Source organism: Prunus avium, chromosome 2 (genome assembly GCF_965620075.1).
Source record: "Prunus avium chromosome 2, drPruAviu1.hap1.1, whole genome shotgun sequence".
Classification (NCBI taxonomy): domain Eukaryota; kingdom Viridiplantae; phylum Streptophyta; class Magnoliopsida; order Rosales; family Rosaceae; genus Prunus; species Prunus avium.
Window position 1 is genome coordinate 41,762,124 of NC_142285.1, and position 272,439 is coordinate 42,034,562.

Sequence of the window (272,439 nt, forward strand, 5' to 3'; positions counted from 1 at the left end):
ATCTATATTCTAACTTTGTCCTTTTGTGGTCTCCCTCTCACCTGAATCATTGTCAATGGGGTTGTTAATGCGGTCTGTGTTGTTATTGACAATTGCAGCCATTTTTAGTGTGGGGAGGGGCTCCCATTCTATTTGGGGAATCTACGTGGTTCTTCCCAACTTTACCATAACTTTTTTAAAAATGTCCCTATGCCCCTGTTTTTCTACTCAAAACAGTGTCTTCTGTCTGTTACCAGCTCTTGTCCTTTGGCAATTAAATAACACATTTAATTTCCATGAAGTTACTGTTTTGATGATTTAAACTTAACTAACCCTTTGTTTTTGTGCAGAGTAAGGTGGGCAAGAGAAGAGCAAATGCATGCAAGTTGCAACAGACACGGAGCGACAAGCATGAGAAATCTGACGGAAAGAATTGAGGAGGTTTTCGATACAAACAAATCAACAGCTTCTCTCTCTAACTTCGTCATTCTACTTCCTATCCTCCATCTCCTCCATGTGTATTTTCTTTTGTGCCTTTTGGTCTTTTCTATATTATAAACCCTACCGACAATGATGCTTCGAATTTCGAATTTACAACGACATAACTCCAAAACTTGTGTTATATATTTTACTGATCACATACTTTTACTCTGAGATTTTGAGATTGTTCATTTCAGATCAGAGCACATTACTGTCTAAAAGATTGTGCTGATTAGTTGGGACCATAAAAACTTTTCATTGACGGGAAAGCAACGTCTTAATTCGATGCTAATTGGGGTGAAGCATGAAGAGCAAAAGATAGATATGCGGATAAATCATATAAAAATGCAAAAAATTACTACATTTATTTAATTAATGATATGGTCACAGTTCAAATTTTAAGTGCAGAACATAGGAATTGACTAATAGTAAAATCCCAGCTGCAACAAACCTACTTTTCTCTGTTGGACACGAAGTACTATGTCGTACTGTTGATTGATTCATGAGAAGTTGGAAATCATGTTCCGCAACTGAAGGAAGCATGCATGCTTCCTGTTTGATTATTTGTTTTATATCTGTGTAAGATCATAATCCTGATTAAATTAATTCACTTTTGCAACCGATTAATAAGTTGAGGCTTAATTTTCTCATATATGTCCGGCCCCTACAAACATATATATGTTTCTCTCTCAAAGCTTTTAAGTATCTAGCTACTCTGTGTGTGGTCTCTGTTTTGGTGGTCCCTGATTTAATTTCTTGTAGTGGACAAGCTAAGTGATGCAAGCCGCTAAGACCTTCGTTTTTCTTTCTGCATAAGTCTCTTCACTCACTATCAGCAACATCTTCTCTTGGCAACCCTTGCTTGCTAGCTCCATATATTTTTTTTAAATCAAAGCTTGAAATAGACTAGTTTCTTTCTAGCTGCTCCTTCTCAATCTTGAAATTTAGAGTAATTTCAATCTCATAATCATCATCATGTCTTCTCTTTTCTTGATCTTTCTTCTGTGTCTGTCCATGCATGCATGTGAGGCTCGCTATATTGGGCTTGGCCATGAGGGTTTTGGTGCGTCACTCCAGCAGTCTGGCAAGGTTTGTTATTTTATGTTTCAGGGTTTTCAAATTCACAACTTTCCTCTAGTTTCATCTGACTATTAGTTTCATGTATAAAATTAGTTCAAAAACTTATGCATAATTTTTCAATTTTAAACTTCAGGGTGTGTTGCTGGTTGTGGAGAAGTTCAGGCTTGGAATGGATTCAACTGGAGGCTCAGTTAAGAAGGAAGATGGTGCAGCTGAAAAGGGTCATGGTGCAATCATTCAAGACTCAATCACTAGAGCTACAAAGGGACTGAAGTTCACAAGCAGAGCACAAAAATCAGGTGTTCCTCCAGTTAATAAGCCTCTTGTTTCAGTTTCTTGGCCTGTGCCGGGCAAGATTAATCGTGACAAGAACCACGGTGACAAAACTACTAGTCCTGGGATTTACTCAGATTATTCAAGACCAAGAACACGTCCTCCATCCCATAACTGAACTTGATTCATTATTTTTCTGGTCTCTCTTTTTTCCTTCTCTTTCAAAATATGGGCCAGAGTTATGTCTCACGGCTTTTGTGAGTATATGCAGAAACTAAGAGCATAAAATAGGCTTGGAATCTGATGTATCTCCCAGGACTCTCTGTGTATCTAAAAGTGCTACAACTTAACATATACTTGTTTGTTCCATGCTGATATCTCCAGTTTTGTACACCTAGATGTTAATTTATCAACGTATTTATTTAAGATCGAAAGATCTTCTTATGGTTGTGATTTGATTGAATAGGGATGGAAAAGGCCGGAGGTGATCAGATTGTAGAGTCTTCTGGTCATCACATGGGTTTGCTTAAAGCAACAAGGACTACTACCACTAACAAGGTAAATCATTATGCAAGGCTTTTTGGAGTGATGTTGTTACTTGAATTGGTTTGGACTAGCTTAGCTAGATGTGGTAGCAAGCACAGAGATTATGGGACCTCCTCATCAGGAACTCTCTCTTTCATTATGTCTCTGGAGAGCGACAGTAGGGTAATTTGTCTTTGTGCACTTGCCTGCCAGGGACTGGTCATATCACACGCACACACACATATATAAGTATATATATATATGCATGAAATCCATGAGGGGAATCTGGCTGGATTTGGATGCCTGATGAGATCATATACCTCAAAAGCACAGATCTTATCAGGCATCATAGAAGTTAGCCATGAACACTTAAAATTAGAAAGAAAGAGAAGAGAAAAAAAGGACATGTTAACATGTTTGGTATGCATATGTTTATGTTGTATGTAGGAAGAAGCAAGGAGGAGGAGATCGGTGCTGCTATCTGTTAATAAAGAAGCCGTAGATTCCAAGAGTAATGACAAAGTACAAAACAATGTGGTGTTTACAGATTATAACCCACCACATCAGACACCGCCCATTCACAACAAAAGAACTTAAAATTACATCTTCAGATCACATCATCATTTGGTCTTCAATTAGTTTGCTTCTCTTACTAAACTAGAAAGAAACATATATTATATATAAAGATTTGAAAAATATATACAGTACTAGCTAGTAGCTTAGTACTGTTGTTGTTGTTGTGGAACTCAGCGTCCTATATTGATCGATCTAAGGCGCTTTCTGTTCTTAAGCGGTTCAATACAATCCCCAAAATTCCCACAAGGCGTATGAGAGTCGAGGCAAATTGATCCCCTACAAAATCACATGCATTTTGCCACAATCTTCTCCACACATTCCATGATATGACTAACCCCCCATGAAAATCTGCATATACTTATTCTAATGACACCTTAATTAGCATACGACAACTCGAAAAACAAGTGTGTTAGCAAGCCTCTAACTATCTTACTTGTTAAATAATCCTAATCTATTTGAATAATCCATTAAAAAAAACACTTATCAAAGTAACCTTGCATTGCAAGCACAACAAAAGAACCCCAAAACGTTATCGTTTTAAGTAATATCCGGGAGTACATGTACATATTGCATGTACTATTCAATAAACAGAAAGAAAAAGAAAAAGGAAAGTTAAGTGGGAGTAAGAAAATTTCCATATTGGTGATCTCCTCCTCCACATGGAAAGAGGAAACCTGAAGAAGACAACATCACCAGTCCCATGGAAACCATCCCCAGCATCCACCCAGTCACCATTGCCCCGCACGTCATCCCAACCCCACTACTCCCTCTCTTCCTCTCTACTTCTTCTTCTGATATTCTATTTGATGATGATCTCTTCATCAGCTCTACCACATCATCTCTCTCCTCATCTTCAGTCACCTTCTCCTTCATCTCCTCCTCACCTTCATCATGTTCAAAAACAGAATTATTAAACACCACCATCGGCATTTCCTTGTTATTTTCTTCAACTTCAGAGCCTCCTTCTGCCGCCTCTTCGTTACGCTCCGACGGAGAGCCAATCACGCTATCATCAGCCGATGTCTTGCAGTCGTCGTCGTCGAGGCAGGACTCGGTGCAAGAACATGTCGAACGGCCGTCACCACCATCACCATTACCATTATGATCCACATGATACTGATCAAGTTCCGCGGAGGTCAACGTGAAAGTGTTCCAGTCATGGAAGATTTTCTCGAGTTCCCCGAGTCTCCAAGCCATGTGCTTCAAGTGGTGGGGCTTCGATGGATGGGACGCCATCTCAGCGCACAGCAGAGTCTTCAAGAAGGCGAGCCTCTGCTCCATGTCATAACACTGAAGTTGGTGGCGGCATGGGGTCGTCGAAGGATCTTCTGGCGGAAGAGAGAGGACATGGTTGAGTTGGGCTTCCAGTTCGTTCAGTTTCTTCTGCAAAATTAAGGATCTCTTCGCCATCGTTCGTGTGTCTGACTGAGTGAGAAAGATTATGGGAAGAGGGTATCGGTTACTTTGAAGCGTTTTGATAGGCCTCTACATTTATATTAGTGGGAAGTGGCGGTTGATGATTGGGTAGTGGGCCTATTATTCCTATTCCCACCAAGGACACGTCGGTGTTTTTTATTTATTAAAATGACAATTACACCCTTTCCTAATTTTATCAGAAAAGGGCTTATGCATGCATGCTTACTTACCTGGAATTATTACTTGATCTCGTACCCTTTCCTTTCCTCCCATGCTGCTGACTTACTCGATTAGTCGATTCTTCGATTCGTTGCTTCTCCCGTTCTAAGTAAATAAACATGTCATTAATACTTTCCAATTTCTTTGAAATTGTTATGCATAATTCAAACACGAGGTAGCACACTATTACTAGGTAACAACCACACAAATTTCAATAATTATACAACTAGATGAAATTGCACCATTGTTACAATTGTTGGGTGTGTTTCAAACACAGACCACTCGGAATGTTACTCTTAACCGCTTGAGCTATACTCTTCTACGCATCATTGGGTTTGAAACAACGGTGAATTTCGGCCTACTTCTAATTTAATTTGTGCTGGGTGTGGGTGTCTAAATAAACTCTAAATTTAAAATGAGAGCCCACAGAAATCGGGTGTCCACAGTACTAGTAGATAAGGCCCAGCCAGCCCAGAGTTAGACCGAGTCCAGTGGACTACGACTAACATAACGTAACATGTTCGGCGCCGAAAGCCTCACGTGGGGTCAGAAAAATCACAGGCTCACATGCCCACCACCATTATTCGCACAATATTGCGATTGCCCAGTCAGAGATTCTCATGTCGCTGTAAATTCGACATCCCCTTGGGGCCATTTCCGTCCATGCACCCACCTTAATTACGCGGCGAATCTCATCTTCGACGCCGATCCGAGTCATCAACCTACTACACCAGCTTCTTTCCAGGTCTAATTTCCAATTCTACCCTTGACAGTATCCTTATCCTTTTCCTCGTACCTTTCACAAATTTGTCGCCTTTCTATTTCGTAACTCGTTTTAACCTCAGCTTTCACCATCTTCAATTCTCCCATCGAAATCACATCACAGAAAAGAAGGCCTACCCGCGTAACCAATCATTTTAACTCGTTCAGTTTGACTCACTGAGTTATCACCGTGTTCGCTCAGCTCCGCCATGAGCTGGCTCAGGAGGATCGAGCTCGTCGAGCCCTACTACAGCCCTCCCCTTCTTCTCCGAGAAACAACCTCCATTTTCGCTCCTAAAGCTCTACCTTTCCCGTCATTTTTCGAAGATGTTGAGGAGGATTACGAGCTCGGCTACGCTCTGGACTTCTTCAGTCCTCCCAGCCCCATCAAAACGCCGTCGCTTCTGTCGTACAAGCTGATTCAGCGAGTTGAGAGGCTCGGAAGTGAGATCTTGTTGCAGAGCCTGAGCGACCGAGTCAGTGAGCTGGAGTCGCGGTTTGATCGGCTGGCCAAGGTCAAATCGGGTGGGGATCGGAAATACACGTGGACGGCGGAGATCAAGGGTCCCGAGAAGCACGGCCTTGAACGGAAGTACAAATGGACAACGGAGATCAAAGAGGGAAAGCATAAGAAAAAGGCGGAGAAGGAGGAGGCGACTGACAAGAAGTACAGATGGACGGCTGAGATTGAAGGGAAGGGAGAGATCTCGCGCAAGTACACGTTCACAGCATCGAATGGGGATGATGCAAGTGACAGCAGCGAAACGAAGGAGAAGGAGAAGAAAAAGAAGAAGGATAAGAAGGAAAAGAAGGAAGGGAGGGACACGCACACGCGTCTGGTGGAGATTGAAGAGCTTGTTGATCATGGGGCTGTCGTTCTAAGACAGGTAATATGAAGTTACATTTTAAGCCCTGCATTAGTGATTGAGCTGAATCTCGTATGACTTGAAATTGTTAGACTGTAGTGAGTTTAGCCAAAAAAGAATGTTGGTTTCATAGGATTTGATTCTTTCTTACTTATGTAAAGAAAAACAAAATGTAGTTATAAATTGGATTAGTTTATGTTGGGTCAGTGTGAACATTTCACTTTATTAATATAGATTTTTGATGATGGAGGTAGGCTTTTGCAAAGAGAGCTGGAGCTAGTGGAAAGGCTAAGGGTAAGAGGAAGGAGCTGTCTCCTCAAGATGCAGCAATGATGATACAGATGACTTTCAGAGCTTATCTGATCCGCAGATCGCAGGCTCTCCGGGCCCTTAGAGATCTGGCAGTTGCCAAGTCCAAGTTGAAGGAGATCAGAGCATTGTTCAATAACTTCTCCTACCGCCGCCGTGTAGCTCATGATGCAGCAGAGCGTCAGAGGTTCACTGAAAGAATCATTGTTCTGCTCCTCACTGTTGATGCCATTGAGGTAACTTGAGTGATATCTGTCATCATGGTTTTCACTAAATCCTAAAAACTTTAATTGGAAGACAATGTTGCTGTTTTAAACAATATATACATAACTTGAATGTGCAGTTGCTAGGCAATGTGGATGTGTGTTCTTCTCAGACAAAATTCTCATAATTTTACATCATAAGATTAATCTGATTCCTTATTGAAATTAATTAAAACGATATCATCTCTGGTTACGATACTTGTTTGATGATTATTAGTACCGCGTCTGTTAGAACCTTGTTGAATAATTGACGTCGTCTTTTTATGAATTTTTGTTTCTTCAGCATGTATTGAACTTTTATTTGGTCAAAAGATGTGTGAATTAGTGGTTGGTTCTTAGTACTAAACGCTACCCTGTGAGAATCAAGGAAGACATTACCTAACATAAAACTGAATTCCGCAATATGTTCTTGAAAATATGTCAACTGTTTACTCCAATATTAGATGATCAGAGTGTTATCAACCAACCCTTGATCTTTCTATTGTTGACAACAATGTCTCGTACAGATATGCACACTGCACACAGTTTGGTATTTCTAAATGTGCACACTTGTTAGGTTCCTTGTTTCACTCCATGTCAAAGCAATGATTAAGTTACTGAATGTAATGGGGTTTTGCCAATTTGCGTTGGATATATTAGGGCGCTGATGTAATGGTGCGAGCTGCGAAGAGGTCGATGGTGGATGAGCTGGAAGCAATGCTCGATGCGGTTGACCCCCAGCCTGCTGGAAAATCACTGTCCATGAGGAGGAGGACCTTTGATATGCCAGATGGGGTCATTCAGAGGGAAATTGCTGAAGGTGTGGCGCAGGTTGTCCAAATGCTGGAGCGTGAAGAGAACAGTTCTAATACCTTCGAGGCATGCTTGTAAGTGCAGGGGAATGTGACCAATCACCTCCATTCGGAGGAGGTGTCTCTTGTTGTAGCTGTTACTAGAGAGATGTAGCCTTAGCTGAGGAATTTTAAACTAGATTATGTTCTCCTACTAGCAAGATGTACCCTTGGTTTCCCTCGTTGTGCTTAAGACTTTTGTACGATCTTTGAAGTGCTGCGTTTATATATTTGGTTTTCTAAATCTAGCAAATCCTTTGTTGTGAACTACCTTGAATAACATGCGTGGCAGAGCTTTAGCATCTCAAGTCGTCCATTTGCTCCACTTGAATTTGAGCAGATGCAAGAAAGTTGTGTAAATCTGTGTTGGGCTTCTCTTAGAGGGAGGCCCATCCAAACTTGTTGCATTTTTTGCTTAATTTACTTGGCCCCTTAAGGGATGATCATAATAGCTGTTCAAGCCCAATAACATCCAAATACTTTTAATTTAGACCCTCTCTGGTCAACTAGTGAGCCAGGCTCTTAGTCTTAGTTGGGGGACCCCTCGCCCCGACCCGATTTTATTTGTCTTTTGTATTTATTATTTTCGGTATGGCATTAAATTGGGTTTGAATTCTGTAGTGAGAGAAACGCGCAGTCGACTGTTCTTGGTCCCGGTGCCTCGCCCAAGTTTGAGCCTCTAGCTTTGACCCAACTTTTTTCAGAGTTCAAAATGCCACCAAATCTCATCAACCAAAATAAATTACTTGCAAGTCAGTCAAAAAGCCCTTACTTGAATATTGTTTTCGAGTCAATTTTACACACACGCACACGCACACATCACTACGAAATGGAATATACATCAAAATTATGCATTCAGCCAATCAGGGGAAATGAACGTCGACAGATTATTTTTGTAAATAAATCTTTGTTTTTTATCACTTTATTTTTGTATATATATATTGTGCATTAAAAATAAAAGTAGTAGGTCACGAGTGGTGTCATGTAGAACACAAAAACAACTAGGCTTAGTCAACACAAAACGCTATTACTTGGGAATTAAGAAAACTTCGTGCCTTATAATTAATTATATTAGGTTAACCATTAAAAAACTATATACACGTACAGTTAAGATGGTAGTTGAGGATGCTACAACTTTTTCTAGAAACGGAACTTTTCATCAACCTTTCGTGTTATGCAATGTGCAATCGCACCGAACACTCTTAAGTCATTTAACAACACGACACCAGAGAAAAAGCCTGGAAGATTCTATAATTCAATTAGGTCACGCCATTATGTTATATATTTAATGTGACTTTTATTGAACTTTACGGCTTTTTATTATTATTTACTATTAGGGTTTCCATTTTGTCAAAGTCGATGAGCACACGTTTTCATTGTTTCAACCAATTTCCAGGAAAACTCAGAGTCTTTTAATCTATTATTCATTGGCATAGACTTGTGAAAACAGCAACACTCGGTTTGTACACACGTAGTAGGAAAGCAAAATGTAGCAATGAAAATTCTTCATCTTCTTATAATAATTTATTGGTTTTGTAGTACAACAAAAAGTCGCCAAGTCTATTAGAACTCGATTTGTTTGTTTAAACTAATCTGAATAGTTTCTTTCTGGAATTTATGTCGACCGATTCACTAAAAGAAAAAGAGAAAAAAAAAAAAAAAAAGTCAGCAAAGCTTGAGTTATATTCACATCCGAATCTTCTTCACTATATTCTTAAGACCATATGCATCTTCAAGCACGAAATAAAAACAAGATCCAATAAAAATTACATTGAATTTTTCGACTTATCATCATATTTTGAACTTCCAAATTCTCAACCAAATTAATAAAATAACGTAATTCTCTGCCACAAGCACACACACACAAAAATAATAATAGACGTGCAAGCTTCATTGTAATTGTTTTAAAATAGCAAATTAAAGGGGGGGAAATGGCTAAAAATAGTAAAATCTAGAAAATCCGCATCTCACGGCATTGAAAATGAGATTACGTCGTCGCTTGTACTAACTGCCACTTGGCCCGACCCTGCTCTTTTAATAAAATCAGTCATAAATTAACTACATAGAAAATAGTTAGTCAAACCTCTTGAAAAGGCAACTTTCACTCCTTCTTTTTTATGATTATTTAAAAAATTAAATTAAATTTCCAACAATCTTCCTCGTAGTTTCCATTTCCTGTTTTGGTTTTCTGCTGTCACTGTCTTTGACTAGTTAAAAAAAGATGTGTCGCCAGCTCGGACGGGCCCCGCCCGATCCCACGCGTGTGCCCAACCAAGTCATTCATAGTACAACTTGTTGCTTCCATTCCAAGTGGACATTAGAAATGACACTAGACGAGTGTGGTCTTGTATTGTAAAACTATGAACTTAATCGTATTATATTCGATAACTCAATTCATAAAAATTATTTTCGAACATGTATTAATCTTAGTATTAAGAAAAGTTTGGTATACTATTGGTGTCGTCGTTGTTGTCGTGACAATATAATACATTGATTGTACATGACGTAAAATTTAATATTACCAATTAGTATTGATGTGACACATGCATTAGAGCCTTATCTTTATATATTACCATTTTATTTGGGTAGATTCATGGACGAGGCTCCAAAAATTTATTCATAGTTATTATGAGAAGTAAATTGCATGGTTCATCAATTTGCTAATTGTGCTTTGAATATGAGCTTTCGATCAATCAAGTCCATTGAGGTAGATGAGAAGAGGTAAAACAAGTGCCCAAATCTTTGTACGAAGCCAAAAAAAAACAGGCCAGAGTTTCTCTCTCTCAAGCACATGCAGATACGCATCAAGCAATGTCGTTTTGCTATACACATCATCCACGTCTTTCTCGCCCACTGGTTCTTCAGATGCCACGCAATTCAATCGTGTGGCCAATGAAAGACGTGTAGGCCCGTCATCTCCCTGTCAGCGCCACGTGGGACCACCCTCTTTTGGGTATTATTCTTGTCAACAAGACTGACAGACGCACCGCCACCGACGACCACCAACTTGCCCCTGAAAGCGACGACACGTTCCATACACCTCCAGCACTTACGAGGTGGGCCCCGCTATACAACGTGGCCACGTCAGCTCCGACTCGATCACAAGTGTCCTCACGCGCTTTGCCACGAAACTCCCGCCGTACGTGTCCCCCTTGGATCCTCTGGCCCCCACTAACTCCCTCTCCTTTTTCAAATATTTTATTTTTCCTTTTTCAGTTACAAACCGAAGCTATTATTTTATTAAACCCCGCCACCAAAATCCACTCTCCGCACCCCTCAAGCCAAATACCACGCGCGCCCTCCATAGTAGCGTCTGCTACACGAGCGGAGCTGCGACGGCGTCTCAGGTCTTTTTCGGGTTTTGCCGGGTTGGATTGTGGAGCACGTTTCTCGTGGGTGACCCGAAACGCTATAAATACAAAGACCCTAAATTTGAGGGCTTTCTTTCTTCTCTCTCTCTTTCTTGGCTCGCTCATTGCCTTTCCATTGATTTCTGGTTCTATACGTTTTTGCCCTTTTTATTAGTTTCTTTTCTAATTGGGCGCTTGATTCCCGATTCTCCACCAAATTTTTTTCCTATTATTTTCGATTTTCTGCGCAGCTCGTTGCTTGCGGATTAAGGTGAATGTTTACAATCGTTGTTGTTATTGTCATTTTCTTTTAAAGCGCCTACCTTTCTAAGTCATCTGTTTGGCCGCCGAGAAAATAATACCTTTTCTTCTTTTTTTCAAAGCTGAGGCTGTGTCATTTGTTTTAAGAGGCTGCTGGTGAAGAATGCTTCTTTCTTTCTTGCTTTCCCCTTTCGTTTTCCTCTGTTTTCTTGGCTGCCAAACAGAGCATTTTGGAGTTTTCCATCCGCCTCACCAGTGGTTATTATTGGCTCCTGCTTAATTTCACAATTTTGTTTTGAAGGTTTCTGCATCCGCCCCGGCATTTCGAAGACTGCCTAGCATTTCGGATAGAAATTCCTCAAATTGGGTACGTCGTCGTTCGTTTCCTCATCTTATTCTTCTCTTCTTTATCTTCAGCTTTCTCACGTAATGTTATTTGGAAATGAATTCGTGTGAGTGCTTGTTGTCTGGTTTAGAAAGGAGGAACCTTTCAGCTCTTAAGAGCTTATTAGTTAATAAAGTTTTGATTTTTATCACTCATGAGAATTGGGTTGTCTTAATAATTCAGATTTACGAATATGAAACTAATACCCCAGTTCCCCGTGTTAGTTAATTAAGATTTTATTTCCTAGTTAAGTTTTTCTAACCGCCAAAACGGATTATGTCAACATTGTCTCCCATTGAGTTGTTTTCGGTTGAGCTGATGTGATATCGTTCTTTGCTTTCATCTTTGATTTTTTTACTCCAATTCCATTTTATTTTCTATTTTCTTTGCTTCTATGCAAATGATTGGTCAAATGTCGATTCATGTCGTAATCGCGTAAACTATTCTAAAGCGAGGGAAATTAAAAAAGAAAGAAAAGTCATAATCGTTGAAGTCATAGTGTTTTCTTGGGCAATCTCTACCCTTGGGTTTGGTCTTGGTTGTATTTTCAAGATTGCCCAGAAACAGAAAGTAACCATACAACCTCTACCCTTGTATGCTTGAAAAGTATATAATCTTTTCCTGTTGGTGGTCCTTTTTTTCTGTCTATTTCAAAGCTTAAAGATTCCATGTTTCATGTAGGCCCTTTTTTTCTGTGGTTGTACATGATATGTTTCCCCCCCAACTATGTGGGACATGGGAGCTTCTTATAATATGCAGCTACCGATCACATGTTTTTTCTAACCAAATATCAGCTGCACCAAACACTTCCAAATATTCTGTGTCATATCCATTGCTGAAGAATCTGCAATATTTTTTTGTGTTCCTCTGTGTCTGCGTATAATAATGTAGGTGATTTATGCATTAACACAGTTGGTTTGTTCTACAATTTGATCGAGTTCAATCATACACTGCTTGAAACCTCCGATCCATGTCATGCTGGACGTTTCTATGCTTTATAATACAATAGCAGTAGTACAAGTAGTTTGGAAAGCCTTCAAGTTCTAGTTTTTCCCCTTGAGCTAATTGCTGAGTTCCCTATTTGTCTGGTTCGATATAGGAAACTGAGAAGAGAACTGAATCTGGATCCGATGGACCTGAAATCAAATCATGCTGCTCCTGTTCTCACTGATCCTACACCCTTGAGCAAGTCAAGACTTGGTGTACATTCCAGCCGGTTACCATATTCACCTCCTGGAGCAGCTTTTTCTGCAGGTCTATTCCTAACAATCCCTAGGAGAAAGGCTGGATTACTTGATGATGTCCGCTCTAACTCTTGGCTTGATGCTATGAAATCTTCGTCGCCTCCTCACAGAAAGATAACAAAGGATGTTAACAACGAGCCTGTGGCAAATGAGGCTGATATTGCTTATCACACTTGGATGGTAATAATTTTTTCTACCTGTGTGTTTCAACCCTGATTGGTTTTGACAAATTTCCAAGTTATTTATGCAGTACTCCACATCTTTCTGTCTAATCTTGCAGGTTAAGTATCCATCAGCACTTACATACTTTGAACAAATCACCAATTATGCCAAGGGCAAGAGAATAGCATTATTTCTGGATTATGATGGGACTCTTTCACCAATTGTAGATAACCCTGACTGTGCCTTTATGTCGGATGCTGTAAGAATATCTAAATAGTGTATATTTTTCGTCTAAAACTTAACCCTCTTTTTTTTCTTCACTCTACTTGCTCATCAAAGATGTATTAATCTTTGCAGATGCGCGCAGCTGTAAAAAGGGTGGCAAAACATTTCCCAACAGCAATTATTAGTGGAAGAAGCCATGACAAGGTGATTTTTAGGTTGCGTCTTAAATGATGTCATGACATACTCTTTGGCAATCATCTGTTTGTTTATCTTTCAACCATCTTTAAGGGTGCTTTCTGAATTTGACCACTCCATGTCCTATGCCTTATTCTTTCAGGTATATGAGTTTGTAGGACTAAAAGAACTCTATTATGCGGGTAGTCATGGGATGGACATAATGGGCCCTGTTAGACAATCTACCGCTGATGACCACAGAAATGGTTTTACGACTACTGACAAACAGGTAATTGACTACAAGCTCTATCTCTCTCGCATACTCTCTCTCTCTCACACACACACACACAAAATACACATTTGGTTGTGTTTTTAATTTATTCTGTCCTTTTATAATTTTTGTTTGGTGAATGCAGGGTAAGGATGTTAATTTGTTCCAGCCTGCAGCTGAATTTTTACCTATGATTGGCGAGGTTAGTAAATTTCCTCTCTGCATTGGCGTGCATCTGTGCAATAACCTACAATTTTCCTTTTCTGTAGAAAATGACAAGATTGCGTTCTGGTTTTTATTCTTGACCAGGTTTATGAATCCCTTGTTGAAAGTACCAAAGACATTGAAGGGGCTAAAGTTGAGAATAATAAGTTCTGTGTCTCTGTACATTACCGCAATGTAGATGAGAAGGTAAGTCTTTTTTAAGAGTAGTAACTTGATTAATTATGACTTTGAGGTTTTTCTTTTTTAAATGAAAAATAAACTTAGCAGAGGGAGCCTTTTCTTTTGTTATTCATTTTATTTTCGTTTTGTGTTTACTTATTTTTTACTTTCTCTTCAGAGTTGGCCTGCAGTTGCACAGTGTGTCCACGACATTCTTAAAGACTACCCACGTCTCCGTTTGACTCATGGGCGGAAGGTATTCTTTAAAGCCAAAATGCAAGCTGATCTATCTTAGTTTCGGCTTTCATATTAATCTGTTTATGCAATGGTAATTCTTATTCAATCTATTTTTGTTCTGTTTCTGTGTTTGTAGGTTTTAGAGGTACGACCTACAATAAACTGGGACAAAGGGAAGGCCGTCACATTTTTACTTGAATCTCTTGGTGAGTATTTCTTTTGGTGTTTATATCTTGCTCTTATTAAAGTATTACGCCGAGGAAATCATTGAATTCCATCTTATTCTGTGCTACAATGAAAATTTTGTATTAGGGTTAAGCGATTGCGAAGATGTGCTCCCAATATATATTGGAGATGACCGCACGGATGAAGATGCGTTCAAGGTAAAATCTGGAAGTGTCATTAGGAGGTGTTTTGATGGACTTCTACCAAATCAATTGAACTAACTTAATGGGACTGTAACAGGTCTTGAGGGAAGGAAACAGAGGTTATGGCATTTTAGTCTCTGCTGTGCCCAAGGAAAGCAATGCATTTTACTCTCTCAGGGAACCCTCAGAGGTATAGCTCCCTTTAACACAGAATTTCTAAGTACTTTTGAAGTTAAAGTAACACACAGCCCCCAACTTTGATTAATTTGTGTAATTTATGTAGGTGATGGAGTTTCTCAAGTCACTGGTGATGTGGAGGAAGTCAAGTGCTCTATAAAAATACTGCATAGATTTTTACATAGAAGAGATAATCTTGATATGCTTATACGATGAAAGCAACCTACTTATTTTAAGTTGTTTAGAAAGGAAAAAAGTATACCAACAAGAGGTTTGGGGAGCAGGCTTCGCTTGGAAGAAGACCTCGCTTTAGTCTGTGTGCTCATAGCTTCTTGCCTTTTTTTGGTCGTGAAAAGCTTTGTGCCTCAATTGTAAATTCCTTTTGCTTAATTTATCTTCTGGTTTTTACTGAGGGAGGTGCCTTCATTCTTTTCTTCTTTCTTTCTGACATGTATCAATTATTCATTCCTTCTTTTTATTTTTATTTTTCTCCACTCCTCTTGGATTTTGGTTAAAGTATAATATATCCCTCATGGGGTCATTACTTGTTGGACTTTTTGTGAAATGGGTCATTTGATTCTATGATGAGGCCCAACCAGAAAGTTTCTCTTTCTCCATAGAACTTATGTCAGGGATGGATGAAGGTGAAGAAGCACTTGTAATCTGAAGCATGAATTTGATGGGTAGTATTTTATTGTAAATGCGTAGGCCATTATTAGGAATGATCCCAAAAGAAACCAGAAACAGTTGATCTACTAAAGTTTCTAGCACGATCCTAAAAGAAACAAAAAGTCTAGACATCCAAGATGACCCAAGTTGTGAAAGCAGCACTAGATCTAGAAGACGTGAACAACGAGTTCCATTAAGAACGTTGGGAATTCATACAAGATGTTTCTTTAACAACCATGATCAATCTCTAATTTCTGTTGCCCTTGAAACTTTTATGCTTTTTGCTCCTAATTTTGTGGACCTACCATTCCTTCCTCATGCAATTTTCAACACTTCCAGAAATCAAACAAACAACGACTCTGAATGTTAGATAAAGGGTTTTGTGAGATTTGGAACAAAAGGGTTGGTTTAACACATGATCAAGATCCGACGATTGATAGATAGATAGATAGATAGATACTGTTATATATTTACGTGAAATTTGGGGCAAATCAGACAGATCCACATGTTCCCATGTTCCTTCGTTTCATGGTATTTCAAATTCTTTGTAGATCCGTGTCGTTGTTACTTTCCATGCACATACCCACATTAACTGCAATAATCAACTAGATAATGTTTTTTGGTGTATCTGTTTATTTGTTACATCTAACAAATTTGAGCTCATACGTCACTTCTACTGCGTCATTATCATCAAACATACCTGAACTCTTAACTCTCCTCCTCACTAGATAAGAAACAGTAATTACGTGTTATTTTTCTTCTTCTTTTTCCGTTGGAAGAGAGAAACGAACAAACCAAACATGTTTACTTGTTATCATTTGTGATATAGAATATCATATCCGGCCCCTAATCGGCTTGTTATCATCCCTAAATGAACCAAACTTGTTTACTCAATGATTTGTATAATTATCTTTAACTCTGTGAATCAATCCGTTCTCTCTGTTCCTTTCCGCACTTGGAACTCCCACCACATTACACATAATAATATTATATTTATTCCGCTTACTTTAATTTTTGTCTTTGGCCCTTTGAATTATTATCTAGGTTTTTTGGCCTTGCAATTATTATCAAGTTATCCATCATAATTTATTGGTATGTTCATCATCTATCCGGTATCCCAAACTGTGTGATACTCTGGTAGCCACGTTTTTTGATATGGACCCTTCGACAACCCTCTTTTGTATGTTTTCTTTCTTTTTCATCAATTTCCTTTTTGTTTTTCTATTGCATTATTCATCATTTTATTTTAATATTCTTTTATCAAATTGGAGCATGTTTTTTAAGCTTAAACAAATCACTCACGTTTTTATTTTCTTAATTTCCTGGTCCGCATCACATTTTGGTTTTAACTTATAACCCAAATTAGTGGTCAAGTTTGATTTGAGATTATCCCAAACGTCTCTTTTATGCAAAAAAAATATTGTCACGATTTGTTGTCGTATTTGTGAAATGTACGACACCAAGTGAAGAGACGTTTTAGAGTTTAGACATCCAAGCCAAGACTCAATACTCAATATATTATTACAATAATATTTTGCTTTACGTACAATCTTCATCTTCGAATTTGTTGGCCATGTCATTATTATAGATCGAATGCATTATTTGTACTATTTTAAAAATAAATAAAAAGTCGATCGTATGAATTGAGAACTACCCAAACCCAATAACTCTTTTATGAGCAAAAAACAAAAGAAAAAAAATACTAACAAAAAACTTTGTAAATATGTAATTAATTACTGCCAAACTTGTGGAGAAAGGGAGACAAGTGCCTAACCAAAATACTATCTCCTTTTTACCATGACTAACCTAATGAAGGATTAAGGATTAACCAGCATACTATATGATGTGATCTCCGAAATCTTAAATCTCCTGTTTAGCACGACTAACCTAACTACTTAAAAAGTTTTAGATGACACCTTTTATGGAAGCCCAACTAATCGTTTTAATTTTCACATGCCCAACTAATTTGTCAAAGTCCACATCTGGGGGGGCAAACCTTCCCCACTTGCAAAATTGACTCCTCTTGCTATAGGGATTACAAACAAGTTAATTTACAATTTCCCGGTCACACAAGGATCATTCCCAAATTAAACCTTTCTTTGGGTTAATTATACGAAAACTTACTAACTTGATTGTCAAAGGATTCTTGACCAACACCACATTGATATCTTCTTATTTTTGTTACTAGATTTCGTGTTTCCACACGAATTACTTGTAAGATAATAAAATTTCTTTATTTTCACTTTTAGGAAAGATGTTTCAAGTTTGAATCATACACAAAAAGGGTTGGATGATTAGCATATATATAAATGGAGAATGCAAACCATTAACCCTTGTATTGTACCTGCATTGATAAATTTCTCTCTCTCTCTCTCTCTCTCTCTCTCTCTCTCTCTGTGAATTGGACAACCACCAATCTCCATGCTTGTATCTCAATACCAATAACCCATATACTACAAAGCCTACAAGCCTTTGCTGAGATCTACAACTTAGAGGGGCTTCTGATTCTCCCTCATTCTCTATTTAAACCCCATTGAATTTATTTATCAACACTCTCTTCTCTCTCAAACCCCACTTTGCAGAGAGACCACTATGGACACCAACACTACTTCCTACACTCCCTTGCCCGGAGACCCCTTCCTCTCCGGACCTCCGGCGACTCCCCGGAGACCCTTGAAGGGTTTTGCAGTGATCTTTGCCTCCGTCATTTTTCTCATGTCCTTGGTCGCATTAATCATCAATCAAGGCCCACCCCAACAAGATGGTCACCACCATGAAAAACAGTCAGCTTCTACTGCTTCATCAGAGACGGCGTCGTTTTCAAGACTGCCTAGAGGAATAGCACAAGGAGTCTCAGCCAAATCCAACCCATCTTTTTCCGACGAAGCTTCTTATAATTGGACCAATGCTATGCTTTCTTGGCAAAGAACAGCCTTCCATTTTCAACCAGAACGTAATTGGATGAATGGTAGGTACACTCACAGCTTTTAATTTCTTTCTTTTTCTAGCGCAAGGTCTCAATTAAGTACTAACTTAAATGATTTTTTAATTTATTTTGACTAATATAATCAATGGTAGGTTAGATATGTCTCCATGATTAACTTTCTGAATTTGACATCATTCCAAATATGCTTTTGGATTTGTTTCTTCTATGTTCCTTATTATTGTTTTATATGAGACTAATCAAATTTCTTTTCATCTTCCAACGCTGTTCTTTCTTTTGGCTGCTGCTTTCTCCTACTTCAGATCCTAATGGTAAGTTCTTATGAAAACTCATTATTTACTTCTTTTTTTCTTTATATTTACAGCACTTGAGTTTTGTGTTACGTTTTTTGGGGTTGGTAATTCTGAATTAAACCATCTTTTAAATTTGCCAAAGAGACTTACAAACCAGAGGTCTCAGATTCGAACCCACATGACATCTTGGTTGTGTGTGTGAAAAACCCCCTCCCGTGCAATTCACTCCTTTTTGTTTCCTACTTTATATGAAACTAAATAGGAGAGATATATGAAAACATTAACTAATGCAAATTGCATGCCTCATGTGTTCTATTGCTGTCCATTAGGTTTCCCTTTTTATTTATCTTTTCGCATTGCCATAAATTTGTGATGCATACAGCTTATATATAACTAAATATATAATAAATTTCTTTTCATATAATAAACTGAAAACTAAATACCATTTTCATTAAAAAATACAAATTAGGAAGATTTACTATCATACCCAATTTACAAACACACCAAAAACAATAAGAGGTAAAAACTAAGCATTAATAATAGAATGGTCACACCATAAACAATGGAATCCCAGCAAAACACTGTTGCTTTATGAGTTGTGGCCAATGGACTGCACAGTCAGGGGACCACCTTTACCCACCTAATCCCCAATCAAACTTCGCCACTTGGCACACATAAGGGCCACAATGATTTTAGACAGATGTGTTTCTTTCTAGATATGATTTTAAAAAAAAATAAAAAACAGTTGTTGGTCTTTTTTTGGGTCAAAGTAATTTTTTGGTTTTGATAGATGTGATTTGTCCAATAAATTTAGCAATCTGCCCCCGTCTACGTGGAACATACGGTACACCCACCGTTCAAAGCATCGATGATTGGAGTTAGGTGCTTGTTGTGGGTCCATATGTTTGCTGACATCATCTATCACGTGCTCTTCAGTATTGATCTTATTATAATTTAATTATAATCAATTAATCAAATTACTCATTTGTGTAGGTCCAATGTTTTATAAGGGATGGTATCACCTGTTCTACCAATACAACCCGGACTCTGCTTTGTGGGGCAACATCACGTGGGGCCACGCCGTATCAACAGACCTGATCCACTGGCTCTACCTCCCGCTGGCTATGGTCCCCGATCGATGGTTCGATGCCAACGGCGTCTGGACTGGGTCTGCGACCATTTTACCCGATGGCCAAATCGTAATACTATACACTGGCAGCACCAATGAGTCTGTGCAAGTACAAAATCTTGCCTACCCTGCCAACCTATCCGATCCCCTCCTCCTGGATTGGGTCAAGTACTCGGGTAACCCGGTCCTAACTCCCCCAGCAGGAATTGGATCCACCGATTTCCGTGACCCAACAACCGCATGGATCGGGCCGGATGGCCTATGGCGAACTACCCTCGGGTCAAAGGTCAATAAAACTGGCATTTCAATTGTGTACACCACCGCTAATTTTATAGACTACGAGCTATTGGACGGGGTTTTGCATGCAGTCCCGGGTACTGGTATGTGGGAGTGCGTGGACTTTTACCCGGTTTCTATAAATGGGTCCACGGGTTTGGAGACGTCCGTGAATGGCCCAGGAGTTAAGCACGTGTTGAAGGCCAGTTTGGATGATACGAAAATGGATCACTACGCAATTGGAACTTACTTTGTGGAGAACAATACGTGGATACCCGATGACCCGAAAATGGATGTGGGTATCGGGTTGAAGTGTGACTATGGGAGATACTATGCATCAAAGACATTTTATGACCAGAACAAGGAGAGAAGGATCCTGCTTGGTTGGATCAATGAAACTGATACTGACACTGATGACTTGGAAAAAGGCTGGGCCTCCCTTCAGGTATATTATATGAACCATTTCTCAAAACCAATATTTTTCTTCGGCCTCACATTAAAAAAAAAAAAGCAAAATTGAATCAAACCCAGATAATTATTTGCAAAATTGAATAAAACCCATATTGATTACTTTGTGTGCAGACCATTCCAAGGACTGTGCTGTTTGACAATGCAACTGGAACCAATTTGCTTCAATGGCCAGTGGAAGAGATTGAAGACTTGAGATTAAACAGTACAGAGTTTAGCGATGTCTTGGTTGAGGCAGGGACGGTTGTGCCGCTTGATATTGGAACAGCTACACAGGTTTGTCTAAGAATATGTAATCTTTGTTATATACATAATAATAATCATATTTTTTTCCTAATTTATAACGTATCTTTTTCTTGCTTGAAAATGTGGACAGCTGGACATATTCGTCGACTTTGAAATAGAAGTATTGGAAACAGAGAGTGTAAATGGCAGTGTAGGTTGCGGTGACGGGGCTACTGATAGGAGCACATTGGGACCATTTGGCATTTTGGTCATTGCAGATGAGACTCTTTCTGAGCTAACCCCTGTTTATTTCCGAGTTTCCAACTCCACCGATGGGGATATCACGACTCATTTCTGCGCCGACGAAACAAGGTTTGCATCTTTAAGATTGCCCATCAAATTAATTTTCACTATGAAATTAATCTTACAAAACAATAACATGTTGGCTTTTGATGCAGATCTTCTAAGGCTCCTGAAGTCTACAAAACAGTTTATGGAGGCCAAGTTCCTGTATTGGATGGTGAAACATATTCTGCCAGAGTATTGGTAACAATTTCTCTGCTTACCAAGTTTATATTTGTTGAAAATCCAAAGGGGTTGTTGAAATTGTGATCTTTTTCTTAATTTTGGTGTTGAATGTTGCAGGTTGATCATTCAATTGTGGAAAGCTTTGCACAAGGAGGTAGGACGGTGATTGCGTCGCGGATTTATCCAACGGAAGCAATCTATGGAGCAGCAAGGCTATTTTTGTTCAACAATGCAACTGGAGTGAATGTCAAGGCCACCCTCAAGATTTGGCAACTCAATTCAGCCTTCATTCATCCTTTCCCATTACACCAGATTTGATCGGTGACATCAAATTAAGGAATTCTTGCAGCAGAGCAAGGCCAGTTGATTAATCAAATCTATTGCCGCAAATCTCCTTCATTAGGATCATAAATTTTGTGGCAAGCAAATGCCAAGTGAGCGTCATTGTTATTTAAACCTTTTTTTTTCTTTCTTCCTTGTTTGGGTTGTACCATTCAGTTTGTAGTTAGGCATGCCCCTCAGCCATATATGTTGATTCAAGTTCCAATAGTATTAAATTAATAAAGTGAAAATTTTGCTCAATGAACTAAAAATTCCTCTTGATTTTCCATGTCCTACAAAATAAGGATGACCAGAGTTTGAATATGCATAAGGGCAAAAGAAATCATTCCAACTTGTTATCATTGTACATTATTTGTTCTTTCAAGTGTCCATAACAACTACTTGTTACGAGGAATACCGTGTCGAATTTCAAAGTGTGTTTGGGATTCAAATGCATCAACGACTGTGAATCAATCACGTACCCAAGTCCTGACTAACCCTAACATCTTCCGTTGTAATGATACTAAGTTCGGTTTGACAAATTTTGGGCCATGAAAGCCATATTGGGCATATGCATGTTATATTGGGTTTCTTTTTGGACTGAGGAACCAACCAAGCCAACCACATGTGCTGGTGCTTACTTTAATTAAATTTTGCTACTCCTACACATACATGACTAGCCAGTCGACCGTTAGTTCTATTTTTTTTTATAAAAAAAACTCCTGATGTAAAGTTTTTAAATTGTGAAGCATATTTGACTTTTATTTCCAATGCTGCATCTTTTTGGCCCCATCGATGCAGCCAAATACTCATCCCTGAAAAAGAAAGATGCAGCAGTTTCTGCTTAATTTATGGATCATGGCTAAAGTATCATTAATTAATCTTTTAGGTTTTTGAATGGAAGCCAGCCTCTATGTATAAATTTGTTAATATAATGCTGTGTCTTCTACGTTGTCATTTCATTCTTATCCCAAAGCTTTTATCTTTTTATCTTATATGGTTTTGTATTGGTTCCATGTTCTTATTTTACCAAGAGTTTTGTTCCGGAGTAGAATTTTAATGTCCATATGGAAGATAGACATTTAATTAGGAATGTACTTTTGAACTACCACAAATTTGAATCAAGCAACCGGCTTCAGATGCCAATAGAGTCTTAAAAGGTTTCGTAGAATCTCAAGGGGTATAAAAGAAGATGTATAAAAAGTTCGTAAAGTTTACACAACCACAATGTAGTTCAACAATCCTAACTGTATGTATATAGATAATGCTTCAAGGATCTTTCTTTCAAGACATCATCTAAACTCGAAGTTGTTTGGTCATGGATTATGTGCAGAACGCATGTACGATATACTAATTTAATTGCAAAATTTTGTACAGTCATCTACTTGTAAACATGGGCGGATCCACATAGGGGCAAGAGGGGTCAATTGACCCCGCAAGCCCGGAATTCATAATTGAAGGTGAAGATGTTGACCCCTGCAAATTGCCCACAAACTGCTTGATGAAATACTCCAAAAGGCGCAGCACACTAGCCCAGCAGGCAGGAGACGATGTTGTACAGATTGCCTTATTTCCATTTTCAACATTTAAGTAAATGTCTTTGTCCTGTTACTTTCATTTATTTTTATTTTACTCCATTTACTTAAGTTTACAATGTAAATACGGAAGTACCCCCCATTTGGATTCAAATAAAAATATTAGAAAATCAAATTCCCACCAAATCAAAATATGAAAAATCGATTTTAGTGCAAAGTACGATTTAGGCTAAAAATGATGGCTCATTAAGTCAATATATATTTCATATTAAAATCCCATAAAATCAAGTTTTCTTATTTGATATGTAAGCAATAAAAGCCGCCAAAAATTATCTTGAGAAAATGATTATTCTGAAAAATCAATTTTCATACTTGGCCAATATTTTTACATAAAACAATTTTTCAATATGTATGATATGAATGCATGAAGGGACCCAAGGTCAATCTAGGTAAAAAACCTTAGATGTTCAATCCACAAAGAGTTTTACAAGAATAACCTAACTCTTACGTAGTGAAGAAATATTTTCTTGAAAAAGCTCCCCTAAGACAATACTCGTAGGGGTCCAAAGTTTGAGAGCTAGAGCCCAAAAGAAATGCAGATAAAACCCAAAATCAAAATGACAACGGACCTAAAAAATGACGTAAATGCCCAAAAATGAGCAGGATTGCACTAATATATGCCAGCTCTTACGTCAAATAGGACGAGACGCCTTGAGAGGCGAAGAGAATTGCGCTAATTTTTTAGTTTACTAGAGATATTTCTGGTTTATTGTAGTGTGTATCTATTTTTTGAAGTTGATGCAGTTCTTTTTTATAATGAACAAGAGTGTTTTGTATGGTTTTATCTATTAACTATGAATTAGAATATTATCGTTTCATTTCAATGGGTTTCTTTTGTATAGAATTTTTTTTGACCTTTTACACGTTGACCCCCGGAATGAAAATTCCTGAATCCGCCACTGTTTGTGAAAGTTGAAAGACATGTCCCTTTTACTTGGTTAAATAAGACTAGGTCGCTCATCTTTGTTATAGTTGTTGTTATTTGTCCTTGTAGCTTGTACTATCTTTTATTCAAAATGTCCCAGGACTTTGTGTTAATGTCATTTTATGCTCTGCCTGCAGAGGTTTCTTTTGCTTTTCATTATTATTATGTTGTTGCAAGCCATGTGCAAGTTAGTTGCTTCCTGCCAACGCCCAGGATATAAAAATAAGCAAAGGACAAGTTTTCTTCTTCTTTATATTATCTTAGGCAATACATTCCATTTGTTCTTTTTTTAATCACAATTCAAATCGCTAATTTTTTATTATTATTATATATATATATATATATATATAAATAAAGAAAAATTAAAAAAAGGAGAGAATTGAACTAGTACTGTCCCAGTTGCCTATTTTGTGTGTCCATGCACATGGTTAGTAAGACTTGATCACAAATTATTAGTGGCACACCAAACTCATTAACACTCTCATTCAATTGGACCAATTGACAGGCGTATCACTTTCCCAACAATAACCTCATTATAACCTTAATTACATCACAAGTTTGCCAAATTCTCATTAATCATTATTGTCTTCAGACCCATATTTGTCCACTTACGGTTGCCGCCACTTTAAGCTCTTCCCTGGTCGGTTGACGATAATTAGTTTCTGAATTGAAAAATAAAAGAATTTTATAGCATAGCCAAATTGAACAAAGCCGCTCTCCATATCAATTTTGGATTCTATTGCCCCATGCTCATGCTGCTGCCACAAAACCTTAACCCTCACGAAAACTCCACCAAACCAACCTCTATTTTTCAAAACATATAAATATTTAATATATGTAGATATGGACTTAGTCAAGTTGCATGATTAGAGCGGATATGCTCTCCATTCTGTATCCAAATTTGAATCTCCACCGTAATTTAGATTAAAATATAATATCGTTTATATTAATAAAAACAATTAATATATACAAATACATTGTTTGAAATTTACTAATAAAGTATAGAATCTATATGAAACAAATGTTAAGTGAAAATCAAGTTTAAGCATATGCACATTAATGCTCCGTTTGAATATGTTAATAAACCCCTTAATTAATATATGCAATGTATTTTATATTCTGATTTTCTTTGTCACAATCTATTTGATTTTTTTCCTCCACATGTCATTTCAGAAAAATTGAATCTAAGAAATATAAACTGAACACATCATTTTTAAAATAAAAAAATATAAGGGAAATAGTACAATAAGGATATTTGATTGAGGTCAGACAAATTTGGGTAAGAAAACCCCTATTTTTCCCAAAAAAGAAAGAAGATTAATGGCACGGAGAATAAATTGCCATATCAACCCGATCATGCCACCTCAGCAACGAGTGGTCCATCCAAAAAAGGTTTTTTACTTTTTAGAAAATCATTCAAATGAAGGAAAACAACGGTGGAATAGAAAACCGTGTAATCTGCGTGTTCTGCTTCGGTTGGGACGTGTACAACCAATAACAAAATAAAATCACAGTCAGCAAATAAGGGTGGGGCCTGAAGCCGTGCATGTTGTGGCTTTTTCAGAGATGAGAACGTTAGAAAATCTGGGCGAGCGCGAGACGCCGAAAATTGTGCCTTTGTGTTAGTGGGCCAGCTGCTCTGTGGACTCTCCTTCGCTGTCAACTATTTTGATTCGCCGTCCCGCTCGTCACCGCCAACATCCGGTAAATCAGACAATATATGGTGTGTATATATATGTAAATTTTGTTTTTTATGCTTACATATTTTCTTCAAAATCAAATAATATTCGTTTGTGATTCTGTTTTCCCAAAGGAAAAAAGAAATCAAATCAATATTAGGAATGAATTAGCCTTTTCCCAACATCTTGTTAATTTTTTTTTTGTTAATTAAATATATTATAAAGGAAGGTCCTCGTCCCTTAAGGACATTCTAATGATTTGGAGCTATATATACACATATATATATGTATATATTTTTTAAATACAAGTGATAGTTTAAATTATAAGATAATTTTATATTTTTTATATGAGAGTTTAGGTTTCCAAGTCATGTGAAGAAGATTGTATTTTAGAATCTAATAAAAAAATGACTGTTACATAACCCTTTGTTATATGCTAACTCTTGTATTTTATAACCAAAAAAAATGTCACTGCCATGTCAAATTAGGTTATGGTAAATCCGAAAATATTTTTATTTATGGTATTTTTTAGCACGAAAGATTTTGTTTTTATGGTCTAAAAAAATAAAATTCAATTGATAAATAAATAGAAACTGAACCGGTTGAGGCAGTCACCTGTCACCGTCCTAAATATATGCGCGTTAGGCCACAATCGATGAACGGAGTGGTTGTAGCATGATACAGTGCGTGACTCGTAGCTTTCTCCATCCTTCTCTTACAGACTAAGAAGAAGAAAAAACTTCCCCCCGTTTTCACACTCAACCTTCGTTTTTGCTCACTCTATTTCTCTCTCCTGCTTTGATAATGTAAAAGAAGTTCTCCAAATCCCAGAAAATTCGTCTTTGATTTCATAGAAGCTTACACTCATACATATAGTTTTCTGTTTCAGACGCTCATGGCTCTGTTTGGGCTCTCTCTGTTCACTCTGTTTTCTTTGACCCACATTGCTCTGCTTTCAACTCTCTGTTCCGCTGCAGACCCGGTCGTCTCCTTTGACTTCCGCGTCTCTTACATTACCGCCTCCCCGCTCGGCGTTCCTCAGCGGGTACGCTTATCTCTTTTATTTCATTTGGCTTTACTTTGTTTTTACTGCTGTGTGAGAAAGCGGGCGATTTTTGGTTTACATTTTGGCTTTGAATCTATTGGAAATGCCATTATTGACTTTTTTTTCTTTATGGGTTTTGTAGTTTTATGTAATTTTTTTCAGTAAATCCATGGGTTATGTTGTGTGTGGTATTCTATCAGAGTCGAGGGTTTATGTTGGGGTTTTTCATAAGGGTGCTTATAAGTCATTTTCTATGCGGGGTTTGGGTTTTTCAACGATTTTGTGTTCATTTTCAGTACATATTCATGGATATATTTGGTCCTGATGAGGAAAATTGGTTGTTCTAAACCCTTCTACGCAAGGGTTTTCCACACCATTTTGTAATCATTCATATATTTTTGGCTACGTTTGGACGAGTGATATAGTTTTTAGGCTTTGTCTTGTATCTCACATGATTAGGAGTTTGAGTCTTTTGAGTAGATCAACATTTAACTTGCATTACTTGTTATTGTTGGAATTTTGACTGCAGGTTATAGCAGTTAATGGGAAGTTTCCTGGTCCTCCTATCAATGCTACTACAAATAACAATGTTATTGTCAATGTACACAATGAATTGGACGAGAATCTCCTCCTTACTTGGTAGGCTTCACCAGAACGTTCATTTTATTTCATGAAATGGAGTGTTTTTGAGATGCTTGAGATGATTGTCTATGACAGGTCTGGGATCCAAATGCGGCGCAATTCATGGCAGGATGGTGTTCTTGGCACAAATTGTCCAATCCCTCCTAAATGGAATTGGACTTATCAGTTTCAAGTTAAGGATCAGATCGGGAGCTTCTTCTACTTCCCATCTTTAAATTTTCAGAGAGCAGCAGGGGGTTTTGGTTCCTTTCATATTAATAACAGGGAAATTATTGCAATTCCTTTTAATAAGCCTGATGGGGATATCTTCATTACTATTGGTGACTGGTATACACGAAACCATACGGTCAGTATTTGTTGCTGTTTTGGTTTTTTCATGTGAACAATGAAGGTACAGAAATGACTCCCCCCCAACCCCCTTTCTCTTTCTCTAGGCACTGAGAACTGCTCTTGACGCTGGAAAAGACCTCGGGATGCCAGATGGAGTTCTTATCAATGGGAAGGGGCCTTATCAATATAACAATACCCTAGTACCTGATGGGATTCAGTTTGAAACCATCAACGTTGATCCAGGTATTTTTTTCAGCCTCCTTTTCAATATTCACTTTGTTTTCACAGGTTGTCTAGTTTCTGATCATTTGAGTAGATAAATGTTGATTCTTTGTTTTTATAGCTTTGGTTCCTCTTTGTATGATATCATTATAAGTATGATTATTTGTTAATAACTCCATTCTACTATCATGGAGCTTAATTATTTCACTTGATTTGGTTCAGAATGCCCTAAGTAATTTCAGTTTCCATAGCTGTGCTATGAAGCATATTTCCGCCCCTCTAAATAACACTAAATTCAAATTAGGACTGTGCTAGGACATCTCATACACGTGGTGCAATATTCTTATATCTGTTATGTGTGTTGCATTTCTCTCGGAAAATTGTTTCACATGACATTCTACTTTGCAGGAAAGACTTATCGATTACGCGTGCACAACGTTGGTGTTTCAACAAGTTTGAACTTCAGAATTCAGAGTCACAATCTGCTTCTAGCTGAAACAGAGGGATATTATACAATGCAACAAAACTATACAAACTTTGATATTCATGTAGGACAGTCATATTCATTTCTTATTACCACGGATCAGAATGCCAGTAGTGACTACTACATTGTTGCAAGTGCAAGGTTTGTAAATGAGTCACTTTGGCAAAGGGTTACTGGTGTTGCTGTCTTACACTATTCCAACTCTAAAGGTCCAGCAAGTGGTGCTCTCCCTGACCCTCCCAATGATGTTTATGACAAGACATGGTCGATGAACCAGGCATTGAGTATCAGGTTTGTTTTTTTTCAGATTTATGCTCATTCAAGAGGTTGATTTATTGTAACATTTCTTGTGGCAGTGAGATGTTAACAGTTTGCTTATGAGGAGTCATCAGTTCTCTTATATTGAAAAGAATAGAACAGAGATATCGACTTAAACTGTTTTCGTGCATGCATATATTGGATTTCCACTTTAAGCTTCCTCATCCTTTCCCCTATTTTGTTCAGCTTTAGGCGAGTCTGAGAATATTTGTTACTAGTGCACTTCACTCGAGAGTATTTGTTACTAGTTCACTTCTCTCAAGTCTTTGGCTTTGTCATTGTCAGACAGAATGGATCTGCAAGTGGAGCTCGTCCTAATCCTCAGGGATCATTTCACTACGGTTCAATTAATATCACCGATACTTACGTGTTAAAGACAGTGCCACCACAGATAATCAATGGGAAACTGCGAGCTACACTAAATGGCATCTCATTTTCCAATCTTACTACGCCAATCAGGCTTGCTGATCAGCGTAAAGTTAGAGGAGCCTATAAGCTTGATTTCCCTAATAAGCCACTTAATAGATCCCTCCGAAACGACATATCTGTTATCAATGCTACATATAAGGGTTTTATTGAAATCATTTTCCAGAACAATGACACCACAGTGCAGAGTTTTCATTTGGATGGATATTCCTTTTTTTTGGTTGGGTAAGTTTTATTTTCATTTAAATTGCTTTATATCATTCACTTTAAAAACATGGGTGTTTAGAGAATCTGATTTGTTGTGTACAGGATGGATTATGGTGAGTGGACTGAAGACAGCAGAAATAGATACAATAAGTGGGATGGAATCTCTCGCTGCACTGCACAGGTTCGTCTTCTTATTGGAGCATCTGTAATTCTTACCCCAAAAAGGGAAAAAAAAATTCTGTGGAATAAGCCTATATGAATATGATGTTGTGTTACAACTTACAATATGGATGCTTAGATGTTGATTGAGGTTGCTATTTTTTCTCTGGTGACAGTTTTAGATTGTGGTTTTTTGAAACGAATGGCCACATATCTATTATCCTGGATCGTCTTATTGTTCATGCATTGATGTTATGAAGTTATGAGGATGACTTTGCAATGCTTGTTTTTTTAATTTTTTTTATATCTTGCATTAAGTGCTTTTCTTTTGCGAATGTGTAGGTTTTCCCTGGTGCATGGACAGCAGTGCTCGTCTCGCTTGACAACCCTGGGGCATGGAATCTTAGATCACAAAACCTTGATAGATGGTATCTGGGCCAAGAGACATATTTGAGAATTGTGAATCCAGAGGAGAATGGTGAAACAGAGTTTGGTGTGCCTGATAATGTTCTGTATTGTGGTGCCCTAGCCTACTTGCAGAAGTATGCTAACAATGCCATTAACTCATTCTCCCCCTCTCTCTCTCACACTCTAGATGAATGTTTTCATTCTAACTTTTCCTTCTTTGGCATCTTCAGGGAACAGAAGCAGTCTTCTGCAACATCAATTTCCGGGGTCAAGCTCTTCTCCCTGCTAATGGCATTCTTCACTTTGGTTTTGTACTTTTAGATGATGACTTTATTGGTAGCTGTTGAGAGGTCCTATGGTTCCAAGCAGCGGCAGCATTTTCCTGCGGAATTGCTGGGGGGTTCCCATACATATCTTAGAGTTTAGGTGTGCAAATCAAGTCAATCGTGGTACATTTTTTTTTCGTGGTTTTAGTGACATTTGCTTATTTTTTTGAATTTTGTGGAAGCAATACACATACAATACCGTGTAATAGGTCTTTTCCTGATCCAACATTCTTTTGTGCGTTTATGTGTGTACTCATGATGATGATTATTAACCCATTCTCAATCAATCTATCAATCCGATAACATTTGACTTCCTTTAAACTCAACTTGGCATGCGTTTGATGTCAATTTCTTATCATTATTTTTGGGTATATAAATAAGTGCAAGAATTCTATAGTGTGGGCCTTATATATGGCCCTTAGGTAAGACCCTATCTCTTAACCGTTGGATTAAATTGGTTTGCTTAATTTAACAATTAAGAGATAGGACCTCACCTAAGAGCATCTACAATCATGCTCTCTATTTCTTAGTTAAAATTTAGCTTAAAACATATAAAAGCTATTTTAGGAGCTCCTTATAAAATTTAAACTTCAACTGTGTTCTCTAGTTTAGGGAGTCATAAATGCTATAAATCTTTTTTAATTGGTCAATCACTATTAAAAATAATATAAAAAATAGTTAGCATTAATTAAAAGTTTGAAATACTCATTAAATTATAGGGAGCTACTAGAAGTTCTTTCTCTCTCCTCAGATTAAGGAGCTCCTAGAGGTCTCCCTATTTTAGGAAGTGGATAGAGAGCATGGTTGGAGTTGTATTTTTCCAATATCCTCCTTAAAATTTGTTTAAGAAGGTGGTTTAAGGAGTCTATTGTGGATGCTCTAAGGGCCATATATAAGACCCTCACTATAGAATGACTGTAGATAAGCTTTTTGTTTAAATTTTGCTATGATTGGACCGGCCCTAGAGTTTCATGAATCTTTGAGGCCCGTTGGTGGCCCATATACAATCAAAATTTGCACCCCAATATGTGAGGCTATACTTTGCACCGTCAATAACAGGGGCTTATTCAGACCCAAAATTAAACAAGGGCTTACGAGTAAGTCCTTAATACTCATCTAATCAATGAAAATGTTATTAGTACTATAACTCCTCGTTATAGAAGTTTGCCTCCACCTATGATCCATAAATTTGTTGAGACGCAGATCAAATAAATTTTACAATATGATCAAGGACACCTGCAAAAGCATGTCTAGGGTGGGCACCGAATATAGAAAGGGTTGAATTTGTGGGTTTGATTGAAGAACATGATAGCACGAGTCACATGGTGTGCTTGTTTATTATTATGCATACTTATGATTACATTGATATCTTCCTTCTTCCGCAAACAACAATTTGAGATAAATTAATGCATTAAACCTTAATTATCAATCATAATTACCTCTCTAAAATACCATTTTGTTCATGTCATGCCTATGGCAACATTCTCTTCTTGGTCAGAATTTTTTTTTTCCATCCCAAGCCTCTACATATAGCTATCATGCATTGACTCGCATTTCGCTACATCCAAACCATCCTAGTAATCTAACTGCTTAAAACATGCCACATCATCAAACTTGAGTTTTTATTTATTTTAAACTCACGTTTTATGCCTTCAGTTTTGAGTGTCTTGCCTGGTTTGAGTGTATTTCTTCTGATTGTTCATCGTACGACTTTCTCCTTCCTTTGTAATTCAGTGAATTAATATTGCCCATTATTTGGAGAGTTTCATTTCCAACAAGGCAAAACTAGTTTTTCTATCTTCTTTTCCTTTTTTCTTTGCACATATTTTTTTCCTTCCTCTTTTGATTGAAAGATATCAACACAAGGTTTTGCTTATCAGTGGAGGAAGAAGAAGGTAGCTAATTGAAGTTCAAATTCAAGGAATCATATAAACTTCCATTGGCATCGCTCTTTCTTCCCAAAAGGCGAAGGAAAAAGATATGTGAACTGGAAGAAGGAAAAAAAAAAAACAAACTAATTTTACTTGATTGGTTGGGAATTGAAATTTTTTGCATACATTGGAGTTTTTCCATTACATGACAAAGCAGGAACTCAATCCAGGTGAAGAATCCAGGTGAAGACGCTCAAGGCACGAAGTTAGAAAAAAAATATTTAGAGCATTAATGTTAGTTCAACGTCAAATTTAGAAAGAAAAAAAACTCGAAGCTTGATGATGTGGCATCTCTTAAGCATTTAGATTATTAGGATGACTTGGATGTAATGAAATGCGGATAAATGCAAAATAGCTAAATGCAAAGGCTCGTCCTCTTAATTAACTTCTCCCTAGTTTGCTGCTCTCTTGGACCATGAGCATGCCTAATGAATATGTCGCTGGCTCCGTAACTTTAATTGATTGCTTGAAATTGAAAGGGACTTTGGATTAAGCTTGACTTGTCCACAAGCAAATCCAAATAGTCTATAATTTATATTTATCCCACTTATTATATATAGCAAGTCAATGTTCTCAATTGAATTTCACTTCCAACCTTTTATTGGTTTCTCTCCAAAATTCAAAGTTGGTGCTGATTGCCTTCACCATATCCCTCACTGCAACTTCAACTGCAACATCTCCAACTTGGAAACTCGGAGCACGTTCATGTGTTTGGTAGTTACCATACCTTATATTCAGCTTCATCATGATTAAGTGTGCCGCCGCCATAAAGGTTAGTAATTATTCAAGTATTTTTCTTTTTATTTTTTTCAACAAATTCAGCATGACATTCTGCTACTATCAATCTAGCTAGAGTCGGTGTCGGTAGCGTGTTTTTGGTTTTCAAGTTGGAAATAGGTTTGTTTTTTTTAACGCTTCATGGTGCCAATATATAAGAGAAGGGGTATAAAATTGCTCAACTTTTCTTTGCTAATAGCTTTAGATTGAAACTTAACCTATTTAAATGGTTGACAGTGAAATTTTGACTTGGTTTCCTCAACCTCTCCATATCATCAGGCCACGTCTTTACGTCGATCTGTCCTGTTTTTTTTTCCCTGTGACTGAGAACAAATCTAAGCAGGGACGAACCCAGGATTTTAAAATCGGGTGGGCTAAATTTACCTTATGTATGCATCGGAGAGTGGAACATAAAGGTCCAACTACTGCAACGTAACAATTCGTTATTCTTTTTATTTATTTTTTCACTTAAAATGGATTATGTGTGAAGAGGCCTATCACTGGAAGGAAAATTAGGAGTAGGTTATTCAAAAAAAAAAAAATATATATAAATATATATATATATATATAAATATAAATATAAATAAAAGAAGTTGGCAGTAGGCTAAAAAAGTAAGAACAAGACGGAAATACTTTTCATTTTAGAGAAAATTTTACAGAGATGTCCTACACAAGAATGTCCAGGAATAGTCAAAAAGAGAATTCATCAATTCATTAGTTTGTCTTATCTTCTTTTCCTTAAATGTATTGTTGGATGAGCGATGACTTGACTGTCATTAGTAGGCCTAGGTGGGCTAAATTAAATTTTTAAATAATAAAATAACAACTCACCTAAGCTATAGCCTAGGTTAGTCCCTTCTTGGGACCGTCCCTGAATCTAAGCATACTCTGCCAGCACATAAAACCTACTTTCAAGTTGGTGCCAAAATATATATGTATGGGAGGACTCTTGCTGATTGAAGTATACCAGATACTTGCCTTCCACGCTTTAAAAAGATTAATGATATGCATAACTGCATTTGCCAAGCTTTGCAGCAAAGCAATATTCATGTTGTTGATATAGGTCGGCTTAATCACATCATTCTCTCTTCTTTAGTTAGGAGATTAAAGAAGAAGAACCATTCTATATAGATAGGCAGAAACTGTGAAACATATTATTGAAAAGAATAAGATAAATCTGTCGTAATCTTCTATATATGTAATGTAATATTTCAATCAGCTGACATACAAACATTTCTACAAATCGATATCCACCACCTGGTCGAGTTCTTTAATTCGCAGCCTACATGGCATGCAATAATCAATGCTTTCAACTTCATTTCTTGCAGCAAACTCAGCTCCACAGTCCACCTGTTAATCCATCTTACAAGAAGCTGACTAGAGTGTTGGTGGACTTAACTTGCTACATACTAGAACAGACAAGAAAGTTGAGGGCTTAATTAGGTTACAATCATGATGTCGTTTTATTATGTACAGGGAATTTCTGATCAGTTCAACAACCTCCTCCACCTTCCCTTTTTTATATGGACTTAAAACCTATGATCAGTATATACTACTAAAATAATTAATTTCAAGGTGTCACTTCCATACTTCGATTCGATTAGACAACTACTGGTTGTCGTTTACTTGTATCTGAATGTCATTATATATATAGACATTATCAATAGGGCATATATATAATCTCATGAGTAGCTATTTCCCTTATTAGAAGCATCATCCTGGCTGAGCTGTGAAGCTACAAACTTGTCAAGCATTCGCCAATCGGTCAGTTGATCTACGGCTTGCGGATGATCATCATTACTGTTATTACCATAGACTGCTCCATGAAAGTTTTGCTCTTGATCCGACGGCTGAAAAGTGCAAGCGTGGTTTATGTCAATACTGTATGCATGAGCTGCCATGGAGTTGGAGCTGCTTACACCTGTGGCTGAAGATTGGAGTAGTTTTGGGCTCCCCAGAAGGGGGAGCTGGAAGAAGTGCTCATGGGGAACCTGGAAAGCTGGCAAGTGATCCAGCTCTTTCTTGCAAGGATAAGGAAGGTGGTGGTATGGTGCCATATTAATGTTGGAGTTTGAGTTTTGGTTTGGTGAGTCCAAGTCCGGCATGAAGGAGACTTGGTCATCATACCAACATGGTGACTCATGTTCATTCATTTTAATTCTCATGCTTGCAATTTTCTTCTTGAAAACCCTACACACAACCCAGCCTTCTTCCTGCTTCAATTGCAAAAGAAATCGAGTTTGAATGCAATGTGATAAGAAGAATCAAACTATTTGTTCTATCTCAACCGACACGCTATATGATCAGTTGAAATGGTACAAATAATAGCCACTACATAATGCAAGAAAGTCGTAATATCAGTGAATTAAGTTCTCACCTGTGGAGTTCCATTTTCATCGGTTTCAAGACGGTATTCGTGCATAATCCAATCTGACTTTTGTCCATTTGGGGCTCGCCCTTTATAGAATACTAAGGTCTTCCTCATGCCAATTAAGTCATGCTTTGAATAAATGGCCTTGTCTCTACCTGTGGCTTTCCAGAAGCCTGCAGCGGTGGCTCTATTTGTTCGAGTTCCAGTGGGATACTTCTTATCTTTATGGCTAAAAAAGTACCATTCGTTTTGCTCTTCTGTCCCTATTCTGCATAATTCTGTATGTCCAAATTCATGCAAGTCATATTAGCATGCATTCATGTGAACTGACTTCAATATATACTGGTTGTGAGAGTATACATACCTTGAAGGTCCCATGGCTCAATTTTATAGAGGTCTACATCTTTGATGACATCTAGGTCAATCCTTCTTGAACTAACCTTTTTCCTGAGGTAGTAATCAACAAGTTCTTCATCCGTCGGATGGAATCGGAAACCAGGAGGAACATGTGAAAAAGTGTTCATATTATCCAGCTTAGCTTCTTGTTCTTCAGTCCTGAAATTCATTTGTCAGACTGATTATATCTAGGAATGCATGCAAAGGTTTAGTCTGGATTAATAATATTCAATTAAGTGGAATTGTCTAACACAACTCTTCATCAACATATGTAATCACCTCCATTTGATTTTAGTTAAGTTCAACTGTAATAAAATGTGAATGTCTGATTGTCAACCTGTCTCTAGCTTCAAAGTTCAATGTCATACAAGGAAAGAACATATATACGTTCAGACTAATATGCACATTATATGATTGAACTTTTCTCATACACACCACAATTAAATCTTTCGCATTCGTCAAATTGGAAAAAGGTGAAGAAAAAAAACGTTTTGGCATTATACTAATCTGTACTTCATATTGCACTCAAAGGCCTTTATGTAATTGGAGAAGAACCCTGTAAAGTTCAAAACTTTCATATTGCATGCACTACACAAATTTATTTTGCATGAGATGAGTAATTAATGAATGATGACTGATTCTGTCTGGTTTTATAAACAAAATGAGCTCTGATGACTGAAATTGTTTCATGTTCCTGAAACTTAATTATTATTTTTAATTAATTAAAAGACTTTTTGCCCTAATTAATGTGGGAAAATATCCATTGTGAAGGTGATAATGAAAAGGAGCATTTAATCATGAATATTCAATGAGATGAAAGAATTCGTGAAAAAAAGGGGTTTCTTTTTGGGGAGTTCTATACCACAGAACAAATTTCACAATACATAACATGTGGGAGAAAACTTTTCCTGGATGATGATTAATATTATTATGCTTGTGATATGATCAATCTTTGTACAGTCTCACGATGATATCAAAACCAGCATATGCCATTCGATTACTACCATTAGTACATGAAAAATACAAATTAATGATCTCCAATTATGATCAGATGCCACTTGTATACTTCTCATATGATTTTTAATCACTGGAATTATAGAACATCATTAAAAAGAAACCAAAAAGACAAGAGCTGATCTTTTCCCTTAAATTGTACGATAGTGTTGATATCTTTGATAGGTTTACAGGGTCAATGAGAAGTCCTGATTATGTACAAGGGAAAGTAAAATCTTTTGAGATGGTTGATGAAGAACATGCTCCTACGCTTAGCTAACCCATGCACCCTTTAACTTCAAGATCCATATAATATTGAAAATATATATATATCCCACAACAAGTTTTCAACCCATGAACACATCGAAGAGCAACGAAGCAGAATTTCATGAAGAGAAGAATATTATAAGAGAGAGAGAGAGAGAGAGAGAGAGAGAGAGAGAGAGAGAGAGAGAGAGAGAGGGCTTACAGATAAGCAACAAAATCTCGAGCTTTGCAATCCCACACAGATCTGATCGGTTATATTTCAGGCAAGCTAACTTCACTTGTTTGCTATATGATGTGCTTCTCAAACCCTCACTACGCCAAAGTATGAGACAAGGAAACAAATTCAAACAGCAAGACAGAACATGTAAACACAGTGACACATATATATAAGAATATGAGAACTGCAGCCCTCGGGAGTTGAACACCAACTTGTTCTCCAGTCCCCAAAAACTGCTGTGTCGAGTTGTCGGGACTGGATCCTTAGAAATGATGAAAGACAGGCCAAGACGGACGAAAAAGTTGAGGAATGGAAGAATAGAGGCCAAGTTGGTTTAAATAAGAAGCTGCAAAACCCTAGAAGTTAAAAAAAAAAAGGGGAAAAAATGACGAAGCAAAAGTTAAGTAGCGTCTTGAGAATGTCTTAAGCACTCGTTGTCTTGTCACTCATTGTCGACATAAGCTAGATTGCTGGGAAAGATTATAGGCGGGAAAAAAGGGTGGCGCAAAATTGGCTCAAGGAGAGGAAGCAAAGCTCTCTCTGTCTCTACTGCCACCTCTACCCGCAACTGATAGTGATAGAGACCCACCCTATTCAAATATTCAATATTTCTCTTTCTGAGCTAGCCAGGTCTCTCTCTGCCACTGACGAAGAGAACTAGTCTAAGAGAGAGAGAGAGAGAGAGAGAGAGAGAGAGAGATGAGGAAGATGAAGAAGAAGAAGAATAAAAATATTTGAGCTTTATTGGTTGGGATATATTGGTGACGTAATGGAACAGGCACCAGCCAAAAAGTTTCACAAATGTGGCATGGTGGCCCTAGCTTCAGCTTCAACTCTATTCCTAGTCCCTACCCCCATTTCTTGTTCAACTCTCTTAACCGCAAGGACTACTGAGGATATCATATATGATGATGTTTGCTGTGTTCCATGTGAGTCTGTCCTATGGTTTTCATGGATGTTCCATCAAATTCTCCCGGGGCAACGACACGTGGAATTCTGATGGATGATCAGACATTGTATTAGGGGATTATTGTGAATTTGTGATGTCAGTGTTTGTTTACACACAATTTTATAATTAGCTAGGTTAATATGTGCAGTAAGTAACATAAACAGGTGGGTTCAGTTGTATTAATAATTAGTCCCATAATTAAAGTAGAAATGAAATGGGTCTAAATTCAGTTTGCAACAATTATGCACGATTCAAGTGTTGTTGAAGAAAATACTAATTTGGTTCGGTAGATACTAATTTGGTTCTCTCGCACAAACCCAATTTCCATTATGTTTTTTGTGATTATCATCATCCAACATTAAGAACCCAACAAACATACATTATGCTTCTCTATTATTAACCTGTACTTGTTGGCTGCTGATCAACTTTGTTTAACCAAGAGTTTAAGGAATTGGGGTTTAAATTAGCAAAAATTACAGCCCTAATGATCCTACAACCCTAATGATCCTATAGGTATAAAATAATATTAATATTATATTTGAATGAGCTCAACTCACTCAGCAGACTTGCTCGTGACAAATACGTTTCCATTGTCATCATGATACGCGGTTTTCAATTATCTACCTTCTTCTTCATCAGCTGAGTCGACCGTTACGGAGCTCAAGCCCCCGTTCTAACGGCTAACGGGTTTCCACGCCCCATCGTTTCACACGTGGCATCGTCCTATTAATTAACGTTGTATCTATAGTCTTTATTATCCTTCGCTGCGAGTTAGCTAGCTTTGCACGAGTGGTTCGCCCGAAAAGTGTGGGGCCCAGTAACCGACGTTTAGCATCCCAAAAGAGACACTCCTCCAAATTGGCTTGATTGACCGAGAGGCTTGAGCCCAGCCGCGTCTCAGCCGATCCGCGGGAGTGTTCAGGAAGATTTGTTTGGATCACTAAAGCACCGCAAATGTGGTGGTGGAATGCGGGACCCACACGAGAGGGAATGATGGCCCGGACGGCTTGCGATGGATCCGGCGTGGGCTAGCCACTATCATTGAGCTCGCAAGTTGAGGAAGGGAGGGAGGGAGAGAGGGGAGGTGTCTTTTGCCGGGTTGTGTCTGTGGGTCCCTCACCTGTGGTCCCTTGCCAGAATGTCCCAAAACAGGGCCGACTAGGCCCTCCAGATAGGTTTTAGGAATGAGCCCACTTCTTCTCATTCGGACTCAGCAGTCACTATCCGCTCCCGTCGACAGGCAGCCCAAAAGCATGGGAAAATTAAGATCAAACACGTGCGTCCATTAGCTCTGGTCAGGTTACCGTGTGAGAAATTATTGTATGATACTTTTAATATAGTCACGATATGATATGGATGGAGAGTAAGGTTGATGAATTCCCATTGTTAGAATATAACTTCAGTAAATATTCACTTGAATTATAATACGTATGCAAATTATATCATGTATACGAGTAATGCGTCGACCTTGCTCCGGTGGCACATTATAATTACTCGGGTGTAGTGACCAAGAAATTGGTGTATGATTTTGGTCTTTACAAAAAACAAAAGACAATGTGTAGGTTTTAAATTTTTGTATGTATATATGTATTGTAGGTCCCATAATTTTCATGATGACGGATATGAAACATCATTGTTCCCGTCCGAACGTTTTGGGTGGGTGGACGGTAGGACTCCGTTGTTACATTGACGTGTCGTCATTTGGGTGGATCTACTTCACCGCAACCAATAAGGATGCGGCTTCCCTAATACTCATTGGGCCCCACCCAAATGTCACTGTTTTTTTTATCTAATCATATATATGGTGTCCCTACTTCTACTCTCCTCTTCCGGGTCCACACCTCATAATCGTATCATCTACAGATTTGGAGAATGATTTTTTTATTTTTTTCCTTTATCGTTTTCTCTTTGGTCCATGGGGCTGTTCTGTTTCCTAAACTAATTTGTAAAGATAATATTGCCAAAAGACCTCTTTATTCTCTAAATAAATAAAATAAAAAAAGCCATTCCAATGTCAACTAAATTAACTTCTTCATTAAGCGTTTAATCTTATTTTGCAAAGGACCCGCTAATGTAGTGGTTTGGAGCAATTGCTCTCTCAGGAAAAGTTCTCGATTTCGAGTCCTAGTATCCGTATAGTGTGTGTGAGTTTAATATATTATCGACTCTCTCAATAGAAAAGATTTTATAAAAAAAATCCTATTTTGTTTGACTTTTTAGTGCAAGGAAATGCCATTTAATTGTTCAAGACAATATCGCATCCAAATTTCATGTAATTGTTGTGAGGTTACTTTCTCCCCATAAATGCACATCATATTGGTGTTTGGTTGCAACGTGCGGTCCATATATTTGGCCCGATATGCTATGTCTCCCAAAGTTTACTAGAATGTCTCTAATCAACCCTAATTAAAACGCATATTCAGGCCCAAAAATCAGCAAGAAAAACGAAAGATGAGGGCACAAAGTTGTCAAGGTGACGCATGGTTGACAATTTGTGCGCACGAAGACACAAAAGTACTTGACAATTAAGTGGTTTATGATTATAATAATTGTGTTTTTAGTGTTTAGTTGTCACTTCAAATATAAAAATACAATGCACAAGTCTTACCTAAACTTGGATAATTACAAAACAGGAGAATGATTGCATTGTTCGGTTTATATGTCACCTCGAAATTTGTGATAACTATTATTACCATGATCATGGTGAATAAGATATCAGAACAAATAAAGCTGGAAATAGTGAAACCCTAAATCATTAGGAGACTATAGTTACTCACAGTCCCTTTTACTAATATTCACAATGACTAATAACGACGTCACAAATTTGAAGGGGGTTTTCAATGAGTCGGGTGTGTTGATCAGATTTTAGGGTGCACCGTGCACCATACAATCCCCTTTAAATCCAACAGTGGTTTCAATGAGATCGGGTGTGTTGATCAGATTTTATGGTGCATCAACAATCTTCCTTAAATCTTAAAAGGGTTTTGGGCCTCTCGAAGCCCCATTTTTGGGTACTGAATTCTCTCAACTACACCGTCATTTTGCAAGAATAAAAAGTCTTTATTTCCATATAAAAGAATTTTCAATACAATAATGAAAGAACAAATTGAACAATTGTTTTCAAACAAGTTGATACATGATTGTACAACAATGGCAGAATGCAATATGTTAAAATGATCAGAGCCCAGCAGTAAATGGCACGTTTGTAGCAGGCAACCATGAGCTTCCAGCTATGAAATTACCCACAGTAAATTTCGATGCCTCTGACGAACTAGTTATCACATGATAGCCACCCCAATTAACCCGGCCGCTCGTAGATGAACCCGGTCCAGTGTTCTTGTACTCTCCATAGTACAAAGTCTTGAGGGCAAAATTGCCATCCCACTCAAGCCACCCAGCTGGGTCAACCAAAGTGTCCAGGTAACTTTGCAAAAAAATCGTGCGTGAATACTCCTTCCACGGTCTACCCAAGTATGTCTTGACCGAACTGAGGACAGGTTGGAGGTCTGAACCGGCCATGACACGGGAGTCATGAATCGAAATTCCCGTATTCTGATTCGGGTCGGTCCTGCCTTGGGCCGTGATTGTGTTCTTTTGACCGCTCATGGGCCTTCTTGCGTAGATCATGCAGTTTTGGAGGACGACAGCGGCGTTGCCGAAAATGAAGTCGACGGTGCCGTACACGTAGCACTCTTTGTAGAATTGTCGTTGAGAGTGGACGTAGAGGGTGTCTTGGTAGCCTTCGAAGCCACAACGGTAGAAAACTGAGAGGTCAGCGCCTGATCGGAGGGCTACGGCTTGATGGTTCTCTGGACCAGCTGTGTTGCGGAATGTGATGCCACGAGCAATGAAGCCATCTCCAGTTACCGCTGTAATTAATTAATTACACAATTAGAAACAAAATTCAATAATTAAAATTATGAAATTTTAAGGGGTCCTATGTCGTTTAAGGGGAACCATCGTGCAGTAGTTAAACATTAAGTTGATAAGTCATGATTTATAAATTGTCAACGCTTGTTAAAACTTGTATTCTCCCTCACTTTTTCTCTATCGAGACATTTTCAATATATATGGCACACACCTTTTGACAATTCATATAGCATTGTGTGTGTGTGTGTGAGAGAGAGAGAGAGAGAGAGAGAGAGAGAGAGACGTACCAACAGTTGCAGAGTTGAAAGTTGTAGAACCACCTACAACACTACGGCTACCGGTGATAATAGTATACCTCAGACCATCACCAAGCAGCATAATGTTCTTCAATTTAATCTCAAGGTTCTCCTTATAAACCCCACGCTTCACATGTATCACAAACCTGTTGCTCCCACTCCTCTTCGCCGCGGCAGCCAACGCCTCTTTGATTGTCTTGTAGTTCCCTGATCCGTCTTGGGCAACAACTACGTCCGCGGCTGGCGACGACTGGAGCAGTTTCCTGTCACCGGGAGAAACCCAAGTAGGAAAACCCTCCTTGTACCTATTTGTCACAGCCGGAACATTTGAGCCATTACCAATGGACAAGGTGTTACTTATGAGCTTGGACACATTGTTGGACATAAGGGGAAGCACAAAGTCCGAGACCCCGAGCTCCACAAACCCGGCCCGGCACGTGTCGAGGTTGGTGAGAGCAGTGCTGAGCCAAGTCTGTGCGTCATAGTCGGTGCATTTGGTGGCGGGGTCTATGGTCTGGTTGAGGAGCATGATGGTGTCTTGGTAGAGGCTCAAGCAATCGGCCCATGCAGCCTTTTCGATCTTGTTTCTGCACTTGGGACCTAGCCACTTGTTGTGGCTTTGGGCTTTGAGTGCCTGCTGCATTGTGACTTGCACCGCAAGTTTCTTGAAGTCGGACATGCGTGTCGGGAGAGAGTATTTTTGGGCATGGGTCAAGGTGTATTTGCAGGTTTCAGGGTAGGGGGTTTTGCTGCACCAAGAGTTGATGCCAGTGTTGAGTATGTTAGATAGGGCTGGCGAGAATAGTAAGGAGAAGGAGAAGCATAGAAGGAATGAACTCATTTTTGTCGCCATGGATAGGCTTCTTGTTGATTGGCTTGTGGTTTTGGGACTGTGAGGGTTTTGTGTTAGTGATCAGAAGTTTGCTTATATAGGGAAAAATTTTAGAGATGAGAAATGGGGTACGGTGGTGACAGCTGGTTTGGCTTATAGTTTGACCATGGAGGGGTGATGGAGGCAGTAAGATAATTATTAAAAAGTGCAGAATAATTAGAATACAGAGATTCTCAATCGATCCTTGTCTTATTATTCATATATATAAGTATATGTTAGTCTTTACGCAGCCAATGATGAAATGATATAAAGCATGTACATCATATATTCCATGTTTATGTATGTAAAAGGAGGTGGTGTACTATCTTGATCACAGAAGAACATGTCAAGCAATTGACTGCATTTCATATATATATATATAATTATGTTGGCGAGTCCTTATTTAGTTAGGATTTTAGTTCCTTATTTCATTAGAATTTGGGTTACTTACCAATTATTATTTAGTCCTATTGTAATAGAGATTTACTTCATATTGTAATTTAGATATATTTCCTATTTTATTTAGGGTTAACACATATTTGTACTTGTATAAATACCTCCATATTGGAGAAGAATAATAATATGAGCGTATCTTAGCATAATTGAATATTTGCCCCACTTTATTTGACAAATTAATCATATAATTAGAGAATTGGTGTCTCTCTGTTATATTCTCTTCGCTTTGTTTTGATATATCTGTGTTATATTCTCTTCAACCAAGCACACCGATTATAGAGAATGAAAAGAAATTGGAATTGGCTAGCTCATGCTCTCTCTCTGTTCAAACTTCAAACAAATTGAGTCAAATATGAATTAAGCTTTAGGAATAACCACACCTGGGCAAATTGGCAATAACAAGCTGGAAGTCTCTGACTATTTTTTTAAAGCTTTTGACTTTGAACATCTTAAGCAGATAAGAGAGCCAATCCAGAACGCGTTACGCACACCAACCACATTAGCTGGACCAAATAATTGTATACTTGGGTACCCTAACCAAGACACGGTTTTCCTCCTCAACAAATATGCTTTGCTTGCTACATTTTCTTAATCTGTATTATGACTTTCTAATTAATATCTCTTAATTTAATTTGTCCCTACCACCTGCCAGATGCATTATGTTACATATTAATCTTACTATTTGGATAAATAATTGGTTCTTAGGCAAATTCCGATTGATGGCCGAGAACAATATTATTTCGAGTCTGCATAACCTTGACCGTCACTTAATACATATTATGTAGTATGAAAATAGATAAACCGTACCAGAGGCAGAGGCATGAAACCTACAAGAAAAACTAAAATCAATACAATACAAGTACTCTAAAATCCACCGGATAGACAGAGGCATGAAACCTTCCATAATCATTAGGTTTATATATATATTGAATAAGATCACTTGATATATGCAAGTCTTTGTTTACGAATTTCGACAAAATGGACAATTCACCTTATATAGGACCACCACAAAGACTATGAGGGTGTCTTATTTCAAAACACTTCGAAAATATATTCTAGAAAAATTATCCACTAAGTATTTTATGTTAATAATTGATTACATATTTCTAATTTCGACCTTTGAATTGCACGATATGTTGCATATTAAATCTACCAACACATTTAATGAATGCAATCTAATTGCAGAAATTAGAAATATGTAACCAATCTTAAACTTAAATCTCCCTTCAATTACATACAATTTATTTATGTACAATGAAATTAAAACATATTCAATTATACACAAAGAAAAGAAATTTTCATATTATAACTTTTCTTCTTTTTGGGTCGTCTGGCATGTTTATTATTTTAACGGGATATTCAGGCCCCTTTATTCTGCTTCTTCTTAGTGTTTACAAGTTTATGAATAATTATTGGGTGTAGTTAGTGGTTGACTATGTCCGCTAACGGTTTGGGTGGAGAAAATTGCACTTTGCTACAACCTCACCCTGCTTACAAATTAATTTAATCGGCATGATTATAAATCAAGCTATTTTTTCTTAATTAACTATCTTTTCTAGTCTACAATCTCGGCATGCATGAAACATGCAAATCAACTATGAATGAATAAATATATTAAGGTTCACATGAATTCGGTGGCCAAACATTCTGGCTTAATTCCAGAATACAGAGTTATTAACATGAATCCAAATTATATATGTAAAGTAAAGTGGGAAATTAAGTTCCCTCTGCCCCTAAATTTTCCTTAACTACATTATTAAGAAATAATTAATCATATTCATTCCTTGTGAAAATGTACCATATATGACAGCATAATGTACAAAAATCCAACACCAACAACGACGTAAATAAATATTTTTTTTCTTCGCCCAAATAAACAAATAAAATACAATCAATTCACAATCATAACATATAGGACCTGATCATAACCCCGCTGTGTATGGAACCCCGGTGCCCGGCAACCAGGACCGACCGGCGATAAGGCTGCTGACGGTGAACTGTGACGCCACATTTGCACTGGTGATGATATGGAAACCAGGCCACTTCACTCTGTACCTGGTAGACGAAGCAGGACCAAAATTCTTGTACTCCCCATAATACAAAGTGCTAAGCGCAAAATTACTTCTTTGCCACTCCAACCAGCCCACTGGGTTGACCAAACTGTCCAGATAACATTTCAAGAAAACAACCCTAGAGTATTTCATCCAGGGCCGGCCCAAGTAGGTTTTGAAAGCACTAACCACGGGCTTCAGATCTGCAGCGGCCCGCACTTGAGAATTATGGATTGAAATTGCAGTGTTTTGATATGGGTCGTTTCGGGCTTGGGCTGTGATGACATTGACTTGGCCCTTCAAGGGCTTTCTCACATAAATAATGCAACTTTGGAAAACTGCAGCTGCGTTGCCAAAGATGAAGTCTATGGTGCCATATATGTAACATTCTCTGTAGAATTGGCGCTGAGAGTGCACCATGAGGGTGTCTTGGTAGCCTTGGAAGGCACACCGGTAGAAGACTGAGAGGTCGGAGGCTGACCGCAGCGCCACGGCTTGGCCCTTTAGTGGGCCGGCCGTGTTGCTAAATGTGATGCCGCGAGCAATGAAGCCTGGACCGTCTATGCCTATAATAATCACATTTTGTAACAAACCACAAAAGAAAACGTTAATTACTCAAGTTTTGGAAATTAAATCAAATTAGGGAAACAATTAGAGATGGAGAGAACTTATAAGTTATATATATGTACCAGCAGTTGCGGAATTATAGGTTGTGGAACCTCCATTGACACTTCGGCTAGCTGTGATTATTGTATATCTCATGCTAGCACCAATCAGCATGATGTTATTATTAGTGTTGCTAACTTCAATGTTCTCTCTATAAACACCTTTCTTCACATAGATAATAAACCTACTAGTTATTTTCCTCTTAGCCGCTGCATCTATGGCCGCTTGAACCGTCCGAAAATGCCCAGATCCATCTTTGGCAACCACAAGATTTGCCTTGATTTTTGAAGCTTGCAACAGCCTCCGATCGTGCTTTGAAACCCAATTCGGATACTCTTCATCTGCGTAATTTTCTCCCGTGCCTAAAAGTTGTGAACCAATTGCCAAACCGTTGCTAATTAGCTCGGACACATTGTTATTGGAGGTGTATATAGGGGCTATGAAATCCGAAACGTTCAGCTCCATAGACCCAACTTGGCACGTGTGAATGTTGGTGAGGGCAGCGCTGAGCCAAGTCTGTGCATCAAAGTTGGAGCAATTGCGTTTGGTGCCTAAGCCTTCAAGGGTAATGTTGAGCTGGTGGACGGTGTCCTCGAAAAGTTTCAAGCAATCGGCCCATGCGGCTTTTTGTTGATTGTTTTGACAGTTTTGGCCAAATTGGGAGGCGTATGATTTTGCATTGAGAGCCCTCTCCAAGGCCACTTGCACCAACATTTTTCGAAATTCGGAGGTGTGTTTCGGAATGAGACGGTGACGGCTATGTGACATGCAGTAGTTGCATGGCTCGGGGTGGGGGGTTTTCTGGCACCAAGTACGTATACGGCTAGAGTGGTGATGGCTTCTTGAGAGAGCTGTTTGGAAGATGAAAGAGAAAATGAGTATGGAGAGAAGTAGGCTTGGTTTCGTGGCCATGTTTGATGAGCTTTGAAATGAATGTGTTTTGGGTTTTGAGGGTCATATCTTGAGGGATTATTTATCTTTTATGTGGGTAGGAGAAGGAAGATGTATGGGGGAGTGGGGTGTTAGATAGATAGGCTGGCTTGTTTGACATATAAAAGATGGGAGGCAAGATGTGTGTAAATGCATGATGAGTAAGATTGCAACACAAGATATACCATGTTGGCTTTACGTAGAATTGAGTGCAAATGATAATATTATAATTTCTTTTAAATACATCACGGATGAAGCAACTTGCATGTTAACTACATATTTCGGATCTTAGTATTGAGAGCTAAGGACGATATTGTATATTGAATTATTGAGGTGCCTAAGTCTTACTGTTCTATTCCATTCTCGTTTAGTAGTATTTCTCTTTTCAATGTTAAAAAGGCTCTCAACACCCGACCCAAATGAAAAACATACTCACTCTCTTTGTTGTGCTTGTGGTAATTAAAAAGAAATCGGCAGTCATGATTGCTTGAATTTCTCAACAACTTATTAACGGTTTCGGACCAAGAAAATCAGATGTAGGTATATATGATTGTGTGATGAGATATATGCATATGCCCCTCTGTCGACATGTAATTGGTCAATCCCTGTGACTTTATACAGGGCGGCATTTAATTAAAGAAGTGCCTAATTGAAAAACATATAACATGCTCCGTACTGCATGTTACAATGTAGTACGAAATTAATATAAGAATGGGAGTTTGATCATGTACGTTCAAAGTAACAATTTCTTGTATTACTAGGCACTCAATGTCCAATACCCTGCCCCTAAAGTCTAGGGTTACCCCATGTGCCACTTGATTGGTTGCTTCAAATTCAACGATGAATTAAGTAGAAAGAGGCTTAGCCTAAAGACTCATTCAACTTTTGCCCAATTAATCCTTAAGGAGATTGAACATCTACATTCTATTCATCTATTGGATGAGAGATGAAATACACAAGAGTAAGTTTCCATTTGCAATTTCAACTTGGCTTGGGTTGGTGCCAAACAAAACAAAAGAGGTGCGTGTTTCTAAGCCCAATTTCAACTAACTCATGGATGATTTTAAAAAGTTGGGCCATGCCCATGAGGACAGAAAATAAATTGGGCAGCACAACCCACACCAAACTCATGTCGCATGTTGCACAAATTTCAACCATACCACAACAGATGAAAAGAGTCTTCCTAAAACAATCACATTCTGAGTCTGGTTTTTCCTGCAAGTAGAACAACTTGAGCCTCATTCAAAGTTCCCACTCTCATATTTGCAAACACCAAGCCTTCAATTAAAAGTTAAAACAAAAGAAAGCTGGTATGATTGTAAATCAAAAGTTGGGGTTGGCATGTTCTCAAATTCAAATTCAAATTCAAATTCATGAAGGAGAAACAAAACACAAGCCTACAAACAAACCACTCTTGACTGGGTAAGTAAAAGCTAAGCCAAAGACAGCAGCTCAGCATCAGCAATTCAACTAAGAAACATCTGCTTCATTCATTTCATGCAACCTGCAAGAATAATATATGAGGAAGTTGGTTGGAACAACAACAATGCTTCATATTTGATAATTTCTCAATACCAACACACACAACACAGAGAGAAGAGACCGAAACAAAATACAATTCATTTCTTCATCAAGGCCATTTGATGAAGAAAAATATCATACGAAAACTACTAAGACGGAACAAAAATAAAGGATTTATACTAACTAGAGTACAAATGATACTGAAACAAGCAGACACACCATACTATATCAGATAACATTTGTTTTCATCAAGGCCTTTTGTTCAGACTAAATTTTCAAACCAGGCTGTTGTTTATTTACAAAATCTCCCTTTTATTTCATCCTAATATGTCCTCCATCCACCAACCTTGCAGAACAAGGCAACTCTGTTTTTTCCTACAGGATGAAGAACTTGAGCCTTACTCAAAGTTCCCACTCTCTCTTATTTGCCACCTTCTTCTGTGCTCACATCACAAGAATTGGAAATTTTTTCATCATCAATGGCCTTCAATTAAAAGAAAAGAAAGCTTGTATGATCAAAATTCAGAAATGTACAATCGACAAGGGGTCTGTTGGCATGTTCTCAAATTCAAATACATGATGAAGGCAGGCACACCATTAGAAACATCACAGGAATATCACAATGCTTTTACCATCCATCAGCTATTCAACTTACAAAAATCTGCTTCATGCAAGATTGATGACAGGAACAACAACAATGCTTCATATTTGATCCTTTGGGCAACTTAAGTCAATACAACAACCACAAAACATAAACATGTGACAGAAACAAAACAAACAGAAGGAGAGACAATAATATAACTGGTCCATCCCCATTACCAGAGTTTAGGCATCAAAATCCAAATTAAGCATCAAAATCCAAATTACCCGAGTTTAGGTACCGAAAACAGAGTTTCATTGTATGCAATCACGTTGTACACTGGTCCATCCCCATCATTAACGTTAAATGGGGTACTGCAAACCGGCTCCGCATCTCTGCGGCATTCAATCCTTACCAACCTGTCCCTGTCCCTGTCCCTCAACCTGAATATAACTGTAACGAAAATGGCTTCATAACCGTGCAAATTCCCACCCAACGATTCAGAAACATGATCCGTGTTAAATTTAAAGAGTATAGTCCAAGATTCACGCACCCCATATTCTCTCATAACCCAGAATTCCATCAAATTAACACCACCACGTCTCCTAGTAATCGAAACACAGAGGCATTCTCCTCCTCCTCCTCCTCTTGAAACTACTTGAACCCCCATATCATTAACATCAATGTCATTGGCATCACCATCAAAAGTGGGGAATGGAACTTCCCTGAACTCCTCCTTTGCCAGATCAAAAGCAAGGATCGTTGGCTCCTCCTCACCGACTTTGCGGTAGAACCAATGCAATGCTTCATTTGTAAGGGGCCCCCAGCTAGTGGTGGGGCTTCTGAAAGAGCACGATGGGTCGTGCCCACGGACTTGAATGGGTTTCCAAGAGTTCAATCTGGATGAGTAAATCTCCATAAACGTCTGGGAAGGTTTAGAATAAACATTAGCATCTATGAAGATTTTGTAGTCGTCAGTGGATGACACATAACCCAGGCCAGAACGGCCAAAATCAGATTCAGCGAAATAAGACATGATTTTCACTGCACATACAAAATCTGAGTCGGGCAATTCGTGTTTGAAGCCGGTTGATGGGTTCCAGAGAGACAAGTCATGTTTTTCATAACCATCAACATCTACACATACCAAACCATTACAGCAGCCCAGTAGGTTGCTAAAGTGGCGGAAGGTGAGATTATGGAGCGAAGAATCGTTGTCTACGAACGACGGCGTTTCCGGGTCCAAGGATCGGAGTTGATAGTCGGTGGAGATGAGGAGTCTCTGGGTGAGGGTTTTGCGATCGGAGGCTAGCTTGAAGTGGGATTGGGCAAACTGTGGGTCCTTAATTATGAGATAATGCCACCGTTTCGAAACGGAACTGAATCGAATCAGAGGTTTTATCGGCAACCAGCACAAAATTTGGACTATAATTTCTTCAGGGAGGTGACGGTTGTGGTGGAGCTTCTTCGTCGACATTGGAACCCTGGAAACGAATAGCCCACAGCCACAGCCACTGGAAGGGTTTTGGGAAACTGATTTTCCGTTTTCAGAGCATTTCTCACAAGTTCACAACAAAGGCATGAGCTTGACCCCTTTTGACTTGAGATTTTCGTTCATTTTCTTTTTCCAAATTCATAAAATTACGACCGTACAGGTGCTCAAGACCGTAGATGCAGTGGTGCTGAACCTGTACGGAGAATCGCTGAGGCCAACACGTGGAATTAGATTTGGCGGGTCTACATTGCCGATTGGACTTAAAAATAGGGAATTTGCTTTGGGTGTCCAGAGACTAAAATTGAGTGTCCGTAGAATCACGGAAAAGGAATTATAACTTCCGTAGAATCACGGATAATTAACTTGTCATTTGGTTTAATATGCCTCATTCTTTTTGTCACAGAACAGGATATTTGAAGGATTAATTTTCTATTATTTATTATGTTTCATTGTGTTCTATTTATGATGGTATTGATTATTTTATGTTTCTGTGTTACTATTGCCACACGCGCTTTACGCACGTGCATAGTGGTTAGTAGAAAGAAAGAAAGAGAAAATAAGGGCGATGTTAATCGAACATTAAAATTAACTGAGTACACTTACTACCAATTTACTATTCGTAAGTTTCCTGAGATTAACACTTTGCTACACAAAGTTTTTTTCTTCTCACTTTCATTCCCAACGTTTACTTTTACTATCAATTTCATACATCCGTTAATATTTTTGTCAAGCTCTCCATTAACCCATGATGTGGCGGTCAATGAGCTTGGAATTAATGACGTGGCATGACTTTGACACACTGGATTTGTGCCACATGGACAAACAATTAAATAAATAATAATTTATTTTAATAAATATAAAAATATAACTAAACTAAAAAACTGGTAAATCAAAGCTTCAATTCTTTCCTTTTCTTTTTGGCCAAGCAGTTTGTTTCCTATATTGATACATATATACGAGTTTGCTATTCACAACAAGCAACACAAAAATCAAACTCTCTCTCTAAAGCCACCCACGAGTTTGGAAATAGAGAAGCACGTGAATAGCAAATCTCATATATATATATATATTTTCGGGTTTAAAGGATTGGGAAACATTGTTTGTGTCCTATTACTTGAAGGTCAAGTATGTATTCAATAGGTTTCCTAATCAGACATTGACTAGTGTACAGTGTACACACTCTATAAAATCCTAACTTCTGTGCCGTTTTGACAACACAATTTGCTTTCTTGCATTATATTCTCGTTCAATCTTTCAATCTCTCAAGTGGACGAGCACAAAGAAGAAGAAGACCAAATGGGGTGGTATTCAAGCAGTGACAGCGACTTTGATGGCATGTTCAATCGCAAGTTGACTAATATGGGTTGGTTGCTTGAGATTGTTAGGTTTGATACTGAGAAATATATGCAGGAATACCTTTTGAAGCAAAAGAGTAACATCAACAAAGAACCAAATTGTGCAGCAGCAGAGAGAGAATCTGAAATTGCTGAGGCTGCACACCCAGTTGCCCCATCCATGGTGTCGTCTAAGTCCAAGAGAGAACGTTTGATGACGGAAAAGGCACTCAAGAAGCCTGCACTAATAGAGCCAAAGAAACAAAGATCATCTAATGGACCAAAGCTTATGCACTCTGCTATTGCTTCTGCGAGAAAGACTAATTCTTTGAAAAGAAAATTCCAGAGAAGAGATGATGATGATGATGATAGTACTAATTGGCCGCCTGTTGAAAGCAAGAAGCAAAAGATGATGATGTCGAAGAAGAAGAAAAATGCCAATAAAGGCACCGGTTCGATCAACAAGATCACTCCGAAGAGAAAAGAACTAAGTAGTCTTTCCTCATCAGCTCATCATGACTTGCCTGAAGCATTTAAGAGAAAAATTGACAGTTTGGGTGGGACTAAAGTGGCTTTGGTGATACAGAAAAAACTGAGGGAAACTGATCTAAGTAAAAGTGGTAACAGGATGTCAATGCCTCTGAACCAAATCTCGTCGACTGATTTCTTGGAAGAAGATGAGAGAGGTAGGCTTGAGAAAGAGGAGACAATGAAGGTTCAACTGATAGACCCTGGTCTTGTACAAGGAGACATAAACTTGAGACGGTGGAACATGAAAAAGAAGAATGGGAAAAACAGCAAAATCTATGTGTTGAGAACTCAGTGGAGTGATGTTGCTAAGCGAAACCATCTGAAAGAAAAAGATCTTGTTCAAGTTTGGTCGTTTCGAGTTAATGGAGCTCTTTACTTGGCTCTTGTTTTGGTTAACGAGAGTTGTGGTGGTGATCAAAAGGAGAGTGATGATGGTGGGTATAAGAGTAGTGTTGTTGATGGTGAAATTAGTAGTGGTGGTAGTCACGGTGGTGCAGAGGTAATTGAAGAAAGGAGAGATGGGAATAATATTGGGGAAACTAGTGTGACCAATGGGTCTAATCATACAAGTCCAAGCCATAGTGAAAGTGGCAGCAAGCATGAACAACCTGCACACATGGAAGATAGAAGATGACAGGTTTTTCAAAGGCTCTAACTTTTTTTTTTTTGTCAGTTTAAAGGCTCTAACTTTAAATCTTCTTTTTGTTTGTAAATTTCAATCTAATTGAGTTTTCATCAAGGTTTGATTTTTAATACCTAACTTTTATGTATATGATACCTAAGAGGTTGTTATGCCTAAACTCAATGTTGAAAATCATAATATATGTTAAGTCAAATGGTTGAAATTTAATTCAGTCCCAAAGAAAAACAGAAAATCTTTTAACTTTAATTACTGTGCAAGAAATATACGTAAGGTTCTTATTATCACAAAATGTCAATGAGGTTCACGAAATTATCAAGTTGCGTCATTTATGGGTTTTTTGTGTCACTACCTGTCTCCTACCACAATCCGTTTGACACCCATTAAGAAACCTACGATCACCACCCTCAACCGAAAAACATTTATCAAGACACCCATTTACTGCATCCGATCATGGGATGCATGGTCATTATGATTTTCAAGTGGGGATCAGTTTCAAAGGTACCAATATTTGCCAAAGTGACAAGTTCGCAAAAGAAGGGCATCTCAAAGGCTTAGTATCAGTTTCAATTGCTGAGACTTGAAATTTGTAGATGAGATATGCTCTAGTGATGACACAAACAAATTAACTCTTAACTACAATGAAATCACAGCATTTACAAACGGATTCGAATCCCCATCCCCGTAGTTTAGATTAGATTAAAGTAAAAGATCGCTTGTATATAAAAAACATGTATTCACATTGACTTTGTTATGACTATGAAAGAGGTTGCCATTCCTTTATTGCAAGCCTATTTATAAGTCTAGTTCTTGGCTTCAAAATCATTTCCATGTTCATGCTTTTGGTTTTTTGGGGAGAAGAATCAATTAATTTCTTCTTAATAAGTGTTATTCTTTCCCTAAATTAAAACCCACAAAACAAAAAACAGAATCAGTTTTTTACTTCTTAATCTTGTTTTTTGGTCTGATTTTTTACTTTTAATCAATACGATAAGAACAAGTATTGTACTCCAATAATAGTTGGGTTGGGTTGGGTTTCCTCAAAAAATTTATGTCTCACATTCATTTTGTTATCATTGAGGTTGCCATTCATATTGCATTTTCAACTTGTCCTGCTTCCGAGCAAAAGAGATGCCATTTTCATTCTCCTTTAAACTTCGTTTTCTGTTTTTGCTTTGGTTATTATAAGAGATATCTTCGGTTAAATTGATTTAAAATATATGTTCTAATGTTCATTCGTCCTTCTTACAACTTACAACACACTCTTCACCTCAACTAAAAATGTTCATTGTTTAAGCTGCCCCTAATGTAGAAAAAAAAAAAAAAAAATTCAAAACCAAACTACTAAGATGGAACAAAAATAAAGGATTTATACTGAGCAGAGTACATATGATACTGAAACAAGCAGACACACCATACTATATCAGAGAACATTTGTTCAGACTAAATTTTCAAACCAGGCTGTTGTTTATTAACACAATCACCTTCTATTTCATCCTAATATGTCCTCCATCCACCACCCTTGCAGAACAAGGCAACTCTGTTTTTTCCCTACAGGATGAAGAACTTGAGCCTTACTCAAAGTTCCCACTCTCTCTTATTTGCCACCTTCTTCTGTGCTCACATCACATGAATTGGGAATATTTTCATCATCAATGGCCTTCAATTAAAAGAAAAGAAAGCTTGTATGATCAAAATTCAGAAATGCACAATCGACAAGGGGTCTGTCGGCATGTTCTCAAATTCAAATACATGATGAAGGCAGGAAAACCATTAGAAACATCACAATGCTTTTACCATCCATCAGCAATTCAACTAAGAAAAATCAGCTTCATGCAAGATTGATGACAGGAACAACAACAAGACTTCATATTTGAACATTTTGGCAACTCAATACAAGCAAACACAGAGTACAGAGATGTGACAGAAACAAAACAAACATACGGACAGACAATAATAAGCTCTCCAAATTAAGCACCAAAATCCAAATTACCAGAGTCCTCTCCATGGTTAGTTAGGTACTGAAAGCAGAGTCTCATTGTATTTAATCACGTCATACACTGCCCCATCCCCATCATTAACGTTAAATGGGGTACTGCAAACCGGCTCCGCTTCTCCGTGGCATTCAATCCTCACCACTATGTCCCTATCCCACCTCAGCCTGAATATAACTGTACCACCTTCAGTAACGAAACAGGCTTCATAACCGAGCAAATTCCCACCCAACGATTTAGATACATCATTCGTGTTAAATTTAAAGAGCACATTCCAAGATTCACGCACCCCATATTCTCTCATAACCCAGAATTCCATCAAATTAACACCACCACGTCTCCTAGTAATCGAAACACACAGGCATTCTCCTGCTCCTCCTCTTGAAACTACTTGAACCCCCATCTGATTAACATCAATGTCATCGGCATCACCATCAAAAGTGGGGAATGGAACTTCCCTGAATTCCTCCTTTGCCAGATCAAAAGCAAGGATCGTTGGCTCCTCCTCACCGACTTTGGGGTAGAACCAATGCAGTGCTTCATTTGTAAGGGCCCCCAAGCTAGTGTTGGTGGGGCTTCTGAAAGAGCACGGTGGGTCGTTCCCACGGACTTGAATGCGTTTCCAAGAGTTCAATTTGGATGAGAAAATCTCCATAAATTTCTGGAAAGGTGTAGAATAAACATAAGCATCTATGAAAATTTTGTAGTCGTCAGTGGATGACACATAACCCAGGCCAGTACGGTCAAATTCAGATCTAACGTCTTCTGTATTCGCCACAGACACAAAATATGGGTCAGGCAATTCGCGATCAAATCTGGTTGACGGGTTCCAGAGAGACAAGCTATGATTTTCATAACCATCAACATCTACAAATACCAAACCATTACAGGAGCCCAGTAGGTTGCTATAGGTGTGGAAGGTGATATTACTGAGCGAAGAATCGTTGTCTGCGAACGACGGTGTTTCCGGGTCCAAGGATCGGAGTTCATAGTTGGTGGAGATGAGGAGTCTCTGGGTGAGGGTTTTGCGATCGGAGGCTAGCTTGAAGTGGGATTGGGCAAACTGTGGGTCGGCTGTTATGAGAGAACGCCACCGTTCCGAAACGGAACTGAATCGAATCAGAGGTTTTATTGGCAACCGGCACAAAATTTGGACTATAATTTCTTCAGGGAGGTCGCAGTTGTGGTGGAGCTTCTTCGTCGACATTGGAACCTTGGAAACGAATAGCCCACGGCCACAGCCAGTGGAAGGGTTTTGGGAAGCTGATTTTCCGTTTTCAGAGCATTTCTCACAAGTTCACAACAAAGGCATGAGCTTGACCCCTTTTGACTTGAGATTTTCGTTCATTTTCTTTTTCCAAATTCATAAAATGACGACGGTACATGTGGTCATGACCGTAGATGCAGTGGTGCTGAACCTGTACGGAGAATCGCTGACGCAAACACGTGGAATTAGATTTGGCGGGTCCCAACGGGTTGGTTTTGGGTTGGCCCCGCCTTATATGAAATCGGGGCTCATTGCTGATTGGATTTGGGCTTTGAAAAACAATATTCTTGGGTGTCCAGAGACTAAAACTGAGTGTCCACAGAATCACCAAACAGACAAGATATTGGGTAGCTTTTTCATTAGTTCAATTCAATAAACCGCAAAAAATTTCAACTCCTATACATCGAAAAAAAAAAGTCGTTTTTTTGTGATTTCTACAAATTATTTGTTTGGATTGTGAAGAAATCTTGGAGGCTATAGTGTTACTGCCCTCTTAATCTTCCCCAATCTGCCACCTCAAGTAAAGGTGTGTTTCTATATGTTGACTTCACCTTTATTTTTGGCGTCAAATTCATTTGCAGGTTCATGCTTTTGGCTTTTTGGGGAGAAGAATCAATTAACTCCTTCTTAATAAGCGTTATTCATGTATGTTGTATTGCTAATCGAGATAACTCTCTCTGTACTTTTTCAATTGATTGAATAAAGTACTATCGCTTGTTCGGTCAAAATAAGCGATTATTCTTTCCCTAAATTCAAACCCACAAAACAAAAACCCTAATCAGCTGTTTTACTTCTTAATCAATATGATAAGAACATATGTTTACTCCAATAATAATTGGGTTTCCTTAAACAATTTATGTCACACATTGGCTTTGCCATTTATTAATGAGGTTGCCATTCGTACTTCTAAGGCGTTTGAGTGTGCTTGAAATGAAGTGAAAATGTATGAGAAACATTCCACATTATCCCCCACTTGATTAGGGATAACATATCAAAGGAAAACCTATCAAAGAATTCAAAATAGCTGGTCAAAGAAGTTACAAGTATAATCCAATCCAAGTGGGTAGTTTTGCACACAAGAGCCGTCAATATGTAACCCAAACAAATATACAAGATTCATTCACCGCCTCACTCGGATGCCCCGGAAATGCCTCCCTTCGTTAAGACTTGGTTTGTGTCAATTGTCAACAAACTCTCTCTCTCTCTCTCTCTCTCTCTCTCTCTCTCTTTTCCCTTTCATTTCTTGGTAAATGCAACTCACGCTTCCATCCTAAGTGATCAGCAGCCATCCGTACTATTACTCTTGCTTTTCTTCATTTCTCTTTTTTCACTATCAATAATATTTTTAGGCCCCTATATATACACACACACACACACAAATATAGAGAGAGAGGGTCACAAGTTACAAGTAGTGTCAAATAGGTGGTGGGTTTTGAGAGAGATAGAGAGAGAATGTGCGCAGTTCAGAGGATAGTAGGTTTAGTGGTGGCGGTTATGGCGGCAATGGTGATCAGGGTGGCTTGTTCACAGTCACATGACTATGGAGATGCTTTGAGCAAGAGCATATTGTTCTTTGAAGGCCAGAGGTCGGGGAAGTTACCCTCTTCTCAGAGAATGACTTGGAGGAAGGATTCTGCACTTCGTGATGGCTATGAGATTGGTGTAAGTCTCTCTTTCTCTCTTGTTTATGTGGGTTCGTTCTTGAATTTTACAGATTCTTATTATTACACAAATCATTTGGAACTTTTTAGGATCTTCATTATCATCAACAAGAACCAAACATAAACTTTTCAAGTCGCTTTCAGATGGTGTCATTTGGGATGAGAAAGAATCCATACAGAAAAAAAATCTCATAATTTAGATGTGACAACATTAGCTCATCGGATTTCTTTTTGCCTTTTCATGGGTCAGAATGGTTAAAGAATGAAACTTTGGGCAAGATTTCAATCTATTCATTTCAGTAAAACACAGAGGAGGAGGAGCACTCAGATGAAAAAAAAACAGAGGAGCTCTCAATGTTATTTTATTTAGCAAAAAGTTGAAACCGCTACTTTGTTTCTTAGGATAGAGAAAGAGCGTTCGATAAATGTGACTTACCTTTGCTTCTCATTTCTCATTTGAACCCTTTTATAAACGAGTTTTTTCTTTCTTTCTTTTAAGTACTCGCAAAACATGTGAAGCCATTTGCATTGATCGTAATCAATGGGATTTTTAGTTAGTCATTAGTGGGATTCAATTGAAGGTTATGAACAACTTAATTATGGACCAACCATCAATGTGTTTTTGTGTGACCAGGTTGATTTGGTAGGGGGCTACTACGACGCTGGCGACAACGTTAAGTTCAACTTTCCGATGGCATTCTCAACAACAATGCTGGCATGGAGCGTTTTAGAGTTTGGGAAGGGCATGAGCTCAGACTTGCCACATGCACTGGACGCCATCCGATGGGCCACTGACTACTTTCTCAAAGCCACAAGCATTCCTGGCTTTGTCTTTGTCCAAGTTGGCGACCCTTACGGTGACCACAATTGCTGGGAGAGGCCTGAGGACATGGACACCCCTAGGACACCCTTTGCCGTGAGCAAACAGTTCCCGGGCTCCGAAGTTTCAGCTGAGATAGCAGCAGCACTAGCAGCTTCTGCCATGGTGTTTAGACCAATTGATTTAAAATACTCTGCCAGGCTTCTCAAAAGAGCTAGAATGGTACTAAATAACTGACACATTATGAGATTAAATAATTATTTCAAACTATATATAGAGCTACATTATGCTTATTTCGTGCAATGGACTAGGTGTTTGATTTTGCAGATAAATACCAGGGATCCTATAATGACAGCCTTGGACCATGGGTTTGTCCATTTTATTGTGATTTCAGTGGCTATGAGGTAACGTACACATAATATGCTCATACTACCAATTTCTAAAACAAGATGTTTGATAGAATATTTGGTGTTTGTTATGTGACAATTTCTGCTATGCAGGACGAATTGGTTTGGGGAGCAGCCTGGTTATTTAAGGCAACTAAGCAACCTATCTACTGGAACTATGTTTTACAAAACATAAACGAGTTGGAAAGTTCTGCTACTGTGAAATATATAAACGGCGTCTCATATCTTGGTGGAAGCTTTGCAGAATTCGGATGGGATTCCAAGCACGCAGGCATCAACGTACTCGTTTCGAAGGTAAGTGTACTACTTACATTTCCTTAATTCTGATTAAGCACATTAATCTGCTTCTAATTAATAAAACCCATTTGCCTAATATGGAGATCGATTCGATCCGTTGCGTGTTTTTGTAACAGTTGATCATGTCAATGTCTGGTACTGGTTCTACCCCTTTCATTCAAAATGCAGACAAGTTCATATGCACCTTGTTGCCTGAATCTCCAACCATATCAGCCTCATATTCTCCAGGTAGCTACTTCTCTAATGACTGAATAATAATCACCATTAGTATGATCGGTGCGGTAATATAATGTTAATTAATTAAAATTAACAGGTGGGCTTTTATTTAAACCTGGAGGAAGCAATATGCAGCATGCAACAACTCTGTCATTTCTTCTAGTTGTTTATGCTCGTTATTTGAAACTATCCAGTAGAGTTGTCCATTGTGGCAATGTTGTTGCCAGTCCTGCTAGACTTGTAAAACTTGCAAAAGGCCAGGTAACTTATACTTTTATAACATGTTTACTTATCGGGAATGAATATTGTAAAATTACGTAAATACTCATTAATTAATAAAAATTTGGACCGACGGGTCGATGCAGGTAGATTACATTCTAGGAAGTAACCCATTGGGCATGTCGTATATGGTGGGATATGGTAAAAAATTTCCTCAGAGAATTCACCACCGTGGGTCGTCTTTACCGTCAGTCGGTCAACATCCGAAACAGATTGACTGCAAAGGTGGAACCGATTATTATTACAGCAAAAACCCAAACCCAAATTTGCTAATTGGGGCTCTTGTTGGAGGACCAGATATCAAAGACTCGTACGCTGATTCTCGAGAGGATTTTGTGCAGTCTGAGCCAACAACGTACATCAATGCACCTTTTGTGGGGGTCTTGGCTTACTTTAAGTCTCGTCCGTCGTAGCTAGTTAGCTTGTTGATAAATTCTTCATGTCTTCTTTCAATTTATCTTTTGTTTATAACTTGCAATTGCAAAGTAAAAAAAAAGGGTAAAGGGTTGATTTTTTTTCATTTTATTTTTATACAAGCGATATTATGAATGGTAAATGCATATTACGGTAAAAAGTCAGAGAGGTGAGCACAATTGTAGGTACATTAAATCAATGTCAAAAAAATATCTTCAAATTGAGGAAAGAAATTTTAGTCAATGTTATTAAGGTTAGTGGCAAATTTTTTAGTAGAAATATTAGGGACTAAAAAATTTTTTAAACTAGAAACCACTTCCCCCATCTTGAGGAAAATTAGCCCAGCTTCGTCCCACCCCTCTGTAAGCCACCTCCAGAAAGAACTGACCCCTATAAGCAACCCTCGCCGGAGCATACAGGGAGACGTCAGAGAAGTGTGTGACGGTGGTAAGGGGACTCTCCTAGGAAGCACTGGAACCAGAGCAAACCCTAGAGAGAATAGATATATCGTCCTTTTAAGAATCAAACACTTTTAGGGCATGTTTATGTATCAATAATGGGTATGGGAGGAAAGGGAATGATTTTCATTCCTGACTTCTCTTGTGTTTACTTGCAATCAGAAATGAAAAAATAAGTGGACTCCACCTCAAAATCCGTAATCACATCCCCTCAAAACCAGGATTGATCTAATATAAATGATTGATTTAAGATTTTCCTGGTGCCACACTTTTAACCCCAGAGCAAACACAATTAAATTTGCCCCTAACCTAATAGGAAATCCACGGAAAAGGAAATAAACAAAATTAAATTAATACCGGAAAAGGAAAGAAAATAAATCCCTATTTGTTCTTGGAATAAACTACCAGGCACAATGATATCCACCTCAAGCTTAGGCAATTCTGGAATGTCTTAAATGTGATTAAGTCATTCGTAATAAAGTTTTATTACGTTTTGTATTTAATAATTAGTTATTGCCATAATCTGAATATGGCCGCCTATAGGAACCTAGAACACGGATTCTTAAGACCTTCTTTGGGCCTTTGTTTCCTTGTTACGGTTGAGCAAAAAAATAACCCTAAGGGACATTGCATGACCACACTATATATATGTAGTGATCTTGGACACAAGACAAAAGCATGCATAATCCTGATTAAACATATTATAATTAGTACTATCTGTCTAATTAGCAAGAGAGAATGAGGAACATAATCATGTGTAGTATCAATATTTCCCTTTTGATATTAGCAGCAGCCGGGATTTCGGTAATGGCAACAGCCGGTACAACCGCTGCTTCTTCACGTTTTGACTACGCCGATGCCTTGTCCAAGAGCATCTTGTTCTTTGAGGGGCAGAGGTCTGGAAGATTACCACCTTCCCAACGTATGACTTGGAGGAAAAGTTCTGCCCTACGTGATGGCTTTGATGTTCATGTGAGTCACCCTCTCTCTCTCTCTAAATTAACATATAATTTTGACTTCTTTCTACCGTGAAACTCTATATCGTGCGGTTTAACACTTGATTAATTTCTCAGAAATTTTTGTTTGAAATTGTAAATGCCGTCATAGAGTGTTACTATCCCCATGTACAATCTAATAAGTCAACCCCTCCTTGTCCAAGACCGAACTTTTTCCTCCACTCTCACTTGCCACATGGACTAAACCCTAAGACTTGCTTAATTTTACATTACTTTTCACTTGTAACAGCCCTGTCATGCACAATAATGTTCATATCTTTTTTTTTATATATATAATAAAAGAGCGATAGTAAATAATGTCCATATCTTAAAACTGGATTTGCACCCTATAAGTGATAATTAATTAATAATATTCATCAATTATACTACTTTAATGTTCAAGCAAATACCATTATGAAAAACCAAATGTTACATAGACCACACTTTATAGACTGGATATTGTATAACATTGACAAGTATTTCTCCTCAGAGGGATCTGGTAGGGGGATATTATGACGCGGGTGACAACGTGAAGTTCAACTTTCCTATGGCCTTCACAACAACAATGCTGTCGTGGAGCGTTATCGAGTTCGGGCAATTAATGGGGCCGGAGCTTCAACATGCTCTGGAAGCCATAAGATGGGGGACTGATTATTTGCTTAAAGCCACCAGAGTTCCTGATTCTGTTGTTGGTGCAGTTGGTGACCCAAATGCCGATCACAATTGTTGGCAAAGGCCAGAAGACATGGACACCCCTCGAACCTCTTATGTAGTCAATAAACAAAAGCCCGGTTCAGAAGTTTCGGCTGAAATTGCAGCTGCACTTGCAGCTTCTTCCATGGTGTTTAGACACTCAGACAGGGCATACGCCGCTTTACTTCTAAGAAGAGCTATGCAGGTGTGTGTATATATATTTTCTTTCTTTTCATATATTTAACTTTTAGGTTAATATGGGTTTTTCTTTGTTGGATGTTTAGGTGTTTGAATTTGCAGACAAGTACAGGGGATCTTACAATGATAGTATTGCGGCAGGAGTCTGCCCTTTCTATTGTGATTTCAACGGATACATGGTATGTTATGTGTTACATCAGTTGATATCGAAAAATTAAGATAAAAGTTGGCTTTCTCGTAGCATCACTAACCTTAATTCCCAAGTTTAATATATATGTTTTCTGTGTGTGTTGCAGGATGAATTGATTTGGGGAGCTTCATGGTTATACAAGGCAACTAAGGCCCCTAGTTATTGGAACTACGTCAAAAACAACATAAACTATTTGGAGTACAATAATATTGTTGTAAGAAATGTGAATGGGAACCCTGTTCCATCATCTCAAGGTGGTAGCATCACTGAATTTGGATGGGATGCAAAGCATGCCGGTATTAACATACTTGTTTCTCAAGTAAGACTCTCTTTTTCTAATTAACATTCTTGAACTCAACCTCAATTACGCTCCACCTAATTAAATTAAGCTTTCATTTGTTTGCAGTGGGTAATGAAAGATCCCCACAATTCTAATCCCTTCGTTCCCAAAGCCGATCAATTCATATGCTCCATTTTGCCTGAATCACCTGCCCCCAAATCGGTCTCATACTCACGAGGTAGTTATTCTTTGAACATAATATTTAGACATACGATGAATTTAGATCGCATGTTTACACAAAAAAACTCTTTTTTTTTTTTATTTTATGTTTTTCGGTTTTAATTATTAGGTGGGCTGTTGTTTAAACCTGGAGGAAGTAACTTGCAACATGCAACGTCCATATCATTTCTTCTTCTAGTTTATGGTCGCTACATGAAACTTGCCAACAAGGTTGTCGATTGTGGCAACAATGTTCATGTCACTCCAGCTAGGATAGTGAGTTTCACCAGAGGACAGGTACATATATTCAAATATTAATTATACATTTTAATTAAATGGGTGGATTAAATTACAATGAAAACCGGTTGTTTAAATTTAATTAGTAATTAATGTAAATGCAGGTTGATTATATACTAGGAAGCAACCCATTGGGCATGTCATACATGGTGGGATTTGGGCAAAAGTTTCCTAAGAACGTACATCATCGTGGTTCCGTGTTGCCCAGCGTGGCTAAGCACCCACAGCACATCGACTGCCACGTGGGATACTCCTACTTCAACGGCCACGATCCTAACCAGAACGTGCTCACTGGCGCTATCGTGGGAGGGCCTGCTGAGGATGATACCTTCAAAGACTCTCGATTTGATGCTCCCCAATCAGAGCCGACCACGTACATCAATGCTCCTTTTGTTGGTGTATTGGCTTTCTTCAAACCTCTACATCACTAATTTTTTTTTATTTATAAAAATTGTTCATGTATTTCATTTCAACCCTATTATTAGATCAAAGTGATTACTATTAGTTGAAGGATAAGCGATTTTAGTGGAAACTTCCAAAATTGCATTGAGTCCTGAATAATATCAGGAATGACTTCATATATAACACGAAGGGATATGCTTCAGTGAAAGATAAAACAAAATAAGCTAATTTATAAACCACAACATTAACTTCACGAAACACAAAACAAATAAGTATGTGGACAAATAACATTAGACCAGCATCAATCTGAACATCAAAATAAAGCAAATCATCACCATTGTTAGATCAAAGTGTTGAGTTGTGATTCTTTGTCATTTGTTGAATATTATTGAAATCTAAATAAAGTTGTATTACATATACCCCTCTATTTACTTTTTTTTTTTTTTTTGTTGCTAAATTCCTTCATCAATGTTGCTAGCACTCAAACTCATCGACTTAGGGCTAGTTTGGGATGACTGTCACTTTTTTTTATAAAAAAAAACAGCTTATGTTGTGCTTTGAAAATAATCATCTGTAAAGTAAAGCAGTTTTATGTTTGGTAAACAATATTTTTAAAGTGATGTTAGTAGAACAGTGTCAAAATTGTTTGGTAAATTTTAAGAGTAATGCTATTTGGACACACAACTTTGACACACTTAGTTGACAATCGCTGATGTGTCAATGTATCATTCGCTGAACAGAAAACGAGGAGAAAAGAAGAGCAAATGATACATTGACACATCAGCGGGTGTCACTAAGTATGTCAATGTTGTGTGTCCAAATAGCATTACTCAAATTTTAATGACTCAAATAAACATAATGTTGAAACTGTTATGTGCTAATCATGTGGTGCTGGTGTTGACGATGAAGGTGGAGGTGGAGATGGAGGAGGATGAGGTGCTAGTGCTGGTGGTGGTTGTGGAGGTGGGGGTAGAGATGGAGGTGAAGGTGGTGGTGGTGGTTGAGATGAAAGTGGTGGTGAAGGTGGTGACGGTGGAGGTGGAGATGAAGGTGGTGATGGTGGTGGAAGTAGAGGTGGAAGTGGTGGAGGTGGTGGTGGTGGTGGAGGTGGAGGTGGAGGTGGAGCTCAAACGTTTTTTTCTCCGTAATTATTTTTATGTCCCTAATGTTTCTGCCCAAATATGGCGATAAATAGGAAAACATAGGGTCAGACAAACAGTGATTCAGATAACAAGACCATTATAAGATGAAAGTTAAAACAATCAATATATTGCAAGGCACCTCAGTAACATCATTACTAGCATGGAGATTCTAAAATCAGACCCAAAAATAAATCATGGAGAAGCAAAACTAAAAATAGCAGGAACTTTCAATGAAAATATAAACAAGAAGAACAGCACAAAAGCTTGAAGAAATGTCATATAAACTACCACAACAGCTATACAATATGCAAGAAAGAATGCAGGACATAAAACAAGCTCACCTGCTCACATTCACTTATAGACAAGCCTTCAGCTCAATGTATCTGATGATCTAAAATCCTTAACAATCTAACAAAAGAATCTACAGGGACCAATGTAGAAGCCTCTTTGCTCGAAGAGACATTATTTCATTTGCAAGCACTCTAAGATCAGAAAGAGGCATAGATAACCACTCAGCTTCTTCCCGATCATCACTGAAAATTTCAGCTCTACCACAGAAATCCTCCACCGACTCACAAAAGCGTCCAATGATGGCTTCTAAATATGATTTTGCAAAATAAGTCACTCACATGAATACTGAAAATAAAAATGTGAGATCACGCTTGAGAGAGAGAGAGAGAGAGAGAGAGTTCTCAAACCCAATAACAACCTTGAATTGCAGTCTGATCTGGTCCGACTGATGACATAACGACATCACTATCTTTTTTCTTGGCTTTTGGTTTTCTAGAAAGATGGTGTAGATGCGTCCTGCAATTTCATCTTCTAGATTAGGAAACACGGAGGGGGGAAAATGATTATCAACTGCCAAATAGATCCACACATACATTAGGAGGAATATCGTTGAGCTGATTATTGTTAGTTGCACCATAGTCTCTTTGAGCATGTCTGGTTCTAGGTAACGCGTATGGCCGCGCGGCTATACTCTTTTTAGAAGCATGAATAAAACCTAGTATAGCCGAACGGCTATACTATTTATTTTTAAAAAAAAGACAAGTCTAGCGATTAGGCGCCCACGTGTCAAAATACGTATAGCCGACCGGCTATATTATTTTAAAAAAACCGAGTATAGCCGGCCGGCTGTACGATTTTTTTTAAAAAGGAGGGCTCCCTAGCGATTAGGTGCCCACGGGTCAAAACAAGTGTAGCCGTGCGGCTATAGTATTTATTAAAACCAAAAAAAGAAGAGTACAGCCGAGCGGCTATACTATTCATGAATGAAAGAAAAAGTAGTCGCATAGCGCCTAGTTGCCGTGTCAAAAGAGTATAGCCGCCGGGCTATACTACTTTTAAGAAACATGCATAAAACCGAGTACAGCCGTCCGGCTATACTCTTTTTTTTTTAAAAGGGAGGGCTCTGTCGCGATTAGGAGCGAAGAAGAAGAAGAAGATGCAGCAGAGAAGATCAGCGTCAGGGAGGCCTACTGGAACGGATGGCTCAGATTTCAACTACCGCATGGTTGTTGACTCTCGTAGGCTTCTATCATCTACACCTCTAAAATCAGATTATCTCTCCCTCTGTTTTCTTTTTTCTTTTTTTACTTTTGGTTTCTGTCATTTTCTCTGCAACCAAACAGATCTCTGGGTCCCTGCACTCTTTATACTGGGTATTTAAAGTCTGTTCTGGGTTATCGAATTTCAGGTTACCAGAAGGTAGCTAAAGGAAAATCTCGTCTCTCCGCGCTTATTCTCACTCAGGTACTCACTGTCTCTCTCAATTGAATCTGGCTCTGTAATTTCCGGATGTAAAGTTTGGATTTTTTTCACTGAATTTTGCATTACTTTATCTAAATGGGAATTTGCATTTAACTGGGCTACCCCCATAGCATAGGCTGGTGATAGTATTGTGCATGAATTTTTCAAGCAACTAATTATAGAACTTTTTTCTTTTGTGTAAAAAACCTAATTCGTTTATTGTGTCAAGTAGCCTCTTATTTGGATTGTGTTAGATAGGGAAAATCTGTATTGGGTGACTCACAACAGATACCTTGGAAAATTGGGTTGAATTCAAACCGCACTCAAACCATTTTGAGTAAAATATTTGTGGGTTACCTGGCAGGTGGATGGTTCAGTTATGACTAAACTTGTCTTGGTGATCTAAGTTAACATTTACATTTAAAGCCAATTGGACGAATTCTGCATTGTTAAGGTTTTGAACAAATTATATACGGCAGTAATAAGGGAACATATTTTTATGAGACGGTAGAGGTTGGCACTTTAGTATATTACAATCCAACTATCATATGTAGTTGTTGTTGACATTTCAATTTATTCATGAAGTCTAATTTTCAATCCATCAGTTTCAAAAGGTTCCTCTTTTGATAGCATTTGCTCTCATGCCCTGCAGGCTGTCATTCAATTGATAGGAGTCCTACACACATTTCTATTTACATCAAATGGGGAAGGTCCCAATGTGATCGCTATTTCATCTGTTGCTATTGGTTCTATTTCTTTGATCATTGGGGAGTTAGGTAAGCTGTTACTAATCCTGCATTTTTCTTTCAAGTCACTTCAGTTTTTGCATCTGTAGTTGTACAACTTTTTATTGTGCCAAAGGTCGAAGGCGCAGCCGAGTGAGTTTGTTGAAAGTTTACATTGTTGCATCATCTATTGGAATACTTCTCTCCATTGCTTGTGTTGCTACAGGAAATTTAACATTAGAGGTAAGATAGTTCTTTATTATAACTGTTGATTATCACTTAGAAATTTGAATCATTTGTCCTTTCTTGTTTTTGTCGGAATTTTCTGATTGTTGTCTTGTATGAAATTACTGAGTAGGTTTTCCAAAATCCAAGTAACTGGGAAACAAAGAAGTTCGAACTTCTCGAGGCCACCCGCACTGCAATTGGTGAGTATCTGTACTTTCTTGATGTGATGCTACTACAACCAAAGTTGGGTAAAGAGTCTAATATTTATGCTTCAAATTTCACAGCGTTCCTGGTACAAATATTTGCCATCAGCACAACTACTTCTCTCATCAGTAACATGTCTCCTCCAAAAAGGACCTCTTAGCTGCTTCCTCTAGCCATAATCATGTCAATGATCAAATAGAATTTTCGTTTTCAATTTCTTCCAGGGGTCCCAATTTTGTAATTCGATGAAGATAGTTTCATTCCTTTCTAGTTTAAGGACTATTTTGACAGGACACACACCCCTAGTGAACTTTTACATGTTTTAGAAACAAAACAGTGATGGTAGGCATGTAATTTGATCCATTAATACAAATTGGATGTTTGATGAAGTTGTTTCAGTGTTTGACCATTGATGAACCAAGTTTCAGGCCGAACTTTAAAAGCAAACATCAGCCACATGAACTTTGAAGAACATCAGACAAACCAAGTGAACCGCCATTACCCATCACTTGGACCTCGTCCTACACTATATTCAAATATTCAAGAAACCAAAAATGTTATATTTAGGTTCTTCCTCTCTTTTAAAAAGTGAGTTTATTAAGATCAATCTCACGGCCAAAGCCCCCATCTTGAATTTTGGGTATGTAGAGATTGTGAGATGAACGACATTTGATCTTAATAAACCTGCATCTCCAAAAGGTTGCTAATTTGTTTTCTTAGTATGAAAATATTGTTATCTTAATACTCATAACATCTTTTTTTTTTTTTATTCCCAATCAAAATAGTTGTGGTCTTTGCACTATGAGTAGCAAGCAGTGTATTTTTTTTTGTAGTGATTCGAAATGTATATATTTAAACAAAGAGTGTAAACTAGACGACATGTTTATTGTTTTGCTAAAGGAATACATATGATCCACCGAGGCGGAGTGATCCTTCTGACTGTCCTGTTTCCATATAAATCTTGCAAGGTTTGTCGGGTTTTCTGTCATTTTCTTCCGTAATTTCCCCGTATATTGCTATGTCTTTCAATAAAAAAAAGTCCTAAAAACTAAAACAAATTGCTATGTCTTTAATTATTGTAACTATGAGCTTAATAGAAATCTTTTCTTCTTCCTCATTCGTGGAGTCTCCTAACATTCGAGATTCAACATATATTTCTTGATCAACATTTTCATTGCTCAATTCTGGGAGGGGTGCTTCAGCAGAGTTTCAGTCGAAGGCATCTTTGATACTAATGAGCACATAAGCAACTTCAAAACCTGAAGAAAGTGAAGGCATCTTTGATACTAATGAGCACATAAGCAACTTCAAAACCTGAAGAAAGTGAAAAGATCATCAGAAACTAGCATTTCATTTCTTACTAGAAAATTAACTGTGGTGGTATAACAGATCATTTACCTCATCAACTCCTCAATACTATTCCATCCCGTGAATCCGAGGTTCTTAACTAAAGAAGAGCTTGTAGAAGTAAATGGGGGCATCACTTGTAAATCATCGCACTAATTATAAATCTGGCTGGACCTTTTACAAAGACCTCACCATCTTCAGCACTAGACACTGGAAGGGTGGTCTCCATGTCCATTAGACGCTTACAAAGATGACAACGAACCGTTCGGTAATAACTAAAAACAAGACTGCTCTGAAAATTTCTGCAATGTGGATTAGAACACGTAAAGTACCGCGTGGGTTCGCAATCATCAAATTTCAGTTTGAGGTTGTCCAAGAGATATTCTGTCCTATTGTGGGGACGTAACATCATGGCTCTACATTAGGGTTTTGAACGATGGGAGTTAGGCGGCGCCTCTAAACCCTAACCCCTAAACCCTCTACATTCTTCAGTTCGGAAAAGCTGTGAGTCAAAACTCTCCACACTTCCATATATGTTGTCCATGCAACCAATTCCCAAGGGTTGTGAACGATGGGAGTTAGGCGGCGCCTGGGCGCCCGCCTAGGCGGCCTAGGCGGGTCTAGGCAGGTTTAGGCGGACGAAGGGCGGTTGAAGCGCGCAGGGAGTAAGGCGGCGCCGTCATTTCAGCCTAATCATTAGGGTTAGGAGCCAGGGAGTGAGGCGGAGCCTGGGCGCCCGCCTAGGCGGCTTAGGCGGGTCTAGGCGGGTCTAGGCGGGTCTGGGTGGGCGTTTTGCCATTGAGGAGCGGACGAAGGTCGGTTGAAGCGCGCAAGAGCCACTGCTTGTTAGGAAGAAAGATGGAGAGACAGAGTGATGAAATCAATACAGAGAGAGGAAGGAGAAGGCGACGCTTGGGAAGAAGAGATATCTGACCTAATTTTTAATATAATTAACAGGTTGGGTTTTGTAAAATGCCATTAAACATTGTATTAAAATGGGCCTATTTTTACTTTTTTTTTTTGCGGTTTTTTTTTATAAATATCAAGGTTACTGAAAATACAAAAATAAAAGCCAGATAATATCAAGATTGGAAAATATTAAAGTTTTCTTTTCTATATCTTATTATTTTACATGATTTTGGTATAAATTTATAATTTGTAATACAAAATAATTATTAAAAAAAAGGGTGCCTAGGCCTTGATTACTCCTCTCAGCTCTAGGCCCATGCTCGCCGCCCACCTACTGCTTACGGATTTTTCGAACATATATTAAAAAAGGAAAAGCATATATATGAAAATTGTGTATCATAAAATGCAAATGGGACATATAAAATTATTTTATTTTTATAAAATATTTTCATATGTCTTATGTGTATTGAATGGTACACCACATAGTAGGGGTGGAGCTATAGCAAGGCATGTCATGGGCCTGGGCCCCCATTTAATTTTCAATCTATTGTAATATATTATAAAATATATGATATAGCAATATAATTACTGCAATTAGATTTATGTTGACCCTATTAGTTGAAGATGAAAAACTTATGCGGAAGTGACTTTGAAATTTTGGCCCCTTCATACTAAGAATCCTTGCTCTACCAGTGCCAGACAATTGGTGTACCTGAACATAAAAATATTTCTCCTCCCCCTCCCCCTCCCCCTTTCTAACTATGATGATAAAATAAAATAAAATAACTAAGAAGAAATCTATGGCCCCACTATGACATGAAGATTCGATCGATATTATTACATACAAAGGGTCATAATATTTAAACAGGTATAGCCGCGTTAAATTGAATATGGCTATACTGTTCAAATATATTAATATTTAAAGAGGTATAGCCGTGTTAAATTGAATATAGTATAGCCGGGCGGCTGTACCTTATGAATATTCTACTTAAAACGTACAGCCGCGCGGCTATACTCTTTAAAGAGCATAATCTTGATTTCTCTGTTCTAATTACTTTAATTATTGTTTACTTAGTGAATAATTAGTATTTAAATATTTTATTAAAGAAAAAAATTACTACTTATAATTTATGAAGTTAATTAAAACATAGCAATAAAGAAATAATAATTAAAACATAATTACTAATTAAATAATTAAGGCTTTTTATCACAAATGGTCCTTGACCTTTACGAAATTATCACGAATGGTCCTTGAGGTTTTTTTGTGACACTAATAGTCCTTAACGTTTGGACTTTTTATCACAAATAGTCCTTGCCGTCAAAAATTCTGTTATGTGTATGATGTGGAAGATAAGTTGAGACCACATGTACAATCACATCGTGACATGTGGATTAAATAAATAAATAAATATTTTTTTATTATGAAAATCCATTAAAAAAAACCTCTTAGAGAGTAGAGAGAGAGAGAGAGAGAGAGAGAGAGAGAGAGAGAGGCTAAATGGTTTTTTAATGGATTTTCATAAAAACAAAAATTATTTATTTATTTATTTAATCCACATGTCACGATGTGATTGTACATGTGGGCTCCACTTATCTTCCACATCATACACTTAACAGAATTTTTGACAGCAAGGACCATTTGTGATAAAAAGTCCAAACGTTAAGGACTATTAGTGTCACAAAAAAACCTCAAGGACCATTCGTGATAATTTCATAAACGTCAAGGACCATTTGTGATAAAAAGCCAATAATTAAATAAGGCTGAGAGATTATTTAATTAATAAAAACAATAGCGTTACTCATATAAAAAGACAAAAAAAAACCTAGTAAAGCCGAACGGCCATACAATTTTTTTTTTAAATAAAAAAATCGAGTATACTATTTATGAAGAAAAAAAAAAGAACAGTAGCATAGCGACTAGTTTGCCCACGTGCCAGAAAAATTATAGCCGCGCGGCAATACTATTTCTAGAAACGTGAATACAACAGAGTATAGCCGCGCGGCTATACGATTTATTAAAAAAAACTAAAGACCTCATCTAGCGATTAGTTGCCCACATGTCAAAGTAAGTATAGCCGCCTGCTATACTATTTGTAAAAAAAATATAACAACCAAGTATAGCCGTTCGGCTTTACTCCTTTTTTTTATAAAAAGGGGGGGCTCCTTGTATTTTACTCATAAAAAAACAAAACAAAAAACCTAGTAAAGCCGCACGGCTATATAATTTTTTTTTAAAGAAAAAAATCGAGTATGAAGAAAAAAAAGAGCAGCAGCATAGCAACTAGTTGCCCACGTGTCAGAAATAGTATAGCCGCCCGGTTATACTATTTTTAGAAACATGAATACAGCAGAGTATAGCCGTTCGGCTATACTATAAAAAACCCCGACTGGAGATTAGTTGCTCACGTGTCAGCATAAGTATAGCCGCCCGGCTATACTATTTTTTTTTTAAAAGGAGAGGGCTCATTGTATTTTACATGTCATCAATCCTTAATCCAACACATTCATTGCTTCAGAATTACCTGTATACTTGATTCATCGTCACCAATACGGGAGATGATAGCAATGCAAGCTTTTGTAAATTCGGAGAAGTTTGCATTTGAAACGCACATATCTCGTATGATTTTGATAGAATGTTTTCGAACACTTACACCAGTATCTTTGGTTCTCTCAGCAACCTTCTCAAAATACTAAAAGAAAATGTGGAGAAGATGAAGCAAAATGCGTTACTAGAGAATCTACGAAGAACTTAGTAGGTTTAGAGATCAATTGAGCGCACCTTCAAACCAACATCAGGATGAGAAGCAATATGCCTCCCTACAAGTTCCAGTGCTGCTTCTGACAGAAATTGCGGAATCACAAAACCTTCCTTCAACAGCCGATTGAACGCGTTTGTCTCCTAGCACCTGCGGATCAGCTTCTACAATTATACTGACCTGCTCATCATATTAAGATATTAAGATATTAAGACATTAAATTCTGCTAACATAGCCATAAAATGAATTCTCAATTTCCATTTCAAGGATTAAAAGTCCAAGAATATATTTTTTTGTTTACCGCTCGTAAAGCCTTGTCCTTAATTACAGGTGAATTCTGTGAGAACTAAAAGATAGCTTTGAAAATAAGAAGACAATAGAATTGCTGAACTGAACTTGTTATTCATTGACTGAAACATGCTCTTCTTATAAAGGAGAGTACAAACAACTAATTAGCAAATAAACAGTAACAAGTAAACACGTCTAACAAACTCCATCCACTAGAGGGATTCCTAAAGACCAGGAAAGGAAACAACTGACTCCTATAAAATAGGAACAACAATTATTCTGCAGAAAACATAATTAAGATAAATCTCAACATCCTCCCTTAAACTGAATGTCATAAGACATCAGTTTAAATAAAAACATAAACACATCACAGCTGCAGTTAAACAATATCCTTTGCAGAGCAAATTCCCAACATCTTCCTGAGCTTCAAGAACACTGGCAACTTGAGAGGTTTGGTTAGGATATCCGACAAGGTTCAAGAGAACTACGTGCAGCCAGCCATACCTCGCTTCGATGGTCATTATGACCATTGGAGCATGTTAATGGAGAATTTTCTGAGATCCGAGTCTCATTGAAAATGGAATTGCTGAACCAGCAGAGGGTCAGTTCATCAAGTCTTTTTTGTTGCGCTTCTGTCAACAACGCTCCCTCTGCTGGTTCAGCAATTCCATTTTCAATGAGACTCCAATACTCTTTGGATCTCAGAAAATTCTCCATTAACATGCTCCAATGGTCATAATGACCATCGAAGCGAGGTATGGCTGGCTGCACGTAGTTCTCTTGAACCTTGTCGGATGCCATCAGTCCTTGCTGCTGCAAGTCAAGAAAGCTGCTGCTTTTGGAGAATTTTAAGTCAGGCCCAGTGGAGGCTCTGATACCAGATTGTGAGAACTAAAAGATAGCTTTGAAAATAAGAAGACAATAGAATTGCTGAACTGAACTTGTTATTCATTGACTGAAACATGCTCTTCTTATAAAGGAGCGTACAAACAACTAATTAGCAAATAAACAGGAACAAGTAAAACACGTCTAACAAACTCCATCCACTAGAGGGATTCCTAAAGACCAGGAAAGGAAACAACTGACTCCTATAAAATAGGAACAACAATTATTCTGCAGAAAACATAATTAAGATAAATCTCAACAAATTCTCCATTAAACTTGCCTGAAATCAACTAAATTGTCAAAATAGAGATTTTATTATATAATAAATCAGGGAGTAAATGAAAAAGCTTACTAACCAGAAGCAAATGAAGAATATTATCAAACCCTCTGGAAAAAGAGTTTTTTGTCCCAATGCTAAAGTAATCTTCTTGACTGAATCCCTTGTCAATAATGAAAAAACAGTCCCAGAATCCCACACTATTTCTTTTGATTTCAGTCTAGCAAGATAGTACATGAACTTCTGCTGTGATTTTGGATCATCCTTGTACCACACCAAGAGATAAAACCTGTACAACATGCATAGCTTTACGATGGAAACAATGGAACCACAAAGTTAAGAAGGGATGAGGTTCAACGAGTACATACCAGCGAACAAAGAGATGACCATCATCAGCTGATGCGGCATCTTGAAGGTAATTCAAAAGCATCTGCTGGACGACAACCTCAAGTTTTGTAATTGAAAAAGCAACTTCAGTGTTTCTTCCTGACCGATTAAAATTGTAAAACAAGAAGTTGCTTCCTGCAGAGGCATATTTGATAGTGCCAACTTGGATTCGGAACTTCATATTCTCCTACTCCCATGCAATCAGCATGAAACATTCTCTAACAACCTTGCATTTTTTGGATCAGTCTGATCATCCCCATCCACACTAACCAACTCCTGTAGTATTCAAAATTTGTCCTTACTGCAAAAGGCAGAATCACGCTTCAACCTCGCAGCAATTGTGCCAAGAAGGTCAATCGCCATGGTACGTACACCTATGTCTTTAGATTTCAGCCCGGCATTCTGGAGTAACAAGACACAAAGAACCTGCAAATAAATCGCCTTAAACATGGTGACATTTTAATACAATTAAAGATATTACAGTCTACACAAGTCCGATGCTGAGTGTATGAACAGAATATCTGTACCACCAACAATGAAGATGTTACAAGTTTCAGAGTAAATAACATTAAAATGCTTATGTGCATGAAAATATCTATAGGTATGTGCAAACAATAGCTGCCAAGAGGATATGACTAGTGCAGATCTGTACCCCACTGATTAAACCCATTGCCTTCAGTTGCAAGAGCTGGATATCATCCACCATGAATGTTGTAAAGCTTGTTTTCACTAGTTGTAAGATGCAACCATCTGACAACCTTTCTATTAACAACAAATCCTTGACTAAACCAAGAATGGTGCACATTTTCTGAAGAATATTATTCACAGCAGCAGAGACCCTACCAAGGCAAAGATGTAAGGAACAAGACAACACCTAAATTTTTTTATATAAGGATCTAGTGAAGAAAAAAAAAACCAACAACATAGGAGCAGAATATAGAGAAGCACACCTGTTAAATGACGGTTTATGCACTTTAACGGTCTTGATACTGCTTCGTTTCTTGCTTGCTGAACCAATTTCAGCATTAGGGGCTTCATCTTCCCCAACTGTTAATATATTGAAAAATCTTGTCACTCAAATCACATAAGTTGAAAACAACTACTCCTGAAAATGCAGAATGATTGAGCAAGACAATATACGGAATGGACAGAGTTGTGTATACAAAATAATATGTTAAAATACGTATGAAAAACTCAGGAACATATGAATGTAGTGGGTTAAGGAAACCCCACCTTTTTCCAAAACAAAAAAAAAAAACTAACCTTCAAGGGATCCATTTTGAGTTGGCCTATGCAAAGCACAATATGATGGATCATAAGCACACGTAACATCCATTATCTGATGCCTGGAAAACTCCAGAATTCTTTCAATGATCTGATATACACAAATTAGAATTACTTACCTTTTTTATAATCATAAAAAGAAATTACAAGATACGAAGTTACACATATAACGGATATCCACAAAATGTAGAGAGATCCTTAGCATAAAGTGTGTACCTCTTCTTTATATAGTTGTTTTGGCATCTGGTTATGAGCCATTACTGCTAAAGCTGCATGAATGGACTCTAGTGCACAATTTATTGATGAAACCACATCTGAATTTGACTGACATATTGAAGAGAAAAGTAATAAATGAAAGTGATCATGAATACCTATTAAAATAAAAACTCCAAATATATATGTATATAGAATTGAGCGCATAAATTTCATCCATAACGAAAATACTGTAATAACAAGTTTATAAATTAAACTAGTGTTATAACCACTGCCAAATGAGTGAAACTATTTCTCTATATTTCTTCCTCCCTCTCTTTCCTGATTATTCCCATTATTACTCTGACCATTTATCACTCCCATTGCTCTCTCCACTCTCCATTACTACCAAATGAAATTTATACATAATAAGTAGTCTCCTCCAAATGCTCAGATGCTTAAATACATTCTCTATACTGATAAACATTTTTTTCTTCGCAATTATTTTTATCTCCCTAATGTTTCTGCCCAAATATGGTGATAAATAGGAAAACATAGGGTCAGACAAACAGTGATTCAGATAACAAGACCATTATAAGATGAAATTTAAAACAATCAATATATTGCAAGGCACCTCAGTAACATCATTACTAACATGGAGATTCTAAAATCAGACCCAAAAAAAATCATGAAGAAGCAAAACTAAAAATAGCACGAACTTTCGATGAAAATATAAACAAGAAGAACAGCACAGAAGCCTGAAGAAATGTCATATAAACTACCACAACAGCTATGCTATATGCAAGAGAGAATGCAGGACATAAAACAAGGTCACCTGCTCAGATTCACTTATAGACAAGCCTTCAGCTCGATGTATCTGATGATCTAAAATCCTTAACAATCTAACAAAAGAATCTACAGGGACCAAATGTAGAAGCCCCTTTGCCCGAAGAGACATTATTTTATTTGCAAGCGCTCTAAGATCAGAAAGAGACATAGATAACCACTCAGCTTCTTCCCGATCATCACTGAAAATTTCAGCTATACCGCAGAAATCCTCCACCGACTCACAAAAGCGTCCAATGATGGCGTCTAAATAAGAGAGAGAGAGAGAGAGAGAGAGAGAGAGAGAGAGAGAGAGCTCTACCGCAGAAATCTATCAACTGCCAAATAGATCCACACATACATTAGGAGGAATGTCATTGAGCTGTTTATTGTTAGTTGCACCATATTCTCTTTGAGCATGTCTGGTTCTAGCTAGGTACCGGGTATAGCCGCGCGGCTATACTACTTTGAAGAAACATGAATACAACAGAGCTCCCACGTGTCAAAATAAGTATAGCCTCCCGGCTACACTTTTTTTAAAAGGATGGCTCCCTAGCGATTGGGCGTGTCAAAACAAGTGTAGCCGCCCGGCTATAGTATTTATTAAAAAAAACAAAAACAAAAACAAAAAAAAACGAAGCACAGCCGCACGGCTATACGATTTATTAAAAAACTTAAAAATGGAGTATAGCCGAGCGGCGATACTATTTTCAAGAAACATGAATAAAACCAAGTATAGTCGACCGGTTATACTATTTTTTTTTAACTTTTATTTATTTTTATATTACTCCATTTACTTAAGTTTACAATGTAAATAAGGAAGTACCCCCCATTTGGATTCAAATAAAAATACTAGAAAATCAAATTCCCACCAAATCAAAATATGAAAAAACGGTTTTAGTACAAAATACGATTTAGGCTAAAAATGATGGCTCATTAAGTCAATATATACTTCATACTAAAATCCCATAAAATTAAGTTTTCTTATTTGATGTGTGAGGAATAAAAGCCGCCAAAAATTATCTTCAGAAAATGATTATTCCGAAAACCCATTTTTCATACTTAGTCAATATTTTTACATAAATCATTTTTTCATGTATGATATGAATGCATGAAGGAACTAAGGTCAATCTAGGTAAAAAGCCTTATATGTTCAATCCACTATGGTGTTAAACCCTATTTCGTTTATGTTAAAACTTATTGAAAATTAGTTTATGGAGCTATGAACTAGCGTAGTTTATATGATTTAATGTTAACTTTTATTTCTACAAAGACTATAGAAATTGTAAGTACCAAAAAAAATAATCATTAAATTTTAAGCTAATAACTTTAGCTAGCCCACCCGTTGAAAAATTTCTGGTTCCGCCCTTGAGTGTAACCGAGTATAGCCGACTATACTTGGTTTTTAAAATAAAAGAGAGGGCTCCCTAGCGATGTGCCAAAACAAGTGTAGCCGTTTGGCTATACGATTTAATTAAAAAAATTAAGAAAAAAGGAACCTAATTTATACTTTATAGATATTAATTTGTCAGGTTCAACATATCCAAAGCATATATTAATCGGCCACTATATAAATTAAATATATATTATTTGTATTCATTAATATGTGAGAATTATTTGTATAATACATTAATTTTGTGTGTCTTATTGAAAATTTGGTAAACAATACGTGTATTAAACATGAAAAATACGTATGTACATGTACAATACGAATATTGTATGTTTGCATTTTAAAAAAACATGAATTTAACCTAGTCTTTGAGACGTGTATAGAACATGAATGTATTATTAAAAAATATATACATACATACATACATGTATAATAGAGTATTAAACGTGAAAGTATTAAACTCTTTATATGGATAAACAATATGTGTATTAAACAATACGTGTATTAAACGTGAAAGTGCTTGAGTTTGATATTTAAACTTGGAATTGCATGTTCTGTTGGCACAGTTTAGGTATTCTTGTTCCCGATCTTTACACCATGAAGGAAAATGTGCTCTTTCTAGCAAATAAGAAAACCGAGAGTTGGGGACCTTGACCACACCCATCCTCAATTTTTTATAAACAACCAAGCAGCATGTCACCATCTCATAAAAGTTTTTGGTTTCACACCATCTTCATTCACTCCCTTGCACTCATTAGTTACCAGCACAGACTTTGGGAAGCTTTCAATGGTTGAGGAAATAGATCTTCAAGTCAACCAGTCATCAGGAACCATTCCATCTTCTTTTGGAAACTTAACCAAGTTATCCGCACTGGGAATGCAAGGGAATAATCTTCAGGGAAGCATGGGGGTGCTAGGGGGATACCTTGGACTGCAAGAATTGTATGCTTCTCAAAATAACTTTAGTGGCCCAATACCTCAACAACTTCTTGGCCTCTCTTCCTTATCAATCTATTTGGACTTGTCTAAAAACCACTTTACTGGTTCCCTTCCCATGGAGGTTGGGAAGTTGAACAATCTAGGTGCATTGGATGTTTCTGATAACTTGTTATCAGGAGAACTTCCCAATAGCCTTGGTAGTTGTATACATCTAGAAGTCCTACACTTGCAGGGTAACTTCTTCAAGGGGATCATTCCTTCATCTATGATTTCGGTTAAAGGGATTCAAGATTTAGACATTTCTCGTAACAATTTTTCGGGTGAAATTCCACGATTTTTAGAGAGCTTTGCCTTGTTGAAGAATCTGAACCTATCTTTCAATCAGTTTTGGGGAGCAGTACCAACTGGAGGTGTTTTTAAAAATGCAAGTGCTACTTCAATTGTTGGAAACACCGGGCTCTGCGGCGGTGTTCCTAATCTCCAACTGGCCAAGTGCAAGTCTAAAGAGTCCAAGGGAGGCGGATTGTCTCGTGGCCTGAAAATACTTATCTCCATAGTTGTTGGGTTTGCTCTTCTAGGAATAGCTGTGGTGTTGTATTTTCTATTTCTTCTATCGTCACGAAAGGAAAACAGAGAAACTGCATTGAGCACTTCAATGAACTCTGTTTTGCAAGTATCATATAGTACTCTTCTCAAAGCTACAAATGGGTTCTCTTCAGCTAATTTGATTGGTGTGGGCAGTTTTGGGTCTGTGTATAAAGGAGTTCTTGATTTTGATGGAGCTCAGCTTGTTGCCATCAAGGTGTTTAACATGTTACATCATGGAGCATCTAAGAGTTTCGTGGCCGAATGTGAGGCGTTAAGAAATATCAGGCATCGAAATCTTGTCAAGATTATAACTGCATGTTCAGCTGTTGATTATCAAGGTAATGATTTCAAGGCTCTTGTGTATGAGTTAATGGACAATGGGAGCTTAGAAGAGTGGTTGCATTCGACTATTGAAACGAAAGAGGAAACAGATGCACCCAAGAATTTAAATCTTCTTCAGAGGCTAAACATCATCATTGACATTGCTTGTGCACTTGATTATCTTCATAACGATTGCGGAACACCAATAGTCCATTGCGATCTCAAGCCAAGCAATGTTCTCTTGGACACAGAGTTGACTGGACATGTTTCTGACTTTGGACTTGCAAGATTCCTTGCAAAATTAGCCGATAAGGCTTCAGCAAATCAAGCAAGTTCCATTGGCATAAGGGGATCGGTTGGCTATGCTGCTCCAGGTAAATATTCCTATATGCTTCACTGTTGCCTTTCTTCATCTTTTAACTTGGTTCTAATTACAATTAATTGATCATTTGCATAGACGGTTCATGTTCCATGCCCACATTTCCACGCACATAATCAGTTATTCTTACTTTGTTGCATAATTCAAGAGAGCCATTTTATTTAGAATTGTGGTGACAATATTTTGTGATACTTCAACTGCAGAGTATGGTATGGGAAGTGAAGTGTCGAAAAGTGGAGATGTCTACAGCTTTGGCATTCTCTTGTTAGAGATGTTTACGGGAAGGAGACCCACTGACCACATGTTTAGTGATGGCTTGAACCTTCATAATTTTGTGAAGACGGATTTTTCCGATCGAGTCACAGAGATTGCAGATTTACTTCTTCAAGAAGGCAGCATCAAATCTCCCGAACAATACAGCGTGAATGATCAAAAAGTGGAGGAGTGCTTAAGTTTGATATTTAAACTTGGAATTGCATGTTCTGTTGAATCCCCCGCGAACCGAAAGGATATCAGTGATGTTGCATCTGAATTACATTCCATCAGGGATATGCTTCTTGGTTAGAAACTTTTCCTACTTTCCTACTCTACATAACAAGGAAAGAATCAGTGGCGCCTGCTGCTTAAGGCTTGGTCATCATCTTTTTTTTCTTCTGTTTTTGATGCTGTTTGTTCTTACAGTTTCTTGTGAGGGATTTTACTGTGTTTGTTCAGCATATTATTATTATTATTTTCTACTTGTGTAGATGAAATTATGAGGAAATCCAGAATCCTGGAAACCATGTGAGAGCTGAGCTGCCTATTGGCCAAGTTGATGAACCCGGCTTGTGTTAGTTTGGACCACATTTCAATTCATGAAAATAACATTATGATTCGCAGCCAATAATGGTTTTTTCATGTCGATCCTAATCTTTGTAAATTATTGGGATTTTGTTTTCTTGCAATCAAAGGTTTTTGATGATATCATCTTGGCACAGGTTAGGTATTCTTGTTCCCTATCTTTTCACCATGGTGGAAAATGTGCCCTTTTCTAGCAAATAAGACAACCGAGAGTTGGTGACCTTGACCACACCCATCCTCAATTTTTTTCATAAACAACTAAGCAGCATGTCACCATCTCATAAAAGTTTTTCGGTTTCACACCATCTTCTCTCCCTTTCACTCCTTAGTTACCAGTTACCTGTTATTATAAGGCACCGAGAAACCGTTACGTTATGCGCGACTAAAGATAGAATTTTTCGACTTGTGCATACAACATGTATATGCAAAGGCAAAAACCACACCTAAAATACAAGCAGATGGTTACAAGTTACTTGTTGGGTTTAATTTATATATTCGAGCTACCATACAACATATACAAAGGCCAACAAACACCATCTACGTTCGAAAACCAATAGATTCGTAGATCAAGCATTTAAAATGTACAATTACAACAAGACCACTTTCACAACACTAAAATATAATACAATCTGAGTATCTAAGCACCCACACATCAAAATTATAAAACAATTGCAAGCATCTTCCTCGTAATTATCTTAACAGAGAAGAGCAGATCAATTTAACCATGAACAGAGGCGTATCGGTTGATCAAAGCCAAGGCATTGCTAGTCAAATGTGCTATATTCACAATCTGGCCTCTCACAGCAGTCTTCAAATTCCCATTCATCCCATTTCCACCAAACCCCTCAGAACATGTGTTCTCATCTGTCAAAGCAGCACTAACCCAAGTTTGGACATCACTTATCATGAGCTGAAAATCATAGCTTTTGAAGTTACCCATCTCAGCTATAGAACTCCGGAGCTCGTTGACCGAGTCACTTAACTCTTCGAGGCAGTCTCTCATGGCACCAACTTCTTTAGGCTTCAAGCCATGGCGTTGGGAGAGTTTTAGCATCGTGGCAGAGGTGGATTTGGCAGAGGAAAGTGTCACATTAAGGGCTGCACCAGCCATGAGCTTAGGACTTGTTTGGATTGTGCTTGCATGGCTTGAGAGAGAGGTGAGGCAGAGTTTTGGGTAGGTTGTTGCACTGCAAGATGTTTTGATGAATTCAGTGCTGGTTTTTGGTGCAAGGTCTCTGGCTGCTGAGGTTGAGGAGATTATGCAGAAACTAATGGAAAGTGCTGTGAGAAAACATGTGGCAAAATGTGTAGAAGATGAAGAAGATTCCATCTTGATATTTTTGTGTCTCTGAATCTGAATATTGGAGGCAGTGGAGTGAGTGATGAGAGTAGGGAGGGAAACGTGTCAATTTATAGAACCCGAGTTCCCAAAAAAACAACAAAATCCCTAAAATTGATGATAATAATAATAAAAAAATTCTAGCAGCCTCAAAAGGAATATGGAAAAATCTTGTTTGGGGGGCCAAAAGCCGAGATACATCTGCTCTTTAACATAATATCATCTTGGCACAGGTTGGTCCAGTGTGGGTCTAAAAGCAAAAGCAATGGGAAACCAAACAGCCTTGCTCTCGTTCTCATCTAAACCTTCATAATCAAATCAATCGCACCCAAAGTTGATGGGTGAGCCAGTCGACTGCTGTGTGTACCTGTATTTTTGCAACTTGAGCGTTTTTGGTCGACATGTATAACAATAAAAATCTCCCCCCTTAAAAGAAGCACTCCAAAAGGGATTTAACGCATGCAAGAGTCCAAAGGGGTTTTTAAAGCAAAATGAAGATTTTGATACGGAGGAGACATATCACAATTATTTCTGCAATCAAGATCAAGTGGAGATTGATTGGAATGGAAGGCTCCAAATGGGGAAATACTGTTTCTTATTTGGAAATATTTTTCTCACTATTTTAACCTAAGACGTATCCTCACCGGTCATCATTATCCTTAATACTTGACAAGTATCCTTAAGTATAACTATAGTTAACTTTTTACTTTATATTTATAGAACAATAGTTATGCATATAGACACGTGTCCTTGGTTAAAATGGGGAGCAAAAATGCTCTTTTTTATTGGTAAATTTTAGAAAAGTTTGGGCCCAAACAAAAACAAAGGTAAAATGTTGACAACTTTGGGCCTACCCATATAACTAAGCTACACAGCACGCGTGATGGTCCCAAAAAAAAAAAAAAAAAAAAAAAAACTTGAGTTATGCCTATCCCTTCTCAACTTGAATCTATGATGCTGATTGACCTAATTATCAACAACAGCAAACCAAATCAAACCAAACCATGTGCAGACTGCAAACTAGAAAAGAAAAGAACTTTAAATTGCACAAGTCAAAAGATGGCATTTTTTAGTTTAATATAATGAACGAATTAAACTATTGAGTTCCATTTTCTCAATAAACAAACCAATCTCCATCCTTTTGACGTAATACAGTTGGAACTTGTTTGTTACATAGCCCATATAACCTGAAATTCAAACACATGCATTTCTGGTAACTTAGTTGAATGTTATCTACTAATTCACGACAAATCATGGTCATCTCATGTGAAGTGGGAATATTAAGCGGAGGGTAAGGTTTTTTCGGGGGTTGCATAACTTGTTATTGTTCCCGGAAAAAAAAATGCAAAGCACAATTTGTTTTGTCTATAGTCTATCGTTTGGTATCTAATTATGTCCAGTCTTTTTGTGTTAGTATAAGTTTTCTGAATACAAGAGATAGTCTAAACTAAAATAAGGAAAGTTGTTTCTCACATGACACTACCACTAGGCTAGACCCCGTTGGTTGCATTAATTAAGTTTGTTGTAGCTAGATTGGGTTGAATATTTTGTTTCTCCAACAAAAATGATTGGAAATTTTGGATGAACAGTTACATTATTTCAAGATATTAATGGAAAAACATAATCATCCCTGCTTTCTTCCATAAATTATGGGATTTGGAAGTTAACTTTACGGGTACATACGTAGTGTGCCCGTCTTGATCACTTGCACGTTGAAGTGTAAGATTCTTATTCAAATTATTTTCCTTTAATTAGCAAATAATGCAATATACACGTGGCAAATGACAAGTGGCCAGACGCCTGTGATTGTAGCAATGTTGAAGTTGGCAGAGTCGTAGAGGATCAAGACCGAAGGCAAGTCCACATCTCTCTCAACCGCAGAAACACCGCCTATCGTGCAGCAGCGTTTCACGCTACACTTACAATGCATGCGGACATGTGCTATGCCCGCACGTTCTTGTTCGGTTTTGACTTTTGAAACGTGAATGATTCGTGTCCATATCTGATAGGGTAGCCACATGGCACACCGTGCCCATGCTGCCGTATATCCTCACTTCCAGTAAACAATCAAACGACTGTATCCGTAACATTCAATACACTTTCTTTTCCGTATATCCTCACGTATTTCATCTTCTTTTTTCCTTGCAATTACATTAACCTCAAATGCTTCTTTAATATAAGCGATATTCTATTTTAATCTTACAGTAAGGGGGATTCGAACTCAAATACAGAGTGGGGAGTACATCCGTTCTAGCCAATTTGACTAAGTCTATGTCTATGCTTCTTTGATAGTTAAATCAATTTTAAACATTAACAATATTAAAATTGAAGCAAAGTCTCTTCAATCTATACCAATTAAGTATTCTGAGCCGGCAGAGTGGAGAATGAATTTTTTTTTCTTTTTTTTGTCAATGATTTAATTTTGATTTCAAAAGTGCAAAGGTGGCTATTGTTGTAAGCCTTTGAATTAAGTATGTTTTGACAAGAATTACCAATTTAGCACCTGTTTATGCACATAGGTTATTTGGTCCTTTGGGATCATTCTCCAAGATATTCTCCCTTGTTTTTGTTCATATGTTTTTTTTTTTTTTTTATGAAGAAAAGGGGGGAGATTGTTCATATGTTTTTATTAGCTCTTAAAAATTAATTATTTTTTATCTGTTGGGTCTAGTGCAAGATCCAAAACGTACACTCAAGCTACCAAATGAACATGCGCCATATCATCTATTGCTTATATTTTATTTTAAAAAAATAGAGGGGCCATTATGATTATAATTTGGATTCATAAAATGGGTAGCTTGGACTTTATTTATTTTTTACTTTTTTAATACGCTCTGAGTTTCAAAGTCACCTGAGAGTTGCCTATAAATTGGCAATCGGCATCCCAGCATACACAAACACACCCATCAATTCAAGAAAATACAAAATGGGAGCTCAAACTTTCACAACCCCAACCTCAAATTCAAACAATGCTCTCACATTTCTCCTCCCAATTCTCCTATTGATCTTCATGCCAAACATGCACACAACCTTGGCAACTTCTTCTTCTTCTCAGACCTACAAAACCTACGTCAAAACTGCCTGCAACACAACCACATACCCACTAATTTGCTACAAATCTCTCTCCTCATACGCCTCCAAAGTCAAATCCGATCCTCATAAGCTTTGTACCTATGCCCTCTCCGTTACCCTAAAAGCAGCAAAAAACGCCTCTTCCGTAGTTTCAAAGCTTTATAAAAATACAGGATTAACCCCATCCGAGAAAGGGGTGGTCAAGGATTGTATAGACAATATTAAGGACTCCATCGACGAGCTCAAACAGTCAGTGAGTTCCATGAGCAATTTGGGGGTTTCGGGTTCCGACGTGCAATTACAATTGGATGATATAAAGACTTGGGTTAGCGCCGTCATCACGGATGACGCTACTTGCACGGATGGATTTGATGGTGTGAAGGTAAGCACCGCGGTTAAGACCGCCATCAAGAACAGCATTGTGAATGCTGCTAGGTTGGCTAGCAATGCTCTTTCTCTCATTGACAGCCTCATTTACTAGTTCAACCTATACCCTTTGTATTTCCTGACTTCTATATTTTATATTTTATTTTACTTTGGTTGATAGAAAGTTTATAGATTTTATAATTTATGTGTGTTTAATGTAATTAAAAGTTGTGTGAAATCACCTCATTCCTTAACCATGAGGTTGGGGGTTCGATCCCCGCCCATGGGAATTGAGCGCATTTCGTGGCCAGCCGTTTACCTCCATTGGGAGAGCTCCCGCGGCGAAAGGAATTAGTCATTGTTGTCGGCTATGGATACCCTTGGGTCTCACCTAAAAAAAGTTGTGTGAAATGGTTTTGTGACAGTTGGAAGAGTGGTTTGTATGTAATTATGTATACTACTACTACTATATGTAATGTTGTACAACAGAGGGAGTTTTGAGCAATTTGATAACAAATAAGCAAGCCCCTCAGCCCCCCCATGTTGATCAAAGATCCCATCTATAATAATTGGCGATCGACAGAACTTTTATTCTATAGTTGTCTTTTAACATTTTTGTTGCCGGTGTATAAGATCTTCATTCATGTATGTGTATTCTCAAAACAAAGAAAAAAAAAATGAAGATCTTCCCATTCCCATGTGAGTTCACATTGATGCATATATGAATGATTCCAAAACCCTGTTTATAATAATCCAACCCCGCATCTTTCAGTGTAAAATGCAAAATGCTATACTATTATTGCCCAATTTAATTATTTGTCAAACGTTCTGTGAAATTGAAAGTCAAAAATGAAATTAAAAGTCAAAGACTACATGTAAGTCATGCATGCAAGTTTGTTGACGCTTGTTATAAACCAAGCCTGTCTGCCCAATAAGAACAGAACACATGGACCTCGCTAGCCACGTGGCAAAAGTGACCACAACTAATCCCCTCTTAATCGCCAACCATGCACGTTGGCTCAGGAGCATTTTTGCTCACCACTTTAACCATAGGTGTACCCTCACCACCCTCCTCAATGCTTGACACGTGTCCATAGACATAACTATGATTCCATAAATACAAAGCAAAAGTTAACTATGGTTATGTCTATGGACACGTGTCAAGCATTGAAGAGGGTGGTGAGGGTACACCTATGGTTAAAGTGGTGAGCAAAAATGCACCCCGTTGGCTCGGTACCATCCAAGAAAACATGACGAAAGGCTATAGGTCAGCCATGTCGACGACAAGACCTCCCTTGACAACGGAGGATTCACCGCCTCTCAAAATACCATCCATGTCTTCTTCAATACCACGTGTAAACCACCTAACCCGTACCCTGATCAGATGGGACTCCGGCTGCTCATGACAGGCTACTCTGCTCACTCTTGCCCCCTAGTAAAAAGCATAAAGCCATCATGAGAAGAGAACGTGGAAGAACCCTGACCATTCCCCATTTGACAAGACGACCTGATGTGAGGTCCGAGCTGAGGTGACCGACTTAAAGAATATCTTGTGAATCTTCGTATAAATAAGGCTTGAATTTGTGTACAAAAGGGTATGACTTTTTCCCAAGTACAAAAGGAAGAAGACTTGCCAAATACACAAAAAAGATTACTCCTATTCTTATCATTATTCCAATATAAGCATCATACAATCAAGGAACCAAATCTCCTCCTCATTTCAAGTAAAAACACTTGTATTTCATACGTTGACCACAGGAAGTTTGAGGTCTAAACAAAGTTAATATTAGGCCTCATTTGTTAGGGAGGATTAGACTAAGACTAGTGAACGTAAGAAATGAAATTTGTTAAACTGTAAATACAGTAGTTTTATGCACAGTCGTTAGTTTTTCTTGTCTGTAAACAGTTTGTAATTGATAAAATTCCCACACGGCATCTCGGGTTTGTGATGTATAGTTGAAAGATGGCAACATGCTGGCCAAACAAAGCCCCTTAATTACCAGATATATGTTTTTTGGACCAGAATCCTTGTTTTCTCCAAGCGCAAGTGTTTATAAGTCAAATTTTAAATTGACAAACTCTTGCATTAATTCAGGCATGTGAATGGGGATGATCACATGGAGAATACATGATCTAATGATTCGATATCTTTTTTGAGTCCTTTCGAACTTGTTCTCTTATTATTAAACTAGCCTCTCCGCATGCGCTCCCGCGCCTGCGAGAGGCTTTTTTTAAAATTTTTAAAATTTATTTGAGAATTAAAAAAGATAATGGGTAGTTGTGTTCCATAAAAATAGGATCCATTATCTGATTTTTCTTTTAATTTTAATTTTTTTTAAATAAAAAAGTGTGAATTTACCATATTATACTCATTTAATTAATAATTTCAATTCTTAATGTTTGTATTAACCAATGGTATTTTTTGGTATTTTGAATGTTTCACCATTCTTTACCTTTTACTTTATATATATAGATGAAATTAGAATGTGTAACATGAGTTTTGGAAAATTTAATTAAAATATGCTTGCATTAGGTCAGTGGCACTACCTAACCATCCATTAAAAAAAGGTCATTGGAAATCATGTGTTAAGATTCTAACTCACTACTATCAACATCGATGTTATCTATAATTTAACTACCGCATTCTGACATGTCTATGTGTGAGATTTTATATAAAATATATCAATACTATTAGTGGTGAATCTCTTATATCTTAAAATATTCAAATAATATATTGTGAAAGGAAAAGTAAGTCATCATAAGTGATGGGTGCCCACGCCATTGCGATTTGCCTACGTACGTAGGCCATTCTAGATGGATAGATTTATATACGACCTGACTGGGGAAGGGAAAGGAAAGGAACGCCTAATAAAATTCATTCTGAAATCATGATTGGAAACTTTATTGTCTTTCTTTTAGGTATAAACTAAATTCCAGAGCCGCGGTTGTGGATAAGACACGATTCTTAACTTATATTTATGAAATATATCTAAACTTTGCACCACCCATTATTTACCAATTTCTGCGTTTTTAACATGAAGGGCATGAAAGGAAGAAGATGATATGTCGTCTTGCTTTTTCTTTTCTCTTTCTTTTTGGTTAAGAGATATATACATATATAAGATATCCTCTTGCTTTTTGATTCATATGCTAAAAGGAAAAGCTCAAGGATTGGATAAAGCCGGAAACTTCGTTGCGGTGTCCCAAACCCAATCCCCAATCCCCAATCCCCAATCTTCAATCCCCTCCGTTTGATATTTGTTGGCCAAACCAAATGCATTTGAAGTCACCTTGTAGTAGATGGATAGATTGTTGAGTTTTGTTTTCACGTGGTCTTCTTCTTCTTCATCTTCAAAGCCTTACTCTCTCACGTGGACATCGTCACCACGCAACTTCCCACAAACGTCCCTCTTTGTCCACTCCCATCCCAACAGTTTCACCTTTCACACTCAACACTACTCATCCATATATGTTTTTAGTTATTGCTTTTCATCGCTAGTATTTAATTGTCTACGCGCAAAAACTATTATAAATTATTGATGCGTAAAAACAAATAATTGTGACTATTTATGCATTAGAATTCCGTACAATTAAGACTTATAATTGCGGACACAATGCATCAACGACACACAATTAGGCACGTATAACTAAGAAATTATTGATGCGTAAAAATAGATAATTGTGACTATTGATGCATCAAAATTCCATACAATTAAGACCTATAATTGCGGACACGATGCATCAACGACTCACAATTGTGCACGTATAATTAAAACTTACAGTTGTGCACACGATACATCAATGTTTCACAATTGTGCACGCATCCTCGCGTGCATTTTAGCATAATTTGAAAATAATTATAGCCAAAGTTCAACTGTTATTTTACCAAAAGAATAATAAAGTAGTTGTACGGACATATGGTTCCTTCATGCCTTTCGCTTGAAATAGTCTTAAATTGATATTTTGCCCCTTCAATCAAGGATCTCATCATGAATAATTTAAGCTCTAAAACAGTTCAAAAGTTCCAAAATCCAGATACCAAAACAAGCAGCCTTCATAGCTTCACACATACATATACAACCAGAGGATTCAGAACACTTAAAGCATATTTTATATCTCTTCTATATCACAAACTGACTGAACTATACATATCAAAACCAAACCACATCAAAATAGTTCTAACATAAGAATAAACAAAACAAAAACAAAAACTCAGATTCAGGATCTGCAGCTGTCATCAGTGCTTGGAGGCAAACCTGTTGCACAAGGCCAGAGCATTGCTAGTGCACTGTGCAACATTAAGCACCTGAGCTCTGATTGAGGCCTTGATTTTGCCATCCAAGGCCTTGCCAGAGAACCCATCAAGGCAGGTATTGTCGTCAGTCAAAGCAGCACTAACCCAAGTCTCCACATTGCTCATGTGCCACACGAAATCCTGGCCCTTGGATTTGCCCATGTTCTTCAGCTCCTGGACTGATTTGCTGAGCCTGTCCACGCTATCACCCATCTCCTCCAAGCAGTCCTTGAGAGCTCCATACTCCCTAGCCTTCAGCCCCTTAAATTTGGCCAACTTGGTCACAAATGTCTTGGCCTTTTGAGCCCTGGTTAGGCTCACGGACAGGGCAGCCTGGGCCAGCTGCCGAGGGCTTTGCTGGATTGAATTGGCGTAGGAAGAGAGGGATTGGATGCAGACTTGTGGGTAGGTGGTGGCGCTGCATGAGCTCTTTATGAAATTTGTATCACTTGTTGTGGCTGCAGAGTTGGCTGTGCCAAAAAAGTAGAAAATGGGAAGAAGTAGCAAAAAAACAGAGGCTCTAGCCATTGAAGAAAAGCTTCAAACTTTGGACTGGGATTTGAGAGTGGGATTGGATTTGGGAAGGTTAAGATTTGAGAGTGAGAGAAGAGAGAGTGAGAAGGTTGTATATTTATAGAGGGTTTTATGCTGAATTTATGTACACCGTGTATCGGATTTAATTTTTCGTTGTTTTGAAAATAAAAATAAAAATCTTCCTTTGCGTCTTCGAAAGTGAAAAAGGTAAAGATAGATAAAGGGCTTTGGTAGAAATAAATAAATAAACAAAGGGCCACTAAAATCCTTTGTCAACTTAATGAAAACTTAGGCACATGCCACTCTGTATTTTTCAACCTTATGTTTGTAAATTCATTACCTAATTCTTTGCCACCGACGTGACTTTATTTACATTTTATGGGCAGAAAATTGAAATCAATGAGCTTTGATTTGCTAGTAATGTGGGATCCACATATTGGGAGGCTGTTGATTGGGGACAAAAACCTTGGCCAGGAAATTAATTTAATGTCCCCTCATGTGACGTGATGATAAACAAATCTGAGCACGAATCACGGATTATGAAAAAGATTATGTTGGAATTCCTTTAATTATGCAACAAGATTTAGGGAGGGAGTCGTATAAAACATAAGCTGCCAAAGTGACACTGTCTGCCTGTAGCGTCACTGGTGGACTGATATATGACTTTTCCATGATCACTGCGCTTCATCTCCTCAACCAGTGCCTGTTAACTTGCAAACAATTTGGGTTCAATTTGACCTAATTCAAAGTCCTCCATGGGAAAGCAATGTGAAGGGAGGGGTCAAAACAACTAGTTTTTTTATACAAGCATGTTGATGAAAGGTAGTAAAACCCTTTAAAACCCTAAAAACGAGATGTGAAACCCGTAGTTTAAAAACTGTCCAAAGTAATGTGAAAGGAACATAAACTGCAAGGAATGCTTTCTGCTTTTCTTTCACCTTTGAATTAAATTTCATCAACCACCAAAGAGAAAGAAAAGGTTACCAGTCAGTCAGTTCATACTCAACGAGGTCAGTTGAAGGGAGACAAAGGCCTCTGCCGCTCTGCCCCACCCCTTCTCTCTATTATTTTTGGCCTCTGCTTCTGCTCTCAAATCCCTTGCCGACATGATATTTTTTAGTCACTGGATTATCAGAAGCCCAGAAACGAAGATTTACTTCATCTATTATGAACCCTATTATTGATATTATTATATAAAACTAGTGGTTTTGTTTCTACATGTCCATTTTGAAGCACTGCGGAGATTAAAATAAAAAAAGAGAAGAGAATGCAAACTCTGCTTTTGGTTGCTTCTATCACTCCATAAGGACCCACTAAACTGCATTATTGGCATAATTAATTACGATCATGTGACCAACATGAGATATGAACGTCAACATTTCAAGCCTCTTCACAGCACGAGATATGACAATTTGCAGCCGACATGCCCATATCAAAGTTCTGGCCGCCCCCAAAAAACCGGCATAGGTATTAATTGTACATACATATAAACGAATGATTTTTTTGTTTTTGTTTTTTGATAAGATATTTAAACATATTATATAGATTTTGTTTGTTTGTCCTATTTCAAGGGTTAAGAAGAAACACAAATTTTGCAACTAAATAGATGATGTCATAAGCATATGTGTATTAATGTGGACTTAATTCTGTAATAATCATTTGGGCAGAAACCTACGATGTCCCTATAAATAAAGCAAGCTATTGCCTTGCAAAGGAACCACTAGTGTAGTGGTTTTGGAGCAATTGCTCTCATATGCACGGTCATGGGTTCGAGTCCTAACATCCGTATAGTGTGTGTGAGTTTATTATGTTATCACCTCTCTCAATAGGAAAAGTCCTCAAAAAGCAAACTATTGCCATGTTTATGAACAATATATTGGATTAACATTGTAATTCCAGCTTTAATGAGCATGGTTAAGACAAAGAGAAGAGAATGTCTTTGATTGATCCTGAACAACGAGGACCAATTGTTTGTTGGGATGTACGATTTTTTGTGAATCATTGAGCTCAATAATGCCAGGTAATAATGAAAGAGGCTGAAAATAATTAATAGTAGAAGCATCTGGTGGAAAAAGATACTCGAATGATACCTAACGGGCTTTATGATATAAATTTACAGGGTATATTTGAATCAGCACATGCGGCAATTATAGTATATTATACAGCAAATGAATTGAAATATTATTGCATGGTAGCTGGGATTTTGGGTTAATATTAACTTAATTAATCATCTGTCCTTTTACATGCACTGCTGGCTGGAGCTTGTGGACTAATGCCATGGTCTCTTCAGTTAAGAAAAATGAATTATTTTATTTTTTCTTATGTTGGAAATTTACATTTTATCTACTGAACAATAATCTTAATCACATTTCCTCTGAAGCCTTTTTGCAGATAAATTCATGTGTCTTCCCTGTCATAACGAAGGCACGAAAGAGATGAACAGGTGAGGTGGGGTTTTGCAGCCACGAGCAGCCACATGCACTTGTCTGCAAGAAGGGCCCAAGGCCATTTAGGATCCATGTTGAGCCAAGAAGGAAGGACCCAAGGCCAGCTAGAACTAGGGGCAAGCCAACCAGGAGATTTTAATTTTGTGGAATTAAACCTCAAACACTACAGAGATGGGGACTATTAGTCCAATCCTCTCTCCACCATCATCAATCTCACTCTCTCCACATCTTCCAATTTACCCACATAGCCATAAATCTTCATTAAAAGCCCAAAATTGTATTCATTATCAGGCTCCAGCTCAAAAAGCCTTTCAGCTGCAACCTCTCCAATATCTACATTGCCATGAAGGTAGCAAGCATACAGTAATGCACCCCACACAGTTGGCCCAGCCTCGAACTCCATTCCATCCACTATGATACCATAAGCTTCTCTGATTCGACCTGCCCTTCCGTAAAGATTCACCATACAAGCATAATGTTCCATAATTGGGCTAATCCTATATCTATTTTTCATGACAGAATATAATCTCTCACCATCCTTCACCAAACCTAAATGGGCACAAGCCGATAATATTGACACGAATGTGATACTGTCTGGTAAGGCACCAGAACTCTCCATCTGCTCAAAAAACAGCAAGGCTTCCGGGCTTTTAGAATGAGCTGAAATCATAGTATTCCATGTTATGACATCCCTCTCAGGCATATGACAAAACAACCACCTTGCTCGATTCAACTTGCGATGATTCGAATACGCTGCAATCAAGGCATTGGCAATAGACAAGTTCCACTCAACTCCTTGCCGAATTACCCATCCATGGATTTGAATTACAAGCTCCAATGATGACTCTGCAGCTGCGAGGATAGTGGATATGGCAACAGAGTCTGCCTGGTGCCCTTCATGAAGCATTTCATGAAAGATGTCCAAAGCCTGCAACAGCAGCCCATGACGCATGTAACTCGTGAGCATGGTGTTCCAAGAGACGTGGTCTCGACTAGTAATCTTATCAAACACTTTCCGAGCCTTCACAATGTCACCACATTTGGCATACATGTCCACCAATGCATTCAGCACAAACCTGTCATTCAATAAACCCAATCGCACTATATGGCGATGCACAGCCTCACCTATTTGAATGAACCCTATTCCCCCACAAGCTTTCAAAACACGAGGGAACGTGAACCGGTCCGGTTCAACTCCCTCTTCCTCCATTTGGAAGTATAGCGCCATAGCATCCTCATACAAACCCAGTTCTGCATACCCCGAGATAAGTGAATTCCAGGCGAAAGCAGACACGTCCCTCTTAGGCATTTCATCAAACACCTGGTGAGCCTCCTCGATATACCCATGCGTAGCATAGAGCCGAAGAAGTTTCGACGAGATGCCTAGATTTCTACGCAAAACGCTTCTTGGGATAAGACGGTGAACTCGGAGACCGTAGTCCATGGCTTGAAATTGATAGCATGTTTCTAACAGGGAAGCAAAAGTTTCGGTATCGACGTTTATGCCTTTATCAATGGCTGCTTCAAGGTCACTGACGACGGCGTCGAGGGCTTGGAGCTTGGTTTGGGTATGGGGTTTATGGTAGATAATGAGGGGGGTTGGGATTGTTTTCGGGAAAGAGAGGGAATTGTTGCTTTGATTTTGGTTAACTTGTTTTTGCTTCTTGTTTTTCTTGCTCTTGGAAGAGCAGATGCTCAGTTTTGCTGTGTGGAAACTTAGGGGTTGTAAAGTGGTCACCATTTGTGAAAGGATTGTTGGACCAACCAGATGATGGTCATGGTCATGGAAAGAAACTAAAAACAATTTTTTTTGAGTTGCTTGCTGGTATGGGCCTATGAAAACTAGCCCAATTGCAGATCTTGAGCTTTGATTCTAAAAAAATGATGATCTTTTATCTTTTGGGTTTTTTTTTTCTGTGCATAATTCAAGATCTAGGATTTAGCTTTCTCGATACAACAAAGTGATCTCAGTTTAAAATTAATTTAAGAATTCTTCGACGAGAGGCCCGTCTATCCCTTAAATATAAGATTAGCTTTAGAATTAACAGTAATGGGATGGGCCTCGGTTAGCTTTCGAATTAACAATAAAGCCCAAAGTTATGTATCTTACATCATCATCATCACAATGTACAAAGCAATCTCTGCATTAATCTTGGCTTATCATCTAATTAATCATACCCAAATCAGAACTCACGTAGCAATTGACCATCAATCAAACCCAAACTCTACTCTGAATCAAAGAAAAAGGGTCGGAAAAAAAACTGAAAATTAAAGAAGGTATTATTGATCTCCTTTAAAATTGGATTGCGTTGCGTGATCAAAAGGGATGTTGCTTTGCTTTGCTGCCTCAACACTCAAAGTTTATTATGACTAATAAAAAATAGTTGATTGGTTATTAGCAGCAAACAACTCTACCAGACCAACCAACACCTTTGAAATTTTACAACACACGTTGAATTAATGGAGAAAAGTTGCAACTCCTTTTTTCTTTTTTTCTTTTTTTCTTTTTTCTTTTTGGCAGTTTAATTGATTATGATTGGTAATAGCTTAATGACGGCAGATAAACTCACGCATTACATCACTAATTTAGATAATGATTTCGTAAGGTTTAGGATACAAAAACAAGTTATGATTCCCTTTTCTAGGTTTTATTATTATTATTATTATTATTATTTTCTGTTTGGTGGGTCTTCACACTCAGGATGTTTCAGATTTTCTAAAGCTGAAAAAAAACAAGTGCGGATCGTTTGGTTGTAGGTAGTTAGCAAACACTGCACACATATTTCACTATCAACATTGCATTTGTATACTAGCATGTGATTTACAAAGGGAAAAAATATATATTTGCTTTCTCACATTTATCTATTCACAAGTCCTCGTACAGTGATTTGGCTTGAACAGAATCGAAATTGAGTTCGAGCCAATTCTTATGGGCTAATGCTTAAAATTCACTAAATAACGACATGAATGTTAATTCAGTTTAGATAAAATAATTTAGTAAGACGGAGCCACTAGCCGTGAAAATTTACAAAAATCCAACTTGTAAGATGAAAAAAGGCACAAAATAAGATGGGCAAAAACCAGAAACACACTTGAAAATTTCAATGGTGTGTTGTGACGATATGGGTGATGAAATGCTTAAGTAAGAGTGAGACGAAGATTGAAGAAAGGTGGAGAAATTGTAGTGCAATTTGAAAAAGAAAAGGCCGATGCTTAGGTGTAGCTTTATGATTGACTGCAGAATTTGCCAACTGAAATCCCCCACATGGATGAGGACAAGTGGACTATAATCAATCGATATCGTGCGCTCCTATATTAATATTTGGCCCCACTCTCTTACATCAAGCAACTGCATTCACGCGCCTGTAAAATTAATTAACCCTAAATTATTTATTTCCTTTTATAATTTTATATTAGAATCCTTTGAATAGGACTGAGGCAGGCATGTACTTATACAAAGTCATTTTCTTGTCATGAATTTATCACCACATCCACAAATTCACAATGCAACTGGAATGATACCCTTGGAAAGGACCTTTTTCTTGGGCTATGCATGCGCCATTGGGACCAAAATTGCACAAATTAAATAATTTATTTACTAATTTCTTATGAGAATTTATTCATCTATATATATAAAGCACCAAAGGGTTTTTTTTTCTTTTCTTTTCTTTTGATACTCTCAAAATTCTTATGTGGCGGTGCATGCTTATGAAAAGTTTGATAAAGGCACTCCCTTTTTATGTAAACATTTGCATATTCCAAAAGGGTTTATTTAGTGTCAACCAAAAAAAAAGGGGGGGTTATCTTTACTTCTTTTTTGGTTAAGGATGGCAAAAGGTAAAAAAGTAGGTTTGGCAAATGCAATATTAGGAAGAGGAGGAACATGAAATTATGGGCATCCCCAATGCCCCATGGGTGAGACGAAAAGCTTTGGTTGGTGGGGTAGATGGATTAGAGCTTTGCCAATTTGGTACCCAGGTCATAAAAAAAAGAAGGCTAAATGCCATGGAAAGTGTCAATTTAAATTTGGTCCAAAATTTAGTTGTGACATCCACGCATATAAGTCAAGAGCGTGAGACTTAGTGTACATTTTTTGTTTTTTGTTTTCTTATTGATTTCCCCTAAAAGAAAGGCAGCCACTACTCACAGTTAGTATATAAAGGAAGGTGAGTGGGGCTTTGGCGTAGCAAGTACTACACACTACACTTAGCAGCACAAAGAAAGTAATGGGAAGGCAACCTTGTTGTGACAAGCTTGGTGTGAAGAAAGGGCCATGGACTGCTGAGGAGGACAAGAAATTGGTGAATTTTCTCCTCGCACACGGCCAATGCTGTTGGCGCGCTGTCCCCAAGCTTGCCGGCCTCAGGCGCTGCGGCAAGAGCTGCCGCCTCCGGTGGACTAACTACCTCCGGCCTGACTTGAAAAGAGGCCTCCTTAATGAAGCTGAGGAGCAACTTGTCATTGACCTCCATTCCCGTCTTGGCAATAGGTTCGCTTTTGTTCTTTGCTATACTTTTCTACTGCTCTTGTCACCAACCATTCTCTAGTTTCTTCATCTTTTAGGACCCATAAATAATGTATAACATTATAATCAAACTTTTTTTGACACCACACTGTTTAAAGAGCTTATAGCTATAACAACTTCAGCTGTGCAAAACAGCACTTGCTATGCTTATTCTAGTATAAATATCACTTCTTTTAGGTAACCTTTTTTGTTTTGTTTTACTTGACATGTAATTAGCATAATTTGAGCTGTGATTTTGCCTCCAGGTGGTCTAAAATTGCAGCAGGATTGCCTGGAAGAACTGACAATGAGATCAAGAACCACTGGAACACACACATCAAAAAGAAGCTTATCAAGATGGGCATTGATCCAATCACCCATGAACCTCTCCGCAAGCCAGTCACTCCACCAGAAATGCCTTGTAAACCAAACAATCCACCTGCAGATTTAGACATGAATCAGGAGAACGTGAATATCCCAGAACATGGAATCTCTTCTGCAGCTGAAAGTTCCTCAAGCAATGAATCCCGGCCATTGGAGCCTAACCCTAAGAGTGAAGATGACCCGTTGATGAGCTACATATTATTCGGTACATTCCTGGAAGATTTGACATGGGATTTTTCAGCCTCATCAGAAGATAGCTCACCAGCTGATAATCCGGCGGAGGATAATAGCTTAGCATGGTTCTTGGACTGTAAAGATTTTGGAGTTGAAGATTTCGAGCTCGGGTGTATCAATTAGTGACTGACACAAGGTCATATATTTTCAGTACCAGAATCCACAAAAAAGTTACCAACCAAAGCGCGCTCTCTCTCTCTCTCTCTCTCTCTCTCTATAAGAAGTACATAGCCAAACAAAGTAACCAATAAAAAAAAGAAGAAGACGACTTTGTATGTTGGACACTTAAATCATTCTATCTGAAAAATGATGAGGCAAAGGAACGAAAAGACCAACAACTTGTTTAAGAGATCTGTTTATTCTCTTTAGCATTTTGATTGATTCCCACTAACACTATTTAGTGGAATATCTGTAGTTTTAAAATGTAGACTAGTTTATTAAAACTAGTAGCCAGCCAGTGGCCAATGACATCAACATATGGGTTGGTAGGTGGGGTGTCCTTTTGCAACAAAAACTACCACACACCAATTTGAAAAAAACAAAAAGAAAAAGAAAAAAGAAATAGATGTCATATAACTTTTGATACATTTAGTCATTGCAAAATAAAGCTCAGTTTTTTTAAAAAAAATAGCTAAAAATAAGTACAACTCTGGATGGAAACCCTCAAATTCACGTAATTGCATATGAAGTTTTCTCTTTTGATGTCCTTATCCAATGATTTTTCTGGAGAGTGATATTTCGTTCTCCTGTCTTTTTGGCTAATAAATAAATAAGCATAGATCATCAAACATTCTTTAGTTTTAACTATTCTGCGGATTGAATAGTGGGGGTATTTTATTTTATTTGGCATTATATGATAAGTAAAGAAATGAAATGTGAAATGAGACACATCATCACGCACCAGAAGCTAGAGCACCATCGTTATTATAACACTTTCTTGCCTTCCAAACACGTACTTTTGGCTTTTATAAACACCAAATTATTGTATATCTTCCAAAGGGAGAAGGTGTTTTAAGTGTGGACTCAAAAAGATGAAACCCTAATTTAAAATCCACGTTCTTTTACATAAGAAAAACCCCAGCATCATTCCAATATCCACTATTAGATTTAGATGTGGCACTGCCGTTTTATTGTCTGACATATGCATATCCACTATTAGGTTTATAGATTAAACGGTTTCAGGCTTTCATCCCAGTCATGTTTCTGGAAGAAAATTTCTTCAAAGCAAACACCGGATTCGACGCATATAACATAAATGGAGCTCATCATCTTTTAATTGCTGCCAAATCTCCTACATTTGTGGAAATTTTTTACTCGTGCCTTCCTAATCCAAAGTGAAAAGAACAACATGATTAAGTTTAATCTAACTTTCCAACTAGCCAGTTGCTCTAGAAGACAATAAGGTTACATTACATCCAACTATATCCAAGAGACCATGAATATATTGCCTAAGTCTAATTTTTACCCCGCAGATTTTAAACAGCTCACTAAAATTAAAAAGGGAACAAAATTTTCTACTGAAAATATATATACAAGAAACTCATTGCGTAATCAAGACCAAAAGATCTCAACAGGCCTTTTGCAGTGATAATCCATTTTTAGAATGGAAAATTAGTGAAACAGTCAAGTGAGATTAACTAGACCAGCTTCAGGAGCAGCCTACCTTTGCCCTTCAGGAAGAACAACTGCTATTGATGAGGCACTTCCTGAACTATTCATGTTGATGACTTTTCTCCAACGAACCGCATTTAAAGGGACAGTAAGCTGGGAGCACTAGGTCTAGGTCAGAGCATAGATTTGTTAAAGGCTTAAAGCAGCAATGTCTACTGTCATGGAACGGATGACTTTGAGGCATCTGGGGACTCCTTGGCGCTCTTCACGAGAAGATCATAATTGATAGAAGCTAGCTGCGACAAGTTCTGAGAACAGAAATAACATATGAATCTGCTAAACCCCTAGAGCAAGAACCACCACCAGTCATTTTCATCTGGCATCTAAAGTCCCTTCCAATGGAGAAAATATGTTCAGGTTCACAGGACTTACCTTAAATGAAAAATTACTAAATGAGTACTGCACATCAAGGGTTGGAGCACTAAATTCCGCCAAACTGCCAAATTCATCCCCCTGAATCACAGACATACAATGGTCAGGTGGCTAAAATAATAGTCCCACTAGAATGCACCAGGGTCAACAAATTTATGAATTCAAAGTACAATTGTTAATGGATTTCAAGCACACTTCGAAATCAGATCTTCGGTACATCCTTGTAGTCCATATACTTCCATATCAACTTGGATGCAGTAAGAGCTATGGTCTGGCCTTTAACAGCTCTATGTGCATAGAGACTGCAAAAAAGAAAAAATAAAAAAAGAGATCATATGTAGGAGAATGCATACATCTTCGTCTTGTATATTGCTACATGAACCGCTGCTGCATGTTTCAGTCATTTCATCAAAATCGCTGGCGCCATTAACATGCTCATCTTCTGGATTCCATATGTACCGGCTCATGAAATAACTTGTATCATGTACATCTGTTGATGGTATGAACATTGCCTGCAGCCAATATGGATACTCTTGACCATCACAGATATGCCAACAATCATTGTAAAACTTGAATAAATATAACTTGAAATGACCTTCTGCCTCGCAAGTGTATCCCAGTTAACATCCTTGAAGAAAATATGTTGCTTCACCTGCCAGAAAAGACACAAAACTTAATTCTATCTTCATTCCGACTTACAAATGAATTTTCATCAGTAGTCAATAAATTACCTCCCTGGAACCTGTTGCTCCAAGTCTTTGAACTGGGTTTTCGGTCATCAATCTGACAGGAGTGCAAAGGAAATGTAAGTAAGATGAAGGCATGCTGTCTTCAAATTCTAAATGAGAGGACTTTAGATATCTTAGTCTGACAGACTTCTCTTGAAAAATAGAGACACATTAGAAATCTACATAAGCAGTCACAATAAAATTGTAATTAATACATCCAGAAACATATCTCTTGTAATCTTTCTTACTTGTCAATCAAATCATATGCTTCATAGCTCATCTCCTCAGGTACCTTAGGCCAGGGAATATCTCTGTTTATTATATTGTTGAAAATTTGCTGCAATAAGTAGGATCTATAAGTAACAATGTCAAATTTTTCACCCAAGACTCTCAAATGATCTGACATTAAAAGATGTTACAATTCCCGGTTATAAGGATCACAAAAAATCATTCAGATGTTAAGGATGCTATAAAAGACTTGGAGCAATGTTAAGTAGAAATAAGAGCAATAGAGAAATACCGTAGTGCAGAAAATATACAACGAAATGTAAAACCAGTAAATGATAAATTCAATAAAATTTTGGTGAAGAGTTGAACTTAATCCTTCACGAACAGGCTGTAAGAACCACCAGAAAAAGAACTTAATCCTTCATGAACAGTCCAAAAAAAAACCACCAGAACAATTTTAGGAACAAAATATTAGAAGAACAAACTGCTGTGCCAATGAAAAGGAGGAGAAAGATTAATGCTCATAAGATATTCATGAGTTTACTGAAGAGTGTATATAGAATTTATGCATATATATAATATATACACAAAATCCTCTCTTAAGTTCCTTAAGTAAGGACCTGTTTTTTTATGACAGAAGATGATTACATTCAATAAAGAGGGAAAAGAAGAAAACGCCAAAAAAAAAAAAAACAAACGCCCAGAAGTCCAAAAACAATTTAAATTAACGCCCACCATAGTTAGACTGCATACCTGTGGATGGTCTGCATTGAACGGTGGAAGACCAACAAGCAGCTCAAAAAGAATAACGCCCACAGACCACCAATCAGCAGTTGCACTATGCCCCATGCCAAGAAGTATTTCAGGTGCCAAATAATCAGGGGTGCCAACAACTGAATGTTTCTGGCGCTGTGTCCTTTCTGATGAAGGCTGAGTTTTTGGTTCATCATCTCGAAGAAAACCAGTATCACTAACTGATGGACCTGATAAGTCATCAGTGCTGCTGATTAGACCAACCTTGGAGAGCCCAAAATCTGTCAACTGTAACATAAGGGATTAGACATTTGTGAGAAGTGACAAGTAAACACTTTAAGGCAGAACCTACGCAGATGATACAAAAAAAAAAACAGATGCATGATATAATACCAGAATGCTTTTACTATGGCCAAACTTATCTCCAACTATATAAAAGAGGGGGGGAATTATGTAAAAGAACTAAGACCGCAAAATATTGACCTTGATGTGACCATCTTGACCAATCAACAGGTTGTCTGGCTTCAAGTCTCTATGGATAACATTTAATGAATGCAAATACTCCAAAGCAAGAACCTTTAAAAAGAAAAGAGAAAACAAAAGATTACTTATACTGTTATAGCATCTATGAGAAAAAAATTAGAGAGATAGAAATGAAAAAGTGAATCTGGAGAGGAAAATGGAACAAAAGATACTAGTATTCCCTTACAACTTCTGCAATATATACTTTGGCCATATCTTCATCTAAGCAGCCTAGATTTCGTAGTAAAGAGTAAAGATCTCCACCATTTAAGTACTCCATGACCAGATACAGGTTTTCCCTGCATGTGAACGAATAGAAAAATCGGACCTGCTCATCATCAGAAGTACATGTTAGAAAGTAATTCCAAATGCAATGCATTCTTAAAGTGAACTGTACATTTTGGGGGCCCACTCACCACAAAAGGATTGCGAACCAATATAAGGATGTTACGCTCCGCCAAAATACTTTCAACAGCATTTTTACGAATCATATCAGCCTTCTTTAATACCTTCAGAAATGTACCACCAGAATCAGTTTTGAAAACAGACTTATCTTGAAACATTTACTTGCAATTAAAAGATGGAAGCATTTTCCATGGCTTAAAACACATAGAAACAAACAGACCTTTATAGCAAATAAGTCACCAGTCGCTCTTTTTCTGGCAAGAAAAACTCGCCCAAATGCACCCCTGCTTATTGGTTTTATTATTTCAAAATCTTCAATAGATGTTCGATCCTTAGAACACGGATTGATGGGGCTGGCACGCAGACTACGAACTGCTTCATCTTCAACTGAACTTTCTTCATCAGCCATACCATTTGACGAATCCACTTTCTCATCTTCTATCTGCCCACAAAGATGTACATATTTTTCCCTGTAAATTTCAGAATTATCCTTATAATCAGAGATGCTTTTACTGGACTTTAAATAATTAACCAATCATTTGAAGAAATATGAAAAACATAATGACGACAGAAGGTAAAAATGAGACAATTTTGTTAATGCTCGAATCAAGAAATTTTTTGGGGGGGATTCACAATTGTACAAACCACAAGAGACATGCAGCAATAAATTATGGCTTCCACTCACTGCAATAATTTTTCTATACGCCTTCCAAAAGTCTCTACAACAAGGGCATCGACCTTCCTATCCTGGATGGCGTATTTTAGGTCTTCCAGTCGTTCAAGCATGTACTCCAATGCACTGTATTCACAATTGCTAACATTTGCGATGGAACGGGCAATATCCAGTAGCTTATGAATCTGTCAATCCATGCTCTAATCAAAATATGAACATGAAAGGAGCAGAGTGTCTATAGCAACCACGATGAACCAAAAATGCATTCAACAAGACTTTCAGTTGCAGAGCAATAATACAAACTTAAAACAAAGTATACTGACTTCATCTTTGAGAGAAAAAGAAGTAAAGGCAGAATTCTGGTCAGAAGGAAAATAGAAGTGGGGCACCTGCTGATAACTCTCAAGTTCTGGTATTGCTCTCCATCCACTCAACAGCATTTCAATCTGACTGGTTCTTGGTGTTAATAGTGGTGATCTTGGTGTCGAGCTTCCTGCCGACGAGGTTCTGGTGCCTTGTTCAGGTGTCAAAGAAGAACGCATGTCACATGGCATGTCAGGCAAAACATTCAGATCTTCCATGACAAAAGAATTATCAGCATCAGGAACACAATCAAGAATGCCTTCAGAGAAACGAGGAGACAAGTCATTTCGTTTTGGTGGTGACAACTCATCTAAATCTTCATGCATCCTTGTTGTATATTCTCCTGAAACATCAAAACTTCCTCGAGTATCAGTGCCTTTTAGTGTCCAAGATTCCATTATCCTTTCAAGAGCTTCAGCAACTCTTTCAAGTCGTTCATTCGCAGTTAAACCCTTCAAGTCACACCTATCAGCAATCGTACATATTCGGGAGTGCTCCTCTACATGTACAGTTGGTATTTCAACCTCACATATGCGACAGATCATCAAATTCTCATATGAAACATTCTGCTGATCCATCCATAATCCCCAAGAGACTCTTGGTGCACTTGCAGACACCTCTGGGGGTTCAGGTTGGCATGATGGAGTATCCACATTGTCACTACTATAGTCCCCACAAGTTTTTGTGTCATCTTTGGCATGCAAACGGTCTGATTTGTCGTTCGGCGGTGTATCAGCAGCATCATGGCCTTTCTGATTCTTCTCAGCAGCAGATGGAAGTTTTTTCCAAGATGACATCCTATAGCTGCCTGTAGATTCAACGCTTTTGGCAGTGTCAACCTCCACATCATCAGCAGCACTAGCTTTTTCCTGCTCATGGGACTTCTTCATGTGCTTCTCATTTGCATCCTTACCACCCAGTTGGCCACTAAAGCTCTGCTGTGCAGCCTCCAAAATTTGTTCAGGGTAAACACCAAGATCACTGAGCTGGTGAAGACTGAGAATGTGCTCTTCCTCATAACCACTCTCTTTTTGGAACTGCACAAGCCTTGTGCACCGGGTGAGAATAAAAAGAAGACGGGTGTGGGCTTGTTTGAGGGCCCCCATTGGTAGCTCTTGACGCCGGTCATCCAATTTCTGAACAATGGCTTCGCACTTCACCCAAAATTCACCAGGCGGCATCTTTGCACACCGCCGGGCAACAACCAACAAATCCTCAAAATTCTCTTTCCATTCAGGGTGAGACTCTGAAGACTTTTCAAGTATTCCCACCAAATCACCAGCAAATGCACCTAAATCAAAGTCAACATCTTCCTTTAACCTCTCAAATCTTGCCCTGACCGCCACCATAATCTCCTAAACAATTTTACAACAGCGACACAGTTTAATGAGATCGGGCAAAGAATAAAATAAAATACTATAAGACATAAAAAGTTATATGATATAAATATAAATTTACCTCCATATGCCCAAATGCGCGAGACTTCCACACGGGAAATGGTCGAACTCCTTTAGAGTTGAGCTCATGAGAGAAACTTTTAATCTCAGGTGTTCTCTTCTTTCGCCCACTCGTAACACGCAGTATTGCCTGAAAACGCGGCGACTGCATTTCCTTTGAAAAGGCTGCATGGTTACCCTACCAATATATACAATTACATACAAACCACATCATTGTCAAGCTCGTGAGCTACCTACATTTCTCCAACTAACTAAATATATATATATATATATATATATATATATATATATATATATATATATATATATATATATATATATATATATAAAAGGCAATTCATTGGCAATTTCTTTACCTCCGAGACTGGATTGAGTAGTGAAGGATTTCTGAGCGATTTTGATTGATTCCAGTGCACAGGTTTCACTATAAAGAAATTGAAAATTAGAAATTAACAAAAAAATAAATTACACTCACAAATACCTGATGATCGAATTCATTATTAGACGGAAAAGAACTTACTATAATCCAATAAAATAAGAATATTAAAACGTTACCACATTAAAATTACGTAAATACCTGGTTGTATGGGCGTGAATTTGGGTTTTGGCTTGACCGTGTACTTGACCTTATTCGATTCGTCACCGAAATTCGAAGGCGCGCAGACCGACGAAGAGAATCGAAGCGGCGACGGAGCTGATCGAGTCCGAATGTGATTAAGGCCGAGCGACGATGCCAACACGATAGGCGCATCATCTGTTTTACGTTCCGTTCGAACCTGGTCCTCATACTCTTCGTCGTCGTCATCGTCGTCGTCGTCGTCATCTTCTTCTTCGAATTCTTCAAATTCTTCGTCTTCATGGATCGTGTGTCTGGGGCTTCGTCGAATCGGGATGGGGGGGATTTTGAGGAGCTTAGCTCTGGAGGGAGAGGGTTGAGTCGGGGAGGACACGGACGACGTCGTTGCGGGGTCTAATTTGCCGTCGGGGTCGGAAATCGGGGGTGGCTTTGAAGAAGGTGGAGGAGCGCTCGACATGGGGGAGAAAACAGTTCGGGTTTAGATTCGGATTCGGATTCGTCATGGGATTGAGAGAGAGAGAGAGAGGGGGGGTTGCTGGGGGAGATTATCTCGCGGGAAGAGAGAGCGTTAGAGAGTGACACGAATTTATGTGTTTTTTCGGTTGTGGGTTTGAAACGGGCTTCCCGCTAAGCATGTAATTGGCGCCGTTCCCCTGCAGGCGGGACTACCGTAACTTCAAACTTAAAGGAACAGAAACAGATGCACAATTGACAAACGAAAAGTCAAAAATGCCCTTACTCTCTTTGGGTATGGGTAGACAGACTCGTAGGAGAGAAACGACCTTATCCATCAACTGACCCAAATCACTTTTGTTTTGTGGGCCGTCGTTTGCTTGACTATTTTCTTTTGGGCCTTGAATGTAAAAGATAAAACTCTTGCAATTCCTCCTATTCTTATTAGGAATTACGATAAAACTCTCCTATTCTTATTAGGAATTACGATAAAACTCTTGCAATTCCACCTATTCTTATTAGGAATAGGAATTAGGAGGACTCATATATAAATAAGGGGTTCTTTTCTTTCTATAGTCGACTGCTTTACATTCAAAGGCAGCAAAAAGATATCGTCTGTGTTTTGAATCAATGGAATCAGGTATGTTTTCTTAAACAAAACTTTTCTGGAATAAGTTGTTATCATGCTATATTTAGTATTGTAAACATGCGAGCCTTGTATATTGTATCTTGCTATTGCAAATATTTCTAGATAATTCATGTGTCCCTATCCTATAAATTTGATGAATATTTGGTAAAATAAAATAAAAAGTTATATCCTAAATTAAGGAAAATAAAGAAAAAGAGAAAAGCATGACTCTAATCAAATACTCAGTCAAGTTGTATAATCCTATCATACAATATTCGTGGGGAATCCTTTTGTTTTTGTCAACTAATGAATGACACACCCTTATTTTTATAGAACCTTTTATATTGAGAAGTGTAATAATATACTAAACTCATGACCTTGCCTAAGAGAGCAATTACTCCAAACTACTATACTAATAGGTCATTTGCATGAAATACACGCTCAAACAAGCCCTAAGCGACCATCTTAATTAGTTCTATTTGAATCAATTTTTAGGATGTTGTTTATTTATATATATATATATCACTGTGCGTGTAGGGTTACATCCTTCTAGATTTGTCTTTAGATTTTTTGTTCTCCGTTTGCTTCTGTAATTCGTTTGTTTTTTAGTTATAACATTCCTATCTTCTAATAAAATAAAAACAGGAATTAATGTACCTTTTTAATTTCAAATTCTTTTTTACTGGTTTTCTTTTCTAATTTATATTGTTCCATCAATTTTTACTTTCTATGTTTCAAATCATACGGTTATTTTTATAAAGCTATCTATGGCCAAGATTAATTATACATCTCCTTCTTCTTCATCACATCTCTAATTGGATTTTTTTTTCTTTTGTATTTTCAGATTGGGAAAATTTGCCTGAGGAGCTTTTAGATTTAGTTTTCAAGAGACTAGTGTTACATTTAGATTCTTTACGATTCGCTGTTGTTTGCAAGTCATGGTATTGGGTATCAAAGAATAAGCAAATCAACAGTGTTCCAATGCTCTTGATTCCTGATAGACAAAAAGATACTTGGAATTTATGTGATGTGACAAATGATAAGGTCCTCAAAATGCAATTAAGATGGATGAAGAAGCGATTTTGTGGGTCTTCAAAAGGATGGTTAATAGTTTGCGATGAAAATTTTGTGGTAACCTTAATAAATCCATCATCTAGGGTTAAGGGGGGAAAAGAGAAAGAAAATTCAATCGTTCGTCTGCCTCCATTAGATCCTCCAGGTCAATACCGCAAAAGTGCTCATGCTAAACATTGTGAATATTTTGTCTACAAGGCGACGATTTCAGCAGATCCAATATCAAATGCAAATGATTGCATTGTTGTGGTAATATATAACCCGAGGTGTGAACTGGCTTTTATTAGACTTGGAGACAATAAATGGACATACTTTGATGAAACTGGTTATGAAATATGGTGCCTTTTTGAAGATATTGCTCAAATTGGAGATAAAAGTTATGTTGTTACATCCTGTGAAAGCCAACTTCTTACTTTTGAATATACTACTCAACGCATCTTAAATATAAATCTGGTGGCACCTTGTTCTGAAACAGAAGAATATATGAAGGCATACCTTGTGGGTTCAAATGAGGAAGAGTTATTGTTGGTTCATCGTTATACTACTTATACAAATCATTGTCGTGTGACAAATGGATTTAGAATTTTCAAACTAAATTATGATACGCGTGAGTGGATTGAGAAAAATGACTTAGGTGATTTTTCTTTGTTTGTGGGTGATAACTCTTCAATATCAGTCGTGGCTTCAAAAATTCAAGGATGTGAGTCGAATTGCATATACTTCTACGCTGATTGTGATCGGATAGTAAGATATTGTCCGTTTACAGATTTTGGGGTGTATAATGTCAAAAGTCAAAGGATTTTAAAGCCTGCACATGTTAAGACCCTGATGAAGAAGTTGAAGCAACCTCCAATTTGGTTTTTGCCATCGGTATATCTGTAAAAATTTGTCACATTTCTTCTTATCTCCAAATATTTTAAGATATTTTTTTAGGTTATGTTTTAAAGATGTAGCTTCAGTATTAAATATTTGATATTTGATACATTTTTTATTTATGGCAACTTGGTCATGGATTTTTGTTAGTAACTGTAGAGAAAGATACAAGGACAATTACATTATTGAAATATGTTACCTAAGCAGATAATTTTTATTTTATTTTGTTATCGAAAGGAAATTATAACAAAATTACTAATCACCAACTTGATGACTTTAAAATAAAGACTCAACGTTATAATTTTTTATTTTTTTTTGTTGATGATAATTTGATGTGTAAGTTTGTTTGTTTGTTTTGATTGATGATACGATGGATAAGCCAAGTGTTACGCAACTTTTGAATTGGGTATGATTTAATTAGATGATAATGTTAATTAATCAATATGTAGACCGGTCTGGCAGCAATTATCTTAAAAGCATATAACATTTCTTTTACTACAGTGAAAATTGTCAAAATATAAGTCTCTTTTACCGTTGTTCTAAATTTGACATCCACGGCCCAACCAGTTGGATTTCTGGTCCGTAGTAGTACACATACTGAACATAAAAAACCTCCGCAGACCTACCTCACTACGGCGCCACCGGAAAAACAATGCTCAGACTCCTCCGCCGGTCTTGCCCAAAGCTCCGGTTCAAACCCGGTTATATATTCGGCTATCCGGGCCCTAGTACGACCCGTCGCCAGTACGCCTTCTCCACCGCCACCGGTCTCTATGGCTTCGACCACTTAAAGACCCCCAAAGGCTTTCGACGTTTCGTCGACGATGCTATCGAAAGGTCCAAACTTTGAAAATCCCAATATTCATGGCATTTTGATTTCCATCAGTCTCCCCATTTTCATTCGTTTTGTTTTTTGTTTTTAGGTCCGGAGAGCTGGTTGCATACATTTCAGGGATGCCTTCCTCGGCGGAAATAATAAGAGCCATGGATGAGATTTCTAACACAGTAAGGTCTCACAGTTTGTCTAATTCTCTTTTTTTAAGAGTTTTTGGACTAATTCTTTGTTATACTCTCTAATTGCATAGGTCTGTTCTGTCATTGACTCCGCGGAGCTTTGTAGACAAACTCATCCTGACAGGTTATTATTCTCTGAATTTGTTGACTCTTTTTTTTTGTAGTTTTCGATGTTTCGGTATTTCATTGTCGATTTTCACTTGATTGTGTATTAGGGAATTTGTTGAGGAGGCGATCAAAGCTTCAATAAGAGTTAATGAATATCTACATGTGAGGTGACAGTGAATCGTCTTTGCAAGTGTTATTAACTTTTTGCTCACGGTTTTGTTATGTATATAAATTGTATTGTAGTCATGAGCCATTGCCAGTATCTGATTTGAAAATTTTCATCATTGTCTTACAGTATCTAAATACAAATCATACTTTATATAATGCCGTGATTAAAGCTGAGCAAGAGGGCAACTTGCTCACCGACGAAGCTCATAGGGTCGCGCATTACCTCCGCCTTGACTTTGAGAGGAGTGGGATTCATCTTTCTGCTGGTACTTGCTCTCTTCTTGTCATTTTATGCTGCTGTTACAGAAGGGATTTTGTTGCAGCTAAATGACTCCTCACTTTTGCTTTGCAGAGAAAGTAGATAGAGTGAACCGGCTGAGTATAGAAATTTCCCAATTGTGCAGACAGTAAGTACACTAATTTATTTAAATTTTTTTCATTTTTTTATTATAAAGTGACACTCATTTTACCAATCTTTTTTTATTTATTTGCATTCCTCTGTGCCAATTGTTAACTGCAAGTTAGAACTTTTAGGCCTGCTACCAGGTTTAGGAAAATAAGTTATTTTCTACTGGTTTGTTTGACTAATGCTGCCACACAATTATTGTGCTTGTAAGATTTGAACCAAAGACATAGCTTAGGCCCACACTGCCCATTTTCCATTAGAGCCTAGGGCCAAAAGTATCTTATTCAAGTTTTGCAATGTTGTGGAGATATAATTTTAACTGCTTGCTGATGCTGTACCATGCTTTTCATTTTTGCTTTTAAATCAAGAGCTTGACTAATTGACTTTACTTTTGCTTCAAATGCATTTTTTTTTGGTTTAGGTTCAATCAAAATATCGTCAATGACCCGGGTACTGTGGATATTTTCCCGGCATCACATATGCCCCGAAATTTGCACCATCTTCTTAAGCCCATCTATCGTTCAACATCTGTAGTTTCAAAGGACTCATGGAGGCCCAGGGGTACCATGAACGAGAAGGGGTTTCGTATAACAACAGACCCCCACACTCTATCTTGTGTTCTGCAAGGGGCACCAAATGATGAGGTAGCTTGATTGTTGTTTGGTGAAACTCGACTTTCCTGTTTTCTGAATCTTTTCTGGGGTAGGGAGTTAGGGCAGTAAGTTCTAGATGCCAGAATATGGAAACTAAGTTTACACTATGGATGCACTTTTTTTGTTTTTCTCATTTGCTTTACTTTCCAAATGAAATTGGGCTTTGTTATATTGCATGTCACTTAAATTTCTTTCCCATTTGCATTTATTGTGTTTTATGCTTGTCTTTTTGTTAATTAACTAAAATTTAGTTTCAGGTCCGGAAAATGGCATATATCAAAGGAAATTCTGTTCCTCATGCAAACCTTGGAGTTCTTGATCAACTTATAGCTTCCCGCCATGAGCTTGCTCAGGTTTCTCTCTCTCTCTCTCTCTCTCTCTCTCTCTGTAGTATTATAAGATGTTGAGAAGGCTTTCCAAACCTGTGTGGAATCAGGTTAAAGTTAGTGCTCACAAGTACATTTTCCCATCTAGACTTGTATGTCATCTGAGGAGTTACTTTAATGCAGATCTCTTGTGATCTTTCGTAGACATCTATATTTTGCAGGAATTGTCTGATTTGAAACGTAGTGGATATGGATTGATGTAGGGTCTTTTTCTGTTGTATTTGTACTTATGGGTATGCTTTGTTCTTGTTGTTGAATGCAGATAATGGGTTATAGATCTTATGCTGAATTCAATGTGAAGCCTAATATGGCTTCGTCACCAGAAGTTGTGATGTCTTTTTTGCTAGAGATGAGAAAGATGGTCAAACCCAGCGCTGATGAGGTAATATGTCCTTTGGAAAACATTTGTAGTGTTTGAAAGTATTGTTACTCTTTCATTTTGACTGTAGATCACACTGCAGGTTTTATCTGTTAATGATGTTACTTTTACTTCAGGAGTTAAAAAAAATTAGGGATTTTAAAAGAGAAAAATGTGGTCAACAATATGGAGATTTAGAGCCATGGGATGAGGCATATTACACCGCAATGATGAAGTCTTCTGCCTATGACTTGGACTCTTCGGTATGCTATGCTCCCATGTTTGCTTTTGAAGTAAAGAACTGATAACTGCAATGTTTACTTACGACGATGCTTGTGGAATACCATCTCTTTGATTTACTTGTTAACGCATCATATTGACGGCAAGGGAAGTTTTCTTGACTCTCTGTCTCTCTCATGCAGGTTGTAGCGTCGTATTTTCCTCTGCCTCAATGTATTAAGGGTTTGAAAGTGCTGGTGGAGTCGTTGTTTGGTGCCACGTTTCATAGCATCCCCCTAGCACCAGGTGAATCATGGCACCCAGATGTGCTTAAAATGTCTCTTCATCATCCTGAAGAGGTATTTACGTGGATGATAATACGTGTGAATGTCTTCAGTCTGTGTTATACAGTTTAAGAGAATTCCTTGCAGCATTGGGAATGCTTCAATTACATGCGTAATTAAACTCTTGTGCATGATTGTAATGATTTTGTCTTCTGTGATTTTCACGTATATTGATTAGAATCAATGCACTTGTTACAGGGTGATTTGGGGTATCTCTACCTTGATTTGTACTCAAGGAAGGGCAAGTATCCTGGTTGTGCTCATTTTGCAATTAAAGGTGGCCGCATGGTTTCTGAAACAGAATATCAACTTCCAGTATGTAAATAGACATTTTTTCTCCTGTCAAATTTTATGTTGCACATTATACGCATTTTTAAAGAGTATACTTTATAATTCTTAGCTAGTTGGATTCTTCAAAATGGAACGAAAAGCGAATTAGGGCTTGCAAATACTTCTTTTGGACACTAAAAACCTTTGACACTCCGATGGGTTTGCATTTTTGTTGGAGAAACTCTCTAATTAAATATCAGAACATAGTATTTTGGAATCCTCTTTGTGAGAAAATGTCTGACTTGGGTTGCAGACTATATTACAAAAAAGTTAGATACTCATTCAATGACTTTCTGGTTTGGTGCGCAGGTTGTTGCTCTTGTCTGCAATTTTTCTGCTTCACATAATTCATCAACTGCAAGGCTGAATCATTGGGAATTGGAAACTCTGTTTCATGAGTTTGGACATGCTCTTCATTCTTTGCTTTCAAGAACGGTATTCTAGAAATACCTTATGACTCGGAAGACAAGCTATATCACCTCCTCTTCCTTGCCACAAATTCTTAATACATTTTTTATATTTTCTTGTAGGATTACCAACACTTTTCAGGTACCAGGGTGGCTCTTGATTTAGCGGAAGCACCTTCAAACCTTTTTGAGTGAGTTGAATGCTATGATTTTTATTCCATCATTCTTTCATCTGATGAAAATCTTTGTAGAAATATATGAAAGACAACGTAGTTGAATGAATATGTTTGGCATGATACTTCTTAATTGTCGCAACTGTCTGAATTATCAGAGTCTATTTTTGGGATATTGATGAGAAAATGTTTTCTGTTGATATGTCAAGGTACTATTCATGGGATTACCGAGTTTTGAAGACATTTGCCAAACACTATTCAACTGGTGAAAGCATCCCTGAGAAACTGGTAGAGTCAATGCAGGGTGCCAGAAAGATGTTTGATGCAACTGAATTGCAACGTCAGGTTATTATCCAAGGACCTTCCTGGAGAAGACGAGAAAACCAACAAAGAAGGAATACTGACCAATGTTTGCTTGCTTGTTTCCTGTTCTCAGATTTTTTATGCTGTTATTGACCAAACATTCTTTGGGGAACAGCCAACTCCACCAACAAGTTCTATTGTTGCAGATCTGAAAAGACAATATACTAGTTGGAAGCACGTGGATGGCACACACTGGGAGGCCCGATTCAATCACCTCCTGAATTATGGTGCAGGTAACTTCAAATTATCAGCCTCATCCACAAACTTGAACCTCTTTGAGCTTCAAAAGTATCTCAAATGTGAAATTTAGAAACATTATTATTAATAATATCCTTTTTTGTGTACAATTTCGTTTTCATGGCTGATAAAATGTCTTGTCTTGCAGGTTATTATAGCTACTTGTATGCCAAATGTTTTGCCGCAACAATATGGCAGAAACTGTGCCAGGAGGATCCACTATCATTAACTACGGGAACTGCATTAAGAACAAAATTCTTACAGCATGGGGGAGCTAAAGAACCGTCCCATTTGTTAAGTGGTCTTGTAGGAGATGGGATCCTAAGGAATTTTAATGGAGGAATGGTTCCTGATATTTCCTGTCTTTGTAATGAAATGAAGTTGGAAAAGGTATAGAGAACAGACCTTGTTGTGTTCCATTTGAGTTAACAAGAACTAGTCAACTAAATAGCAAAGGAAGGAATGAAATGGAGGGGTTTGAAGAAAAGAAGGTGAGCGAAGAGGCGAAACTACGGCATGGGTCTTGTCGGAGGTAATGTAGGATGCAAATGTCAAGCGCGGACTAACAGTTGCAGAGATTTCACTCTGGAGTTGGCGAGGCAAATGTGGAGAAGCAATTTTTATTCATTTTCTGACGGATATTAATAAGTTTCCTTGAACTGTTATTCTTATCCATCCATGTGAATTTTGTAGCATACGCTGAATAATTAATGAAGCCATTTGATTCGAATAAACATCTCTATTTCCTATAATAATAATAGTTTGTTGAGGATAAAGAATTAACGTACAGATTTATACTAATAAATGATTTTTACAAGAAACAGAAAACAAAATTTATAAAATCCTCCCCTTGTACTACTTAAAGCTGCCGACCGGAAGTTTGCTGCTCAGAGACATTATCCATTCACGAATGATAGAATTCACTTCACGAATGATATAATCTCCTAATTAGTGTTATCTAATTAACCAGAAGTGAACTACATTTCCAGAAAAGAAAAGTTTTGATTTTTGACACTATAAAGAAAGGCTTTTAAAACTTGGTAGATAGAGAGAGAGAGATAGGGATTTATATTTGGCTCACCAAACGTATTAATGTAACCAAAAATAAAGCCTGCACGCATGCAGGAGATGTGAAATGATTGCAAAATTTTATTCCCAAAATGAAACACGGGACCCCTTTTTTTATATGAAAATCTTTCCCATCACATCAAAGCCATGTGATTCAAAATACTAGTGAGGTTACGAAAAGTGGGGGTGGTGGGCCTCCTTTCTTCTTTGTTCTACTTGTATGTAGGTATGTATGCATTGCCAATCGATGTCACCTACCAACCCTCCTCGTTCTCTCGTTACCTCTCTCTCTCTCTCTGCTTGAGCTCCCTGGGAAAGATAAAAATGACCCCACTTTGCACTTTTCTTTCTTAAAAAACAAACATTCTCCTCGTATCTCCACTTCACTTCCCCACATATATCATATTAGGTTCGTGGGTGGTAATTTCTGATGACCTTGTGAATTTGAGATATGGGTCTTTGTTGATTTTTTGTACTCTTTTTATTATTTGTTTATACTTATTTGTTAAATATGTTATTAAACAAGTTAATAACATGTTTAACACGATCTGAAACCGACACGATACTTTTATTAAATCGGTCGAGTTTAAGTTGAGCATTCTTGACACGTTTATTATTCCAACATGACACGATCTATTGTAAGTCCTAGTCTAGGCTGAAATAAATAATTTGTTTTCTTTTTGGGAAGTCTGATTGGCTTCGTTTGGGCATGCCTCCCTTCCTTTTTAGCCAGCCCAATTCCAAGAGGATCAAATGGATTATGAACCTTTTACATCCCAAAAATACAAAAGACAAAATAACTTTGACATTGTTGTGCTGAGCTCCCTTTTTCAAAAAGTGGTCCTTTTTTTTTTCTTGTATATAAAGAAATATCGTCAAAGCAAGAGTGACATGGTTCAAAGCTAGAGATTTATAATAGTATATTGACTTATCAATTAACATATAATCTCCTAATTAGTGTTATTAAATATTATAAACTAGCAACACTAATTATCTATTTAACCAAAAGTGAACTACGTTTCAAGAAAAGAAAAGTTTTGATTTTGACACTATAAAGAAAGGCTTTTAAAACTTGGTAGAGAGAGAGAGAGAGAGAGAGAGAGAGAGAGTTATATTTAGCTTACAAAAAGATAAAATTGTGGATACAAATTAATGTAACCATAAACAGCAGGTGGCTTTCCTTTACATACTGCGTAATTGTAATAGGGCGGCTCACAAAGTCGCTGCCTATGCTCATCGTACTTGAGGCTGTTTTAATTTGGGCCAACTTGGCCTGCAATGGCTCTTTGATTTCTTTGCCATGGATGTAAACATTTCCATCCTCTTTTAATAAAGGTTGATTCCGACTGTGGAAAAAAAATAATAAATAGAGCCTGCATGTTATGATGGAGGTGTGAGATGATTACACCATTTTAATCCCAAAATGAAACGCGGGGACCATGTTTTGATATGCAAATCTTTCCCAATCAAGCCCTTGAGATTCAAAAGACTAGTGGGTCAAGAAAGATTCAATGGTGATGGTGCGAAAAGTGGGGGTGGTGGGCCTCCTTCCTTCCTTGTATTCTAATTTGTTGTATGTATGCATTGCCGATCGATGTCACCTACCAACCCTCCTAGTTCTCTCTCTCTCTCTCTCTGGAAAGCTAAAAATTGAACCCACTTTGCACTTTTCCTTCTCAAAAAACAAATATTCTCCTCGTACCCCACATACATTATATTAGTTCCATGCTGAAATAAATAATTTGTTTTCTTTTTTGGAAGTCTGGTTGGCTTCGTTGGGCCTGCCATACGAGCTCACTAACCCAACCGAGACCTTTTCGGGTTTCTTTCAAGACCTAAACGCCCAAAAATACGAAGTTTGGCTCGATCCATTTTATTTCCCTTGAATGCAAAAGACAATAAGGCCAGCCTTCTCATTCTAAAAGCACCATTCATCTAGGATGTGGGCAGGATCCAAATTGAATCGGTTTCTCCTGAAAACCAGAGTCAAATCAATTATAACATAATGATTTGGTTCGATTTCTATTTTGACAAAAATTGTGAAGGAAATCAAACCAATTCAAGACGGTTTGGACCTAAGCCCAATTATCTTTCTTTTTGTATTTTTTCAACATTGTTAGCCCAATCACAACAAACAAATTAACAATTTGCTCCACACTTAAATCATTTTCTATAGTACGAAACCATCATAAAGTTCAACATGCCATAAAACTTCAAATTTCAATAACTAATATAGCTCAATTTAAATTTTCATATATAATTATTACCTAATTAGAGTATTACACATGTAAAATAAAATATAAATAATTAAATATACACATAAAATGTCCGGTTTAGTTTAGGCCGATTTACAAAAGCTCAAAACCAAACCTACCAAACTGTATATGATTCAGTTAAAATTTTAAATCATTTTACTTTTTCTAGATAAAAAAAATCAAACCGATAATTTCGATTTGAATTGGCCGGTTTCATCAGTTTGGCTGGATTTATGCCCACCCCTAACTTCACCCGCTTCTCCAAATCAATACGCGGAGCGACAACAATTATCTTAAAAGCATATAACATTTCTTTTTACCACAATGAAAACTGTCAAAATATAAGTATCTTTTACCATTATTCTAAATTTGACCTCCATGGTCCAACCAGTTGGATTAACAATTGAACCAAATCAATAGAAATTGGTTTCAGGTCCGGAAAATGGCATATATCAAAGGAAATTCTGTTCCTCATGCAAACCCTGGTGTTCATGTCCCCAGCCAATGCCAATGTTATCAAGTGGTTAACAAAAAAAAGGAAAGAAAAAAAGAAGCCTAAAGTATATCTGGTAGGAGCTGAGTTCTTATAGCCGACAACATATATGCCATCTTAAATCAAATAAGAATGGCCAAATTATCAAAGTGCTTTGGTATGTAATTGGCGCCGTTCCCCTGCAAACGGGACTACCGTAAGTTCAAACTTTGAAGGAACAGAAACAGATGCACAATTGACAAACGAAAAGTCAAAAATACCCTTACTCTCTTTGAGTATGGGTAGACAGACTCGTAGGAGAGAAACGACCTTATTCATCAACTGAACCAAATCACTTTTGTTTTGTGAGCCGTCGTTTGTTTGACTATTTTATTTTGGGCCTTGAATGTAAAAGAAAACACTCTTGCAATTCCTCCTATTCTTATTAGGAATTACGATAAAACTCTTGCAATTCCTCCTATTCTTATTAGGAATAGGAATTAGGAGGACTCGTATATAAATAAGGGGTTCTTTTCTTTCCATAGTCGACTGCTTTACATTCAAAGGCAGCAAAAAGATATCGTCTGTGTTTTGAATCAATGGAATCAGGTATGTTTTCTTAAACAAAACTTTTCTGGGTTACTCGTGTTTTCCTTTACTTACTTTGTAAAATTGTTTGTTTGCAAGTTGTTATCATGCTATATTGATCAGTATTGTAAGCCATTTATATTGTATCTTGCTATTGCAAATATTTATAGATAATTCATGTGTCCCTATCCTATAAATTTGATGAATATTTGGTAAAATAAAACAAAAAATTGTATCCTAAATTTGGGAAAAAAAAAAAAAAAAAACGAGAAAAGCATGACTCTAATCAAATACTCAGTCGAGTTGAACCCTAAACCCTATATATATTGTTTTATATCACTGTGCGTGTAGGGTTACATCCTTCTAGATTTGTCTTTAGATTTTTTGTTCTCGGTTTGCTTCTGTAATTTGTTTGTTTTTTAGTTATAACATTCCTATCTTCTAATAAAATAAAAACAGGAATTAATGTACCTTTTTAGTTTAAAATTCTTTTTTACTGGTTTTCTTTTCTAATTTATATTGTTCCATCAATTTTTACTTTCTATGTTTCAAATCATACGGTTATTTTTATAAAGCTATCTATGGCCAAGATTAATTATACATCTCCTTCTTCTTCATCACATCTCTAATTGGATTTTTTTTCTTTTGTATTTTCAGATTGGGAAAATTTGCCTGAGGAGCTTTTAGATTTAGTTTTCAAGAGACTAGTGTTACATTTAGATTCTTTACGATTCGCTGTTGTTTGCAAGTCATGGTATTGGGTATCAAAGAATAAGCAAATCAACAGTGTTCCAATGCTCTTGATTCCCGATAGATGAAAAGATACATGGAATTTATGTGATGTGACAAATGATAAGGTCCTCAAAATGCAGTTAAGATGGATGAAGAAGCGATTTTGTGGGTCTTCAAAAGGATGGTTAATAGTTTGCGATGAAAATTTTGTGGTAACCTTAATAAATCCATCATCCAAGGTTAAGGGGAGAAAAGAGAAAGAAAATTCAATCGTTCGTCTGCCTCCATTAGATCCTCCAGGTCAATACCGCAGAAGTGTTCATGCTAAATATTGTGAGTATTTTGTCTACAAGGCAACGATTTCAGCAGATCCAATATCAAATGCAAATGATTGCATTGTTGTGGTAATATATGAGCCAAGGTGTGAACTGGCTTTTATTAGACTTGGAGACGATAAATGGACATACTTTGATCGAACTGGTTATGAAATATGGTGCCTTTATGAAGATATTGCTCAAATTGGAGATAAAAGTTATGTTGTTACATCCCGTGAAAGCCAACTACTTACTTTTGAATATACTACTCAGCGCATCTTAAATATAAATCTGGTGGCACCTTGTTCTGAAACAAAAGAATATATGAAGGCATACCTTGTGGGTTCAAATGAGGAAGAGTTATTGTTGGTTCACCGTTATACTACTTATACAAATCATTGTCGTGTGACAAATGGATTTAGAATTTTCAAACTAAATTATGATACGCGTGAGTGGATTGAGAAAAATGACTTAGGTGATTTTGCTTTGTTTGTGGGTGATAACTCTTCAATATCTGTCGTGGCTTCAAAAATTCAAGGATGTGAGTCGAATTGCATATACTTCTATGCTGATTGTGATCGTGTGGTACTATATCCTCCATTTACAGATTTTGGGGTGTATAATGTCAAAAGTCAAAGGATTTTAAAGTCTGCACATGCTAAGACCCTGATGAAGAAGTTGAAGCAACCTCCAATTTGGTTTTTGCCATCAGTTTATTTATAAAAAATTGTCACATTTCTTCTTATCCCTAAACATTTTAAGATATTTTTTTAGGTTCTATTTTAAAGATGTATATTCAGTATTAAATATTTGATATTTGATGCATGTCAAGTGTGGGCTAACAGCCGCAGAGATTTCACTCTGGAGTTGGCGAGGCAAATGTTGGAGTAGCAATTTTTATTCATTTTCTGAGGGATATTAATAAGTTTCCTTGAACTGTTATTCTTACACACCCATGTGAATTTTGTAGCATATGCTGAATAATCAATGAAGCCATTTGATTCGAATAAACGTGTCTCTATTTCAAATAATAATAGATTGTTGAGGAAAAAGAATTAACGAACCGATAATTTCGATTTGAATTGGCCGGTTTCATCAATTTGGCTGGATTTATGCCCACTTCTAACTTCACCCGCTTCTCCAAATCAATATGCGGAACGGCAATAATTATTTTAAAAGTATATAACATTTCTTTTTATCACAATGAAAACTGTCAAAATATAAGTATCTTTTACCATTATTCTAAATTTGACCTCCATGGTCCAACCAGTTGGATTAACAATAGACCCAAATCACTACAATTTAGTTTCAGGTCCGGAAAATGGCATATGTCAAAGGAAATTCCTTATAGCCGACAACATTTATGCCACCTTAAATCAAATAAAAATGGCCAAATTATCAAAGTGCTTTGGCATGTCATTGGCGCCGTTCCTCTGCAGACGGGACTACCGTAAGTTCAAACTTGAAGGAACAGAAACGGGTTACGGATGCACAATTGACAAACGAAAAGTCAAAAATGCCCTTACTCTCTATGGGTAGACAGACTCGGAGGATAGAAACGACATTATCTACTTATTCATCAACTTACCCAAATCACTCTTGTGCATGCCAAATTAAAAACAATTCCAGCCACAAAAAAAAGGGTACTGCTATGCTTACCACATAAATCTACCACATTTGAATACCATCTTACATGGCAGCTGATGTGGACAACCACCTCATTAAAATTATATTAGTTCTTTTTTAAGGAGATAATATTTTTTATATTTTTCTTTAGTTAAATTTTTTAAAAAAAAAACTAAACCCTACTGAATTAGAGACCACTTTTCACGTACGTCGTCTCTCTGCCTCCCCCAATTCCCTCTCTCCCTCCTTCCTCTCCTCCCCATCGCAGGTGCTTCGTCGGACTTCTCCCTCCTTCCTCTCTCCCTCCTTTCATACCCATCCAGAAAATTAAAAAATTAAAACTCATTCATCCACACCTTCTGAATTCCAGTCCTGATTTTCTTTAGATGCTTTGTGCGATTTGGCTTATAAGAAGAGGGAGTTTGATCAAGAAGGGAGAGGGGTGAAGAATATGATGTACATATATAGGTGTACTAAACCAAACACCAAGAGAAAGGAGTAGAGCGGCAGTGGATCGGCGGGGGAAGGGTTGCAGAGGTCTGACAAAGCGCCAACGATTAGAAACAAATCCTGATTTGAAGAAGACCATGTTTAACCAGTAAAAAAAACTTAATTTGAATACTAATTGGAAATAAATAAATAACTGATTCAACAATTGCTTATGAGAAGAAAGTCCGGCGAAGTCTGGCGGAGCGATGGCAGAAGTCCGTCGAAGCACCTGCGATGGGGAGGAGAGGAAGGAGGGAGAGAGGGAATTGGGGGAGGCAGAAAGACTAACGTGAAAAGTGGTCTCTAATTCAGTAGGGTTTAGTTTTTTTTTTTTTTTTTTTTTTTTTAAATTTAACTGAAGAAAAATATAGAAAATATTATCTCCTTAAAAAATAACTAATATAATTTTAATGAGGTAGTTGTCCGCATCAACTGCCATGTAAGATGGTATTAAAATGTGGTAGATTTATGTGGTAAGCATAGCATTGGCAAGATAGGCCAACTTTTTTATGTCATGCAACGTTTCTTTTGTGGGCCGTCGTTTGTTTGACTATTTTCTTTTGGGCCTTGAATGTAAAAGATAAAACTCGTGCAATTCCTCCTATTCTTATTAGGAATTACAAGGACTTGTATATAAATAAGGGGGTTATTTTCTTTCTAGTCAATTGCTTTACATTCAAAGGCAGCAAAAAGATATCGTCTGTGTTTTGAATCAATGTGACGCAGCACAAGCAACAAAGGTTTCAAACGAAAACCTTGAGTAACAAGAAATCTGGATTCCACCAGAAATTAAGAGGAACTCTCTTAGGATAATTTTGATTAAAATCTGAGATATCAAAAAACGTTCACCAAAGCTGTCTAAATACACATCTCTCAACCCTTGAGCTGCTAGGGAAGTTATTACAATAAAACTGAAAAACAGAATTTATTCCGAAAATTAACTACGAAACTTTGAATGCGGTTTTGGAAGGCCAAATGACCTCAGGATGCCAAAATCCATCATACTGTTAGAAATGTGCCCTAAGAGCCAATACATTTGATGTGATCTCCTTAGAATACATTTCGTATATGATATATAAAGGGCAAACTTAATTTGTTATCTTTTACATCGTGTAAAGAAACAAATGTCCAGGGTATGCTAAATAAGAGATAAAGTAATCTAAAGAAGATTAGATTCATGAGACCTTTAATCTCTAATTGTAGTATCCCAAAATGTTCCTAATCATAGGTTATCAAATGGGCATTGATAAACCGTCAAGATTAGCGCATATTATGTATGCTCAATTGGGAGGATGGTTAGTCTCAAACCATTTGTGTAGTTGACACTAATACAAGTATGTGGGTGCTCATTAGTGAATGAGTACACTGAACGCGATCAACCGTAGTTCTCATATGGAGTATTTATCTACATGTCAAATGAGAACTCATAGTTGCAATAATGCAAATTAGTCCTTAGACCTGAGGCATCATGGTTGTCTTGTGATGCGTTATTGATCTTTGATAGCTCTTAAAGGCAAGCCGTAAAAGATTTGTCTTAAGTGTTGTTGGGATCTCTTAATTCATCATAGGGGCATGTGAATGTACAATAAGGAATCTCTACTTTCGATAAAGAAGGAGAATGTTTCAAGATGTGATTCAGTAAATCTTTGGCCAAAGTATTTTGAGCTTGATTTAGAAAGTTGTTCTTAATCATGTTCTTTTGAATCACATGAGGTTATAAATCATATTAGGGGTTTGACATAAACAATCCGTACCCTAATAATATGATTTGAAACATTGTATAAGAGAAGGACCGTATTGCATTGCAATTCCAACTGAATAGGTTCTTCATCTATTCTGGTTAGCTTGGGTAGCCTTGATATATTGCTAGATGTCACTCTTGGCTTGTGGAAGTCCTAAGATTGATTGTGATCAATCCAAATAAAGGAAGAATTAAAAAGGGGTTTTAATTCCAGTTGGTTAGAAAGAGTTCTAATATTTTCCCACTGCCTTGCTAATTAGAACCTAATGGATCGCACACCTTAAATGGTTAACTTTGAGTAATACAAATGAGAATGAGGAAATCAATTTGATTGATTTGATGTGGATGATTTACTACGTGTAAAAACGTATTGATGTGGATGATTCAAATAGAACTAATTAAGATGGTCACTTACGGTTATTTTTGTGGGTGATAACTCTTCAATATTTGTCGTGGCTTCAAAAATTCAAGGATGTGAGTCGAATTGCATCTACTTCTACGCTTATTGTGATCGGATAGTAAGATATTGTCCGTTTACAGATTTTGGGGTGTATAATGTCAAAAGTCAAAGGATTTTAAAGCCTGCACATGCTAAGACCCTGATGAAGAAGTTGAAGCAACCTCCAATTTGGTTTTTGCCATCGGTATATCTGTAAAAATTTGTCACATTTCTTCTTATCCCCAAATATTTGAAGATATTTTTTTAGGTTTTGTTTTAAAGATGTAGCTTCAGTATTAAATCTTTGATATTTGATACATTTTTTATTTATGGCAACTTGGTCATGGATTTTTGTTAGTAACCGTAGAGAAAGATACAAGGACAATTACATTATTGAAATATGTTACCTGAGCGGATAATTTTTATTTTATTTTGTCATCAAAAGGAAATTATAACAAAATTACTAATCACCAACTTGATGGCTTTAAAATAAAGACTCAACGTTATCATTTTTATTTTTTTTGTTGTTGATGATAATTTGATGTGTAAGTTTGTTTGTTGTTTTGATTGATGATATGATGTATAAGCCAAGTATAACGCAACTTTTGAATTGGGTATGATTTAATTAGATGATAATGTTAATTAATCAAATATGTGGACCGGTCCGGCAGCAATTATCTTAAAAGCATATAACATTTCTTTTACTACAGTGAAAACTGTCAAAATATAAGTCTCTTTTACCGTTATTCTAAATTTGACATCCACGGCACTAATGTCAAGTTGGCGAGGCAAATGTTGGAGAAGCAATTTTTATTCATTTTCTGTGGGATATTAATAAGTTTCCTTGAACTGTTATTCTTACACATCCATGTGAATCTTGCAGCATATGCTGAAAAAGAATTAACGTACAGATTTATATTAATAAATGATTTTTACAAGAAACAGAAAACAAAATTTATAAAATCCTCCCCTTGTACTACTTAAAGCTGCCAACCGGAAGTTTGCTGCTCAGAGACACTATCCATTCACGAATGATAGAATTCACTTCATCAGGCAGTTCGTCGTGGGGGCAATGACCTGGATTTTAAAAAACATCAAAAAAATGTAAACTTCCATGAAACTTTTGAGTCTAAATGGAGCAGGATTATGCAAGTATTTTACCCACCGGCATCCAATTCCTTGATTATGAACCCAGCGCAATGCTCTTTAAGCATAGCCACTTTTGACTTGGAATCAGATATTGGATCTCTCATTCCCTACATGACAGAACTTGATTAAGGGACCAAAAAATAAACAAGAAGATGATCAAATGATGGAAGAGAGAGAGAGAGAGAGGGAGAGAGAGAGAGAGATTATCTCTGCTTGTTAAGAAGTTACCTGTATAATCAAAACCCTGTCCTCGAATCCATCCAAGAGATAATTTAGAGGGACTGACAGATTGAAGCTAAAAACGCTTTCTAGGACCACTGCCACCCCAGGATCATATGACTTTCAAGTTATGTTAAGGAGATAATTTTTGACAAATTACACATGTTCTGGTGGCTCCAAAAGAAAAATCAGCAGTGACTACTAGTTCCTAGAGAAACAATAAATATACTTGACATGAAAGAGGATACTGCTCTTAGCATTTCATCAATAAGCCAATTGTCGACTCGCTCTGTTTTCTGCAAAGCAAAGGTAGTAAAAACACAAATCAATACTATAAACGTGAACCATATTCAAAATATAGAGCAATAGAGATACTTACAGCTGGATAGCAATTCTTCACTATGTCCTTGAGAGTCAACCTTAAGTAAAACAAAAGGAATTTAGCACCTAGCCATGAAGCACCAGAAGTTCTTCTCTCCTGAAACAGAAAACTATAATATGAGGCTGTCTTACATATGAAAGATAGGGTTCTTGCACAGTTTTAATCAAACTTACTTTGGTGAATGGCGCAGAGGAATATCCTGGAATAACATTCCCACCACTGTTGATAAGAACAACAGATTTGGCCAAAGCAGGCCAAAGACGAGCGACAATTGCAATAATATAACCTGGATATAGAAAATAGTACTGATGAGATTGAAAATACATACATTCTTGTTTTTCAAAGATTGCCTCTGGAGAGTAACAGTTGAAAAATGAAGTAGATAGGCCACCTAGAGAAAAGAATGTAAGAGGTTGTTTAGGTAAGTTGCTCATCTCATTTCTAGTTTAAAACATACCACCAATTGAGTTCCCAACAAGGTGCACTGGTTCACCTACAACTTCAATAATGAAATCTCTAAGCATTTCAGCCCACACGAGTTCAGTGTATACAACATTTGGCTTTTCCGATTTGCCAAATCCTAAAATTGTTATGGCCCAAACTCTGTTTCCACCTTCAGCAATGCTGCATATGTTGTCACGGTAATGCTCCAAGAAGGCTCCAAAACCATGAACAAGAAGAGCAGCAGGACCTTCATGACCAACAACTGTATACTGACAAAAGGATAATATCATAATGAAAGAGTATATACGCAAATTTAAAACCTAACCCAGCTAAGTATTTCTTTCAGATTACAAGCCATGGAAAGTCTTTGAACGAGTAGAAGATCAGTTTTGAACAGAATACCTGAATTAGATAGCCTTTCCATCTCCAAATACGAATATGATATCTTCTGTCATCATTTATCTGACTTTTTAGGGCCACAAGCGAATACCACTGCCACAAAAAACAACTCAGTTGCTTACAAATATACTATGAAAAAATAATGATTTTCAAAAAGCTAGCAACCTCACAAGGTGAGTCTCCAAAGAACCACTTCAATCACAACATAAATATAATTTGTGCATAACTGGTATAGCACCTCCATTGAGCACACTGAATCAACAGTTGTAGCAACCGTAGCAGATGAATATCCAAAAGAAGACAGAAATCCAGAATCTCGTTCTTTCTCATACTTGAGAGCTTCAAAATGTACTCTCCTTCTGGATAGGATGCCAAGAGAAAGGGCAGGACCAAAGAGTGTCGTAAATGAAGCCCCATCCCGACTTTCAGCATAAGGCATCCTTTCATGTACCCTGCAACAAAATAATGCCAAAATACCCTTTTTTTTGTTAATGCAGATAGGAAGAGAAAGGAATATATGATTATTTAAGGGTTTTTTCTCTCTCTAAATAACATTATAAAATATGACTACATACTCCTTCCAGTAGTGATCCCGTTCTGTTCCCTCTACATATCGCAAGTATGCAGCCAAAGCTTTCAATACGTTGCTTGTCCCCCCTCCTACAGAATGTCCTTTTTTTGTCACAAAGACAGAATTCTCGTGTCTCTTTGACTGGACCTGGACATGTCTAAAACTCGAATTGATTACATTTCTTCCTCCGGGCTTCAAAATTTCCTTCATGAGAATTGTTTCAGTCAACATCTCCTTCGTTGAAGCCCAACTCTCTTCCACTTTGCACGGATTTGCCTTCACAAACTCCTTCAAATCATCAAATGTGGGGATAGCACCTAAAATCACAGTACAGTTATCCTTGTCACTAGTACACATATTACAAGATAGAACTTTGCTAAATTTTAGTAACAAAACAAATCAAGTATGAGTATAAGCAGAAACATGAACAATCTTGGAACTTTACCCCAGTCCAATTCCATTTCACCACCAGTTAATGTTGCCGGAGGAAGTGGCAAAGTTATCGGTAGTCGAAGCTTGGTAAAATCATTGTACGAATCAGGAATATCTTTCAAACTCTACACATTATACACATTCATACAATAATTAAAATAACTACAACCACTCAATTATAAACTAACTTGATGAACAACCAGAATTCTCAAACATAAATCGAAAAACTAGTCAAGAAAAACAAAACTACCTTCACATCATAAAACGGAGTCCGCCACAGCACAAAGTTGGGCGCAGAAGGCATTGCTTCCAAGGTGCCCTTGACACTACCAGTCATCTGCCTTAATCCATACTCCACCTCCTCCTCAGCATAGACAGTGGTGACAAGCTGAACCTGTTCCAATCCTCTGTGATGATGAGTGGTTGAACTAGTCTCTCATACACAGTAAGCAAAGCTAATATTTTTATCTAACAACCTCTTTTACAAGCTCTTGTATCGCACTCTCAGCACTCCCAAGCCTGATCATCAAATTCGAACCTTTATCTCTCAACGAGCTTCTCAAATCTTGTAAAGCAAGCACAAGCATTTCTATCATTTTCTCGGGAAAACCTGCACATTTTACTCCCATCAGTTCATCTATGTGTATTATTGTACATCAGTGTATATATACGTCAGACTTACGGAAGATGATGCGATGATCGAAGATGTAGAGAGGAACTACGGCGTTGTGGTTAGAGGCGGCGAGAAGGGCTGGGTGATCGTCGATTCGAAGGTCGTGCTTTAACCAAACGACGGCTACGCCGGCCTTCTCTGCATCGGTGACCGCAATTTGAGCTTTGAAACGGCACCGTTTGGGTGAGAAGCGGAGAGTGTTTGGGGAGAAGGAAAACGAGGGAAAGTGTAGGAAAGTGACGAGTGAGGCCATGTGGGAGAGGAAGAGTAGACTGTGGAATGTGGATGTGGATGTGGATGTTGATGTCCATCTAAGCAAAGCAGAGAGCAAAAGTGTTATTGAGGATAAATCAGAGGACTTCGAGAGTTCGACATTGTTTGAAAATGCAGAAAACTATTTCTGTGGTGCAGAAAATTGAATCAAACACCTGAAAATTGAAATTGGGATTTTGTGGAGGAGAAGAACCCAATGCACCACACTCCCTCAGTCGAGTCTCGCAGTGTTTCGTTAATGGGGTAAACGACATGTCGTTGTCTTACAGGCCAAAAAACACAAAAAGGAGCCAAAGAAGGAAAATTTCTACTAACCAACTAAACTGAAAATGGCGCTACAAATCCACAGTCCCTCATCCTTCACCAGCAAACCCTATCATCATCTTCCTCACACTCCTCTGCTCCACTTTTCAGTCAGAACCCAATTCACAGTCAAGTCACAGACACCATCAGAGCCGTCCAAGCCCAAAGCTGAGACCACCCAGGCCCCACCCAAGAAACCCACCTCAGCTGGGCTCGGCTTTGGCTCATCTCCTTCTTCTCCAACCACGCAGAATGTGAATTCTGTCCCTAATAAGAAGAAAAGGGTAATTCGGAGGTCACCAGTGGAAAAGCCGCTACTTTATTCTGAAGAAGATGAGGCTAAGGCCAAAGAGATGGGCACAAATGAGAGCGCTTTTGTTCTTGCTTGGTTGGGGCTTGGCGGTGTCATTCTAGCTCAAGGACTTCTTCTCGCTGCATCGGGTACGATTACTCATCCCTCCATTAATTGTGATTGCACTGGTGTGAATCACAATACCCAATAAATGAAATTTTTATTGGGTATTGTCTAAAGAATAGATTTTTGTTCAGCATTTGGTTGAATTATAGGAGTTAATAGGTTTGAATCATTTGAATGTGGCTGAGAGTTAAGTTAACCAGTATAGTTGTGGGATTGTTTGCTTTGATGGCTTTCAAATTGTGTTGTCAGTTATCTAATCTTGGCTTGCTATATCCTATTGATGGAATTGTTTATCCAAAAATGTCTTGTGTTGCAGTAACAAACGCTTTGACAATAAACAAAAGACCAAGCCCGTTTGCCCAAATCTGCCATTGAGACTGTTTTGGTCCAAAGAGAAATGAGGTTTAGTAAAGGGTTTTACTCATAGGTTGCATCTTTGCTTATCTCAGTCCGGCATGTTAGCCAGTTAGGACTCAAATTTCATCATTTAGAATCCAATTCAGTATCTTGTGCTCATCTGCAGTCATTCTTTTAGTCTAATCTATATAGAAAACCCTTGTTGGTCCCAAACATTCCTGTCCCTTTTTCGTGCCCAGACATATCTACCATGGATACTGCACAAAATGGTTCGAGTTCTAGAACATTTGTCCAAACAAGCGGCTCAATGTGAACTGAATAATGTTCTACTCTCACTGACCATCCTATGACTTAATTCGAAAAATCAACACAGAAACACCATTTTGATCTTCTTCCTGGAAGCTCAACACCAACTATCAAACATTGATCTCATTCAGCTCACAAACCATTCCTTTTAAGAGCCTACCATATTCAGCTGACCCCCCTGATTATTGGAGTATTTCTTCACATATCTGAAAAGGCAGTGCATTGTCCATAATGATTGATTACTTTAATGTAAAGCAAAAGTTTTATGCGATAAGTCATGGAAGTTATTTCTATAATCGATTTGATAAATTACGCTTTACATTCTCTTCACGTTTCAGATGATTAGTTAATTTTCATTTCAGGCTTCCTGCCAGAAGAATGGGACAAGTTCTTTGTGAAGTATTTATATCCATCTTTTACACCAACAGTCGGCTTGTTTGTTGCTGGAAGTGTTGCGTACGGAGTTTTGAAGTATCTGCAGAATGAGGAACTTAAAGGTAAGAAATGATATTTATTTGTATAGATAGTACATGTGGAGCCAATTCAGTAGTTTTTCAAGCTGTACTTGTAGTGCTTGATAGAAAGATGAATCAGCTGAGAAATTGCAAACCACCTCCATTGGATCCGTTAAGCACAATGTGCCATCCCTTGATTAATTTCTACAAGCTATGCTTGAAGCCATGTTATTTTTAAAAGTCACATGGCAAAAGTTCAGTAACACCCAGTCCCCATTGAGGAAACCTCATGTTCTAATGGTCTGTCCTGTCACTGGACTATCCAGGTCAAGAGAGAATCCATACACAATTGTATGCTACACTGTTTTTGCCCTGTGCTCTTGGCCTTCATCCTTTTACTTATATTGCTTTATACCATAGAATTGCACCCATCAGTCATTGTTAGAATTAGAAAGGAGTAGATTATCTCGTGCAACATTCATCCTGTCATCCTCAGTTGGTCGTGATGTACTATAACAAGCTTGTCATGATTGGATTACTTGTTTGTGTTCTGCTTTGAATTTTTTCTTTTCTGTACTTCCATTTTTTGCTTCTCTATTGCAGTCCAGTTGCTCTCGAGTCTCACCTATCTCTTGCCCTCTTCTTAGATATTATTAAGTTGGTTCTGGCCTCGTGACTGAAAAGTGCACTTTTCTCACCATTGAACTGTTGTGCTTATTACATCAACTTAGTCCACCTTTCTCACCATGAGATCTGTGATCACATCAACTTAATTTTTTTATTAACCCTTGAACAGACACCCTACATTATTTTCTAGTTCTAGGTTTGGAACCTGTGAGGGTGGTCTGCATCTTTTTGCACAAGTTATAACCAATCAGTCAATCACTTAAGTGAGAAACTTCATTAATCCCTATCCCTATGTAAGGTTAGATAAAGATAAGAAACCCTTAAAGATTCCACAATGTCCACTGCTACATAAACGATTGAAAAGGAGGAGAAAGTCTTGGCTTGGGTGAGGTGGTCGGACCACGTCACCTGTACAGCTGCTCTCACCTATCTCCGAATGCAGGGGGTTCCACTTGCTTGTGAGTGTGATCGTAAGTCCATCTTTCCTTCATTTATTTGACCATGATTGCTACAGTTGGTGTATTTGGCCCGAAGATCCTAACAGTTGGCACCAGAAACACTTATAACCTCTGATCAATCAATCTGAAAAATATTTGTAGTTTATGTGAATTTTTTTGGGGGGGTCATATTCATTTCTGGCTGCCTTTGAGGAGAATGTAGTGTCAATTTTCCCAAAGGACCACCCAATCATTGATTACCCTCGCAGCAGTTGGCTTCCTTTTCCCAATCCATTGTCTGTCGCTGACTCTGAGTGCCTCGGTTCATCAAATTTGTGTGAGAATTAGATGACAATGAGCTTGACTTGAGGTCCCCTCTCCTAATTATTCTTCTTCTTCTTTCCCTTTGCTTTTCCCATTAGATGTTAATCAATTTGGACAACTCATTGCTCTAAATGAAATGATAACCAGATGGCTTCCCTTGCAATTCACAAAACCCGACCCGTCCGGCCCGACTTGTCTAAAGTTGAAACCAGAAACCAAACAAACACTAGAGTTAAAATTTTGGGACATGCAACTTGTTATATGAGCTTTCAAATGAAATACTTGTGCATCGGGACCCAGAAAGCTAGAATATTATTCATCTGGTAACCTCTTACGATACATGTCAAGGAAAACAAAACAAAAGCATACGTAAAAAGTGTAACACCTATCCAATTTTATATACACAAAAACACTTGAAACTTTGTCAAAGTCGGGGCTTCAGGCGCCGCTGCCACTTTTATAATTATGTTTTCAACACTGATTATATTAAAATAATCAAAGTGCTAAACATTTTGAGTGACACTCCTACTACTAGTACTATTACTAGCGATATTATATTATTCTTCCTCCATTTTCAGGTCAAAACTTATGTCCTAAATAGTTTGGATTTTCAATTTGCAAGTTGATGGAGTGAGAGCCAGCTGGGTTTTCCCCTTGTATGTGTAATGCATTTTGACCGCTAAAACTTGAAATTGTCTTTTAATAATACTTTCGATGGGGTAACCCAAATTGGGCCATACCATTGAACTAAACAACAAAATTCTTGTGCATGAAGTCTTTCTATGGATCTGCATGATTATGAGTTTGTTATTAAGTCAATGAGCTCTTATTATTATTACTTTTTGCACAAACGAAATTGAACAAAATTGGGAGGAGGGATTCAAACCCGTGACCTTGAATATAAGAGAAACAATAATGAAGAGGAAGGATTCAAACACGCGACCTTGAATTCAAGGATAACTGCTCTTATTATTATTGGTTCGTCTAAAGTAAGTCATTAAAAACATACCCAACACAAGAGAAACAAATATATCGGAGCCCCCCCGGCGCTGGCCAAGTGATTAATGTGGAAACACAACAAACAGTAGGTTGTCAAGCAGCGGACAACTTTGTTGGTTGGTGCCTCTTTTCAAAAAAAGTAAAACTGAAAAAGCATTCAAGATTTTATTTTTTAAAAAAGATAACACAAAATAAAACAAAAGTTGTAGTATCTCGTAAGCCTCACGGCCCAAATCCCGATAAAGTTAACCTAAGAAATTTGAGAGGAGAAAGGGAAAAGAAAAAAAGAAAAAGGAACAAGTGGGGCACAAGGTACGTACTGAGGGAGGGAGAGTTGATGAAATGCCCACACACCACACAGGTAGTCTGAAATTGACACTTGATGATCCAGTCAGTGTGCTAAACCTAAATGGCATAAAATAAAACATTATGATACACAGAATTTTCATTTCATTACCAAAAGAATCAATTGGAGTCTCGTGGTGGATGAAGAGACTCATCTTACAAGTACGTTTTGTTGGTATATGATATTAGGTGGAAACTCTCTCAATATTGGCCAAACCCCACATAACTGTGAGATTATGGTGAAAACTAATTGTTAGAGTTTAGGTTTCCGATCGATATTATCAAAAACTTAATCATCTTCATAAAGTTTATTAATGAACATGATCACTACTATATTTCGATTCACAATTTTTAGAGTGATTTGTCACAAGAAAGAAAGGGCGGTACTAAGTATAGACTTGAGGTAGCCACCATGGACAAACAAATGTACGAGTCTAACTCTGTCAGTAAAGCAAAGGAATGGTCTACGTGGGAAAAATCATGAATGTAGGACCTATAATCCTGTCTTACCATGGCTATGATGATATGGGAAAACAAGTTTAACCTCTTTAATAATCAAAGTGGAAATAAAAGAGACATATGATTAAAATAATAATAATTTAAAAAGAATGAGATGAGATGAACAATTTCTCCTAGTCAAATCTTGTTAAATCACGATGACCTTGATGACAAGAGCCATTGAAAATTGGAAGTAAAATCAAACCCTAATAACAACAAGAATCAGATGCTTATCGATCTTTCGTCATTCGCCATATCAAATCAAATTCTAATAAGATTGAATTTCGAAAACAAATCATAATAATGTAAGGAACACGAGCACATTTTGCTCATGCTTAGACTATAGGAATTGATGACGAACACTTGTCGCCTAGAGCAAAAGGTCGGTACACTCCCTCCAGGTCCATCCACCAAACGTCACAGTCGCGAGTAAATGAGCACTAAATTCTTCACTGCTGCACTCTATCATTGCTCACCAAATATACATATATCTAATTTAGGGTCATTTCTAATTAGATTGAGATACATTCAATAATTTTGTTTTTTTTTCGATGATGATATTCTAAACAGGGAGGTGTTTGAAATCAAGCGCAATGGAGCGGATACATTAACTTAACCAATTAACCTGACCCGCATTTACAAATACATTAAAGAGGCTCCTAATCCTTACTCTCACACTACAAATAAGGCGGGAAAGACAGCTGTTTGTATACAGAACCAGTATACAATAAATATATATATATATATATATATATCATTATTACAATAATTAACAAGCTTAACTACCTTAACTAATCATGCACTTAACAAAAACGGACAAGCTTCGCAACAGCCCAGACCCAAAGACCCAAAACCACCACACACAAAAAAACCCGAAAAACGAAAAAGAAGAAGCAAAATGACCCAGAAATAGAGACAGAAGCTAAAAGTAATAAACATCCGAAAATTTTACTGGTCAAGTGCATTAGGTCCGGTACAGTAATTTAAAATGTGGCTCCAAACCCACTGAACCAAGAACTTCCGTCGGATCCCATTCATATTGTACGTGGCACCATCGTGGTCGTCCAACAGCTGACCCGTGTACGACCCGCCCCCTCCGGTACCGTAGATGCCCTCGCATAGATCAGCAATCTCAACCGGAAAACTCGGGTCCTGACCCGCATACCAGGCGTTTACTAACGGGTTGCTTGCCAGCTCAGCAATCTCGTGTGCGATAACGCTTATCATCCCCTCCACTCCTACGTCACCGTTCGGTGACTTTAACGGTTTCAACCCGGTCATATAATCGGGTACGGCGAATGGGTATGCGCACACACCTGGGCACAGTTTCGCTGAGTTGCCAATCCAAGCGTACGGCAACGTGTATCCGACGATGGACGGGAAAGTGAAGTAGTGGAACCCACAGACCTGTCTGCAGAAATCCTGAACGTACACGTCATCAGATGTGAGCAGGAGGTAGAGCCCATTCTGGGGGCTGATAGGCAACGGCCGCGTTCTGGCTGTGACGGCGCTTTTGATCACAGACTGTATGGATAACCGGGTCAGGGTTTTGCCGTGGGAGTAAAAGCGGTCGTTTTTCTCTGCGCCTAGGCGCACCGTACGGGAAATGTTAGCGCCGGTCTGGTCCGTGTACAGCTGTACAGTCTTCCACCATCCGGCGACGGATGGGCGTTTGGAACCGGCGGCGGAGATTGAGTTGATGAACTCGCGGATGATCTTCTTCTGGGCGGGCTGCCACGTGCCGTACCAGATTGTGTGGACGGTTATATTGGCGGTTAGGACCGGGCCCATGTGGTATTTCAAGTGGACGAACTCAGATGAGCCCTCGAATTTTTTGTTGTCTCCGAGTTGGAGATCGGTGGCGTTGGATTTAAGGTAGGGCCAGGGGCGCCATCCAATCACTGGCGCGGTGGAGAGGAGCACGGTAAGTGCGATGAGGAGGAGGAGCACCGGAGCCGGTGGCTGAGAAAACCGACCGGTACAGCCCTGGCGCATTTTAAATTTTCTGGGAAGTGGGTGAGTGAGTGTGAAGTGGGAAGAAGTCACAAGTGTTTGATATTTTTCGCAGTGGGGGGTATATATAGAAATAAATAAATAAATAAATAGGTTATTTTTCTTTAATTTGGAAATCGAAAAAAGAAAAAAAATGTTGGGAGAAGGAGGCATTGGTTTGCGGGTAATGGCGGACAGATAGATTCTTAAAGCCAAGTGTGTGAGGGACGGTGGTGGGGCCGCTAAGTCAGACGTGGCAGCAGCATCATCATGGTCTAATGTCGTCATCTGATCAGATTTGATCTCAGCCCTTTATGTGTGCGTGTGTTCTTTTTATTTATTTATTTATTTTGCTGAGCGCGGAAAAATAGGCCTAAATGGAAAAGCACAAATAATAAAAAAATGTTATGAGGTCACGCTCACAACATTATTTATCGCCTCTCTAATTGTATTTAATGAATTCTGTTTCTATTTTTATTGGGAAAAAAAAATTGTTTCTAATAGAAAAATAATACACAAAATTCGAAAATGATTTATATATATATTTTCCGTACGTGTTTGGAGATATTTAGGGTGGAAATGAATTATTCTGATTTGGACAAGCGATGTTGAAAAATTAATAGGAAAATTAGAATGGATAAAAATGTGTACGGTTGTTCCGGATGTGCAAGGCAGGCGTCAAGGGTGGTCCTCGTACATATTGTTATTTTTATTTCCAATGTAAGATAATAATAATACAACATTGGTTGGTCTGAAATGGTTCTGAACAAAGTAAAAGTCTTTACTTTTGATAGTTTTTCTCAAAACATCTCAACACGCGGGCTTATATAGTATGTGAATACGATGGTATTGTTCAACCAACCCAGACTGCTTTTCGTAGATTTTGGTCCATACCCTCGTAATTTTCTTCCATGTCAAGTCCCTATCAACACAAGCTATAGCTCTTCATCATGTTAGAGTTTCACTGTTTGAATTTTATTAATTCCTACTCAATATTCATCTAATAAGCCCATCAAATCCGTCTAAGCATATGTGGATTAGGCCTGTTGTTTAAGTCAATGCGTCCGTCCTTTTGCATCCCGGAGTACGATCCCCCTCCACTCTATATACCGTAGAGTAGCATTGTTTTGTTATAAAAAATTTATATAAAAAAAACTCATCGAATTCTTCCACAATCCTGAAAAATATGAAACTATGAGCTATTAATCTGATATTCATGATCAGTGAAGACCACGGGCGGGGCAAGAAGAACCCACAACATATGAAACAATGGCCATTATCCTTTACAAAATCTGTACTCAAACCAGTGTGGCTTTTTTACCCAAAAAAAGACAATCCTTTCGATTGGCTTTTTCATCTAAATTTACCACAATAACCTTTCTTGCCCTATTAATATACACTACTAAAGTCCATTCTTGAATGAATTCACTGGAGTGGAGGCAAAGATAAATATCATATCTTTTCATGCTCTGTTGAAATAATGACAAATCAAGCACACGAATAAACTTGTATATACATCTTATGATTATTGCACGGTGCTGTTTGCATAATATAATTTACAATGTGGGACCTTTTGTATATAAAAATATTTACCATAATTAAATTATCACATTTTGAATGTCAATTATAGTAAGTTTATATTTATTTTAGCTGAACCTATGTTTATTTTTATGACAAGGATGTTTCTTTGTATATTGAGATATTGTTAGTTGGGTGGGCTAGTTTTGATATTCAATACATGTCGAACGCACAATAGACTGACGTTCATTTCACATTACGTTCATTTTTATAATAATAATGTCTGGAGAGCGATATATATATTCTAAATTACTATAATATACAGAGAGCGAGATTGAATTCAAGTGTCTGGATCCATATTTGTAGTTTAGGTTTTATTTTCTTTCTACTTTTTTAATAATTAAATAAAACAAAAACAAAAACAAAAATGGACCGATAATGTGTAGCGTAAGTTTAAGAAAGAATACAAAAGTATACAATCACACACTACACACTACACAAGTTGGGTGTTGCAATTTGCAAATCACGGAGTGAATTGCGCGGCTTCCTAATGATGAGTCAGACTAAATTGTACAGCTGAGATTGAGAGCGATGGATGGGTGGGGCCCAGGAGTAGGTGGGCCTCAGAGCTCTAATCACTAATCAATCAATCACACAAACTGTGAGGAAAGGAGGAGGAGATGAGTGGGCCCCACCGTTGAATGTGATGTGACGCTCGGCTCAAGAGCCAAGCCGAACAAACACCGAACCCAAGCGAGTGTGTGTCTCAGTTTCTCTCTGCGGTCCACCAGGCGCGTACTGTGTACCGTCAAGACAGAGTTGCGGAAACTTTGGGGTCTATGGCGGGAAGACTGGTAACAGTCTCAGTCTGCATGCAGAGTTTTACTTTCGTGTGCCAGCGTTTAGTGAACGCGCGTTTCTACTGGCGGAAAGGTTGGTTTTCGACTTTCAAGGTGGATGTTGGTCCAATCCCATGGGGCCGATACTATAGTAAACTGTGTAGCATGCATTGATTGGACCTACTAATCCATTCCATCCCTTTCCCTCCATGCCTCTTTTGTATTTGCCACTTGAGTTTCTTTGTTACGTTCAACTCATCTCATTTTATTTTAACTTCACTGTATTTTTCTTTTTTCTTTTTTGTATTGAAATAAAGTGTGTTTCATGACAATGATATAAGGTAATTCTAGCTAATCCCACCTATAGGCTAAATCATATTGTGTTGTGCCGATGATTCTGAATCATTGATTGAATAGACTTAACTTAAGTATAAAATGAAGCTCGTGTTCTTAAATTAAGATTGTGAATATTATTCATATACAAGTCGAGAAAGTATAATCTTTCTTTCCTTCATAATTGAACTTTAGTTATAACGGAATCCCTCCAATGTAATAAATATATGTATATATACGGCAGTCATGAAATTGAAGACATTTAACGCACTATAGACAATAGTAGTTTGTCACATCGTGGATGCATGATTGAGTACATGCACATCACGTACGAAGCCAGGCCGGCCATAGACCGCAGAGAGCATGCATGTTTCAGGTATTAGCATCTTCAAATCCAAAGTTTATAGGTGAGAGAAAATTATAAGCTTTTTAAGCTGTCACCAAAAACGATGGGCTCTTGGCCTTTGAGAAGGACATGAGAGGTGAGAAATTGGTTTATAATTTTCCAACGGTGGGAGTCGCATGCTCTGATCAACTGCTCGATATGAAGAAGAGGTTTGGAAGTTTATGTGATTTTGATATGCATTGGTTGGTTTTGGTTGTATAGCTTGTATTTTCTGTACCTCCTTCCCGACAACTTCTGGATAGACATTATACCTCTTTTTGTACTTTCTTGGTAAAAGTAAGTAACTTATAATCAAGTTACAGCATCTTTTGCTTGCTCAATCCTCTATTTTTTTTGTTAGGAATTTAGGAGAACCCAAAATACAGAATCATTAAAAAAAAATCATTAGCTAGTTAATTACTTAACTATATGTACTTGTTCTTGTTTTAAATCTTGTTTTTTTTTCTTCTTCGCCCTGTAATCGAAGTGCATATGTAGTAGGTGAATAACTTATACTCGATGACATGAGATCAAGTATGCAGATTTGAAAACATCGAACACAAAATCAATTGAAAAGGACTAAGGAAGAGTGCTTCACTATACTTGCATGCATTATTGGAAATTAAGATATGTACACACACATATACGTATGCCTATAGCTAGCTAGGGTCTAGCTTGGTGGTTGATAGATTGAATGAAATAGGCGAAAGGAAAACTAATGATGTGAAAGAAGAGAGGTGCGTGAAATGTAAATTCAGGAATTTAATATGCACCTTGCTCCGGTGGTTGAAATTTCTTATTTAGTTTGTCAAGTACTGAGAGAAGAAGAAGAAGAAGAAGAGTCTATGGATTTAATGCAAAGTCATGCAGCATGAGTTTCTCTCTTCTCACCTAACCAGATCGACAGTATATAATATTGCGCTTTCATGATCCATCCATGCAAGTGTATGCAAATTAAATTGCTCTATCGCTACATTGCACATGAAATTTATTAAGGCCACCTTCCATGGTGGCCACTGGCTAGCTCATTCAAGATCAAGATATGTAAAATTGTAACAATAATGAGTCACGTCGTAGTTCCATTGTGGGGAACAAGTTATGAAAAAGCTTAAATTGATTTTATGATATGATTTAAGAAAAAGCTCGCGCCCCGCAGAAATGATGGTGGTGTGGGTGGGCACTGGCCACAGCAAATGACTAAAGTGGCTAGAGTTTTTATGAATGAATAAAGATTCAAAGAACCGAAAGAAGCCACTCAGGTGATGATGGAATGAAAATGGTGTTGGTGTTGTTGTGGGTAATAAAACAAAAGCATGCACAGAAATGAATGATTGCTAAAGATCACAGTGTTGAAAAAAATGAGCAAAATATATGAAATCCATGTTCATATATGTACGTGATTGCAAATGATTTCAAGTTTCGACCAACTGCAACATCTGTTTCTGTTAATTAATCTTCAGGATAGGATTTTGGATTTGATTAGAAAAACCAATCATGAATTTCAATGCATGTTTTTCGATGCTTAATGAGGTAAAGGAGCCGAAAGCTTACCAACAATATTCGTCTTTTTTGTTTTTGTTTTTTTAAAAGGAAAAATAGAAGTGACTGAAGAGACCGTGTAAGAAGGAGAGGCGTATTAATATTAATTAACCATGATTTTATAGATTTGACAGAAGCAAGTAGCTTTGTTGCTTGATTTATTCAAAAAATGCCTCTAATCAGACACATCAATGTTCAATGTTTAATGGGTGAATTTAAACTTTGGTTAAAAGTCAAGTGATATGACCTCCTCTTTGTCTCCTTTTCCCCCATCCCATAATCAGCTCACCAAAAATATCTTCAACAGTGGGGAAATTGAGATTCAAGTCCCGACAGTGGTGCTCCTCAGTTGATTTATTTTTGGTCTGGTGCTCATTAGTTGATTGGAGAAAGAGAGGGAAAACATGAATCACCGTATCTTCTGAAAACGAAAATGTTGAAAACGAAACCATGAGATGTGGTGTGGTGGTAGCTCACCTCATTCCTTAACCATGAGGTTGGGGGTTCGATCCCCGCCCACGGGAATGGAGCACATTTCGTGGCCAGCCGTTTACCTCCATTGGGAGAGCTCCCGCGGAGAAAGGGATTAGTCACTGCTGTCGGCGGTGGATACCCTTGAGTCTCACCTAAAAAAAAATGTTGAAAACGAAAACAATCCACCGAACGAGTATTTGTCGAAAAACAGGAAACGGAAAACGGAAACTGGCAGTAAAAACGATACCGAACAGGCCCTACAAAAGGTGTTTTTAGGCTTTCAGATTCATGTTCCTCAGAATTGGGCTGCCTTCTTCTGTTTGGGGAGTAGGAATATAAAAGAAGAGCCCAATGTTCAAGGTCAGGACATCAAGCCCATATGTGAAATAATACGATGTATTTATTTGTGAAAGCAATCCCTTTCCTTTCAAAATTCTGTTTCTTTGCTTACTCTTCCACTTTGTTTAAACTCCTTTGCAAACTTTGCTTCCCTCCCTTATCCAGTTTTCCTTCATTCAATCCCTTTACTCTTCCATTTTGGTTTGATTCTCTGTTGGGTTCCTTACACTTTGTACATAGATAGGAGTCATTAAGATAACTACACCAACCAACAAGCAAATAGTAACAAAAAAAAACACAGAAATTAAGTTACACTTGGACCATCAAGGAAGATGAGGACGAGCCCAATCCCTCTGTCACCCAAAAACCCAACTTTGATTTTTGACTTCAAACTCTTCAATTCACATGCAAACTCCTTCACATCACAAACTTCATAAATCCCCATTAACGCAAAACTCTTCCCGTTTAAAAACCAATGGCAAAAGATTAAAGCCCAGAACAAAAACAAAGCCAAAGAGGAATTTTCCCGGGAAAATTTCTTCAATGGACAAACCCATACACACTCATCGGTTTCGCTACCGCTGCTCCATAACCAAGCTCATCTTCTGCTGGTTCACCATCCTGCTCGCCTTCTTCTTCTTCTTCCTCCTCAAAACCCCATCTTCCAATGCCAACCGCCGAGTCCTCCCAAGCCTATCCACATGGGAAAACGTCGTCGTCCAATCCGCCAAGCCACGTGATAATTCCACCGGCCACTCGGTTCTCGTCACCGGCGCAGCCGGTTTCGTCGGAACCCACGTCTCGCTCGCGCTCAAAGAACGCGGAGACGGCGTCGTCGGAATAGACAACTTCAACAAGTACTACGACCCGTCGCTGAAACGCCGTCGTTCGGATCTGCTACTGCACAATGGGGTCTTCGTACTGGAAGCAGACATCAACGACTCTGAGAAACTCGCCAAGCTTTTCCGGCTTGTGAAGTTTACCCATGTCGTCCACTTGGCTGCTCAGGCCGGCGTTCGCTACGCTCTGAAAAACCCAGCTTCTTATGTCCACAGCAACATCGCTGGGCTCGTCAATGTCTTCGAGGTCTGTAAATCAGCGAACCCACAACCTTCGATTGTTTGGGCTTCGTCTAGCTCTGTGTATGGTCTCAATTCTAAGGTACCCTTTTCGGAAGAAGACCGTGCGGACCAACCAGCTAGCTTGTACGCTGCAACGAAGAAAGCTGGGGAAGAAATAGCACACGCTTATAACCATATCCATGGGCTGTCCATTACTGGGTTGAGGTTTTTCACTGTGTATGGGCCTTGGGGCAGGCCTGATATGATGTACTTTTCTTTTACTAAGAACATGTTGAGAGGGAAGCCTATTGTGGTTTTTGAAGGCCCAGATCATGGCTCTGTTGCCAGGGACTTTACGTACATAGATGATGTTGTGAAGGGTTGCTTGGCTGCGTTGGACACGGCTGAGAAGAGCACCGGGAGCGGTGGCAGGGTTGAGGGGCGAGCGCAGTTGAGGGTTTTTAATCTCGGGAACACTTCGCCAGTGCCAGTGAGTGAGGTGGTGAGTATTATGGAGAGGTTGCTGAGGGTGAAGGCTAAGAAGGTTGTGGTGCCAATGCCGAGGAATGGGGATGTTTTGTTTACTCATGCTAACATCAGCTTGGCGCGGAGGGAGCTTGGTTATATGCCCACAACAGATTTGAAGACAGGGTTGAGGAAGTTTGTAAATTGGTATCTTGCTTATTATTCGGAATCAAAGAGGTAGAGTGTTTGATAAATGAAATCATGTTTCTTCATGGTGTATAAATTATGTAGGTCAATCTTAATAGTGTTTAATTTCTTGTTTCAATTTGATGCGCATATAGCATCTCAGTTTAGTGTTGTTCATTGACAATTTTGTTCAGCATAGTGTAAATTTTTTTCTTAATCAACAGGGCAATGTGTCAAGAAAAGAGCTTATTTTTCAAAGAATTTTGTCAGTGTTGTCAAGTTCATTAGCAGCATGCAATCAGCTGAATCATGCCTAGGATCTAAAACATTCTACTTCAAAGAAAACATCGTAAACATTCATCATACTCGTGACCAAGAGGCAAGCACATAAGAAACAAAAATTATGAAACAGGTTTAGGTTTTTTTGGGTTGAACGACAACAATCAGAAACTCAATCCAACCAGAATAAAGTATAACAGGAGAACATTTCTCCGTTCCACAGTGAGCATCAATGGGAAGGAAACAAAGCTAAACATTCATCATACTCGTGACCAAGAGGCAAGCACATGAGAAACAAAAATTATGAAACATGTTTAGGTTTTTTTGGGATCAACGACAACAATCAGAAACTCAATCCAACCAGAATAAAGTATAACAGGAGAACATTTCTCCGTTCCACAGTGAGCATCAATGGGAAGGAAACAAAGCTAAACATTCATCATACTCGTGACCAAGAGGCAAGCACATAAGAAACAAAAATTATGAAACATGTTTAGGTTTTTTTGTGTTCAACAACAACAATCAGAAACTCAATCCAACCAGAATAAAGTATAACAGGAGAACATTTCTCCGTTCCACAGTGAGCATCAATGGGAAGGAAACAAAGCTAAAGTACTTATATTTAACATCAAAACATGGGAGTGCATATTCATATCAAAACAATAGCTCAAGAAAATTGCAAACGACACTACCAAGTCTTTAAATTCAAGATTAGAACACAACAAACAAGCTCATTTTTAAGTAGGAAGGCTACACTGAAAACGGGTCCAGTTTAAGAGTCTGCGATTGTAACCTCCACTTCCACACCAGGTTCAATTGTAATGGAAGTAATTTGCTTGACGACATCAGGAGAACTGAAGAGGTCAATCACCCTCTTGTGGACACGCAACTCAAATCTGTCCCACGTGTTGGTACCTATAAATCACAAACACAATTTTAAAGATACATACATAACCCTTTAAAATGCAAATGCAGAGACACTGTACTTCAATAACCGGTCAGTTATGAATAAACCACAGTAAGCAACAAATTTTACTTATGTAACTTGGCACAAACAAGGGAGCCCCAAACTCTGAGTAAATGGCCATAAAAGCCATAAGCCTTGCCCATAAAGCCATAAGTTAACAACAAGAACATTTCACAGTGAAACATACCTTCACCACAAGGAGACTTCCTGGTGGTAATGTGCAGAACCTTGGTTGGCATTCTCACGGGTCCCTTAACCCGGAGCCTCTTGTCCTTTGCACCACGAACCAGATCAGTGCAAACTATCAACATAACAGATGTCAATCCAGCAGGCTAAAGAAATATTCAAACAAGAAAATTCTTAATTCTTAATAATCTAAACAAACTTAAAAACTTTATGTAGAGACAATGGTGGATAAAACCCATTTCAACCACGTCACACAGCAATCAAGTAAAACTGAAATTGAACACAATGAAGCTCATAAAAACCAGAACAATCTTGCAGATTAAGAAGATAATTCGGGTATAACAAACCAAATTTATTGAAAATTTCTTGCAGTGGTTTCATGTTATATGCACAAACATTTCTCCGAAGTTCAATATACACTAACAGATATCCTCCAGCTATCAAATGGGTCTTAGTCTTTAGACAACTGAAAATTGGAACAAGGTAAAACTACTACACAAACGCGTCCCTAGCTAAGAGAAACTAGTTCCAATTAAAAATAAAGAAATGGGCAAAAATTAAATAAGACCGATGATAAGCAAAAAGAGAGACCTTTCTCGAGGTTCTTGACGTTCTTGGAGGAGAGAGTGATCCTGATCTTGTGGATCTGCTCCTGAGGGTCCTCCAGACCTGCCTTTGGTTTCATCCCTGCATAAGCCATTTTCTTCAACCAAGCTACTCGTTCGCTTTCCTATACATCAAAATAGCAATACAACGATTAATCACAGATATCATATCTAATCTATCATAAATAAGACAAAAGATTACTCTGTTTCACTCAGTTTTGCTAGAAATTATTAAATAAGTATAATCTAAACTCTATGAGAGAGACGAAGAAGAACGCAGACCTTGGTGAGGGTTTAGAGCAAGGGATTTATCCAAATGAAGCAAAATACCTATTTTATCAACCTGTCGACCAAAAAAAAACCAACCTAAGTGACAATGTGAAAGTTATGGACGGGTCGGGTTGTCACCATGTGTGTCGGGCCCAGGACTGTGAAAGTTATGGACGTGTAGGGTTGAAGATTTTTTAAGTTGGGTTCAACTTAGGAGACTAGCCCAAATAATAATCGGGTTAGTTGGGCTTCTTCAGACAAATTACACCGATATTGTCTTTTCGTTTACATATTTTATCTTTCGTCAAGTGGCGAGCCCAATCAATTGACCTAACCTATATTTTCAAGTTTACTTTGTATTATTAATGATGATAATAGGGTTCATTTTGTTGCCAAATTTACTTTCGGATTTGGAAAATATTCTTATAAATTTTTGGTCAACATGCTTTTGAAATTAGGTTAGTTCCCACTAGTTTAATCGCCATTTCCTACAAAAATTAAAGACACATAATTACTTATTTATTTTTGGTGAAGTAGGGTTGAAAAGGTTGAACCACAAACAATGCTTAAGAACATATAATGACCTTGATAATTGGTGGTATTAGATTCTTTGGAGATGATGATTGGCTAACAAGACCCGCAACTACCAATGGTTTTGTTAAAAGTCAGACAATTCAAGGATTTTGAGTGGACATTTAAATCAACAGCCCACTACAGATGATTAGGGCTGTGCAGGATCCAAACCAATCCACTAAAACCGACCAATCCAATCCAATCCAATCCAATTTTCATTGGTTTCGACAACATTGATGGATTGGATTGGATTAGAAAAATAGAAATCCAATTGGATTGGATCGGATGGCGGATCAAGAATTGAAAATCCAACCTAAACCGAACCAATCCAATATACACATTAATATACTTTCATGTTGTATAATATTTACATTTCATCTTGTTTCTCACTAATATATTAATCTTACTTTCGAAAAAATCAAAACGTTAACATATTAAATATAATATTATATTAATTTATATTAAAAATTAATATATTAATGTCATATCTTTCATCATATTGAATTTTGAATTAAATGTTATGAAAGATTATGAAGTTTTTTTTATCATAATTATTTTTTCATACAAACCGATCATCCAATCCAATCCAATCCAATGTACATTGGATCGGATTGGATTGGATCCTGACATCCAAACACATTGGATTGGATTGTAAAATTTGTAATCCAATAGAAGATTGGATTGGATTGGATTGGTAAAAAACCATTGGTTTCGAACCGATGCTCACCCCTACAGATGATAGAGATATGTTTATTTAAATCGATATAGGCATATGGCAAGCTAAAATCACTAGTTTAAATTAAGGGTTAATTACAATTTAGTACCCTATACTTACACCCTTAAGACATGTTAGTCCCTGTATTTTCAATTTTAACAATCACATACCCTTAGTTTGTAAATTTTTTGCAATGTGGTTCCGCTGTTAGGGTTTCTGTTAGATTTCTCTGTTAACTGCCTACGTGGCATTGTGGGTCCCACATTTTTTAATTTTTTAATTTTAAATTGATTAAAATATAAATAAAATATTAAAAATCAAAAAATCAAAAAATTTCTCTCTCTCTCTCTCTCTCTCTCTCTCTCTCTGTAAAAATTCTCCCAAACCGCTGCGATTTTCTTCTCCCCTTCATTCCACCATGCCCACTCGCAGCCATCCTCCAAAACCCGCACCTCCAAACGAACCAAGACCCCAGCCGGCAACCACCTAGACTCCCTCCCCCTTCCCCCTCGATTTCTTCTCCCCCTGCCCCGACCCTAAACTCCAATCCCCACCTACCAACCACAACTTGGCGACCACTCTCTCCATCCTTCAGAGCTTGTTCCCACCGTCGCCGATGCTTTCCGGTGAGATCTGACGGTCTGCATCTCTCTCTCTCCTCTCCTCTCCGCTCTCTCCCTCTCTCTCTCTCTCTCTCTCTCTCTCTCTCTCTCTCTCTCTCTTTGTACAATAAAAAACCAACATATTGGGGAAAAAAAAAAATCGTTGGTTTTTGAATTTGGGTGTTGAATGTGGTTATGAGAATTTTGGGTTGGCTTGTGTCTTCTCCCCTGTTTGGTAGATCATGAACTGATGGAAAGAAAACAAAAGGCAACAAGTTTTCTTTTCTCAAAGTTTGAGACTTTTGCAGTTTTGGTAAATTTCCCAGTTTTGCAAAAAAAAAAATCGTTGGTTTTTTGTGGACGGGGACTAGAGTTTGGAGTCGGGCAGAGGGAGAAGAAATCGGGTGGAGGGGGAGGGGGTCTGTGGTTGCGGGCTGGGGTTTTAGGTTGGTTTGGGTGCGGGTGGTGGTCATCGGTGAATGGGGGAAGAAGAAAATCGCGAGGGCTCTGGTTTTGGAGTTTAGGGCCGGGGCAGGGGGAGAAGAAATCGAGGGGGAAGGGGGAGGGAGTCTGGGTGGTTGCCAGAACCCTAGCCATCCCTGCAATTTTCTTCTCCCTCCACCCCCTGCGATTCCCCATGACCACCACGAACCCACAACCTAGAACCCCAGCCCCCATGAACCCAGAACCCATCCATCCCTGCGATTTTCTTCTCCCTCCACCCCCTGCGATTTCCCCGTGACCACCACGAAGCCACAACCCAAGAATCCACAACCCACAACCCTATCCCCCATGAACCCAGAACCCATCACCCCTGCGATTTTCTTCTCCCTCCACCCCCTGCGATTCTCTCTCTCTCTCTCTCTCACAAATGGAAGAAGAAGACCAGCAAAAAGTCGCAGATCTGATCAAAGAGCTCGTCATTCGCTTGCTCTCACACGAGTCAAGGGTTTTCTTGGGTAAGGGAAATAAGGAAAAGGGTTGGAACAATGGTGTTTTGTTAGTTTCGAAAGACCCAGAAAAGCTTCGGGAAATTGCATTTAGGGAGTTTGTGAACTTGATTAAGGAAGAAAATGAAGTTTCTGAAGAGCTTTTGGTGAGGGGGGTGGGGGGGTTTCTGGGTTCGTGGGATATGGTTGCAGGTTGGGCTGTTGGAGCTTGATCAAAGAGAGAGAGAGATATTTTGTTTTAATTTTTTTTTGGTTTTATGGTTTTTAATATTTTAATCAATTTAAAATTTAAATTAAAAAAAAAGTGGGACCATAGTGCCACGTAGGCAACTAACGGTGGAATCTGACGGAAACCTAACGGTGGAATCGGATTGTAAAAAATTTACAAGCTTGGGGTATGCGATTGTTAAAATTGAAAATACGGGGACTAACATGTCTTAAGGGTGTAAGTACAGGGTACTAAATTGTAATTAACCCTTAAATTAAAGATTAGTTCATCTTTGTGTTATGAGTTCATTAGAAGCAGCAGTATGCAATGAGCTGAATTATGCCATTGCCAAGCATCGTAAATATTCATGGTTCACGTAACCAAGAGGCAAGATCATAAGAAACTATGAAATATGTTTGCCTATACGGTTAACTTGTTTGTGACCATTTTAGCTATAGGTTTAGGTTTGGGGGTGCAGGCACATCCCTGCTTAGGGAAAAGGCAATCCACGACAACCATCACAAACTCAATTGACACAGAATGATGAAGAACAAGTAGAAGATTTAAAAAAAATTAAAATAACCGAATACCAGGAAGAAAACATTTTAACGCCCTACAGAGGCCATCAACACCAAAAATCAATTTAAGAATTTCAATGTCTTAATTCTCTCTCACGATGTACTTGACATATATAGGATAAAAATGCAAAGGAAACAAACCTAAAGCATTTGCAAAACGTACTTCTATTCAATATCAAAATATGCACTGACGTACATATCCATAACAAAACATCAGGGTCAAGAAATTGCAAACAATACTACTAAATCTTTAAATTCAAAATTAGAACAGAAAAAACATGCTCATTGTCCAACTAATTGGGAAGGCTATGCGGAAAACTGGTCCAGTTTACGAGTCGGCAATTGTAACCTCCACTTCCACACCAGGTTCAATTGTAATGGATGTAATTTGCTTGACCACATCAGGAGAGCTAAAGAGGTCAATAACCCTCTTGTGGACACGCAACTCAAATCTGTCCCATGTGTTGGTACCTGTAAATCACAAACAAAATTTTAAAGATACATACACAACCCTTTAAAATGCAAATGCAGACAATGTATTTCTGTAACTGGTCAGGTATGAACAGGCCACAGTAAGTTACAAAATTTACTTATGTAACCTAGCACAAACAAGGGTAACCCTTAACCAACTCTAAGAATGACCACAAAAGCCATAACCCTTGTCCATAAACTAGCCCATAAGGCATTCATATATACACTAAAACAATGATAGAAATATAACAATGTCATTTGTCAAGCCGTAAATTAAGAGCAAGCACATTTCACACAGAAACATACCTTCACCACAAGGAGCCTTCCTGGTGGTAATGTGCAGAACCTTGGTTGGCATTCTCACGGGTCCCTTAACCCTGAGCCTCTTGTCCTTTGCACCACGAACAAGATCAGTGCAAACTATCAACAAAACAGATGTCAATCCAACAGGCTAAAGAAATATTCAAACCAGAAAATGTGAATTCTTATAATCTAAACAAACTTGTGTAGAAACAATGGTGGATAAACCGATTTGGACTATGTCACAAAGCAATTAAAGAAAAATAAAATTGAATAACAGCTAGACAATCAAGCTCATAAAAACCAGCAAAATCTAAGAGATTAAGAAGATAATTCAGGTATGACAAACCAATCTTATTGAAAAGGCATTGCACTGGTTTCATGTTACATGTACACAATATTATATTGCAAGTACAAAGTTTTCTCCAAAGTTCAATTCGCACTAACAAATATGCAGCTACTAAACGGGTGTTACGACAATAGAAAATGGGAAGATGGAAAAACTATTAAACCCTAAGAGATACTAATTACTAATACAATAGTCCATTTCAAATGAAAAATAAAGAATCAGCACGTATTACAAGTAATGCGAATCGGGGAAAACTAAAATAAATATAATAAGCAAGAGCAGAGACCTTTCTCGAGGTTCTTCACGTTCTTGGAAGAGAGAGTGATCCTGATCTTGTGGATCTGCTCCTGAGGCTCCTCCAGCCCTGGCTTGTTTGGTTTCATCGCTGCGTAAGCCATTGTGTTCAAGCTACTTGTTCGCTTTCCTACATATCGAGATAAAACACCGGTTAATCACATACATCATATTCAATCTATAAGAAATCAGAAAACGAAATGAACTTGGTTTCAGTCTGGGAAAATCACAGACCTGGGTGTGGGTGTGGAGGGGAGGAAGGAGGTCTGGAGCTGCGGCTTCTTCAATACCTCTTTCTCAAAGCGATGGAAGGAGCAGCCACGTCTTGTGAGTTTATATATCATGGGTTATTAGGGTTTTGCCACCATGTGCGCGAAAGTTAAGGCCGGGTCGGGTTGACGATTTTTAAACGTGGGTGACTCTGGCCCAAATACTCTGGGTTGGTTGGGCTTCATCAGATGGATTATACGTTTTACTTTCTGTGTTTCCCTACTACTTGTTATTTATCATGATAACAGGGTTCATTTGTTGCCAAATTTGGTTTTGGAAAATCTTCTTGGAAATTTTTAGTGACCATATTCTTGGTTCCCATTTTGTTCTATGGTACCTCTTCATAAAACAAAATTATAGACTATATTATTTATTTTTTGTCTGCCAGTGCCGCCCTCAAATTAACAGGAGAAGTTATACTTATTTACAGAACATCTAATGACCTTGATTATTGGTGGTATACAAACCCAAAACAAGAAGTAGTTTCGTACTCAAAACACTGAAAAGAGGCGTAGCATTCTGTAACACCATTCACTTTTTTATGATCTTTTCTTATTTTGTTAGAAAAACAGTAAACAAAGCACAAAATTTTTACCAAAAGAATCCTTGCTCTTTCCATAAAAGATAGTAGTAAACCAATAAATAGAAAGAAAGGCCTAAAGGTACTCCTCACAAAGTTACCAATCCTTGTGTCATGAGACTAATGACTAATGGACAATTTGTTCTCATATACAGCAAGATCCAGAGCATAACAAGAAAGGGTCACGGGTTAAAATGCAACACTTGAAAGAGATGAAACATTGAAAGGAGAAAGAATTTCAATGGTGGCCACTGTCATTCTCATGCTCCATTTCTTCAGCATCCTCAAAGCGTTGATCATTGATCTGAAGCTGCCAGGAAGAAAAAAAAAAGCGATCAATATCATACGCTGCTCTCAATTAAAGAAACAAAAAGCCCATACAAAGGCACCAACTCCATAGCAGCATTTAATGGATATTCACAGGCCTACCTCAAGCACGGTACGAGCTAGGTCATGATCCCCATTAGATTGACCAATTGAAGGATTTTCAGAAACATGCCACTCAGAATCTTCCCCTGAAAATACCATCATATTCAAAACAAAGATATCAGACAACAATTGATTTTTTATCACACACATTGACACATAAACTGGTACAAATTGTTACATGGTGCATCCCATACCTGTTGCGTCATCTTCCAACTGATCAGCACTAAAAATCCAATTATGCTCTTCTTCCTCTTCTAGAAAAAGATAAAAACAAATGCATGATATTAGGATGCAACTCATGAAGCAAACATAATACATTAGCATTCAAAAAGAGAAAATAAGAAATAAAATAAACCCTGGCATTAAGAGAAAATCTACCAACCTTCAATTGGTTCAGGATTAAGCTCAGCACACTCACAAAATACCTCAAACAGAGAATCCACTGCCACATAGAAATTAATATGCGAGTTACACTTCACCAGGAAAATACTAAGAAAAATCAAGACAGTATGACCTTATTATAGCCACAATTGAGAGAGAGAGAGAGAGAGAGAGAGAGAGGTACATTGGTTAGGATCTGAAGGAACAAGCCTCATTTCTGTGATCTTGGACAAATCTAAGACACCATTGCATTCTGAATCTGAGCCATTGGACTCATGGTCGTCATCCTCAGTTTCAATCTATAAATATAAAAACATTAATCAGAAAAGCAACGCACAAAAAGGCCACAAAACTTGAAATTAGACATTGTAGTTAATGATCAGTCAGGAGACTCAGGACCAACAATCCTAAACCCAGCACAGCATACGGTAAAGACACAAACCTTGGATACAAAATAAGTAAACAAGTGATTCTTGTGTACAGTAGATAAATACTAAAAAGATCTGAATTTCAATGAGATACAGTTCCTCACACACAGAAATATCTTATTCGCACAATGGGTCACTTTTCTCTTTAATGTTTGTGGAATTAACATAAGGACATGATTCTAAAGCTCACGAAAACAACAAAGACTTTTCAACTTATTAGAGTTCATATCACACAAGCAACAAGAACTGACAAAAAATAAATGAAAGAACGAAGAAAGGGGTTATAGATTCAGTGAATCAAATAAAATTGCCATACAACTTTGACACCAAACAATTGGAAGAACAGTTTTGAGACCAAGTACATTTCAGACGAGATAAAGATAAAATCCTATATTACTGCTGGAGTGCCTTGATGAACATGAAAGCAAATACCTGAGTGTATATACAAGGAGAGGTGTAGGCCTCTGGGTCCCTGGATACAGCATGCAGTGATATAGACAAGAAGTCCACAGCATAACCTTTCGCCCTGTCAACATCACTCAACCAGACCACTTTCCTGCAAAATCCCAGCTAACAGTTTGAATGGATGCTATTTTGGTAGAAGGAAAAAGAAAAAAAAAGTTTTCACATCCCTTCAGATACGTTTTCTTTACTCTATCCCCTTAATTTTCACCCAAACACAAACATATAAAATCATGAGAGCTATAATGGCGTACTTGGTGGAGATGTAGAGAGTGCCAGGGGACTCAGGAGGGCGATTACCAAGGACGATAGAAACACAAGGCTGAACATGCATCAGCTCCTCGCCATTCTCCACATCCAGAACTGGTTCGTCAACACCATTTCTTTCAACTCTTGCAGTGAACTCTCTAAGCCCTGCCACCATTTTGCTCGCTGACTCAGGCTTCTTCCTTTTCTTTGACAAAAGAAAAAAAGAGAGTTATGGACAGCCCATGATCACTAGATTGCCCCAATTAACTTACTGAACAAACTAATTTCCAAACTATGAGTGTATTTGAAGTTAACAAATAAAATGGGAGGCCCTAGCCTCAAATTTGATGAGGAAAGAGCCCTAATAAAATTTGATATTTTTTTGTAAGTCATAACCAATGATGAGCTCTCTCTCCCATTATGATAAAGAAAGAAGGGCGATTAATAAACTAACATTTTCTCAGAAAACAAACGGTCCTCTAAGCTGAAAAGAATCGATAACGTTATCAAAGCCCAACGGTTGAAGAATTATCAAATTTATCAAATCCATGAAGTGGATAAAACGAACCAACAGCAACATATACCATCTTTTCAAAACAAATACAGAAAAATTAATCCGGAAACACATTCAAAGAATAATAATAATAACAAATCGGCGTTTACGATTTCATACCTCGATTCTGATGTTGGAGCCAAGTATGTGATCGATACCACTCTTTCCTTTTCTTCTATCTACTGCAAAACATGCAAGAGCTAGGAAGAGCTCTCGTAGTCCACTCAGAAGACACTGACTTTGATTTCTGTGGTTTTCTAGGGTTTTACCAATCCTTGCTTTTGAGGGTTTAAAGCGCCATTTTCCTTTTTCTCAGACTCCGAAAATGAACCGCCAATTTGTTTTTATTTAGCGACGCGGGCTTCTACGTTTAAGTTGGGCAAAATAACCATCGCGGCCCAAATTATTTTAAATTGTCTTTTTGTACGGTACAACTTTATTTAACAATTTAACAAAAATAGTTGAGATTTGATTTGAATTTTTATTTTTAATGTTAGCAAAATATTTTTTGCCTGTGATAAGGTCTCACCAATCAAGATATTAAAAAATATATATAGAGCCACGGATTAAAATTTGGACTAGGGATAATTAATTGACAATAATCCAAAATGCTTGTCAAAAATAATCAAAATGACAATAAGCGAACAAGCCTCTTTAGACCCAAAAAACACAAAGGCCCCGTTTGGTAGGCTGGACTGGACTGGTTAGGATTTGGGCTTGAAGTGTTAGACTGGACTGGCTTGGATTGTGCTAGACTTCAAGTCCTATTGAGTTGTTTGGTAGAGCACTAGACTGGATTGGACTTAAATCCAGTCCATTGTTTGGTACAAGGCCACACTGGACAACATTGGACTTCAATTTTTTTTTCAAAATTAATTTACTATTTATTAGATTATTTAACATCATAAAAAATTAATTGTTTTTCGGGTTGGAATCATAAAAATTTTAAAAATTAATTAATTAAAAACGCATCAAATTACAGAACCAATATTCATATACGAAAAATTATAGAACCAATACATTCACCGAGATTGGGACTTCAATAAAAATTTAAATTTAAAAAAAAGAAAAAAAAGAGAGAGATTGGTTCATGAACACACAGAGAAGAAAACTACAATACGAACTGCAACTTAGAAACTTTTTGCTATTGCTTATTTCATTTACTAAATTTTCTGAACAAACAAACAGAACCCATCATCTTTGATAGAAAAAATAAATAAAATATAGAACCCATCATCATAAAGAAAAGGGACAATGAATTACATAACCAATATTTATAAATAAAAAAAACACAAATCTGGGATTCTTTCGTAAAGAAAAGGCGAAAATTCTGATTTGAATTCTTGAAGCCTTTGATCCATGGCTTCTCGTAGGCAGAGAGAGGAAAGGAGACAGGAGACATGAGAAACAAAATTGTAGTCTAGCAAAAAAAAGGTAATTCGAAACAAAATGAAAAGAATTCGGAGAATGAAAGTATCTCAGATATGAAAGACAACATTCAGAAGAAGAAGAAAAAACCCCCAAAAAAACCATAGATCTCGACCTCTAACCCAGAAGAAAGTGATGGCAATCATCAAAACATCTCAATATTTAACATTTAAATAAAAAATTTACAAAGAAATCTGAGATGAGAGATGATAGTTGAGAGGAGAGGAGAGAAGAGAGAATCCAAAAAAAGAATCACAGCTTCATAGATGCATTGAGGAAATAAATCTACCTTCATAATGGCACAAAGAGGTGTTGAAGTCACAGGGAGAACGAAAAGAAGAAAAAGAGACGATGAGAAGGAGGTGCTCTGCGTACGCAGTGAAAGCCGGAGGCGGAGGCTTCGAAACCCATGGTTTCACTTGGGTTTACAAAACCCTCTTTCGCTGGATTGGTATCCTACTTAAAATATGAGTCCTAACCAGTCCCAAAGTGCATTTAGGCTCACCAAACAACAGCTAGGACTATAGTCCATTTTAATTGAAAAAGTCTGGTCCAGTCCAGCCCACCAAACAGGGTCAAAGACTCTTTCAATCAATCCATTCTTTCCAAGAAATACCATGTTCATCTGCCTTAGTTGCTAGTATGGATTTTTGTTCCTTTTTTACGTCAAGTGGTGAGTTTCCGAAACATGGCATCACAACGTTAATAATTCGAAAATTTAAACATCCGATTAATGCAAAAGGTTGATACAAAATCGGATTTCCTTAAGTAACATCCACAACAAGAAATACTTGAATTGATGAAAGAAAACATCCAAGACACACAGAGTAGTGCGATTAATGCAAAAGTTGATACAAAATCTGAAGAGCACAAAAGCGAGCAACTATAATCTCTAGGCTTCTCTGTCCTTCCATGTAAATAATACCCAAACCTTCCACCTTGCTTTCCTAACCTAAGCAACCAGAGTGCTGGCAGTGGTTGACTCGCTGTAAAACAAAGCAGAATTCACAACATTATTTTACGGAAACACAGAACAAATCTGTAAGCAACGAATCTAAACATTGGCGGCACATACGCATAAATAAATGAGACTAAACATCTGCTTAATTAGATACTCTACATCATTAAGATAAAGCCCTTTTTGAATTGCTGACCAAATATACAAACTGAGAAGACTCATATGCTTATGTTCTTGTGTGATATACAGATTTCAGCCCCACAAACAAAATAGAAAAGCATACTGCCCCCCCATCAGATTAAGATACAACTCGGCAGTTGATAAGCAAAGAACCCTATTTGTTCTACTTCCTTACACATGCAAAGCAAAGGCAAGCAACATGCCCCGAACAGCAATACCAGAACCATAACAATGGTGAAGTTGATAAGCAAAGAACCCTATTTGTTCTACTTCCTTACACATGCAAAGCAACAAGGCAAGCAACATGCCCCTAAGCAATGCCAGAACCATAACAATGGTGAAGTTGGAAAAGAAGTGATAAAGAATACTTACTATTTCCAGACAGGAGGAAGCTTCTTTGTTTTCTTGTAGTAACGAGAGAGCCTGTGGATCCTGCTCTCAACCAAAATCAACCGAAACTTTGAATCCTTATCCTTCCTATTCCTCTCCAAATGCTTCCTAATTGACACTGCCTTCTTGATAAGATGGTAAAGATCCTCAGGAATTTCAGGAGCAAGACCTAGCCAACAACAAATGGAAATTATAAAAAAATTCCACATACTTTTTTAAGGAAAACAAAAAGAAAAAGTAGGCTGTCATTTTGTTAGTAAGAAGGAAACGAAAAACGACAATGCCAGAGACTTGTTTGAGAACAAAACCAAACTCTTAATCTTCTTTACGCTTTCAGAGAAGATGAAATGTACAAAATGAAGACATAATGGTCATCTTATCGAGCTAGCCTAATCAATTAGTGCTTAAATCTATTATCTTCACCTAAGTAATCGAGATCAATGGAGAAATGGGTTTCAATCCCACAAGTCCCACTAAACATCCAAACCTTCTAACATAATTTTTATAGCAACTAAAAAGTGCAATAAAACTCATATAGAAAAATTTTATTAAAAGAAAGGCACACCATGAGCTTTAAGAATACGCAAGATCTTGCTTCCAGTCACGCTCTTAACCTGAGCAATGCCATGCGAGTCACGAAGAATCACACCGATCTGAGATGGAGTCATACCCTTCTTTGCAAACTTGCAGATGTTCTCTTCAACCTTAATCACAGATAAAGCCCACTTAAATTAACATCAACAATTACATACTTAAATATAAATCTTGGATTTTTCATTTACTTACATCTGGAGCAGTGACCTTCAACCAGCTAGGAGAACTTCTCTTGTATGGCAGGGCTGAGGCTGACATGCCCTTTCTGCAAGCCCCCAGATAAAATTAAAAAGATAAATAAATAAAAATTAGAAAATGGTAGTATGAACATAAATACATAGAGAGAGAGAGAGAGAGAGAGAGAGAGAGAGAGAGAGAGGGAGAAGCAGTACCCATGACTGTGCATACGACCCATGATGGGAGAGATGGAACTGGAGATTGTCTCTGTCCTTAGGTTCTCTGAGGCGAGCCGCAAATGGTTTTCCTCTCCTTTCTCAGTTCAGGTTTTCTAACTAGGGTTTATATGTGCAGGCCAATTTGGGTTTCAGAAGCCCATTTTGGTGGGTTGGATCAGAGTTCGGCCAATGCCCAGTAGAAAGGACCAAATGGCCATAACTAGCGGTAACTTTGACTTTGGGTACAATGGGCCTTTGGCCCAATAAAATAAGACAATAGTCACGGTTTTTGTGGATTGGATGAAGTGGAGAGAGAGAGAGAATTATTTATAAATGGCTTAAATGCGAAAATATGTGCCGACAAATTTTTGTATCCCCACGAATTTGTGCCGCGATAGATCTTTTTCGGTGAAATTTGTTCAGTATTCCAACAATAAACCACTTGTTAAAATCTAACTCAAGGCTTCTTTCATTAGTAAAATATTTAAATAATCATTCACTCAATAAATAATAATTAAAATATTATTATAAATTAAAGTAATTATAAAAGGCTAAGATATTACTTAAATGCAAATATTCAACTAAAGAAGTTGGGTTGACCAAAAAAAAAAACTAAAGAAGTTGGGAAAAAAAAGAAGCAAAGAAACTAATTTAATATTTATTATAAAAGATAAATAAAATAAAATAAGTAAAATCGGCCTAAGCGCTAGGCGGCCTCTTTTTTCATTTTCCAGATTTTAAAGAAAATACGCTGACTCCTCTGAGCTGGGTCCTCCTCTCTCTCATGACAGACCACCACCACCAGGCCTCCAGTCGCGACGACCACCACAAGGCTGCGACCCGCGACCCCGAACCCCGTAAAGAATTTTGGGTTGTCCTCTTCGGCCGAAACAAGTGCATTTGCTGAGGACATCTTCGCAAGAGTGCCCGGTAAAGAATCTGGTTTGAATGTGAGAGTTGTTATTCCAAATTAAATGAATGTGTAGACTGAGGATTTTAGCCTCCAGTTTTATCTGTCACATCGTGTTTTTCCTGCTTGTTACTCGTGTATATCAACTATATCATAAACAAGAGAGGGAAGCTGCGATGTTAGTGAAGAAGCAAAAAACATATTCTCTCTTGGATGCAGATGATGGTGATAGATCTTCTGCCAGGTTGTTTCTGAGTCCAGGAAAGCTGATTCCCATAAGAAACTATTCAAGAAGAAGGTCTTGAGTCAAGAAGATGAAGATGATGAGGTTAATTAGTGATGAAATATATTCTATTGGCCATAAATTAGGTTGTTGCGACTTCATAAACGATTTTTCCTAAACAGGAAATTCTCACAACACCCAAGTATGAATCTTTTTGTATTAGTGCAATTTTGGAGGTGATTTATATTGCAGCTTGAGTTTTACTTTCAAGCACGGCCTCTTAAGTGGTAATTGAAATCGTACATAAACATGTAGGTTGAAGAGGATGATTTTGAAGAATTCTTAAGTAGCTCACAGGTAATTTCTAGTTTATTTAAATATATCTCTCTTCTACAGTTTTGGAGATTGATATATATATATATATAATATATGAATTAATGATATTATCTTATTAAAGAAAGATAATATCATATAATTAAGATATTATCCCTAGTAATTAATTGGTCAAATAAATTGGTTTAATTAATTAATTTAAGGGATAATCTTCTTTTCCACGTGGCATGCTGTGATTGGAGACGAAAATATTTGCTCCTTAGTGTAATAAGAAGAGCTCCTCAAAAATTGACACATTGCTTGCCTGCCTACCGCATACTGTAATCTTCAATTTCGTATTATTGGCAGGCATATAGATTGTTTTCATAAATGTTTTAAGATGACATATCTGCCCTCTTGTTCCTCTTTCTTCGTTATATATGTTTTTACTTGAAACTAACAAATAGAGCATTTGACATCTTAAATTTTAGTGTGGACAAGGTATAGACATGGTGGTGACTCTTTGAATACAGTATAGCCGCGTAGCGATACTCTTTGAATATTCGAATACACATAGAGGGTATAGCCGTGCGGCCATACTATTTAAATATTCGAATATATGTCAAGCGTATAGCCGATCGGCTATACTATTTAAATATTCGAATATATATAAAGATATTACTCAATTGCAATAGAAAATATTAAAGCTAACAAACTAATTTTGTATAAATAAAAAATAAAAAACAAAGTCTACAAAATAATTTAAAATAATTAAATACTTGTTAAAGATTTGAATTATGACACATTTATCATCTCAAAGTTTTGCACAATGTCACATATAATTGTAAATGCCGCTGTGTAAAAGAAGATGAATGTTGTTTCTTGTCTTAGCTTGATTCTATGGCTAGTTTGATTGCATACATACCAATTTGGAATGTGAAAATGCCGCCTTTCTCTTTACCAAATTTTATTTAAATTTTCATTTTCTTAAATTTGAGATAAATACAACACTGAGAATTTTTTATAAAAAAAAATAGATTTATAGATTTTTTTTTTGTTTTTTGTGTGAAAGAAGTAAAGAAGTGTTCTGACACAAAAAAAAAGAGAGTAAAGCAGTGGGCTTCTTTCATTAGTAAAATATTTAAATACTAATTATAATATAATTATAAATTAAAGTAATTACAAAAGACTAAGATATTACTTATATACATATATTAAAGTTCAACTAAAGAAGTGGGGAAAATAAAAAGCAAAGAAACTAATTTTATATTGAAAAGAAAAAAAAAAGTAAAATCGGCCTAGGCGCTAGACGGCCTCTTTTTTCTTCCCCCGATTTTAAAGAAAACACGCTGCCTCCACTGAGCCGGGTCCTCCTCTCTCTCACGACAGACCACCACCACCAGGCATCCACCCACGACGACCACCACAAGGCTGCGACCTGCGACCCTCGACCCCGAACCCCGTAAATAATTTGGGTTGTCCTCTTCGGCCAAAACAAGTGCATTTGCTGAAGACATCTTCGCAAGAGTGCCCGGTAAAGAATCTGGTTTGAATGTGAGTTGTTACTCGAGTATATCAGCTATATCGGAAACAAGAGAGGGAAGCTGCGATGTTAGTAAAGAAGCAGAAGACGTATTCTCTCTTGGATGCAAATGGCGATGATGGCGATAGATCTTCTGCCCATGTTGTTTTTGAGTCCAGGAAAGCTGATTCCCATAAGAAACTACTCAGGAAGAAGGTCTTGAGTCAAGAAGATGAAGATGATGAGGTTAATTCTTTTTAACTTTGAAAGGTAATATTATGTATTTGTTTCTCATGGTTACTGTTGTTTTAACTGAGTGCAATGATGTAGGTGATTGCACAAGAGGAAGAAGAGAGACTTGTTAAAAGACGAATTCCCCAGATGACGATGATGGTTTGAATTCTAGTCTAGGTGATTGCCTATTTAGGAAACTGAGAGTGCTTGCTTTAGGAAGTGAGGCTTCTCTGCTAACATCTTCATCTTCGTTTGCTTTTTAGCAATATAATATGTCAGATAGGGGTGGCATCTGAAAGTTCTTCTTCATAACAATTTCTCTTAAGCATGCATCTACATGTGAGAAAGTTAGCTTATATTTGACGTCTGTGTTTGTGTAGGAGGCAAAAGCTTGGCAAAGAAGAAAGAAGGTGGGGTATGTTTGTGTTTGGTGTGATGTGTGTTTCTCTTTGTACTATGGTCCTTACTATTTCAGTTTCCCAGTTTTTAAACTTTAATTTCATTAGAACTTATATTTTGTGATTGTTATCAAGGCTCTGCTCTAATTTATCCTCCAAAAGAAGCTCTACTCTAATCAAAATGTGATTGTTGATTCTTGTGTTTCCTTTAGATTTGGAGGATGGAGGTGGAAAGAAGAGGAAATTGGTTTATTAGAGTGATTTCTTGAATATGATCAGGTGGATAGTGCTCCTTGAATGAAAACTAACAAACCACCGAGAAAGAAGTCTTTTAGAGCATGATGTTACATAGAAGTATGCTTCATATGCTCATTAGTGATGAAATATATTCTATTGGCCATAAATTAGGTTGTTGCGACTTCATATAAATGATTTTTCCTAAACAGGAAATTCTCACAACACCCAAATCCCAATTGTGATATCTTTTTTTTTTTTGTATGAACCACGAGGTGGTCCTGGATGGGCCCCAGCTATGGGTGGCACCTTTAAGCCTTAACCACAACCCAGACTAATCCCCGCTCACACCGGGTCGGCTCGTAAGGGGTAAAGTGTTGGCTAAAGTGGTGACTCCATACGAGAGCGGGAAATTGTGAGATCTTTCACTTGTTCACTAGTATGAATCTTTTTGTATTAGTGCAATTTTGGAGGTGATTTATATTGCAGCTTGAGTTTTACTTTCAAGCACGGCCTCTTAAGTGGTAATTTATAGTTTATTTAAATATCTCTCTCTTCTACGGTTTTGGAGATGGATATATATAATTTGCAATTCCTTGAAGATGGTACAGAGGTGATTGGTAATTCAATGGTGATGGTATATATCAGATCAGATGGGTTGGTTGGTGCGTTGGGTGCTAACTGGAAATTGGCATGTAAAGCCAGATGATAATGATTTGTTTCAAGAAGTCATTTCCAAGTTGAAACTGTGATTGATATTTACTAGAGTAACGTACGTATGATCCTCCCATGCATGAGATACACCAATCATATGCATAATGCATGCAGTGCGCTAGCAAAATACCATTTCCTTTACTTTTGTTATTTTTACTGGAAGTAAACCTTAATTGTTGCTCTTGGTAGCCATTGATGGTTGCATGGAAAGGCTGAGTTTTTTAGCATATGCGTTGTGCAGGACACTGATCTTAGGGATGAGGATTTGGCTGCTTGAGATGGTAACGACACAGAGTGTATACATAATTCGAGATGCACCCGTGTCAAGCAAAGTGATGTGATATTACTCCCCTGTGCAGGGCCCAAGGTATGATGATGATGATGATGAGAGTGTTGATAAGCTTGCTCGCTGCTTAGTGTTGTAAGAAGAGCTCCTCTAAAATTGACACATTGCCTGCCTGGCTGCCACATACTATAATCTTCACTTTCGTATTATTGGCAAGCATATAGATTGTTTTGATAAATGTTTTATGATTTTTATATCTGCCCTCTTGTTTCTCTTTCTTTGTTATATATGTTTGTATCCGAAACTAATAAATAGAGCATTTGACATCTTAAATTTTAGGGTAAAGGGTCTAAAACCCCCCTGGACTATTTGGCTTGTCGAAATGTCCACCCTGAATTTTTTTTTCAGCCAATTTAGCCTTCGTATTAAATTTAATCACCAATTTCACCCCCGCCGTTAGTTTTCATGCAATTTCATCCAATTTTCTGTCTAAATGTCACATGTTAGGCACGTGACTCACTGTTCAATTAAAATTTAATTTTTTTTAGTTTAAAATAATTAAATTGTTAAAACTACAAAACTGAAGAAAAAAAGAAAAGAAAAGGAGAGGCCGAACCCTATCGCCCTCCATCTCTCTGCCTCTCTCTTAGGCCGAACCCCCAATCACCTAGAATGGGAAATGGAGATATAGGAGCTAAGGCCAGTCAATCGGAACCTCAATCAAACATTAGGTTACCTTCTTCTCTAGGCCGGAGGAGTGAAGATTAGAGGACAATTGCGGAGGTTGAAGGCCCTCGCGACGTTTCTTCTGGAGGCTTTCTTCTCTGCGGTTCTTCATGATCTCCACCATGTTGTCCTCCCTCCGCCGACGACCCTCCTCCGCGTCAATGAAACTAAGAATCTGAAACCCTAAGAGAGAGGCAGAGAGATGGAGGGCGATAGGGTTTGGTCTCCCATTTTCTTTTCTTTTTTTCTTCAGTTCTAGCCTCTTTCATCCCCATCCTACCAGCTTCATCGCCAATAGCCCAACAACTACAAAATTGAATTCGCCCCATCCTTCCCAACACCCCATCAACTCGAACCCGCCTATTTCAAAAAATAAATTATCTGCTTCTATGTCTGCAAATTCAAAAACAAAAAAAATAATAATTTGAAAACAGAGAATGAATTCAATCCAGCACAGGAATTTTCTCTTTGTGCCTAATGTTGTATCCGGTTAGAGAGAGAGAAAGAGGGCGGATGGGATCTGGCTGGGGTGGTAGTGGTGAGGTTGTGGAGTCGCCGCTGGGTCTGGGGATGATGCGGTGCTCCATATATACATCGTTTGTGCTGTGATGATGGTGAGTGTGGCTGGTAATGGTGGTTATGGAAGAGAGAGGAGGGGATTGGGTTTGATCGGGAAGAAGGGAAACAGAGGTTCTACAGAGAGAAAAAGAAAAGTTTTTGTTGGTTTTTATTATTTTTATTAATATTTTATTCAACTTGTGTTTTAAAAAGATTATTTTATTCTTTTTAGACGGGCATTTAGATGGAATTGGGGAAAACCTAACGGCGGGGGTGAAATTGGCGATTAAATTTAATATGAAGGCTAAATTGGCTGGAAAAAAAATTCAGGGTGGACATTTCGACAAGCCAAATAGTCCAGGGGGGTTTTAGACCCTTTACCCTAAATTTTAATATGGACAAGGTATAGACATGGTGCTTACTGTTTGAGTTGAGATGCTACAAAGCCCTTGAGGCTTAAAATCTAGATGCGATTCAATTTAGTTTTTGAGTATATTTCTTAGCTAATTATCTTTATTTAAATATTTAAACAGTACAGCCGTGCAGCGGCTATACTATTTCAATATTCGAATATATATAAAGAATATAGCCGCTCTGCTATTAAAATATATATAAAGTGTATAGCCGCGCGGCTATACTGTTTAAATATTCGAATATATATAAAGAGTATAGCCGAACGGCTAAACTATTTAAATATTAAAGTATATATAAATGGTATAGTCGCCCGGCTATACTATTTAAATATTTGAATATTTAAAAAAAGTATAGCCGCGCGGCTATACTATTTAAATGTAAGAATATATATATAGAGTATAGCCACCCGGCTATACGATTTAAATATAAGAATATGTATAAACTGTATAGCCTCTCGGCTATACTAATTAATTATATTTTTTCGTTTTTTCGCCCAAAAAAAATCAAAAGTTTATCATTCCGATGCCACAAAACCCTACAAATCAATATCAAATGCGGCAATAGAAATGTTGCAATCAAATAATAGTCCGAGGAATAGACAAAGAGAAAAAGAGAAAAATCTGGTGGAATCAAAATATAATAAAGTTATCCAAATTGGTGATCATAATCTGCCAGTCATTAGGTAGTTGTCATGCATATCATCTCGCGGTTTTCTACTCCTAATTGTGTGGCTTTCACTAGAAGTGAAAAATGATTAAGTGGGCATAGGCATCAAAGACAAGCCCACTCTCGCGCAATTTAACCCAAGAGATGAAAATGATGCAGTTTGTTCTGTTATGCGGTAAAAAGGCTCAGCATCTTCTTGGCATCTTCTTGGCCATTAATTATCAACAAAGCCAAAGGTATTGTTATAAAACAACTCCAAAAGCAAAGCTAAAGGCCAATTATGGTGAGCGAAAAAGCCACCCACGAAACCAAACTTTTTGGTGGAAATTTCTTGGAAAATTGCCATTTCGGTGATTCATGTTTTTCATGTTTTGTTGGGTTGGGATAAATGTGAGCTATATGCCATCATCATTTACATTTAGGTTGTCTTGCATGGCATGATTACAGAGACGACTAATGCAATGCAGAAGAAGTAGTTGTGCTGAAAACTCATTATTTTTGTGTCTCTTTTTGAACAAGTGAATTATGAGTGATGAGTGGCTCAGTGTGATTAGCTTACAACTCAATCATCTTTCTGTATAGCCTTCAAGTTCAAGGGGGTTGTCATTTTAATTATCTCTCAAACTGTAAATATATAGCTGGCTGGGCCATGGGCTTCATATACAACTTTATACTCCAAAGGCAGCTTTTTAAAGCTTGACGGTGTGCTGGTCTTTAAGCTTTTGGCATGTCCTACAACAAAAAACAGATGCTCATGATTTTGATGTTGACCTTAACCATCTTCAAAGAGCCTGATTTCTTTAAGTAACGTCCATACAAAGAAATACTTGAGTTGATGAAGAAAATATCCAAGACACACAGACTGAACATCCAAGACAAGTTAGATCTTGCAATGAATTCAAACACTCAAATTAAACAGATAGAGCTAAAATGGAATTTAAGAATAAATATTCAAGAAGAAGAAGAAGAAGAAGATGCTTGGGTTGGGTTGGGTTGGGTTGGGTGGACAAAAAACACACAACCCCATACTCTTTTGAGGGCAGTGAGGCTAGTGCCATCGTTTCTAAGAAAACTTGTCTCTTCTAGGCCAGACACAAGATTGAATTTGCTTTCAGATAATTCAGTTTTCATATTTCCATAAACCGTTCATCTTTACAGAAATCATAGCATGAATTTAATTTAGGCACATATAATTTAAGGAAGATGGCTAAGCTGCATGCAGCAAAATTGGAGAACTGCTACAAGTAAAAAATATTAAGAGATGCCTTGTCCCTCTGCAAAGGAACTTGGAAAAGTTCATATGGATGAAGAATCTATCTTCAAAAACAGATATACATAAAAAATCAATTCTTCCATTCATGCTTTCTATCCCTTTCACATGGTCAATAAATTAATAAATTCCACGGCCCCAACACCACACCACTATACCAAGATTAATACCTCAAAAGCAGCACAGTAGAATATTAAAAATCCATATACTCTGTGACAAACCTTCCTTACTTTTTTGGTGACTCTGGTGAGACTTTTATTCAGATGATCAAATGAAAGATGAAGTTAAACCGAGGCTTTTCTTAATTAACATAGATATATATAAAACATGTTATGGGTACAGCTACGTTAATTGTGCAGTTCTAGATATTCCAATCTCAAGAAGACCACTTTATTATTATATATAAAATGAAAGGTCCTGTTCCTGCTGCAACTCTTGTTAGATTATGTTGGGACTTTCAACAGAGATCGGTTTGTATTAAGCTAGTGTGGTCCTGTTCTCACCAACACCAAACTCATCAGTTACTTTCATCAAATTACAAGCAAAAAATACAACAATATAACACATTACATACATACCATCTTTCATTTCTGTCAGCTTTTTCACAAATTCAAAACATGTCTTCTCTTCAGTGCTTGTTTGGTTTGGTGGGGTGTAGCTTTTCCACCGTTATTAGAATAGAAAAGTCTTTTTCTTCAGAGCAAAAGCATTTTTTTTATGCGTTTTTCCTAGCTGTATAAAAGAAAGTGCTTTTCGAATATTTTGGCACAAGTTGAAAGACAACTTTTAACCGAGTTTCTTTTCTGTTAACTAAAATATCATCTATGCACTTCCGTTCTATGACTGCCTACCGCCTGAACGAGCAGCAGCACAATACATATGATCCTTATTCCTCTCATTTTACTTAGCTTTTTTTTTTTTTACCAAAAGGAGGCAGTCAAAGAGTAACAAGACTTGTATAAATTTTGAAATGCATGCCATGTTTTGCAATCAGAAATGGTCCAACTGCATGGGCTGGCAAATCCCTCAAGAATAGGGAGGCGAGAGAAAACAAAGAAACTATTATCACTCAATGAAGAGGGCAAATGATGTTATTCAATACCTCTCTCTCTCTCTCTCTCTCTCTCTCTCTCTACATTTGGGACCAATATCATATATTAGACTTTGGACCATCTTATTATCTCTCTATTATTTTCTCTGGTCAGTCAAAATTATAAAAATCTCAACTTTTGAATGTTATGAGTATAGGGTAGATCAAATGGAAACAAATAAGAAGAGACCAAATGAATAAAGAATATAAGAGTGAGAGAGAGCTAGGACAATAACTAATGGACATTGGAGTGAAGGCAGTGGTGGTGTCAGATTTTCTGGCATGGCAGGCACAAGCAAAGAGAGAGAGAGAGAGACAACGGTAGAAAAAAGAAGCACAAAGTACTCTATAAACACTATCTCTCAACCAATCCAAAGCCAAGTTAGTAAATGTCTTTATTTGAATTTTCCAAGCATGGCTTGATCTATAGAGCACGGGACACGTGGAATTTCGAGGATATTTTATTAAGATTGGACCAATTATGTTAGTGGGTTTCTGGGGTTAGTATGAGATTGCATGCACAGGATCCTTGCAATTTGAATTCGAACTGCGTATTTATGCGAGGGAATCTCCGTTTCCGGGACGACAGTGCCTCTCAACCCCACCGTAGCTCCCATCTGTGGTTGACCACGTGGCAAACGTAAGTCTACGAACATAGACCCACTTCTATAATAATTTCTTTCTATCTCGAAATAAATTTGAATTGATGCCCTTCATTTTTAAGCAAGACCTTGTCAAGTGACTGTAAATCATGAATCATTTTCTAATTGAATAGTGGAGAAATGAGAATCAAATATATGATATCTGATGCATGGGTTCATACTTTTGGTCACTTGATTTGTTATGTTAATCATGAATCTTTATTGCATAATCACTTTAAAATCATTAAAGTGCTTCTAAAAAAAGTTATACTTTCTCTATATTTCAGCAAAAATGCTATGAAAGATGTCTTGAGTTGTATGAAAGTTGCTTTGAATGGTACATATTCGACATCTAGATTATTTTGTAGCTAGCTTCAAGGATATCAAAATAACCAATGTTAATGGGAGCTAATCTACAAAACCCATTTTAACAAATTTCCAGTAAGTTTTTGGATTCTTGTTCTCTAAAATCCATTTGCATAAGTTAAAGCTTATATTTTTCGTCATTTAGATACAAGAAGAAAAAGGCAGGAAAGCTTTTTTTATTCTTGTTTGCAGTTACTAGTTTTACGAACCAAAACAAGGAATGTGGAGTTACTGGAGTAGCTCAGTTGGCAATCACACTTCCCATGGCATGAACTTTAAAATACTAACATGCAACTGCACCCACACCTGGTCTTGTACTTAGAATCTAGATCAATCAATAGTCAACCAATCCAACGGTCAAAACTCCAAAGCCCTTCTCTTTTTCTTTTCCTCTGTTTCTTATTTCACTTCATAGCTTTGGTACACACTTCCTCTGTAGAAAGTTAGGCACACCTTCTGTGACTGTCTCTTTCTTCTCACACAGTCACCACCTTCTGTTTGCTCAAGAGAGAGAGTGAGAACCATTGGTTCTCTGCAGGGCTTAAAACAGGGACGAAAAGCCCAGTTACAAAAATAACAGTCAGAGATTGAGTCTCAGAGAGAAAAAATTAACCAACTTCTACCATTCTGAGCACAAACCAAAACATGGGTGTCACAGTTTTTCTTTTCTCCTTCCTAATTTTCTTTACGAACCCGTTATGGGTTTGTGGAAATGCAGAGCTCAGAGCACTTGTGAACTTGAAGGCCGTTTTGGACCCTCAAAGCTTGTACCTTTCTTCATGGACCGTTAATGGAGACCCATGTGACGGGTCGTTTGAAGGCATCGGGTGCAACGAAGCGGGTCAAGTTGCTAATATTTCGTTGCAAGGAAAGGGGCTCTCTGGGAAGCTCTCTCCCTCCATTGCAGGGCTCAAGCATTTGACTGGTCTTTACATGCATTATAACTCTCTGTACGGGGATATACCCAGAGAAATTGCCAACTTGACTGAGCTCAGTGATTTGTATTTGAATGTGAATAATCTCTCTGGAGAGATTCCTTCTGAGATCGGAAGTATGGGCAGCTTACAAGGTCAGCTAAAGATTTTTGTTCCGTAGAACTTCTAGTCTCTTGATTCTTTATTTTATTTAAGTATATATATTGGTTTGCTTTCTTTCTGTAATATTGCTAGCTTTGGTTGTTGGTTCTATAGAAAGATGTGAACTTTGAGCACCTTGGTTAGGAATGTGTGTGTGTGTGTGTGTCCGTTTTAGAAAGTATGGGTTTTCTCTCTTTTGGGATTATTACTAGTTTGTTAATTTTAGTGGTGGGTTTGTTGAAAGATTTGAACTTTCGTTGTGTATGTTTGTTTCCAGGTTTCCACACTCAACGATCAATAAGAAAAAGAAAACGATTTCCTTCACTCTCTGCCTTCCGCATGAATTTTTATTTTCAACAATGAAAATAGTAAAAAAGAATCTCTATTTCATGTGTTTTGATTGATGTATGTAAACTTTTGGTTTTTGTTTCGCAGAAAACTAATCCATCATTCTCTATTTATGTAAGCAATTTCTTATTCCGTGTGGCTTGCACCGATTCCGCATGTGGTAGTTGCGAAATCTAGATGAAAAAGCACTTAAATTGTTGGCTGATTTATGCGTTTCTTGCCTTTTCCTAATTTGTGTCAAGTAAGGCTCCGCTTATCTTGTTCTGTTTTGGCTTTTCAGTTTTGCAGCTTTGCTACAACCAGCTCACTGGAAGCATACCCACGCAGCTGGGGTCTTTGAAAAACCTTACTGTTCTCGCTCTGCAATCTAATCGCTTAACCGGCGCAATACCGGCAAGTTTAGGAGACTTAGAAATGTTAATGAGACTGGATTTGAGTGTCAATCATCTTTTTGGTTCTATTCCCACCAAACTAGCTGATGTGCCCGTGCTTGAAGTTCTAGACGTTCGGAATAATACTCTTTCCGGCAATGTACCTCTTGGTAAGAATAGTCTTAACACCTAAATTTTATCTTTAAAATAAGAATTTGCAAAAGTTATTACTCATGTTAAATTGTTGAAAAAAGTGTTTAAACCCCTGATTGATTTCATTTTTATTGATTTGGTGAAGCTTTGAAGAGGCTTAATGAAGGATTCTCTTACGAAAACAATCTGGGATTATGTGGGGCTGGATTTATGTCCTTAACAGCCTGCAGTGCTTTTGGTCATCTCAACGCAAGCAGACCCGAACCCTTTGGAGCTGCTGCACCAACAAGAGACATTCCCAAGACTGCAAATGTGCCTTTGCCCTGCAATCAAACTCGATGCTCAAATTTGTCAAAATCCCATCAAGCATCTGTTGCTGTTGTTGTTGGTGTCCTTGTAGTAACTATTGCATTATCAGCTATAGGAGTTCTATTCTTCACCCAACACCGTCGCCGGAAACAGAAGCTTGGGAGCTCATTTGATATTTCTGATGGCCGTCTAAGTACTGACGAGGCCAAGGGCAAGGGAGTTTACAGGAAAAATGGATCTCCTCTCATCAGCCTTGAGTATTCAAACGGGTGGGACCCTTTAGCTGATGGGCGGAATTTAAGTTTGTTTGCTCAAGAAGTGTTCCATAGCTTTAGGTTCAACTTAGAAGAGGTGGAGACAGCTACTCAATACTTCTCCGAGATGAATTTATTGGGTAAGAGTAACTTCTCTGCAACTTATAAAGGAATATTACGAGATGGGTCTGTTGTGGCCGTTAAGAGCATTGGTAAATCATGCTGCAAGACAGAGGAAGCTGAGTTCTTGAAGGGATTGAACATGCTAACCTCATTGAGGCATGAGAATTTAGTGAGATTGAGAGGATTTTGTTGTTCAAAGGGCCGGGGAGAATGCTTTCTCATTTATGATTTTGTTCCAAATGGAAACTTGCTGCGGTATCTTGATGTCAAGGACGGCGACAGCCATGTTCTTGAATGGACAACTAGAGTTTCTATTGTGAAGGGCATTGCTAAAGGTCAGTATATGTTTCATATCTTTATAATCTTGCATTAAACTTATTCCATTTCTAAGGACAGGTTTGCTTGTTATAGCTTATGTTACTAAAAATCCAATTGAAAACGGTTCTTGTTCAGTTCTGAATGCTTATGTGTTTGAGAGATGCATAACCAACCATCAACGCGTGAATTCAAGGAGAGTTAGTTTATGATTTATCTATACTGAGCTTTGTTCTTTTTAACCAGGTCTATCGTATTTACACGGCTACAAGCCAAACAAACCTGCTCTTGTTCACCAAAACATCTCAGCTGAAAAGGTGCTGATTGACCAGAGATACAACCCCTTGCTCTCAGATTCTGGCCTGCACAAGCTTCTTACCAATGACGTTGTCTTCTCAGCACTCAAGGCCAGTGCAGCTATGGGCTACCTAGCGCCTGAATACACCACTACAGGACGGTTCACAGAGAAAAGTGACGTCTATGCATTCGGGGTGCTTGTTTTCCAAGTCCTATCTGGGAAGCGGAAAGTCACTAGCTCAATGCGTCTTGGTGCGGAGTCAGTCACGTTCCAAGACTTTATTGACCAAAACCTCAATGGCAGGTTCTTCGAATACGAAGCATCCAAGCTTGCAAAGACTGCTTTGCTTTGCACCCATGAGTCTCCAATTGAGAGACCATCCATGGAAGAAGTTGTTCAGGAGTTAAGTAATTGTAATAGTTGTGTCTGATGCCTAAGTGCTCTCTATTTTCGCCAACAATCACCTCAAAACTATTCAAATAGGTGATGGGCTAATGGTTAGCCAATACACTAACTGCTAACTTCGGATGTAATTGTAGGACTTCATATGTTGTAATTTTCTGTGTCCTTTTCCTGAGGACGTGTTTCTAGACTAATGTGTTAGGTGAATATTTGCTATCTCAAGGTGACCTTCCCTGGGTTGAATGACTCAGTGATTTATGTTGACCTCCAATGTTTATACCTCCTTTTACTTTTTTGCTCTCATACATTATCATTTTCTCAGCTCTGTTATATTTCGTGTTCAAATAAATGGGTATCATTTTGAAAGATTCTGTCTCCTAATCATAGAGAAAGTTGGTATGAATTTGGAAGAATTTAAGACTAATATTTCTTTTTACCTTCTACTTACCCACTTTCACATGGAAGAACCTAATCATACAGATACATTATTATGTCAACAAATTAATCTAGCTACGAGGGTTGGCATTACTACTCTAGGTCACTAGGATTAGGCTTTGTAATGACTATGATGACCAAGTAGTTCATACCCTAAGCTTTGGATTCTCTTTCCTTAGTTAATTTTTGTTTTTGCCAAAGTTAGGAAGGGGAGGGGGATTTTCATACACTGTCAAGGTGCCATGGAGGTTCGAATTTGAGACCTCCGATCTGCTAGTCAAGGGTCTTTTTCATTGAGCCCCATTGTAGCATCTCCCCCTAGTTAATAGTTCTGTATTATAGAAGTGGAAATGTTTAATAGGAGTCAGACCCAATCAGAGTTGAGCTATCGACTCATGACGATACCATTTTGGGCCAATAAGTAGGAAGGAGAATCGAAAATTATTATTGCGCTTTCAGCCTAAAGAAGCCTCCTAGCCTTTGACAAGCGAAAGGTTTTCGTCTTCTCCAAATTTATCAGCTTTAGGGCCGAAGGTAGCTGCAGCCCAACTGAAAAGCAAAGCTGAGAGAGAAATAGAGAAATAGTTATCAAATAGGGCTTATGGAGCAGTGTGTTCCACAGAGTTTAAGGTTTTATCCTAGCCTGTGTGCTCTTATCTCAAAATGGCTTGGAATAGAAGCTTGGATTGGATTCATGATATTGACCTTCTAACTGGCTTGCGAGCATATGCAGAAGATCCTGACCTTCAACAAGAATGGATGATGGTACTCTCTAGGCTTGATATTTGTACAGCTGCTTAGAAACCAAAAATATATTATGCTTTTGGTTGTATTATTATTATTTAAATCTATTATATGTATGCTCATTGTAGGTTAAGAAGGTTAACAAAATGAGGCTCGCTGAGTACAATGAGTGGTGTGAAGGTTTGGTCATAAAGTTCTTAGGACTTCTATATGTTCATCTTTTCTCTTTTGCCTAGAAGGTATGTCTAATAGATTACACTGAAATTTATCACTTTCAACTACAGGTTAGTTTAGATGCAATGTTTGATGTCCAGACATGAACAGGATAGAAGAAAGAAAGAAAGGATTCTGACTACTATTTCAAGATTTTAGATTGGTATATACTTGTTTGTAGTTAAGCATAAAACCTAAGTTTTGTTTAAGGTCAGTAAAAAATATAAAATTATAAATAAATAAATAAATAAAAAGGGACCCAACCCGCCTAGGCAGTGAAGCACAAGTCAAATAAATACAGTATAGCCGGGCGGCTATACTATTTTTTTCCGAATATATTTAAATAATCTCGCCGCATGGCTATACTAATTTTTTCCGAATATATTTAAACAGTTTTTCAAATATATTTAAACGGTATAGCCGGGGGGCTACACTAATGTTTTTTAAATAGTATAGCCGCACGTCTGTACAATTTAAATATTCGAATATATTTAAAAAGTATAGCGCGAGGATAAATTAATTTTTTCCGAATATATTTAAATTTTAAAAAATAGTATAGCCGGCCGGCTGTACTGTTAAATATTTGAATATATTTAAAACGTATAGCCCAACGGCTATACCAATTTTTCAAAAATATAATTAAAAGGTATAGCCGCCCGGCTTTATGACTTTTTCCGAATATATTTAACAGGTATAGCCGCACGGTTGTACTATTTAAATATTCGAATACATTCTAAAGGTATAGCCGGACGGCTATACTGTTTAAAAGGTATAGCCGCGCGGCTGTACTGTTGGAATATATTTAAAAGGTATAGCCGCGCGGCGGTACTGTTGGAATATATTTAAAAGGTATAGCCGCGCGGCGGTACTGTTGGAATATATTTAAACGGTATAGCCGATCGGCTATACTAATTTTTCCAAATATATTTAAACGGTATAGCCGCCCGGCTGTACTATTTAAACATTCGAATTCATTTAAACATTATAGCCGCGCGGCCATACTAATATTTTCCGAGTATATTTATTTTTTTAAATGCGGCTATACGGTTTAAATAAATATTTATATAGAAGTATAAAATTTTAATGGGAATCAGAGTCAGACCCGGTAAGAGTTGAATTATCGACCCATTACGATTCCATTTTTGGGGCAATAAGTAGGAAGGAGAATCCAAAATTATTATTGGGCTTTCAGCAAAAGAAGCCTCCTAGCCTTTGATAAGCGAAAGGTTTTCATCTTCCCCACACTTTATCTGCTTTAGGCTGAAGGTAACTGCAGCCCAACTGAAAAGCAAAACTAAGAAACCAAGGTGGTTGGTGTGAGTGGTTCGGCACTCTCATTCCTTAAGAGAGGTCAGGGGTTCGATCCCTGCTCTCGTATGGAGTCACCACTTTGGCCAGCACTTTACCCCTTACGGGCCGACCCGGTGTGAGCGGGGATTAGTCTGGATTGTGGTTAAGGCTTAAATGTGCCACCCATAGTTAGGGCCCATCCAGGACCACCTCGCGGTTCAGATCATAAAAAAAAAAGCAAAACTAAGAGAAGAAAGAAATAGAGAAAAAGATCTCATAAATTGAAGAAGCCAATAATGAAGAAATAAAAAAGAAAGACGGCCAGAAATAGAGTTAGAAAATCAGAGTCTAAACTCTTATAATAAGAATTCAATGATGAGATATTGCTCCTGTGACCTGTTTTTGTCCTCAGAAACCCAACAGAAATATATGTAAGATCCGATCAATTTATTTCCCTAGCAAACACAACATCTATTCTATCATAACAAACAACTTTTTCTTTTCAATTTTCTCATAAATGTGATTGAATTCTAAGAAACTATAAGATAATAAGGGGAACGTGCGGGTGAGAAGGTGATGAGAAATGAGGTTCAAAGCAATCAAAGATATATAATATTTTAGAGGGGACAGGGTCTGCATGGACCAACTGATCTTCTCAAACTATGTATAATGTATGCATGTGTTTTCTTGTGCAATACGAAGCGTATGCTGGTTGGGCAGAGACCTGATCTGCAGATTCTGCACAACCTTTTAAATCTTTTTCATTCATCAAAAATTGCTCTTCAGCCCTGTTCTTCAAACAAACTAAACCATCAATTGTAAATAGACTTAATATAACTGTTACATGTACATCACTTGCTATATACATTTTCCCAAAAAGGAACTAATAATATCTATCTGATGCTAATGCTTCATTTTTGTTCTGAGAGAAGAAACACAAGGGAAAATTAAGTCTTCTCTCTTAAAACAAAACCAATTGATATTTGGAGCAAGTAATTCAATTAAAGTTTAAGCTTATGCTGCGATCCCCTTCCCTTGTGGAAATGATGATCTGACCCTAAACACATGCTCTTCACCTGTGCACTTATCTACCTTGACAACCCAGTGGCTCTTCTTTCCACTACCATTGATCCCATCCATTTTGCTGATTTCATTCTTTGGGGCTGCAATTCTTGTCACCAACAATCCACCTCCTATAGGCAGCAACTGAGTTCTCGATCCGCCGGACCGCCACGATCCTTTGCCAAAAGCGTTATGCCCCACAACAATAGCTCCATTTTGCTTCTTCCCCATCTGCACTGCTCTAAGAATGGCCTCATGGTTCTTAAGGTTGCAATCAATGAGCACAAAATCAGCCTCCTTGTAGTAGTTTAGAAGAAGATTTTGGGCCTCCCCAATCACAAACTCAATGTGACATACGTTGATGCCAAGGATTTTCTCGGATAAATGCAACTCTTCGTTCCCGCGAAGGATGCAGACCACTCTACCGCCTGTTTGCTGAGCAGCAGCAAGAAGGGCTAGAATGGTGGAGTCAGCAGCGCCAGCACAAGCCACAACCATTAGCTGTGCATTGTTCCCGGCTGCTAGAGCTGAAATGAACTCAACCACATCGGGCTCGTTTGCCTTCTGGCCCTGAATTAAGATCACAATAAAAACCAAGTTAGAAATTATTGATAATTTGATATGGGAATTAGGAGAAAAGTGCAAAAAAATCCTTTGATGTTTTTGGAAAATAAAAGGAGACTCACCATTTTTAAGGTTTTGAGGTAGGCTTTTGTGGCATTCTCAGCAGACCAGCAAGCCATTTGTGTGTTCTATGTGTTTTTAGCTAGCTCTCTTTTTTCTTATTTTTGTGTTTCTCAAATCTCAATATGAAGCTTCAACTTTGGCTTTGGATAGAACCTAGAAGCACTCACATATATATAGGGGCACTCGACCCCGGTTGCTTTTAAATTCATACACTGGTAATCCAACTGGCCATGTTAGAAAATGAGATAAAGAACACTAACAAGTACCAACTAGGATAAATAATTATGGTCCTTTAGTACTAGTTTGTCTGCCCAAAGTATTGGCTAAGTCATGGTAGTTAAAGAAATCTTGTGCGTGCATTCACTCATTCTATTACCAAATTGTAAATTAGCTATTTTTAAAGGCGATGGCTTATAGCTACAACGAATCGCGCCTACTTTTATGCACAACAAGAGTTTGATTCTCGCTTTTATCTATTAACATTCTAAATATAAAAACAAAAAAAAACCAACAAAACCTCTTAATTATAAGGAAAAAAAAAGGAAATTATGAATAAAGGAGTAGATAGGAATCGGATTCTTAATCTTACCGTTGACACAAATTAAAAGAACTTAAGAGATCATTAGCTTCCGGGAGGCAACTCATAAACGTTTAATTAAATATTTTAATACATGATACAATATATAAGATTCTACTTTGCACGACGCTAATTATTTGGCTCTTGAAATATTTTCCAAATCTCCATTGATTAGCTGTGATGTCCTATATGTAAAGACAGCATAAGGTGGATTATAAGCGCCCATGTTATCTGAGGCAAAAACCAGCAAACTTATATTTAAATAAAAACTCTAGAGATCATCTCATGAGCAATACACACATGCAGTCCTCTTGTGTACGGGCTGTACGTACAAACCTCTTGACCAAAACTTGTCCAATTACTGAAAATATTTTTTCGTAAAAAAGAAGGTTAGTCTTAATATATGTTTATCAACCCTAAACCCTGTTTATATATACAAGAAATATGTGGGTTAAGTATAAATATATTGCAAGAGGGTCTCATCCTTGCCCCCAGAAAGGCCAACAGAGATCTTAGATCCGATCGAGTGGTTTCCCTAACAAAACACAGTCATAACAGAGCAACACAAAACATAAATTGTCATGTCTCGTGGTCTATCTCTTGCAGTGTAAGATTCCCCATCCTCTGTCCAATCCTGCTAGAGAGATCAGATGACAGAGATGATGACTGAATGAATGCTTCTGTGTGGTCGAATCAAATTGACTTGATTTTTTTATTTTTTTGTTGTCTGTATTTTCCAGAGTTTATTTTCCTTTCCATGATTGGCTTTCCAGGAAATATCTCGTGAAGAAGTTAAGGGAGCATGGAAGAAGCACTGAGACAGTGATGATAAATGGGGAGTGGGTTCAGCATTGTGTAGACAAACAAGTTGTGGGTCTGTAGGGTTCTTGGTTGGATGCTACGCATCCTTGGAAGGGGACATGGTATGCGTGGCGTGGTAACTTCAACATTGTACCATGTCTTCTTTGCCTCGCTTTCTAGTCTAAAAAGTTCGAATAAGAAAAATGACAAGAATCTATAATGCATGTGCATGTATGTATTCATAAGCGGCTAGAAAATGTGGAGTATGGAGTGGTTTTGTGCCCATATATTGTTTTTCTCTTTGATGAGAGTCGTTACACTTTCTTCGTTCCACACATCACGAACCACGTTGTAAATCATATCTTTATTATAAGTGAGACGCATATCAGGTGTCTATAAAGCACCCTTAGACCTCGTTTGGTGGCTTCACTTGGACTAGATTGGAGTTTAGTTCAAACAAGTCCTTATGGGTTCCATTGATCTAGATTGTTGGTCGTTTTAATAAGTTCAGCCTTGTACCAATATACCAAACAACGGCCATGACACTCCTAGCAGTAGGAAGTTTTTTAGTAGGGAATAGAAATTATAGCCCAAACGTTCCTCGTTTATTTCTGAGATTTAAAGCCCACCAAGACTTTGGATAAGAAGCTGGAAACCCAAATTAATCTAGAAAGGTTGGGCTTAACTCCCAAATGAGCTCAATCTGAAGCCGGATAACATTTAGAATTGGGACTATAATTGTATTATTCACTTTGGACTACAATTGGATAACAGAATACTGTACTATTCATTTTGGACTACGATGAGATAGGACTTTCTTATCGAAACGCCCAATCGTGCAAAAGTCGGTCTATCTTCCCGTAGCGTATAAATAGTCGTCGTCGGTCGTGAACTTCTGTTAGCATTTCGTCTACAGTTTCCAAATTCTCAGCAAAAACCTAACCAAATTCTAGTTCCAGATGGGCAATTCTTGCTTTGGGCTTTTTACCTGCGTAGACCAAGCAAGCATAGGCATCTTGGAGAGGTGGGGCCGGTTCGAGAAGCTGGCCGAACCCGGTTTCCATCTCCTGAACCCGTGCGCTGGTCAATGGGTCGCCGGTGTCCTCTCCACCAGGATTTCCTCTCTCGATGTCCGCATCGAGACCAAAACCAAGGTCTGTTTCAAATTCATAAAGAAAATGCAAGAATTGGAGTAATTTTATATATATGTATTTTATTAGTGTTTGAATGTTTGTACAATTTGGCAGGATAATGTGTTTGTGCAATTAGTGTGTTCCATTCAATACCGGGTGGTGAGAGAGAATGCTGATGATGCTTTTTATGAGTTGCAAAACCCCAAAGAGCAGATTCAAGCTTATGTCTTTGATGGTAAGTCGTAATAACCATTTTGTTTTATTAGTTTTTAATTTTTATTTAGTTACATATGATGAGGAGGGATGGTGTGTTGGCTTGTTTTTTGTGTAGTGGTTAGAGCTCTGGTGCCGAGAATGACATTGGATGACCTCTTTGAACAGAAGGGTGAGGTTGCTAAAGCTGTCTTGGAGGAACTTGAGAAGGTAACCAGATTCTTGGATGTCTTTTGTATTTTTAGGGTTCTTAAATATATTGGTTTCTCAGGCCTGTGCATTGGGTTATCATAACATATGACATTATGAGATGAAGTGTTTACTGTATGATTCTTACCATCTTATCATCGCAATTCTCAATGAGTTGTTCTTGAATTAGGTTTGGTTATTGTGGTTGCTTCTTACTCGTTTGTTTCAGACAAAATTTTGTTGATCTATTCTTTAGTTCCTTACAAGAATTTTCATTCTATATGGTTTATTAAATCTTATGCTGAAATTGCTGATCAGGTTATGAGAGAATATGGATACAGCATAGAGCACATACTGATGGTTGACATTATACCGGATGCCTCTGTGCGCAAGGCAATGAATGAGATTAATGCAGGTAATTTGTCTTTTTTCTTTTTTTGGTAATCTTAAACCTGGACATTGTTTCGATTTGTATCTGCAGTAAGAAGACACATTTGGGGACTCGTTTTATTGTAGGACTAAAAGTTTTTATTAGCCCCAAGTCTTGTGAACAAGCTTTTGGGACTGTGTTATAGATAGGCGAGATAACCTTTTAGACAAATCAAGGGTTTGAATGACTGTTATAAAGTAATCGTCCTCACTTCCCAAAAGAAAAACAAAACAATGACAGCAACAATAGTACTAACTCCTGATTGCGCATAATACTGAGAAATCTCTCACTCTACTTGAAGAAGCCTGTTAAGGAACGGCAACTAGCCACTAGGCTCTTGCTTTTGCGATAAAAGAGATTTTACCCCATGTGCTACGGTTTACTCAGTTATGTCTCTTCTGTCTTTCTATTTGTTATATAACAGTTATTTTGTGACTCAAGGAGTTTATATGTTCTTGACAAGTTATTCTTGATGACATCTAGCTCATAATGCTTTGTTTCTGTTGTTATGCTAAGCTATAAATCAACTTTGGGCTTGATTCATTATACCTCTGTATATGTTCAAGTGGCCAAACTTTGTTTTATTATCTGATTGAATCAAAATTGTAAAGATATAACGGTGCTTCTCTTAACCTTGGACCGTTAAAAACCATGACTCAATGTCATCTTAAAAACTCTACCTATTTGTTCTATATCTCTACTTAGTTCCAAAAGTCAATGAATTGCTGCAGTCTTTATATTTGTTAAGGGCTGGTAATTAAAGGAGTCTAGCCTATATGCTTGTGTTTGTTACTGAAAAATCAAGCATCTGTACTGCAGCTCAAAGGCTCCAGCTTGCTAATGTATACAAAGGAGAAGCAGAGAAGGTGCTTCAGGTGAAAAGGGCAGAAGCTGAAGCTGAGGCCAAGTACCTTGGAGGAGTTGGTGTTGCCAGGCAGAGGCAGGCAATCACTGATGGGTTAAGAGAGAACATCTTGAATTTCTCAGGCAAGGTGGAAGGAACCTCAGCAAAGGAGGTGATGGATCTGATCATGATCACTCAGTACTTTGACACAATTAAAGACCTTGGCAACAACTCAAAGAACACTACTGTTTTTATACCCCATGGTCCTGGTCACGTCAGAGACATCGGTGATCAGATACGCAATGGACAACTGGAGGCAGCTAGTGCTCGAGTAAATGGCGAGTAAATATACCCTGTTGTTTATACGATCCTGATCTCAATAATTTTTTGTTGAATTCAAAATGACACGAACAGGTTAGGGTCTTTATATAGAACATAGTTATGCAATCCCGTTTGTTTAACTTTAGTGCATTTGTTTTTGCATTTGTTTTTGTACATGTAGAGCATGGTGTGCTTACACCATGCTGATGATGTATCTATGTAAAGTAATAGTAATGCAGCCCAATATAACACAGGTCTGGTCTGAATAAAAGTTTTTGCTATTGATCAAGGATGTTGTGTTTGAGTTTTGAATTGTTTAAATTATGGCCCATTAGCAAGCTTTGAGCTTCTATAATGAGGAGGCTATTTGAGGAGGTTATTTGAGGAGGCCCATCTCACCATCAAAAGGGGTGTGGACCCCCCAATGCACAACCCCCCCTCCATGTACTTTGTTTTTGGTTGTTGATGGTGAGATTTCACTTCCTCAAATAACCTCCTCACTCAACCTCCTCATTCTAGCCTTTCCGTTGCCTCCCAGGGTCCACTGGATATTATGGACTTGCCTGGGTCATTGGGTTAGGGCACCCAAGGGCCCAAATTGGATATTGGTCGTATAGGTGAAATGTTGACGGAAAATGTTGATGGGGGTGTGTTGAAGGGTTAAATCCAGCCATTCAATAATAGCTCTGCAATTAATCGGATGAAATTGTGTTGGAAAATGGATGGCATTTACCAATAGGACCGTCCATGACTAGCCTAGATTGTAGACCTTACTTAGCTTAAAACCTAATAGTTTTGGATTCAAATGTTGTGCTTAATGTGGATGTTTACCCCTCCCTAGCCCACAAGCAAGGAAAAAGGCAAACCTAACGGTTATAATCATTCAACCTACTGATTTTAGAAGCCTTAGCTTTAAACGTGGACCAATGTGAAAAAACTGTCTGCCCAAAAATAAAGTACAATAATATGTTTTTGGTGGCCAACTTTAAAGTCGTACAAAAATGTAATCATAAAATTGGAGGAGGAATATTAGAGGAGAGTGTATAAAGGGGGTTTTGGTAATGATCATGTATCATGACTATTTTATGAGATAATTGGAGATTTGATGGCTGCACTAATTTGTTTTCTTCGTTTGGGTGGTATTTACTGAATCACAAAAATTATAATGACTACGGGTGAGGCTGGTCAGATGGATTATTCTAACTTTTTGGCTGGATGAATCACAATCCAGTTCTATTTATTGGGAAGGCAAAAAAACAAATCAGTCTTAATAAGATACAGAATCGGTGGTTTTAGTATGATTTTATTTTAAACAATAATGGGAAGCCGAATAGATTTTTTATTTATTTTTTCGAATTATTTTTTCTAATTCATGGGAAATGAGAGATTCGAATTTGAGTGAGATTTTTTCCATCATTGAAAAGAGAAATATCATGAGACGAAGCTTATCAATGGGTTATTTAGGTTTTGCCCTAGATACAAATTTTTGTTGATATTTTGTTTTTCCAAACGACAAGAAAAAGTTTTCATAGTTTATTTCTCTATAGGGGCCACTTTCATGTGTTATACCAATTCAGTCACGGATTGGGAGGAAAAAAACTACATCGATAGGCCTTTTGTGAAAAAAGTCACCATGTGAAAAAAATAGTAATACAATTCAAGGAGACTAGCAAAACAAGCATTTTTTTTTATCTTTTTTGGGTCTGAAAACTAGCAAGACAAGGCTAGGATTGAGTTCTGATGCACATCCAAGCATTTTCATTTTTTTCATTCAAGTAATGCTAGCATCAGTTACCCACGCGCTATGTATCAATCACTCAAAGTCAGAGCCTAGCATTCTCTTCTCTTCTGGTACATGTCTTTGCAGGTCATGAATTACATGACCATAAATTTCACCCCAGGTCAATTTTAAGTATTGGATGATATGGGCAGCATAATTTGTCACAGTCTATTCAATTGGTTAGACTAGTGATAAAGTGGATAGCTCAGTCATTATAATCAAAACTCAAGGACCACAACTTTTAGGTGCTTGCTAGCTCAGTGGTTAGAGATACTACAATTTGTGAATCAAAATTGATTAGAGTACTATCATTGTCATAATAACAAATCATATATATGGTTGAAGTTCATGTGGTTGAAATCATAGAGAAACACTGTATTTATATACCAAATAAAGAAAACACCAAGTCTGGTACATATAATCCTTCCCCTACCCCACCATCAATGGCCAATTTAACCTTTTACTTTCACCGAGCCATGTGCAAAACCCACAACAATTTTCAATTATCAACTACAAAAAAGACTACTTGGATTAAGAAATGATCTGTATCTCTGCATAAATCGGAATTCAATGATCAGTATTATATTATGATGACCAAGTTTCTCACTTTTCTGTGTGAGCTTTCTCAATTATTGATGAACAACAACAAAACGTAACACAAACAAAGAAAGAAAACTCTTCTTGTTTCCTGATGAAAGTAAGGTACCAAAAATACAATAAATACAAGGCAAAGAAGGGCCACAATCAATAAATACCTACCAAAATTCATATCAACTCACCTCATGTACACGGATTGGATCATATGGGGTTCAAAAATTCAAAAACAATCAAGAGCAGTATTAAGTGGAAAGATAAAAAGAGAGGGGAGATGAGATATAAAGAAAGCTAATTATGGAGGAGCATTGAAAGTGTGAAGATTCTTGTAGAAAAGAGTGTTGTCCTATACTAATCATTCTATCTACTTTACCTTTAACAAAAACATGAGTGGAGTGAACAATGAATCCCATACTATACAAGTGAAAAAAGTGCTTCCCTTTCCCTTCTAGTTGGTGAGCAGTCAGTATTGCCTGGCCTTGCCGACAGGATCCGCTAAATTGAGTAGCAAACCAAAATCAAAGGTAAAATTAGCAGAAACTACTCCTCCACTAACTACACTCAACCATAAAGTGAAAACCCTGCTTCATTTACATACCAACTTGGTATTTTGCACATTTTTCTGCTCATTCAAACTACTTTTTGAAAAAACTCAACTAAGTTTACATTTCGAAACTGCATCATCAAGTGTAATACTTCTCCAAAACTTGGAACACTTCTGTTTTTGTATATCTCCCATGTATCATTATTTCCTATCATTCACGAAAAGCATGAGTAATTAAATTTGAATGTATCACCTGCTAGAGCCAAGAACAGGTTGCCTGAATCCACTTTGCAGAATTCTGCAAACAAATATATTAATGTGTATATGTATGTACATAGTGAATAGAATAGAATGTACATGTTCTCTCACTTTCAAGCTATTACGACAAGGCTAGGCTCTTTCTCACCAGTTCAACCACTAATGAAATACACGTGTATATACACACAGCTCATATCAGTTCCCTGCAGAAAGAAAGATCTTGTATTAGGTTAACAGCTAGTGTAAATCTTTCAGCAGAAACTCAAATATGATTTGTTTTTTAAAGTTGGCAGTTTTCATAAAATATGGGCCCTGGTGGAGCCATTGTTAAAAGGGGATGGGGATTAAGTGTATAAGTAACAAGTGAAATAATAATGTAAAATATAACATCAACACCAGTAAAACCACCAACCTATTTTTTGTAGTCAACATTACTAGCCGAGATTTACATGCAAATTCAGTTCAAGTTCGTTGCAATATCCCTTTCAGCCATCTTATGCACCTCCTCTTGGCGACAACCCTCCTTGCTTCCATTTTGCTCAAGACTTTTTAGCAATCATGGCAGGCCTAACTGATAACTGTGCAAAACTTAAATCTTCAACGTTGAGAAATGAAGTCTGTAAGGGCCCAGTTGGAGATTAAGAATTGGAATGTTTAAAAGTTTAAACAACAAGTTACCGAAGATGATGGGAAATAACTGAGTACAAAATTCAAAACATATCAATAAATGCACATAGAGAGAGAAAAACAAAGATTGAGACACATAGACATACACAGAGAGAGAGAGAGAGAGAGAGAGAGAGAGAGAGAGAGAGAGAGAGAGAGAGAGAGAGAGCCCCTTATACCTTACTTTTCGTTGACCATGACAACTAAAGCACTGAGATGGATTCCCACTTCTCATGGTGGGCTCTTCAATTTCAGAAACTGATATACCAGCAGATATGCCTAGTTTAATCCGTGAGAAGTGCGTCTTTGGCTACAAAGATTCGCTCTCATGTTCTTACAAGGTTGACCCATGTGATGACTCAAGCCTGGTTTGCCATCCACACAACTGGTTCAAGCAACCCCATTCTGCAGCAGAAAGGAAGTGTCAAAGATCTCAAACAAATGCCACTTTTGTGTCCTTTAGGAATTTCTTTTCTCAAGCAAACACAAGTTCTATACTAAACCAGGCATGTATGGTGGCACTCATCTCAAACATTAAGTTTAGCTACATAGTTCCATAGTTCTGGTATATAAGTATAATTCGGAAAACAACCTGAGTGCATACGATAGTTATATATTTCAGGGAAAAACACAAACAGACTACCTTAAGCAGTTAAAGGATTGAAAACCCTAGATTTGAGCTGAAGTCAGATTGTGAATATTTTTCTAAAAGATGTTAGGATTGTCAAATCAAAACAACTAGAAGATGCATGTTGCCACTTTCTTAACAGTCACACACAAGAGATTAAATCATGGCAAGACACTGAGGCCACAGCAGTGCTAATTTGGACAGGTTGTACAGCAACATACATAATCTTGCTCATCATAACCAATTCTATGTTATTAAGCACAGGTTTGCTATCTTATAAGGGTGCTTGTCTATATGTGAAACTTATCTGATTCTGAGATCTTAGGACACCAGAAATGGAACTTCCTACGTATCAAATTGTCTTTATAATATAGTTTTCAGCATGGTACTTCACTTGTCTTCAAACACATTTAGCATAGAAGCCAAAATTGGCATCCCTTTGTGAAAACTTAACTCTACCTCATCAGGAAGGCCAATTAAGTCAGAATTTGACTGCATGTTCAGCACATACACAAGCCTTCCTATTTTCCTAAAAGCAGAGAAAACTAACAATTGTACATGAAAGTTTAATGATGGGCACTTCAACCAATGTTAGACTTTGGGTACACTCATTGTTAAGTTGAACTTGTGTGATGAAAATAACTAAAACAAACATTGAAAGTCGAAAAATTGAGGAACAGAAAAGGCTGGATGTAATGAGCCATCAAAAGGCCAAAAATTGGTTTGGCATTCATTTCTCACAGATTCATAACATTATTTATTATGGTAACTCTAATCCACATTATTACTGCAACATCTAGGCATCACTTCAACAATGGTGCTCCCATCCCATGTCGATTTTCTACTAAACTTTCATATACTTCTTTCATTTTCCCTCATCTTCTGAGTCAGACAAACTAGCATGCATATGTGTCCATTTCACTGTCCAATTTGTTTTGATGTAACTATGTTGGGCATCCTGCAACATTGTTTTAACACTAAAACCACCATATACATCATTCATGCATAAACTGTCAAGAAGAGAAAAAGTTAAATTTGCACGCTAGTCCATATACAGCCAAATTTATTTTTTTTCCGTAAACTCATCTAATTCTCTAAATATTAGATTAGGAGCAATAAAATAGAAGGTGTTAAATAGGAGGACTAATTCAATTTTACAATCGAGCTACCAAAAGAATATTACAATCAAGCCAACAAAGTAAACATCTCATACGGAAGGAGGAGAACAACAGCCAACAATTAATATTAACAATGGAAAAAGCTTTCCATTTTCTTTTTTTATGATTATAATGAAGAAAGTTTTGGATTTTGATGGACACCATATTAAGCAAAAAGTGATATATATATATATCTCAAATTACTCTTAAAAGATGTTACAACATATATTCAATCATTTTCCTGGACCACTTTTATGATTATAAAGATGAAAGGGCTTCTTCTTTACAAAGTACAAACCCAAGAAACCCACAATCATATTATGGCAAGAGATTGACTATTTCAGTAGAATCATGAAGATATGCCAGTTCCAGTAATACAATGTTCAAAATTCCTCCACATTATCCTTCCCTCCCAGCAATATCGCTGAAATTTTTTTAACTAGACATGAAGTATAAAAAGAAGAAAAAAGAAAGAGGAAAGAATTCAATAAATCCTACAATTACAGAATCCTAGAGGAGTCAAAAAGAAAAACATTACACTGTGGGTGCATCCGAAAAGACCTCAGTCAGCATGTCATCCTCAACGTCTGCAGTTGCAAACAGCTCTGCTTCCTTTTCTTCCTCATTAGAGAGATCTCTTCTTTCAAGTTTGGCATGAGCTGCAATGAATATCATCTTCTGTACCCTTTCCAGGCCTACTCTTGACTGCCTATGTACACACATCCATTTCATGAAAGACCAATTGCACTTAAATCCACATGAGGTTGCATGGAGGAAGATAAGTCTCACCGCAACTCTCCCCAGTGTCTTTAACTCACTTAGACAAGTTTCCCACACAAGTCTACTGCTCTGCGGGTTCGCCATTTTCATCTTTCCAGTTACAGGATCTCGCTGTTTAACCTGAACAGCCTGAGCATAAAGCGGGTCCATTCCTTCTGTTCTCCATTTCATGAGCTCCATTAATGCAACATGAGCTTCTTCCCTGGAAACCAACCTGGTAATGAGCTTATCTACATCCTTCTCCTGCTCATGTGTCAAGTACTTGAATGGTGGAAGGTACTTTCCACTAGTGTCCCTCATCAAGTATTGTGGGTCAAGTATAAATGCAGCTGACCATGCAGGGTGGTAGTTCTTTCTGAATCGTTTTTCAACTACTTTCTCAATAGGTCCTTCAGCAATGCTGAACTTGGCACACCAATCCTTTACTTTTGTTCTCAACTCTTCCCAAAGGGGTAGGCATCGCCCAATTAATGGCCTCTCAGCCTCAATCTCCTGAGCCATCCCTCTGATTAGCTTAACAAGTGAATAAACTGCCTCTAATTCATTCCAAAATCCTTCACTTTGAATCATCCCTCCAACTTCCTTGGCAATTGGATCCTCCACACATATAACCTTATAGCAATCATCCAAGACGACCATTTGGAGTATGCGAGCACAGCTCCATATATCCTCCAGCATTGCATAAACAGGTGCAAAGTTCTTTGAAGTATCACATTTGGGTGAAGGAACTTGGAGCAACCCAGCATACTCAAGTTCCTGCATCTTGTACTTCTCAAAAGCATGCCTAACCTCAGAGGTGCTATTTACAAAATTCGCAACCTTTAAACAATTTTCAGTGACAACCCTGAAGAGTGGAAGCTCTTTGTTAAAATCCTTAATCAAAGTAATGAACCCCTGAAGCTGACAGGACACGTTCACCATCCAATGATTCTGAATCTCCAAGTTCCTCAATGCCTTGGCCTTATACTTGTCTGCAACTATCCCCGCGCAACGCTGCACAGCATTCCCACATATATCAGTAACTGAGTCCCACAATACCTCCTCTGCATATTTTGACGAAACTGACCCACCAGTAAACACTGCCTTTTGGAAAACACTAATCCCATTGGGAAGATTAACCATGAACTTAACCATGTTTTCTTCCCCACAAGGATTCTTGCTTTTCCACCCATCAGAAGCAACTTGAAAAAACATTGCATCTCTGATCCTAGCTTCTGACTCAGCTTTGACCTCATCAAATTTTGCATCAAGCCTAGCACCCGAGAGCTCACGCTGTAACAGTGCAGGCAAGCCCACCTGGTTAAGGAAAGCCCTGAACTTGGGATGCTCGAGGCTCGAAAACGAAACCGACCCACATGACTCGTAGAACCACTCAGACAGTAATTCAAGTGCAGAATCAATCTGCTCCTTACTAAGCGTGGCACCAGGAGACGTTTTGGGGCTCTTAAGTTTCTTCACACTATTTTCTAGCATTGCCAAAGCACCCAAATCATGTTTCCCACCCGATAACCCCACATGCTGCTGATTTGGCCCCGTACTAGTAGCAATCCCAACTGGATTTGGAGATTGTGAGTAATTATGTTCACCGCAATAGCGGGAAGACTCGATCATAGCTAAAGAATGAACCTGTATCGAAGTAGAACTGGTATGATGAGGAGCATGAGAAATAGGACAAGGAACAGTACCCATTTGAGAGCTTCGCTTTCTGTGATTGTGCGAAGACGGAGAAGGCAAGGAAGATATCGGAACCGGCGAAACCGATGAATTGGGTCTCAAAACAGAGGCGAAATTCGGACAAGTACCCCGTTTGAGATGCTCAGAGGCGGTTCTGGACGGGTTTGAAGCGGAGAAAACGGCGTCGCAGAGTGAGCACTTTAGCTTGACAGCCTTGGGGAGGTTGGTGTTGGGGTTGCGAATGAGAATGGGTTCCAAATGAGCCCAGTACCAAGCTCCTTTGCCCTTTATGGCCTTTGTTCGAACAGTGACCAGACTGTCGTAGCGCTTGTTGAGGGCCCTGGCGGCTATGTCATCTTGGGAGAGAGATGGGTCTGTTGGGGTTGAATTTGTGGAGGCCATTGACTCAAAAGAGTGGAAATTGGAGAGTGAGAGTGAGTGAGTGAGAGAAAGTGAAGTGATGGGTTTTCAGTGAAAGAAGCAAGCGGGTGAAACTGAAGCAGTGTGGGGTTGGTGAGGTTGGCCTATCATGGTGGTGGGTTTGGGGCATTTAGCGGGAAAGTGAGGGCGAAGGTGAAATGGGTTTTGGGTTTGGATTGAAACAGAGTTCCATGGCGATCTTGGTGAGTGAAAAAATATGAGAGCTTGAAGTTTGAAATGGGTTTTGAAGGGTGTGATGTGAGGTTTGTGAAATTCTCTGCAACTCACCTGCACAACTGCTCAACTGCACGTTCAACACAGAACACACACAACAGAAATGAGGGAGTAACGGAGACATACATATAGTGCAGACTCTGCATACTCCAGAGAAAGAGAGAGAGAGAGAGAGAGAGAGAGAGAGAGAGAGAGAAAGAGAGGAATTTTATTCGACATAATCAAAATATGAGTTTTTTTTCTATTTTATTCTTCTGACCAACAATTTTTCCTTTTTTGTTTTTTTTTTCCAATCCTTCCTCTCTATGATCATTTTTGTTCATGTCTGTCAAATGTCAACAGTGTTCACCTCCTACTTTTTTTTTGCCTAATTTTTCACCTTCTATTCAACTTTCTCTCACATCTCTTAATCGGAGTGGTCTATTTTTAGGTCATCGTTTAATGATTATCTCGATAAAAAAAAAAATCAAATTGCAAGGCGTTTAGTTATTTAAATGTTAATTACCACATCATTAATCAAATGATTATGCAATTTCTTTTTTTCTTTTTTCTTTTTTGCATGAATAATCATCTGAGTGTAAAACGGCAGATGAATGCTATAACTACATTCCTCTTAAGCATTATACTTTCTTCTCTCCATTATAGAAGGTACGATGATTAAAACATTTTAGTATGACTGCAAATCTTTATCACATACCTTTAATTAATTTTGATTCGTGTTTTTTTTAAGTGAAATGGAGAATCTCTTGATTTTTTAATGTGGTTTTTTTTTTTTACTTCTAAGACATTGTTGTTAATTGAAACTTACATGTTTAGTGGCACAACACTTACTTTCACATTTCTAATTCAACAATTGCTATCCTCTTCTTCGACGAAAAATATTATCCAATAAATATGAGATTGAAATAGTTCCAATAATCAAACAAATAATCAAACGCAATTCCTACATAATTAAGAGATTGAGGATGTTGTCTGCTTAATTGTGTCACAAATACAAAGTAGTGTTTGTATTTTTTCTTTTTATTCTACATGTCAGATTGTAGATAAGTTTAAATTTCCCTCTCTTTTTTATTTCTACCTTCAAATAATAAATTTGTTGCTCTGAAAAGCACGATTTTTTTTAAAAGTATAATCAAATTAGGTAGTTTATGATTGCTCCAGTTCATTTTGAAGTATGAGCTCATTTCCATTTGTACGTAGATTCATGCACTAAATAGTATATATAGTATCTTTATATACCAGATACATAATATATATCTTGTATACAAATCGATAGGTGCAAATGCAGGTTAGGTTAATTGACAAAATAGTTTGCTCGTCTCCTTGCTCCTAGTTCGAATCTCCTCTCCGCAGTTTATAATAGTTTCGAATTTTTTGTTGTCAAATAGTACATAAATAAATATGTTGTTTAAGGTGTTTTTTTTTCTTCATTTTGTCATATTTTCTGTCTTCTACCTTTTATCAAATGTCATACTATAATTTTTTTATACAGTGGACTACGCGTCGTACATGATTTCAATAAGCTCTTGTCTTTAAAGGTAGTTGGAAAATCATATCATATCAATAATAAACATAATCTCACAGTATTATGTATGTTTATGTTTATATATCCACATTAACCATTTAAATAATGCGATTAACCATAGCTTTTGTTTTTTTAAACTGAAATACATTAAAAGTTAGATTCCCTATGAATCTTAAGACCATACAAATTAAAAAAAAATATAGCAACGACATCAAAAGGGAGATGATTAAACCAACCACATGAGTTGTTATAACTGTGTTTTTTTTTGTGTTTTTTTTTTTGCCAACTATTCTGCAACCATATTAATTTCTCTGTAGATACGAGTAATAGTGACTTGGTTAAATTTCCCAAGAAGTTGCCTTATATATTTTGCCATTGATTTTAAACTCCACTGTAAATTGCCTTGTTTGGTAATAATTTGTAGAAATACTTTAGAATCGCCCTCAATTTTCACCTTCAACATCTTCAAACGATTGACCCATATCAAAGCTTGCTTGATCATCATCTTTTGTTATGGTAATATGTAACAAGATTATTAGTTATCCGAACTTATGAAATTTGTAAAAACTAATATATAAGGATTGATGCCGGAACCAAAATACCTGTGCGTTTAATTTTAATTTTGTAATTAAGCTAGTTTAAATAGCATCAAAATCATACTCCAACCAAGTTAACTATTTGATGATCACGCTTAGGAGTTTGGTGGAGTGGTTACAAGTGCGACCCATAAGGTTTCACTATTTTAGGTTTAATTTACATGTGATGTTTTCCAACAAAAGGAGAATAAATTGCATAACAAGTAATTTATGGAAGAAATTATTGAAAAAAAATAGAGACAAAAGATACAAGTATGACTGCAGATAGCAGGCATGTGGTGGATGTGTGGAAAAGTCAACAAAGTAGCCCTAATGGCATTTTCACCTAAAGCATATGGTGCTGTCCAACCTAAAGCTTTACTCAATTTTAAGATCTAGTGTCTATTTCAAATTTCCAAAATATAAAGGTTTGGGTTTTGGAAATATTGAATTTGAAGCTTAGATCCATCCATGGACCATTAAATCATTAAAAATATGAATTTTCCCTTTTCAGCAACAGAATCTGAACCATTGAACCAAACCATATAAAAACCAAACAATCATCTTAATCTGGGTAATTATATTATGACTTTGGTCTGGCTTGGCTTGGGTTCAGAAAATGACATAAGTAAGTTTGTGGGCTAGCTGGCTATGAATATTTTGGGCCAAAAAATAAATTTAAAAGAAGCGTATTATTATATCTATTGAGACATATCATCCTTAAAATAATTTTCACACTAGCATTATTTTTTACTCATTATTTTGCACACGTGTTTCATATGTCTTCAGTGGAACCCAACCGTATGGAATAATAATAAACTTTTTCATTAAATTTTAATAATTGGAATACCTTTTACTCTACGTTATCGGCCTCGTTTATTTTCTTTTCTTAATACTTTCAAAACGCTCAACTACGTTAAATTTAACACAAAAAATAAAGTGGATTATTATGTCTTCAAAATTCTGTTGGATCATTATATAAACAGTAATATTTTTATGGGCCACTTACAAAAAAGTATATGAATGGCTCAGAGGGAGCCCACTCAGAAAGCCTGCAGATTTTCATCACTTTGGACGAACTGGGCCCATTTTTCAACCCATTACACTGCTTCCTTTCATGGGCCACTTGCAAAATTTTACACCTCACAATTTTTATTTTATTTTTTGGTGTGTAAAAATCTCCCTAGCCGACAACAGAAAGAAGCAAAATTAACAACTCTAAATAACTTCTCCAATCTATCTAATATTGATTTAGAAATCAGATTGGTTTTCAAATAATTCCCTTGCACCCGAGCTTTTAGTTTCGATTCCCTTCTCCTCCAATATCCCTTCATTTATCTAACCTGATCGGCGTCAGCGTTCAAATAAACATTTCGCGCGTCTAGTCTCCTTATAACACGTGTCTGAGTCAAAGGGGCATCAAACGGCCCGGGAAACATTAATAACGAGGCGCCACATGTGCTTACATAACACGGTTGCATATAATGGCCGTGTTACCGTGAGTGACCTAAACTCGAGGGGAAAATTAGGGTTTTAAGAGCCGAAGCGAGAACCCTTGCCCAGGGTTTTAGACAAAGTTCCGAACATCGCTGTGCTGTGTGAGCCAACCATACAGTAACAATGGGATTTTGGGGTCAGTCTTCTTTCATTTTGTTTCATTATTGAATTTTCATCTTGTCTTTAATGTTAGCACGTTAATGTTCTATGAATTTCATAATATTTCTTGAAATCGTAAGAAAATAAAATGGAAATTCTTCGATTTCTCAGAAACTGAAATTTTTGATAATATGGGTAACTCTAGTCCCTGTTTGGCTTGTGAGAAATCGTAGGCGAAAAATTGAAAGCTAGAGTTTGGGGTTGGGATAGAATGGGGGATGCGTGATACTAAGTTCTTCTTGCATAAACTCAGTTCCTTTAGCTATCGAATGCAGCATCACATGTATATAATTTTTGGGTTGAATTTGAACTATAGGAATTGAAGTAAAACCGGGCGAACCATATGGTTATCAATCCGATGAATTTAAAGGAAGGCTTCACATTACTCAGGTACTTTGTTTTTTTATTTATTTTTAAATTGTAAATTTTCAAAACTTTTGGTTGTTGCCAGCACTCTAATAATTTTTGGAAATCATCGTGAATTGGGTGTGGTATAATGGTCAATTTGCTTGTTAACTCTCTGTTGATATATCAGGCGACTTTAGGCCTTGGTGAATCGAAGGAGAGGAGCATAGTTCAGTGCTCCATGGGATATAAGAGTCCAATCTTTTTGTGTTCCTTGTTACCAAATAAGAATGAATCATGTCCGTTGGATCTTGAATTCGAGGGTGTTGATGGTTTGATAGACTTCTCGGTGATTGGCAAGCGGAGTGTCCATCTCTCTGGTTACTTCGTGGATGATGACAGAGATGCCAGAGATGACTATGAATCGTATGTACTTACTTTACTACTGATAATTTTTTCTATGTAGGGTTTTCCTCATTTTTAACGGTTATTTTTATCTCTCTTACAACATTTTCAGGGATTCTTTTGGGGAGGATATTGCCGAAACTGAGTCGGAGTCATCAGAATACGACAGTGATGATGCTTATGATGATGGCTTTATTGACGATGAAGATCTGGACATTTACCCGCCTTCACCTGTTCCCAATAGCGGAGGTACATTGGCCTATTGGATTTTATTTTCTATTTCACTATCATAGGATTCTAAGGTTCATTTTTTCTTTTTGTTTTCGTCTTTCGTCACAGCCACATCTGTCTGTTGGAAGTGTATGCTCTATTAAATATGTTTTGAATGACTTGGCATAGCTTTTTTTATGACTTTCACCACTGGTTTGCATATTGGATCTGATATGAGAGGAAGCATAACATAATAAAAATTTATTTGTCAAAAGTTTGATTATTCTCAATATGTTAAACTTAAGCTAGATATTTCACTACCATTTTTGTGTACGCTAAACCATTGATTTGATATTATTACCACACTATGTTATCCTTCAAAATCTGGTCTTTTTGTTTGAAAAGTAGTATTGCGCTGCTGGGATAGTGTGTATCTGTGCTTTATTCATGGTTGTCGCTTATTCAATGCACCAGACTGTTGGATCTGATGTCAGGTCAGTATGATGATGTAAGATAGTGCTTGACTCGGGGTTTTATTTGGCTTAAATTTTAGTTGTAATTGAGGAGATAGAGGATGATGAGAAACCTACGAATGGAAACATCCAGTCCAAACGACTACTAAAAAAGAATAAATCAAGTTGCTTGGAGGACAAAAACCCTCAACATCAAATTGTTTCCAAGAGAAATGCCGGCGTCCCTGTTCTGGAGAGTGAAGATGAAGATGGCTTTCCAATATCCACCAAGCAGAAAACCAACTCCAATATTGAGAAGCCTGAAGCAGCAACAGAACAGGAAGATAACAAAATAACTGAGAAAAGCAAGAAAAAGAATGTGAAAGATGGTGATGATACTGCTGGGTTAAAAAGGAAAGTTGAAGATGTTGACCAAGATGGTCAGCCAGAAAGGTGGGTAATTCAATTTATCCATTTCACGTGTTAGTTGTTTGTTAGTGGTAAGCATGGAAGTCGACAATTAACAATGATTCAAGAACTTTGTTTTTGTTGTCTTTTTCCTGAGGTGCTCACCAAATTCTCAGTTTTTTAAAAGTTTTTCCTTAAATGATGTCAGGCAAAAGAAAAATAAGAAGAAGAAGAAGCTGAGACAGCAAGCTAAAGAGGGAAATGCAGATGAAGTCAATGCTTGCACCGACAATGAAAAGCAACCTGAGATCTGCAAGAGCCAAGACATTAACCAGGCTTTGCCGGTTAAGAAGTGAGTTTTGCTACATCATATTTTTCGGTTTCAAAGTTGCATTTATATTTTAATTTCATTGAGCCAGGAATTGAAATTACCCATCCCCTCTAATATTTTGATTCTTTAGATTTGAGTGTCAACTTGTTTAAGGAATGAGGCTTAGAACAATCAGACATTGGCTTTATGCTTTTTTTTCTATCCATAACTTGGGCTTTAATTTATTTTTATTTTTTCTTCTTTTTAATCATATCTTGCATGTCCAACTCACTATATTCTTTACTAAGAAGTCCAGTCAATTTCTACCAGAGAGATTGAATGCTTGGATAATACCCTTACTAATGGCTTAGACTTGCTATCCACTATTATTTCTCTTGTGCATGCGCACATTTGCTTTCTCGTTCCTACATTGATCAATAAGTAAATTGCCTGTTTGCATGGACAGGAGCTCTGACATCAACACGGATTCTATTCCTGGTGAAAATCACACAGAGGAGAAAAAGAAGAAGAAAAAGAAGAAGAAAGCCCAGGAGAGTGAAACAAAAGTGGATCAAACTGTTGCTAACACGGAAGATCCAAATGAACCGACTTGGGAGAAAACCAATGGCAAGCCATCTAAAGTGAGAACCTTTGGAAATGGACTGGTTATCGAGGACCTATCTATGGGCCAACCAGATGGAAAAAGAGCTTCTCCAGGACAAAAGGTAAGTTTTAGCCCTTAGGCATGTTTACTTGTACCTTTTAATGGATTTAAGACACAAATATTTATTGGTTTACAGGTCAGTGTTCGCTACATTGGCAAGCTAAAGAACGGAAAAATATTTGACTCAAACGTGGGAGGACCACCCTTTAAATTCCGCTTAGGTACCATTAATTCCATTTGATAGATATTAAGAAAGAACTCGACTTCAGTATGTGTGTTACCTTAATGTCTTATGGTTGTGCAGGTATAGGTCAAGTTATATCGGGCTGGGATGTTGGGGTTAATGGTAATTCTCTAAGATATCAAAATCTTTACTTAAATCTGATTTTCGGTTTTAACTAAGCAGTTAATTGTTGCATCTTTTAATGCATATCTACCTCCCTCCAGGTATGCGTGTTGGGGACAAAAGAAGACTCACGATTCCACCAGAAATGGGGTATGTCAATATCATAATTTTTTCTGTTGAGCTTGTTGTCCGCTTTTCCATTTCTGCCAAACTTATTTACATGTTTCTTTTTTATGCAGTTATGGACATAAACGTGCTGGAAAAATACCACCAAACTCATGGCTTGTGTTTGATGTTGAGTTGGTTGCTGTTAATTGATTCAGCTGTGGAGATGTTCGTTCCCCTTCCAATTTTGAATATCTTTTTGTCCTGCTGGGAAAACCAGTCTTGAAAACTACAATATACTCTGTCTCTTCTGTCTTAGAGAGTTGCATCTCTCTAAGCCTCGGTTTCCAACTTAGCCGTTATAGCATATTCAAGTATATGTCGATTTTGGAATTGTTTATAAGAGCAGTTGATGCGGCTAAGAACATTTCATGATTTCCATGTTTGTACTTTGCCCTTCTAGTTTTCTTCCATGGTTTTAATAAAAAAATATTATTATTGAAAATGCTTTAAAAATATTTCTAAGGATGCCCAATTCAGCATTTTGACTTAAGCGGGCAAGGAAAGCTTTCCAAATCAGAAGTATTTCTTGGCAAGTTTTTATTTTTATTTTTCTCCATTCATAATTTGACAAGAATAAAATTAATACATCTTTGGTAACTAATCCTATTTTTATTTAAACGAAGGGGAGTCAATTCAATTGATACTGGCAAACTTCACTAGAATATGTTAGAAATATTAATTTTTTTTTTGTCAATATAAATATTTACAATTGGACTTACAAAAATATTTATGGTAACAAAATTCCCTTTTTAACTTAAAACGAAAATTAAAAAGAAACTATATGAAGGAATCACAAGAAATAAATTATCCAATTGTCTTTTTGTTGGCCCAATAAAAATTAAAAACAATGCTCTGCTTCAGTGCTGTTAGAGATGCGCGAAAACGAGCGGGTTTCTTTTGTATGGTCTTTTGGGATGAACGCGAGAGAGAGAGAGTTAAGAAAGAGGATTGGATTGGATTGTATTGATGCTTCGGAAGAAAATAATCAAAGTGTATTCTTTAACAACATTTCAAGATTTTGTCTTAACCCATAAAGACTCGAGCTACATAGAGAAGACTCAACATTGCATTGCATCACCAAGAAACAAACCTAGACAACACACTCATTAATAGTTGCTGATTTCCTCACCAAGATCCTATAGTAACTAGCAGTAAGGACGTTTGGCTATGCAAAATTACATGCTTGGTTGGTAACACCAAAAACCAGAAAGGCTTATTTAACAACTAGGGTTTTAAGATTCCAGCACTCCTATCAGTATGGTTCCACTGGTACTCTGAATTTCGATCCGGCATAGACTGCTGCAGATCCAAGCTCCTCTTCTATCCTAAGAAGCTGCAAAACACCCAACAAGAAAAGCAGAAAATAGTTAGAGAGAACTTAGAAGCAAGTTAACAAGAAGATGGGCGCACCTGGTTGTATTTAGCAAGCCGCTCTGATCTGCAAGGAGCTCCAGTCTTAATTTGGCCCTGTTTGATCAAACAAGGATGCATAGGCCAAATCAGTTTAAGTAACAGCATAGTCCAAAGCTTGGACGACATCCCAATACATTTCTAACACTAAATTATAAAATACAAGGTAGACTTATATAGCATCCAGGTAAGACCCTAGCACTTACCGTCGACAGCCCAACAGAAAGGTCAGCAATGAAAGTATCCTCAGTTTCACCACTGTAAAAGTAAAAAGATAAACCAAATTGGCAAAGGAGTATGTGTATCAAGAGACAGATGAAAATAACGAAAAATGGGATACCTTCGGTGACTTGCCATGACACCCCAGCCAGCACGTTTTGACATTTTCACGGCTTCAATGCTTTCAGTTACTGAACCAATTTGATTCACCTAAACAAACAAAAAATAAAGAGATGAGTGTCATCACTGGTCACTAGTCATCCACAGAAATCCATAAACTATTAACAACTTGGACGAAAGATGAAAGTAGCAGCATTAGCCACCTATAAATCATGAAAGATTGGATCCAAAATCAAGGAAAGAAAGGGGCCGAAATTACTACCTTCAAAAGAAGAGCATTGCAGGTCTTCTCCTTGATTGCTTTCTCCACTCGCTGCAGCAGGCACAATGAACAAAGAAATGTCAAGACCACCTTTTCTATCATTCATCACACATAATGTGATACATGTAGCAGTATAATAATAAAATCTACTTGCCTTTGGATTTGTGACAAGGAGATCATCGCCAACAATTTGCACTTGCTCACCAATTTCAGCAGTCATCTTTGCGTAGTGTTCCCAATCATCCTGATCAAAGGGATCTTCAATCGACACAATTGGATATTCAGTAACAAATGACTTGTAAACATTCTTCAGACTGTCTCCTGATATTTTTTGTGATCCATCATTTTTCTGCAGCATAAAACTAAGTAGTTCAGCCAGCTAACCCAACATAAGAGATAATAAATCCATATAATTAGTATATAGAAAAGATAATTATCCATGTGTAGCCAAATATGTTGTAATTTAGTTACCTCTTCCTTGAAATTCAAGTCATAAGTCTTATCCTTGCTATCATAGAATTCTGAAGCAGCAACATCCATCCCAATGACAACCTTTCCAGTATATCCAGCTTTAGCTATGGCTGTCTTCAGCAGTTCAAGACCCTCTTTGTTTTCCTATAAAGGGAAACATCAAAAGAATGAATTATTCCACTGCCTGGCCAAAATTCACTAAGGAAAAAAACAATTGTCATTTTCTACATAAGCAGAAGTTAATCTGTTATACGAAGACATGTACTCTGGAAACTTAGTAAATTAAATTACCACCATTCAAATAATTAAGCCAGTAAAGAACACAAGAAAGCTCTGCTTCCAGACCAACGATAACAAAAAGCCACTCTAAGTTGTCTTGTTTTGTTAATATTTTTACATACCTGAATATTAGGTGCAAACCCGCCTTCATCCCCAACATTCGTGGCATCTTGTCCATACTTCTTCTTAATTACAGCCTGGAAGAGAAACCAAGTGGAAACTTCATGAGGCCTGCAAAGGAGGTCATTCTATTATGCAAAAGCTGCAAAAGAAAATAGTAATACCTTCAGGTGATGATATACTTCTACTCCCATCTTCATGGCTTCCTTGAAAGAAGATGCTCCAACAGGGAGAATCATGAATTCCTGTCACAGAAAAAATAATAAGAATAAAAATTGCAAGGGGCACTAATTTCTCATAACATTAGAGAAAATACTAACAGATTATTCAAGAACAAAAAGAGAAACACGAAATCAACATTAACCTGCATTGCTAGTTTATTGCCAGCATGAGAACCTCCATTAATGACATTAAACGCAGGTACAGGTAGCACCAAGGTCTTGTTTCCAGCAAGATTGGCAATGTGCTGCAATGTAAAAAGAAAAAGCACTATTAAGAGTGAACCTGAGACATGCCTTTAACTAAATGAAATGGCAGGGTACTACTCTCCCTGGAAACAAACCTTGTAAAGAGGGATCTTGTTCACAATGGCACCTGCTTTGCAGACAGCAAGAGACACTGCCAGTATAGCATTTGCTCCAAGCTAAAATAATAAAAGTGAGAAGAAACCAGAATTAGCATGCAACAAATTAGACCGAAGTGCGGCAATAAGAGAGGGAGAAGAAGCAAGAAGAAAAAAACATTAATATACCTTCTGTTTGCACCAACCCCATTCGTTAACAGTTCCATCAAGCTGTTGTACCATATAATTGTCAATTTTGGTCTGCTCTGTTGGGTCCTGTGATGCACACAACAAGCAAGAAGAAAATTAATAACCATTTGCCTTTCATTGGAATAGGAATAGGAATATAATACAATCTAAAAATCTCTATGTTACCTTTCCAATCAAAGCAGGTCCAATGATCGAATTCACATTCTCCACAGCCTAAACACAAGATTAAATTGCAATGATCAACTTTGCTCCATTTAAACGAAAAACGAAATCAAAATGATATAGAGGAACATTATACAGACATCGCAGAGTCAAAATCTAATACTGAACAATAACCACATACTTTAAGGACACCTTTCCCAAGATAATCCGATCCACCATCTCTCAACTCCAGGGCTTCATAGATACCTTTTCAATCATATAATATAACAATAAAATATTAGCGAGAAAGAACTACAACTAGAACCATGATGATAGGCACTCAAATAAGTTCAAATTAAACCTACTTTAAATAGAAAAAATGTAAAGAAATGAAGTGCAAACACCTCACTAATGAAGTGCGAAAACATAGACATAAAGGAATATATAAAGATATATAGTTCCTAAAACCTAACTCTCCAACATAACCAGCAAACTCAGGAACAATCAGAACATAAGACTAAAACAAATGAAGAGGAAGGGGAACGCTCTATGGTTTTTACCTGTGGAAGCTCCACTTGGAACAGCTGCTCTTGCGTAGGTTCCATCGGAGAGTGTAACATCAACCTTAAATAGACACACATTCAGTCATCATCAGTCTTACATTTGAATCCAACGGAAAAAAAGAAAAAGAAAAAAAAAACTTGTTTGGTTGCTCAGAAATCTAGCATCTTACTAAAATTTAATTTTGTTTTCTCACATTTTCTCATAAACCAGACAGTGCTGACCAAAAAAAAAAATCAGACATTGAAGACTGAAGAGGGAAAAAATGAAAAAAGAAAACAGATAACTTAAAATGAGATCGAAAATAAGGAAATCGGATGGCGGAAAATGAGAGAAACTCACTTCGACGGTGGGATTGCCACGGCTGTCGAAGATTTGCCGGGCTTTAACAAGCTTGATCGTCGTGGCCATTGTAACTTCAACTTCAACTGCAACTGCAACTGTCTCACTCTCTTTCACTCTTTGTATTTATCGAAGGCTTTGTCGAGAAAGTGATGAGATGTGGTAAATATAGAGGTGGGATCACGTGGGCGTGAAGCGCGGGCAAGGAAATCGCTGCCGTTGATCGTTCAAAAAGTGCAAGCGATGTGGACGGTCGGTGATTTCTTTCTTGCGAATCACGGACTGCCAACTTAGTCTCTGGCCCGGACTGGCATATGAAAAGGAATATGCGGTTGCCCACTGCCCCTTGCCCAAGAAATTACATTACTCCATGTCATGATGAGAAATGAAGGGTAAATTGGGAATTTGAGGGTGGCTTTTTGTCAAAAGGTGTGATTTGGGCGCACCCAGATTTGATAAACCGGGGTTCAAATTATAGTTTTGGTTCCTCAAAGTTCCACATTAATCATTCTAAAAAAAAAAAATAATAATAAATAAATAAATTCCACATTAATCTCTTTAGTCTCAATTGTTACAAGTTAATCTTTAAAGTTTACTAATTGATACAATTTACGAATAATACTTCAATTAGTCAATTTTTTTGACATAATTAACACATGAGTAACATAGGTGACCGTAAATTAGACTGTTTGGAAGTGTAGAATCACTATATATATGGCTCTTATGCACCAATTTTTTGAGTTAGTGACGAAATTAAGTCATTATTCTTAAATTGCAATAGTTATTAAACTCCAACACTTCAATCGTGAGAATTAAAACTACATGGACTAAAGTCGAACTTTGATGGAATTATAGACCAAAATCTTAATTCAGTTTTAGTTTTTGGTAAAGTGGAAGACCTAGGCCCAAACACGTTAAGAAGAAGAGGGCAAGGTACTAGCCCAAATGCTCAGTGTGGGTCAAGATAGCCCCACTAAGCTCCGTGTGTCTTAATTTTTTAAATGGTTAAGCCCACCTAGATTTAGCCCAAAGCTAAGCCCCTATATGCCAAGGTCCTGAAAACCCTTCTTTGTGTAGTTCACAGCTCGACCTAAACCCTAAAACCAAAGCAATTGGAAATAGGGTTTTATCAAGGGTTCAGAGGCCACAGCGGAAAGGTAAGCATTTTTCATAGCCAGTCTCCTAAGTTTCAATCTTGAAGCAAACTGGTTTAAGCTCTATACAACCGTAGTCTTTTAATTTAGGCGTAAGATGTAATTCTTCGTTCTTCCTTTTCCCTTTTCTGCTTGGCTGCCGAGAAAATTGATGTATAAGAGGATGGAAAGATATCGCATTTTCGTTTTTTTTTTTTAAATTTCCTGAAATCCCAACTGTAGTTTTTTGTGTATGAATCTGTTCTTCATAGGCTGTGGTGTGTTAATCTGATATTTCAACTTTGATTGATTTGAGCTGGAAATAAAATAAATATATTGGAATTTATAATGATTCTGTGTTTATTAAGATTAAGATATGTGATATTGTTTGGTAGGTTATAAATTTTAGTCGTGCAGCATAGATTTATTTCTATTTTGTTTCCTGAATGCATTAATCTGTTTTTGGTACAAATCTTTTCAAATGTATGAACTGATATGAAGTGATTTATCCTGTTCATTAGTCTAAACAACTTGCATCTTTTCCTAATAGATTTACTAAATGGGTGTATCCAATAAAGAGTCCAGACGGTTTAATGAGGATTCCATGGAAGAGGATGATTTGGAAGACGTGTCTGAGCCAGAATCCGAACCAGAATCAGAACCAGAATCTGAAGATGATGAAGATGTGAAATTGACTGAACCATCAAAGAAAGCCATATTCAACAGAGATGGTCTACTTGATAAACTTGGAGATATTAGCTGGCCGGAGAATGCTGGATGGGTGCACAAACTTTCTGTTGATATTGATCAAGAGCAACAGGTGGACGTTAATGATGACCTAACTCGGGAGCTCGCGTTTTATACCCAGGCTTTAGAGGGAACGAGAAAGGCATTCGAGAAGCTTCAGTCAATGGGGCTTCCTTTTCTCAGGCCTGAGGACTACTATGCGGAAATGGTGAAGACAGATTCCCACATGGAGAGAGTGAAGAGCCGGCTTTTGGTAGAGAAGAAGAAGATTGAGGAAGCCGATGAGAGAAGGAAAGCTAGAGAGGCCAAGAAATTATCTAAAGAGATTCAGGCTCAGAAGTTGAAAGAGAGAGCTAAGCAGAAAAAGGAGGACATAGAGTCTGTGAAGAAGTGGAGGAAGCAGAGGCAGCAGAGTGGGTTTGCTGGGGGTGACAAAGGCAGTGAGTTGGATTTGGCATTCGAAGATGGGAAACCATTTGAGAAGTCAAGTAATAAGAGGCCAGGTGTAGCTCCAGGAGATCGGTCGGGAGGGAAGGCAAGACAAGGTGTGAAGGTGGGGAAGAAACCGAAGAAGAGGGATATCAAGGATTCCAAGTTTGGATATGGAGGGAGGAAAGGTTCCAAGAAGCAAAATATGGCTGAAACCACCAATGATTTGAGAGGCTTCAATAAAGATTCTCTCTCAGGAAATAAGAAAAGGAAGAGGTGATACCATCGTAGGGTTTTGTTTGTGCACTAGTCTTTCTTTCTGGTAAGGGCTTGCCTGTTTAGCCTATTAATTTTTGCTGGTGACTTTAATACATGTGAACTCTTAAGTGTGTTAAGCTTTGCTCCAACACTACTAACCTTGAAAGTGGTGGTTGTGCTTCTTGGTGGATGATCATAGTATGAAGTAATATTTTTTTTTATGCAAAGTTTTAGTTGGTCCGGATGAAGCCAAACACTACAACCAATTTGTAGCTTTCTTCATATGAAAAATTATGATTTACAAACAAATATCTTATATATGTCTTCATCCATTCTATTTCATGAACTGTAGCTTCCAACTACTAAGAATTTTGTAGTGGTCATATGCTTCTGGTTTCACCTTGCTTTTAATAACTAAATGTGCAATCAGATCCGTTCAAATGCATTTCAATATCCATCTGCTTCGCCTATAAAGTTTATAAACTGTCCTGGAATGCCGATATCATTACGTTTTTAAAGCTGCACTTGTTCTTTATGAAATCAGTTCTGTGATCTGCCAATGCAAAGGCCCTTCAACATAGATGCCAGATTTATTTATTTATTTGATAAAAAAGCGACATAATTTTATTAGATCAATAGGAAAGAGTATAAAGGATATCATTAGCAGGTTTTTTTCCTGGTAACAAAGACATTGAAATTTTGATTGAAGACAGATTGGACTTTTCTTTGGTAAAAATAAAAAAGTCTGGGATTTGCTCAACGCATACTCAAAAATAAAATTTGTGGTTCTATGATGTCAACTTTTGATGCCAAGAAACGAAGAAAGTTCCATGTGAGGTTCTTGGGAGGTACGTTTGGACTTTTTTGATTAAACAAAAGAGAGAAGACCCACTAAACAGTGAGTGATTTGGGAAGTTTCATCTCAACTACAATGGATTTATATCTCAATCATTAAACAAAATCATATAACATATGTCATTTTCTATGTAGCTTTCACACCACCCCACCTCACCATCTAGTCGTTAACATGATCTCCTTCAAAAAGCTTCTCGCCTACACTTCTTTCAATCCTTTGTACCAGTAGTTATAAATAGCTTCTTTTCGTTCTTCTTCTAACACCCTACCCCTTCTCCTCCTTGCTTTTGTTCATCAAAATATATCCTATCCAGTCCAATCCAATCCAATCTGCTCAACCATGTTGGCTTCTACATTGGACTTGCTCACTCAGGCTGCTTCCAATTCTCTGCTTGTTTTCTGCTTCTGCAATTTGATTATAGTCATAATCTTCATGGGGTCGAAACCAGGCTCTTACTTTGAGCAAGAAAGTGAAATTCCAGTCTCGATGGTCACCAGCAGCTACAAGTACAACAGAAACAACACAAATTGTAAACAAGTTGATGATGCTAAATGTAAGCAGGAGGAGGGTACTTTGGTCAATCCATCAGATACTGTTTTCAGCCAAGTTTCATCAAATGCCAAGAAAGAACTTGCCACTGCCAGTGATGAAAAGGACAGCATCATCAGCCATCACAATGACAGCAAGAAGTGCGACAATGATGATGAGCTGAGAAGAAGAGCGGAAGAGTTCATTGAAAAAATGAACAAAGGATGGAAGGCAGAGTTGTCGAGAACTTCACATTTAATCTAAAGGGGCTTGCATAATAAATTTGTATTAGCTTGGTTTTTGGTCATCATCAAGCTTAAAATTTTGTACATTAATTGTAACTCCGATGTGGTTTACTGAGGAAAATTTAATTTTAATCATTAGAAATAGAAATGTTCTTAGAATTGTCGGCCCCGGAAATGAAGTCTGCAACTGCAAATCTTCTGTGAAATTCTCGATCCTGTCCTGTATGTTTCGGAGGGTAACTTTGTTCAAACTTATAGATTAACAAAACGTAAGCAAAAGCCTCATAACATATGCCTTGATTCTGTTCTCACATGGATAAAGAGGGAAAGTGTTTGAAAAGTTACAAAAGGGCATGTTCATTTGGTAATGTAAGCCGCATGAACTTTTCTCATCTTCTTTTGTTTTTTGGTCCATCGTTCAACTTTTTATCACTTCCCCTGCTTGAGAGAATAATATATATATATATATATATATATATAAATAAGGGAGATTCACTATTATACCCAATATATAAGCCCAAATTAAAATAAAAATAAAAATCCTATATGAAATGGATTTTAGAAACACACCCAAAATCCATTTACAACATAACAAAAAGACTTTTAATTTCTTTTAAATTACAAAACTGCCATTGATTTCTTAAAACAAACTCAACCCTAAAATATCATTAAAAAAAACCTAAAACACTCAATAAGGCATCAAAGTAATTTAATAATCAAGATTAAATTCAATAAGGCCATTTGTCATTTTTTGGGTTTGTTTATAGAAATTAAATGGTGTAGAGTTTATCTATATTATTAGTGCTAAGAATGGGTGAATGACTAAATATCTCTATAAAAATGGCTTTAATAATAAAGAATCTCATATCAGTTGCAGGAGGTGATTGGTTTTCAATTATAAGCTATGCCACCAATTTTAGGAAAGCCAATTTTGAATTTGGAGGGCCAGGTCGACGTTTTGCCTAACTTATACGTGTTGGTCTGATGTCAACTTCGAAATAAGTTGGTAAGTCAAGATCTTTTAATATAAATAAACCCAATTTCAAATAATTTTCTTTAATTTAAGCCATACTTAGTCTCCTTCACATAATTACCTGACTAATAGTTTTCTAATATCTTGCAAGCAAACAAGTTTTAGTCAAATTTAATGAGATGATCAGGTACATGTTCTGTTCTGTTTTGCAAAAGAAAAAGAGAGACAACAAAGAAAGTACCATGAAAACGGGCTTGGTTAGTGGGTGATGTTTTTGTGATGACGCAGACGGAAGGAGAGGCTGAGAAGGATCCATGTGACATTCTTGTTTGGTAGAATGGACTTTTAATTTAAAAAAAGTGAAAAAGAGGCCCCATCATCCCCATAATTTTAGTTGGGAATGAGCTTTCCATTCCAATGCATGATAAATAAAAACATTTTTTTTTATGCCATTGCCATTTATCATTAGCTTTCACAATACAGAACATCTTCTTCTCCTTAACTTCTGTTACATAAAGCTTCCCATCCACTCTTTCCTTCATCCATACAAGCTTTCAAGTGGGCTAACCTCTCTCTCTCTCACATACACATTTTGTTAACAAAGTTTGCCCTTCCAATGTCCACAACTATGCTTGATTCTACACTAGACTTAATCACTCCGGCTGCTTCCAACTCTCTATTCATCTTCTGTTTCTGCAACTTGATCATAGTCATTATCCTCGTGGGCTCGAAACCCATCTCCAACAACAATGAAGAAAGCGCAATTCACCTCACAATGCCCACCAGCAAGCATGTGGATGATGAACAAGGCACACGGGATAAACAAGTGTGCAAGAAGAACAATGCCTTGATGGAAGTCAGTCAAGTGTCAAATGCCCAGACTGCAATATCTGATAACAGTAAAGTCAGCAGTGCCAATAGTGACAATGGTGAAACTGAGGGTGATGATGAGCTGAGGACAAGAGCAGAAGAATTTATAGAAAAGGTTAATCAAGCATGGAAAGCAGAATTACTAAGAAATTCACGTTTATTCTAGGCAGGCATGGTCTGAAGCCAGCAATTTTTTGTTGCAGTGATGAGGCTTTGCTGTAGCTATGTTGACAACATCTTTAAAAGGAATGTGCTTAAATTGCCTACTATTATTCCTTTTAACTTTGACTTTTTTTCTCTCTGTTTTTTGGAGTTGTGGACTTAAATGTTCTGTCATATGGATATGGATATGGATAAAGATAACCGATTTCGGCGAATGAAAGATAGATCTGCAATTTTGTGAACTTTTTAAACACTCATAAGTTCATAACCAAGAGAGCATTCACTCAAATTCCAACTTTCAGATACTAAGAAGTTTATGGGACAAATCACTAATCATGTTTCATACATCTAAAAATGCTACACCATAGAACACTAGAAATACATGAATACAACAGCCACACGATAAGCTTCGTGCTCGAGAGACCGACCTAAAACCTAATAAGAACGACTACAATCCTGGGTTATAACCAACATGAGGTACGTTAAGCCTAGTTTGTCCTTCACAAAAGAGCCAATGAGTCTGCATATTGGTGTCAGACAAGGTTGAGTGAGCCTAGATGTCACTGATTCTGGAGAAAATAATTAAGATACAACCATCACACAGGGAGCAAACATGATCAATAAGAAACTTCACAGTTTGGTTGACCAGGGCCTTTAGATTCCTCTTCCGACAACGATTTACTCTCAGGAGCTGAGTTCTTAAAGCTGTGCATGGGGTTTACAGAAGTTGAATTGTTTCCATGGAAGGAAGGAGAAGTCAGAATGGGCTTTACTCCACCACAGACCTTCATTTCTTCACCAGACACGGCATTGACAACAATAGGGACAATCGACGATGATACAGGCTCGAGTCTCTGTTTCTTGGGCTTCTGTTCCTGCTGGTGACCTGGTAGAAAACTCCCCACCACAACCTGATGTAGTTAAAACAGTTCAAAGGAAAACATCAACTGCACAACTCTTGATATATACAGGTGGAACATGCAAAAAAGAAGAATTCACTGTTATAAAGTAAGCTACAATACATTACAACAATTAATTTCTAATATAATAACAAAATATTGGAATATTTGATAAAGAAATAGTAAAATTAACATTTTAAATGTGTCAGAAATTAATCAATTATATAATGACTGACTATTAATCTTCTTTTACTTCATCTTTTGTTCTCTCTTCCTAGGAAATGATGTTACCTGCACAGGGCCAGCAGCTATCAACATACCAGCAAGCCCTCCCCCAACCACTCTACCGTCTGGACCTGCCAAAGCGACACTCATGCCACCAGATCTGCTCTTTGTTCCTGCGTTCTCAATTGCAATATATGATCCAGACAAGGAAAGTATCTCAAAACGGCCCTGTAAAATTCAAAAGAAAAAACCACCGTCATATTTTCTACCGATCAACAATGTCAGGAAACTGAGTATGATAACAGTTTAACTACATCATGTCGGCCAAGTTACAAACTTGAAACTTTTTGGGTCAGCATAAAGATAAGAACTTATGCAAGTCATTTACTAAAACAGTTATAGAGTTGATCAATCTTCCGCATTAATGTTGTCTTCTGCAGGAACATATGGAGTCAATAATTGCTGTATTTTCTTTTGATTTAATGTGTTGTTCACTAGCTATAGTAGCAGAATAAATAACAAAAAAAACTGAAAGGTTATACTCTTAAATATAGAGCATTTAAAAATAAATAACATATGATATACACAACACCAAGTATGTAAATAGCTTGCAACTAAGAAGTTACATTGTATAGTAATAACACACAATTTGAAAGGAGGACGAAAGGCCATACCTCATATGTTAAAGTACCCCCAGAAGAACTGGGCTGCCGAAGTGTAACATTTGAAATGGTACCATTTGCAGAAAGTATGCAAATAGCTCGAGACCCTTGTTGAGAGAATGACATGATCTTCATCGTAACATCCTACGACAACCAGAAGAAATATCAGAAATCAGGTCAAGAACAACATAGATCAAAGCGCTAAGTCTTGGACAAGCAAACTCATCCTTAACAAATCTTGAGATGAAAACTTCCATTATCGATTAGGAATAGTTGGCATGAGATTGCTGTAGTAACGTGAAAATTTGTTTCACATATAATTTTTCAATGCATACCTCGCCAGCATGGACAGTGAGGACATGAGGTGTAAAGTTTGCACCAACAGAGTATGCAATCTTCTCACCTACAAAAGAATTAAAAACCCTCAGCGAATCGAAAATAAAACAAACAAATAAATTCTCATCTACTGTATATAATACCCATAACCCTGAAAATGACAATGCATGGGGATATTAGATGATCATTGATTAGAATAGATGGAAAAATGAACAAAGCCTGGAAATTGTTGCCAAGTTCACCACCAGAAAGAGGCAACCCTAGCTAATTTGATGAACTTGAGAAGGAAATAAATAAAAAGCGAATGAATAACTACTAACGATTTAAAATTTGTAGAAACGAACCCCATTAATTTTATAATAAAGGTCATAGTTTATGCCTTAGGGCCACTCAAAAACCATTCCGTGACTAGACTACTGGCCATAATCCTCAGGAGACAGTAGCTCTTGAACCAAATATGAGGTTTCTTTCTACAGTGGTTAAGGTCAAAACTTGCCCAGAAAATATTAAATTTATAACCCGAACCGTATAAACCCGGTGTTTGTGTGCATAATTCTCATGCCCAGATGGAGTTTTAACTCTTGCAAGCCAACCCATATCATTTTCTTCCACCACATTTTCTGCTTGTGCTGCCTTTATTTTTCTCTTTCTTCCTTATCTTGTGCAGCTTAGCCAGGTCTTTCCACAGAACCCCACCAGAGCCAGCAGGTTTTTAAGAGATAATCGCGTAATTAGACAAAGTCCAATCCAGGCACGTCACCCCATTAGTGGACTCTACCTATTGAACAAGCTGGCACCTTCAATCATTCTCATCCTGTTTCCTCGTAAGCTTTAGCTATCTTCCCTCACAAAAAGGCAAAGGACTAGTATAATATAATTGTAGGCAACCAGCAGAAAAACTCCACATCTTCACCACATATACCATTTGCTTCCAGATCTGACAGGGAATCTGATACAAAAAGGGTCCACTCCCACACCAAATCCAACAAACATTCCCTCAAAATCGTACTCTAAAAACGCAAATCCAATTCCAAAATTCAATCTTTTCACCGCCGGCACAAGCCGTCAACGATTTTGTACCAAAATTTACTCACAGCAATAAACACAAGCCCTTCAAAGCTACCATAACAGATCATGATCATCCCAAATGTAACAGTAAAAACGGTAACCAACAATAACTGAAAGTCAAAATTTTCAAAGCTTATAAATTTTAAAAGGGTCTTAGATCCTAGAACACTACATATGAGAGTCGTTTTATTACCTGAGCTCTCAAAAACGTCATACTTGTGAGACTTCTTGACTGAGTCAACGGGCCGCCCTCTGCCCCTTTTCCAGGCCGAGAACTCTCCGGTGAGCGGAATCGAAGACGAAATCGGCATCGGCGACAATGCCGACGAGACGGTCTTGTCAGGTCCGTACTTCCTAGGCCTGCCCCTCTTCTTCTTCACTTCCGTACCGGTCACGGCCAAGCTCATCGGCGAGGCCGTTGCAGCTGCTGCCATTGTGGGACCCTCAGATGGGCTGGGGTTTTCATTTCTCGGGGCAATTCTGTAGGTATCTGGAGCTTCTTCACCGCTCACCGCTACCCCAGAAACCAAGTTGTCTTTCTCCTCCATATTTGTATGTAACTTTCAGACAACAAAACCCTAGTAAGCTTAAACCCTACAAACTCTTACAAATTTAGAACCTACACATTAAAGCCATCAGCTTTAGGAAGCAAGAATACCTAGAAAATGTGATCTCTAAGGACAAAAAAAGCTGATTGAAATACAACACAAGAATCCAGAAGATTTTCTGTGAAACTGAGCTAGAAAATTCCAACTTTTCAAGGAAAATTTGGAACTCTAGAAACCAAAACTCGTCTTTAAATGCTGAAAGCTAGAGAACCCAGCGCTGCAACTCCTCCAGCTCTGAGGTTTGTCTCCACCATTGTAGAGAAAGCACAGAGCTTCAATGGCAAGAAACTGAATTTCAGTAAAAAAAATTGTAAACAACTTCCCAGAATTACAAGGAATTAGAAGCACAAATTCTTGTTGTGATTTCAGAAATACTTCGAAGAAATGTAAATTTAGGGTTTTGCAGGAAAAGGAGGAGAAATAAATAAACTATTAAAAATGGAAAATTATAATTAAAAAATAAATTGTATATTTAAATATTAATGAATTTGATTAAAATTTAATATTCTAATTGCAAATTCAAAGTATAAATTTTAGTTAAGAAATTGGTTCGCGTCCGTCTCGGAAATTTAATAAAGGTGATTTAATAAATGGACAATGATACTGAATTTGAATATTTAAAAAAAACAATCAAGTTTAGTTTGAGAAAAGAAAAGGGCTTTTCTATTTTATATTACCTTTTATTTATTTAAAGTTGTATAAAGAAATATATATCAAAGCTGTAAAGCTAACGTTAGAGCTATGCCAATTTTCCAACTACTGACAACTCCTTTGTCTTTTCAGAAAATTAAAGTTGACTAGAACATTTTAATTTGAACTAAACGCCCTTTTAGTTTGAGGTATCTACTGTTAATGCCACTGTAAAATAACATGCCCTTCAAAAAAATGAAGGAAGGCTTATGAATTTGCTAGTGATAGATTACCAGAAAAAGAATCGACCACTAGAAGAAAGGAGATTGGTTTACCCAGAAAAGGAAAAAACAAAACAAACACAAAACTTGTGCTTGCTGCTTGTATTGTTTATCATTTTATGATTGGAAAGAGATCACGCTTCTAGCCAGAGAAGATCTGTCTGAAGAAAGCTAACAGATCCAATGTTTGGTTGATATATAAATAATGCAGATGATCTCAGAGAAAGCTCATGAAATCTAAAGAGCATAGGCAAAGCAACAAGTAAACCTTGTTCACAGCAAACCACACCATGCAGACAGTCTTCTTAAACCAATCAATCAATTTCCATATATAAATTGGAACAAAGGAGCACAGAAAACTTAATGATGATCACATTGATTAATCAAGAGGGAACAGGTTCAAACACCTTAGTCCACGTTCACTGGTCGTAGACTATGTACACCAGATCAGGGAAGCCAATTACAATTGACTTAAAAATCAGAAAACCAAAACACAAAAGGTAAAAAGAAATGCTAAAACAACACTTAATTCAAGTTCACCAGAAATTAACTAATCTATCAAACTTGTATCATGGACTTGATATGTGCTTTTGGGAGCACAAAACCAGCTCTTCTTTCCTCAAAAGAGTATTCAATCTCTTCAGGGATTTCTTCAACTACATTGGCAGCAAAAGGAATTGGAGGATTAGCCGGGGTCATAGCTGTCTGCATGGGTACTGACACCGTTGATGGCGTCGTTGGCACAAAAATTGGCATCACCTTGGGAGTCTTATTCTCTTCATCTGCAAGATTGGTTGACTTCAAAGGAGTAGTCATTGCGCCATTTTCAGTTGGAATAGAAATTGGTGAGAAGGGTTTCCGCATTGTGGGTGTCTCCACTTCAGAAACATTTCCGGCACCAAAAGAGTGCTTTTTAACAGGAAGACCAGCAACATCCAAGCCTCTCCTGCCTGCATAAACAGAGAAAAAGATAAAGATATATAATTTTATTGTTTAAAAAAGTTTTGTATTGTGTCTGGATGGCAATGTAAGACACTAGACAGCAACAGAGATGGTGTTCCAGTGTCATGCCTCATTTTTTGTTTAAAATGAAATCACTGTGTTTAAGTTTTGTGTACTGCAACAGATGCTTCTGGAACACCGACCAACGAAGAATAAAACAAACATGTTTCTAGGTACTACTAGCAGAGTCCTCCCCTGCAAGGAAATAGAGGGTGAATAAACTTCGAAACTACTAGAATACTATGTTCAATCTTCTCATTTGTCAACCAAACACAAATGAGAACAATTGAAGAAGAGAGATTTACCTGAGGACAAAGCTGAAAAGCCATCATCCAGATGATTACTTAATTGCTCATTCTGGTGGATTCGGTCAGCCTTCCTTGGGGTTGGACGCAAATGAGGAGTAGCTTTGATCGAGTGAAGTGGATCAGGTTTAGGAGCTTGCATCGAAAGTCTTCTATTGCTTGCACCTCCAGTTGACATTCTGGGAGCTTTCTTTACACTCTGAGGTTTGGAAGGACTTGGTTTTGACCCATAAAGTGCCTCTTGTTCAGCTATGAGCTGACCCTGAATTTTTTTCTGGTCCTGAAATGGAGATTTAATTGTTAAAAAGATTATCTTACTTGATCTTATTCAATAAGAAAGAACCACGATATGGATGCATGGTCAAACAAAGTCCATCAATGAGTAAAATGAAGATGTTCAAGTGAAACTACAGAACCATACCCGCTGCCTTCGGCGTTCTTGCTCCTTCTCCTCCCGTAAAATAGTATACTCTTCAAGCATGGAAAGAAGACGGATCTGAACAGAAATAGATAACAAGAAAAATTGTGAATTTGCATTTATGAAAACAAACAAAATAAACTTAAGCTGGAATACCTCCTAGAGAATTCAGAAATACAAGGAAAGTAACTTACACCATCATATGTGAAATCAATGCCTCTCTCCTTCTCCCATGCTATGGTTTTTGAAGCCAATGCATCCACCATTGCTGTATAAACACATATGGGAAGCAAACCATAAGAAGGAGGGGGAGATGAAGAAGAACTTATGAACAAAAACAGCAGAAAAAATAACTGAGGCCAGCAGACATAAAAAGAACTTCTACTACTGGAGAAACTCAAGCACTTAAAAAGGATCAGTTAAATTCCAACTAGTCAATGTAACTGAGACCAGCAAAAATATAAATCAAAATTATATTCTTAAATTTTAAGGGGTTCTGTAACAGTCAGCATTATTAACCAAGGGTGCCATTCTACAAAATGTGGTCTCTACCTGGAAGTTTATTAACCAGAGCACGTGCTTTCTCAGCACGTTTGAGAGTAAGATGAGCTCCTCTTCCAGCATTGTATCGGTTTTCATCCTAAACGACCACAGAATAGGACAAGTAAGCAAAGGGATATGAATGTGATGAAATAATCAACATGTAAAATTATGGAAACAACTAACCCTGTTATACTCCTCGAGCCAGCACTCCTCATCACACGCAAACAACCATTTGTCAACTTTTTCAAGTATTTCTTTCCTGCTAAAAGCTTCCTCTTTAACCTTTGCAACCTGAAGCTCAATTTGATCGAGGACACAAGCAGGGTCCACATCTCCTGCAATGTAAGAATGAGGCAGACATTCAAAGACAAATACGTAGGTATTTTCTGTTACACTGTGATATGCTATTAAGAAATTAAAATGTACCTGAATCTATAGCTTCAATGACGTAATCAATTGCACTATCTGCTTCTAGGACCATATGTGTCTTTCTACAGATTTCCTCTAGCTCAGACCTCTTCTTAAGAACAAGCTCTTTCATTTTACTTGATTTCAACTCTTCCAACCGAGACACTTCTGCCTCAACCTGCACAATACATTTAGTCTACGTGAGTCCTTGAGAAACATACTGATCCAAATTTTGAAAAATACAGAATTATTGCCAAAGACTCACGTAATTGATGAAGTCCACAGAGAGTGTATTCGGTTCAGTTATCTCATGTTCTGAAGCAGCAATATTACAGGTTATATTCTGAAACATCTGTTGCTCCTCAATTGGTGTATCCATCAAGTTCCATAGCTCTAACATGGTAGATGCAAGATCTTGAAGCTGTCAAAGATTAGAAGTTCACTAAGATCATTAAGTTAAATGCATAAAACTTTGACTAGAAACTAAAAATTGACTGACAACATTCTTTACCCTCTGCATTCTCTGTAGTTTAACCTCCCGTAATTTTTGTATTGCAGCAGCCAGCCGCTCAATTGTATCATTACTTATATTCTTGCATCCTTCTGAATCATCTAAACTGGGATGAACCTCACTACTTGTCTGCTTGAAATCCATACCCAGAACTAAGCAAAGTGAGTTCAATGTACACAGGTGGTCCTGTATCTGCTTCAGCCGATCACTCTGCAAAAGAAGAAAGAACAGATAAATGAGGAAGGGCATCTACGAATACAACATTAGATTATGATGACATGCAGACAGAGGAAAGAAAATAACACTCAACCTTCTCAGTTTGGAGTGCATGCAGCTGTCTGTGCAATTCTTCAAGCCTTCTTAATGACAAATCAGTTTCATCAACAAACGTCTTAGAAGAACTATACTCTGTGCTCCCATTAATCTCACGTGAAATAATTTGTATCTCCTCTAGAACTTCCAGAAAGTTATTTTTTCTGTCCAATTTTCTTTTCTTCATCTCCTCCAGCTGTGGAACTATTTTGCTGAGCTCTTCCTTCAAGCTTCCAGCATTTTGATCAGACTGGAATGATAAAGAAAATCGTAAATAATGCTGAGAATTGAATTACATGTCTACTAAACAATAGTCCTCTCAAGCTCAAGTGAAATAGGACATTTGAATTAGATGTCTACTTAACAATCACACTTTTTTTCTTTAAACATTGAAATTGTGCATATATCTCAGTTCAATTTAGGGTAGCAAATGCCGTTTAGTTATTCATCTTTTCAAAGATCACCATTCAGTTCAAAGTTTTAACATCAAATTATAATTCTATAGGTATAATTAAACCTTTGCACATTGTTTATTGCCATTTGGAAAGAAATCGATGCCACAGTGGCTCCTGACCTGTCTAATATGTACTGGTCGCTCCCCCATTGCAGAACAGATTGCTGCTAGTTCTGCTTCAGAATCAGCAATTGCTTGCCTTAGCTGTGCCCTACACCGATTTGCCTGATCTACCTTTCTTCTGTATACTTCTAGACACTCCTGCTCAAGCTCAAGCAACATCTTATCCCTGTCTTTGTCAGACTCCCCAACTTCGTTCCAAATTATCTACATTGTTAGAAACAAGAAAGAAAATGAGTTTAGTAACTTCGTGTACTTTAACTTATCATAAACAGGAAGCTAGACAAATTTCCTTTTATATTCACAGATTCGTGAGATACCTGAAGTTCATATAAAAGGGATCCACATGTCGTTTCCATTTGCAGAAGCTGCTCACTTTGGAGATTAGACATATTGAAGAAGTTATACCTGCCACAAACAATTTCCACATTTAAACCCTAACTATATGCATTGCGTAAATTGACCATCAAATACTAAAAGTTATCTTCCTGTTCTGTGATTTATCAAATAAAAATACAAAATTTTCTGTTCAAACATTGATACTCTCAGCTCTTTCTCATTCCCAATATGGTTTACCATCTAAGCCAATTAAATTCAACTCAAATACTCAGACATTTCAGGAAAATGAAAATATGGAAAGCCCTAAATGGCAACTAAACCCTAGATTCCTCAAAGCCCAACCACAAATTTTAGAATTTCAGTTTTCTCACCAAAACTTTAGAGAAATTCCCATATCCGGTCGGAATCACCCCAAATTCTGACTTCGAAAGGAAAATTATATTTTCAAAAAATATTTCCCATGCAATTTAGCTCAAAGAAATTGAATTGAAAACATCATTCAGATCACAAGCCGGAAATCAACTAGAAGCATTCCGTTAGGCAGTAAAGAAAGCTGAGGAATTTTTCAACAATAAAATATTTTATCATTCAGAATATCGATACCCTCCCCAAGGAAAATGTTTTTTTTGTTGGTCCAAAAAGGAAACAGAAAATTCAAAAACTATAAACTTGGATGTTTCTGTTACTTCCGTGCGTCTTTCTTGAGAACCAAACGGGGGAATTGGGAAAAAAATGGGAAGAAAATAATGAAAATGGGACGAAGAAGATCCAGAAGCAAACCTGAGAGAGCGAATTAACGAACGTTAATGATCTGCTGTACGGATTTTCTTGCTAAAGCAGACGCTGGTGATTTTGAGATTTTCCTGAGAAAGAGAAAACGTGGGCTTCGCTTTTCTTTTCTTGGAAAGCTTGGGAAAAAAGTAGGAATTGGGGTTTGAATTTTGATGGAGAAATATGGATGGAGCCTGGAGATGTATTGTGTAACTGAAATGTGAAATCTTTAGAGAGAGAGAGAGAGAGAGAAGCAGTAGCCGTTTGAAGGAAAAAAGAGGACCGTTGAAGAGGGAGAGCGCTTGTTAAGGATTTGTTTTTTAATGATCTCCAGGAAGCAGCAGGTACGCACCAACGGCATTTGAATTTCAAATCCTCACAAGATGAGTTGGATTTGCTGCAGTGGATTTATGGTTGGTCTCATGTATGCATCCAATAGTATTTCGCCATGTCAGCAGAAAAGTCAACTTCTGTGCCCCCTTGTTTTCTAATTTCCAACGGTTGCATGGAAATGGAATTTGATTTCTCACCCAAAAAGAAAAAGAAAAGTATTATTTGAGATCTATCAACTTCTGAACTTCTGATATTTCCAAAATATTCTACTCTCCATCTTATTACAAATTTGGAATTCTTCTTAATTACGAAATTTTAATGTTTATTGAATCAATGGAGTTGATTAATATGCCAATAAATGTAGAATTAAATATTTGTATAACATTTTTTATTTTAATTCCTCCATGAAAAAAAAAAAATTACAGCTACATAATTAGCGCACACAAATAAATTTTTTTTCCCATGATGAAAACCATATTTTGACAAATGTGAGTTAAACTAGTTGGCCGAGATGGTGACCACGAAATTGTTGGTGGAGAAAATAGAGCATAAATCTACATGATTCAAAGCTTAACCGCATATAGAAACACATACAGAGAGCTTATCAAACTCAGGTTGAGACTTAAAAAGTTGCCAAAACCATCTTATGTTTCACACAACAGTTGTATTTTACAACACAAATAAGGATTTTCTAGAGTACATAACCGTTTTGATAACTATACTAAAATTATCTTAAAGTACACACTTAGCCGCTAATCCTCCCATCTGTTACAATAGATAACATCTACAAGCTATTTAAAAGAATAAAAAAATGTTATTATGTAAGCTTGGCCCCAATCTGGACATAAGATAAATATCACAGACTAGTTACCTTTCCACTTTGAGAACACAAGGCACATTATATATCTCATGTGGAAGAGCTGTTGCTGCCCTCATACTCTCTCCTTATGATTTCAAGCACAAATTCGTTCCATGTATCAACCGGACCTGGCATGCACCAGTGTAAGCAATCCTGCGGTGGGGGCCTTCCATCAGGGCCACGTTGTGTTTTCTTATTCGGGTCAGGGCTTCTGTAAGGGCCCGGATGCCCGTCATGGCGGTACTCAAAAGGTTTAGTGATATCCATCAATTTCAACTTCGATTTGTTTGTCACTCCTTTCTCAATTGCGCGGTTAAAACCCATAATCTGTTTTTGGTGCATTATATTTGTGAAGCCATTTTCCACTACTTCACCAATTGCAAGAGGCCTTACCTTCCCAGTGCATGATCCGCCTGTATTCCAAGCCCCACCCTCATAATGGTCAGGTGAATAGGAACGAACAATGGCAATCCCTGTATAGTTTGGATGTGTTGCAACAGCCCTGAGAATTGTCTCAACGGATATTCCAAATGCATCAATATTGTTGATCTTCATAGGCCTGGATTTGTCTGGCCACCACAACTGCCCTCCCACAATCTCATTGTTTAAGATATAGACAGACTGCTTGGCAAACCAATGGCCAGAAGAGAAAATAATCACATCAAACTGTGGGATGAGATCCATGAAGCGGTCATCAGGGGCATCAAGGAGGAGCTTCGCCACACCCTCTGGAGCAAAATCAAATGGCTCAGATGTTTGCTTGACAAGCCATGAGGACCAAATCCGGACTACAAACGTAGATGTTGACTTGAAGAAAAATCGTTGCATTCTCTTGTTGCCCCTATTTTTTGGAACTTCTACCTGCAAGCACCACACCAAGATGTAAGAACCACCATTAAGTTACGTAGAGATATATAATACTAGCAGGGTTAGCAATCATGAGTTGTGAACAAGTCAGCCAAGTCAAGGTCAGGCATGGACTAAGCTACTAAATTAGGGACATCCAAATACAAACATGATAACAGTCTTACTATAAGAGAAGTCGAGCTGACAAGCCTGTGTTTCAAAGCGCAAAGAAGAAGGGAAAAAAATTGAAAATTCTGGAATGAGATTAAAACAAGAATAATGAGAATGGACTGAAATATTGGATCAAAAACGGAGAAGGACAAAATGATCAAGGCCACAAAATCTTGACCCTAAAAGGAAAGCAGCAAAAATTTCCAACAACCACTTGTTGGCAAAACCAAAGAAATACCTTGTCAATTATACTGACAAGTACAAGTGTTCTACAAGATGTTCAATCCCTAATCAGGACGTGATTGGCCATAACATTTAATTTGAGTTTGTAGTTTAATGAGAAAAAGGTGTAGATAATTGCCTGCCAGAGAATGCACAACAATGATTCCATATGGTTTCGAGCAACTGAATCACCAATGAAAGCTATTGTCTTCCCCCTCATCAACTGTAGAAATTTCCTGGCATCAAAACGTGGCAGGTCACACTGAAGGGGCTTCCATCGCCAATTCTCATACTCCTTGTCAGGTCTCCCATTTCCCTGGCAATTTTGCATCTGTGTCAGGACAGGGCATGTATTGTTCGTATACAATGGTCCTGATGAATCATAAATCCAACTTCCACTGTATAGATCACAGCCTACATAATACCAACAAAATGTAAGTCAGAATCCTAGAAAGAAGTACTGAGAACAAAAATTCCACTTGAAATGGAATATATTAACTCAAGCCATGGAATTTGGCATTCGTTTTATAAATACAGGATCTGGAACTAACCAGAGTACTGGGACTGAAAAAAAAAATGTTCTTTGAGATTTCAAGCCAAAGTTTATAAAAAATATTCTGTCACAACTGCAAAAGGCTAAGGTTACAGGAACAAGTCAAACGTCAGCCAACATGAAAACATAATGAAAGAACACGAAAGCTACCTGAATCAACCGAACCACCAGTGCTTGCATTGCTGGGCATAGAATAAGAAGCTGGCATGCTTCCAGATTTGGAATCAGAAGGATCTGAAACAGAATCATTTGGCTCGATCTGTAAGAAGTTTGAGTTGTTGAAAAGACCTACAGAAACAGGCTTTCCAGTTTCATCAATTTCTGTAACATTGGACGAACCAGAAACAACCTTAGGCCCATCTTCTTGCATTGAGCTATTAGACGGTCCAAGAGCAGGTTCTGCTATATCCGTTGTCTCCTTGGTTTCTGAAACTATTGATGGACCAACCGAACTCAAGGACAGCTGGGGATTGGACTCATATGACAAATTCTTAGCAGTTAGTTTCATATTGTCATCAATCGAAGAGCCGGTTGAACCAGCAGGCACTGATGGACCAGCTGATTCTACTGATGCAACATTTTCGATAACTGATGGACCAGGTAAATTTGCCTGCAGAGCTGCTAGATCTTTGATATCTTTAGTTTCTGAAACAACCATTGAACCATCGGAATTCATGGGAACTTGTGAATTGGAATCAGAGGGGAAATCCTTATCAACCACTTTTGTATGTGCACCATCTGAACTCTCGGGAACTTCTATATTAGACTCAGATTTCACATTCTTATTGAAATTATCTACATTGTTAGGAAGGGGAGAATCGCGGGAAGTTTGACTGCCTACAGAGCTCAAATAATCCAATTTCTGCAAACTATCAACACCATAGAAATACCAGCTAACCGTGGAACCAATTGGGTAAGTCACTAAAACCCAGGAAGCAAAAAGTAGGAACAAAGCCAATCCCACCACCGAAACTACAATCCATGAAAGAGCTTTCGGATAGTGAGTCATTGAAATGGAAGCTTTGGGCGAAGCCCAAGTCATGGCTTTCCAAATCAAGTAAGTCGTGTGGAAAAAAACTACCTAAACTAGATTAGCTACCAAGGTAACCCAAAATCATGCGTAGAAATGGCTAAAGGAACTATCCAAGTTTGAATTTTCTTTCCAAATTAAGACAAAAGCCAATACCCGAAGCTGGTCATAGCGGTTATTGGTGATCGAGCTCAGCCTCCTCCAGCAACCCTGAAAAATATATAAAACAAGAACTCAAGATTTGACATGTAATTCAGGTACCATAATGGCAAAGATGGAACTTTATAATCTAAGTAATTTCCATTACTAAAAACGAACAAATAACAATGCAATTCTTGTTTCCAAAGGGGTTTGAAGATCAAAAGAATATACCTTGATCGACACTCGAGCAACCCAAGATCCAGGAGCACTGAAAAGCACCGAAACTGATTGATTTCCAAGAAGGAAACAACAAAATGAAACTTGAAGGATTTGTTTTTCAGGTGAAATGAGATTCTGAAAGACGAATGCTTTTATGTACGGAACGTGGAAATGAAAGCAGTGCGTGATTATCTGGGATCAGGGACTTGTAACTAAAGAATAATTACGAGAATATCAAAGAAAGAGGGATTGACATGGGAAATGTATCTTGTTTTATTTGAGTGATTTGCGGCAGATTAAGCGACTTTCCATTCTTCCTCTTTTTTTCTGGACTTGTTTATAGTTTGGAGAGAGAATCATTAATGGAAGTCAGTAGTTACCATAATGCCCCTGGTTCCGCCATGACGACTTGTGCCTTGAGGCCGACCTCATTGTTTTGGTGTGGCGTGGGTGGTTGAGGACGTGACAGCTTGACAGCGTTGGATGCATCAAGAAGCATGATCCTCAATTTTCTCATGGATTATGAAATGTTAAACAAAATGAGGAACGATGATACGTACTGGTTTCGAATAAACGCGATCAAATTCGACAATTAATTGGGAAATGTCAACTCATTTTCTTATTACAATTTGATGGAACGCCACATTGAATGAGATCGTTATGGCCAAACATAGAACTTGAAGGCTTATTACTTTTTCTTCTTCTTTTTTTAATGAAAGGCTTTGGTAGTTTATATCACTGTAACTATAAAGTCCCAAGATGGCAAAGATTATGGCCAAATCAATGCTTTCCTTTTTCGCAAAATAAATAAATAAATAAATCTTTGGTTTTTGTTTTTGGGGCTCATTGATGAAGGGAATTACCAAAAACTAGATACTTTAGGCTTTTTCTTAGGCTGCCGAATGCCAGCAAAATGACAACAGAACAACAACACTTGAAAACTTTGAATTTGGCCTACGCATATATGTACATACTCTAGTAGGTGGAAAATTCTCAATAAAGAGTTGGGGAAATGGAGAGATGTCTTGGCAAAAGTGATGAACAACCATAGAAGCGAAAAAACTTGCCTGCACCGGGGATAGGACAACAGTCCTATCCCCCTCCAATCGCAGCACGCCACGTGTCCAACTTTGTCAGAAAATGCACACATGGCGGGTTGTGATTGGAGGGGGATAGGACTGTTGTCCTATCCCCGGTGCATGCAAGTGTTTCTCCCATAGAAGAGGGGGAAATCTTAGCAATGAGGTAAATTATTTGTAATTTTCATTTTATTAATTTTAATGTCCTATTAATTTTTTTTTAAATGTTTCTTGTAATTTCTATATTTTGTTAATATTTCTTGTATTTCCAATATTTATTTAAATGTTTCTTGCAATTTCTATATTTTGTTAATATTTCTTGCATTTCCAATAATTTGTTTATATTTGTTGCATTTCCATTATTTTGTTTATATTTGTTGCATTGCCAATATTTTTTTAAGTTTCTTGAATTTCCAATATTTATATATATATATATATAGATTATGCAAGCACAAATGTGGCCCAATTTTAGAGCGTGAAAATTTGAAATTTGAAATGTATCTGAAAATTGAAAATTGAAACCGAAAATCTTATCCAATTATAAGATATGAATTTTATAATAAATATTGACACGTACGAACCCAAAAATCTAATCCGAAAATATTATCCAAATTAATTGTTTAGGTAAAAAATTGGTGAAAAAAACAAAAAAATGAATAGTATTTGCCCTTTGCCATGACAACGGGTGGAAACACACATTTCTTTTTGCAGTGCAATCACTATTCACATAAATAGTAGCTGCCCTAGCCCCCCCTTGCCATGGCAAAGGGCAAACGGGTGGAAGTGCTCTAAGTTAACATCAAATCCACGCCATTGACATGGGATGTATTGTAGCTACAATTATTTTTTGTACTTTATTGACTGTAGTTGTAATTATCTTTTTATATCCCAGTGCAATTTGTATTGGGTACTTGTTTGAGTATGAGTATTAATTTAAGTGATTAGTTGCTTTTGTGGCTATTGTAATAGAGTCCTTTCGCTTTTATCAATGACACTCCAATTCAGTATGCAATTCTCTACCAAAAATAAGGTGTGAAGTAACATAATTTAGTAGCACTTGAAAGAACGATGTAGATCAAAAGCAAACATTCTCACACACAAAAAATAAAAATAAAAATAGAACTCTCAAATTGATTTACTAAAAAATTTCTCTCTCTTAAATATTTTTGCTTCGGATATATTGAAACTCGCAAATTAATATCTATAAAGTATAAACTAATTCAAATAGGAGGGTTCTTTTTAAATTTGTTTTAAAAATAAATATTATAGTCGCTGTTGCATTCCTAAAAGGACACAATTTAATGTGCAAACAACCAATTAAAAATACCCGCAAGTGCACGAATCTATCGAAGTATAGATTGTATAAGTACGGGGTCGATCCCACGAAGAACTTGTCGGTTGTCTATAAGTTCTAATTTGAGTACAAAAAGAACACTTAACTAACACACCACAATGCACAAATGAAAATTTGAAACTAAAAAGAAATATAAAAGAAACAAACAAAACAAAACAAAAAAAAGAATTGTGCTGTGAACAGTGACCAGCGACCGGTCGTTTTAGTACAGAGTCGAAACTTCAGAATTGTGTGCTGAGCGACCGGTCGTGAGACACTAGCGACCGGTCGTTCTTGGGCAGAGTCGTTTTCTCTGTTTTTCCAGTTTCGACCTCTATCCAGTGTTTTGCCTATAACTTTCCAACCGTACGTCCAAAATGCACGTTCTTTATACGGTTGAATTCAGCACAGAAAATGGAAGAACACAGCGCGGACCAAAAGTCCAAAACAATTACGAAAACAAATAGAATTTAGTAACAAAGACACGTAACGTGTCAAACACGCAACTCACACACACATTGGGGGGGGGGGGGGGGGGTTTGATTTGTTTGAAGTAACCTATTTCTATTGCATGAAAGTAAATGGACTTTGAAATTAAATGAGAATGGCGGAGATGAATTATCAAGATGTGAAATCAAAATGTAACAAACACCAGGGTTTCGGAATCCACCCTAAACAATTCTACCCAAGTTCATGAATACTCAAGTAATGAACTCTAAACGTGTTGATGAAGATGTTCGCAATCAAGACCATGGGTCGTGGCTCAAGACGCATTGATTCTCTCTAATATACGTAAAGTGCATGGTTCGTGCTACAATACTTGTGCCCTCCTCATAACCGAACCTAGGTATGGTTCGTACTTCGATTCAATTACAAGGAGAACCCATTAAGTTCAAAGAGAATATGAACATCACAAGAATCCTAATAGCATGGTGTTTACATTAGGTATTCAAGAAACCAATTCACATAGATGATTCTTACTTCATCCATTTATTGCTTAGGATAACATGAGGATACACATAATCCCAACAATCTCAAGAAGCATGCTTTCAAAGGTGATCAATCAAAGAAGAACATACATCAAGGATAGATTAATTTGGTGAATTGGAATTCATCAACAATATCTAGAAATTCATACACTCAAGCATCAAAACAATAAGGTATTCATGTTTAGGGCTTCAACCTAAGCCCTAGCTATGGAGTTTAGTTCCTCATAATCATTTCAAACACAAATTCAAAATGAAATTAGAAAGAGTTTACAGATTTTCAGAAAATGATGAAAGCTTCAAGATCATCAATGGTGGAAGTCTTCTTCTCCACTTTTCTTGACTGCACCTTGGCTTTCTCCTAGCTCCAAGCTCCAAAAAATGCTCTCAATTGTGTAGAATGGTCGAATACCCTCTCTCCCGTTGCAAAAAAACTCCCCCAAATCTGATTGCAATCCCTTTTGACTTCTCTCTCTCCTCCTTTCCAGCTTTTCTTTTAGTATAAAACTTATTCTTTCTCTAAAGCTATTGCCCATTGTCCCCTTGCAAATGATGAAACCTTGTTTTAAGGTATAATCCAAGGCTCCAATTGACTCAGGAAATGCCACTCAAATGCAATCCATTGTTACCAAAAGGTGTGGTAACAAGTAGAAATAAAATGCTATTAAGTGGGGGTGAAAACTGGGCCAAAACAAACATCCAGAGCCAGCGTCAATTGTCCGATCAGCTGGATAGGCTACACTTGCCCAATGGAGCTCAAATTTGGATATGTTGTAGTTAACATCCATTGGAACAAGTCTTATGAAGATCATCACCTCATCCAAGGACCGGAACATGCTGATCCAAGGCCACGAAGTTGACCTACGAAAATGAACAAAAACAGAATTTATATCAAATAATGCACTTTTAGCTCATTTTCATACAAACCAAGGTAAAACCTATTAAAACACAAAAAAGAAGTAAAAAGCTATAAAATGCCAAGAACTAACTCAAAATAGTGGGTGAATAACATGAAAAATCATGTGTAAAAATGAACCGAACAAACTTCCCAAACTTATCTTTTGCTAGTCCTCGAGCAAAACAGAAATTAAAACAAGACTCGAAACAAAACTTTCCGAACACTTTCTAAGGAGAGAGCAACTCATGCAAACGACTCAAAAGTTTTCACAAGAAAAACTCAGTTTACACATTATTCACAAGGCGGCAAAATTCATAACACAACATGCTCAAGTGTAGTAGTGTGATGGCCAAATGGAACTCATTCTCCAATTTCAGTTTTCACACAACTTCAAAAATCATACCAAGCACAAATGTAACTTCAAATCTCACCAAAGTTGTCCTCTCACAAATGAATCACTCGGAAGAGGGTTACAATGCATCACTCAATAATAAATATGAGAATAGAGTTAAACCATACGGGACTTAACTCAAAATTAGCAAGATGAAAAACATGCATGAATATGATCTCAAGAAGGATGCTAAACACTTAAAAGCTGAAAAATGTGTGCAAATCAACCACATGACATTTAGGATCAATTTAGGTCTTTATTATAGGTTGTAATGGGGCTAAGGGTGTAAGGTGAGTAAGAAATGAAGGATATGGATACAACAAAGTCCAAGGAACTCACAATGTAAGAGCATATAATCGTTGACTAAAAGACTTTGAAACATCACGCTTGAGATTTTCACTCAGTTTTTGGTGATCAAATAGACCACAAAGCCTTATACCTCCACTAATTATGATTCACACTCCTTCCTTCCATTTGAACAACCAAGAAACATGGAATTGAAATTGAAACCATTGCCACTTAACCACGACTTTTCTCTTTTCTTTCACCCTTTGAGTGAAGTACTTTTTTTTTTTAATTTTTTTTTTTTAAATTTATTTATAAAGAATGTAATAACCCTTCCCAAACTTAGCATGAAAAACACATCTAAATTAAAGCTCACGAGTTCCTTAGAAAGGTGAATTCTTGTTTTTCAGGCTAAGGCTAGAAGTAATAATTGGTTACTTGAAAGAAAAGGCATACATATAGGCTCAAGGTGGTTAACAATGGAAAATCATGCTTAAGCATGCATAGGGTTAGCTTGAAAGGCACAAACGGTCCAAAGAGGGCCTTAATATCATTTCTCAAATGTCATGTAATCAAATTGCACAAGAATGAGTAACTTTTAAGTGCTCAACCAAATCAATGAATAATGAGATCAGACAACAACTCAGATGACAAGAAAAGTAAGAATATGTGTATAACACTCATGAATTGAAGCACAAGGCTCAAAGCTCACATTATATGGTTATACAAGTCTAATTCATGCTTGATACAATTCTTTGGATCATGCAAGTCCCTCAACTGGAGAATTATGAAACAAATGGCAAGTGCATAGAGGGTTTCAAACATATCATGCTAGAACGATGCCATTTAGTGAATAACAAATTATTTTTATTTTTATTTTTTTTATTATTATTATTTTTTTAACATCTTCAATCAAGTCATGTAAACATTCATCACAATCTCATCATATATGTCCGGAAAGTGACTTGAAAACAAAAAAGACTCAAAACTGAAAAGAAAACAGAACAAATTAAAGCAAGAATTTAAGCGAAACGAAAAAGACTTGCTATCCCTTCCCAAACTTAGAAATAAACATTGTCCTCAATGTTAAAGAATTCAGGCATTAACAACGTTATAACAAGAAATAAAGGGAAATAGCAAGTAAATACAAAAACAAAAAAGAAAAACAACTACAACACGGTTGCAAAACAAAACAAAACAAAACAACACCAAACAAAACCAAACAGTAAGCCCTAACAACAATCTTACACATGCAGAAATCCAGCCCAATGAAATGCACAAACCAAATGAAAGCCCAACCCAAACGAAAGCCCAAAAGCGAAGAAAGTAAAAAAAAAAAAAAACAGAGAAACCAAGTCAGAAGCACAAAGAGCGAGGACTCAGTAAAATAGAAAAAAGTGGGCCCTGAAGTCTCGGCACCTGTGAGTCACGGGAAACAAAGTGAGAGACGTGTCGACAAGCAGCGGTCTCTCTCTCGGTCCCAAGCCAGAATTATTGGCTTCATAGGAAGGTGTGACGACTTTTGTTTCTCAAAAGTGCTGAAAGGCAGAACTGTAATTAAAGGGGTTGGGGACCAGGTGAGGTGACCTAAGGGGATAGGCCGTAAGGGCCGCGCAAAACGCAGAAGCGCCGTGTCTAGGGTTACGTAGAAACTAACTCTATAAAAGAAGAAGAGAAAGAGTTGGGGAAAAACACACAAACGCAGAAACACACAACAGAGAAAAGAAAGAACAAAAGAAAAGAAAGTTCAAATGGCTTCTTCCTACCCATTCTCGCTGGATCTCAACCTAGCTCCACCGACTCAGACTCGGGGCCAAGCAGTGGCACCAGTGTGGATGCCCTACTTTGCCTCTGCACGGGGGCACGTGACAGTGAATGACTCGATACTGCTGGACAACGATGTTGCCCTTGGAGTTGCTAGAAATCTAGTAACTCCCAAGGATATACGGGTGCTGGGATCAAGGGATGACAACCGGGTCGTGAGCGATGCTCTGGCACTAAGCGTGCAAAGCACCGCAACAGTCGCAAGTGTGGGTCATCGCCTACTTGCGAAGTCCCATGAAGTGGAGGTGCTAAGAGGTCAGTTGGCGGCGGAGCGAAGTATGGTGGAAGAGTGCCAGAGTATTATTAAAAGTTTAAAAAGGGAAAGGGCAAGGATAGTGGAGGTGAATCGACATCAGCTAGAGGCGTTGCGGGAAGAGAACCAAAATCTCTCAAAGATGGTAAGTGTTTACGCCCATGACATGAGAAAGCAGCTGGAGGACCTGGACCAACCGGGTAAACGCAAGAAAACCGATCGCGAGAGTAGGTATGCTCAAGCTAAGAGTGCGATCTTTGGGAGCTCGAGTGATGAGCCCCAAGAGGCTGTGCGTGAAGCCCCGGAAGAGGATAGCCATAGGGCTAAACTCAAAGGTCCAATGGCCGAGACACCGAGCACTGTGAAAGAATAATTTCTAATGTATTAGTGGTGTGCCTGGTTGTCTTTGCCCTTTCCGTGTATTTGTTTGTTGTTTTTTTTTTTTTTTTTGTTTTTTTTTTGTTTTTTGTTTTGTTTTTTTTTTTGTTTTTGTTTTTTTTTTGTTTTTTGTCAGAAATAAAAGAAATGAAGTTGCAAAAGAAAAAGAAGCACACTTCCCAAACAAAACAAAGACGACAGCCGAAAGGGAAAACACACTTCCCTAACTAAAATAAGACAAAGGTGATAGCCGAAAGGGAAAGGCAAAAACACAAAACACTATAAAAACACGGAAAAAAGAAAAGTAAAGTGAAAGTTAATGTGCTCCCCCTTGAAGCGATTAGGTCGAGCATGCCCGGGAAATCCGAAATGGCGTTGGCTCTCCCTCTCATCTGCATATGTCTATTTAAGCCACGCCTCTGCAAGCGGAAGAGTACCCTGCAATTCTTTCTGCAAACTCAAGGAAAACCATTAAAAACATCCAAAAACAAAACAATGGCATCCACATGTACTCACCTTGATGATCTCAACCTTGAGCTGTCACTAGCACCACCAAATTCCCAGATAAGGGCTCCTCCAAACCCTATCTTCCCAAACTCCTCATACCACCATGACTCGGCCTCAAACTTCTCTGAGGTGGTGCCGCGAAGGGCAGTAATGCCGGAGGGCATGACTGTCAGCAGACTGACAGTTGCAGATCACCTGCATGTGGCGCAGAGGTCTGACCAGATGGCAGTGGACGAGTCCCACAATCTAACCGTGCTCAACGCGGTCTCGGCCACAAATTTGGGCATGCGCCTACTGGCGAGAACACGAGAGTGCGGGGCACTGAGTGAGGAGGTGGCGGCCCTGAAAGCTCTGGTGGCGGACCTGCAGAAGCGGCTCTACAGCGCCAACCAGCATGTAGAGATGCTGCAGAAAAGGAACGAAGATCATGTAGAGCTGCTGCAGATTCTACAAGCAAGAACAGACAGAGGCAATTAGCAGAAGCCTCAGTTAGCTCAAAATGCAAAAGAAACAAGTGATTCATAAATTTATTGTTTTTTTTTTTGTGTGTGTGTGTGTGTGTGTGTGTGTGTGTGTGTGTGTGTGTGTAGAATCACATGTTTTGGAATGAAATAAGCATTTGAGCCAAAATTCTGAGTGCAAAATCATAAAGCAACCTACTTCCCAAACTTATATGAAACAATGTTTATAAATGATGGAGATTTAATACTAAACAATGCCATATAGAAAAATTGGGATGGATAATCACAAAATAAAAGAAATAGTAAACAATTAAAAGTTGAACTAACAGTAAAAGTTGAAACAAACAAACTAATAACCGTCTCAAAATAAAACCCAAAAACAAAATAAATTAAAAGTTCAAAAGGGTACAAAGCTCAAAGTACTACTGATCATCATCAGTCTCATCATCATCATCACCATCAACATCATCACCATCAACATCATCACCATCAACATGTGCAGAGGTCCCGGGATGACCTGGCATCTGGAGGTGCGTCCAAATGGCGTCAATGGAAGTGCTCATATGCTGCATCTGCTGATACTGGAGCATCTGCAAGTCCCAAATGGCTTGGAGAGAGGGCTCCCAAGCAGAAGTGTCGACAGTGGGAGCAGGCGGGAATGGCTGGAATGAGGCCGGCCCGTGTGGTGGTGGTGGTGGCATATGAGGCGGCACTGGAGCAGGTGCGGGTGCAGGTGCATGTGCATGGCGCCTCTGAGAGATACTCTTGGACACAGAAGTGTCCGAAATGGGACCCATGGGCTCAACATATATATCAGTGGGGCGAGCCCGAACACCTGAGCGGTCACAAATCATGCTAACAAGGCAAGGATAATAAATTATGCTTTTCTTACGTGCACAAGCCTTCAGGCGTTCAAAAATGATGTCAACAACTGGTAGGATAAAAGTTCCCTCATGCAAAATTTGCAGGATCTTGACCCCTACTGATGGAATTCCCGACCGTTGGCCGGATGGATAAATGTTGTGGCGCACAAAGCTCCACAGGATGGCAAAGTAGGGTGTCAACTTACCCTGAATGAGGACAGTCTTTTTAGTTTGAGATGCAAAGGCAGCAGGGTCAGCATAAAAAAGTGTTTCAGCTGCCATTTGCATGTCAAAATCCTCACCCAAAAATTGTCTCCAATTAACAGTATTCTCTCTGTCACTTATTTGAAGAACCTCAGAGATAATGGAGGTGGATAGTACAATATTTTTGCCCCGAACCTTAAGGGGCACCTCTGCATTACGTCTAAGTTCTTCCCTAGGGAAAGCGGCATAAAACTCACGCACAATTGATTCATTATATTTTGCATAGATGTGAGCTAAGGGTAGGAGGTTTCGGTCCCTAATAAGGTGCCGGACTTGAATAAGTCCAGCGGTTTGGATGGAGGGACTAAGATCTAAGTTACGCTCAGTAACCACAGTGGCAGTGAGCATTGCCTCTTCCGGTTGAGGTGCACTTCGTGAAGAAGATGCACCCCCTCTGGTACCCTGTCTAGCTCTAGACATCTAAGGAGAAAAAACCAATATGCACAAAACAAATCAACAACAAAATTCATGCCACAATTCCCAAACATGCAATACGCCACAATTATACCAATATCAAAACCAAAATGCATGCACATAGCCAAAATTTGCCACAATACAAATATACACCAATTCGAACGAGTCGACAATTTAATCACAATGTAAAATACCACAATGCCACAATATTAATCACAATGCACAATTAAGCCAAAATTCCAAAATGTAAACAACATTCCCAACGTTCAACCAAAATGACAAAATTCCAATAATAAACACAAATAACAACAACAATAATCAAATAAGAGATTGAGAGTGAGAAAAACATACCCAATTGAGGAAAATCACACCAAATGATAAACACAAGCCAAATCCAAAACAAAAACAAGAGAAACAACAAATTAGAAACAAAACAACTATAGGAATGCATTAGAGTAAGAAAATCAAAGAGAAAACACCAAGAAAAATTCGAAAATTACCTTGGTGCTACAGTAACCCTAACTGAAAATCACCTCAAATTGAAGAAAACACTTGAAATTTCAAGGAATAGATGCCAAAAACGGATTCTACTCGAAAAATTAAGTGAGAAAAGTGTGATTTGGGTTAGGATTAGGGTGGGTTGTGAGGGAGGTAGAGGGAGGGAGAAGAGAGAAGTCGAAGGGGGGGGTGGGTCTGTCGCTGGGAAGAAGAGGAAGTGAGGAGAGAGAAGAGAGAAAGGAAAGAAAAAGACGGTTTTTAAAAAAAAATCGCGACGAGCGACCGGTCGCGAGTGAAAAGCGACCGGTCGCTTTGAAGCAGATTCAATTTTTTTTTAAAGAAAAACAACGAGCGACCGGTCGCGAGTGAAAAGCGACCGGTCGTTTCGAAGCAGATTCAATTTTAAGAAAAACAACGAGCGACCGGTAGCGAGTGAAAAGAGACCGGTCGTTTCGAAGCAGATTCAATTTTTTCTGAAACTCCAAACGAGCGACCGGTCGCGAGGCATGTACGACCGGTCGTTCTCTCTCTCTCTTTTTTTTTTTTTTTTTTTTTTTTTTTTTTTTTTTTGGGTTGAAAACTTTATTAAGGACTTACCTTCCCAACTCAGTTTTGCATCCCCGAATGTATATCAATGAAGTGAAGCACTTCATCTTCTTGATGCAAAGTATTTTCGTGGTAGATTTTCAACCTATGCCCATTAACTTTGAATTCCTTTCCTATGCCTATTGGTCGGATTTCAACTGCACCATAGGAAAAGACATTAGTAACAACAAATGGGCCAGTCCAGTGGGAACGAAGCTTACCTGGAAAGAGTTTGAACCTAGAGTTAAAGAGTAATACTCTTTGCCCTACTTCAAACGACCTTCTAATGATATGCTTATCATGAAACGCCTTTGTTTTTTCTTTGTAAATTTTTGCGTTCTCATAAGCATCATTGCGAAGCTCATCCAGTTCGCTCAGTTGTAACCTTCTGATATCTCCTGCTTCCTTCATGTCGAAGTTGTACTTCTTAATTGCCCAAAGGGCCCTGTGCTCAAGCTCAACAGGTAGATGACAAGGTTTACCAAAGATTAAGCGAAATGAAGACATACCGATTGGAGGTTTGTAAGCAGTTCGGTAGGCCCAGAGAGCATCGTTAAGGCGCAAAGACCAATCCTTTCGAGTAGGACCAACAGTCTTCTCTAATATATGCTTCACCTCTCTGTTAGAAATCTCCACTTGTCCACTAGTCTGAGGGTGATAGGGGGTGGACACCTTGTGAGTTATGCCATACTTCTTGAGTAGGGTCTCAAATGATCGGTTGCAAAAATGGGATCCCCCATCACTAATGATGGCCCTCGGTGTTCCAAACCTACAAAAGATATTGGCTCGAAGGAAGCTAAGAACAACTTTCGCATCATTAGTCTTGGTTGGAATTGCTTCCACCCATTTTGAAACATAATCAACCGCAAGTAGAATAAATAGATTTCCAAAAGATGAAGGAAATGGACCCATGAAATCTATTCCCCAAACATCAAATATTTCAACAATTAGAATTGGGTTTAAAGGCATTTGATTTCGAGATGAAATGTTACCCATTCGTTGACACCTATCACAAGATAGACAGAATTGTGATGCATCTTTGAACAAGCTTGGCCAATAGAATCCACTTTGCAAAACTTTTAAAGCTGTCTTCTTGGCTCCAAAGTGGCCACCACATGCGTTCGAATGACAGAATGTGAGTATGGACTGAGATTCGGTCTCGGGAACACATCGCCTAATCACGGAGTCCGAACAATACTTCCACAAATATGGGTCATCCCACACATATGACTTGGTGGTTTTCAGCAATTTGTCCTTTTGACCTCTTGACAAATCCCTTGGTATATTTCCTGTAGCGAGAAAGTTGATAATGTCAGCATACCATGGGTCAGAAATTTGTAATGCAAAAAGTTGCTCATCAGGAAAGGATTCACGAAGAGGAAGAGTGTCTTCTTCGGTATTGGAGTTAGTGATCAATCGGCTAAGGTGGTCAGCTACCACATTCTCCGATCCCTTCTTATCTCTGATTTCAATATCAAACTCTTGGAGCAACAAAACCCATCGTATCAATCTTGGTTTTGCTTCCTTCTTTGCCAAGAGATATTTCAAAGCTGCATGATCAGTGAAAACAATTACTTTAGAGCCTATCAAGTACGAACGAAATTTCTCTAAAGCAAAAATTACAGCTAACAGCTCTTTCTCAGTAGTTGAATAGTTCACATGACCTAAAACGATTCCCTGTTGTACCATGAAATGACACTTTTCCCAATTGAGAATTAAGTTGCATTCCCGGCATCTTTGCAAAACTAAAGACAAGTTGTTAAGGCATGAATCAAATGAATGACCAAACACACTAAAATCATCCATGAATACTTCAATAAATTTTTCTACCATATCGGAGAAAATACTCATCATGCATCGTTGGAAGGTGGCCGGGGCATTACACAATCCAAATGGCATACGCCGGTAGGCGAAGGTACCATAAGGACATGTGAATGTCGTCTTGTGTTGGTCTTCAGGAGCGATGGCAATTTGATTGTATCCTGAATAGCCATCCAAGAAGCAGTAGTAACTGTGACCTGCAAGACGTTCAAGCATTTGGTCAATAAATGGTAATGGAAAATGATCTTTTCGGGTGGCGGTATTTAATTTTCTATAATCAATACAAACACGCCATCCCGTTTTGACACGAGAAGGAATAAGTTCATTTCCCTCATTTCTTACAACAGTTATTCCTGACTTTTTAGGAACCACTTGGACCGGGCTTACCCACTTGCTATCGGAAATAGGATAAATTATACCCACATCCAATAGCTTCAGAATTTCTTTTCGGACTACCTCTGTCATGATTGGGTTTAACCTGCGTTGAGCATCCTTTGTGGGTTTGGAATCAATTTCCAGTAAAATTCTATGCATGCATCTTGTTGGGCTTATTCCCTTGATGTCCGCAATACTCCAACCAATTGCTCCCTTGTGTTCTCTTAACACTTGCATCAACTTCTGTTCATTTTCCACATTGAGATTGCTAGCAATAATCACGGGCAATGTCTCTGTTTTACCTAAATAAACATACTTCAAGTGGGATGGCAATGGTTTGAGCTCTAACTCGGGTGCCCTGTCAAGAGAAGGAACAAGCTTTTCAGTATTGACTGGCAAAGGTATAAAATTTGGAGTGTACTTACGTGGTATGGCTGGACATGCATCAAGGAATTTCACAGCCTCAAGTAACTCATTATCAACAATTTCAGCAACTTGAGGATTTTGTGTCAACACCTTTTCTAATGAATCTGTACCATAAGTACTATTAAATGTATTTTGCACAATATGACACAATGTATCAATACGAAAACATTCATGTTCATCATTGGGGAGTTTGAAGGCATCATATACTTTGAACTTTATTGTTTCCCCTTGAACTGTCATTGTCAATGTTCCTTGTCGAACATTGATCACAGTATCTGCAGTGGCCATGAAAGGGCGGCCAAGAATCAATGGAAGATCCGCACCCGGAATAGGAGCTTCTTCCATCTCTAGCACCAAAAAGTCAGCTGGTAAGATGAGATCATTTACTTTCACAAGTACTTCTTCCAAAATTCCTCTTGGATATCTCACTGATCGGTCCGCCAATTGAATGCTGACAGAAGTTGGTTTAAGATCACCTAAGTTAAGGGCTTCAAAAACAGAATAAGGCATCAGATTAATTGAAGCACCTAAATCAAGTAAAGCTTTGTCAAACAATTTATCTCCAATTATGCAAGGAATTGTAAAACTTCCTGGATCTTTCAATTTGGGAGGGAGCTTCCTTTGCAAAACAGCAGAAGCTTTTTCCGTTAGTGCAACCGTTTCATGATCTTGGAATCTCCTCTTGTTGGTACAAAGGTCCTTCAAGAACTTTGCATAACTCGGAATTTGTTTGATTGCATCCAGGAGGGGAATATTGACTTGCACTTTTCTGAAGGTTTCCAATATTTCCTTGGCTTGTTGAATTTTTTTAGAACTCATAAGCCTGTGAGGAAAAGGAGCACGTAAGATTTCTTCGTCAGTAGGTTCACGACTTACCTTCTCCTTTCTTGCCCTTCTTGCAAGTTCATGCTTTGGGATCCACTCGGATGAAGAAGCTGCTTGCTTATCTCTCTCTTTGTTGCTTTCATCCTTTTCTTTAGGCTCAGCCACTTGTTCAACCTGCATGTCATCAACATTGTGAATTAAATCTTTAGAACCATTTATTTCACCAATTACCTTACCAGTTCTCAAGGTAACTGCTTGAACATGCTCACGCCCAGTTGGATTAATCTCTGGGTGTCATTCCTCTGCATGTAGCTTTTTGTCTCAGTGATGAAACTATCTGTGTTTCTAGCCATGGAAGCAACAAGTTCTTCCAAAGATTTTCCTGTAGATTGTGGTTGAGGTGGTGGTTGTGGTGGATTGTAGTAGTGCATTTGACCATGAGGTGGGCGAGTATGTTGTTGACCTTGAGGTGGGTGAGTTGGCCCTTGAGATGGTTGAGTTGGCCCTTGTTGAACATTCGAATTGTCACTCCACCTGAAATTTGGATGATTTCTCCACCCCGGATTGTATGTTTGTGAGAAAGGATCATTCTTAGGCCACTGATTTCTCTGAAATGAGCCCACTGCATTTGCTTCCTCATGTGCCAAGGGACAATCCTCAGTGTCATGACCAATTGTGGAGCAAAATGCACAAACCTTGGATGATCCCGGTGCCAATTTCTTCACCATGTTGGTTAGGTTTGCAATCTGAGCTTCCATACTAGAAAGGGTACTTACATCATAGGATTCCCCTTTTCTGACTGGTCTTTGCCTTGAATTATATTGGCGAGCATTTGCAGCAACAAGATCAAATATTGCTCGCACTTCTGTTGGAGTCTTGGTCATTATAGTCCCTCCTGCAGCTGCATTCACATTATTTTGGTCCGCTTCAAAAAGTCCTTCATAGAAGTGTTGCATTAGAAGCCAAGCTTGTATGTTATGATGCGGACAAGTGATTAGAAGTTTCTTGAAACGGTCCCAATAATCCTGGAAGCTTTCTCCCGGCCTTTGCAGAATTCCTGTAATCTGACTTCGGAGTTCATTTGTCCTTTGTGCTGGGAAAAAATGTTGCAAGAACTTTGTAGCAAGATCCGTCCACGTTGTGATGGAATTTGGAGGTAGATAGTGAAGCCATTCCTTTGCTGTATCCTTCAAACTAAATGAGAAAAGTCTCATTCTTATCTCATCACTACTCATGCCTTCGATCTTTATTGTGGAACACACTTCCTCAAAGTCTAGGATATGTGCATTAGGATTTTCTCCAGGATTTCCCAAGAACTTAGGCAATATGTGTATCATGCCCGATCTCAACTCAAAGTTTTCCAAAGTGCTTGCGGGATATACTATGCAATATGGTTGTCCAGTTGTTGGCGGTGAAGAGTATTCTTGCATAGTAAGTTCCGCATTTGCAGCTGCTGCCGCCATTGGTGAAGGTGGAGGTGACTCGACTTTTGGTGAGCTTGGTGATGATGAAAATGGCGAGAGTGAAAAAGGCAATGGAGTAGACACAGCTAGTTGGATGTTCCTTTCTCTCAAAGCTTGAGCTTGGATATCTTCTACAGTGCTATCTAATGAAATATCCAAATTCAGAAGGGACATAAGCAAAATGTTCCTGCAATAAGAAGAAAACAAAAACAAACTCAAGTAAAATGAAATGACAAACAAGGAAAAAAAATGAAAATAAAATTAAGTACTCTAAATATACTCAAACAAAACATATAAGCAACCGTGCCAGTTCCCCGGCAACGGCGCCAAAAATTGTTGCATTCCTAAAAGGACACAATTTAATGTGCAAACAACCAATTAAAAATACCCGCAAGTGCACGAATCTATCGAAGTATAGATTGTATAAGTACGGGGTCGATCCCACGAAGAACTTGTCGGTTGTCTATAAGTTCTAATTTGAGTACAAAAAGAACACTTAACTAACACACCACAATGCACAAATGAAAATTTGAAACTAAAAAGAAATATAAAAGAAACAAACAAAACAAAACAAAAAAAAGAATTGTGCTGTGAACAGTGACCAGCGACCGGTCGTTTGTTAAGAGCGACCGGTCGTTTTAGTACAGAGTCGAAACTTCAGAATTGTGTGCTGAGCGACCGGTCGTGAGACACTAGCGACCGGTCGTTCTTGGGCAGAGTCGTTTTCTCTGTTTTTCCAGTTTCGACCTCTATCCAGTGTTTTGCCTATAACTTTCCAACCGTACGTCCAAAATGCACGTTCTTTATACGGTTGAATTCAGCACAGAAAATGGAAGAACACAGCGCGGACCAAAAGTCCAAAACAATTACGAAAACAAATAGAATTTAGTAACAAAGACACGTAACGTGTCAAACACGCAACTCACACACACATTGGGGGGGGGGGGGGGTTTGATTTGTTTGAAGTAACCTATTTCTATTGCATGAAAGTAAATGGACTTTGAAATTAAATGAGAATGGCGGAGATGAATTATCAAGATGTGAAATCAAAATGTAACAAACACCAGGGTTTCGGAATCCACCCTAAACAATTCTACCCAAGTTCATGAATACTCAAGTAATGAACTCTAAACGTGTTGATGAAGATGTTCGCAATCAAGACCATGGGTCGTGGCTCAAGACGCATTGATTCTCTCTAATATACGTAAAGTGCATGGTTCGTGCTACAATACTTGTGCCCTCCTCATAACCGAACCTAGGTATGGTTCGTACTTCGATTCAATTACAAGGAGAACCCATTAAGTTCAAAGAGAATATGAACATCACAAGAATCCTAATAGCATGGTGTTTACATTAGGTATTCAAGAAACCAATTCACATAGATGATTCTTACTTCATCCATTTATTGCTTAGGATAACATGAGGATACACATAATCCCAACAATCTCAAGAAGCATGCTTTCAAAGGTGATCAATCAAAGAAGAACATACATCAAGGATAGATTAATTTGGTGAATTGGAATTCATCAACAATATCTAGAAATTCATACACTCAAGCATCAAAACAATAAGGTATTCATGTTTAGGGCTTCAACCTAAGCCCTAGCTATGGAGTTTAGTTCCTCATAATCATTTCAAACACAAATTCAAAATGAAATTAGAAAGAGTTTACAGATTTTCAGAAAATGATGAAAGCTTCAAGATCATCAATGGTGGAAGTCTTCTTCTCCACTTTTCTTGACTGCACCTTGGCTTTCTCCTAGCTCCAAGCTCCAAAAAATGCTCTCAATTGTGTAGAATGGTCGAATACCCTCTCTCCCGTTGCAAAAAAACTCCCCCAAATCTGATTGCAATCCCTTTTGACTTCTCTCTCTCCTCCTTTCCAGCTTTTCTTTTAGTATAAAACTTATTCTTTCTCTAAAGCTATTGCCCATTGTCCCCTTGCAAATGATGAAACCTTGTTTTAAGGTATAATCCAAGGCTCCAATTGACTCAGGAAATGCCACTCAAATGCAATCCATTGTTACCAAAAGGTGTGGTAACAAGTAGAAATAAAATGCTATTAAGTGGGGGTGAAAACTGGGCCAAAACAAACATCCAGAGCCAGCGTCAATTGTCCGATCAGCTGGATAGGCTACACTTGCCCAATGGAGCTCAAATTTGGATATGTTGTAGTTAACATCCATTGGAACAAGTCTTATGAAGATCATCACCTCATCCAAGGACCGGAACATGCTGATCCAAGGCCACGAAGTTGACCTACGAAAATGAACAAAAACAGAATTTATATCAAATAATGCACTTTTAGCTCATTTTCATACAAACCAAGGTAAAACCTATTAAAACACAAAAAAGAAGTAAAAAGCTATAAAATGCCAAGAACTAACTCAAAATAGTGGGTGAATAACATGAAAAATCATGTGTAAAAATGAACCGAACAGTCGCGCAACTATACTATTTTTACACATGGACGCCAAAACGGTAGTGGGTTCTTTTTTTTTTTCATAAAGCGTATAGCCGCGCGGCTGCACTCTATAAATAGAATATTTTAGCAGTATAGCTGGGCGGCTATACCCTTTAAGCAGTTATGTTTTAATTACTATTTACTTAGTGAATAATTAGTATTTAAATATTTGATTAAAAATAATTATTGCCATTTATTAAGTAATATAATAAAAATATTTAATTATTCACTACAAAAATAATAATTAAAATATAATTACAGATGAATAAATAAGGCTAGGATCTTATTTAATTACTAAAAAGAAAATTTAAAATAAAAATTTATTGGACCTAAAGATAGTAAACTTATATTTATTTTATTAAAAATCTGTCCCGATGAAATTTCATCGACACAAGTCTATCCCGTCAAAATTTGTCAGATTAGACCTCTCCCAACGAATATTCGTTGGCACAGCCGCATAGGTGAATTTCGTCGGGAGAGGTTTTCTTGCTTATTTTTTGGCAAACTTCTTTAGTTTAATATGTGTAATTAAGTAATATCTTAGTCGTTTTGATTACTTTAATCGGTAATTAAGTTTAATTATTATTTCTTTAGTGAATATTTAAATATTTTACTCATTTCATAAATTATTTAAAATTATTTTGTGGACTTTGTTTATTAAAATATTTAATACTAATTATTCACTAAAGAAATAATAATTAAAACATAATTACTAATGAAAGTATTTAAATAAGGATAATATATTATTTAATTAATAAAAAATAAAAATTAAAAAAAGGATATTTTAAGAGTATAGCCGGTCAGCTATACTTTTATGTTGAAAGCGTATGGCCGGGCGGCTGTACTCTATAAATAGAATATTTTAGCTGTAGCGCCGCGCGGCTATACTCTGTATACTCTTCAAATAGAATATTTTAAATGTATAGCCGACCGGCTATACCTATTAAATAGCATTATCTTAATTTCTCTTTTAAATTACTTTATTTAGTAGTTACAATTTACTTAGTGAATAATTAGTATTTAAATATTTGATTAAAAATAATTATTCCCATATATAAAGTAATGTAATTAAAATATTTAATTATTCCCTACAGAAATAATAATTAAAACATAATAACATATGGAAGTAATTAAATAAGGATAGGATCTTATTTAATTACTAAAAAGAAAATTTAAAATAAAAATTTATTGGACCTAAAGATAATAAACTTATATTTATTTTATTGAAAATCTGTCCCGATGAAATTTCGTCGGCACATGTGAATTTCGTCAAGAGAGGTCTAATCCGGCAAATTTTGCCGAGATAGACCTGTGCCGACGAATTTTTGCCGGGATAGACTTGTGCCGACGAGATTTCGTCGGGAGAGGTTTTCTTGCTTTAAAACAATAAATAAATAAATAAATTTTAAACATGTCAAATTAGTTTCTTTACTTTTATTTTTGGGCCAACTTCTTTTGTTTAATATATGTAGTTAAGTAATATCTTAGTCTTTTTTTATTACTTTAATTGGTAATTATGTTTAGTTATTATTTCTTTAATGAATATTTAAATATTTTACTCATTTCATAAATTACTTAATAAATAGTAATTAATTATTTTAAATTATTTTGTAGACTTTGTTTTTATTAAAATATTTATGACTAATTATTTACTAAAGAAATAATAATTAAAACGTAATTACTAATGTAAGGATTTAAATAAGGATAAAATATTATTTAATTAATAAAAAAGAAAATTTATAAAAGGATATTTTAAGAGTATAGCCGCGCGGCTATACCTTTCTGTTTAAAGAGTATAGCCGTTCCGCTGTACTCTATAAATAGAATATTTTAGCCGTATAGCCGATCGGCTATACTCTATAAATACTATTTTAAAAGTATTTTTAAAAATTGACTGCAATCCAAACTGGCCCTCTCTTTTCTCAAATATTTCATTTTATGGTCGTAAATCTTCATTTTTATTGGGATCCAACGTCCTCCCGCCAAACGCAGATTTATCCCAAAAGGTTTAAGCTCCCACTCTCAGAACACTCACTCCATGCCGCTCTAAAACCCTAAACCTCCCTCCAGAGCTCCTCAGAGTCTTTCTCCTCTCTCGCTCTAGAATTCCAAACCCTAGGGTTCTCACACACCAGCCTTCTCCGAAAATGAGCTTCGCGGCATACAAGATGATGCATTGGCCGACGGGCATTGAGAACTGTGCATCGGGGTTCATCTCTCACTCACGCTCCGACTTTGTGCCTCGAATTCCTCCGATTCAGACGGAGGACCTCGAGGCTGAATGGCCCACCACGCGCCGAGAAATCGGCCCCATTCCAGACCTCGTCGTCACCGCCGGGAATGTCCTTGAAGTGTACGTCGTTAGAGTTCAAGAGGAAGATGGCACCAGAGGCCCTAGGGCTTCAGGAGAGCCCAAACGTGGTGGTCTCATGGACGGCGTCTCTGGGGCTTCGCTTGAGCTCGTTTGCCATTACAGGTCTGTTGCCCTAATTAAACCTCGCTTTACTGTTTCTTCCACTGTCTTGGCATTTTGCCTGGAACTTAGTCGAATTCGCTTAATTAGTTATTCGTAATACTTATTCAAATTAATTACACAATTCCATGTTTGTTTGCATGTAATTGCATTGCAGATTGCACGGTAATGTGGTAACAATGGCGGTATTATCTAGTGGAGGTGGAGATGGTTCCAGAAGAAGAGATTCTATTATTTTAACCTTTGAAGATGCAAAAATTTCAGTTCTAGAGTTTGATGATTCAATTCATGGACTTCGTACTAGGTGCGTTGTTATTTTTTGTTTACTGTTCTTGGTATTTTGGTCAATGTTATGTCAATTATGCCTTAATTTAATTCCAAATTGGAACACACCTGACTGTTTTGAGAAGTATTATAATTGTTGAATGTTTGTAAGTCGCGAAAATTAAACCCTGAATACCTCTGAGATTTAAATGAGTTTTATGAACTTGCAAACTGGATACTTGATCTCATCTAGCAGGCTTCTGTGCGGCAACTGCGTTAACTTGAATTTGGTTGTGTAATTTAGTGATTGAAGTGCGTTAAAGTCCGTAATATGTAGTATGTACCATGATTCACCAGTTGTACCCATTATTACTTTAGTTGTATTGCAATTTGGGTTTGTATTTGGCTGAAAATGATTTTTGAATGTATGAAACACTCATGTCTAAGAAAATACTTCCAATACTTGCAATTATAAGAACAATATATTTTTCATCATTTGTTTAACTGTGTTGCAAGGTGATACTTATTCATTGATTTTTTCCTTCTTTCAGCTCTATGCACTGTTTTGAGGGCCCAGAGTGGCTTCATTTGAGAAGAGGTAGAGAGTCATTTGCAAGAGGCCCATTGGTTAAGGTTGATCCTCAAGGAAGGTGTGGAAGCGTTCTTGTTTATGGTCTGCAAATGATAATACTTAAAGCTTCTCAGGTCTCTTCTCCTCCTAAAATTTGTATTTTAGTCATTGTGGTACTGGAACTCTCATGGCATCTTTGTGTTGAAACGATATAATACAAAAAGTTAATTTTGAATCCTACTATATGTACTATAGGATTTCAAGGGAAATATGGAAGCATTGTTGGCTTAGCAACAGTTTTAAGTATTGGCTTGTATGTCTCTATTAGGAGCATATTCAAGTTAGTCTAGGTCCTTGTGTCAACAATGTATTGGCTCTCATAATCAACAAGGTATTGCTTGAAGTACTGGCTCTTGTGGCATCTTATGCCAAAAAATATAATACAAGAAGTTAATTTAGATTCATGCTTTATGAATTGTAGGATTTGGCGGGAAAAAAAGGAAACCTTGTTGGCTTAGTAACAGGTCTAAGTATTGGCTTGTATGCAGTGTTAGCACATTCAAGTATTAGTCCTGGTAATTGCGCCTCAAGGTCCTAAAGTAGAGGTGTGCTTTAAAAAATGGGTCCTCCAATACAATTATACAATTTTAGATGACATCATGAACTGTCAAAAGCAAACACAATAGACTTTCTTTTACCAACATTTCAATTTTCCCTATATGTTTTAATTTGAATTTTTTGTTTCAGGGCGGCTCTGGTTTGGTTGGAGATGATGATAGTTTTGGTTCTGGAGGTGCAATTTCTGCTCGTATTGAGTCATCTTACATTGTTAATCTACGAGATATGGACATGAAGCATGTAAAGGATTTTACATTTTTACATGGTGAGTTTTAATGATTAGTGTAAATTACTTAATGGGACTTTAGAAATATTAAATATTCTATGATAATGAAATTCACATGTGAATTTGAGTATTTGTAACAGGCTGAATTTCAAATATGTAAGATAAATGCATTATTTAAATTTTCTCCATAATAGTATTAAACCTATTTTGTTTCGTATGACAAAATAGGTTCTTTCTAATAAATGTTGGTTTATACCTCTAAAGATTGACACAATATATATTATATAGGTTATATCGAGCCTGTGATGGTTATCCTTCATGAGCGGGAGCTTACCTGGGCTGGGCGTGTCTCATGGAAGCACCACACTTGTATGATTTCTGCACTTAGTATCAGCACAACTTTGAAGCAGCATCCTCTCATATGGTCAGCTGTTGTAAGTTCTAGAAAAAAATTGAAACTACCCACTGAAAAGTTCTGTGTTTTTCTCCAACTTTGTTATTCAGTATGTGTAGTTTAGAATCATTGTGATCTAAGAAATTAATGTTTCAGCATTCAGCTGAACGTGAAAATATGAACAAATATTTCTTCAAGCTCTTGCATCCTTTTGCTATACTAGAGAATGCGTATACTCATACAATTCAGGTGACATGAAAGATTAGCTCTCTTGCATTCACTGTATTTCTTCGTATATTCCTGCCAGAATCTCCCACATGATGCCTACAAGCTGCTTGCAGTACCATCTCCAATTGGTGGTGTTCTTGTGATTAGTGCAAATTCTATTCATTACCATAGCCAGGTAATTTTATTTCTAGAGTGGAATTCTAATAGCTGGCTGAAGCAAAATTTTATGGGCTTTTTTTCCTACTTCATGCAGTCAGCCTCATGTGCATTGGCATTGAACAGTTACGCTGTTTCTGCTGATAACAGGTCCCAACTCTCTCTCTCTCTCTATTTCACACACTCCACACACCCCTGTCCTCCCTCCCTCTCATCTCATTGGCTGCTTTCTCTCATCCAAACTTTGTGTTTAGATGACTATTGACTTCAGCTGGTATATCATTTTGAGTTTGAGAACTGTAGTTGGGTGAGGCCCCTTATTTTTCTTTCCATAACTTAATTTATTTTCTGTTTTATTCAGTCAAGAGATGCCAAGATCTAGTTTCACCGTGGAGCTTGATGCTGCCAATGCAACTTGGTTATTGAACGATGTAGCCTTGCTGTCTACAAAAACTGGAGAGCTACTATTGCTTACCCTTGTTTATGACGGACGGTCAGTAATTGCAATTCGATTTATTCTATATTTTTACTTATTTTGATTTCCTTTGAGCCTAGGATGATTCTCGAGCATGTCAGTAATCCTACAAGAAGTTGGAATGTGACACAGCCTAGGATGATTCTCGAGCAGTTTATTTTTTCCTCTGCCCACATTTATAGTACATGCATATGCATTCGTCTGCTCAAAGTATTTTGCTAGGTAATAACCTATTTTTACAATCTGCAGGGTTGTGCAGAGACTTGACCTTTCAAAGTCTAAAGCTTCAGTACTTACGTCGGTTAGTTAAATTTTGATTTTCTTTTGCTCTAATTTATTTTTAGATATTCATGTAACAGATCTTCAGTTCCATGCATGTAATTAATTGTAGCGTTTGTGAAAAATCTGCTAAATTTTTCTGTAGGGTATTACGAAAGTTGGAAATTCGTTATTTTTTCTGGGCAGTCAGTTGGGGGACAGTTTGCTTGTGCAGTTCACTTGTGGTGTAGGGGGCTCAGTGTTGTCATCTGATATGAAGGATGAGGTTTGTGTTGGATGTTGTTAATTTTCCACTTAGTTGCACTTTGTGAAAAATTTATCCCAGTGTGTTTTTTTTTTTTTTGAAATGGTTATTCTCCTTTATAACTTTTTTCTTTAATGAGATTTTGAATTCAGCTCTCATATTTGATGTCTGCTCAATCTTAAGAGTCTTGTAATCTTTTTCAACATTATCTTGATAGTCCTGGTGCTTAAATTTTACAGGTAGGAGATATTGAAGGTGATGCCCCATCGGCAAAGCGATTGCGAATGTCATCTTCTGATGCATTGCAAGATATGGTTAGTGGCGAGGAGCTCTCTTTGTATGGGTCAGCTCCAAATAATGCAGAATCAGCTCAGGTTGGTTAACTATCTGGGAATGCATTTCAGTTTCCATTTTTAACCTGCTTAATTTGTTCAATATGTGGAGTGAGGGGATCCATCCCCATAGTAGGAAGAGAAGTTGAAAACAGGAAAAAATAGTCTCAACCTTAATTTATGTCATTTTATTGGGTTATGCTCTAGGCTTTGTAATCACCGTAGTTACAACCTTGAATTTTCTAGTAGTTCTATAGTTTGATTACAGTGGTTTCCTTATTTTGTTTGTCTAGTTATTATAATGATTTGTGTGCTGATATTTGCTTGTGTAGTTGGAAGGAAAAATTGATTGTTCAATATTGCAAATGAGTTTACATCGTAAAATATCTTGACGTTTATTTGACTTATGAATTTTAACATTGTTTTCCTTGCTCATCATATTATTGTTTTTCCTTTTATGCAATATAAAGACCTTTCTTTTCTTTCTTTGGGTGCATGCAGAAGTCTTTTTCATTTGCTGTAAGGGACTCTTTGATTAATGTTGGACCTTTGAAGGACTTCTCCTATGGTTTAAGGATTAATGCAGATGCAAATGCTACTGGAATTGCTAAACAGAGTAATTACGAACTGGTTAGTCTGATGATTACTTTTTCTCCTTTCTATAGTATTCGTCCTCTTCCTTTTTTGCTTAATCATATTTTACTTTAGCATATTGTGGATTTTTTTTTTGGTTATTTGAAAATCGGGGGATTTTATGTTATTACTGTTTTTATAAAATGATCTCTATATTCTCTCGGATAATTTTTAGGTGTGCTGTTCGGGTCATGGAAAGAATGGTGCTCTCTGTGTTCTTCGTCAATCAATTCGTCCAGAAATGATTACTGAGGTCAGTGGTAGTCTATTTTTCTGTTGAATGCATTAGGTCCCCTAACTTCATATGTCCTGCCGCTGTTTTAATATCTTTCCACATAGTGTTACATAGCTATACCCTTGGGGTTTTAATTGATTTTTCTTGCTAAAATGCATTGTCCTGTAGCCAAGATTAGTTAAAATGACCCAACTTCTCCCACTCCTCCCATTTTTGACGTAGCAGGTTGAACTACCAGGCTGCAAGGGAATTTGGACTGTTTACCACAAGAATGCACGTGGTCATAATGCTGACTCTTCTAAAATTGCTGCTTCTGATGATGAGTATCATGCATATTTAATTATAAGTCTGGAGGCTCGTACAATGGTAAGTCGTCTACTTTCTCGTGTTAGATTATAGTTGGAAGTATCGTTCAAGACTTAATTATTTGTAAATTATTTTCTTGTTTATAGAGCTACTTGCTTTTCATAATGAAATCATTCCTTGTGACATGCAATGCTAGAAATGTGTGCGACGTTTTTTAAATCAAACCAAAATTAGCTACTTGCAAAGCCAATTTACATTGTACAAAATCAGCCTGTGGTGGAGAGGGAATATGGTTTGGGCCTTCTAGCAAATGATTTGTAGCTTGTGGATTAGTAATCAGTTGACACCTTTGATGATTCTCTCCTCTCTCCTTCCCTTCTCTGTCTGCGTCCCTCCTGAATCTCCTTCCTTGTCCCTCCACTGGATACTGCATCTAGGATTTCTTTGTTCAAATGGTTCAATATCTTCTGCTGATCTGAGTGAGAATTGCTTCTTTCATAATCTGTAGTTTTCATGAGAGTCTGCATGTTACATTTTATATTAATTCAACGTGATTATCATTTGTCAGGTCATATGAGTGAGTGTCTATATGACTGCAAATGTGTCAAGTAGCTGGTTTTTGGGATAGATGCTGTCTCAGTCTGATAACTGTTCTGGAACTAAATATTTCAACATTAGGAAGATAAAAAAGAATCGACTTTCTGTTTTAATGTGTTGGCAATCCATACAAGCAAGTGTGTTGTCTTTTTATTTTGATATTTTCAATTGGCATCAGAATTTCTTTCCAATTTTTTTGACCCCTCCTCAAAACCAAAATGATGGCTAGGTACTTGAAACAGCTGATCTTCTGAGTGAAGTCACAGAAAGTGTTGACTATTTCGTTCAAGGGAGAACAATTGCTGCAGGGAATTTGTTTGGAAGGTAAACTTGTATCTTTTATAGATTTATTTGTTTCTCCTTGCCCGGCCTTGGCATATCTTCTTCATGGGTAGTTTAACTTTCTTTAAGATTCTCTCCTACCTGTGTTTTTTGTAAATAGCTTCATGTTTCCTCATCAATATGCATTTACAACTATATAGTTTGTTTTGAGTGTTCTGAATCTTTTCCATAATAATCCTTTTTTGTTTTGAAGGCGTCGAGTTGTGCAGGTTTATGAACGTGGTGCTCGAATTCTAGATGGTTCTTTTATGACTCAGGATTTAAGCTTTGGAACTTCAAACTCTGAAATGGGTACTGGTTCAGAGAGCTCCACTGTGCTATCAGTTTCTATTGTTGATCCCTATGTTTTACTGAGAATGTCTGATGATGGTATCCGGCTCCTTGTTGGAGGTATGTTTTGTCAGAAAAATGTTGTATGTATAATTCTTAAAAGATTTTGAGTGTACTGCTGATCTTCTTGACATGTCACTTATAGTTGTTTCTCTTGTCAGAATTTTCTGTTTCATTATGATAAACTTGGATCGGGTCATTATGATTTTGGTTTGCAGATCCTTCTTTGTGCACTGTTTCTATAAGCATTCCAGCTGCGTTTGAGAGCTCAAAGAAATCGATATCTGCCTGCACACTGTATCATGATAACGGACCTGAGCCATGGCTCCGGAAGACAAGTACTGATGCTTGGCTTTCCACAGGAATTGACGAGGCCGTTGATGGTGCTGATGGTGTCTCACATGATCAGGGTGATGTATATTGTGTTGTTTGTTATGAAAGCGGTTCCCTTGAAATATTTGATGTGCCCAATTTCAATTGTGTTTTCTCTGTGGATAAGTTTGTATCGGGAAATGCACACCTAGTTGATACATTAATGCGAGACCCACCAAAAGATCCCCGTAAACTGATCAACAAAAGTTCTGAAGAAGTGAGTGGCCAGGGCCGGAAAGAAAATATACAGAATATGAAAGTTGTAGAGCTGGCTATGCAGAGATGGTCGGGACAGCATAGCCGTCCTTTTCTTTTCGGGATATTGAATGATGGGATGATTCTTTGTTACCATGCTTACTTGTTTGAAGGTCCAGAGACTGCCTCTAAAACTGAGGATTCAGCTTCTGCTCAGAATACTGCTGGTGTAAGCAATCTTAGTGCTTCCAGGCTCAGAAATTTGAGATTTGTTCGTGTCCCCTTGGACACATATGCTAAAAAGGACACATCAAATGAGACATCGTGCCAAAGAATGACAATTTTTAAGAACATTGCTGGCTATCAGGGGTTGTTCCTTTCCGGGTCAAGACCAGCTTGGTTTATGGTGTTCAGAGAACGTCTACGCATTCATCCACAGGTGAGAAATCTGAGTATCTTTTTAAAATGAAGGAAACAATTTAGACCACCTAAATTTATATGCATTTTAGTAACCATATAACGTAATTTTCCTGAAAGGATAACTTTAAAAGATATTTTCCCCCTGTTCTGTCATGTTATTCAAGAATCTGGCTTTTCAGAATGGAAGTTATTTTCTTTGAGATTGAATTGGATGGAGTTATTTTGTATGAGATTTGATCTCATCTCCCTCAGGGTTATTATTGCCCGTATGTGCAAATTCAAAGTTTTAATGGATGCTATCTACGCACGTGGGCTACTTATTAATTTTTTTTTTTGTGTGCAGCTTTGTGATGGTTCAGTCGTTGCCGTCACTGTTCTTCACAATGTTAACTGTAACCATGGGCTCATATATGTTACATCACAGGTTTGAAAACAGTATGTTTCCATTCTCTGTGTAATTGTCTCCACAACTCACAATTTTATGGCTAATCCTTTCTACTTCTGTCCCTAATTTCTAGGGTATTTTGAAGATTTGCCAACTGCCGCCTATCACAAGTTATGACAATTATTGGCCAGTACAAAAGGTGGGTACTTCTGTTTAAGTCAATGTATAAGTCCAACAGGTGTATCGTGCCATCTATATTCGAAGTTTATGCATAGTTAAAAGTTTTGGCATTAATGTTTTTTTTAATGATTTGATTAGATTCCGTTGAAAGGAACTCCTCATCAGGTCACTTACTTTGCTGAGAAGAATTTATACCCGCTTATAGTTTCAGTACCTGTGAGTATATATAAACCCTCAACAGTTTTTTTGGCCTAAACAGTATTAGCTATTTTTATTAAGCTTTTCGTTTTATAAGTTGGTCTAGTATGCATGCATCCAGATAGACACACATTATATATCAATAGTGCGGTATACAACACACAAATATATGTCAAGAGACATTTGCCAATGTCTTACTCAGTATATGGTTATTGCACGAATCCTTTTTAATCTGAGTTTTCTGTTAACTTTTGTTCAGCTCTGTTTCTAGAATTTGTTTTCTTTCTTGTCCATACACACTATGTACTCATTTTGAGTAATGTACATCAATTTCTTCAGGTTCATAAGCCACTGAATCAAGTTCTTTCATCTCTGGTTGATCAAGAAGTTGGCCATCAGGTTGAAAATCATAACTTGAGTTCTGATGAACTACACCGAACTTATAGTGTTGATGAATTTGAGATTCGGATTATGGAGCCGGACAAATCTGGTGGCCCTTGGCAAACTAAAGCTACCATTCCAATGCAAACTTCTGAAAATGCTCTAACTGTTCGAGTGGTTACACTTTTTGTAAGTTTGCTTTTTTATTCATCTGCCTAATTTTGGGTGTTAGACTATGATTTCTGTATCCTTTTGTTCCACCTTTCCTCTCTGTATTTCTGAAAGAGGTGTTGGATGGAATAAAGTATGTATCATAGGAAGTACGCTGGTGTATGCATAATCTCATTGTCTTTTGTTTTTCAAAATAGTTGACATCCACACTTCATTGCAGAATACAACCACAAAAGAGAATGAAACACTTTTAGCAATTGGGACTGCTTATGTGCAAGGGGAGGATGTTGCTGGGAGAGGACGGGTTCTTTTATTTTCAGCTGGAAAAAGTGCTGACAATACCCAGACCTTGGTATTTTTCTGGATCATTTAAATCTTTACCTTCTTAACTGTGTATTATAATTCCCCACAATATCTATTGCTGTACTAAGTTTATAGGTCGCTTTCAGTTTCACCTTTTGGGATTCTTTAAAGTCCACTCTATGAGATAAAGTCAGTTATTTCTGTTTTCAGGTTTCAGAGGTTTACTCCAAAGAATTGAAGGGTGCCATATCTGCATTAGCCTCACTTCAAGGTCATTTGTTGATAGCTTCTGGCCCTAAAATTATTTTACACAAGTGGAATGGTACTGAACTGAATGGTGTGGCATTTTTTGATGTTCCACCGTTATATGTTGTGAGCTTAAATATTGTACGTATACTTTCTTTATTCAGCTGTCTCTTTTAATTGATTCTTTTCTTTGTATGCAAACCTGGATATCAGTACTTGAATATATGAATAAATGTTGTGATGTGAAATCTGAGGGTGTCTTGAAATGTATCAGAAAAGAGGAATCATAAGTTTGTTAAGTCTGCCAAAATTTGTTTTGTTTATATAGTTGTACATGCACATGTGTCTATGTGTATAATGTTTGTTATGCTGAATTTATTAAGATTTACATGTTTCTGAGCAATATGTGATCATTTTGGATGACTAAATTTGTTCTTGCAGGTCAAGAATTTTATCCTCCTCGGTGACGTTCACAAAAGCATTTACTTTCTCAGTTGGAAGGAGCAGGGAGCTCAACTCAGTTTATTGGCCAAGGATTTTGGTAACCTTGATTGTTTTGCAACGGAGTTTTTGATTGATGGAAGTACGCTGAGCCTTGTAGTTGCAGATGAGCAAAAGAACATTCAGGTTAGTGCATTGTAGTTTGGATGCATGTTAGTCCTCTTTCGGTCTCTCTTCTAACCCTGCCCCACACACAAACATACTGGGGGTTCACCATCTTCTTCTCAATAAAATTTTCTTTTATTGTGAAGTTACAGTTCTCTTTTTGTCATGTATTAACAATGTTGGACAGTGTTGGCTTACTTCTGTTTAAATGAATACATTGGTTATGCCAAAACAGATCTTTTACTATGCACCGAAGATGTCTGAGAGTTGGAAAGGCCAGAAGCTTCTCTCAAGGGCTGAGTTTCATGTTGGTACCCATGTGACTAAGTTCCTGCGGTTGCAGATGCTCTCTACTTCATCTGACCGAACAGGGACCAATCCGGGCTCTGATAAAACCAATCGCTATGCTCTGTTATTCGGTACTCTGGATGGGAGCATTGGCTGTATTGCACCTCTTGATGAACTGACATTTCGTAGGTTGCAGTCATTACAGAAAAAGCTTGTGGATGCTGTTCCCCATGTTGCGGGTCTGAATCCAAGAGCTTTCCGCCAGTTTCGGTCAAATGGAAAGGCTCATCGGCCTGGTCCTGACACCATAGTTGACTGTGAGCTTCTAAGCCAGTAAGTTCTGTGCTCCTTCTAAAGTACTTAGATGACAGTTTTTGATGTCTTTCAAGATGCAGAAGATCTTGTCCTGGTGCTGGATATTATTTGCTTTTCTTGTTTACATCATTAGAGGTATTAGTATGCTCATATTTTCTTAGCGGAGCCTTGTCTCAGGAGAGAAATCAGTATGCTAATATGGAATGATGCACCCTAGTTAGAGACTACAGTATAAAGCTCTAATTGTTATGCAGCGCATTTAACAGTATTTAATGCCAGGATAATTAATACTGGGCGCTAACAACTGTAATATAATTTCCATCCTTGCAGTTATGAGATGCTTCCATTGGAGGAACAGCTTGAAATTGCAAACCAGATAGGGACGACTCGTTCACAAATTTTCTCAAACTTAAATGACCTCTCCATAGGAACGAGCTTCTTGTGACTGAGTGCATCACATTTGAAAATGAGCTTAGAGAGAGGGTGCACATCATTATATTTGGATTGCCGCATTCCTGGTAAGTTGGTATTACCTTGTTCATTCGTGATTGTTGGTGTGGTCCGCAGAATTGAGAGAAAATTTGGCGAGGGGGTAGGAGAGAATTGGGAAATGTTGTAACTCCAATGTTGTATTTATTAATTTGTGCTTAACAAATGATGACTGGTCATACTTTTAGGTGACAAGCATCAAGAAGTGCTAGCTAACCATACTGCTAGGGTTAGAACTTTGTTCAGTTTTGCCATGACGAGTATAATAGACTAGCAACCTAGTGACTCGTTACCTCTGAAGAGTGTATTTAGTTTTATTCACATGAAATAACATATTGATGAAATTACCATGAGTTTGCATCCGTCTCAATTTCAATTTTTTTTTAAATTTTTTTTAAAAAATCTTGTTTTGGAAGAGTGTAAATGGTGAACCATCATTGGCCTATAGGCCATGTTTGGTGACTGGGATTGGATTGGATTATGAGGTAGAATTGGATTGCATTGGATTAAAAATGATAACATTAATCCAATGATGTGTTTGGTACTACACATGATTATAGGGTTAGATTAATCGAAATGTGCTATTACATGGCTTACAGCATTTCCACTGGGAGTCCCTAGTTTAGGGAAGAGACCCCCCGGCCAAGAAATGCAGCTCCAGCGATACAAAATAGCCTAGGCAAGGCGTGGGCTCCACCAAGCCCTGGTAGGCCCGAAGGCAAGAACAGCTTGAGTTGTTGCCTAAGGGTTGTGATGTCATCAACAATTTTATTTTATTTTAAAAGTAAAAAAATATTCTGAAAAAATGCCAAAAATTTAAGATTTTTTTTTTTTTTATATAAATACCTAGCCATATTCTTCACTTCCCATACCAAAACTCTATACAAATTCCTCCCCTTATATCTAATGTGAATAATGGTTGCCCTTGAATTGCCATGACAATGGGTGGAAAATTAACAAAAAAATTGATAGGGCATGCACTATTCATGTGAATAGTAACAACCCATGCCTCTCCTTGCCTTTTGCCATGGCAAATGGGTGGAAATGCTCTTAGTAGGCTTTGACATACTCCAATCCAACTTAATCCCAACATTTTGGCAGGATTCATAATCCTACTACATTTGGCTTTAGTATGATTAGATATAATCCAATCCATGTTGTTTTTAGGCAACCAAACATTTGATTAGGATTATGAATCCTATCTAACTACATAATCCAACTCACCAAACGGAGAAATGATAACACTATTTTGCTATCCCGGCCAATAGCTACGACACATGTGATAACACTTCCACATGACATAGCATTATTGGTCGGGAATAGCAAAATAGTGTTATCCCCGTTGCAACTAAGTTTTTCACAAGGTGGGAAACATGAGATATTGATGGGCATTTCTTTAGCAATTCGATGCAGAATGCAACTTTTGTAATAATTCAGATCAAGGACTAAAATATCGATAATATCGATGAAATATTGAGGTTAGTATCGTTTTTTCGGGTCTAGGATATTTTGGAACATATTCATACACATATCATATAAGTATTGATAATATCGACGCCGATAATTTCTCTCACACTTCAGCAACATTTGGCCAAAATATCGCTATAATATCGATATGATGAAGACAATGAAAAATTTGAAGAGTTATTTTCACTAACACCCCTTGAGATTTCTTGTATTTTCACAAAACCCCCTCATGTCTCAAAAATTATACGAACACGCCCCAAGGTTTCAGTTTGTTCTCACAAAACCCATTTTCGTTGATTGTTTGTCCAAAAATTGATGATTTCATTGAAAAAGAACTTAACCAAATAACAAAATTAACCTCAATGAAGTATATGTAATCTAATCTCAAAGGCCAACTTTGTCATTTAGAGAATTTTTTTGTATAAATTCATTAATCTTTGGATGAAAAATCAATGAAAATGAGTTTTGTGAAAACAATTTAAAACCTCTGGAAGTGGTCTCATAATTTCTGAAACCTCAAGGAGATTTGTGAAAAAGCCAAAAACCTCAGGGGGTGTTAGTGTAAATAACTCAAATTTAAACCTTATAGGAACTTTATGTGATACTAAGTCACTTATGTATCTTACCATGCAATGTATAAAGTGTAAAATATTGTAGTAAATCATTATAAATAAATGATTATGGTGTGTTTAATCTTCTTTCATTAATTACTACATATTTTCTACACTCGCAGTATTTGTTAGCTTGCTATATTGTCAACTTAAATTAATTAAACTCATCATGCAATGCATTTCCTTTCAATCTTTTGTGATAAAGTAATAGATAATTGACTAAATAAACATCCTCCAAAGTTTCAAGAAGAATTTCCAAATTTTTCTTACAATTTCCGTGGTTTTGATTCAATTTTTATCAATATTGATAATTTCTCGATGTTTCCATCGAAATTTCCATGTTTTCGAACCACCAATATTTCTGAAACTATCGATATTTTAGTCCTTGATTCAGATATACACTGGGAAGTGGTAATTGGCCAAAACTTTTTTGTTTGTTTGTTTGTTTTTTAAAATCTCAATAATCTTGGGTGATTTTTCTATGAAGTAAAACCGCAATGCAAGGCCTCGTTTTGTTCTGAAAACAATTGATTAATAGAGTTTAAACTCCAGCCAGAATGCGATTAAGAGGGAGGGATAGTTATGCCTCATGACTCAGACTCCTCTTTTGCTTTTGTGTTGGCTCAGCAGTAAATTACTGTTGGCAAACAGTCAGTAAGACTACCGTGAATATATTTTACCACTTAGATTAGATGGCAAAATTGTAGTAAATTTGAGATGTAATCATTAATCCGAAACATTTCCACGAGCCTCCTGTATGACTTCAGTTGTCCTGTTGACAAAACTACGGAATTTTATAAAGGGTTATATACTTTTGGTCACTGAGTTTTACACAAAATTTCAATCTGGTCATTGAGAAAATAATTTAATCAAATTAATCACTGTATTATCTAAAATTTACAATTTACAATTTATAAATTTGCCATCAGTTTCTATTAAGTAGATGATTTTTTTCTTCTTTTCTTATTTATTTATAGGTGAAGCGATATTTAATTAAAAATACTAAAAGTTATTACACTCTTGGATCAAACGATCCAAGAGCAAAGTTGGCGGCTATATCCTCCAAACAACCACTTGATTTAACCCCAGGGCTTGGATCAACGAAACCTCATGGAAGTGAGCCAATAGTTCTCTATAAACTTCACAAAGAACCCCCAATAAAGCCAAATATGAACCCTTTGTTCACCGTCAGTAGTTTTGAGGGAATCAGACTCAAATTGCACCAAAGATAGCCTCAAGTCCTCTGCAAACCTCATACCCTCTAACAGAGCCAGTTCAAGAGCATATCATTTGCATTGTTTTTGGCTAATTTTTTTTTTTCCGAGCGATCAAACTTAAATTTCATATAAAACACAGTAATTAAAAGGGTATTTAACTTAACAACTTAATGGAAACTAATGAAATGTCTATAAATTGTAAATTTTGGGGTAATACAATGACTAATTTGGCTAAATTTTTTTCTTAGTGACCGAATTGACATTTCATATAAAATCCAATGACCAAAAAGGTATTTAACCCTTTAAAGAGTAAATCTGCATTTAAATGTGGTGAAACGTATCTTTACTGGTTAATTTCGAGCAGTCTTGTCCAGTCCAGTCCTTAGTGCATAAACTCATACGATTCCGATGTGTTAATAATACTTTTCCAAATTCAAGCTAAAGTACTCCATGCAGGAATGCTAATTACAATTTACAAACTAAAGAATTCGTGACTGCTTGGTTAAAAACAAACCTCCTTCCCCTACAAAGGAAAAGAAAAGAGTAGGGCTAATGAAGGAATATGAAAAGGGTAATTGCACGAGGTAAAGAAAAAGGCAAATACGAGTTAATGATTTTTACTTTTTTACTTTGACACAATGCCAAATGGAGACACAAAATGACCAAAATAATGAAGTGGGGTGTCCAACAACACACACGCACTCTCTCTCTCCCTCCCTCTCCATGATGCATTCATTCATGTACAATAGAAATTTAGAATGATGACTCACGTGCACATAATTCTATCCATCTCTTTGGGCAAAGGGAATGAATGAAAACAAAAGAGAGAGAGAGAGAGAGAGAGAGAAGAAGAAGAAGAAAGAAGAGCATCTAATTAAGTGTGAGGGAGGGACGGAGGTTTCTAAAGTCTAAAGTGCATGTGGTGTTTATGCATGCATGGGACCATTGGCTGCAAAGAATGTCAAGCTAAAGCACAACACAAGCCCTTCGACTGCGATGAATGAGAGAGGCCATAGAGTGTCCCCTCTCATGCGCAATACATCCACCACTTTTCTTATCTCTTTCTGTATGTTTAAACTTAATTTTTTAATTCAATTTCTTCAATCTTTTGTCACTTAAATTTTCTAGAGGTGGAATCTTACCAATGCACACTAATGACTAATGTTTTGAGGTCCCTATCAAATATGAATATCATCAATTGAGCTCTCTCTCTCTCTCTCTCTCTCTCTCTCTCTCTCTCTCTCTCTCTCTCTCTCAACATTATAAGTTGTGTACGTCTTGTGTTTGTGTGCTTTGACAATGACCAAAGGTGAGAGGTGAGGTGAGATTTTGGCTTTCGTTCTTTCTTTTTCAAAGAGGACTTTGAATTTCTGCTCTCTACATGCACATGGGGTCCAATTCCAAAGTCCAAAAGCCATGGTGCGCTACTCTTGGTCTCTTCCCAAATCAAAACTTGGCCACCCTATCCTCATTCACTGCTTCTTGCCACAAAGACAAAACCCAAATTAGCTTTTGATTTCCCCTTTTATCTTTACCTTTTTAATTATTTTGGCCTGGTCTCTTTTACTCTCCTTCACTGTCAAAACGACAGGTCCCCCCCCCATTGATGACGGTGAACAAAACAGCAACGGAGGGGTGTTGTTTCTGGAACCACGGGGAACATTCAAAACAGCACGGGCCATGGCAGTGATTGAGAGGAAAATGAAACAATGGTTTTACATTGTCGTTTGGTTCATTAGCATATCTCACCTTTCCATCCCTCGTTTTGGGGCTAAACCACAGTATAATGTCGTTTGGAGCTGAAGAAATCTAACCCTCAACTCTCTAACTTTTTGCGAGTCAAAAAAACCCTTGTCCGAAATTACCCAATTAAGTAAAAATGGATTTCATGTCATTATTCCTATCGAATTTTAGATAGAATGAGACTTGCACTAAATATTCATTCAAATCCAATCACATACATACACATATATATATATATATATATATATATATATATATATATATATGCATGCGTGTAATATAAGTCAAACCAATCATAGTAATTTAGAAATTATATCACACTTTGACTCACTCAGACAAGTGTGGCTTAGATGCTTCCATCATGCGCCCTTCAACTGAAAGGACACATATTATCCAAAATTTCCAACCCCTTTATACTTGGCAAGTGGAAGAAACTATGTATGTTAGCCTTTGGTGGTATATAACATCACCCACCACTTAGAATTAGATGGATGATGGCACCAAAACCCATTATATGTAAATTAATTAAAATGCACCCACTTAGACTTATAAGCTGCTCTGACCATATATCCATGATGATCATGATTTCTTTCTTGAATGATGTTTGGGTGGTTTGCGTGGCAGCGTGCAAAGCATAGCCAGCATGCTAGCTCTAGCCACACTCCCCTTTGGGGGCCTTGGAAATCAGATTAAAACTCCGCATGATGCAATACACTTGATTATCATCAAATATTTTAATATTCTCTCTCTCTCTCTCTCTCTCTCTCTCTCTCTCTCTCTCTCTCTCTCTCTCTCTCTCTCTCTCTCTCTCACACACACACACACATATATATATGTAATAACTGGTGTACTTGCTATAGGCTATAGCTAGCATAATGAAACTAATTGGACCCCTGCAACCCTAAACTACTGTTAGTCATCTTGCATTATATTATACAGATTTCAATATTAAGTTGTCTCCCATGCAGATGTAGTGCTGCCTGTTTCGGATTAAAGACTTCAAATTTACATATATATGTTGTTTGTTACTTTAATTTCAATTATGTTAGAAATAAAGTCGATCATGGAACATTAATTTCAAACAAACTTCCTCGACGCATTTGACTAGCCAGCAGCAAGTGCATGCATGTTACTATAGATTGTACGTATTTGCGTGTTCCCATCTTTTTCAGCTTAGTCGGCAGCAGATAGATAGAATCTAAGATCTTCTTTGAGTTTTGCAGATTGGTTCATTGAATTCATAACAAAACGACATCTGCTGCATGTCAAAAACCTTCTTCTTCTTAATCTATTGTATTTATATTAATTATATCTGATCAATCACAATCTTGGATATTTGCAACTTGGATCACTGCTTGCTTGTTTGACCAATTAATTGTAATCATTTTAACTTATAAGAACACTATCAGATTTGGGGTTACGATGGAGCTGTTTAATTAATCTGCTTGTTGACTGGATCTAGTTTTCAACAAATTAGCCAATCACATGTTGCCAAGTGTTGGTCCTGCCATGCATGACCAAGAATATGCTGGGCTGGGAGCTAGTACTTTGGGGGGCTTCCTTTTCCAACAATTCTTGAAAAGCTAGCTTTCCATCAAAACAAAACAAGCAGTGCGTATTGCTGAGTTTTTCTGATCTTATTCATCACTGCAAATCCCGTTGCCTCTGGATTTTAGCAACGAAACAGACAAAAAGACAAGAAAAAAGGTGTTTGCCTTTAACAAATGGTGCATATATATATATGGTTCCCTCAATTTCATATCATCTTAAAACCCCCGCAGTGCATACAATAACAATGGAAAGCTCTTCACCATTCCATTCTATATATAAACTATGAAATTTATATGTATGGATATTGTCAACCCTTCTACCCAATACCCTATGAGAAAAAAAGAAGAAAAAAAATTGCAGAATGAAATAGCACACAACTTGGCAGTTGGCAATGCCCCTTTTGGATCTGTGACAGGATGGAGATTATAATAGAACAACATGCACTTGTTGTAAGTATGTGTTTAGAGAGAGAGAGAGGCAGGCACTTTATTCAAGACATGGAGACGTAGGAAGGGGTGATGGTTTTGGCTGTTCATTTTCCGACAAGTAAACAAAAGGAAATCGTCTCTGCCGTTCCATTGGTAGGCAAAAGCTAAGCCAAAGTAAAAAAGAAACAACCTTTGAACATCATGTAATATTGCAAAACCCTCTCTCTCTCTCTCTCCCCAATTCTTTGAATTTTTTATAGTAACCCCCAACTCCACCAACCCAACAAGCCAAGAACACCACTCTTGCCGCGCGCTAACCATGTGATATGAATGAGTAACCTTAGTGTGCCTTCTTTTTTCTTTTTTCCCTTTTTTAATTCGTAATATTCTCCATTTGCTGTACTCCCAAAAATTGCATTATCTTTTTGCTGCCCATAACTTATAAGCTTAGACAGATGGTGCAGCTAGCATCTCCTCCACCACAAGTGCCTCTCTTCCAAGTCAACCCTGACCCTTGGTCGACTCATAAATTAAAGGCCTGCTTTCGCTTGCCCTTCGCTGAATTCTAACTACAATAACCTTTTTTAGGGTTAAAGGGTGCACTTAGAAATATCACTACTATTAGCTAGCTACAATCTAATCACACCTAAAAAACAAAGTATCCTATTTTAAGCTATGTTTTCTGAGTGCAAATGTTATGTGTACAAGATATACCACGTGTGATCATATTATCGTCGTATTCTTTCTCCCTTGTTAGAGCAATGTTTCGTGCTTCATTCAATCAGCTAAGACCGGGCCCATTTTTTCCATCTTATTAATTTGAAATTATGGTAATTAGTAACTAAAACATAAATTATTAATTTTGGATCAACATGGAGTTTGGGAGATGCTGATTACCTTTTTAAAACTGTTTCTTTTCCTTGTTAAATTGGAACTTTAACATTGGACACGTATCTTTCTTTCGTCCTTGAGTTAAAAGTTGCTGGATCAATTAATAATACACGCCAACACAAATCAATTCGTGAGAAAGTTTCTATTCTAATCCTCGCAACAATCAAAAGGAAAAAACCAATAATGGCATGGCCCTCCTCCATTTTACAAAAACAAACAGCATCTAAGAAAAAAGTATTTTCCGCATCCAAACACCCCCATAAACATTTTCTCTTACCGACTGCCATCGCAAAAATAAATAAATAATTATATTACCAAAAAACAAACAAAAGGCTGAATTTAATTCATAAAAACGCGCGTCTGAGGCTTCAACCGGAAAAGACAACCCAATGCTTTAGCTACGAAATGAACCACGCGTTCTCAGTGCATTTGGGCATGCCATTTTATTTTGGTTATTTATTTATTTTTCATATTTTCATAATTTTATTATTAGAGCTATATGTAACGCCCACAACACCCCCACGAGCTTAATTTACATTTACAAAGCTTAGCTGCTGAGCTGCACTTCTTCTTCTTCTTCTTCATCTTCCACCTCCCTCCATTATTCCCATTATTCCCATTATCCTTGTCCTCTCTCTCTCTCTCTCTCTCTCTCTGCAACTCCCACGTTTCAATTATACCTTCTTCCTCTTCTTCTTTGAATTTGAACATTTTGTTTAATTCACATGGCACTTGAGACTTTGCTACTCAAGGTAAAGACAGCCATATCCCACAGCTTCGACGCTGTGCGGACCTCAACCCACCCGCACCCAAACAAACCCATACGCAAATCAAACGTCGGCGTTTTGGCCTTCGAGATCGCCGGCCTCATGTCCAAGCTCATCCACCTCTGGCAGGCCCTCTCCGACAAGAACATGATCCGCCTCCACAACGACTCCATCTCCCTCGAAGGTGTTCGCAAAATTGTCTCAAACGACGACGCTTTCCTCCTCTCTCTCGCCTGCGCCGAGCTCGTCGAGAATCTCCGCCTCCTCGCCACCGCCATCTCCAGCCTAAGCACCAAATGCCAGGACCCCAACCTTCGAGCCTTCCACCGCCTCTTCCTCGACTTCGCCGACTCGGGTCGCGATCCGTACAATTGGGTAATCGGGTTTAAGGAAATGGATACTAAAAACGTCAAGAAACTCGAGAGGTACGTCACCGTGACGTCCACTCTGTACAGAGAGATGGACGAGCTTTCTGTGCTCGAAAGCGGGCTGAGCAAAGCATGGAAATACAATGAGTGCGAGACCAATCAATCGTCGTCTTCGATGAGCAGCAAAGAGCAGAAGATCGTCGATCTCCAGCAGAAGATCGTGTGGCAGAGGCAAGAGGTGAAGTATTTAAAGGACAGATCTTTGTGGAGCCGAAGCTTCGATACGGTCACTTGGGTTCTTGCGAGGTCCATTTTCACTGTTCTTGCGAGGACAAAGCTTGTTTTTGGCATAGGACAATGCCCGCCGTCGTCTTTGCCTCGCAGTCTTTCAGCTTCCGCAACCGTCTACCCATCCGATCAGACGACGTGTCGTTTCGTGTCCGGGCCATTGAAGCCCGCAAAATCTCATCATCATCAAGAGAATGTCATTGATAATCTCAAAGATTTGGAAAATATTGCGTTTTTCGAGTCCAACTCGAAGCTCCTAAAGCCTCCACCAAGTACTTTAGGCGCGGCGGCTTTGGCGCTTCACTACGCCAACTTGATCATAGTGATGGAGAAGATGATCAAGTTTCCACAAATGGTTGGTGTGGATGCGAGGGACGATTTATATTCGATGCTACCGAGTAGTATCCGATCGTCGTTGAGGGCTCGATTGAGAGGAGTTGGGTTTTCGGCGAGTGATCCGGTGCTGGCCGGAGAGTGGAGGGAGGCTCTGGGGAGAATCTTGGGGTGGTTGTCCCCATTGGCACATAATATGATAAAGTGGCAAAGTGAGAGGAGCTTTGAGCAACAAAACTTGGTGCCTAAAACAAACGTCATGCTTCTTCAAACTCTGTTTTTTGCAAACAAGGACAAGACTGAAGCTGCCATAACTGAGCTGCTCGTGGGATTGAATTATATTTGCAGGTTTGAGAGGGAGATGACCGCTAAGGCCCTGTTTGAATGCAACAATTCCATTAATGGGTTGCTCAATTCGCAGAGTTCTAGCTAGCTAGCAAATTATTAAGCAGAAAGTACACCAGCATACTCTTTTTTCTTTTTGGGGTTTTACGTGTAGTTTCTATTTTGGATTTCAATTTTGGTTTCTGAAAGTTTTCATCATGGTTGATTTTGAATTGAGCTGAGAGTTTTAGATCTTCGGGGTTTGTTTTGTATCCAACCCTCGTTTGTACATGTGAAATAAATAGATACATGTAAATGATTTGTTTCTCGAAGAAATTTGTCCGAAACTGAAGCAGGGACTTTTGAGTTATATATATTCTGATTATAGTTCATGCATGATATATTATAATGGGAAAACATACTTTCTACTAATTTTGAAAACCTTTTCTATTGAGAAGAGCGATAATATACTAAACTCACACACACAACACAAATACTAGGACTCGAATCCAAAAACTTAAATGGGAAGCAAATATGCAAATACTCCAAATCTCGAAATGGTTTTAGATATTGAGTTGATTGGGTTTTTTCTCTTTTAATTAGTTAGCACACAGGGAATCTTGTAACACTATTTTATCATCATTATTGGCCAAGACTATGTTTTTCTACTTGAATTGAAATCAAATTTATTCAAATGAATGCTAATGGGACACTTGGGATTGGACTACATAGTTTATTATATAAACCCTCCACTTAAACTCATGAATTAATAATCTAGCCTTTGTAATCTTCGGTTACAGAATAATCTAGCCTTTTTAATCTTAGATATATATTGGCATTGGGGCCCAGCAACAACAATTAATTTGAATCATGTAAATCATCTAAATCTAATGGACAACAATATGCATGTGCTATGTGAGTCAAAGACTTTATCTTTGCCTTTCGGCCGGACCTTCAGACAATATACAACTAAAAACCAAACACACAAATTCAAATGTGAGGAATATAAAAGATAAAGTCTTCTTTGATCCCCCAGCACTTAAATTATTGTATATATATATATATATATATATATATATATATATATATATATATATATATATATATATATATATTAAATTTATTGGCCTTTAACTACTGGTGCTCGCTTGTAATAAGCTAATGGCATCTTGCTTATAATAGAATATATAGTGAAATTCATAATGCAAGGCCCCACATAACCTCTTCGCACGCACTTCCGCCCTTGTAAAAGGATTTTATAAAAAAAATTTAATTTATTTTCGAATTAAAAAAAGATAATAGGTAGTTGTGTTCCATAAAAATAGGATCCATTATCTGAATTTTCTTTTTTAAATTTTTTTTTTAAAATATAAAGATGTGTGAATTTACCATATTATCCTCATTTAATTAATAATTTCAATTCTTAATATTTGCATTAACTAAGAGCATTTTCTAGTATTTTGAATATTTCACTATTCTTTGCCTTTTGCTTTATGTATATAGATATTATAGATTCTTCGTTTTCATGCGTATGAGGATAATTTATTGGGTATTAAGTGAGTATTTTAGTATATAAAAAAATTATTACCTAAAAGCCCATTAACGTCAGGCCCAATATGTTTTTAGTATTAAATACTAATTAATTTTTTACTAGTGCTAAAATCAGATTTTAAGTTTTTTCAATCATCCCATCCAATTAATTAGAACAAGTTTGTTTGTCTGAAATAATTAATGACGTGAGATGACCGGAGTTACTGAACTAATCCACGAGGACATGAAAATGGAGAGGGAGGGAAGGGAGCAGGTGCGCCTAATCTATTAGAAGATGGTACAGTTAGAATGAAAATGTTAGTTGCAAGTTTCTAACCCACCAATGTATCCATCAAACATCAATATAAAGACATGATGCAACGGCGAAATGGTAGACAAGGAATTGATGGCGGCAAACTCCAACAAGAAGCATCCAAGGGAACTGCCGGCAGTTCCATTTCTATGGGAAGAAAGGCCGGGAATACCTAAAAAAGACTGGAAACCACCAGTGGTTTCTTCAAATAGTTCATTTCCGGCACCCCCCGTCGTCAAGCTTGTTGCCTCTGTTCCATTCAAATGGGAAGAAAAGCCAGGAACGCCACTACCATCTTTCTCAGAACCAACATTGGAATCAGCATCTCCCTCCTCCCTATCACTGAAGCTTATCACTTCTCCATCACCTCCAATTAGCTCTCACCAGTATGATTATGATGGTGAGAACGAAGATTATGGTGATGGAGAAGATGGAGCACCAAGTATGTTTAATTTGGAGCTTGAAGCATTCGATTTCGAAACAGATGATTCATTTATCTCAGCTCCTGCTCTCCTAGCAAACTGTCTTGTTCCATCAATGGCAATTTCCACTGCTGTTCCAGCAGACAAAAGCACACCAACAGAAGATAAGAGTGCTTGGCCTGAGACACCTTCCTCACCGGCCTCAGAAGCAGGCAGCAGTACAAGCAGCTATGAAACTGGAGTTTCAAGCCTGGTGGGGGCTTCGTTTTTGGAATGCCTCTTTCCATTGATTCCTGCCAATTCCGGATTTCTTGAAAAAATTGGCCAATCAGGCAACAGCTCTCTAACTCCACCAGAACCAAAGAGAGCATATTTTGATCGTGAAAGTAATGGCAGTGCCATTGTATGGAGGCCAAAAACACTCGGAGAGCTGATAATGATGAGTCGTAAGGGTAGTTACAGGAGGAAAGCTGTTCAAATGAGAAAACACAATCTATCAAAGGTAAATCTCCATTCTTGCTCCTACTTTCACTTTGTTTCCCAAAATATTTCGGTTACCAAGCTACTACAGAACAAATGATTCTACCAAACATTAGTTTGATATAGATTGAAAACAGGAAAGGGAATAATTATATATATGAACAAAGATTTCATAAACAAAGATTTCGTAAACAACTGCTACTCTTGCCTGAATGCATGAATGACAGGAACTCGTGGAGAATAGAGCTTTTGGATGCTGCATCTTTGGAACTGGCATCAAGATGATAGAAGCATTGTACAGCAAGAGGAAGAACTTGCCAACACTTAAACTGGTCTGAAGAAAAATTGTTGCTTAAAGTTGAAACTCAACTTGCATTCAGTCCTCTCCATCTAGTCTGTCCTCCAGACGATTTTAGTTTTCACTTTGGGTTTGAGCATATAGATTACTCAACAACTATACGTCCAAAATGTACCAAATATCATATTATGCAAATACCTCAAGAGAGCTACGCTGGGATGTATGTTTAACTTCAATATCTATTCTGTGATTATCCACAGCATACCCCTCTTCTCGAGTGCTATAACAGCTTCTTCTTATAGAGCAACACCGTACGCACCCAAAAAGCTATAATGCCACAAAATTTTGTAGTATTTCAGCTAACTGGACGACTTAATTGTTTCAGTAACTTTTCGGATTCGGTCTATAACTACAGGAACATCCTCTGGAGTCAAAGTAGTAAAACAACATCTGAACCATCCTGGTTCTATGCAGTGGCAGGCTGACCCAGGAGTCACATTGATCTTGGCAATGTTCAACAGCTTATCCCATAACTCGAGTTCCCCTTTCTCACCATAAGAGCGAATTAATCCACTCATATCAGCCCAACAGTATAAGCCAGCACTGCTCTTTGCACACTTGATTCCTAATTGTTGCAAACCAGCCACAAATAATTCATATATATTTTGTATCCTCCTTTTGTTGATCTCTAGGTATTCCTGAATGAATCTTGCATCTGAGAGCATCGAAATAATAAGCCGCTGGGTCAGAGAAGAAATGGGAGAAAATCTTGTTAACCTTTTAGCAGCAGTCAAAACACTCTCATTATAAGAATATAAAACCCCAATCCTAAACCCTGGAATAGATAGGTCTTTTGATAGCCCATATATTATGTGAACCCTGTTCTTGTCAAAATCTTCAGTGTCAATAATTTCTGCCATGCTTACAAACTCCTCACTTCCATACATAGACCCAGCAAATATTTCATCAGAAATGATATGGATGTTCTTCTCTTGGGCAAAGTCTAAAAGACTGCACAGTGTTTCCCGTGAAAGTAAATTACCAACGGGATTTGAAGGGTTAGAAATGAGAACTCCCTGCACTTTTACTCCTCGTTTTCTAGCCTGATTGTATGCTTGTTCAAGAACAGTTATATTTAAAGCGAAGTTGTCAGTGCTGCGACAGTGAACGGGAATCAGCTCCACTCCTGCTCGCCATCTTATATCCCTGTGAAAACTGCAGATTGTTTTTCTAATTAACTACCACAGAAGATTTGTTAACATGATTATGACAATAAAATTGAATTTTCTCCATTAATTAGAACAAGTAGTTCTAGCAATATAAAGTTTCAACATGAGAATGACAAATATTACCCAGGATAATAAGGTGTAGGAACGAGAAATGCATTTCCATGGTCTGCTAAGCAGAAGCTTAATATCTCAACTGCAGGGGTTGCACCAGATGTTAACACTATTTGTGACGGGTCAAATGACACTGATTTTCGCATAACCTGAGACATGAAACTTGCCATAGCCTGCAAAGTCGAAACAAAACAAAAAAGAAAAACAAACATTAGAAACACTGCAATTCTTCAGAAATACAAGGCACAATTACAATTGCAACACAGATTGTAAATTAACCAACTGAACTTAAATCAAAAGAGAGATTATAGCGTATTATGGTTTATCATAAAATTTGACTAAATCATCCAAAAATGTTATAGAGATTAGAAAAAGCCATACCACTTTCAGCTCAGTCATTCCATCGAACGGCTGGTACGCCGCAATCCCACTTATGCTCAAATCACCACCGTCGTCTCCGAAAATTGATTGCGTCAAATTCTCCGTAATCCATTTCTCAATCAAATCCAAACACAGCTACAACCACACACACATACAGAAAACAAAAACAAAAAAGAAACAAAATTTATATAAAACTCCATTCTGAAAGCATAAATTAGTATAACAACCAAGAACACACAAGCAAACAAAACTCTCACCCTGTTCTCGGACAACCCGAGCTGAATAACCCCATTCGGATTGTCCACCCTATCGTACGGGTCCTCCAAAACCCTATCCAACCCGATATAATACGGGGAGTCGTTTGGCTTCGCAATCCAACTCGCCCGGGAGGATACCTGTACTCGGCCCATGGATCCACGGGTGGACAAGTTGGACCGCGACAAGGTTCTCTGGAGCTCGGCGAGGTTCGAGGAGGAGTGGGACGGGGAAGGAGGGTTGGATGGGGGTTTGGAGGGACGGTGTCGTTTTAGGTAGAGCTGGAGGAAGTAGAAGAGAGCACAGGGGATAAGAGAGCCGAGGATAAGGCCACCTCTGCCTTGGACGACGCCTTGGAGTGGAACTATCAGTCTCATTGCGGTGGCTCCGGCGGGCTTCTTTTGGGTCGGGTAGGCGTCGGGTTCGCGGGGTTGGGTCATGGGCTACGGCGTTGGCCGTTGGTTGGTGTGGTTTGGTTACTTGGAGGGAGTAAGCAGCGAAGGAAGAAGTGTGTTTTGCTTCCAGAAACTTTGGTTTGTTTATCATTGCATTGGCACCTGGCAGGTGTGTGAGTTTTACTAGAATACCCTCGTCAATTAATTAATGATATTAGAAAGGAATTAGACATTTCATTTTTTTAGGCTGATAGCAAAATTCAATTCATATTCGATTGAATTTCAGATTAGGTTGATAGCTAATTTCAGAAATTCAAATTAATTGGGTTAGATGGTTTGATGTTGTTGAACTGTACATACATTGATCATAAGTTCATAACCATCAACTTTTGGTATTTTTGCTTTGAATTGTTGTTAGCTATGTTGCAAAAGTTTTGTACATAAATCTTAGATGGACATTAAGTACAATATGAAATTGATCCTTTAGTTGGTGTATTTTTATTTAATTCATGGTATATGTTGGGATTGAACCGATTTGATCTAGTTATAATTGAATCGGATTGAATTGAATCTACGTACTTAATTGGATCGAATTAGGTTATCAATTCTAATTGAATTGAATGCAGATCCTTCAAAATAGGTTGGATTGGAATCGATGCACACCCCTAATTTTTATAGTAGAGATGTAATTTTGTGTTACTACAGAACATTTAATTTCATTAAACTATATTCATATATACAATGTCCTGCATGGTTGATTGGCAAAAACCCTAGTCTCTCTCTCTCCTCCCTCTCTCCTTTTCTTTTGTTAATTTCAATTTGGGAATCTAGGGTTTATGATTTTATGATTTTAATTTCAATTTTTTTAGATCTTAAAAATAGTTTGGAGTTCAATACCAAACAAGTTTTTAGATCTTAAAATCACTATTCGAAAACTCATGTTTTAAAAAAGAATCATAGTTTTTTAATTTACTTTTTTGAGTAGGATACCAAACAAGGTCTAATTTTACATATATATATATATATATATATATATGTTTACATATTTATAATTTTTATATTTATATTATTTTAATCGCCGTATCGGTACTCATATCCTACTTTTTAGAAATTTGCCGTATCGACGTATCGTATCGTAACGGTAGGACTAACGGTGCAACAAATCACATAATTGAGTAACCTCTGCAACTAATATTTGAGTTGAGTGACTAAAGTGTAACTTGGGGTATAGTTGAGGGACCATTGCTGCGAATAACCCTATATATAAAAAAAAAAAATGACATCCTTGCGAACGGGTCAACATACGTATAGCCGTTCGGCTATACTATTTTTATTAAAATCAGAAAAAACTAGTATAGCCGATCGGCTATACTATTTATATATATATAATATAAAAAAAAGATGACCCTCCTAGCGATTAGGCGCCCACGTGTCAAAATCAATATAGCCGTGCGGCTATACTATTTTTAAAAAGTCAGAAAAAACCCAGTATTGCCGGGCGGATATATATATATGGATTATTCGCAGCAATGGTCCCTCAACTATACCCCAAGTTACACTTTGGTCACTCAACTCAAATATTAGTTGCAAATGTAACTCAATTAGGTGTTTTGTTGCACCGTTAGTCCTACCGTCAAGTCTCTCTAACGGTAGGGACTAATGGTGCAACACAATACCTAATTGAGTGACCAAAATGCAACTTCGAGTATAGTTGAGGGACCATTGCTGCGAATAACCCTATATATATATGTGGGAGCAAATTTCCTCCCACGGGAATATTCGCCTAAAGATTCCTTCGTCTTCCTCGCTTCCTTCTCTCCCTGCAAAATAGATCGGAGTAAAAGGACCACACCCGGGGGGTGTTGGCCAAAGGCCCTCCGATGCCTAAGTTAGGATGGGTATTTCAAGGAAAACCGGGTGACCGGAGCCGTGTGTGGAGGCCGGAGCCTTGTGTGAGGGAGAGAAAGAATATTGTGGCTAGGGTTTGTGAAGGATCATTTCTGCAGAGTTTCAGTAGGAATTTAGACGTACCTCAACCCTTGTGTGTAGCTAGGTATTTATAGGAGCCTCGGAGGCTAGGGTTTCCGAGGAATAATTCCGTAGATGGAAAGGAATTATTCCTCCCCGATTAGGTGAGATTTGATTAATTAGGGATTTGATTTATTTGATTTAAATCAAATCCCTAATTAGGGTAGGAATCAAATCAATTCCCATTTTAATTAGGTAATTGCCAATTTAATTGGGTAACTCCCAATTAAATTGAGTAACTCCCAATTAGGTCAAATAATCCCCAAATGGAAGGAATTATTTGACTTAGGGTGATTTAATTCGGTTCCCACAATATATATATAAAAAATGACCCTCCTTGCGATTAGGCATTTCGTGTCAAAATAGGTATAGCCGCCCGGCTATACTATTTACAGAAAAAACTGAGTATAGCCGCACGGCTATACGATTTATATATATAAAAAAAAAAGACGACTCTCCTTGCGGCCACCTCTGCCTTGGACGACGCCTTGGAGTGGCACTATCAGTCTCATTGCTGTGGCGCCGGCGGGCTTCTTTTGGGTCCGGTCGGCATCGGGTTCGCGGGTTGGGTCATGGACTATGGCGTTGGCCGTTGGTTGGTGTGGTTTGGTTACTTGGAGGCAGTAAGCTGCGGGGGAAGAAGTGTGTTTTGCTTCCAGAAACTTTGGTTTGTTTATCATTGCATTGGTACCTGGCAGGT

The 272,439-nt window shown here is 37.6% G+C and overlaps 46 protein-coding genes, 1 long non-coding RNA gene, 1 other non-coding gene and 3 pseudogenes across 63 annotated transcripts; 28 read left to right on the forward strand and 23 right to left on the reverse strand.

Annotated features, from left to right (window-relative positions):
- Positions 1–1,281: 1,281 nt before the first annotated feature.
- On the forward strand, positions 1,282–3,141 carry LOC110764693 (uncharacterized). The gene is made up of 4 exons (XM_088249704.1): positions 1,282–1,548; positions 1,673–1,838; positions 2,279–2,370; positions 2,785–3,141. The coding sequence occupies exons 1-4, from the start codon at positions 1,435–1,437 to the stop codon at positions 2,932–2,934; spliced, it is 522 nt and encodes a 173-aa protein (XP_088105830.1). The 5' UTR covers positions 1,282–1,434; the 3' UTR covers positions 2,935–3,141.
- Positions 3,142–5,167: 2,026 nt separating this feature from the next.
- On the forward strand, positions 5,168–7,831 carry BAG7 (BCL-2-associated athanogene 7). Its single transcript, XM_021967709.2, has 3 exons — positions 5,168–6,197; positions 6,431–6,721; positions 7,388–7,831. Exons 1-3 carry the CDS (start codon positions 5,520–5,522, stop codon positions 7,616–7,618), a joined length of 1,200 nt encoding a protein of 399 aa, XP_021823401.1. The 5' UTR covers positions 5,168–5,519; the 3' UTR covers positions 7,619–7,831.
- Positions 7,832–12,251: 4,420 nt separating this feature from the next.
- On the forward strand, positions 12,252–15,381 carry ATTPPA (Haloacid dehalogenase-like hydrolase (HAD) superfamily protein). Its single transcript, XM_021967778.2, has 12 exons — positions 12,252–12,461; positions 12,674–12,998; positions 13,099–13,239; positions 13,338–13,409; positions 13,543–13,668; positions 13,796–13,852; positions 13,960–14,061; positions 14,213–14,290; positions 14,408–14,477; positions 14,584–14,654; positions 14,737–14,829; positions 14,923–15,381. Coding segments are annotated over exons 1-12 (1,191 nt in total). The 5' UTR covers positions 12,252–12,459; the 3' UTR covers positions 14,977–15,381.
- Positions 15,382–17,829: 2,448 nt separating this feature from the next.
- On the forward strand, positions 17,830–21,930 carry LOC110764756 (acid beta-fructofuranosidase 1, vacuolar). The gene is made up of 7 exons (XM_021967777.2): positions 17,830–18,453; positions 18,732–18,740; positions 19,716–20,572; positions 20,710–20,871; positions 20,972–21,192; positions 21,279–21,366; positions 21,466–21,930. Exons 1-7 carry the CDS (start codon positions 18,078–18,080, stop codon positions 21,664–21,666), a joined length of 1,914 nt encoding a protein of 637 aa, XP_021823469.1. The 5' UTR covers positions 17,830–18,077; the 3' UTR covers positions 21,667–21,930.
- Positions 21,931–26,518: 4,588 nt separating this feature from the next.
- Positions 26,519–30,756, forward strand: SKS2 (SKU5 similar 2). Its single transcript, XM_021967764.2, has 10 exons — positions 26,519–26,674; positions 26,758–26,913; positions 27,443–27,552; positions 27,631–27,901; positions 27,990–28,128; positions 28,516–28,882; positions 29,195–29,560; positions 29,645–29,723; positions 30,044–30,243; positions 30,340–30,756. The coding sequence occupies exons 2-10, from the start codon at positions 26,764–26,766 to the stop codon at positions 30,428–30,430; spliced, it is 1,773 nt and encodes a 590-aa protein (XP_021823456.2). The 5' UTR covers positions 26,519–26,674; positions 26,758–26,763; the 3' UTR covers positions 30,431–30,756.
- A 3,572-nt stretch (positions 30,757–34,328) lies between these two features.
- On the reverse strand, positions 34,329–38,052 carry LOC110764736 (NAC domain-containing protein 7-like). Of its 2 annotated transcripts, none has more exons than XM_021967755.2 (4): positions 37,373–38,052; positions 35,879–36,069; positions 35,521–35,792; positions 34,329–35,356 (listed from the first exon to the last, which is right to left on the reverse strand). In XM_021967755.2, exons 2-4 carry the CDS (start codon positions 36,036–36,038, stop codon positions 34,826–34,828), a joined length of 963 nt encoding a protein of 320 aa, XP_021823447.1. In that variant the 5' UTR covers positions 36,039–36,069; positions 37,373–38,052; the 3' UTR covers positions 34,329–34,825. The 2 variants fall into 2 exon arrangements, with proteins under 2 accessions (XP_021823447.1, XP_021823446.1); XM_021967754.2 differs by having other exon boundaries at positions 34,329–35,359.
- Positions 38,053–41,384: 3,332 nt separating this feature from the next.
- Positions 41,385–43,785, reverse strand: LOC110764663 (pectinesterase 2-like). The gene is made up of 2 exons (XM_021967675.2): positions 42,494–43,785; positions 41,385–42,205 (listed from the first exon to the last, which is right to left on the reverse strand). The coding sequence occupies exons 1-2, from the start codon at positions 43,353–43,355 to the stop codon at positions 41,514–41,516; spliced, it is 1,554 nt and encodes a 517-aa protein (XP_021823367.1). The 5' UTR covers positions 43,356–43,785; the 3' UTR covers positions 41,385–41,513.
- A 1,698-nt stretch (positions 43,786–45,483) lies between these two features.
- Positions 45,484–47,628, reverse strand: LOC110764735 (putative pectinesterase/pectinesterase inhibitor 60). The gene is made up of 2 exons (XM_088248102.1): positions 46,570–47,628; positions 45,484–46,446 (listed from the first exon to the last, which is right to left on the reverse strand). The coding sequence occupies exons 1-2, from the start codon at positions 47,456–47,458 to the stop codon at positions 45,752–45,754; spliced, it is 1,584 nt and encodes a 527-aa protein (XP_088104228.1). The 5' UTR covers positions 47,459–47,628; the 3' UTR covers positions 45,484–45,751.
- A 1,110-nt stretch (positions 47,629–48,738) lies between these two features.
- On the reverse strand, positions 48,739–51,280 carry LOC110764667 (F-box/kelch-repeat protein At3g23880-like). Its single transcript, XM_021967678.2, has 2 exons — positions 49,865–51,280; positions 48,739–48,980 (listed from the first exon to the last, which is right to left on the reverse strand). The coding sequence occupies exons 1-2, from the start codon at positions 51,052–51,054 to the stop codon at positions 48,947–48,949; spliced, it is 1,224 nt and encodes a 407-aa protein (XP_021823370.2). The 5' UTR covers positions 51,055–51,280; the 3' UTR covers positions 48,739–48,946.
- A 1,088-nt stretch (positions 51,281–52,368) lies between these two features.
- LOC110764653 (uncharacterized) lies at positions 52,369–53,571 on the forward strand. The gene has a single exon (XM_021967664.2). The coding sequence runs from the start codon at positions 52,369–52,371 to the stop codon at positions 53,569–53,571; it is 1,203 nt and encodes a 400-aa protein (XP_021823356.1).
- Positions 53,572–54,927: 1,356 nt separating this feature from the next.
- LOC110764654 (F-box/kelch-repeat protein At3g23880-like) lies at positions 54,928–56,936 on the reverse strand. The gene is made up of 2 exons (XM_021967665.2): positions 55,571–56,936; positions 54,928–55,237 (listed from the first exon to the last, which is right to left on the reverse strand). Exon 1 carries the CDS (start codon positions 56,776–56,778, stop codon positions 55,588–55,590), a length of 1,191 nt encoding a protein of 396 aa, XP_021823357.1. The 5' UTR covers positions 56,779–56,936; the 3' UTR covers positions 54,928–55,237; positions 55,571–55,587.
- A 1,354-nt stretch (positions 56,937–58,290) lies between these two features.
- Positions 58,291–60,931, forward strand: LOC110764746 (endoglucanase 4-like). The gene is made up of 7 exons (XM_021967766.2): positions 58,291–58,500; positions 59,134–59,541; positions 59,631–59,723; positions 59,820–60,020; positions 60,140–60,251; positions 60,337–60,500; positions 60,605–60,931. Exons 1-7 carry the CDS (start codon positions 58,291–58,293, stop codon positions 60,929–60,931), a joined length of 1,515 nt encoding a protein of 504 aa, XP_021823458.2.
- Positions 60,932–62,143: 1,212 nt separating this feature from the next.
- On the forward strand, positions 62,144–64,693 carry LOC110764689 (endoglucanase 8-like). The gene is made up of 7 exons (XM_088248712.1): positions 62,144–62,362; positions 62,876–63,283; positions 63,363–63,455; positions 63,573–63,785; positions 63,873–63,984; positions 64,096–64,262; positions 64,367–64,693. The coding sequence occupies exons 1-7, from the start codon at positions 62,144–62,146 to the stop codon at positions 64,691–64,693; spliced, it is 1,539 nt and encodes a 512-aa protein (XP_088104838.1).
- A 2,511-nt stretch (positions 64,694–67,204) lies between these two features.
- Positions 67,205–69,104, forward strand: LOC110764670 (jagunal-like protein). The gene is made up of 6 exons (XM_021967682.2): positions 67,205–67,335; positions 67,506–67,561; positions 68,211–68,334; positions 68,420–68,526; positions 68,642–68,711; positions 68,796–69,104. Exons 1-6 carry the CDS (start codon positions 67,254–67,256, stop codon positions 68,873–68,875), a joined length of 519 nt encoding a protein of 172 aa, XP_021823374.2. The 5' UTR covers positions 67,205–67,253; the 3' UTR covers positions 68,876–69,104.
- A 5,545-nt stretch (positions 69,105–74,649) lies between these two features.
- LOC110764743 (sister chromatid cohesion protein SCC2-like) lies at positions 74,650–78,250 on the reverse strand (annotated as a pseudogene). Its single transcript, XR_015833551.1, has 7 exons — positions 77,876–78,250; positions 77,065–77,172; positions 76,828–76,939; positions 76,515–76,611; positions 76,217–76,403; positions 75,546–75,990; positions 74,650–75,466 (listed from the first exon to the last, which is right to left on the reverse strand). The product of XR_015833551.1 is annotated as a sister chromatid cohesion protein SCC2-like (transcript).
- A 1,593-nt stretch (positions 78,251–79,843) lies between these two features.
- Positions 79,844–82,441, forward strand: LOC110764692 (putative LRR receptor-like serine/threonine-protein kinase At3g47570). The gene is made up of 2 exons (XM_021967702.2): positions 79,844–81,477; positions 81,686–82,441. Exons 1-2 carry the CDS (start codon positions 80,043–80,045, stop codon positions 82,045–82,047), a joined length of 1,797 nt encoding a protein of 598 aa, XP_021823394.2. The 5' UTR covers positions 79,844–80,042; the 3' UTR covers positions 82,048–82,441.
- A 419-nt stretch (positions 82,442–82,860) lies between these two features.
- LOC110764754 (Plant invertase/pectin methylesterase inhibitor superfamily protein) lies at positions 82,861–84,086 on the reverse strand. The gene has a single exon (XM_021967774.2). It carries the CDS (start codon positions 83,650–83,652, stop codon positions 83,041–83,043), a length of 612 nt encoding a protein of 203 aa, XP_021823466.2. The 5' UTR covers positions 83,653–84,086; the 3' UTR covers positions 82,861–83,040.
- Positions 84,087–86,537: 2,451 nt separating this feature from the next.
- LOC110764666 (pectinesterase inhibitor 4) lies at positions 86,538–87,693 on the forward strand. The gene has a single exon (XM_021967677.2). It carries the CDS (start codon positions 86,588–86,590, stop codon positions 87,212–87,214), a length of 627 nt encoding a protein of 208 aa, XP_021823369.2. The 5' UTR covers positions 86,538–86,587; the 3' UTR covers positions 87,215–87,693.
- A 3,442-nt stretch (positions 87,694–91,135) lies between these two features.
- Positions 91,136–92,014, reverse strand: LOC110764673 (21 kDa protein). Its single transcript, XM_021967685.2, has one exon. It carries the CDS (start codon positions 91,919–91,921, stop codon positions 91,337–91,339), a length of 585 nt encoding a protein of 194 aa, XP_021823377.1. The 5' UTR covers positions 91,922–92,014; the 3' UTR covers positions 91,136–91,336.
- A 2,106-nt stretch (positions 92,015–94,120) lies between these two features.
- On the reverse strand, positions 94,121–96,160 carry OTP70 (Tetratricopeptide repeat (TPR)-like superfamily protein). Its single transcript, XM_021967676.2, has one exon. The coding sequence runs from the start codon at positions 96,113–96,115 to the stop codon at positions 94,556–94,558; it is 1,560 nt and encodes a 519-aa protein (XP_021823368.2). The 5' UTR covers positions 96,116–96,160; the 3' UTR covers positions 94,121–94,555.
- Positions 96,161–98,511: 2,351 nt separating this feature from the next.
- Positions 98,512–99,843, forward strand: LOC110764724 (MYB-like transcription factor ODO1). The gene is made up of 2 exons (XM_021967737.2): positions 98,512–98,863; positions 99,145–99,843. Exons 1-2 carry the CDS (start codon positions 98,601–98,603, stop codon positions 99,617–99,619), a joined length of 738 nt encoding a protein of 245 aa, XP_021823429.1. The 5' UTR covers positions 98,512–98,600; the 3' UTR covers positions 99,620–99,843.
- A 900-nt stretch (positions 99,844–100,743) lies between these two features.
- Positions 100,744–107,826, reverse strand: IRE (AGC (cAMP-dependent, cGMP-dependent and protein kinase C) kinase family protein). 2 transcript variants are annotated; one of them, XM_088248736.1, is made up of 16 exons: positions 107,246–107,826; positions 107,025–107,092; positions 106,670–106,846; positions 105,238–106,566; positions 104,861–105,033; positions 104,396–104,645; positions 104,187–104,279; positions 103,958–104,098; positions 103,732–103,824; positions 103,249–103,536; positions 102,516–102,604; positions 102,271–102,322; positions 102,135–102,191; positions 101,893–102,051; positions 101,540–101,620; positions 100,744–101,451 (listed from the first exon to the last, which is right to left on the reverse strand). In XM_088248736.1, exons 1-16 carry the CDS (start codon positions 107,700–107,702, stop codon positions 101,326–101,328), a joined length of 3,633 nt encoding a protein of 1,210 aa, XP_088104862.1. In that variant the 5' UTR covers positions 107,703–107,826; the 3' UTR covers positions 100,744–101,325. The 2 variants fall into 2 exon arrangements, with proteins under 2 accessions (XP_088104862.1, XP_021823391.2); XM_021967699.2 differs by having other exon boundaries at positions 100,744–101,415; positions 107,246–107,824.
- A 502-nt stretch (positions 107,827–108,328) lies between these two features.
- On the forward strand, positions 108,329–110,282 carry LOC110764657 (putative F-box protein At3g25750). Its single transcript, XM_021967666.2, has 2 exons — positions 108,329–108,338; positions 109,171–110,282. Exons 1-2 carry the CDS (start codon positions 108,329–108,331, stop codon positions 110,280–110,282), a joined length of 1,122 nt encoding a protein of 373 aa, XP_021823358.2.
- Positions 110,283–110,814: 532 nt separating this feature from the next.
- Positions 110,815–116,173, forward strand: LOC110764650 (Zincin-like metalloproteases family protein). 2 transcript variants are annotated; one of them, XM_021967660.2, is made up of 17 exons: positions 110,815–111,110; positions 111,197–111,278; positions 111,359–111,411; positions 111,503–111,557; positions 111,691–111,829; positions 111,916–111,970; positions 112,391–112,613; positions 112,874–112,975; positions 113,271–113,390; positions 113,504–113,629; positions 113,789–113,944; positions 114,128–114,244; positions 114,569–114,694; positions 114,790–114,857; positions 115,049–115,184; positions 115,276–115,435; positions 115,588–116,173. In XM_021967660.2, exons 1-17 carry the CDS (start codon positions 110,926–110,928, stop codon positions 115,833–115,835), a joined length of 2,151 nt encoding a protein of 716 aa, XP_021823352.1. In that variant the 5' UTR covers positions 110,815–110,925; the 3' UTR covers positions 115,836–116,173. The 2 variants fall into 2 exon arrangements, with proteins under 2 accessions (XP_021823352.1, XP_021823353.1); XM_021967661.2 differs by having other exon boundaries at positions 112,880–112,975.
- A 4,302-nt stretch (positions 116,174–120,475) lies between these two features.
- On the forward strand, positions 120,476–121,591 carry LOC110764767 (putative F-box protein At3g25750; annotated as a pseudogene).
- Positions 121,592–126,053: 4,462 nt separating this feature from the next.
- Positions 126,054–129,685, reverse strand: LOC110764768 (DNA photolyase). The gene is made up of 14 exons (XM_021967790.2): positions 129,442–129,685; positions 129,236–129,369; positions 129,010–129,153; positions 128,773–128,884; positions 128,332–128,644; positions 127,995–128,208; positions 127,760–127,849; positions 127,371–127,626; positions 127,087–127,199; positions 126,911–127,009; positions 126,780–126,827; positions 126,541–126,651; positions 126,329–126,419; positions 126,054–126,240 (listed from the first exon to the last, which is right to left on the reverse strand). The coding sequence occupies exons 1-14, from the start codon at positions 129,683–129,685 to the stop codon at positions 126,140–126,142; spliced, it is 2,070 nt and encodes a 689-aa protein (XP_021823482.1). The 3' UTR covers positions 126,054–126,139.
- A 347-nt stretch (positions 129,686–130,032) lies between these two features.
- Positions 130,033–131,784, forward strand: LPA2 (low psii accumulation2). Its single transcript, XM_021967791.2, has 2 exons — positions 130,033–130,449; positions 131,452–131,784. Exons 1-2 carry the CDS (start codon positions 130,035–130,037, stop codon positions 131,595–131,597), a joined length of 561 nt encoding a protein of 186 aa, XP_021823483.1. The 5' UTR covers positions 130,033–130,034; the 3' UTR covers positions 131,598–131,784.
- Positions 131,785–135,497: 3,713 nt separating this feature from the next.
- On the reverse strand, positions 135,498–136,853 carry EXL3 (EXORDIUM like 3). Its single transcript, XM_021967792.2, has one exon. It carries the CDS (start codon positions 136,767–136,769, stop codon positions 135,723–135,725), a length of 1,047 nt encoding a protein of 348 aa, XP_021823484.1. The 5' UTR covers positions 136,770–136,853; the 3' UTR covers positions 135,498–135,722.
- Positions 136,854–142,128: 5,275 nt separating this feature from the next.
- On the forward strand, positions 142,129–144,118 carry LOC110764737 (UDP-glucuronate 4-epimerase 2 pseudogene; annotated as a pseudogene).
- Positions 144,119–144,777: 659 nt separating this feature from the next.
- LOC110764765 (small ribosomal subunit protein uS10y) lies at positions 144,778–146,361 on the reverse strand. The gene is made up of 4 exons (XM_021967788.2): positions 146,225–146,361; positions 145,929–146,067; positions 145,339–145,452; positions 144,778–145,099 (listed from the first exon to the last, which is right to left on the reverse strand). The coding sequence occupies exons 2-4, from the start codon at positions 146,035–146,037 to the stop codon at positions 144,957–144,959; spliced, it is 366 nt and encodes a 121-aa protein (XP_021823480.1). The 5' UTR covers positions 146,038–146,067; positions 146,225–146,361; the 3' UTR covers positions 144,778–144,956.
- A 3,626-nt stretch (positions 146,362–149,987) lies between these two features.
- On the reverse strand, positions 149,988–151,633 carry LOC110764745 (small ribosomal subunit protein uS10y). Its single transcript, XM_021967765.2, has 4 exons — positions 151,487–151,633; positions 151,245–151,382; positions 150,616–150,729; positions 149,988–150,309 (listed from the first exon to the last, which is right to left on the reverse strand). The coding sequence occupies exons 2-4, from the start codon at positions 151,354–151,356 to the stop codon at positions 150,167–150,169; spliced, it is 369 nt and encodes a 122-aa protein (XP_021823457.1). The 5' UTR covers positions 151,357–151,382; positions 151,487–151,633; the 3' UTR covers positions 149,988–150,166.
- Positions 151,634–152,110: 477 nt separating this feature from the next.
- On the reverse strand, positions 152,111–154,931 carry LOC110764658 (nucleotide-sensitive chloride conductance regulator (ICln) family protein). 2 transcript variants are annotated; one of them, XM_021967668.2, is made up of 8 exons: positions 154,725–154,931; positions 154,057–154,251; positions 153,773–153,896; positions 153,097–153,211; positions 152,914–152,973; positions 152,726–152,785; positions 152,532–152,617; positions 152,111–152,412 (listed from the first exon to the last, which is right to left on the reverse strand). In XM_021967668.2, exons 2-8 carry the CDS (start codon positions 154,224–154,226, stop codon positions 152,341–152,343), a joined length of 687 nt encoding a protein of 228 aa, XP_021823360.2. In that variant the 5' UTR covers positions 154,227–154,251; positions 154,725–154,931; the 3' UTR covers positions 152,111–152,340. The 2 variants fall into 2 exon arrangements, with proteins under 2 accessions (XP_021823360.2, XP_021823359.2); XM_021967667.2 differs by having other exon boundaries at positions 154,057–154,256.
- A 1,807-nt stretch (positions 154,932–156,738) lies between these two features.
- LOC110764775 (small ribosomal subunit protein uS15y) lies at positions 156,739–158,701 on the reverse strand. Its single transcript, XM_021967797.2, has 5 exons — positions 158,547–158,701; positions 158,347–158,419; positions 158,126–158,264; positions 157,543–157,729; positions 156,739–157,018 (listed from the first exon to the last, which is right to left on the reverse strand). The coding sequence occupies exons 1-5, from the start codon at positions 158,567–158,569 to the stop codon at positions 156,985–156,987; spliced, it is 456 nt and encodes a 151-aa protein (XP_021823489.1). The 5' UTR covers positions 158,570–158,701; the 3' UTR covers positions 156,739–156,984.
- Positions 158,702–161,242: 2,541 nt separating this feature from the next.
- On the forward strand, positions 161,243–162,180 carry LOC110764759 (uncharacterized). The gene is made up of 3 exons (XR_002527927.2): positions 161,243–161,762; positions 161,847–161,927; positions 162,131–162,180. It is a non-coding gene; the product is annotated as an uncharacterized LOC110764759 (long non-coding RNA).
- A 7,262-nt stretch (positions 162,181–169,442) lies between these two features.
- Positions 169,443–173,026, forward strand: LOC110764651 (Leucine-rich repeat protein kinase family protein). Its single transcript, XM_021967662.2, has 4 exons — positions 169,443–170,182; positions 170,818–171,078; positions 171,207–172,082; positions 172,309–173,026. The coding sequence occupies exons 1-4, from the start codon at positions 169,759–169,761 to the stop codon at positions 172,788–172,790; spliced, it is 2,043 nt and encodes a 680-aa protein (XP_021823354.1). The 5' UTR covers positions 169,443–169,758; the 3' UTR covers positions 172,791–173,026.
- A 3,234-nt stretch (positions 173,027–176,260) lies between these two features.
- On the reverse strand, positions 176,261–177,345 carry LOC110764760 (DUF1442 family protein (DUF1442)). Its single transcript, XM_021967782.2, has 2 exons — positions 177,193–177,345; positions 176,261–177,076 (listed from the first exon to the last, which is right to left on the reverse strand). Exons 1-2 carry the CDS (start codon positions 177,247–177,249, stop codon positions 176,459–176,461), a joined length of 675 nt encoding a protein of 224 aa, XP_021823474.1. The 5' UTR covers positions 177,250–177,345; the 3' UTR covers positions 176,261–176,458.
- A 2,083-nt stretch (positions 177,346–179,428) lies between these two features.
- LOC110764738 (SPFH/Band 7/PHB domain-containing membrane-associated protein family) lies at positions 179,429–181,990 on the forward strand. Its single transcript, XM_021967757.2, has 5 exons — positions 179,429–179,725; positions 179,819–179,939; positions 180,036–180,127; positions 180,425–180,521; positions 181,356–181,990. The coding sequence occupies exons 1-5, from the start codon at positions 179,531–179,533 to the stop codon at positions 181,724–181,726; spliced, it is 876 nt and encodes a 291-aa protein (XP_021823449.1). The 5' UTR covers positions 179,429–179,530; the 3' UTR covers positions 181,727–181,990.
- A 1,916-nt stretch (positions 181,991–183,906) lies between these two features.
- Positions 183,907–190,657, reverse strand: LOC110764696 (uncharacterized). Of its 5 annotated transcripts, XM_021967706.2 has the most exons (6): positions 187,867–190,657; positions 185,723–185,948; positions 185,290–185,494; positions 185,026–185,080; positions 184,873–184,917; positions 183,910–184,570 (listed from the first exon to the last, which is right to left on the reverse strand). In XM_021967706.2, the coding sequence occupies exons 1-2, from the start codon at positions 190,182–190,184 to the stop codon at positions 185,903–185,905; spliced, it is 2,364 nt and encodes a 787-aa protein (XP_021823398.1). In that variant the 5' UTR covers positions 190,185–190,657; the 3' UTR covers positions 183,910–184,570; positions 184,873–184,917; positions 185,026–185,080; positions 185,290–185,494; positions 185,723–185,902. The 5 variants fall into 5 exon arrangements, with proteins under 5 accessions (XP_021823396.1, XP_021823398.1, XP_021823399.1 ...); XM_021967704.2 differs by having other exon boundaries at positions 183,907–184,917; XM_021967707.2 differs by lacking the exon at positions 183,910–184,570 and having other exon boundaries at positions 184,898–185,080; positions 185,290–185,455.
- A 3,357-nt stretch (positions 190,658–194,014) lies between these two features.
- On the forward strand, positions 194,015–197,882 carry FKBP53 (FK506 BINDING PROTEIN 53). Its single transcript, XM_021967708.2, has 11 exons — positions 194,015–194,169; positions 194,509–194,582; positions 194,728–194,963; positions 195,055–195,191; positions 195,706–196,057; positions 196,221–196,364; positions 196,789–197,047; positions 197,123–197,207; positions 197,291–197,332; positions 197,434–197,482; positions 197,572–197,882. The coding sequence occupies exons 1-11, from the start codon at positions 194,157–194,159 to the stop codon at positions 197,648–197,650; spliced, it is 1,470 nt and encodes a 489-aa protein (XP_021823400.2). The 5' UTR covers positions 194,015–194,156; the 3' UTR covers positions 197,651–197,882.
- A 553-nt stretch (positions 197,883–198,435) lies between these two features.
- On the reverse strand, positions 198,436–202,422 carry LOC110764720 (enolase). The gene is made up of 16 exons (XM_021967735.2): positions 202,198–202,422; positions 201,855–201,918; positions 201,497–201,561; positions 201,319–201,366; positions 201,133–201,219; positions 200,944–201,024; positions 200,746–200,847; positions 200,546–200,626; positions 200,384–200,458; positions 199,983–200,126; positions 199,666–199,860; positions 199,512–199,562; positions 199,251–199,339; positions 199,117–199,168; positions 198,911–198,967; positions 198,436–198,833 (listed from the first exon to the last, which is right to left on the reverse strand). Exons 1-16 carry the CDS (start codon positions 202,264–202,266, stop codon positions 198,753–198,755), a joined length of 1,341 nt encoding a protein of 446 aa, XP_021823427.2. The 5' UTR covers positions 202,267–202,422; the 3' UTR covers positions 198,436–198,752.
- Positions 202,423–203,225: 803 nt separating this feature from the next.
- On the forward strand, positions 203,226–204,991 carry LOC110764747 (rRNA processing protein-like protein). Of its 2 annotated transcripts, none has more exons than XM_021967768.2 (2): positions 203,226–203,354; positions 203,881–204,991. In XM_021967768.2, exon 2 carries the CDS (start codon positions 203,890–203,892, stop codon positions 204,784–204,786), a length of 897 nt encoding a protein of 298 aa, XP_021823460.1. In that variant the 5' UTR covers positions 203,226–203,354; positions 203,881–203,889; the 3' UTR covers positions 204,787–204,991. The 2 variants fall into 2 exon arrangements, with proteins under 2 accessions (XP_021823460.1, XP_088103975.1); XM_088247849.1 differs by lacking the exon at positions 203,226–203,354 and adding an exon at positions 203,367–203,450.
- A 790-nt stretch (positions 204,992–205,781) lies between these two features.
- On the forward strand, positions 205,782–206,717 carry LOC110764748 (uncharacterized). The gene has a single exon (XM_021967769.2). It carries the CDS (start codon positions 205,960–205,962, stop codon positions 206,410–206,412), a length of 453 nt encoding a protein of 150 aa, XP_021823461.1. The 5' UTR covers positions 205,782–205,959; the 3' UTR covers positions 206,413–206,717.
- Positions 206,718–207,803: 1,086 nt separating this feature from the next.
- Positions 207,804–208,578, forward strand: LOC148297065 (uncharacterized). The gene has a single exon (XM_088249637.1). The coding sequence runs from the start codon at positions 207,983–207,985 to the stop codon at positions 208,400–208,402; it is 420 nt and encodes a 139-aa protein (XP_088105763.1). The 5' UTR covers positions 207,804–207,982; the 3' UTR covers positions 208,403–208,578.
- An 81-nt stretch (positions 208,579–208,659) lies between these two features.
- On the reverse strand, positions 208,660–212,633 carry LOC110764659 (AT hook motif DNA-binding family protein). Of its 2 annotated transcripts, XM_021967671.2 has the most exons (6): positions 212,247–212,633; positions 211,782–212,148; positions 210,520–210,587; positions 210,197–210,328; positions 209,589–209,750; positions 208,660–209,309 (listed from the first exon to the last, which is right to left on the reverse strand). In XM_021967671.2, the coding sequence occupies exons 2-6, from the start codon at positions 212,134–212,136 to the stop codon at positions 209,016–209,018; spliced, it is 1,011 nt and encodes a 336-aa protein (XP_021823363.1). In that variant the 5' UTR covers positions 212,137–212,148; positions 212,247–212,633; the 3' UTR covers positions 208,660–209,015. The 2 variants fall into 2 exon arrangements, with proteins under 2 accessions (XP_021823363.1, XP_021823362.1); XM_021967670.2 differs by having other exon boundaries at positions 211,782–212,632.
- An 828-nt stretch (positions 212,634–213,461) lies between these two features.
- On the reverse strand, positions 213,462–218,631 carry PLE (Microtubule associated protein (MAP65/ASE1) family protein). 2 transcript variants are annotated; one of them, XR_002527921.2, is made up of 14 exons: positions 218,300–218,631; positions 217,501–217,588; positions 217,181–217,387; positions 216,605–216,856; positions 216,295–216,504; positions 216,049–216,204; positions 215,802–215,961; positions 215,559–215,710; positions 215,385–215,472; positions 215,027–215,100; positions 214,836–214,910; positions 214,415–214,694; positions 214,179–214,304; positions 213,924–214,057 (listed from the first exon to the last, which is right to left on the reverse strand). XR_002527921.2 is itself a non-coding variant. In XM_021967663.2 (13 exons), exons 2-13 carry the CDS (start codon positions 217,570–217,572, stop codon positions 213,666–213,668), a joined length of 2,118 nt encoding a protein of 705 aa, XP_021823355.2. In that variant the 5' UTR covers positions 217,573–217,588; positions 218,300–218,631; the 3' UTR covers positions 213,462–213,665. The 2 variants fall into 2 exon arrangements, 1 of the variants encoding a protein (XP_021823355.2); XM_021967663.2 differs by lacking the exon at positions 214,179–214,304 and having other exon boundaries at positions 213,462–214,057.
- Positions 218,632–219,253: 622 nt separating this feature from the next.
- YLS7 (trichome birefringence-like protein (DUF828)) lies at positions 219,254–223,002 on the reverse strand. The gene is made up of 4 exons (XM_021967736.2): positions 222,677–223,002; positions 221,425–222,514; positions 220,861–221,135; positions 219,254–220,343 (listed from the first exon to the last, which is right to left on the reverse strand). Exons 2-4 carry the CDS (start codon positions 222,314–222,316, stop codon positions 219,531–219,533), a joined length of 1,980 nt encoding a protein of 659 aa, XP_021823428.2. The 5' UTR covers positions 222,317–222,514; positions 222,677–223,002; the 3' UTR covers positions 219,254–219,530.
- Positions 223,003–238,102: 15,100 nt separating this feature from the next.
- LOC148297066 (small nucleolar RNA R71) lies at positions 238,103–238,209 on the forward strand. Its single transcript, XR_015834228.1, has one exon. It is a non-coding gene; the product is annotated as a small nucleolar RNA R71 (small nucleolar RNA).
- A 4,775-nt stretch (positions 238,210–242,984) lies between these two features.
- Positions 242,985–254,662, forward strand: CPSF160 (cleavage and polyadenylation specificity factor 160). 3 transcript variants are annotated; one of them, XM_021967729.2, is made up of 26 exons: positions 242,987–243,533; positions 243,688–243,834; positions 244,346–244,499; positions 245,113–245,248; positions 245,498–245,643; positions 245,911–246,006; positions 246,085–246,137; positions 246,349–246,480; positions 246,712–246,763; positions 246,887–247,006; positions 247,225–247,359; positions 247,819–247,947; positions 248,126–248,203; positions 248,408–248,551; positions 249,318–249,412; positions 249,624–249,820; positions 249,979–250,766; positions 251,091–251,171; positions 251,266–251,331; positions 251,451–251,528; positions 251,850–252,080; positions 252,283–252,414; positions 252,576–252,752; positions 253,053–253,238; positions 253,453–253,838; positions 254,151–254,662. In XM_021967729.2, exons 1-26 carry the CDS (start codon positions 243,205–243,207, stop codon positions 254,263–254,265), a joined length of 4,383 nt encoding a protein of 1,460 aa, XP_021823421.2. In that variant the 5' UTR covers positions 242,987–243,204; the 3' UTR covers positions 254,266–254,662. The 3 variants fall into 3 exon arrangements, with proteins under 3 accessions (XP_021823423.2, XP_021823421.2, XP_021823422.2); XM_021967730.2 differs by having other exon boundaries at positions 242,988–243,533; positions 248,411–248,551; XM_021967731.2 differs by lacking the exons at positions 253,453–253,838; positions 254,151–254,662 and having other exon boundaries at positions 242,985–243,533; positions 252,576–252,636; positions 253,053–253,228.
- An 8,072-nt stretch (positions 254,663–262,734) lies between these two features.
- LOC110764776 (protein PSK SIMULATOR 3) lies at positions 262,735–264,669 on the forward strand. Its single transcript, XM_021967798.2, has one exon. It carries the CDS (start codon positions 262,943–262,945, stop codon positions 264,404–264,406), a length of 1,464 nt encoding a protein of 487 aa, XP_021823490.2. The 5' UTR covers positions 262,735–262,942; the 3' UTR covers positions 264,407–264,669.
- A 1,415-nt stretch (positions 264,670–266,084) lies between these two features.
- Positions 266,085–269,838, reverse strand: ACS12 (1-amino-cyclopropane-1-carboxylate synthase 12). Of its 2 annotated transcripts, XR_015833994.1 has the most exons (5): positions 269,319–269,838; positions 269,062–269,196; positions 268,693–268,853; positions 267,251–268,555; positions 266,085–267,032 (listed from the first exon to the last, which is right to left on the reverse strand). XR_015833994.1 is itself a non-coding variant. In XM_021974665.2 (4 exons), the coding sequence occupies exons 1-4, from the start codon at positions 269,754–269,756 to the stop codon at positions 267,700–267,702; spliced, it is 1,590 nt and encodes a 529-aa protein (XP_021830357.1). In that variant the 5' UTR covers positions 269,757–269,838; the 3' UTR covers positions 266,085–267,699. The 2 variants fall into 2 exon arrangements, 1 of the variants encoding a protein (XP_021830357.1); XM_021974665.2 differs by having other exon boundaries at positions 266,085–268,555.
- LOC110748013 (hydroxyproline-rich glycoprotein family protein) lies at positions 266,230–267,380 on the forward strand. Its single transcript, XM_021948056.2, has 2 exons — positions 266,230–267,064; positions 267,270–267,380. The coding sequence occupies exons 1-2, from the start codon at positions 266,234–266,236 to the stop codon at positions 267,378–267,380; spliced, it is 942 nt and encodes a 313-aa protein (XP_021803748.2). The 5' UTR covers positions 266,230–266,233.
- Positions 269,839–272,439: the final 2,601 nt, after the last annotated feature.

What these genes read in the sequence shown, in the direction of transcription:
- LOC110764754 (XM_021967774.2), bottom strand. Translation starts at nt 83,652, where the DNA reads ATGGAATCTTCTTCATCTTCTACACATTTTGCCACATGTTTTCTCACA.
- LOC110764696 (XM_021967704.2), bottom strand. Translation starts at nt 190,184, where the DNA reads ATGGCCTCCACAAATTCAACCCCAACAGACCCATCTCTCTCCCAAGAT. An exon ending in TTTTCGGATGCACCCACAGT is followed by an intron (nt 185,949 to 187,866) that starts GTAATGTTTTTC and finishes TTTCTGCTGCAG; the next exon opens with AATGGGGTTGCTTGAACCAG.
- LOC110764747 (XM_021967768.2), top strand. Translation starts at nt 203,890, where the DNA reads ATGGGTGTATCCAATAAAGAGTCCAGACGGTTTAATGAGGATTCCATG.
- ACS12 (XM_021974665.2), bottom strand. Translation starts at nt 269,756, where the DNA reads ATGACCCAACCCCGCGAACCCGACGCCTACCCGACCCAAAAGAAGCCC. An exon ending in GAATGACTGAGCTGAAAGTG is followed by an intron (nt 268,854 to 269,061) that starts GTATGGCTTTTT and finishes TCGACTTTGCAG; the next exon opens with GCTATGGCAAGTTTCATGTC. An exon ending in CCTACACCTTATTATCCTGG is followed by an intron (nt 268,556 to 268,692) that starts GTAATATTTGTC and finishes AACAATCTGCAG; the next exon opens with TTTTCACAGGGATATAAGAT.
- LOC110764659 (XM_021967671.2), bottom strand. Translation starts at nt 212,136, where the DNA reads ATGGAGGAGAAAGACAACTTGGTTTCTGGGGTAGCGGTGAGCGGTGAA. An exon ending in TCACTGTCCATGCTGGCGAG is followed by an intron (nt 210,329 to 210,519) that starts GTATGCATTGAA and finishes TGGTTGTCGTAG; the next exon opens with GATGTTACGATGAAGATCAT. An exon ending in GGGGTACTTTAACATATGAG is followed by an intron (nt 209,751 to 210,196) that starts GTATGGCCTTTC and finishes TGAATTTTACAG; the next exon opens with GGCCGTTTTGAGATACTTTC.
- LOC110764745 (XM_021967765.2), bottom strand. Translation starts at nt 151,356, where the DNA reads ATGGCTTACGCAGCGATGAAACCAAACAAGCCAGGGCTGGAGGAGCCT. An exon ending in CGTGAAGAACCTCGAGAAAG is followed by an intron (nt 150,730 to 151,244) that starts GTCTCTGCTCTT and finishes TTTTGTTGATAG; the next exon opens with TTTGCACTGATCTTGTTCGT. An exon ending in GAAGGCTCCTTGTGGTGAAG is followed by an intron (nt 150,310 to 150,615) that starts GTATGTTTCTGT and finishes TGTGATTTACAG; the next exon opens with GTACCAACACATGGGACAGA.
- LOC110764720 (XM_021967735.2), bottom strand. Translation starts at nt 202,266, where the DNA reads ATGGCCACGACGATCAAGCTTGTTAAAGCCCGGCAAATCTTCGACAGC. An exon ending in GCAATGCTCTTCTTTTGAAG is followed by an intron (nt 199,340 to 199,511) that starts GTAGTAATTTCG and finishes TTGTTTGTTTAG; the next exon opens with GTGAATCAAATTGGTTCAGT. An exon ending in GGCTTGCTAAATACAACCAG is followed by an intron (nt 198,834 to 198,910) that starts GTGCGCCCATCT and finishes GGTGTTTTGCAG; the next exon opens with CTTCTTAGGATAGAAGAGGA.
- LOC110764746 (XM_021967766.2), top strand. Translation starts at nt 58,291, where the DNA reads ATGTGCGCAGTTCAGAGGATAGTAGGTTTAGTGGTGGCGGTTATGGCG. An exon ending in TTCTCAAAAGAGCTAGAATG is followed by an intron (nt 59,542 to 59,630) that starts GTACTAAATAAC and finishes GCAATGGACTAG; the next exon opens with GTGTTTGATTTTGCAGATAA. An exon ending in ATCAGCCTCATATTCTCCAG is followed by an intron (nt 60,252 to 60,336) that starts GTAGCTACTTCT and finishes TAAAATTAACAG; the next exon opens with GTGGGCTTTTATTTAAACCT.
- LPA2 (XM_021967791.2), top strand. Translation starts at nt 130,035, where the DNA reads ATGGCGCTACAAATCCACAGTCCCTCATCCTTCACCAGCAAACCCTAT. An exon ending in ACTTCTTCTCGCTGCATCGG is followed by an intron (nt 130,450 to 131,451) that starts GTACGATTACTC and finishes TTTTCATTTCAG; the next exon opens with GCTTCCTGCCAGAAGAATGG.
- OTP70 (XM_021967676.2), bottom strand. Translation starts at nt 96,115, where the DNA reads ATGGTGACCACTTTACAACCCCTAAGTTTCCACACAGCAAAACTGAGC.
- LOC110764667 (XM_021967678.2), bottom strand. Translation starts at nt 51,054, where the DNA reads ATGTCGACGAAGAAGCTCCACCACAACCGTCACCTCCCTGAAGAAATT. An exon ending in TTTTCGGTACCTAAACTCGG is followed by an intron (nt 48,981 to 49,864) that starts GTAATTTGGATT and finishes TTATTCTTGCAG; the next exon opens with GTTGCATGAAATGAATGAAG.
- LOC110748013 (XM_021948056.2), top strand. Translation starts at nt 266,234, where the DNA reads ATGGCGGCAAACTCCAACAAGAAGCATCCAAGGGAACTGCCGGCAGTT. An exon ending in GAAAACACAATCTATCAAAG is followed by an intron (nt 267,065 to 267,269) that starts GTAAATCTCCAT and finishes CATGAATGACAG; the next exon opens with GAACTCGTGGAGAATAGAGC.
- LOC110764670 (XM_021967682.2), top strand. Translation starts at nt 67,254, where the DNA reads ATGCAGCAGAGAAGATCAGCGTCAGGGAGGCCTACTGGAACGGATGGC. An exon ending in CCGCGCTTATTCTCACTCAG is followed by an intron (nt 67,562 to 68,210) that starts GTACTCACTGTC and finishes CATGCCCTGCAG; the next exon opens with GCTGTCATTCAATTGATAGG. An exon ending in GGCCACCCGCACTGCAATTG is followed by an intron (nt 68,712 to 68,795) that starts GTGAGTATCTGT and finishes CAAATTTCACAG; the next exon opens with CGTTCCTGGTACAAATATTT.
- LOC110764689 (XM_088248712.1), top strand. Translation starts at nt 62,144, where the DNA reads ATGTGTAGTATCAATATTTCCCTTTTGATATTAGCAGCAGCCGGGATT. An exon ending in TTCTAAGAAGAGCTATGCAG is followed by an intron (nt 63,284 to 63,362) that starts GTGTGTGTATAT and finishes TTGGATGTTTAG; the next exon opens with GTGTTTGAATTTGCAGACAA. An exon ending in ATCGGTCTCATACTCACGAG is followed by an intron (nt 63,985 to 64,095) that starts GTAGTTATTCTT and finishes TTTAATTATTAG; the next exon opens with GTGGGCTGTTGTTTAAACCT.
- LOC110764658 (XM_021967668.2), bottom strand. Translation starts at nt 154,226, where the DNA reads ATGGTGGCAGGGCTTAGAGAGTTCACTGCAAGAGTTGAAAGAAATGGT. An exon ending in TAATCCTGAACCAATTGAAG is followed by an intron (nt 152,786 to 152,913) that starts GTTGGTAGATTT and finishes ATCTTTTTCTAG; the next exon opens with AAGAGGAAGAAGAGCATAAT. An exon ending in TAGCTCGTACCGTGCTTGAG is followed by an intron (nt 152,413 to 152,531) that starts GTAGGCCTGTGA and finishes TCTTCCTGGCAG; the next exon opens with CTTCAGATCAATGATCAACG.
- LOC110764760 (XM_021967782.2), bottom strand. Translation starts at nt 177,249, where the DNA reads ATGGCTTGCTGGTCTGCTGAGAATGCCACAAAAGCCTACCTCAAAACC. An exon ending in ACCTCAAAACCTTAAAAATG is followed by an intron (nt 177,077 to 177,192) that starts GTGAGTCTCCTT and finishes ATCTTAATTCAG; the next exon opens with GGCCAGAAGGCAAACGAGCC.
- LOC110764666 (XM_021967677.2), top strand. Translation starts at nt 86,588, where the DNA reads ATGGGAGCTCAAACTTTCACAACCCCAACCTCAAATTCAAACAATGCT.
- LOC110764768 (XM_021967790.2), bottom strand. Translation starts at nt 129,685, where the DNA reads ATGGCCTCACTCGTCACTTTCCTACACTTTCCCTCGTTTTCCTTCTCC. An exon ending in TGAAGAATTGCTATCCAGCT is followed by an intron (nt 126,828 to 126,910) that starts GTAAGTATCTCT and finishes TTTGCTTTGCAG; the next exon opens with AAAACAGAGCGAGTCGACAA. An exon ending in ACAGGGTTTTGATTATACAG is followed by an intron (nt 126,420 to 126,540) that starts GTAACTTCTTAA and finishes TCTGTCATGTAG; the next exon opens with GGAATGAGAGATCCAATATC.
- LOC110764654 (XM_021967665.2), bottom strand. Translation starts at nt 56,778, where the DNA reads ATGTCGACGAAGAAGCTCCACCACAACTGCGACCTCCCTGAAGAAATT.
- LOC110764748 (XM_021967769.2), top strand. Translation starts at nt 205,960, where the DNA reads ATGTTGGCTTCTACATTGGACTTGCTCACTCAGGCTGCTTCCAATTCT.
- LOC110764765 (XM_021967788.2), bottom strand. Translation starts at nt 146,037, where the DNA reads ATGGCTTATGCAGGGATGAAACCAAAGGCAGGTCTGGAGGACCCTCAG. An exon ending in CGTCAAGAACCTCGAGAAAG is followed by an intron (nt 145,453 to 145,928) that starts GTCTCTCTTTTT and finishes TTATGTTGATAG; the next exon opens with TTTGCACTGATCTGGTTCGT. An exon ending in GAAGTCTCCTTGTGGTGAAG is followed by an intron (nt 145,100 to 145,338) that starts GTATGTTTCACT and finishes TGTGATTTATAG; the next exon opens with GTACCAACACGTGGGACAGA.
- LOC110764653 (XM_021967664.2), top strand. Translation starts at nt 52,369, where the DNA reads ATGGGGTGGTATTCAAGCAGTGACAGCGACTTTGATGGCATGTTCAAT.
- LOC110764724 (XM_021967737.2), top strand. Translation starts at nt 98,601, where the DNA reads ATGGGAAGGCAACCTTGTTGTGACAAGCTTGGTGTGAAGAAAGGGCCA. An exon ending in CATTCCCGTCTTGGCAATAG is followed by an intron (nt 98,864 to 99,144) that starts GTTCGCTTTTGT and finishes TTTTGCCTCCAG; the next exon opens with GTGGTCTAAAATTGCAGCAG.
- SKS2 (XM_021967764.2), top strand. Translation starts at nt 26,764, where the DNA reads ATGGCTCTGTTTGGGCTCTCTCTGTTCACTCTGTTTTCTTTGACCCAC. An exon ending in GGTATACACGAAACCATACG is followed by an intron (nt 27,902 to 27,989) that starts GTCAGTATTTGT and finishes CTCTTTCTCTAG; the next exon opens with GCACTGAGAACTGCTCTTGA. An exon ending in TCTCTCGCTGCACTGCACAG is followed by an intron (nt 29,724 to 30,043) that starts GTTCGTCTTCTT and finishes GCGAATGTGTAG; the next exon opens with GTTTTCCCTGGTGCATGGAC.
- LOC148297065 (XM_088249637.1), top strand. Translation starts at nt 207,983, where the DNA reads ATGTCCACAACTATGCTTGATTCTACACTAGACTTAATCACTCCGGCT.
- LOC110764663 (XM_021967675.2), bottom strand. Translation starts at nt 43,355, where the DNA reads ATGGCGACAAAAATGAGTTCATTCCTTCTATGCTTCTCCTTCTCCTTA. An exon ending in TTTCAACTCTGCAACTGTTG is followed by an intron (nt 42,206 to 42,493) that starts GTACGTCTCTCT and finishes AATTAATTACAG; the next exon opens with CGGTAACTGGAGATGGCTTC.
- LOC110764776 (XM_021967798.2), top strand. Translation starts at nt 262,943, where the DNA reads ATGGCACTTGAGACTTTGCTACTCAAGGTAAAGACAGCCATATCCCAC.
- EXL3 (XM_021967792.2), bottom strand. Translation starts at nt 136,769, where the DNA reads ATGCGCCAGGGCTGTACCGGTCGGTTTTCTCAGCCACCGGCTCCGGTG.
- FKBP53 (XM_021967708.2), top strand. An exon ending in ACCTGTTCCCAATAGCGGAG is followed by an intron (nt 195,192 to 195,705) that starts GTACATTGGCCT and finishes CTTAAATTTTAG; the next exon opens with TTGTAATTGAGGAGATAGAG. An exon ending in CAAGATGGTCAGCCAGAAAG is followed by an intron (nt 196,058 to 196,220) that starts GTGGGTAATTCA and finishes AAATGATGTCAG; the next exon opens with GCAAAAGAAAAATAAGAAGA.
- IRE (XM_088248736.1), bottom strand. Translation starts at nt 107,702, where the DNA reads ATGTCGAGCGCTCCTCCACCTTCTTCAAAGCCACCCCCGATTTCCGAC. An exon ending in TACTCAATCCAGTCTCGGAG is followed by an intron (nt 106,847 to 107,024) that starts GTAAAGAAATTG and finishes ATATATTGGTAG; the next exon opens with GGTAACCATGCAGCCTTTTC. An exon ending in TTAGTAATTTTTCATTTAAG is followed by an intron (nt 101,452 to 101,539) that starts GTAAGTCCTGTG and finishes TTCTTGCTCTAG; the next exon opens with GGGTTTAGCAGATTCATATG.
- CPSF160 (XM_021967729.2), top strand. Translation starts at nt 243,205, where the DNA reads ATGAGCTTCGCGGCATACAAGATGATGCATTGGCCGACGGGCATTGAG. An exon ending in ACCCTTGTTTATGACGGACG is followed by an intron (nt 246,481 to 246,711) that starts GTCAGTAATTGC and finishes TACAATCTGCAG; the next exon opens with GGTTGTGCAGAGACTTGACC. An exon ending in GCAGGGAATTTGTTTGGAAG is followed by an intron (nt 249,413 to 249,623) that starts GTAAACTTGTAT and finishes TTTGTTTTGAAG; the next exon opens with GCGTCGAGTTGTGCAGGTTT.
- LOC110764692 (XM_021967702.2), top strand. Translation starts at nt 80,043, where the DNA reads ATGGTTGAGGAAATAGATCTTCAAGTCAACCAGTCATCAGGAACCATT. An exon ending in GGTTGGCTATGCTGCTCCAG is followed by an intron (nt 81,478 to 81,685) that starts GTAAATATTCCT and finishes CTTCAACTGCAG; the next exon opens with AGTATGGTATGGGAAGTGAA.
- LOC110764756 (XM_021967777.2), top strand. Translation starts at nt 18,078, where the DNA reads ATGGACACCAACACTACTTCCTACACTCCCTTGCCCGGAGACCCCTTC. An exon ending in AAGGCTGGGCCTCCCTTCAG is followed by an intron (nt 20,573 to 20,709) that starts GTATATTATATG and finishes CTTTGTGTGCAG; the next exon opens with ACCATTCCAAGGACTGTGCT. An exon ending in TTCTGCGCCGACGAAACAAG is followed by an intron (nt 21,193 to 21,278) that starts GTTTGCATCTTT and finishes CTTTTGATGCAG; the next exon opens with ATCTTCTAAGGCTCCTGAAG.
- YLS7 (XM_021967736.2), bottom strand. Translation starts at nt 222,316, where the DNA reads ATGACTTGGGCTTCGCCCAAAGCTTCCATTTCAATGACTCACTATCCG. An exon ending in TGGTGGTTCGGTTGATTCAG is followed by an intron (nt 221,136 to 221,424) that starts GTAGCTTTCGTG and finishes GGTATTATGTAG; the next exon opens with GCTGTGATCTATACAGTGGA. An exon ending in TGTTGTGCATTCTCTGGCAG is followed by an intron (nt 220,344 to 220,860) that starts GCAATTATCTAC and finishes TGGTGCTTGCAG; the next exon opens with GTAGAAGTTCCAAAAAATAG.
- LOC110764736 (XM_021967754.2), bottom strand. Translation starts at nt 36,038, where the DNA reads ATGAACACTTTTTCACATGTTCCTCCTGGTTTCCGATTCCATCCGACG. An exon ending in TGAGCCATGGGACCTTCAAG is followed by an intron (nt 35,793 to 35,878) that starts GTATGTATACTC and finishes TTGGACATACAG; the next exon opens with AATTATGCAGAATAGGGACA. An exon ending in ATGAAAATGGAACTCCACAG is followed by an intron (nt 35,360 to 35,520) that starts GTGAGAACTTAA and finishes TTGCAATTGAAG; the next exon opens with CAGGAAGAAGGCTGGGTTGT.
- LOC110764650 (XM_021967660.2), top strand. Translation starts at nt 110,926, where the DNA reads ATGCTCAGACTCCTCCGCCGGTCTTGCCCAAAGCTCCGGTTCAAACCC. An exon ending in ATTTCCCAATTGTGCAGACA is followed by an intron (nt 111,971 to 112,390) that starts GTAAGTACACTA and finishes TTTTTGGTTTAG; the next exon opens with GTTCAATCAAAATATCGTCA. An exon ending in CCTCCTGAATTATGGTGCAG is followed by an intron (nt 115,436 to 115,587) that starts GTAACTTCAAAT and finishes CTTGTCTTGCAG; the next exon opens with GTTATTATAGCTACTTGTAT.
- LOC110764738 (XM_021967757.2), top strand. Translation starts at nt 179,531, where the DNA reads ATGGGCAATTCTTGCTTTGGGCTTTTTACCTGCGTAGACCAAGCAAGC. An exon ending in TCAAGCTTATGTCTTTGATG is followed by an intron (nt 179,940 to 180,035) that starts GTAAGTCGTAAT and finishes TTTTTTGTGTAG; the next exon opens with TGGTTAGAGCTCTGGTGCCG. An exon ending in TCTTGGAGGAACTTGAGAAG is followed by an intron (nt 180,128 to 180,424) that starts GTAACCAGATTC and finishes ATTGCTGATCAG; the next exon opens with GTTATGAGAGAATATGGATA.
- LOC110764651 (XM_021967662.2), top strand. Translation starts at nt 169,759, where the DNA reads ATGGGTGTCACAGTTTTTCTTTTCTCCTTCCTAATTTTCTTTACGAAC. An exon ending in TTCCGGCAATGTACCTCTTG is followed by an intron (nt 171,079 to 171,206) that starts GTAAGAATAGTC and finishes GATTTGGTGAAG; the next exon opens with CTTTGAAGAGGCTTAATGAA. An exon ending in TGTGAAGGGCATTGCTAAAG is followed by an intron (nt 172,083 to 172,308) that starts GTCAGTATATGT and finishes CTTTTTAACCAG; the next exon opens with GTCTATCGTATTTACACGGC.
- ATTPPA (XM_021967778.2), top strand. An exon ending in TTTTACCTATGATTGGCGAG is followed by an intron (nt 13,853 to 13,959) that starts GTTAGTAAATTT and finishes ATTCTTGACCAG; the next exon opens with GTTTATGAATCCCTTGTTGA. An exon ending in ATTTTTACTTGAATCTCTTG is followed by an intron (nt 14,478 to 14,583) that starts GTGAGTATTTCT and finishes ATTTTGTATTAG; the next exon opens with GGTTAAGCGATTGCGAAGAT.
- LOC110764775 (XM_021967797.2), bottom strand. Translation starts at nt 158,569, where the DNA reads ATGGGTCGTATGCACAGTCATGG. An exon ending in GGTCGTATGCACAGTCATGG is followed by an intron (nt 158,420 to 158,546) that starts GTACTGCTTCTC and finishes GGGGGCTTGCAG; the next exon opens with AAAGGGCATGTCAGCCTCAG. An exon ending in TGAAGGTCACTGCTCCAGAT is followed by an intron (nt 158,265 to 158,346) that starts GTAAGTAAATGA and finishes TCTGTGATTAAG; the next exon opens with GTTGAAGAGAACATCTGCAA.
- BAG7 (XM_021967709.2), top strand. Translation starts at nt 5,520, where the DNA reads ATGAGCTGGCTCAGGAGGATCGAGCTCGTCGAGCCCTACTACAGCCCT. An exon ending in GGGCTGTCGTTCTAAGACAG is followed by an intron (nt 6,198 to 6,430) that starts GTAATATGAAGT and finishes TGATGGAGGTAG; the next exon opens with GCTTTTGCAAAGAGAGCTGG. An exon ending in TCACTGTTGATGCCATTGAG is followed by an intron (nt 6,722 to 7,387) that starts GTAACTTGAGTG and finishes TGGATATATTAG; the next exon opens with GGCGCTGATGTAATGGTGCG.
- LOC110764693 (XM_088249704.1), top strand. Translation starts at nt 1,435, where the DNA reads ATGTCTTCTCTTTTCTTGATCTTTCTTCTGTGTCTGTCCATGCATGCA. An exon ending in AAGCAGAGCACAAAAATCAG is followed by an intron (nt 1,839 to 2,278) that starts GTGTTCCTCCAG and finishes TTGATTGAATAG; the next exon opens with GGATGGAAAAGGCCGGAGGT. An exon ending in GGACTACTACCACTAACAAG is followed by an intron (nt 2,371 to 2,784) that starts GTAAATCATTAT and finishes TGTTGTATGTAG; the next exon opens with GAAGAAGCAAGGAGGAGGAG.
- LOC110764673 (XM_021967685.2), bottom strand. Translation starts at nt 91,921, where the DNA reads ATGGCTAGAGCCTCTGTTTTTTTGCTACTTCTTCCCATTTTCTACTTT.
- LOC110764735 (XM_088248102.1), bottom strand. Translation starts at nt 47,458, where the DNA reads ATGGCCACGAAACCAAGCCTACTTCTCTCCATACTCATTTTCTCTTTC. An exon ending in CTATAATTCCGCAACTGCTG is followed by an intron (nt 46,447 to 46,569) that starts GTACATATATAT and finishes TGATTATTATAG; the next exon opens with GCATAGACGGTCCAGGCTTC.
- PLE (XM_021967663.2), bottom strand. Translation starts at nt 217,572, where the DNA reads ATGTCTAATCTCCAAAGTGAGCAGCTTCTGCAAATGGAAACGACATGT. An exon ending in GACCAGTACATATTAGACAG is followed by an intron (nt 216,857 to 217,180) that starts GTCAGGAGCCAC and finishes TTATCATTCCAG; the next exon opens with TCTGATCAAAATGCTGGAAG. An exon ending in ATGCACTCCAAACTGAGAAG is followed by an intron (nt 216,505 to 216,604) that starts GTTGAGTGTTAT and finishes CTTCTTTTGCAG; the next exon opens with AGTGATCGGCTGAAGCAGAT.